This window comes from Rana temporaria, chromosome 10 (genome assembly GCF_905171775.1).
Source record: "Rana temporaria chromosome 10, aRanTem1.1, whole genome shotgun sequence".
NCBI lineage: Eukaryota > Metazoa > Chordata > Amphibia > Anura > Ranidae > Rana > Rana temporaria.
Window position 1 is genome coordinate 57,461,806 of NC_053498.1, and position 288,358 is coordinate 57,750,163.

At 45.8% G+C, this 288,358-nt stretch overlaps 2 protein-coding genes and 1 pseudogene across 7 annotated transcripts in view; 1 reads left to right on the forward strand and 2 right to left on the reverse strand.

Annotated features, from left to right (window-relative positions):
• Positions 1–41,780: 41,780 nt before the first annotated feature.
• LOC120916589 (dickkopf-related protein 3-like) lies at positions 41,781–177,866 on the reverse strand. Its single transcript, XM_040327642.1, has 5 exons — positions 177,581–177,866; positions 135,959–136,057; positions 111,372–111,519; positions 108,014–108,170; positions 41,781–42,167 (listed from the first exon to the last, which is right to left on the reverse strand). Exons 1-5 carry the CDS (start codon positions 177,713–177,715, stop codon positions 41,807–41,809), a joined length of 900 nt encoding a protein of 299 aa, XP_040183576.1. The 5' UTR covers positions 177,716–177,866; the 3' UTR covers positions 41,781–41,806.
• Positions 68,049–74,506, reverse strand: LOC120916134 (annotated as a pseudogene).
• Positions 177,867–262,959: 85,093 nt separating the features above from the next.
• Positions 262,960–288,358, forward strand: part of LOC120916590 (transcriptional enhancer factor TEF-1-like) — a 122,868-nt gene continuing 97,469 nt past the window's right edge. For 4 of the 6 annotated variants that reach the window (XM_040327643.1, XM_040327648.1, XM_040327647.1 and 1 more), the window contains exon 1: positions 262,960–263,292. The gene's annotated coding sequence lies outside the window, so the exon portion shown is untranslated. Of the gene's footprint in view, positions 263,293–263,333; positions 263,871–288,358 lie in introns of those variants that run through there. The other 2 variants (XM_040327649.1, XM_040327645.1) reach the window with 2 other exon arrangements.

Consider the following 288,358-nt stretch of genomic DNA (forward strand, 5'->3'; position numbering starts at 1 on the left):
GTATGGGGGGATGAGACCTGTATGTATGTATGTATGTATGTATGTAGGGGAGGGGTGAGAACTTTATATATGGATGGTGTACTGGGGGGGGGGGGGGGTATGGTTAGACATGTATGTATGGATGATGGTGTATAGGGGGGGAGGTGAGAACTGTATGTATGGATGGTGTATGGAGGGAAGAGGGTGAGAACTGTATGTATGGATGGTGTATGGAGGGGAGGGGTGAGAACTGGATGTACAGGTGAAACTCAAAAAATGTGAATATCGTGCAAAAGTTCATTTATTTTACTAATGCAACTTAAACGGTGAAGCGAATGTAGCGCCTGGTTACTTAAAGGGTACCGGTTCTAGTCAAATTTAGAGGAGGATCAGAGTGTTAACTGACTCCAATTATTATGTTCTAAAACTGGTCTCTGTCTCAGCTTGGCTGTGCTGTCGGCTGTCTATTGTTACTGGGGTGTAGTTCCTACTCCAGGACAGTGGGTGGCAGCAGTGGAGTCAAGGTTTGGGTGCTCCTCCCCAGCAGCCAATCAGGAGGGTTGAACCTTGCTGTGCATGCTGGGGGGGGGGGGGGATTTATGGGGCAGACGTCATTAATCTGGGTTCTTCTTCGGAGTGCGGCACCCACCTTTAGGGTGACTGCGCAATCATGCCCCCCCCCCCGGCGAAATGGCCTCCCAGTCCGGGGTGCGCCTGCCACGTGGTATTCCTGGTTCCGGGACCATGTGGGTCCAGAACATTTGAGTAGTGGAAGGGAGCCCAGTGGTCGACCTGGTTCCCAATTCTGAAGATCCCAAGCGGGATAGCTGTTCGGTGGGAAGTCCATCTGAGGAGTGCCATTGAGAGGCTGGCGGTCCAATAGGGTCTCGACAAACCACCGGGGATCAAGGTAGCCGGACACTGAGAGACTGGTCACCTCTCAGTCGGTAACCTGAAAATTATCTGAAGGAGTTCCAGACGCAATTCTATCAAGGAGGATCATCTCCGTAATCATAATCACAGAGAGGGCCTGTGGCAGAGGCTTTTCCCTGAGTCCATTTCAGGAGGGTCTGTGGCAGAGGCTTTTCCCTGAGTCCATTTCAGGAGGGTCTGTGGCAGAGACTTTTCCTACAAGTCCTGGCTGCCAGGTCAGTGAGAGTAGGCCTGTCCAGCTACGCTAAACCCACTCTGGCTAGAGTGGTGAAGAATACAAAGTGTTGTTGGAAGCAGGACTGTTTCCTTATTGTTGCGCCTGAGTCTGCCATTTCTTCTTCTACTTCACCTTTACTCTTCATCACAAGTTTTAATGTTTTTACCCGGCTGGATAATAAAGAGCACAGAAAAAAACACCTGTCGTGGATATTCCGTTACTGCTATATGCACCATACCCTTAGGCCGCAGCGGAAGAGCCATGAGGTAACATGCCACCCAAAACAAACCAGCAGCTCCTCCGGGGGTAGTGCTACACTAATATATGAGATTGCTTTGCATGTAATGAGTCCAAGTTGTGATTTGTCATAATTGTGATGATTATGGCTTACAGCTCATGAAAACCCCAAATCCACAATCTCAGAAAATCCCATGCAATCAATAAAACAAAGATTGTATATAGAACAATATCAGACCCAGCAGATGACATGGCTCCCCAAATCAACACAGACTGTGGAAACTTCACATTGGACTTCAAGCATCTTGCAGTGTGTGCCTCTCCATTCTTCCTTCATACTCCGAGTCTTGCTTTCCAAATGAGATGCAAAATTTGCTCTCATCAGAAAAGAGGACTTTGGACCACTGAGGCAACAGACCAGGTCTGTTTTTCTTTAGACCAGGTAAGATGCTTCTGACGTTGTTTGTTGTTCAGGAGTGGCTTGACAAGAGCAATACGACATTGAAGCCCATCTCCAGGATCCGTCTGTGTGTGGTGGCTCTTGATGCACTGACTCCAGCCTCAGTCCACTCCTTGTGAAAGTCCCCAACACTTTTGAATGGCCTTTTCCTGACAACCCTCTCCAGGCTGTGTTCATACCTGCTGCTTGTGCACATTTTTCTTCCACACTTTTCCCTTCCACATAACCTTCTATTAATGTGCTTTGATATAGCACTTTAGGAACATCCAACTTCTTTTGCAATTGTCTTTTGAAGCTTTCCCTCCTCATGGAGGGTGTCAATTATGGTTTTCTGCACAACTGTCAGGTCAGCAGTCTTTCCCATGATTGTGATTCTTACTGATCGCAGCACCACCTTATCCTTGTGGAGGATCAAATAGGGAGCCTTGCATGACCAGGCCGCCAGCTCAGAAACCTGTCTGATGGATGTAATAGCCACCAAAATGGTCACCTTCTGAGAGAGAGTCAGTATGGGGATCTCTCTAATGTTCTCAAACGGCGGTTTCTGAAGTACAGAGAGCACCAGATTCATATCCCACGGAGGTAGTGTCGAACCCCCTACACAAACGTACTCACCAGAGAGTGAGCCGCCAAGGGTCGTTGAAAGAAAACAGCCAAGGTTGAAATCTGCCCCTTAATTGCACTTAAGGCAAGTTTTTGGTCCACCCCACGCTGTAGAAACAGCAGGATCCTGGAAACCGAATATGTACGCGGACAACACTTCATCTTCTCACACATAGAGATGTAGACCTTCCACGTGCAAAGGTAAATCTTCCGAGAGGACGACTTCCGTGCCCTCAGCATGGTAGATGTCACCGAATCTGACAGGTCACGGTCCCTTAGTACCTGGCTTTCAACAGTCATGCCGTTAAAGCCAGCAACTGTAAAGCAGGATGGAGTATGGGACCTCAGGCCAGAAGGTCCTCACGCATCGGCAGACGCCAAGGAATAATCTGCTACCAGATGTAACGGGGCCGCCGAGGCCAATCCAGAGCAATGAGGATCATTGGAATCCCTTCGGCCTCCACTCTGCGAAGCAGATGGGGAAGAAGCTTTAGAGGGGGGAAGGCATAAATAAGCCGGTACCGACCCCACGGGGCCACCAACTTGTCTGTTGCGTCCGCCCATGGGTCTTTTGACCTGGCCGCAAATCTCACTACCTTCCAATTGAGTCGCGAGGCCATGTAGTTCCACGTCTGGTGTGCCCCATCTCTGGCACAGGAGTTGAAACACCTCCGGGTGTAGCGACTATTCTACTTGATCTGACGACTTAGGTAGTCCGATTGCCAGTTTTCTATGCCCGGAATGTATGCGGCCGATAGAGCCGGCACACTCTGTTCCGCCCACCTCAGAATGTGAGCGACCTCCAACGCTGTAGCCAAACTTCTTGCCCGTCCCTGATGGTTGACATACGCCACCGCCGTGGCGTTGTCCGACTGAATCCTGACTGGACGTCCTTGTAGCCTCCGAGACCACGTAGAGAGGCACAGCCTGATCGCCTGAAGCTCCAGAACATTGATTGGCAAAGGGATTCTTCCTGAGTTCAGCGACGCTGACGCCGGCTGAACCCCCCCAGACTCCCCCCCCAATCGGTAAGGCTGGCGTCCGTGGTGATCACCGTCCAGTGAAAAGGAAGGAACGACTTCCCGGACCGAAGAGTCTGGATGTCAGCCACCAAACCAGGGAGGCCCTGACCCGGTGGCTCACCCGGATTTGACAATCCAGGGACGATGGGCATTTGTCCCAACTGGACAGAAATTCCTTCTGCAACACTCGAGTGTGGAATTGAGCATGAGGGACCACCTCGAAGGAGGCTACCATGAGACCCAGGACTCACATGCAAAACCAGATCGACGACCATCTCTGTGATGCCAAAAGCTGCATTGCAGCCCACAGAGTCTGCAATTTTTCCACAGGGAGAAAAACTCTCGCCTCCGAGGATACCAGGACCAATCCCAGGTATTCGAGGCGTTGAGTCTGTACCAACACCGACTTCTGAGTGTTCAGGACCCAGCCAAGTCTCGGAGGGTCTGACAGGCTATAGACACTCCCTCCTCTAATTCTGAGCTTGACGTGGCTCTCAGAAGAAAATCGTCCAGATAGTCCACGATAGCGATTCCACGCTGTCTCGGCAAGGCCGAAATCGGGGCAAGCACCTTGGTGAACACCCTCAGTGCCAAAGCCAGGCCAAAAGGGAGAGCCACAAATGGATAGTGGTCGTCACCGACTGTAAAGAGCAGAAATCTCTGATGCCTGGAGCATATGGGGACATGTAGATACGCGTCCTTGATGTCCAAGGACACCAGAAAATCCCCCGGATGGAGAGCAGCGACTACCAAGCGAACTGATTCCATCCTGAACCTTTGTACTTGTAGAAAGCAATTGAGGGCCTTGAGATCCAGGATTGGACGGACCCCGTCCTTCTTCGAGACTACAAACAGATTTGAGTAAAAACCCTGAAACCCTGACCGCGCACCAGCAGGTCCAGAACTGCCCCAAACAGGGCTTCCCGACGAGTCGGAGGAAGCTGGAGGGAAAAAATCTGTTTGGCGGGCAAGAGAGGAATTCTATCTTGTACCCTGAGGAAACTACCTCGCAAACTCACCGGTTGGAAAGTAGGGACATCCACCAAGGCGCAAATTCGTGAAGACGGCCCGCCACCCGAAAGTTGGGCGGGGCAGACCTTAAAGCGGATGCAGATTTGTCCGCAGGCTTGTTGGGCTTGCGAAACCAGGGGCGCTTCTGTCCTTCAGCAGGCGTCTTATCGGAGCGTTTACCTGCGGCACCGGGTGGACGAAAAAAAACGCTTATGCTGGGTGAAGGAGGGCTCTTGCCTACGGTGTGGCTCCTTACCCTTCCTAGATTGTGGGAGCAGAGTGCTCCTAACTCCCGTAGCATCTTTGATAATGTCATCCAGAGAGGCTCCAAAAAGCCTCTCACTCTTAAAAAGGTAAATCCAGCAGGGCTTTCTTAGAAGATTGGTCCGCGGACCAACACTTTAGCCAGATCAGGCGGCGCAACAGCACCGCATAGACCGAGGCCCTGGACAGCAAGGGAATAGTATCCAAGGCCGGCTCGCAAACAAACTTAAGGCCCTGAACCAACTGGTTGGCCAGTTCCACGCAATCCAGGGGAAGCCTGGTGTTCTCTTAACCCTTGGTGCAACATTTTTGCCCATTCTGTAAGCGCCTGCGACACCAGTGCCCCGGCAGGACGCACTGCTGACCCCACCACGGTGAACAGGGATCAAGCCACTGCCTCAGCTCTCCTGTCCACGGGGTCCTTGAAAGCAGGAGCCCCTTCCACCGGAATCGTGGTCACCTTGTTTAGTCTGGACACAGGGGGTCCACTATCAGGGGAGAAGTCCATTTTTTTAGGAAATTCTCCTCAAAGGGGTAACGGACCACTAAACATTTTGGGGCCTGTCCCACTCCTTGTACAAAAGCTTATCCAGGTAAGGTACACAAGGAAACACCTTAGCGACGCGGGTCGGCTTACGGAACCAACAGCTCCGTCGCCTCCACCATATCCCCCATCTTAAAAGTATCCCGCACTGCAGTGATAAGTGCTCCTACAAGTGCCCTCTCATGCTCTGACCTGGAGTCATCCTCACTGTCTGAACGGTCGAGGTCCACATCCTCTGACACATCAGAACCAGGAGTGGGAACCGCAGCTGGGTCTGATTTCGTGTCAGAGTTGTCCCCGGAAGATATTGGGGGGAGTGGGAGTTTTTTACCCCCCTGACGCCCATGCACCGCTTCTAGCCTGGCAAAAAAGCAAAGGCCTCCAGGATCGCCGACATAGCGTCCACAGAACCAGCAGGTGCAGGGGCACCAGTTGCCAACTCAGGTATGACTGGGGAAGAGGCATCCGCTTCCAACGCCATGCTGACAGTCAGAAAAGGTTCCATCCGCTGGTAATATCCATCATTTGGCATGCAGTACTGAGGTCCACCAGCAGGTGTCTCCTGGCAGTTTTGAACTGTCAGGGGAACTTCTCCCTGCTGGTGGTATGTCATCCTTGGGCCGCAGTACTGGCGTCCACCAGCGGATGGATCCTGGCAGTGTGGAACAGACAGCACCTTTTGCGCTCAGGTGTGACTTGAGGCCAATTACAGGCATTCCTATAAATACCCGGCAAGTGCAAACATACCTTGCCCTGGTATCGTCCTCGTGCCCTGATCTGTACCTGCTGCCTGATTATCTGAACCTGTTTCTGAAATCTGCTACCTGAGTTCCTGATCCTGTCTCCCTGTCCTGACCATCCATCCTCTCCCTGTCCTGTGTTCCTTACCCCCATCTGCTGATCTCCCTGTGTATGACCTTGGCCTGGCTAACGTTTATGTTTCTGGAATACCACACTGCTGCTGTCCGCCTCTCCGGCCAGAGGTGTTCCCCGTACAGCTGCCTGCGTTACACTGCGTCTCTGCAGCGTGTCCAAGCTGTTCGCGCCATAAGTACTGACAATAGAGGCCAAAATCACTCACAAAATGGCCACTAAGCAGCCGCCCTGTAAGAAAAGGCGCACGGCTTCAAGAAAATGGCCTCCCAAGCAAAACATAGAGGCCAAAAACAGCAACGGGCTACGCCAAAATGGCCGCCGGCCACATTTAAAGTAAAAAGAAAAAACACAGGCACACACACAAATGGCAGCGAACACCCGGGGCCCCCACACGGCAGCCGGACAGCACCCCCAAGGCGAGCAGACCCCGCAGCGCAGCCCCCCGCAAGTGGATGAAGCCCCCCAGACAGACCCCTGGCAGGAGGGAAGGGAGGGAGAGAAGAAAGGAAAGGTGGAGACCCCCTAGTCGACCTCCCCGGGAATGCCCAGCTGTGCCATCCTGCCGTAGCAGGGGCTGCTACTTACCCGTCCTGTGAGGATTCGCTGGGAGCATCCCTAACAGACCCATCTCCTGACAGACCCATCTCCTGCATGGTTACGGTGGCTGTCGGCCCTGGCACACTGTGACACAGACATATAGCCCGGTCATATGTGTGCCCCGGAGCATGTAGCTCACCAGCCACCCCTGGAGCAACGGGGCATGTTGTGGCCGACCCAGCGCATAGCTAGAGGCCTGCACACGCTCGATGGCCGAACTGGGGGGACTACAAGGATCTGACGTCCAGCCTGTCACCCAGTCGGCAGTTAATAGTAGACCTCAGGAACAAAAAAGGTAGAAAAAAGCAGAAAAATCTCAGACAATGGGCTCACAGGGAGCCAGGTCCTTCTCCTATGCTAGGCATAAAAAAACTGAGCTGCTGCATGCAGGGAGAGGGGTTGTACCTAGAGGGACCTCCCCCATGGCGGTACTGTACAGTTTTGATGTGTGTTTAACACTTTAACATCTTTTTCTGCCTAGTCCTCTCCTACCAGAAGGCAAATACACTACTGTCAAGATTGCTGCTGTGTCTGTCCATGAACGAAAAATAAATAATGTTTTACAAGTTAGTTCTAGAAGAAACCGCTGAGCCACATACACTGGGTCACACTGCAAAGTCTTACTGTACACAGGGCTCTATCTTGCTCCCTTGTTCTTCTGCTCATTATTCTAAGGCATCAGTATCAAAGTATGTACCTGTGCACACTGGAGGGGAGAAGAGTAGAGGCTGCCTGCAGCGTTCAGCCTGTTACTGCCTCAAGCCCATTGGTGGGCGGAACTTGAGCAGGAGGAGAGCGATGTCAGATGACTCAGTCTCTCCTGCTCCTGCCTGCCGAAGCCCATAGTTTGCAGACCGCACTTAGCAACACTAGGTGATGGGTCGCCGGTGTTCTGACGGAACATTAGTACCTACTGGATTAAGTTACCACCCCCTCACCTACCCCACAGCCTGCCCCCCTCCTCTGCTGTTATGGAGAAATGCAGGACAGGGAGGATTCTGTGTGGGAGAGCTGCGCTGTCACCTGGAGACACAGGAATGGAGCTCCAGTGTTAGTGACAGCAGTGAGTGGCAAGCACGAGGGCGGTACCAGAGATGGTGGAACGTTGTTCCGCCACATTCCGTCAGAAAAAAAGTCTTAAGATGTTACAACCAAAAATGTAAATGTACTTTATTGGAATTTTATGTGATGGACCAAAAAGTGGCACATAAATTGTCAGGGCGGCTCGAGGTGGGTGCTTGGGTGTGCTGAAGCTCCCCCAAAAAATCTTCAAGCACCCTCATAGCACCCCCAAAATGTACACAGAGTTACAGGATTTAAAAAAAAATATTTGGTACCTGCTGTGAATCCTGTCTGCAAGAGGCTAGGGACTATTTTGTAAAGTGGAGGGATACAGTCGAATAAGCCTCTAATGAGCAGTTAGACCCGGCATGGGGTTGGGTGGTGAGCCTGCATCAGTAGCGGATTGATCCAGTGCTAGTGGTGACACGTTCTATCTCCTGCATTTGCCAGCAAAATATGAAATTGGATGGAAGCAGCCAAGAGAGCCCAGCCCTGTGCAGTGCCACAGGAACCTGGAGGAAGCAGGTATTCTAAGGACCCACTCACACCTGAGCATAGCGTTTTCAGGCAGAAAGTCGCACAATTTTACCGTGATTTTTGCTGCGTTTTTTACCACGTTTTTGCCGTGATTTTGTACAGGTCAAAAGGTCACCAATGTAAAAAGCAGAAGAACGCCCAAATCTGCCTAAAAAAAAAAAAACTCCCAGAACTTGTTTGAGCTTCAGGTGTGATTCACTGTCCTGCTGTGGGCACTGTATATGGGGTCACCCGTCCGGCTGTGGGCACTGTACAGTGGGGATCGAAAGTTTGGGCACCCCAGGTAAAAAATTGTATTAATGTGCATAACGAAGCCAAGGAAAGATGGAAAAATCTCCAAAAGGCATCAAATTACAGATTAGACATTCTTATAATATGTCAAAAAAAGTTAGATTTTATTTCCATCATTTACACTTTCAAAATTACAGAAAGCAAAAAAATGGTGTCTGCAAAAGTTTGGGCACCCTGCAGAGTTAAAGGGTCACTAAAGGAAAAACATTTTTTTGCTGAAATGACTGTTTACAGGGTATAGAAACATAATAGTTAACTGATTCCTTTTAAAAATGATTAAAAATAGATAAAAACCAATCATATAATGTAGCTACAGTTTAGTTTTGTTTTTGCGGTTTCCTGGTTCTCTGATGTACAGAGCCAGAGAGCCGATAGAGGGCAGTGATGGTTTGTAAAATGAAACTGGATTGGTGCTGAGGGGTTTTAGACACACAGTAATCACACCTCCTTGATTAGTGACCACAGAGAGAAATCTCCCAGTACTGTGGTGATCAGGAAACAGACAACCAGGAAGTGTCCAGAACAGAGAGGAATTACAGCAACATCAGAGCAAAAACGAACAATGAAGACATGAAACCAGGACTGCAGTAAGGTAAAGGAAGCTATTTAGCTAAAAAAGAAAATTCCTTTAGTGACCCTTTAATATCTTGTACTGCCCCCTTTGGCAAGTATCACAGCTTGTAAACGCTTTTTATAGCCAGCCAAGAGTCTTTCAATTCTTGTTTGAGGTATCTTTGCCCATTCTACCTTACAAAAGTCTTCCAGTTCTTTGAGATTTCTGGGCTGTCTGTCACGCACTGCTCTTGTAAGGTCTATCCATAGATTTTCAATTATGTTGAGGTCAGGAGATTGTGAAGGCCATGGCAAAACCTTCGGTTTACGCCTCTTGATGTAATCCCCCATGGATTTTGAGGTGTGTTTAGGATCATTATCCATTTGTAGAAGCCATCCTCTCTTTAACTTCAGCTTTTTCACATATGGCATCAAGTTACCATCCATGCTCATTCCGGCCAAAAAGTTCTATTTTAACCTCATCGGTTCACAGAACTTCTTTCCAAAATGCATCAGGCTTGTCTATATGTTCATTTGCAAAGTTCAAACGCTGATTTTTGTGGTGAGGATGTAGAAGAGGTTTTCTTCTGATGACTTTTCCATGAAATCCACATTTGTACAAGTATCTCTTTATAGTGGAATAGTGTACCACAACTCCAGTGTCTGCCAGATCTTTATGCAGGGATTGTGCAGTCAAACGTGGGTTTTGAATTGCTTTTCTCACAATCCTGCGAGCTGTTCTGTCTGATATTTTTCTTGGTCTTCCAGACCTTGCTTTAACCACTTAAGCCCTGAACCAATACGCTGTCTAAAGACCCAAGGTGTTTTTACAATTTGTCACTGCGATGCTTTAACTGGTAATTGCGCGGTCATGCAATGTTGTACCGAAACGAAATTTGCGTCCTTTTCTTCCCACAAATAGAGCTTTCTTTTGATGGTATTTGATTGCCTATGCGATTTTTATTTTTTGCAATATAAACGGAAAAAGACCGAAAAATTTGAAAAAAAATTATTTTTCTTATAACAAAAAGTAAAAAATATCGAATAAACTAAATTTTAGTCAAACATTTCGGCCAAAATGTATTCAGCCACATGTCTTTTGTAAAAAAAAAAATCGCAATAAGCGTATATTTATTGGTTTTCGCAAAAATTATAGCGTCTACAAACTAGGGTACATTTTCTGGAATTTACACAACTTTTATTTTATGACTGCCTATCGCATTTCTTGAGGTGCTAAAATGGCAGGGCAGTACAAAACCCCCCCAAATGACCCCATTTTGGAAAGTAGACACCCCAGGGAAACTGCTGAGAGGCATGTTGAGTCCATTGAATATTTTTTTTATTTGTCCCAAGTGATTGAATAATGACAAAAAAAAAAAAAAAAATTTACAAAAAGTTGTCACTAAATGATATATTGCTCACACATGCCATGGTTATATGTGGAATTGCACCCCAAAATACATTCTGCTGCTTCTTCTGAGTACGGGGATACCACATGTGTGGGACTTTTTGGGAGCCTAGCCATGTACGGGACCCCGAAAACCAAGCACCGCCTTCAGCATTTCTAAGGGCGCAAATTTTTGATTTCACTCCTCACTACCTATCACAGTTTCGAAGGCCATAAAATGCCAAAATAGCACAAAACCCCCCCCCCCAAATGACCCCATTTTGGAAAGTAGACACCCCAAGCTATTTGCTGAGAGGCATGTCGAATCCATGGAATATTTTATATTTTGACACAAGTTGCGGGAATATGACAAACTGATTTTTTTTTGCACAAAGTTGTCACTAAATGATATATTTCTCACACATGCCATGGTTATATGTGGAATTGCACCCCAAAATACATTCTGCTGCTTCTCCTGAGTACAGGGATACCACATGTGTGGGACTTTTTGGGAGCCTAGCCGCGTACGGGACCCCGAAAACCAATCACCACCTTCAAGATTTCTAAGGGCATAAATTTTTGATTTCACTCCTCACTACCTATCATAGTTTTGAAGGCCATACAATGCCAAGATGGCACACAACCCCCCCAAATGACCCCATTTTGGAAAGAAGACACCCCAAGCTATTTGCTGAGAGGCATGTTGAGTCCATGGAATATTTTTTTTTTTTGCCCCAAGTGATTGAATATTGACCAAAAAAATTAATAAAAAATAAATTACAAAACATTGTCACTAAATGATATATTTCTCACACATGCCATGGTTATATGTGGTATTGCACCCCAAAATACATTCTGCTGCTTCTCCTGAGTACGGGGATACCACATGTGTGGGACTTTTTGGGAGCTTAGCCGCGTACGGGACCCCGAAAACCAAGCACCACCTTCAAGATTTCTAAGGACATAAATTTTTGATTTCACTCACACAAATCTTGAAGGCGGTGATTGGTTTTTGGGGTCCCGTACTTGGCTAGGCTCCCAAAAAGTCCCACACATGTGGTATCTCCGTACTCAGGAGAAGCAGCAGAATGTATTTTGGGGTGCAATTCCACATATAACCATGGCATGTGTGAGAAATGTATCATTTAGTGACAACGTTTTGTAATTTTTTTTGGTCAATATTCAATCACTTGGGGCAAAAAAATTAAATATTCCATGGACTTAACATGCCTCTCAGCAAATAGCTTGGGGTGTCTTCTTTCCAAAATGGGGTCATTTGGGGGGGTTGTGTGCCATCTTGGCATTTTATGGCCTTCAAAACTATGATAGGTAGTGAGGAGTGAAATCAAAAATGTATGCCCTTAGAAATCTTGAAGGTGGTGATTGGTTTTCGGGGCCCCGTACGCGGCTAGGCTCCCTAAAAGTCCCACACATGTGGTATCCCCGTAATCAGGAGAAGCAGCAGAATGTATTTTGGGGTGCAATTCTACATATAACCATGGCATGTGTGAGCAATATATCATTTAGTGACAACTTTGTGCAAAAAAAAAAATCAGTTTATCATATTCCCGCAACTTGTGTCAAAATATAAAATATTCCATGGACTCGACATCCCTCTCAGAAAATAGCTTGGGGTGTCTACTTTCCAAAATGGGGTAATTTGGGGGGTTTTTGTGCTATTTTGGCATTTTATGGCCTTCGAAACTGTGATAGGTAGTGAGGAGTGAAATCAAAAATTTACACCCTTAGAAAGCCTGAAGGCGGTGATTGGTTTTTGGGGTCCCGTACGCGGCTAGGCTCCCAAAAAGTCTCACACATGAGGTAGCCCCATACTCAGGAGAAGCAGCAGAATGTATTTTGGGGTGTAATTCCACATATGGGGGGGGGGGGGGGAGTATGCTTTGCGCGTGGGTGTAAGTGTTACTGGCACTAACTAGCTACCTAGCGGCACCAGCGACACTAATACAGCAATCAGAAAAATGATCGCTTAGTGATGCTGGCAATAGGGGGGTGAAAGGGTTAACTCTAGGGGCAATCAGGGGTTAAAACCTTTATTAGAAAATGTATGGGGGTACCTAACACTATAAAAACCTAGCGGGCGAACCTCAAAAAATAACTAGCTACCTAGCGGCACTAATACAGCGATCAGAAAAACGATCGCTTAGTGACGCTGGTAATAGGGGGTAAAAGGGTTAACTCTAGGGGCAATCAGGGGTTAAAACCTTTATTAGAAAATGTATGGGGGTACCTAACGCTATAAAAACCTGGCGGGCGAACCTCAAAAAATAACTAGCTACCTAGCGGCACCAGCGACACTAATACAGCGATCAGAAAAACGATCGCTTAGTGACGCTGGCAATAGGGGGTGAAAAGGTTAACTCTAGGGGCAATCAGGGGTTAAAACCTTTATTAGAAAATGTATGGGGGTACCTAACGCTATAAAAACCTGGCGGGCGAACCTCAAAAAATAACTAGCTACCTAGCGGCACCAGCGACACTAATACAGCGATCAGAAAAACGATCGCTTAGTGACGCTGGCAATAGGGGGGTGAAAGGGTTAACTCTAGGGGCAATCAGGGGTTAAAACCTTTATTAGAAAATGTATGGGGGTACCTAACGCTATAAAAACCTGGCGGGCGAACCTCAAAAAATAACTAGCTACCTAGCGGCACGAGCGACACTAATACAGCGATCAGAAAAACGATCGCTTAGTGACGCTGGCAAAAGGGGGTGAAAGGGTTAACTAGGGGGTGATCAAGGGGTTAAAAGTGTTAGGTCCAGTGTAGCCCCCTACCCCCCCCCCCCCAATAAAGGTTTTAACCCCTTGATCACCCCCTAGTTAACCCTTTCACCCCCCTTTTGCCAGCGTCACTAAGCGATCGTTTTTCTGATCGCTGTATTAGTGTCGCTCGTGCCACTAGGTAGCTAGTTTTTTTTTTTTTGAGGTTCGCCGCCATGTTTTTATAGCGTTAGGTACCCCCATAAATTTTCTAACGCTATAAAAACATGGCGGCGAACCTCAAAAAAAAAACTAGCTACCTAGTGGCACGAGCGACACTAATACAGCGATCAGAAAAACGATCGCTCAGTGACGCTGGCAAAAGGGGGGTGAAAGGGTTAACTAGGGGGTGATCAAGGGGTTAAAACCTTTATTGGGGGGGGTAGGGGGCTATCCTGGACCTAACACTAACTGCCTGTCACACTGACGCTAAATGCAGTGATCAGTAAATGATCACTGCTATTTAGTGACAGTGTGACAGGGGGGGGCTGGGGGGTGACCGGGGGGGGGGGGATTGTATGCCTATGTGTCTGTGTAGTGCTTGTGTACTCACTGTGTGATGTCTCCGCTCCTTCGCCGGATGAATATACCGGCGGGAGGAGCGGTGACATCACTTCCTCCTCTGCCTGTGTTTACAATGCAGGCAGAGGAGGGCGGGGGAGGAAGCGCATTGGCTGGGGAGCGATCCGGAGGGGGCGGACAAAAATGAACCGCCGCCCCCTCATCCCGGATCGCTCCTGAAGATTACCGACCCGCAGTATGTACCGGGGGGGGGTCCCGATCGGACCCCCGACCCCCGTCAAGCAGGGCACGTACAGGTACGTTGATGTGCCTGTCTGTGCCATTCTGCTGACGTATATGTACATGAGCGGGTCGGGAACTGGTTAACTTTCACTGTTCCTGATGACTGCCATTTCTTAATTACATTCCGAACAGAGGAGATTGACATCTGAAAACGCTTTGCTATCTTCTTATAGCCTTCTCCAGCTTTGTGAGCGTCAACTATTTTCAGTTTCAGTTTTCTAGACAACTGCTTAGAAGAACCCATGGTGCTGATTGTTGGGGCAAGGTCAGATGAGTCTGGGCATTTAAAACCTTTGAGATTGACATCACCTGGTCTCCCCAGACGATGATTGAGAACAATCCATGATACTGGCAGGTCTCAGCTTTGCAAAGGGGCAGTGCATGCTATAAATTATGCAGGGTGCCCAAACTTTTGCAGACGCAATTTTTTTGTTTTCTGTAATTTTGAAAGTGTAAATGATGGAAATAAAATCTAACTTTTTTTTTACATATTATAAGAATGTCTAATCTGTAATTTGATGCCTTTTGGAGATTTTTCAATCTTTCCTTGGCTTTGTTATGCACATTAATACAAATTTTTACCTGGGGTGCCCAAACTTTCGATCCCCACTGTATATGGGGTCACCGTTGTGCTGTGGGCACTGTGTATGGGGTCACCGTTGTGCTGTGGGCACTGTGTATGGGGTCACATGTCCTGCTGTGGGCACTGTGTATGGGTTCACCGTTGTGCTGTAGTCACTGTGTAATGGGTCACTGTTGTGCTGTGGACACTGTGTAATGGGTCACTGTTGTGCTGTGGACACTGTGTATGGGGTCACTGTTGTGCTGTGGACACTGTGTATGGGGTCACCGTTGTGCTGTGGGCACCATGTATGGGGTCACCGTTGTGCTGTGGGCACCGTGTATGGGGTCACCGTTGTGCTGTGGGCACTGTGTATGGGGTCACTGTTGTGCTGTGGGCACCGTGTATGGGGTCACCGTTGTGCTGTGGGCACCGTGTATGGGGTCACTGTTGTGCTGTGGGCACTGTGTATGGGGTCACCCATCCTGCTGTGGGCACTGTGTAATGGGTCACCGTTGTGCTGTGGGCACTGTGTATGGGGTCACCCATCCTGCTGTGGGCACTGTGTAATGGGTCACCGTTGGGCTGTGGGCACTGTGTATGGGGTCACCATTGATCTGTGGGCACTGTGTATGGGGTCACCTGTCCTGCTGTGGGCACTGTGTATGGGGTCACCCGTCCTGCTGTGGGTGCTGTGTAATGGGTCGCTCACCGTTGTACTGTGGGCACTTTGTAATGGGGTCACCGTTGTGCTGTGGGCACTGTGAAATGGGTCACCATTGTGCTGTGGGCACTGTGAAATGGGTCACCATTGTGCTGTGGGCACTGTGAAATGGGTCACCATTGTGCTGTGGGCACTGTGTAATGGGTCACCATTGTGCTGTGGGCACTGTGTAACGGGTCACCGTTGTGCTGTGGGCACTGTGTAATGGGTCATCGTTGTGCTGTGGGCACTGTGTAATGGGTCACCGTTGTGCTGTGGGCACTGTGTAATGGGTCACCGTTGTGCTGTGGGCACTGTGTAATGGGTCACCGTTGTGCTGTGGGCACCGTGTATGGGGCCACTCTGCTGCTCTGGAAACTCTCTCTAAGGGGGAACTCTCCTGCTCTCAGCACTCTAAGGGGACACTGTTCTGTTCTGGCACTTTAAAGAGGGAACTCTACTGCTGTGGGCACTGAATATGGGGTCATGATCCTGCTGTGGGCACTGTATATGGGGTCACTGTCCTGCTGTGGGCACTGTATATGGAGTCACTGTCCTGCTGTGGGCACTGTATATGGAGTCACTGTCCTGCTGTGGGCACTGTATATGGGGTCACTGTCCTGCTGTGGGCACTGTATATGGGGTCACTGTCCTGCTGTGGGCACTGTATATGGGGTCACTGTCCTGCTGTGGGCACTGTATATGGGGTCACTGTCCTGCTGTGGGCACTGTATATGGGGTCACTCTTCTGCTGTGGGCACTGTATATGCGGTGTTTCTCAACTCCCGTCCTGAAGGAACTTCAACAGGTCATGTTATCAGGATTTTCCTCAGATGAATTGCCTGTGGTAATTACTAAGGCAATGAAACTGATCCAATCACCTGTGCAAAATCATGGAAATCCTGAAAATACGACCTATTGGGGTGCCTTGGCCGGGGTGTGTGTGTCGCAGTGTTCCTGGCTCCGGGACCACGTTGGTCCTGAGCACATTCACCTAGATTGTGGATCCAGTGAGTCGACTGGGTCCCTATTTCGCCAAGTGGTCATGGGCTGTCCGTCCAATTGGAGGAAGCCGCCTGATGAGGAACCTGTCCAGGAGATACCGAGCACGAGGCTGGTGTTCCAGGAGAGGCCTGTCTATTCATCGGAGGACACTTCGGTTCTGAGAGGCTGGACGTGGGTCTCCTATCAGTTGCCGATTAACCAAAAGCTATGTAAAGGAGAACCGGGTGCTAAATCCAGTCAAGAAGGATTTTGGACCGCAAATGGTCCCCAAACTTCAGGAGGGTCTGTGGCAGAGACTTAATCTTATCCATCCAAATGACACTCTGGCTGCCAGGCTGGTGAGAGAGGCCTGTCCAGATGCACTATACCCACCCCGGCTGGAGTGGCGAAGTAGAGTTGTCGTGGGAAACAGGACTGTTTCCATATCCAGTTACACCTGAACCTACTGTTTTCTATTTTGCTATCCCTTCACCTTCCTACTGTTTGATCGTTTTTACCCGGCTGGGTAATGAAAGCACAGAAAAGACATTGACATTGACTTTACTGCAGCTCTCATCCAGTACCCTAGACGGCGGAGATACAGAGGTAACGTGCCACCCGAAACAAACCAGCAGCTCCTTCGGGGGTAGTGCTACATACATTTAGGGGCAGATCCACATACATCTGCACCGGGCGCAGCGTATGTAAGATACGCTACGCCGCTGTAACTTACTTGGCTTTGGTTTGAATCCTCAACGAATTCGTAAGTTACGGCGGGGTAGTGTATCTCTCGCGGCGTAAGGGCGCGGAATTCAAATGGATCTAATGGGGGCGTGTTTTATGTAAATGCGTCGTGACCCGACGTAAACAAAGTTTTTTTGGAACTGCGCATGCGCCGTCCCTGTGGGTATCCCAGTGCGCATGCTCGAAATTAAACCGGAACCCGCCAATGCTTACGACGGTAACGTCATTATGCGCAAATTCCTATTCGCGAACGACTTACGCAAACTACGTAAAAAATTCAAAATTGTACACGGGAAGGACGGCCATACTTAACATTGAGTACGCCTCAGTATAGCAGCTTTAACTATACGCCGGAAAAAGCCGAACGCAAACGACGAAAAAAAAAAGCGACGGGCCGACGTTCCTTTCGTGGATCGCCGTAAATAGCTCATTTGCATACTCAACGCGGATTATGACGGGAACGCCACCTAGCGGCCGCCAAAAAATTGCATCTTAGATCCGACGGCGTACAAAGACGTACGCCTGTCGGATCTAGCCGAGATACCGTCGTATCTTGTTTTGAGGATTCAAAACAAAGATACGACACGGGAATTTTGAAATTACGCCGGCGTAATTTCTTTGTGGATCTGCCCCATATAATTGAGAAGTGCAACAAAATATGTATATACCTGTGCTCTCAGTCTGTCCTATATCTTTATCCTAAAGAAACCCACATCACAAGTGTGGGAAACATGTCGTTGTGTGCGCCTACACTTGCCCTCTGCCGATAGCCAACCTGGGCTTTTCATCACCCTTGAGGCTGGGTTCACACTACTACACTACTTTCATCCTACTTTGCTCTGTGTTCAATGTTTCCCTATGAGAGCGTCTTGTAGCATCCTACACAAGTCGGTCCGACTTTGAAAATGCTCCCTGTACTACTTTTGGTCCTACATTGATCCTACTTCAGGCCCATTGAATATCATTGAAGTCGGACCAAAGTAGTATCCTGTTCATGAAAGTAGGATGGATGTAGGACCAATGTAGGATAAATGTAGGACCGATGTAGCAGAGCAAAGTAGGATGAAAGTAGTGTAGTAGTGTGAACCCAGCCTTAGGCTGGGTTCACACTACTACACTACTTTGATCCTACTTTGCTCTGCTACATTGGTCCTACACTGATCCTACATTGGTCCTACATTGGTCCTACATTGATCCTACATTGATCCTACATTGGTCCTACATCCATCCTACTTTCATGAACAGGATACTACTTTGATCCGACTTTGTGATAGTCTGACTTGTTCTTTGACCAATCAAAACAATCCCAGAGTGAGATAAATTCCTTTTACTGCTGCTGTAATCACAAGTCGGATGTCAAAAGTCGGATGGTTAGGACAAGGCTCCTACTTTGATCCTACTTTAATGATATTCAATGGGCTGATGTAGGATCAAAGTAGGACCAAAGTAGTACAGGGAGTAGTTTCAAAGTCGGACCGACTTGTGTCGGACCAGTTAAGACAGCTCTCATAGGGAAACATTGATTTTCACACGTCATGCTACATGAGCTCCCAATGTAGGACCGTTGTAGGACAAGTGTGAACCCAGCCTAAGGCTGGGTTCACACTACTACACTACTTTCATCCTACTTTGCTCTGTGTTCAATGTTTCCCTATGAGAGCGTCTTGTAGTGTCCTACACAAGTCGGTCCGACTTTGAAAATGCTCCCTGTACTACTTTTGGTCCTTCATTGATCCTACTTCAGGCCCATTGAATATCATTGAAGTCGGACCAAAGTAGTATCCTGTTCATGAAAGTAGGATGGATGTAGGACCAATGTAGGATAAATGTAGGACCAATGTAGCAGAGCAAAGTAGGATGAAAGTAGTGTAGTAGTGTGAACCCAGCCTAAGTCCTCATCCTGTCTGCAAAACTGGAAATTCACAAGCAACCGAAGACTGGAAGTAGAAGGCAAGGCAACCCCATACTGGTTTTGAGTGGATAACACCCGTGTGACCAGGACAAAGAATACAGAGATTTGCATCCTGCATATACCCGTGGACTCCTGCAAAGGACTCTGGATTCACCACCTTGTCGCTGCAATTGAGGATCAATTCAATATCGTCTAAACAGTGAGTCTTTTTCAAGCTGGTATATCCAGCAAGCGACCACAGCCTGAACACTTATTGAGGCTCTGTGATTTGACTCAGCTGATATATCTTTCTATCCAGCTGTCTTTAATGTTTCATGGAAACATGGTGCCGAATGATTAACAGGCTCACTGTGGATCTATTGCTCCTCCTTGACTCAAAACGCATTTCTACATCACTGCGTGCTGCACTCCACTATTCTACCATCTTTATGACTGATAGTACTATACCACAAAACCAAACCTGCCTTGTTCACTAACTGTCAGGGATACCCTCCAGCCAAAATTGCATTTACCATATATACTCGAGTATAAGCCATGTTTTTCAGCCTTTTTTTTTTTAGGAAAATGGTACTGAGGGGGGTCTATGTTAAGGGGGGTTTATACTGAGGGAGGGTGGTCTGTACTTAGTGGGGGGGTCTGTAGTCTGCACTTACTGGGGAAGTCTGTACTGAGGGAGGGGTATCTATACTGAGGGGGGTCTGTACTAAGGGAGGGGGTTCTATACTTAATGAAGGGGGGGTCTGTCACCCCACCATGTTTTACCACACTGGAGGGGTGACACTAACCCTAGCAAAGCCACTGCCACCCACCTCCTCTATCTTCTCCGGCCCGCTCCAGCATTCTCTAAAACAGGAGTCCCGGGCTACACTGCCACTGGGAGGAGCCACATCAGCAGCCAGCGGCGGGAGGGGCTTTCACCTTCTCTGGGCTCTGGTGTTTCAGACTTGTGGCAGGCTATGGGTGGCAAATGGCACTGCATCTGGTGGCAAGTTACACACTGCATATGGTGGCACGCTGCATCTGGCGGCAAGTGACAAGCTCAGGGTTCCCAATGATTCTGCATTATGGTGAGTTGAACTATTTCATTATATATTACAATGTAATAATAGAAATTAATATGATTTGATCATCCTAACCATAGGTGTGCGCAGCCTATTGCATTAGGGTGTGCATCACAAAGCTCAGACACATATGCATGTGTATATGTATATTGACGGTGTCAGTAGGGTAGAGGTTGGTGTTGGTAGAGCAGTGAACGGTATCATTATTTTTACATTTTTATTATTTTGTTTTTTATTATTTTTACAGAATTTTTATTCATTTTTTATTTTTTTAGGAGCATCATTAGAGGACTTCAGTGAAATACCAGGGGTCCAAACAGGGGGATTCTGTGGCAGACGGGGTGATTAGGGTGGGCTCTGGCACACCCTGTGCGCACACCTATGATCCTGACACCATATCAAGCATGGTGTTGGGATGATATGAGTGCTAAAACCAGCCATTCACCTGACAAATCAGTTTGGCAAAATTGTCCCTGAATGGCAGTTTGGAAATGTGGTCACCCTATGGCTGCTGCATTCTCACCCAAGGCTTATACTCGAGTATATACAGTATTTGTCTGTGATGATTAATGACTTTTCCAATACTTTAGATAACTAATGCAGCAGCTTTAACCACTTCAATACCAGCCCATTGTCATATGACATCCACAAAGGACCTCTACCATTCCGGGTGGACGTCATATGACGTCCTTGGCTTTGTGGAGGGATATCTAAATGATGCCTGCAACTAGAGGCATCATTCAGATATCCTTCTCTTCTGCCGGCGATTCTGTGCAACATAAGAATGATCATAGTGGCGGTTCCGCCGCTTGATCGTTCTTATAGGTGGCGGGATGAGACATCCCCCCCTCCCGCCACCATCCGGTGCTTCTCCGGGCTCTCCCGTGCCATCGGGGGCCTGGAGAACGAATTGTCCGGCGCTCGCAGGAAGCATAGAGATGACTGGTGACCAGATGGTCACCAGTCGTCTCTATGACCGTCGGAGGACCCGGGCGCGATGTGATGACGTCACGCCCGGGTCCCCGTAAGTAAACAAAGCCGCGATTGCGGCTGCTAAGCAACAGTAATCATGAGATCGGTGAATTTTTTTTCACCGATTTCATGCTTTCAGGCCTGGAGGAGAGATGCAGGGTCTTATTGGCCCCGCATCTCTCCATAAAGAGTACCTGTCACACACATTCCTATTACAAGGGATGTTTACATTCCTTGTAATAGGAATAAAAGTGATAATAAAAAAAATAAAAATAAATAAAAAGTGTAAAAAAAAAAATATGTAAAAAAAAAAAAAATTTTAACGCCCCTGTCCCCAGTAGCTCTCACGCAGAAGCGAACGCACACGCAAGTCCCGCCGACATATGTAAACGCCGTTTAACCACTTCGTTACCGAGCCTGTTTTTCAGATTCAGTGTTTACGAGACTAAAACAGTTTTTTTTTGCTAGAATATTACTTAAAACCCCCAAACATTATATATATATTTTTTTTTCTAACACCCTAGAGAATAAAATGGCAGTCATTGCAATACTTTTTGTCACACCGTATTTGCGCAGCGGTCTTACAAGCGCACTTTTTTTGGAAAAAATTCACTTTTTTAAATTAAAAAATAACACAACAATAAATTTGGCCCAATTTTTTTATATATTGTGAAAGATAATGTTACGCCGAGTAAAATGATACCCAACATGTCACGCTTAAAAATTGCGCCCGCTCGTGGCATGGCGTCAAACTTTTACCCTTAAAAATCTTGATAGGCGACGTTTAAAAAATTCTACAGGCTGCATTTTTTGAGTTACAGAGTAGGCCTAAGGCTAAAATTATTGCTCTCGCTCTAACGATCGCGGCGATACCTCACTTGTGTGGTTTGAATACCGTTTTCATATGTCGGCGCTACTCGCGTATACGTTGGCTTCTACGCGCGAGCTCGTCGGGACGGGGCGCTTTAAAAAAAATTTGTTTTGCTTTTCGCATTTATTTTTAATTGTAAAATAATTTTTAACACTGAAATAAAAAAAAATTAAAAAATTATCACTTTTATTCCTATTACAAGGAATGTAAACATCCCTTGTAATAGAAAAAAGCATGATAGGTCCTCTTAAATATGAGATCTGGGGTCAAAAAGACCTCAGATCTCATATTTGGGCTTAAATGCAAAAAAAAAAAAAAAAAAAATTGGAAATGTCATTTTTTCAAATGACAAAAAAAAAAAAATGTCTCTTTAAGAGGCTGGGCGGGACTGACGTTTTGACGTCACTTCCGCCCAGCAGAGCTATGGGGGACGGGCGAAGGAGATTTTTCCTTCAGTCTCGTCCCCGCTCAGCTGCCGGATGGTCGCGATCCCCTCCGCCGCTACCGACGGCTCCGGTAAGCGGCGGAGGGCGCGGGACAGCGGCGGGAGGGGGGGGGCCCCTCTCCCGCCACCGATAACGGCGATCTCGCGGCGAATTCGCCGCGGAGACCGCCGTTATCGTGTACAGGACCGTCGGCACTAAAGATGGATACCTCAGTTGTTATCCATCTTTAAAAACAGGACGTCATTTGACTATGGGCCAGTAACCAAGTGGTTAAACCACATATGTGAAGTATCGCCGCGTGCGTTAGAGCGTGTGCAACAATTCTAGCACTAGATCTCCTCTGTAAATCTAAACTGGTAACCTGTAAAAAAAATTCAAAGCGTTGCCTATGGAGATTTTTAAGTACCGAAGTTTGGTGCCATTCCATGAGTGTGCGCAATTTTAAAATGTGACATGTTAGGTATCTATTTACTCGGTGTAACATCATCTTTCATATTTTACAAAAAAATTTGGCTAACTTTACTGTTTTGTTATTTTTTTAATTCATGAAACAATTTTTTTCCAAAAAAAAGGCGTTTGAAAAATTATTGCGCAAATACCGTGCAAGATAAAACGTTTCAATGACCGTCGTTTTATTCCCTAGGGTGTCTGCTAAAAAAAAATATATAAGGTTTGGGGGTTCTGCGTAATTTTCTAGCAAAAAAATGATGATTTGTACATGTAGGAGAGAAGTGCCAAGATAGGCATGGTATGGATGTGTGTATAAAAGCCCTGTATGGAAGTGGTTAAAGGCATATAGGGAGTCTGGAGATCCATGGTTAAGCACAATACGGATACCGGTCTGTGCTACCAAGGTTTCCCAGAACTCACCTCGCCTAACGTACACAAGCATTATATGTTAAGTCACACTAAATAACTTGAGGTGATTGAACCGTGTGGATGACTTGAATATGGCTGAGCTCATGAGCATGTGTTTTTAAGTGACAACGTTGTCAGTTTTTACCATGTGCAATTTCCTATTGTTTATGCTTTCCTTTCAATGAAAAACATTTTTTTCTAATTGTTCTAATAAAGTTATATCAGGTTAAACCGCAGATTGTTCCTTTTCCTTCATTAAAGGCAAGGACACCTTGAGTCCTATTCCCACTCCCCTTTTATTTTGACCTTTATCGGTTTCATTCTTCCCACCTACTGTACACCTGTGGACTACAAACCACCTCCCTTTCTGTTATAGAGAAGAGAGAGAAGTGTTCTGTAGTCCTAACATACTTTCTGTACATTTTTTTCTAATTGTTCTAATAAATACGCTACTTCTCTGTAGACACAGTACAGCAAGCGTTATCACCAGAGGACAGGGCCTGACAGGATTACCTGGTGAAAATAAAAGAAAAAAGCCTAAAAAAGAAAACAAATGCATCCACTATGGACTGGTCTATGGACCAATAATATGCAATACCCTGTATAACATTTTTTGTTTTGGGTTTTGGACACGCTTTAAACCTCAAGACATTAAAATAATTACCTCAGATCGGAAATCCAGCAACCTCTTCCTGTAGGCCTCAGGCCTGTCTGCTACACAGTGTGTTTTTTTCTTTTTTCAAACAACTTTATTTTTCATAAAATGACAACAAGCAGAGGAAGCAATGCTTTGTATTACCAGTTAGTTACTAACATTTTAAAACAAATGTTTAGTGCACTTTGCGCTGAAGTCATCTAACCAAACAGCTGATTGTCATTTAGTAAGCTACTCTTCTTAACCCCTTCACTGCCATAGTTGTATTCGCTTGCTTTTTTTTTTTTTTGCACACATTATAAAATTCACATTTTAGTCCTGAAGATTAGTTAAAACACAAGACCCTGGAAATTAAAATGCTGGCAATTGCAATTATTTATGTGACACAATATTAAGAAAACAATTTATGAAACCTGTAAAAAGCAAACTAAAGTTGCGGGGAATCATCATCCCACACATGCACACGGTACTAGTCAGTCATTCAAGTACATCTGGAGTGTGCCAGGAATGCATGCTAAGCTGTGCATGCGCTGCTCAATGTGCATTCAATAGTAAAATGTGAGCAGGCAGGGCATAAGAGACAAAGCACATACCTCCCAACTTGTGAAGTTCAGAATGAGGGACACTTGGGGTTAAAGTCGTTGAGCGGGGGGGTACTGTCACGGGGGAAAACACATTTGTCATTTAAAGTTGTTGAGCTCCTTCCTTCTTCCGTTCCGCGACTTCTTCTACGCAAGTTGGTAAGTGGATAGGATGAGGGGATCGCAGGATGGGATGGAGGGTGGACGGAGACATTGCAGGGGGATCGCAGGATGGCTGGGATGGGGAGTTCGCAGGATGGGATGAGGGGGATCGCAGGATGGCTGGGATGGGGAGATCGCAGGATGGCTGGGATGGGGAGATCGCAGGATGGGATGGGGGATTGCAGGATGGGATGGGGGATTGCAGGATGGGATGGGGGGTGGACGGGGACATTGCAGGGGGATCGCAGGATGGCTGGGATGGGGAGTTCGCAGGATGGGATGAGGGGAATCGCAGGATGGCTGGGATGGGGAGATCGCAGGATGGCTGGGATGGGGAGATCGCAGGATGGGGGGGGGTGGATGGGGACATTGCAGGGGGATCACAGGATAGATGGGATGGGGAGATCGCAGGATGGGATGGGGAGATCGCAGGATGGGGGGGGTAGACGGGGACATTGCAGGGGGATCACAGGATAGATGGAATGGGGAGATAGCAGGATGGGATCGGGGGTGGTTGGGGAAATTGCAGGATTCAGGATGAATGGGGGTGGACAGAGAGTTCAGGAGAGAAACAGAAAGCATAAACAGTGCAATTCAGATTGAGACACTTCCCCCTTTCTCAGCAAACACTCTCCTTATGTTCCCCTTTACATCAGGCACTGTGGGGGAGTGTTAGGAGAGGTGATCCAGGGATATTAAATAAACAGACAGGGGGATAGTGCAGGCTGGATTACAGTGTCAAGTGGAGGGAGCTGGGCAGTGGATGGGAGAAGAATCTGGGGAATGGAGGAGCCCAGGAGTCTATCAGGAACTTCTGGCAGGGAAAGGGTGCAACTGTGCAGGCATTTAGTGAAAAGAGAACAGAGGTATGCTGTGTCGGCACAGGAAGGACTGATAACAGGGAAGGGGAGATGTGTATTGGGAACTGAGATGTCTTCAGGGGAAGAGCAGTAATCAGAGCTGGGGAATTAAATCGCAGATTACAGGGAGAGGAGTAGCGGAGCTGTCAGTGGTGGGGAAAAGCAGATGATCCGGACTGAGAGGAGAGTTTGCAGGCAGGGAAAGTGTGTAGGTGCAGCTGTACAGGGGGAGCAGAAAGATCACCTACCTGTCAGATGTCAGAGAAGCAATCAATGTACCTTTCTGGTGGATGGCTACTTTGGTCCCTCACAGTCACCGCCGGCTGCAGTCCCGTCTCAACACTTACTGTGGGACTTAGTAAGGCATCCCTTCCATATCACTCCGCCAGAGACAGAAAGGCTGGGGGCCGGAACTATAAACTAACTGTCGGCAAATGCGGCTTAGCTGCCTCTGCCCCTACAAAAGAGTCCAGCTCTGCTACTGCCTCCTGGGGCCCCACTGATGGAAGGATGGGGCCATAACAAATGGTAATTATTGATTGGCCAATATATTAGCTACTCACAAGCTTTGAAAACTGCCTTCACTCTACAAGAGTGAGTGGCAGTGAAGGCAATGCGGGAAACAGCTCAGCTGAGCGGGACTGCGGGACATAAGTCCACATGCGGGGCTGTCCCGCAGAATCCGGGACTGTTGGGAGGTATGCAAAGCATATAGTTGTAAATACCATTGTAAAACAGTGCATTTGGCAAGTATCAAAGAGAATGGGATCTGCACACCATTTGCCATGTGTAGAAAAATGGCTTCAGCTTGTCTCCCTAACTTAAAGGAGAAGTTTTGGCCGCTTTCACACTGCAGCTGCGGTTGCATTAGCGGTTTTAGCGGTGCTTTTCTGACACTAGCGGGAACTTTTATCCCCCGCTAGCGGCCCGTGTTGCACTTTTCAGGCGCTTCGGTAGCACTGCCTATTCAGTCCAATGGGCAGGGTCAGTTTGGGAGCGCTGTATATAAAGCTCACCCAAACCACCCCAAAGATGCTGCTTGCATGAGTTTTGTTTTCTGTCCCACAAACGCACTCAGGCTTTCACACTGGGGAAATGAGAGACAGTTTTCAGGCACTTTACAGGAGCTTTTTTTTGCGCTAAAATGCCTAAAAACTGCCTAGTATCTCCAGTAGCAACAGAATCCACAGTGATTATCCTGATGTTTTCCCACCCTCTCTGCGATTCCCTCCTCCACAGGATCTCCAGCGGCAGAGTCACCTCTGGTACTCCATCCCAGGTATAATTTTTTTCTTCAAGACCCCTGTCTTTTGTGAGACTTCCTAAACCCAGGACTAAACCCAGCAACAGGACTAAACCTGACATGTAGGTTTCTTCTGCTTCCAGGCATTTGCACCAAGCACATCAAAGGCCTCATTTGCTCAACATGCACCCTCTCCAGGCCCCAGACTGGGGGAAGAGCCAGGTGACAAGGTTCACCCCAAATATTTATGCTCTCCCGAGCATGCACCAGTGACAACTACTGGCAGCAAAGATAAGTGACAGAGTTTGGGGGGAAAATCAAATGAAATGTAGCAGTCGTAGACCTCTATGACTAAGCACAGGAGTCGGTGAAACACATTAGAGGTGCATGGTCTGGACAGTGGTGACTGCTTATGTGGGGTGCAGGAGCCCCCTAATCCATGTGCCCGGCCCCTAATCTACATCAATGTCCGGGGACAGCGAGGAAGGACCGCTCTCGCCAGCTAGGCACTTCAAGATCACGCCTGCAGCACCACATGGCGAGCATGCAGAGGGAGAGGAGGACATCTCAGATGCAGACCCCACAGCTCAGGGCAGGTCTCTCCCAACAAGCTCATGTGTGAGTACCCCAGCCCTGCTTTCACCAGCCTCTACGGAATCCCTGTTGGAGAGGACCCTAGAAGAGCTTTTACAATCCCTCATGGGGACATGTTAGCTAGCCCTGACTCTGTAGGGGGGTTTGCACTGAACTGCCTACCTAGCCCCACTGACTTAACTGCTTTGCTGTTCACCTTTTCTAAAATGCTTTCCAGGGGTCTAGCCCAAACAGCTATACAAGTCACTTCTGCTATCCAGGCAGACCTGCAAAATCTGGGGGCATAGATAGAACAATTCAAAACACTGCCAGAATACTGTTCTTTCTAATATCAATGATCTGAAGAACAGGTCCAGGCGCTACAATTTCAGGATAAGGGGACTCCCCGAATTGGTCAAAGATGTCCATTCAGCAGTATGCTCCTTCATCAAAGAACTACTACCGGACATTCTTAGTCATTGTCTGGAATTGGACAATGACTAAGCTCCCTACAGCCACCTCGGCCGTACAGCCTCCCGAGGGAGTTGTGGTTAAGTCTCACTTTTATAGGGTGAAGAAAGAGATCATTCATTTATCCAGAAACATTGACCAACTAACCATCCAGGACCACTAAATGCAGATCTTTGCGAACATCTTGCCCCATACCATCCAGAAGCGATGAGCCCTAAAGCCCATTCTCCTGGCGTTCTTGCAGAAGTCCTTTAAATATTGATGGTCCTTCAGTTTCCACTTAAGCTTCATTTTTGAGCAGAAAACCCATGGGTTCTCCTCATTTCCCGATGGCGAATGACTGCTGCTACAGCTTGGCTTGATTTCTCAAGACCCTCCTGCGACCTATTCTCACAGAAGTGCCAGGTCATTGAAGAGGTCCTCTCCACCAAGCCCACTTACCCCCGTTTGGCAGAAGCAACAATCAAAGAGGTCGAAAGACTCCCATCATCCTTGACCTGGGCAGCTCTGACCTAGTAGGGTCGTGGAACAAGTTTCAGACCTTTTTCAAAAGGGCTCTTCCCTCTTTCTGTCGATCCATCTTTAGCATGGAAATGACTGTGCATCTTGTTAAGCTTTATTACAATAGTTAATACATTTTTGTCCCTGTGGTTTTCTAGGGTTCCAAAAGTGGAACTTCCGCTTAATCCACTCCTCTCCCCCTTACATGCCACATTTGGCATGTAATTTTTTTGGGGAGGGAGTGGGGGCTTCTGGAGGAGTGGGACAACCTGTCCCACTTCCGCCAGCGGCCGCTAAGGCGATACGTCATATTGCCTTTTGGCGGCCCCTCCCTGTAGGCGATCGCCTGGGACAAGTGACAGGTCGAAGGGGATCGCCTGTCCAATCAGCGCGTCGCTGGATCGTGGAGCAGGTGAGTGCATGTTTATTAAAAGCCAGCAGCTACACTTTTTGTAGCTGCTGACTTTTAATAAACATTAAAAATGCCTGGAACACCCCTTTAAAGGTTAAACTGTAATTTGCTTGCTATTCCTAATGGGGCACTGGTGTCTGTGGGATTGGCCACACTGGGTTGATACACTTAGGACCCACCACACCAGTCCTTCCTTCCTTCCAACTCTGGGCTTCTAGTTGAAGTCTGTTGCCCCCTGTCATAGGTGGTTACGCAGCTGAATGGGACTCCGGAGAGGGATCTACTGTTCTATGGCAACGTTGCACCCAAACAAGATTGATGTCCTTTTTTTCCCACAAATAGAGCTTTCTTTTGGTGGTATTTGATCACCTTCGGTTTTTATTTTTTGCACTATAAACAAAAAAAAGCGACAATTTTGAAAAAAATTTTTTTTACATTTTGCTATAATAAATATCAACAAGAATGTTTTTAAAAAAACAATTTCTTCATCAGTTTAGGCCAATATGTATTCTTCTACATATTTTTGGTAAAACAATTTGCAATAAGCATATATTGATTGGTTTGCGCAAAAGTTATAGGCCCAGATTCTCAAAGAAGTTACGCCGGCGTATCTCGAGATGCGCGGCGTAAGTGTAAATATGCACCGTCGTATCTATCCGCCATACCCACAGAACCAGATACACCTGAAAATAGGCTTCTTCCGACCGGCGTAACTTTTCTACGCCGGCGTAGCGTAGGCGCATATTTACGCCGGGAGCATCTTGCACTCCCATTGATTTCCTATTTAAATATGCAAATGAGAGAGATGCGCCGATTCCCGAACGTATGACCGCCCGACGCAGGCTACGCGCGGTGTGCGTAAGCTGTACGTCCGGCCTAAACTTGCCCCTCATAAAGCAGGGGCAACTTTGTACCAGACGTGTGCAGGTCAGCTGGAGAGCAGCTTCAGCAGCACCGTTACAGACGAGCTGAGCAACCACACTTGCAGGACAAGACTTATGTATGCCAACATGCCAGGGGCATCCATGGTCATAGTACTACTAGTGTGCGCCCAGGCGCGTAGAAGGAGGAGGAGGGCACGGGAGAGGATATACCGAACGCGCATAAACATCCTTGGCATGGGGGATTTGGAGGTGTATCGTATCTTCAGATTCAACACTGATGCCATCCAGGAAATAGCCACAGCCCTGCATCATGACATCACCAGCCAGACACACAGGGCCGATCCTAGGGTCACATGCGCCTGGGTGTAGAAATATTTCTGGCTACAAGGGTGTGGTCACCTTACTAACTCCTCCCCCTTTACACATGTTTCTATGGCAATGATTCAAACACAGAGTTACTCCCCTAAGGGGGTTGAGTGAGAGAGGTCAGGCTGAGAGAAAGGTGGGGCTGTGAGAGAGAGAGAGGTGGGGCTGTGTGTGAGAGAGAGAGAGGTGGGGCTGTGTGTGAGAGAGAGAGAGAGAGAGAGGTGGGGCTGTGAGAGAGAGAGATGGGTGGGGCTGAGAGAGAGAGAGATGAGGCAGAGAGAGAGATGAGGCTGAGAGAGATGAGGCTGAGAGAGATGAGGCTTAGAGAGAGAGATGAGGCTGAGAGAGAGAGAAAGATGAGGCTGAGAGAGAGAGAGAGAAAGATGAGGCTGAGAGAGAGAGAGAGAGAGATATGAGGCTGAGAGAGAGAGAGACATACAAAGCTGAGAGAGAGAGAGATATGAGGCTGAGAGAGAGAGATATGAGGCTGAGAGAGAGATATGAGACTGAGGAAGAGAGAGATATGAGCCTGAGAGAGAGAGAGAGAGAGAGAGAGAGAGAGAGAGAGAGAGAGAGATGAGGCTGAGAGAGAGATAGAGATATGAGGCTGAGAGAGAGAAAGAGAGAGAGATGAGGCTGAGAGAGAGATGAGGCTGAGAGAGAGATATGAGGCTGAGAGAGAGAGATGAGGCTGAGAGAGATATATGAGGCTAAGAGAGAGAGAGATAGAGGTATGAGGCTGAGAGAGACAGATGTGAGGCTGAGAGAGAGAGAAATATGAGGCTGTGAGAGAGAGATATGAGGCTGAGAGAGAGAGAGAGAGAGAGAGAGAGATGAGGCTGAGAGGTGAAGCTGAGACATAGGGGGCTGAGAGAGGTGAGGCTGAGAGAGAGAGGTGAGGCTGAGAGAGAGGGTAGTGGACAGAGAGGGGGGCAGAGAGAGAGAGAGGTGTGGATGAGAGAGAGAGGTGGGGCTGAGGTGGGGCTGAGAGAGAGGGGCTCAGAGGAAGGGTAGTGGACAGAGAGAGGGGCTGAGAGAGGGGCTCAGAGAGAGAGAGAGGACGACTCGGGGAGAGAGAGAGGACGACTCGGGGAGAGAGAGAGAGGACGGCTCAGAGAGAGAGAGAGAGGACGGTTCAGAGAGAGAGAGAGAGAGAGGACGGATCAGAGAGAGAGAGAGGACGGTTCAGAGAGAGAGGATGGCTCAGAGAGAGGACGGCTCAGAGAGAGAGAGGACGGATCAGAGAGAGAGGACGGCTCAGAGAGAGAGAGGACGGCTCAGAGAGAGAGAGAGAGGACGGCTCAGAGAGAGAGAGAATGGCTCAGAGAGAGAGAGAGAGGACGGCTCAGAGAGAGAGAGAGAGAGAGGACGGCTCAGAGAGAGAGAGAGAGAGGACGGCTCAAAGAGAGAGAGGATGGCTCAGAGAGAGAGAGAGAGGACGGCTCAGAGAGAGAGAGAGCACGGCTCAGAGAGAGAGAGGACGGCTCAGAGAGAGAGAGAGGACGGCTCAGGGAGAGAGAGAGAGGACGGCTCAGGGAGAGAGAGAGAGGACGGCTCAGGGAGAGAGAGGACGGCTTAGGGAGATAGAGAAGACGTCTCAGAGAGAGAGAGAGAGGACGTCTCAGAGAGAGAGAGAGAGAGGACGTCTCAGAGAGAGAGAGAGGGGACGGCTCAGGGAGAGAGAGAGAGGACGGCTCAGGGAGAGAGAGAGAGGACGGCTCAGGGAGAGAGAGAGAGGACGGCTCAGGGAGAGAGGACGGCTCAGGGAGAGAGGACGGCTCAGGGAGAGAGAGAGAGGACGGCTCAGAGAGAGAGTGAGAGAGAGGACGGCTCAGAGAGAGAGAGAGAGGACGGAGGAACTGTCCAGCGACATCACATCAGTGTCACTGGTCTGACTCTGGCTGCTTTGAAATCTCCCGCCCACACCCCTTTCCAGGCACAGGTTGGCTGCACAAGGGGGACATGGGGCGGACCTAACATACCTCCTCTTCCCTCCTTGTATGGATACAGGGTGCCGGGCGGGCGATGTACACACTGCTGTGCTGCGGGCTTGCGGGCGGCTCAGTGGGCGGCATGCGCTCGTCTAGGAGGACACATAGGCGCCCCCTCTGGCGCCTGGGTGCAGTGCACCCCGTCTCGGATCGGCCCTGCAGACACACCGCTCACATGCAGTGCAGCCACTGGTCAAGGTACTGGCAACACTGCATTTCCTCGCCAGTGGATCTTTTCAGCGTACAAGTGGAGTGGTGGCTGGGATTTCATAAACCAGTATGAGCAGATGTGTGCACCAGGTTATCCCCGCAATCCTCAGACACATGTTCCACCACATCATCAGACCCACCCAGGAGCACCTGCGGAATAAGGCAATGGCAGATTTTGTCAGAATTGCAGGATTCCCACGCACCGTGGGGGCCATTGATTGCACACATGTGGCACTACAGCCCCCCCGTGACACAGAGTACATATACCGCAATCGGAAGCACTGGCATTCCATCAACGTACAGGTGATAGCCGATGCCCAATGCCTCATATGGCACGTCCGTGCCAAACACCCAGGGTCCAGCCACGACAGCTACATATACCGTCAAAGCACCATCCCAACAGAATTTGAACAGAACGTGTACGGGAACAGCTGGCTGGTTGGTGAGTGACATGGGAGTCAGGCATGACTGTCCGCCCCCATGATGCAGACATCACGAGGGGCACATGCATGACTAACATCCTCCTGTCTTTTTCCTTCCAGGTGACTCTGCATATGCACTTAGGCCCCATCTCATGACTCCATTCCGGAATCCCCAAACCCCAGGAGAAGAAAACTACAATGCTGCACACATACGTACACGTGGAGTGGTGGATCGCACCTTTGGCATCCTGAAGTCCCGTTTCCGATGCCTGGATAAGTCCGGGGGGACCCTGTTGTATTCCGCAAACTTTGTGTGCCAGATCATCGGTTCATGTTGCATTCTGTACAACTTTGCCGAGAGAAAGGGCCTGGAGATTGACATACGTGATGACCTGACCCCCGAACCAGACAGTCCCCCCCTGCCCGAGGATACCCCGTCTGCTGAGGGAACAGCAGTCAGGAGATGCCTCGTGGAATGTATCTTTACACGTTAAACACACACATTCATCATGGCACAAGAAAAATGCACGCATGCACACCACTGTGGTCCCTAGCACACACACCCCACATCCTCATCACATTGGATTAGCCCAAGTACACCGCACGGGACTTGGGAGCAGCAACGCCACGCCAAGGCTCCAATTATGTTGCTGACCATTCATACCACATTCACACGGCCGAGGGTGACACCCCTTTGCCGGCAGGAGTGACACCCCCCCCCCCATATTCACACACCAGTCACACTAATCTGCACGCCTCACCGTGTGCATTATTACCAAAAAAAATAAAACTCTTGACCAGAGCAAGAAAATAAAATAAAACACTCTTCACCAGAGCAAGAAAATAAAATAAAACACTCTTCACCAGAGCAAGAAAATAAAACACTTTTCACCAGAGCAAGAAAATAAAAAATAAACAAAATGAGTTGCCCTGGCTGTTGCCACGCCCACGGCCACTGCTCCGCAACTGCCTGGTTGACGGTGGGGGGGGGACATCAGGTGGAGGAGCATCCACCATGGCTGGAGGCCTGCCCTCTAATGCCACGGCAATACGCCTCAGAAGGCAGTTTGTCTCTGTCTGCACTTGCACAATGGCAGCTGTGTGGCCCTGGACGGCCTCACTCAGGGTCCGCACCTCTGCCACGAGGGTAGCCTTGGTGGTCTGCAGCTCCCCCAAACAGGTGATGACATCTGCTGTATTGCCGGCCACATCATGCAGACCATCATTAATGTGTCCCCTGGAGTCCAGGCTGTCAGCCACTCTCCTCATGTCCTGGGCCATCTCACCCATATGGCGGGTCTGTGAGTCCTGGGCAGTGGTCAGGGTCACTGGCAGGTAGGGTTGTCCCGATACCACTTTTTTAGGACCGAGTACATGTACCGATACTTTTTTTCAAGTAGTCGCCGATACCGAATACCGATACTTTTTTTTAATGTCATGTGACCGTTTTCAAACCACAATACAGACCAAAGATATTTTCTTTAGATTTATGAAGAACTGGTACATCATGGTGTGGGGCTGTTTTTTAGCATACGGTACTGGAAAACTACATATCATTGAAGGAGTGATCACTGTCAGTGCAGCTCATCGGTGCCAGTTCCCAAAAGTGCAGCTAGCCAGTGCCACCTATCAGTGCAGATCAGTGCCCATTAGTGCATCAGTGCAGGGAGGCAGCTTATTAGTGCATCTCATCAGTGCCACCCAATCAATGCCAGTGCCACCTATCAGTGCCATCCATTTATGAGTGCCATTCAATCAATGCCAGTGCCACCTAGCAGTGCCATCCAATGGTGCCATCCAATTTGTGTTCGATGTCACAAAAAAAAAAAAAAAGTATTCTATTTTGGTATCGGGAGTATTTGCGCGAGTACGAGTACTAGCGCAAATACTCAGTATCGGTCCCGATACCGATACTGGTATCGGTATCTGGACAACCCTACTGGCAGGTATTCCGGAACTCCCCTGGTCTTCCTGGTTGCCTTCCTGGGGCCACGAGAGGCTTCAGGCCTGGCATAGGGAGAGGGATTTGAGGGAGTGGGTGAGTTGGGGATGGAGCCAGAGGGATTTGAGGGAGTGGGTGGGTTGGGGATGGAGCCAGAGGGATTTGAGGGAGTGGGTGGGTTGGGGATGGAGCCAGAGGGAATTGGGGGGGGGGGTGGGTTGGGGATGGAGCCAGAGGGATTTGAGGGAGTGGGTGGGTTGGGGATGGAGCCAGAGGGATTTGAGGGAGTGGGTATGTTGGGGATGGAGCCAGAGGGATTTGAGGGAGTGGGTATGTTGGGGATGGAGCCAGAGGGATTTGAGGGAGTGGGTGGGTTGGGGATGGAGGCAGAGGCATTTGAGGGAGTGGGTGGGTTGGGGATGGAGCCAGAGGGATTTGAGGGAGTGGGTGGGTTGGGGATGGAGCCAGAGGGATTTGAGGGAGTGGGTGTGTTGGGGATGGAGCCAGAGGGATTTGAGGGAGTGGGTGGGTTGGGGATGGAGCCAGAGGGATTTGAGGGAGTGGGTGGGTTGGGGATGGAGCCAGAGGGATTTGAGGGAGTGGGTGTGTTGGGGATGGAGCCAGAGGGACTCGAGGATTGGAGGCTTGACGGCCGGGAAGGACCAGCTGAGATGGACTCCTCCAGATATAGGGACACCTCCTCACCCAAATGCTCAGCATCCTCCTGAATGACCTCATCACTGGAGGTCTGGCCACCACTCCCCTCCACCAATGCCTCTTGGCTTCCCAGGGGGTCAGGGGCAGAATCATCAGGGGATGATGGTGTGGGACGGGCAGGAGCACCAAATGGCCCAGCTCCCTCCTGGACATCTGTGGATGACACAAAACATTCACATGTTGGTAGACCCACACACTTGTCACATATTCCTTCCCCCCCCTCACATGCTACACACCAGATAGTAGAAAAAACACACTTACCTGTCCTCAAGGGCGGCTCAACTGAGTCGTAGCCCGGCATTCCCTCCACTTGCACCCTGGTAAGGCAGCGGGCAACAACCTCCTCTTCAGGAGTCAGACGGACCCTAGAGGCAGGTCCACCACCAGTGCCCCTGGAATGCCTCGCCATAAGAGCCATCTTATCCTTCACCCTCCTGCGAAGATCGTTGATCTTCTTTGCAATGTGTTTGGGCCTCCTCGCCTCATTGCCCACGGCATTAATCTGGTCGGTGATCCTCTGAAGGTACTCGTCCCTTCTGCCCCTGCTGGTGTTCTTGCTACGGGCCCCATGGAGGCGATCATAGTACCTCTCCATGGCAGCAAGGATAATGCCTTTCTCCTCTGGAGAGAAGTTTTTTTTTCTGGTCCCAGAACGCTGGGCAGACATGTCAATAATCTCACAAAAGTATACTCACCAAAAACCAAACAGGTGTACTTTTGCACTCGACGGGCGCATGTCTGGGCGTTGGGCCATTCATTTGCATGGGGTCACGGTTCATTTAAATGGATCACGCCCACTTCCTTCCTACTTTGAATTACGCCGTCTTACGCCGACAAATTTACGCTGCGCCGGAGCAAAAATGCACGCTTCTGATTAGAGAATACGGAGCTTGCCTCTCTAAGTTACGTCGGTGTAACGCATCTGAGATGCGCTACGCCGGCATAAAGATGCACCGATCTACGGGAATCTGGGCCATAGTGTCTACAAACTATGGCATTTTTTTTTTACTAGTAATGGTGTTGATCTGTGATTTTTAGCGGGACTGCGACATTGCGGAGGACTGATCGGACACTTTTGAGATATTTTTGGGACTATTGACATTTATACAGCGATCAGAGCTATACAAATGTACTGATTACTGTGTAAATGTCACTGGCAGGGAAGGGGTTAACACTAGGGGGCGATGAAGGGGTTAAATGTGTTCCCTCGTGAGTGTTTCTAACTGTGGGGGGATGGGACTGACTTGAGGAGGAGACATATCGCTGTTCGTAATTACTACGAAAGGCAGATCTGTCTCTCCTGTCAGGATGAGAATTTGTGTGTTTACACACACAAATCCCTGTTCTGGCCCTCGTGCCCACGATCGTGCCCGTCGGCCATGCACATCGGGTCCACCACCGTGCAGTGGGTGCACGTGCCTGCTATGCCTCTTAAAGCAGCCAATGTACGCTGGGCTGTCTTAATGAGAGGGCACAGCTGGGCACTGCCCAGGGGCCCTAGCTGCATGGGGGGCCCCTGCACTTTCCCCAAAGCAGCTGGTCCTTGAGCCCACACTGCCCTGTAATTGGGGGCCCCATGATGGCACTCAGAGTGATAGATACACAGGGGAGGCAGTCTGCCTCCTACCTACCTGCACTGCCATCATTGTAGGGGCCCCAGAGCATTACTTTGCCCAGGGGCCCATTATGCTATTAAGACGGCCCTGAACGTACGGGTATGTCGTTTCGCAGGAACGAACCACTTTGCCGATGTACATGTGCGGTCGGCAAGTGGTTAAGAACCATTTAAACGGTTTTATTTTCCACAGCAACTCAGAGGAGAGTGGCAGGGAACCCAGAATACCCTTGCAGATCCAGACTCCTTCCATAGACCTCAATACATGCAACAAAAAAGGGGCCTTTATGCTGAAACCAGCAACCTGTACCTTTTACAGAAGTAGCAGTAGTATCTCCAGTAGCAACAGAATCCACAGTGATCCTCCTGATGTTTTCCCACCCTCTCCGCAAGTTCTTCCTTCACGGGATCTCCAGCTGCAGAGTCATCTCTGTTACTCCATCCCAGGCATAATTTGTTCTTCCACACCCCTGTCTTTTGCGAGATTTACTGAGTCCAGTGCCTCAAGCAGCAAGACTAAACTTGCCATGTAGGTTTTTTCTGCTTCCAGGCATTTGCACCAAGCACATTCAAATACCTAGTTTTCTCAACATGCACCCTGTCCAGAGGAGTCAGGTGACAAGGTCCATCCCAAATATGTATGCCCTCCCCAGCATGCACCAGTGGCAATAAGCTTCCTACTGGTTGACTAGAGGAAACATAAATATTCATATCTCAGTTTTACTGTACCTCCTCACTCTATTGCCAGAGGTACCAATGACAACTACTGGCAGCAGAGATAAGAGATAAATGACTGAAATACAGAGTTTGTGGGAAAACCAAATGAACTGTAGAGGTTGTAGACTTTTATGACTAAGCCCAGGAGTGGGTGAAACACATTAGGGGGGCATGGTCTGGGAGGAGGCAAAGCTGAAACTTGTTTGGAAGTTTTAGAATTGGGCAGCTTTGGTGTGCGCTCCTATCTTCTGCTTGTTGTCTATTACTTTATTTTGCTGTTTTCTATTATCTTTTCTGTAAATGTTTCTTGAGCTCTTTTTAATATTGTAGTGTAAACACGATTGGATGATAAAATTAGCAGAACTTCCCCTCATTTCAGATCTAACCCTCAGATTTACAGCGACTGCACTTCCAAGTGCACTTTCAGTGCGATTTCAAGTGCACTTTGCACTTGTAGTTTGTAGTTTGCACTTGTAGAGCACATTGGGAGTAAATAACTCCCAATGTGTTTCTATTAAAACACTTACCCTGGAATTCATAAAGACTGGTGCAGACAGATTTGAGAAAGTGGCTTACGTGCATTTTAACCACCTCAATACTGGCCACTATCACCCCCTTTCCTGCCCAGGCCAATTTTCAACTTTCAGTGCTGTTGCGTTTTGAATGATAATTACTCAGTCATGCAACACTGTACTCATATGAAATTTTTATAATTTATTTTCACACAAATAGAGCTTTCTTTTGGTGGTATTAAATCCCCACTGGGTTGTTTTTATTTTTTGTACTATAAATGAAAATTACTGCAAATGTTGAAAAAAAATTGTTTCTCAATTTCTGTAATACAATTTTGCAAATAAGTAGTTTTTCTTCATAAATTTTGATCAAAATTTATATCGCTACATTTCTTTGGTAAAAATAACCAAAATCAGTGTATATTATTAAGTCTGTGTGAAAGGTATAGAGTCTAAAAGCTATGGTGCCAATCATTGAAAATTGATTATACCTGTAACAGATGTTGATCGTCCACCGGCAGACGCCTACAGATGTTGAAATTGCAGTGGAACACTATTGCAGATGTTTTTGTGCACTCGTACACTGGTACAGGTTTTCATGGAACACCGATACAGATGTTCATGGGACACATGGACAGGCACAGTGGTGCTTGGGGTATTACTGTGTGGGCATAGCTACAGTCTGTGTGATCTCTGTGTAACTGAACATTAAAATCACCAGTTACACAGAGAGCTGGTGTTGGGAGATTAGTGCTGGGGCAGGGGGGTATTTGGGTAGGGAGGAAGAATTTGTGCTAGGAAGGGTAATTTAGAGGGGGTTGGGCTACAAGGAGGTATTTGTGGGAATTTGTCCTAGAAGAGGGATTGAATAAAGATTTGTGCTGGGAGGGGAGATGGGGTGGGGGGGGGGGGTTGGCCAGAAGGAGGACGGGGATAGAAAGTTTGAAAAAAATGAGGATGTGTGCTAGGTGCGTGATTGGGAGTTGGTGGAATATGTGTATGATTGTTTGGGGAGGATTTTGGCTTGAAGATGGAATTTATGTTTTTTATGTATGACGGAATGTTTGTGTCCACTAATAATGATTTCCATGCATTTTTTGGGAAAATATTGTTTTGATATTTTCGCGTGGGAGGGGGGCCAGTCGGGTAGGTTGTACTGGTCCCCATGAACAGCAGCCCTGGACACAGCCACCATATGATCAGGTGGACCAATCACAGTGCCCACATCCTGATCTGTGATGTGCTGCATCCTAAGAGATGTACAGGTACATCCACTCAGCACAGGAAGCTCCCATCTGGCTGTTGTGTACATTGAGCAAGTGAGAGACAGTTAAAAGTTGCGCAGCATGCACACAATTCATTTACCGGTCTAGAACTGGTACTTAAATTTGGTAAACACTGTGTCATATTTAGAACACACATGAGAGACTTTCACAAAATCTGTCTGTGCCAGAATCTCTCGGTACACCAAAAGAGAGTTGGTTTAAATTAGCTCCACTTTCTTAAAAAAGGATCACTAAAGGAATTTTTTTTTTTTAGCTAAATAGCTTCCTTTACCTTACTGCAGTACTGGTTTCATGTCCTCATTGCTCATTTTTGCTTTGATGTTGCTATAAAACTGCTGTGATCTCCACACTTCCTGGTTGCCTGTTTCCTTATAACCATCATACTGGGAGCTTTTCACGGTGGTCTAAGCTGTCATTACTGTGTGTCTAAAACTTAACAGAACCAATCAGATTCATTTTAAAAACAAAACACTGCCCTGGATTTGTTTGTTTTTGTTTTGTGTGTCTCTTTAGCTCACATAAACATGAAACCAGTTTAAAAGTGAAACTAAACTGCAGGCACATTATATGATTGATTTTTTATCTATTTGTAATCATTTTTTAAAAGGAATCAGTTAACTTTTATGTCTCTATACCCTGTAAACAGTCATTTCAGCAAAAAATAATTTTTCCTTTAGTGACCCTTTAAGATGTGAACTGTTGGTACTTCATTTTGAATTTGGTGCAGGCATTGCGCTACAATGTTAAAGTGGCACATTTTGGAACTACTTGAATGTGGGGCACGTGTCGTTGTCAAAACCAAAAGTGTTGCTGATACTTCATGAATTTGGTACAATATGTTACAAGAGGGTTAAGGCCAGAAAAATGGCGCAGCAGCTTTACCGAATTTCCTCCATAGTGGCAGCTACCATGTGTGCCTAAAGGTTAAATGCCCATATTGCCTGCCACAGTAATGGTCACTCTCAGTCTGCTGATACTTAGATTGTTGTCCAAAGTGCTGTAAAATCTCTGTGCATATTGAGACTGAGAGTGTGTAATCATCACATATGAATTCAGAATGCCCTGCCCTCACAGTATGAAATTACACCTGCTGGACAGTGGCGTTGCTGGGTGGGGGGGGTGCGAGTCGCACCCGGGTAACACCCGCCAGAGGGGTGACACCCGTGGATAGCGGCACCGCTAAAACTGCATGCCGCCTGCTGCCCAACACTCGCTCATGTCAGTGGGGACTCAAGCCACCAGCGCCTCCTCCTCTCTGTTTACATCCAGTGAGGAGGAGGAGCCAGAGGGACACACACCGCTGTGTGTACACGTCCACGGCCGTGCTGATCTGTACTGTACTTACACTCCATTTTAAGTAGATGGACATGTGGGGGGGGGTGCCTATGCTGATGGGGGGTCTGCACCAAGTGGGATGTCTATACTGCAAGGGACTGTACTAAGGGGGGTGTGTATAATGCGGTTGTCTGTACTAAGGGGTGTGTATAATGCGGGGGTCTGTACTAAGGGGTGTGTATAATGCGGGGGTCTGTACTAAGGAGGTGTCTATACTGCTGGGGTCTGTCATAAGGGGGTGTGTATAATGTGGGGGGTCTGTATTAAGGGGGTGTCTATACTGCTGGGGTCTGTACTAAGGGGGGTGTATTCTGTGGTGGTCTATACAAGGGGGTGTATACTGTGGGGGTCTGTACTAAGGGGGGATTCTATACTGATGGGGGGTCTGCACTAAGGGGGTGTCTGTACTGTGGGGTTTGCACTAAGGGGGGTGTCTATACTAATAGGGGGGTCTGTACTAAGGGGTGTCTATACTGATAGGGGTCTGCACTAAGGGGGATTCTATACTGATGGGGGGTCTGCACTAAAGGGGAGTGTCTTCACTAAGAGGGAGGTGTCTGTACTGATGAGGGGGGTCTGTACTGAGGGAGGGGGTCAGTACTGAGGGGGGTCTATACTAATGGAGGGGGTCTGTACTGAGGGAGGGGGTCAGTACTGAGGGGGGTCTATACTAACGGAGGGGGTCTGTACTGAGGGAGGGGGTCTCTAGTTAGTGGAGGGGGGTCTGTACTGAGGGGTAACTATACTTGGTGGAGGGGGGATGACACAATTTTTTTCCGCACCAGGTGACACCAACCCTAGTGACGCCACCGCTGCTGGGGGACAATTAACATTAGCCTAGAGTAATGCTTTAACACTGGGGTTAGTGAAGAGGTATACTTAGTTCCCCTGGGTGGATTTTGTCTCAGTTTTATTCTTTTGAAGGTTAGGATATTATTTCTATTACCATGTAGCTAATGCTGGAAGTAGAGGGAGGCAGAAGACATTGTTGCAAACATACCCCTTATACATAGTTCAAAACAATGATCAAAATTCAGTGAAATAATTATCATAGCTGTAACTATTAAAGCAAAATATGTTACTTTAATAAAAACTTGCACCAAAATATTGGCCCATTTCATTAGCAAGACGTTTGAGTTCTTGGAAATCAACCGGACTTGGGTCATCTAGCTTCTCACCATGGTCATAAAGTTGTAGATTTCCTTCCTCTAAATTATCATTCATGCCCACATTGAGTTGTTCAGTTTTTTCTTCCACCTCCCCAGCTGCCCTGGGAAAGCCAACAAATGCTAACTGGTCATCTTGACCAGGCCATGGAACAAAATCTGAATCATAGTAAGTTAACTCTGCTTCTCGGCGGACCACTGGTTGGAATAGAGAATCATCCCTGTAGTTTGTAAAATCCATTATGTCTTCGGGCTTCTCACAAGTAGAAATAAGGTTTCTAAAGACAAAAAAGACAACACTAACATAAGAATTAGAATACTATGAACAGAGACCATTTAAAAAAGTGTGTCTGTTGGGGTGATGGCCGCTTGATGTAACTAAGTCACAAGCAGTAAAAAAAAAAGAAAATTTTTATGATATTGTCATACAGGACCAGGGCTCAAGTCCTGCGGGAACGCGTGGGAACGGAGTTCCTGCACTTTTTTTACAGCAGGAACGCAGTTCCCTTTGAGGGACTAGAGCAGCCGAGCCGCCCGAGCCAATCTGCCCAGCTCGAGTCACTGTCAGGGGCAGGCGAACCTTAGTAATCCTTTATGTTACTGGCCGCTTCCTGTATATGGATTCATCAGGTAGTGTGCGGGTATTTCGTCACTTCCTCGATGCCGCAATGTCTCCTGGGAACAATGACAAAAGCTCCCAGGAGACATTGCGGTATCGAGGAAGTGACGGAATACCCGCACACTACCTGATGAATCCATATACAGGAAGCGGGCAGTAACATTAAGGATTACTAAGGTACAGTGGATCGAAAAAAGTTCAGTAATTATGCATATGAGCGTATCATTTTTTTTTTTTTGGTGGGAGAGTGGATCTTGGGTGGGAGTTCCCACACTTTTTTCCCCAGGACTTGACCCCTGTACAGGACAATAATCTAGAAATCATGCTGGTTCAGTAGCCTTGCAATAATAGGGGTTACTTAAACAGAAACACAGGGCCAGATCCACATAGAAATGGACAGGCGCAGCGTATCAGAGATACACTACGCCGCCGTATCTTACTTGGCTTTAAGTCGAATCCAGGAAGAATTTGCGCCGTAAGTTACGGCGGCGTAGTGTATTTCTGGCGGCGTAATTTTCAAATCGGCGGGTAGGGGGCGTGATTCATTTAAATGAAGCGCGTCCCCGCGCCGATTGAACTGTGCATGCTCCGTTTCGAAATTTCCCGCCGTGCTTTGCGCGAAATGATGTCGCAACGACGTCATTTTTTTAACTTGGACGTGACTTACGTCCATCCCTATTCACGGACGACTTGCGCAAAAAAAAAAAATTCAAATTTCGACGTGGGAACGACGGCCATACTTTAACATGGCAAGTCTATCTATACGCCGCAAAATAGCAGCTTTAACTATACGCCGGAAAAAGCCGACTAGAGACAACATAAAAGAAAATGCGACGGCCGCGCGTACGTTCGAGGATCTTAGGAAAAAGCTCATTTGCATACCCGATGCGGAAAACGACACAAACTCCACCCAGCGGATGCCGAAGTATTGCATCTGCGATCCGAAGGCGTACGATGCTGTCGGATCGAACCCAGATGCCATCGTATCTTGGTTTGAGGATTCAAACTAAAGATACGACGTGGGAAATTTGAAAGTACGCCGGCGTATCAGTAGATACGCCGGCGTACTCTCTCTCTGGATCTGGCCCACAATATCCATTACACAGCGGTGTAATAGCAAAATTTGGCAAGTGACTATGCATCATTGTACTGACTATGCATGTTCAGCTACAGGACATCATCATAACTTATCAGTTACAAACCTCATTTGTAAATTCTTGCTGCTGAGCCTTTGTATTCTGACGATGGGGAGCCTTCCCCACAGTCAGAATACAGTGATCAGTTATAGCCAGCAGCACTGATTGAACAGGAAAAAGCTAACAGGCTGGTCGTACAATTTATAGATCGACTTGTGTTTAACCAGCCTCCCCATACATTAGGGTGACCAGACATCCCCAGTTTCAGGGGACAGTCCCCTGATTGAGGACACTGTCCCCGGACCAAGTCTGTCCCTGGTTTTGTCCCCAGATTGGATTTAATAGGGGGCAGGGGCAATTTCAAAGACGGTCAGTGCAGAATTAAAATTTAAAAAAATTGAATTACACCCCCCCCCCCCCGCTCCGCCGTGCCTACTAGCATAGGGGGGTTGTATTTTTCCCATTATCTGTGCCCCTTTCGAATGATCATGTGCTGGTCGGAGCGGAGGGAATATTTCTTCCGTTTCGGGCGCATGCCCATTCAGCTTTGCTCGCATGTTCTTCTGCCTTGGCTCAAATCCAAGCCAGCCACCTGCCTATCTCCTTGCCTTCCCTGGCGGAGTGATCTTCCTCCGCTCCCCACCCAGTAGTAGCCGGGGCCCGAAGAGTAAGGCCGCGTACACACGATCAGTCCATCCGACGAGAACGGTCCGAAGGACCGTTTTCTGCTGACTGATGGTCTGATGTGCCTACACACCATCAGTTTAAAAACCGATCGTGTCAGAACGCGGACACGTAAACCACGTACGACAGCACTATAAAGGGGAAGTTCAAATCCAATGGCGCCACCCTTGGGGTTGCTTTTCTGTCTGTTACAGCGTGATGAATGTGCTATCTCCAAAACAAACGCTAGTTTTACAAGAACAATTGCATGGAATTTGAACCGATGGTCGTGCGTACTAACGATCGGTTCAATTTTAAAGCAAGTTCTCTTTTTTTGGACCGAAAGACAACTGAACTTCAGTCCGTTTTCATCGTTTTTTTCCGATCGTGTGTACAAGGCCTTAGACTTGAGAGGCTGTGAGGCGGGCGGCGACGGGCAGAGAGTCGCTGATTGTTGCCATTACTAGAAAATAAAAAATATGTCCCCGGATTTCATTTTTAAAATCTGGTCACCTTACAATACATGGATCGAAATTCAGCAGTTTCCTGCCGAACCGGCTAAATTTTTACTCCATGTATGGCCAGCTTAACACACACACACACATACTTTTGAAATAAGTGATCAGAAGTGGGTGGGCTATCAGCAAGTTGTGCACCATGACTGTATCAAGGCCTTGAAATCAGGAACCCAAGCACATCCTTGCCTTTTGGGTCCTGTAACAATGCTATGCATGTGATCTCTGCCATCTTCCCAGCCACAACAATAAATAGTGCAATCATTAAAGCATCTGCATGTTATTCAAGTTAATTGTCAAGGTTTCCAGAGTTACACCTTTGTGTTAATGAGTAACTGCACATTTAGTGCAGTTCCACTTATACTTGTAACCACTCGCCTTCTCTCCCAGTCTTGTACTCATCTATCCCCAATCCAATGAAATCATGGCTATGTGGCTTCCTCAATGCTGCACATTCTCTTTTCAGATTGCTCTTTGTTGCGCCCACCCACAAGGCCACAATTTCCATTCAAATTCTATGTAGAGTTTATTCTCCAGGGAAAAGATTTCCCAGCACACTTGCCAGCTAGCATAAAAAAAGGCCCTGTGACAATTTACGTTAAAAACAGGTTTTAGTTGCACATTTTTGCAAATATATGCGGAAGCCCTAATGCTACAATTTGAGAATCTCAGAGTTGAAGCATACTGTATATAGCAGTGGATAAATTAAAGCAGGTATGCCAGGAGAGAGCTAATTCCTCCTTTAGCCTCATGCACACAGGGCATTTTTACAGCTGCTTTTAGCACTTGTTTTAGAGTTTTTTTTACCACTCAAAAACGCCACTGCCCAAAACTGCTGAAAACAGCCTATAGGTGCATGGACACATAGGATAACATGATGGAGAGTTTAATGACTGTAGGAAAAAATGTCTACTGACAAAAACAGCTGCTGTAAAAACGTCCAGTGTGCATGAGGCCTTAAAGTTAGATACTTCAAACTCCTTCTGTTTAAACCCATGTGTTTTCACGCTGTAAAAAAACACAGGGCCAGTGCGTTCTGAGCACCAATATTAGAGCTGTTAAAACGTTTGACGCTGGTAAAGGCTGCTAAACGCGTCTTAATGCTGGATACTTCTTTTTAATGTCAAAATAAATTGTTCCCTATGAGAGCCCATTGATTGATCCGACTTGCGGTGCGGCTTGTGGGCTGAGGATCTTGCCAAAATGGAAAAAAAACTGGCGTGGGGTTCCCCCCCAAAATCCATACCAGACCCTTATCGAAGCATGCGGCCCGGCAGGCCAGGAAAGGGGGGGGGTGAGCAAGCACCGCCCCCTCCTGGACCATACCAGACCACATGACCTCAACATGAAGGGTGGGTGATTTGGGGCAGGAGGGACCCTATGCCCCCACGCCAAAGCACCTTGTCCCCATGTTGATGGGGACAAAGGCCTCTTCCCGACAACCCTGTCCGGTGGCAGAATAGAGGCAGAGAAACAGCCTCTTTTTCCTGGCGTTGGTAGTGGCTTTGCAGCTCGTAGTGGCAATTGATGGCATACATTGTGTTTCCACACCAAACTCGGCGAGCAAGCTATATGAGAATGGCAACCACTTGCATTTATAACTAGATTTTGAAGTAAGGCGCACATGGAAAGGGCTTCTACTGTGTCCATGTGCTTTTATGGAGGAATGGGCTCCCTCCAGGGATACAGTGCCTTGAAAAAGTATTCACACCCCTTGAAATTTTCCACATTTTGTCATGTTACAACCAAAAACGTAAATGTATTTATGGGATTTTATGTGATAGAACAAAATAAAGGGGCATATAATTGTAAATTGGAGGGAAAATGATAAATAGTTTTCAACATTTTTTACAGATACATAGCTGAAAAGTGTGGGGGGCATTTGTATTCAACCCCCCTGAGTCAATACTTTGTAGAACCACCTTTTGCTGCAATTACAGTCTTTTTGGGGATGTCTCTACCAGCTTTTCACATCTAGAGAGTGACATTTTTGCCCATTCTTTCAAAATAGCTCAAGCTCTGTCAGATTGGATGGAGAGCATCTGTGTACAGCAATTTTCAAGTCTTGCCACATATTCTTAATTGGATTTAGGTCTGGACTTTGACTGGGCCATTCTAACACATGATAATGCTTCGAGCTAAACCATTCCATTGTAGTTCTGGCTATATGTTTAGGGTTGTTGTCCTGCTGGAAGGTGAACCTCCGCCCCAATCTCAAGTCTTTTGCATATTTTTGTCTAAGATTACCCTCTATTTGGCATTCATCTTTCCATTAAATCTGACCAGCTTCCCTATCCCTACTAAAGAAAAACATCCCCACATCATTATGCTGTCACCACCATACTTCACAGTGTGGATGGTGTGTTCAGGGTGATGTGCAGTGTTAGTTTTCCACCACACATATCATTTTGCTTTTAAATCAGAAAGTAAAATGTTGTTCTCATCTAACCAGAGAACCTTCTTCCACATGTTTGCTGTGTACCCCACATGCTTCTCGCAAACTACAAAACTGGACTTCTTATGGTTATCTTTCAACAATAGCTTTCTTCTTGCCACTCTTCCATAAAGGCCATATTTGTGGAGTGCACGATTATTAGTTGTCATGTGGACAGATTCTCCCACCTGATCTGTGGATCTCTGCAGCTCCTTCCATTTCCTATTGATGGATTGAACAGTGCCCATGAGATGTTCAAAGCTTGGGAATTTTTTTTTATGACCTAACCCTGCTTTAAACTTCTCCACAAGTTTATCCCTGACCTGTCTGGTGTGTTCCTTGGCCTTCATGATTCTGTTTGTTCACTAATGTTCTCTAACAAATCTCTGAGGGTTTTACAGCTGTATTTATACTGAGATTAAATTACACACATGTGGGCTCTATTTACAAGTTAGGTCAGGGCCGGCCTTTGCGTTGTGCGGGTTGTGCGATCGCACAAGGCGCCTTGGACAGTACGGGCGCCGTGCGACTGTCACATCTCGCCAGGGCACTTGAGGGAAGGGACTGTGAAAAAAAAATGTGACAGACCACTCCCAACGCACGGGACCGCTGAGTTGAATGGGCGGGCCATCAGCTCTCCATAGAACATCGTATCCAGAGTGACTGCCTCCAAGCAGCAGCGTGAGTGTTCTCCCTGTCCCTGCTGCTCTGTGAGCTGGTTCCGCCCCCTCCACCTCTTGCATCTCTCACTGCAAGTCAGTGCGATCTCATCTCTCCTCACATCCCTCATCTCTCGTCCCACCCCCGCCCCCCTCACCTGTCCTCAGTCATGGAGGGGTCCGGCTGGAGATACATGCTTTTAAACTGGAGCGATTAGGAGCCAGAGAAGTTTCTGCAAGCAAGTTCACCAAGAGGTCAGATGCAGGGGGGGGGGGGGGGTATGTGGACTGTGGAGGGAGCCGGAGCATTCTAAAGTCCAGCCTGGACACTGACATGGCTGGGGGGGCTTCTATACATTGAGGGGGCTGAGATTTCCCTGGACTCCCCCCTGTACTGGGAACATCCCATATGTGAGGAAGTGACAGGAACCCAGCATGGGAAAGGGGGAGTCCTGGACATGCTGGGACTTGTGACTGTGTGGCAATCCCTAATTCAGTGCCACAAGAGGTTCAGATGAATGTGCTAAAAACATAAGGTACACCCATAACAGAGATCACATTATTAAAAATGTGCAAACAACGCGGAATAAACTGATAAAAATAAAAAAATCCATATATACAGATCAAATTCATTAATAAAGTTCAAGTGAATGTGCACATAACAAATAAATACAATAAGACAACCTTAACCTACTGGATATTGCAACCAAAAGCACCAGTGCTGTAAAAAATCAAAGGTATTGATGTCTGAGGTGAGCTGTTAGTACATAAGGAGTGATCACACCGTCATATATTCATTTCTATCACCGCTAGGATCTGTTTGATGTATTTATTTGCTTGGACACATTGATGTGGGATGTGAAACACAAAAAAGGACACTTTATTGAGGAACTTTATTATCCTATGAAATATATTTGGTTTATCTATTTATTCACCATATTTGCACATATTTAGATGTTTTACAGCACTGGTGCATTTGGTTGCAGTACCCAGCAGGGGCATCTTATTTGGATATTGCTACTACATGAACTTTATCTGCATGTGGAATTATCTTGCTTTGTTTGCACAATTTTCTATATTTGCAGCACTGGTGCTTTTGGGTGCAATATCCAGTAGGGTACTATTGATTTTTATGTCTTATATATTTATTTGTTATTTGCCGCGTTGATCATCTATATAGAAAAAGGTATGTCCCGCTAGCATTTTTAAAAAACAAACGCCGATTCTCATTCTACTAAATAGCCTAAATGCAATGATAATTATTTTTATTTTTTTTAGGTGAACCTCCACTTTAAGCAGCGCACATAGCAAAACATGGCCTATCATGAAAGGGGGGGTAAATCTTCCAGAGGTCCAATTTTTTGCCCAGAGTTTATTTATACTTCAGGCAGTCTGTAATTGGCCTGTACTGGTACCATGTACCCCCGGCTATGTCTGCACCTCTGTCATATGGAAAACTCCTACAGAGGATCACTTCACGTTTGTGACACCCCAGGTTTATTGCCTGAAGTATAAATAAACTCTGGGAAAAAAAATTCCCGGTTTAACCACGTGACCTCTGGAAGATTTACCCCCCCCCCCCCTCCATGACAGGCCATTTTTTGCGATGTGCACTGCATAACTTAAGCTGACAACTGTGCGGTCATGCAAGGCTGTACACAAATAAAATTTGTATTTTTTTTTCTCTGTGGTATTTGATCACCTCTGCGTTATTTTATTTTTTTCCATGTTTTTTTGTTTTAACAAAAGACCAAATTTGAAAAAACATTTTTTTTTTTTTACTTTCTGCTATATAACATATCCAATTTTTTTAAAAAGTTTTTTCATAAATTTAGGCCAGGGGTCTCCAAGCTTTCTAAACAAGGGCCAGACTGTGGCCATTTGGAGTACAAAATGTCCTGATGTCAGTGGGGAAAAAACAATGCTCCATCTTTGGTGTCAATGGGAGAAATTGTGCCCCATAATTGGTGTCAATGGGAGTAATGGTTTCCCCATAATCGGTTTTGTCAGTAAAAATTGTGTCCCATCATTGGTGTCATTGAGAGAAATTGTGTCCCATCATTGGAGTAATTGGGAGAAATTGTGCCCCATTATTGGTGTCATTGGATGAATTGTGCCCCATCATTGGTGGCAGTAGGAGGAATTGTACCCAAGGGCCGGAATAAAAGCAAGTAAAGGGCCACATCTGGCTCCCTGGCCGCAGTTTGGAGACCTCTGATTTAGGTCAATGTTGTTGGTACAAAATATCCTAATAAGTGTCTACAAACTATGGGATATATTTATGGAATTTTATTTTTTGTAGTAATGGCGGAGATCAGCGACTTATAGCAGGGCTGCGATATTGTGACTGACAATCTGATACTTTGTGGGAACCAGTGACACTAATACAGTGATCACTGTACTAATGACACTGGCTGGCAAGGGGTTAATCATCTAGGGCAGGGGTCTCCAAAATTATTAAACAAAGGGCCAGTTTACTGTCCTTCAGACTTTAGGGGGCCGGACTGTGGCCACTGGAAATAGCAAAAATGTTCCGGTATCGGGAGTAAACAATGCCACGTTTTTTGTGTCAGTAAGAGGAGGAATTGTGCCCCTTTGTTGGTGTCATTAGGAGGAATTGTGCCCCATTGTTGGTGTCATTAGGAGGAATTGTGCCCCATTGTTGGTGTCATTAGGAGGAATTGTGCCCCATTGGCGTCATTAGGAGGAATTGTGCCCCATTGTTGGTGTCATTAGGAGGAATTGTGCCCCATTGGCGTCATTAGGAGGAATTGTGCCCCATTGTTGGTGTCATTAGGAGGAATTGTGGCCCATTGTTGGTGTCATTAGGAGGAATTGTGGCCCATTGTTGGTGTCATTAGGGGGAATTGTGCCCCATTTTTTATGTCAGAAGATGAAATATTGCCCCAAGGGCCAGATAAAAGCAAGAAAATGGCCACATCTGGCCCCTGGGCCGCAGTTTGGAGACCCCCTGATCTAGGGCAATTAAAGGCTTAACTGTTATTCGAGCGTTATTGAGGCGTTATTCAAGCGAAGCCTCATCATCTGCAATCCCAATGTGCTGGTAAAGCACCCCTAAGACCCTAACGTTTTAGGACGTTTTTGCAGTGCCTCAGTGTGAAAGGGTAAGGTGTTTTTACAGCGCTTTCAATTCATTTCAATGGAGAGGGACGTTTTTAGAGCGTCTTTTTTTCAGGGCCCAAAAGCTGCTCCTAAGATGCTGCTTGCAGGACTCAGTGTGAAAGGTCCATTGAGACGCACTTAAATTGTCTGTCTGTTTATTAAAACAAATTATTTGTTACAAATATTTTTTTTCTCTTTGTGTATGTTTAGGTGACCAGGGGGCGAGGGGGTGAAGATGGGGGGGGGCGCCACAAGATTAGCTCGCACAGGGCGCCTGAACACCTAAGGCCGGCCCTGAGTTAGGTGACCTCTGAAGGCAATTGTTTCCACTAGATTTGAGAAGAAAAAGAAAGTAGAGTTGTCGCTGGTCCTACGGAGCATTTTCTTTACCTAGCAGTGTTTACATAGGCACAATAGCACTTTAATTTGCACAGCACTGTGATATATATTTTATGTATTTTTTTATTTATTTTTATAGCTGCATTTATGATATATACTGCACACTGCACCTTACACTAGGAGCCTCTTTTATGGAGCATTTGGCTCCGTAGAACAAGTGCCAACTCTACTTTCTTTTTCTTCTGAACACTTTCTTGCTCCTCTTAGGTGGAAGCAATTAGTAGAGGCAGCTGTCCACTGATCGCCTTCAACCATACCTAGTCCAATACCGAATACTTTTGCTGTCACTGGTGTTTTTAAATATACTTGCACAGATTTATTTTAACACAATTGTTTCCACTAGATTTTAGTTATAGGGGTCAGAGTAAAAGGAGCTGAATACAAATGCACGCCACACTTTTCAGATATTTATTTGTAAAAAAAATGGAAAACCAGTCATCATTTTCCTTCCACTTCACAATTATGTGCCACTTTCTGTTGTTCTATCACATAAAATCCCAATAAAATACATTTACCTTTTTGGTTGTAACATGACAAAACATGGAAAATGTCAAGGGGTATGAATATTTTTTCAAGGCATTGTACATTCCTTTAATGTATCTATTGCATTAGTATATAATCCAACTTGGAGACTCAAAATTAAGAGATGGTACTGCAGTTTACAGAGGAACCTTGGTGAGGCAGTGCAGCTTTCACTTATATTTGCAAACGTGTACAACTATTTAGCGGAGGCGCTGAGTCGGTTCACACTAGGGCGACATGACTTCCAGTGCGACTTTCAGAAGCGACTCCGACACGACTTGAACATGAACCACAGGGCGATCTGGGGCGATTTACAACACAACTTGAAGTCGTCTCCAGGACAGGAGACTTTCCAGTGGCCAATAAAACAACAATCAGCTCTGGGAGAGGGAGGGGAGGGAGGGGGGCAGGAGAGGTTTGCCTGAGAAATGTATGTTATCTTCCTGGAAAGTCGCTTCAGTTAAGACAGTGATCCGACTTCTGAGGCGATTTCCATTGAAATCAATGGGTACAAATTGCCTACAAGTCGGAATGAAGTAGTACAGGAACCTTTTCTGAAGTCGGATCGCCTTGAGTCGTGTGTATTAACATCGCTCCCATTCACTTCCATTGTTTTTCTCTACAGCGCGACTTGGGACGACTTGAGGCGACATGAAGTCGGATCGCAAGTCGCCCCAGTGTGAACCGGCTCTAACTTGTTTTGTAGCACAAATCAACATCAATAACTGCAATTTGAAATCAACATTAAGTTACCATCCCATCTGATCATATTTTTAGATCTACAAATTTAAATATATTTCAATATTTGCCTAGCCACTCTTTATCACAAGAATACAGCAATATTATCTTGCATGCGGTCAGTGTCCACCCAAAGCCTCTAATAGTATACCTTATACGCAGTATATTTGAGATGAAACACCACACAATTGACAGACTTCAAAGCACAGGCTGCCTTACTTAAACAGTGCCTCCTCATACGTGGCTATAGCAATTTCCTGCTTAGGAAGGCATACAACAAAGCCCTAGCACAGAACAGGACTGCATTGGTGTTCAAATTTAACACAACGAATCCCACAACCAATAATTTTTCTGGGGTCAAATTCATCACCAAGTTTTCAGCCCAGCATCAGGACTTTATCTACTATCCAAATACTGTTATTTGCTATTAGATGATCCAATTGTTTCCAAATACATTAGGTATTTTCGGAGCTAGTACTCCATAGAAATGCCTCCTTTCGCAATCGCTATGTCACAGTCACTATGTACCTAATAGAGGACAGAAAATCTACACAGGGGGATGTACAGATGCGGACAATGTAATTGTTGTCCTTGGGTGAGAGAGGGCACCCAATTCGATCTCTCCAATGTGGAAACATTCACTGCTGGATTTCATGTGAACTGCAGCACTCAAGGAGAGGTCTACTTGATGATCTGTTGTTGCTGATCGTTTTATATTGGTAAAGCCATTCCACAACTTAGGCAATGACCATATATATTACTCTTACAATGACAAGATGATCACCCAGTAAGTGATTTATACCATTGCCACCTGGATTTATACCATTGTTTTGACACATGATTTGCATCATTTATAATATTGGAAGTTATTCCCAAAGATCCCAGGAGTGGCCACTGCGACAAGAGGATCCTGCAGAAGGAAACATTATGAATCAAAAGACTTAATGCTACATGATCATCTTGTCTAAACAATGTATTATCCTATAAATCTTTTCTGTGATGTAATATATATATATATTTTTTAATTACCTTCTATCACTGATCTTGCTTGACATGTTAGCCATCATGTAAATCCCTTTGTGAGCTCATACATCCTTTGCAATATATAGTTCTTGTTATTAATGGTTTATGCATTGTACCGTTGCTGTTTAACTATTATGCCGCGTACACACGATCGGACATTAAAACAACAAAACCGTGGATTTTTTTCCGACTGACGTTGGCTCAAACTTGTCTTGCATACACACAGTCGCACAAATGTTGTCGGGAATTCCAATCGCCAAGAACGCGGTCACGTACAATGGCACTATAAAAGGAAAGTTCAATACCAAGTGTGCCACCCTTTGGGCTCCTTCTGCTAATCTCGTGTTAGTAGAAGTTTGGTGAGAGACAATTCACGCTTTTCAGCCTTGTGCTTTTCAGTCCGTTACTGCTCTTCAGTTTGTGCTTGTGGGTTCGTATCTGTTTTTCAGTGTGTGTAGTCAGTTTGTATCTGGTTTTCAGTGCGTTCTTGTCTGCTCGTTTCTGATTTTCAGCTCACTCTTCTCAGGCCTTTCTGTTTTTCAGTGCATTCTGTTAGTTTGTTCTTACCACCCGACTGTTTTCTAGCCATGTTGCGGGTACGCGCTGTGCAGGGGCTTGGTGTTGGGGTTCTTACTTTGACCCAAGCCCAATCCATGAACAGGGTGGGGAGGAATTCATGGACAAAGAATTGGTTCCTCCAGCGTGACCAATTCTCTCATATGCCTTTGTTGCAGGAGATCCAGGAGAATAATACTGATGATTTCAGGAATTATCTCCGAATTACGGACCCCATTTTTCACCATTTGTTGGCTTTGCTGTGACCCTATATTACAAAGCAGGACACCTGCATGCGGCAAACCATCATTCCAGAACAAAGGCTAGTAGCCACGTTGCTGTACTTTGGCAATGGGGAGAAGTTTGCAGGACATCAAGTTCTCGACGGGCATCTCTCCCCAGGCTCTGGGGATCATTATTCCAGAGACCTGTTCTGCCATAATTCATGTTCTGCAGAAGGACTATATTAAGGTAAGTTTTCTCCTTTAATATCAAATTCTATGTATTTAATGTTTGCTAATGTATTGTATTTTTTTCATCATTCCCTAATTACCATGATTGTAATATGTTGTGAATGTCCCCTTTGTCCTCATGCATATTTGCCTTCAATAACCTCTCCTGCATGCTATCATGGGCCAATACACACCTAGCCTAGTCACTTAACAATGTATTTTGTCAGCTCCATTGTAGTTCTTTACCCTAAACACCCCCTAAAATGTGTACAAATGTTATTGTTGACCTTATATTCCGGCAGAGTGCCAGAGGCTTTTTTTTTTGGGTCCCAAACTCAGTTGGAACCCCCACCCTAAAATTTTTACAATGGGCCATCAGAGGAGGTGAGGAATCTGATAAGTGGACTTTATATTTTTGTCTTTAAATACGCCTTAAAATAAATGTTATACTGATGTTGGCCAAGAATGTTTGTGTCCAATCTGCTTGCAATGTTATGTGCAAAAGTACTATTTTTTTTTCTTGTTTGACTCCACAGTTTCCTTCAACTCCACAGGAATGACAGACTGTGACTTCCCAATTTGCCCAGCGGTGGGACTTTCCCAACTGCGGAGGGGCAATTGATGGAAAACACGTCCATACCGTCCCACCCCCCAAGTTGGGGTCATACTATTATAATTAAAGGGGTTTAGTAGTATAGTGATGTTGACGGTGGTGTCGGCGACATACAAGTTTTTGTATGTGGACGTGGGGAAGAATGGCCAGATGTCGGATGGTAGAGTCATCTCCCAGACCGAGTTCTACAGATGGCTCCAGAATGGTGGCTTGGGATTGCCACCTGCTAAAGATAATGTGTCAGGACTCGTCGCTGATGAAGCGCTTGGGCTGGGTGAACACCTGATGCAGCCATTCCCCATGAGGACCCTCACCCGGGACCAGAGAGTTTTTAACTACCGGCTGGCCAGAGCCAGATGAGTGGTGGAGAATGCTATTGGGATAATGGCTAGCGGGTTCCACCTATTCCTCACTGCAATCAACATGGCGGAATATAAACTGAATCATATTGTCCTTGCATGCTTCATACTCCATAATTTCTTAAAGAAAAATTAAACAAACTATGTGGCCTCAGTTGTGCCTGAGGACGGATCTCCCGAACAAACAACCCTGACGGCACTTGAAGCTGGCCGTCCTGGCTTGCCTCCCCCAAAACGCCTGTGAAGTCAGTCAAAAATATATGGAATACTTTGCGGGTACAAAGTAGAAATATAATTTTTTTTTCTACCGACTCACCGATGCCTTCGATGAGTTGGAGAACGGATCCGGCGGCCCTGGATGCCTACCGTAGAGATTTCTGGTGGACCAGATGGTCGCCGGAGTCTCTATGATCGCTCGGAGGCCGGGCGTGATGTTATGACGTAACGCCCGGCCTCTGCATTAAAAAAACGGCGGCGCCTCGGCTGGGAAGCCAGGATCATTTTTTAATTTTTTTTATTGTAGGCTTCCCAGCCTAGAGGTGAGATGTGGGGTCTTATTGACCACATATCTCACTGTAAAGAGGACCTGTCATATGATGTTTACATTCCTTGTAATAGGAATAAAATTGGTCAATTTTGTTATTTTATTTTTTTGAAGTGTCAAAGTGAAAAGTTTAACCCCCCTGGCAGTATTCCCGAGTATGGCTCGGGGTGGAATTTCAGAACCAAAAGCAATAACCCCAAGCCAGACTCGGGATCACCTCGCAGTGTCCACAGGCAGGGAATTACTTACCTTGTCCCAGGATCCTGCGATGCCTCTCCGCTGTGTGATCGAGCGGTGTCCTCATAATGACAGCGACAATTCTGCAACTGAGCAAATTTCAGTGTTTTTGATTTGATTACATTATTGAATAATTTTTATTATAATTATATTATTATTTGTTATAATTATTTATAGTTATTTATTATATTATAATTTATGATTTTGTTTTTCAAACTTTATCATACCCAAGATGTCTACTAGACTCTTGTTTGGACAGATTTCAGTGAGTTATTCCTAAGAATTACAGGCCTACAATACAAAATGCTAAATTTCCATGCAAAATAATGGTACCGATTTCAGCACCTAAAATCTGACATAATCATACCGCCAGGGAGGTTAAAGTAAAATTAACAATTATTATAATTTTTTTGCCCCTGTCCCCGGTAGCTTGCACGCAGAAGCGAATACATATGTAAGTCCCGCCCACATATCAAAACGGTGTTCAGAACCATGCATGTGAGGTTTCGCCGCTGTAACTCAAAACATGCAACAAGTAAACATTTTTAAAGCATTGCCCATGAGGATTTTTAAGTACCGAAGTTCGGCGCCATTCCACGAGCATGTGCAATTTTGAAGGGTGACATGTTAGGTATCCATTTACTCAGCGTAACATCATCTTTCACATTATGCAAAAAAAATGGGCTCTTTTCCACAAAAAACGTGTTAGAAAAATTGCTGCTCAAATACCATGCAAGATAAAACGTTGCAATGACCGCAATTGTATTCTCTAAAGTCTCTGCTAAAAAAAACATACATAATGTTTGGGATTTTTTTGTAATTTTATGGCAAACAAATTATGATTTTTACATGTAGGAGCGAAGTGCCAGAATTGGCCCGGATGGGAAGTGGATAAACAGGCATATTTCAAACCATAACATACGCAACTCCAGAACTTACAAAGTTCAACTTTGAAAAAGTGAAGGCAATATCGGACATTAGTATGTCAAAACTGTGTTGATCTTGCCTTCATCAAATGGGGTTATGTCACTCCTGTAAATTTTGGAGATGCACACAAATTGGGAGTCAAAACGGGGATTTCCCTCCTGATCCCATACCTGTCAACATGTGCTATCTCCCATCATGAGGCATCAATGCACGTGTTTTGGGGGTGCAACCCCTTCCTCTCACCTACTTGAGTTGCGAGGAAGGGGTTGCACCCACAAAACGCGTACATTGATATCCTGTGATGGCAGATAGCATATGTTGTCACACTGTGTGCATCTTCAAAATTTGGCTTTTAAAATACTTTAAAACTTGATTTAAAAGAAAAAAATCCACAACAAAACAGTTACATTTTTGTGTGTTTTAGATTCTGCCTAAAACATAAATGATGTTCTTCATTTTTTTTGAACATCATTGATGTTTTCCTTTATCAGCTCTAAATAACGTTTGCACACCATTATCTCCCCGATGAGTATGTGTGCACTTGCACTGGTGAAATTAGTTTCTTCTTCCACAACATCCACATCACCTAAAATAAAAAAAACACACCATGTATTATTAATATGCAGGCATACATCTATTACCTGAAGCTGTCGTCTCAGACACTGACCTGTTGTAGTCACTATTTCACCCACTTCATAAACCTCTCCTTCCTCCACATCCTCAGGTTACCCTTCTTTATGAGGTTTGGAGTTTCTGGTGTCCTCAGATGTCCCGAGTCTTTTCTCCCCTATGTGAATTAAACAAAAGGTATACTTAGCACACAGATATTTGAGGCCCGAAATAGGAACATGAAACATTGCTTGGAAGTGTGGTACAATTGTCTGTTTTGGCAGAGTTCCAAGATGATTTTTTTCCCTTACCAAAGCTGGAATACTTACCTTTTTTGGACAAGTTTCACACATGGAGACACACCAAGTATTCACTGAAGAACCTGTGTGGGACACCCTAAAAAGGTTGTTCTGGTGTCCCACAGTAGTGCTCCTGAGTCCAGATGTGGAAACTGCTGCTGAATGTCCTCTCCTTACACTGAATCAAGTTTGCATTTCATTCTAGTTACAAACACATCTAGACAACAATGTACTAAATTTCTTTTAATACAAATAGGCATGACCAAATGTAGTTAACCTGTATCTGCCAAAAACATTGTACTAGTGGGTGAACAAACAATCTTTACTACGACCGATTACTGTGCCCACAAACCTTAAAGTTGACATTTTAAACTGTACAACAGTAAATAAAAGCACATGGAGAAACATGCAAGTAATAATAATAATAGGAACACAGGACAAATACTTACTTTTTAGAAGCAGTTTCCTGATCCTTCTGTACTGATCGTGCTCCCTCAATTTCAGGTCTGACCAGCGTTTCCTCAATTGCTCCTTGGATCGCCGTACCCCAAAATTCCTGTGCAGACTTCTTACAACTTTAGTCATGATCTTGGCCTTTCTCACATTTGGGTTTGGGTACGGTTTATACTTCCCATCATAGTCGGCCCTCTTCAAGATGTCCACCATCTCCACCATCTCTACAAAGTACATATTTGAGACCTTATATCTCCTCCTGGATCAGGACCTTTCTGGCTCCGGGCTTACCTCCTCATTAAAATACAAAAAAGGTACAGCGCTAGAAATATTGAGTGATAATAACCAAATAAGTGAAAAATGGTGACAAATTCAAAAAAATATGAATAAGATGATATAAAATAAACGTTTTAAACCAATATTATATCAATGTAAAAGTCCCAAGTAGTGAAGTGGTTAATAATTTGAAAAAAGAAGGGAGGTGCACTGAAAAAAATCTATTTCCACCAAAAAGGGACACCCAGGTAGTGAGATGTAGTCTCCTTACCGAATCCACTGACCGCTATATCAGCGGTCAGTAAGGCACAGGGATGATTATAGTCTTCCCAATCAGACTTTCTCCGGCAGGTGAATGGAAAGGGAAGATCCTCAGCAACAGTCCCCAACACATGGAATAATATGGCTCATATATGTTGGAAAAATGAACAAAAACACTCCATAGTGAAGTACTGCAAAGATCGCAGGTTTAATAAAGGTTGGGTTGCACTTACAATTAAGATGAATTAAAACAGCATGGGATAGACAGAAAGTGGCGTTTTGATCCGATCCAGTCCTGTCAGCTGGTCTCCGTGTGTGTGTATCTCCTCGTGAGCGTGATGACGTTCCACGCAAAATCCGGCCGTTCATACGCACGTTTCGTCGTAAATGACATCGTCGGGGATAGGCCAATGATGCGTGCGTCATCACACAGGCCTTAAATAGTGGCCTGTGTGATTTTTTTCCCTAGGGAAAGAATCTTTCTTACCTCCTCGTTACTGCTATAATCACGCACCTGTTGTGTTTCCGCCATGTGCTCTCCGTCTGCGCCGAAAGAGAAGGGGCAGGGAATATACTAGAAAGATGGTCAGGGGTGGGTGGAGTTTCACACATGCACAGTGTATATAAAGCGTAGCACGCGTACGTTGTACATACGATCTGTGAGTGGAGGAAGGAGTAGTGTAAGCGCCAAACGTGATAACGAGGGTACAATTTTAACTTGGGGCATCAGTGGCCTATACTGCTTATAGATTGAGGCCTATATTGGGACAATATTAGGAGAGTTTAGCCTGACATTAGGGTTTGTCTTGTGTCTTGCAGAGAAAATGGATCGCTTCAACGATCATGACTTTCTCCCCCTATTCATTGATAAGTACAGGCAGATGCCCTGTCTGTGGCAGATTAAACACCCCTTTTATACTAATAAAATAAAGAGGAAGGCAGCACTGGCTCAATTGCTGATATTGGTGAAGCCGCAGGTCTCCACAGCAACCATCCCCTATTTGAAGGCAAAAATTGGTGGCATGAGGAGCACTTATAATAGGGAGTGCAAGAAGGTCCAGGATTCCCAGAGATCAGGAGCTGCAGCAGATGACATTTATGTACCCAGGCTGTGGTACTATGACAGACTGCGGTTTCTGTCAGACCAGAGTGAAATCAGGCCATCACTTTCCACTCTTCCTTCAACGCTTTCTTCCGACGTCCCACCTGGGCCTTCCACCCAGGAAGAGGTGGGGGAGCTCAGCTTGAGCCAGGTATAGCATCGTTCAACATATTTCTTGTCCTAAAATTAATGATGTTAACTAGATGTTATTATTGATCACTAATTTTTGATTTAACAAATAGTTTTACATATCAATAGACAGTAGTGGCCAAAAATGATTGAAACAAGAATGAAAAATGCTGGGGTCAGAATGATAGTCTTTTCTATTTATTCACATTCAATTTGCAACAGTCACAAGCTGAAAATTGTGTGTGATTGATTAACCAAAACTAAAACTATGTCCCTTTTTCATACACAGGAAAGCTTCAGCCAGGAGGAGGCTGTAGAATGTGGCAGCTAGGAGAAGACTGTGAAAAGTGGCAGCCAGGAGGTGGCCGGGGTAAGTGGCAGCCAGGAGGTGGCCGGGGTAAGTGGCAGCCAGGAGGTGGCCGGGCCCAATAGCCTGACCGAATCCCAGGTCCCTCCCCCTTCCAACCAAATGATCGTCTGTAATACCCCTTGAAGAAGGATCACAGATACCGAAACGGCTGTCGGGTTGGACCAATTTTTGTCTCATGTCTGTTTTATTGCTTTACAAATAGGATCTGTATACCACTTGCATGTGGTATTTTATCCTTGCTAGGACACTGTATGATGTCCTGACTTGAATTGTTTAAATAAATTTGCTATATATTTTTCTACTCATTCACGTGTTTGTGTCACTTATAAAGTCCCACCCTTGAGGGGGTATTTCATGTTTTTTCCTTCCAACCAAAAGGCCCAGGAAGGGGAGGAACATGTTGGAGGCAGCACTTGGGTTAATTCGGCAGTCTAATGCGGCCCTCAGAAAACACCCCCCCATCTTCAAAAGGCCTATGCCTGCATGGCAGCCTGCAAAATGCAGGAAATGGAAGAGGGCCAATGCCTCTTCCTTGAGAAAGTGATCTATCTGGCCCTAAATAAGGAGTTGATTGGCAAACTCACAAACAAAAGCCATGTTTGTGAGTTCGACCATCCTCCTCCCCCTCCTCCTCCTCCCCCTCCTGCTACAACTCCAACACCAGAGCCACAGCCTGGAAGCAAGTGTGGAAGGAAAACAAGAAAATGATGGCCTGGGTTCATTTTGGTCTGACAAAAGACGCAGGCTCTGGTATGACCACAGCCTGGGAACATATATGTCATCTGCTGCTGTTCCCGATCTCTCGGAGTCCTGGACCAGATTGTGCTTCCTATTATATGGACTCCTCAGGCTACCAATTTTGCCTGTCAAATAGTTGATGTGTGCCCTGGGGTACAAAGGCTTTGCCGATTTCACCAGTTTCCAGCGTTGCCTTCCTCTTTATTTTATTATGATCCTAATAAATGTCTATTTTTTTTCACAAATACTTGCCTATATGTTTTACTTCAAAGAAGACAGTTTGTTTGTGAGTAGGCAGGTACATTTCAAAAATACAATGTCAAATTAACATAGGACACCAACACCAACCAACCTCCTTGAGGTTAAAAAATACGAGATAATAATGGTGTTGTGGTAACTTGACAAACAAAACGAAAAAATAATAATATGGAGATCACTAGAAAAAAAATAAACAGGAGATCTTGATAGAAAAAAAAATATATATCACTATAAAAACAAATTCTAAACATTTTTATGGAGATCTGGCTTAAAAAAATTAAAAGATTATTCAGGAGATCAGGAGAAATAATAAAGAGTGTGAATATCAACAGCAAAACAACTTCATTATTCTAGCATTATGAAGAAGAGAATGCGCTGCATTAAAAGATTAAAAAATTTGCATCGTGACGCGTGACAAATGTCTCCATTACCAACGCTAGTTTTACTTGTACTTGATACAGAGCATGCATAGAATTTTGTGCGTCGGAATTGTCTACACACGCTCGGAATTTAGGAGAACAGATTTTTGTTGTCGGAAATTCCGACAGCAAATGTCCGATGGAGCCTACACATGGTCGAAATTTCTGACAACAAGCTCCCATCGAAGATTTGTTGTCGGAAATTCCGAGCGTGTGTACGCAGCATTATAATGCTGAGTACTCTATACATTTTATCACAAGCACAATTTACATTTGCAATTTCAAGATGGTGGTTGTTGAGATGGACATGAATGTGGGCCCCCATGGGCAGATGTGCAGCTTTAAGCACCACCCACATCTGCTGTCATCCATTGACCATTTCATGGTCTTGACTGACTGATGCAGTGCAGTGCTGTGAGGTTTAGCTGGAGGGCGCCCTTACCACCAGATGCCTCCTATGTCCCTGATTCGGATTCTCTTTCCCTATTGTGCGGGCTCACACTACGGTCTGAGTTCTGATGAAATAGCCAACCCATCAAAATCTCCAACCATGTCACCTCCAGTGACTCTCCAGCAGCTGTAATTGGATATTTCAATGAGTTGGCTGTTTTCACAGAACACCAGCTAATGAGGAAAAAAGATGTTGCCACCTTGGAGGTGGCCATGTGGTTGGTTATTAGTGGGCGGACTATCAATGTTTACTCATTATTAGAGTTGAGCGGACACCTGGATGTTCGGGTTCAACGGGTTCGGCCCAACTTCGGAAAAAAGTCAGGGTTCGGGACCCGAACTTGACCCCGAACCCCATTGAAGTCAATAGGGACCCGAACTTTTCAGTACTAAAATGTCTCTAAAAAATGAATGGAAAGGGCTAGAGGTCTGCAAATGGCAGCAAAATGTTGGTAAGAGCATGGCAAGTAATCTGCAAACAAATGTGGATAGGAAAATCACTTAAAATAACATAAAATACATAAAAATTAAAAAACACTGCAAAATATATTTTTTTGCCCTAAATTTGTGTTTTTTGAATAAAACAATAGAAGAACAGTATCTAAAGTGTTCATCTCACACCTACAGATATGGAGGAAACACTGCAAACACTGCAGGAAACACTGCAAAATATATTTGTTTGTCCTAAATGGGTGTTTTTTGAATAGAACAATAGAAGAACACTAGCTAAAGTGTTTATCTCACACCTACAGATATGGAGGAAACACTGCAAACACTGGAGGAAACACTGCAACATTTTTTTCCCTAAACTGATGTTTTTTGAATAGCACAATAGAAGAAAAGTATATCAAGGGTGTATCTCACACATACAGATATGGTGGAAACACTGCAAAAAATTTTTTTTGCCCTAAATGGATGTTTTTTGAATAGCACAATAGAAGAAAAGTATGTAAAGGGTGTATCTCACAGTAACATATGCAGTGCTGGTGTAATTTGATTTCTGAAGCAGGACTGACTCCTATATATTTCTCTCCCTACAAGCACAATCAGGAACCTTTACCTAAAGTATCTAATGCAGAGTATCTCACAGGAACATATGCAGTGCTGGTGTAATTTGATTTCTGAAGCAGGACAGTCTGACTCCTATCTAATTCTGTCCCTCAGAGCAGCAGCAGCAGTAGCCTTTCCCTACCCTATCTAAAGCAGAGTGACAAGCTGTGCTATGTGCCTCTAGCTTATATAGAGGCTGGGTCACATGTTGGGGTGATTTTCGTTATGGGAAGAAGGGAACGTTGACGGGGATATCATTGCAATACCGTCACAATTGGTTGGCAGCAGCGGGATTTTCCCTTCTACTCTCCTTTACACCCGGATTCCAAGCAGACACTGGAAGAACTACTGGAAGTTCGTGGAAGGATTGCTAGCAACAAAACCAAGCAGGTCATCATAGCAGAATCAATGGAGCTAGACCAGGAGGACGGGATTGCAGCAACGCCAGCAGTACAAGAGATGGAGACACCAGTGATTCAGGAGGAGGAATCGCCAGCCAACAAGCTAATGAGAGAGAAGCTAGCATGGTTCGGTCCGAACCCAACGGCAGATGTGGTGCTGAGAGTGATGGAGCTACAGGAGGCTAAAGAAATAAGGGACGCAGAACTACAGTTAAAACTGGCAGCAGTCCGACAAGCAGCCGCACATTCTCCAAACAGTGAGTACAGCACAGCAGACACAAGGAAGATTCTGTTTAGCGCTTTTAAAGCTTTTGATGAAAAGGACTGTGAAATTGATAACTACCTGGCAGATTTTGAGAGACAATGTAACCTGCACCGAATAGCTAGAGGAGAGTGGGTTGCAATATTGTCAGGCAAACTGTCAGGCAAAGCTTCTGATGCTTTCCGGACCGTGCCAGATCAGGATATCCATAGCTACGCCCGGGTTAAAGAAGTGCTCCTGGCTCGTTATGCAGTAACCCCAGAGTCCCACCGACAGAAGTTCAGGGACTCACGCAAAACCACGGAAGACTCTTACGCGGAATGGGCATGCCAGTTATCCCTGTCGGCCTCTAACTGGGTTAACAGCAGCCAGGCCACCACCGCAGAGGACATTTTGCAACTAATGCTCCTGGAGCAATTTTACAATCACATCCAGACGGATGTCAAAGATTGGGTGAGAGATCGCAGGCCCATGACTCTACCAGAGGCCGCGAAGTTGGCGGATGAATATGCGGATACTCGCAAGACAAACCAGGTCACACCACGGGTACAACCTCCACGACCAACGGCGCCCTCACACCCACCAGCCGCTAGATACCAACCTCCTAACAGACCGGTGACATCTAGCCCTCGCTATCCACGGCAGGAGGACAACGAACAACGCTGCTTCCGGTGCAAACAGCTGGGTCACTTCAAGCAGAATTGCCCCATGAATGACAACACCAGGTCAAATTGGTCTCAACCTGGGTACCGCCCACCAGCAGCAGCCCATTGTGTAGACTCGGCTTGGGATCCCCAGGAGCTGGGCCTGGAAGAACCATTGGACACCCTTTACGAAGTCCTCACGGTACAATCTGTTATTACGGACAACAGGGAACACCATTGTCAGCTGGTCATGGGCGACAGCCATGAGCCGGAGGGGCCCTGGAGGGAGCTGGGCAGAAAGAGGCACCGCCGGCCACCCTCCAAGAAAAAGAGGTCCTGGAAGCCGTATAACAAGCTGACCTGGGAGGAGAAGAAGGGACTGGAGGAGAGGGAGTCGCAGCGGGCGTCCCAGATGCAGGCCGAGATGTTCGCCAAGGGCCCACCGGTGGCCCCTTACACCACCACCCAGTTCCTGATGATGAAGGACCACGTGGAGGACATGAGCAAGCAGGAGCTGATCCGTGAGTACATAGAGCTGGAAGAGTGCATAAGCCGCATGGAGGAGGAGAACAACCACCTGAGGTCACAGCGGGGTGACCCCCCCAGGCTCCATGAACTGGAGATGGAGCTGGAGAAGCTCAAAGAGGAGAACCGGCGGCTGCGGAGGGAGCAGAGGGTGGCTGACCCTATGGGGCAAAAACCCCCCCCCCCCCCGGACTCTGAGCACCAGTGCTACAGCATTTCAACAAATATAACTTTTTCTTTTTATGAATCTCCTGTGATTGTCACTTCAGAGCCATAACCTGCCCCTCCCATAGCGGGACACCTAGACGGCGGCGCACAGACCCATTCGCCGTCTTCACACTGACTTCTGGTGACTCTGCAGATTGCACAAAGACTTGGGGACTGACCGGCGTGTGATCTGACGACCCGGTGGCATACCTGAGTCTGAAACAGTTGCCAAGGCAGGTCAGTCACGCCAAATGGAGTTAACCTTGGACTAAAAGCTCGGAACCCGTCAACCCTACTGGACCAGGAAAGGTCCAACCGAGTTGCCGGAGCAGGGAGAAAAAGGGGGGCCATTGTGAAGGACTTTTTGCCTATATGCTTCAGTCTAATTCTCTCACGGCTAATTTAATGCTGTGTGTTAGAGGTAACAGGTGTTTTCATGTGTGATTCATCTCTCTGTAAAGACTGTTCATATGTTAAATAAGGCTAGCTTTTGAAAGGCCTTTAATTGTGTGATAACGCTGTCTACAACCTAGTGACGCTCAGAGGTGTTAATAGGTGTCAAAATGGATGCAGACGAAACGTCTGCCTAGGAAACTCAGTGTGTGAAGGTAGTTTATTGTTATGCTGTTTAAGGAATGTGCAGTGATTAGACATGATAATTGTCGGTCGGTGCCGACCTGTCTAGAATGTTTTAGTAATTAGCCTTAGTGTTTGATTAGGGGGGGGAGATTTCATTGTTGCTTGAATGTCTTGGACTGTATAAAAAGCTGAGAAGAAAACCATTAAAATGTGTTGTTCCAGCAGTAAGCTTGTCTCATGTATGGCTTTTTGGGGCGACTCCAGGAATATTCCTCCTCGTGGAATATTGGGGTGATTTTCGTTATGGGAAGAAGGGAACGTTGACGGGGATATCATTGTAATACCGTCACAGTAGGCATGGCTGTGATGGCTTCTAGGTCACACGAGTAAAACAAATGGTGATTGGCTGCCCTGCAGTGCGCCATTACATTGCTGAACACCGAACCCGAACTTACAGCAAATTGTTCGGGTTCGGGTCCCAAAAACCCAAAAGTCCGGTACGAACCCGAACTTTACAGTTCGGGTTCGCTCAACCCTACTCATTATATTGTGTACAGTAGTGTATACACTGCCGGTATTCTGTGAAAACAGGTAACTTGTCAATCTCCAATTACTGCTGCTGGAGAGTCACCAGAAGTGACGTGGTTGGAGATTTTGGAGAGTTGGCTGTTTTGACAGAACACCGGGCTGAGTGACGTCACACGCCGGTCTCTGGCATTATTTGGCACCCTGGTTGGGGTGTGTATAAATGGAGCAGCCTGAGGTGAACCACACAGGAGATGCTTTAAGGCCTCGTACACACGACAGAGTTTCTCGGCAGAATTCAGCGAGAAACTCGGTCAGAGCCGGATTCTGCCGAGAAACTCTGTCATGTGTACACTTTCGGCCCGATGGAGCCGCCGAGGAACTCGTCGAGAAAATAGAGAACATGTTCTCTATTTTCTCGTTGTTCTATGGGAGAACTCGGCCCGCCGAGCTCCTCGGCGGCTTCAGGGCTGAACTCGCCGAGGAACTCGACGTGTTTGGCACGTCAAGTTCCTCGGCCGTGTGTACGAGGCCTTAGGAATAGGACTTAGGACACCATTACGGACTGGATTAGCCTTGTCATCCATTTAGAATGGTGAGTAATCATCCCCTGGGAGCAAGAACTTGGCACTGATTGCCCTTACAGTGCAGAACCTCTGACTTTATTAATGATATTTACAGACCACTACCATGGACAAGATTTAGAGTCTTTTTAACCTTTCTCAATTGGCTGGGCTCAGAACCCCTTTACCTTGAATTCTGATACCATGCTGTGAGACCCAGTACTACACTCTCATATACCTTATCATGGTCCTACACTACAAGTGGCTATAATTTAGTTTCAGGTGAGTGTATGGAGGCCATTAGGGCCAAAGCTACACCTTTGAAAAGATACACTTTAATCATTGGTGGCTTGCTGACTATACCTGGCGGTAGCAATTGAATCCAGTTGTGTCACTTGTAATGTCACTCTGTGTTGGTGTAACTAACCAACCAAAAGGGTGCTATTTAATACTGCAATGAATATATATATTATTTTTAATTTCCATATTCTTTTTATTGGTTGTGGCTTGGTTATGTCAATTCAACACCTGAAAAGCGACTGTACAAAAGGATTTTTTATCCTGAACAGAAACAATCTTTGCACTAAGGCACTAGTGTGGACATGAAGAGTGTAGAAAAGACTACTATGGTAAAAATGGCCAGTCAACAAGCAGCAACTGTCACAGTCACCATGGCACAAGCGGAAAGACTTATAAAAAGGGAGGTCTTCAGAGTGGTAATTGTTTTCAGCCACCAGTTAATTTAGCAACTCACTGGGTGCAAATAGAGGGTTTTCAGGTTCCATCTGGTGCCAACCATCAATGATAAATTTGCTAGTGTCAAGACCAACATAATCCAAGAGTTCAAAAGGGCCCATTGGATATCCAGCTCCTAATTTCATTGCAATGTCTATGTCTTCTTTAGAGGCGGACCGATTCCATCAAGTAGGGTACCAGAAGGCGGTTAACAATAAAGCCAGGAGTGTCCTTACATGACACGGGCATCTTTCCAAGTGCTTTGCTAAAATCGATGAGAGAGTCAAAAGTTGTCTGGCTTGTCATAGGGGCCTTAATGACCTCCACCAGCTTCATCATTGGGACAGGATTGAAGAAATGAAAGCCTCCAAACCGGTCCTGTCTGGTTGTGCAATTGGCGATGTCAGTTATTGGCAAGGATGAAGTGTTGCTGGCAAATATGGTATGTTCTGGGGCAAATTTATCCAGTCTCTTGAAGAGTTCATGTTTGACTTCCAAGTTTTCTACAATTGCTTCTACCACAAGATCAGTTGTCACGTACCTGGTGATGGGAGCCCAATGTGCAGGGAGCGGCCTCTCGTAAGCCTCTGACTCAGGAGCCCCTGGTAGAGCAGACAGGGAGTCAGGAGTGCAGAGGGGCACAAGTGCCTAGTAGTTGGCTTGAGTATTCGCTGGAAGCAGCAGCAGGAAGAAGCACCGAGGTCCTGGCAGGATGCTGGTAGCAAGCTGGAGTGGAGGTGCAGCACTATGGAACAGGAATCAAGCAGGTGAGGCAAGCCGGGTCAGCACAGATGGACAGTTCAGAGCCAGAGCAAAGTCCAAAGTGGTTGTCGAGGTTCAAGCCGGGTCGGTATAACAGGCGGGCAAAGACAGAGCCAAAGGTTGAGCAGGTGCGGTAGTCAGACGTAGCCGGGGTCAGAGGCAGGTTGCAAACAAGAGAGGTCAGAGGAAGCCGGGTCAGGTAATCAGGAAACAACAGGTTTACAGGTGCAGGTTCTTCAGGGAAACGCTGTAGACTGGACAGCAAGTTGGTGAGGGATCAGGCAGTTTATATATGGAGTTTTGGCGCCAAACACTGTCATCGTGCGCGTGCACCCGCACCGCGAGCGCCACCGACGCGCGCATGCGCGGGCAATCGCGCACCACCGTGCACGCGCCGGGAGCCAATTCTCCTGATACCGGAGGGTCGTCCATGACATTGCCCCCCCTCTACGGGCAGCCTCCGGATGCCCAACTGGGCCAACCTATTTGGATGCGCCCTTTTAAAGGCCAGGATCAGTCTCTTGGCATGGATGTTAGTCTCTGGTTCCCAGGAATTCTCGTCCGGGCCATAGCCCTTCCACTTCACCAGATATTGAACCTGGTTGCGTCTCTTCCTGCAGTCCAGGATGGACTCCACCTCGAATTCCTCTTCGCCATCGACAAGTACTGGTTTAGGAGGACCGGCATTCCGGTTGGTGAAGGGGTCCGGGACTGTAGGCTTGAGTAATGCCACATGAAAGACTGGGTGGATCCGGAAGAAGGCAGGTAATTTTAATTCATAGGCCACTTCATTAATCCTCCTAAGAATCTGGTAGGGACCCACAAACTTGGGACCTAATTTCCTAGATGGGCAGGCCAGTTTTAGGTTCAGGGTAGACAGCCAGACTTGGTCCCCTGGCGATAGGTCAAGTTCTCCTCTCCTCCTCCTGTCAAACACCTCCTTATTGTTTTCCTGGGTTTTTGCCATTGTCTCCTGGAGCAACTTATTGTTGGTGGTGAAGAAGTCCAAGGTTTCTTGGGCAGCCGGTACTGTACATTCCGGAATGTTGTTGGATAGAAATAGTGGATGAAAACCGTAATTGGCAAAAAATGGAGACTGCTTGGTAGCGGAATGGACAGAGTTATTGTAGGCAAATTCTGCAAGAGGCAACAGGGAGGCCCAATCATCCTGAGAAAAACTTGAGAAGCAACGCAAATACTGCTCGAGCGTCTGGTTGGTACACTCAGTCTGGCCGTTGGTCTGCGGGTGGTATGCAGACGAGAAAGAGAGGTCAATTTTCAGGGCTCCACATAGTGATTTCCAAAACCTTGACGTGAATTGTACCCCCCCGATCAGATACAATATTAGCGGGTATGCCATGGAGTCTCACTATCTCTTTGACAAATACTTTTGCTGTTTCATAGGCAGAAGGTGTTCCGATCATAGGCAAAAAGTGGGCCATTTTAGAGAGTCTATCCACCACCACGAAGATGGTGGTGTAACCTTCCGATGGAGGGAGCTCAACAATAAAGTCCATGGATATCATCCTCCATGGTTTTTCTGGGACAGGTAGTGGCTTTAACAATCCCCAAGCTCTAGCTCTGCTGCCCTTGTTTTGGATGCAGGTAGTGCAGGATTCTACGTAGCTTCTGCAGTCCCGGGATAACTGTGGCCACCAGAAGGTACGCTGGAGAAGTTCAGATGTCTTGTGGACTCCGAAGTGGCCAGCTAATTCATGGTCGTGACAAGACTTGAGGACTGCTACCCGTAGTTGTTGGGGCACAAAGATCCTATCCTTGTTCCATAACAGGTTGTCCCTTAACTGTGAGGTTGGATCTGATGATGTAGGGATCTCTGAGGAGGCCTGCTTAATTTGGGACAGGAGGTCCCCTTGTAACACAAGGAAGTTGCCGGAGACTAGGATGGTATCTGGGGAAGAAGGGGCTTCCGGCCCATTAAACATCCGGGAAAGTGCATCAGGTTTGGTATTTTTTGATGGAAAGAAAACCTGGTAAAAAAGAGTGCTCACCTGGCCTGGCGTGGCTTCAGTCTTTTAGCACCCTTCAGGTACTCTAAGTTTTTATGATCGGTGAAGATCAGGATAGGGTGTGCTGCACCCTCCAGAATGTAGCGTCATTCCTCGAGGGCGGCTTTAATCGCCAAAAGTTCCCTGTTCCCGACATCATAATTCCTCTCAGCTTCCGATAACTTGCGAGAGAAGAACGCAACTGGATGCAGCAGGGCCTTGGGTCCCTGTCTCTGGGAGAGCACCGCTCCGACCGCCACCTCCGATGCGTCGACTTCCAGGATATAGGGTAAGGCTGGATCAAGGTGCTTCAAGATGGAGGCCGAGGTGAACAGACCCTTAAGGGTAGCAAAAGCAACCTGGGCTTCGGGAGACCACTGGAACCGAGTGCCTTGCCTGGTTAAATTTGTAATGGGGGTGATGATGGAGGAGAAGTCCTTAATGAATTTTCGATAAAAGTTTGCGAATCCCACGAAGCGCTGGATCGCTTTCTTGTCGGTGGGAGCGGGCCAGTCCATAATGGCGGTGACCTTCTGTGGGTCCATTTTAATACCTTCTGCCGAGATGATTAGTCCCAGGAATTGGATACTTTCTCGCTCAAATTCACACTTTTCGGATTTGGCATACAGGCTATGTTGACGAAGCCGGGCAAGTACTTTTCGGACGTGTTCTCGATGGACTGACAGGGAAGAGGAGAAGATCAGGAAGTCATCCAGATAGATTATGACAAACAGGTCGAGGTAGTCTCTGAATATGTCATTTACAAAATGTTGGAAGGTTGCAGGGGCATTACAAAGACCGAAGGGCATAACAAGGTATTCAAAATGCCCGAATCGGGGCAGAACGCGGTCTTCCATTCGTCGCCATCTCTAATGCGTACCAGATTATAAGCCCCGCGGAGATCAAGTTTGGTAAAGATGGTAGCAGCTCCAAGTCTCTGAAATAATTCGGGGACCAGCGGAAGAGGGTACCTATTCTTGATCGTAATTTTATTTAAGTCCCGGTAATCTACGCAGGGGCGTAGAGAATGGTCCTTCTTCTCCACAAAGAATATTCCAGCTCCAGCGGGAGATGTTGAAGGACGTATGAAGCCTCTTTCTAAGTTTTCGTCTACCTTAAGGCGCCCAGTTCTAATTCAGTCAAAGGGAAGATTCTTCCGAATGGGATTTCTGCTCCAGGAAGAAGTTCAATTGGGCAGTCGTAAGACCTATGTGGTGGTAGGGTCTCAGCGCCCTTTTTAATGAAAACGTCCAAAAAACTGTGGTAGGCCTCTGGGACTAATAGACGGTTCTCGGCTTCGTTTTCCAGACATAACAGGGGGGACGAGATGACAGATTCCTGAAGGCAATGCTGGCGGCAATAAGAAGAAGGGAAATGGATCTTCCCAGAATCCCAATCAATCTGCGGGTTGTGAGCCCTCAGCCAGGGCATGCCCAGAATGATGGGAAACATTGGGGACTCGATGATATCTAGGCATAGTAACTCCCAATGGTTGTTGGAGATGAGAGCATAGAAGGGTACTGTTTCTTGTGTAACAGGGCCGGATCTGAAGACTGATCCATCGGCTAAATGAACGGCAAGTTTCTGGCATCTGGGTCGCAGCGGAATGCCATGTTGGGTGGCAAAAGATGCGTCCATGAAGCCACTACAGGCACCAGAATCAATAATTGCGGGGGCCTGGACGTTCCTTCCTGGGAGCTGTAAAGAGATGGAGATAGCCAGATGAGTGTCAATGTTACGTAATGTGGAGAGAAAAGCAGATGAGAGGGTTGAGCACTTACGGATCTTGGCCGGGCAAGTCCTCACATAGTGGCCTGATTCTCCGCAATACAGACAGAGGTTGTTGATCCGGCGCCGCTGGCGCTCTTTTTCCGGGGTCAGAGATGGGCGGAGCAGGCCTAGCTGCATTGGTTCCGAGGTATCGGTAGAGGCTGGTACAGGGTTGGGAGGAACTGGATAAGGAGAACTGGGTACGCGTGGCATCATCCATACTGGGCGTGTAGACGCGCTGGGCGTGCGCTCAGCTCGGCTTTCCGTCAGTCGCCTGTCAATCTGGACGGACAGAAGAATGAGTGCTTCAAGCGTAGCAGGGATGCCAACTCGGGCTAGTTCATCCTTTAAAGGTTCCGAAAGGCCCATACGTAACTGGTGACGCAGGTCAGCATCATTCCAATTAGTATCGGAGCTCCACTGTCTGAACTCCACCACATAGTCTTCTACCGCCCTGCGCCCCTGTTGTAGCGCACACAATGCCGCTTCTGCGGTAGCCGCCAGCTGGGTATCTTCATAGATGAGGTCCATTGCTTGGAAAAAGGTACTCAGCAAGTTGAGGCAATCTTCCTTACGTTCCAAGAGGCGATGGGCCCAAGTCTGAGGTTCACCTGATAACAATGCGATGACGAACCCCACTTTTGTGGATTCAAGTGAAAAGGTCCTGGGTTGTAGAGCGAAAAAAAGTTCACAAGCGTTGCAAAAAGCTCTGTACTTGGTTCGGTCCCCAGAAAATCTTTCTGGAGTAGAGACTCTGGGCTCAGGCGGTATCATCACGAATGAGGGGGCCGCGGAGGTTCCAGATGCGGCTGGGGCTGCTGCGGACAAGGTCTGAATACGTCCTTCCAGACGGGTATACCCTTCTTGCAGGTTTCTTACAGCGGCCGTGAGGCCATCCAGGTGACGGCATAAGTCCTCCATGGGAGACGCTCCCTGCGTGGGCTCGGACATGGCTGTCCAGTACTGTCACGTACCTGGTGATGGGAGCCCAATGTGCAGGGAGCGGCCTCTCGTAAGCCTCTGACTCAGGAGCCCCTGGTAGAGCAGACAGGGAGTCAGGAGTGCAGAGGGGCACACGTGCCTAGTAGTTGGCTTGAGTAGTCGCTGGAAGCGGCAGCAGGAAGAAGCACCGAGGTCCTGGCAGGATGTTGGTAGCAAGCTGGAGTGGAGGTGCAGCACTATGGAACAGGAATCAAGCAGGTGAGGCAAGCCGGGTCAGCACAGACAGACAGTTCAGAGCCAGAGCAAAGTCCAAAGGGGTTGTCGAGGTTCAAGCTGGGTCGGTATAACAGGCGGGCAAAGACAGGGCCAAGGGTTGAGCAGGTGCGGTAGTCAGACGTAACCGGGGTCAGAGGCAGGTTGCAAACAAGAGAGGTCAGAGGAAGCCGGGTCAGGTAATCAGGAAACAACAGGTTTACAGGTGCAGGTTCTTCAGGGAAACGCTGTAGACTGGACAGCAAGTTGGTGAGGGATCAGGCAGTTTATATATGGAGTTTTGGCGCCAAACACTGTCATCGTGCGTGCGCACCCGCACGCGCGCCGCAAGCGCCACCGACGCGCGCGCCGGGAGCGGAGTCTCCTGATACTGGAGGGTCGTCCATGACATCAGTGCTGTGTACTATTGCTGCGGCGTCTGTGCTTGTGCTTAGGTTTGAAAAAAATATAGGGAAGGGGAATAACAATAAGGCACTCACACTGGCCCACATCCGAAATATTGGTTCAAAAAAAGAAAAGTTGTACTACACTGGGTAGCGACATGGCGGACTTTAGAGGGCAATAACAGGGACATTTATCGTTATAAAAATAAAGTTTAATTACAAAGTAGTACGTATACAAATAAATTTCTTATTAAAAAATGTTATCAAAAAAGAGAACATAGATACATATTTGAGCAATAAAACGTCTCGCCGACGCGTTTCGCCTTGCGGCTTCTTCTGGACGAGTTGTATGGTTTTATAACATGGAAGTATTGCTACTTGTATGTGTCAATTGAGTCGGCGGTCATCCGCATCCATCACACATCATTGGGGTAGTACCAAAAATAAGTGCGTAAGCCGGGTAACAAGGAAAAAGAAACGATCTCCTGATGGTATGGGAAGCCACAGTAATATTAGGTTCTCAAGGGTAGTATAAAAAGGCAACAACCGGGACCAGCAAGGCAGAAAACAGGTGGAAAAGACCTTGAGGGAAAATAGATTCCGTCGCTAGGTGACCCCACTGTACTGTCCACAATAGAGGGCAGATCAGAAGGCTTTAGAGACCTTGAAGCCTACGAAGTAGTGTGTGTCCCGGGGAGGTAGCAGCCTGTGCTCCACTGTGGAGCACAGGCTGCTACCTCCCCGGGACACACACTACTTCGTAGGCTTCAAGGTCTCGACGGAATCTATTTTCCCTCAAGGTCTTTTCCACCTGTTTTCTGCCTTGCTGGTCCCGGTTGTTGCCTTTTTATACTACCCTTGAGAACCTAATATTACTGTGGCTTCCCATACCATCAGGAGATCGTTTCTTTTTCCTTGTTACCCGGCTTACGCACTTATTTTTGGTACTACCCCAATGATGTGTGATGGATGCGGATGACCGCCGACTCAATTGACACATACAAGTAGCAATACTTCCATGTTATAAAACCATACAACTCGTCCAGAAGAAGCCGCAAGGCGAAACGCGTCGGCGAGACGTTTTATTGCTCAAATATGTATCTATGTTCTCTTTTTTGATAACATTTTTTAATAAGAAATTTATTTGTATACGTACTACTTTGTAATTAAACTTTATTTTTATAACGATAAATGTCCCTGTTATTGCCCTCTAAAGTCCGCCATGTCGCTACCCAGTGTAGTACAACTTTTCTTTTTTTGTGCTTAGGTTTGATAATGTTTTTTTAAGGAACTGAGATGATTCCTCAGGCTTGTCTGCAAACATCTTCTTGGCAACCCTCTTCAAGCTCTCCTCTATATTTTTGGGGGACTTTTTCAAGATTTCATCAGTCTGGTCTACTAATACTACCGTGTATCCTGTTGCTGCAGCCACCTGTGCTATCCAGGAGCCCATCAGGCCGCCCCCGATCACAGTGACATGCTTGATGGCCAGCTTCTTGGCGGCAGTGCTGCTGGACATACAGGCGACGAGCTGCTGGCTAGCGGAGATCATGTCTGCTAAGAAGTGTGTGGGGTGAAGGACCTACTGCAATGAATATTATACTGTGGATAATACTCAATTAAAAAAATTGGTGTTTTTCTTTTTTGAACAATTTTGTTAAAATAAAGATGTACATGTGTTTTTAACCCTAATATCTATGCCTAAAAAGTCCATATTTTCCTTGCAAACTTTCTTCCATGTAATAGTAGGATATGGTATAGTGCAGGGGTAGTGAATTAAAATTCACGGGGGTCCGGACGGAAAAAAATTCTTCCAGCGGAGGTCCGAATGTCATATTGGTGCTATGATGCCACATGATATACTCCACTTCACAGCGCCCCCCCACCACACACCTTTAAGACCCACACACCATCGAAATCGACATAAAAATCTCAAAATACATTTCTTTAATTTTTATGCAGCACAGATCAGTTGCGGTGCATAGAAACAGAATGCATTTTGTACCACACTGCTCAGCACGCAGGGGCGCTGTTTCAATGTGAACAGGACACATAGAAAACAGACCTGTGTTTTGCCAGTGCAAAAATCATAGAACCCCTTTTACATCAGTGTCCTCAGCCCCCCCCCCCCTTACATCACATCCCCCTGCCCTATCACAAACCCCCCATTACAGACTGACCCCCCCAAATCACAGATCCCCCTTTTCCAGACTGACCCCCCAAATCACAGACCCCCATCACATACCAATCCCCCCCAATCACAGATGGACACCCCCAGCACAGACTGATTCCCCACAATCACAGATGGACCCCCCAATCACAGACTGAACCCCCACAATCACAGATCGCCCTATTACAGGCTGACCCCCCCCCCCAAATCAGTTCCCCTAAATCACAGACCCCCTATTACAGACTGACCCCCAATCACAGATGGACCCCCCCCAATCACAGATGGACCCCCCACAATCACAGACCACCCCATCACAGACTGAACCCCCCCACAATCACACACCCCCCCCCCAAATCAGACTGATCCCCCCAATTACAAACTGAACCCCCCACAATCACAGAACACCCCATCACAGACTGAACCCCCCCACAATCACCCCCCCCCCCAAATCAGACTGATCCCCCCCAATTACAAACTGAACCCCCCACAATCACAGAACACCCCATCACAGACTGAACCCCCCACAAACACAGATCCCCCATCACAGACTGACCCCCCAAATCAGACCCCCTATAACAGACTGTCCCACCAATCACAGACTGACCCCCCAATCACAGACCCCACTATCATAGACTGATCCCCCCACAATCACAGACTGAACCCCCCCCCCCACAATCACAGACCTCCCCAATTACAGACCACCCCATCACAGACTGAACCCCCCCCCCACAATCACAGATCCCCCCCTATCACAGACTGACCCACCAATCACAGACTGACCCCCCAAATCAGACTTAACCCCCCCCCCAATTACAAACTGAACCCCCCCACCCACAATCACAGAACACCCCATCTTAGACTGAACCCCCCACAATCACAGATCTCCCTATCACAGACTGACCCCCCCCAAATCAGACCCCCTATCACAGACTGACCCACCAATCAGACGGACCCCCCAAATTCACAGACCCCCCCATCACAGACTGAACAACCCCCTCCCTACAATAACAGACCCCCCCCCCCATCGCAGACTGACTTCCCCCCATCACAATCCTCTCAATAGCAAACCCCTGTCCTGTCCTGTCGTGCACAGCACAACACTCCCCCTCCCCACAGAAAACCTACCTTCTTCACACAGGACATGGAGCGTGGCCGCTCTGGACAATGGGCGGGACCTTTCCCATTAAAAGCGAGTGATTTGTTGCTGGGACCAACCTGCTGCCTAGCAACCAATCACCCACTTTTTAACTTAAAAAGTCCCGCCCATTGTCCAGCGCGGTCGTGATTCATGTTTGTGTGAATAAGGCAGACAGGCAGTGTGGGGAGGGGGGAGTGCAGAGACGGCACAGACCTGCTGCGCCTGCCATGCTGTGTATATAGCGGCATCCGCAGGCGGGCGAGCCGGCCACAGAGACACACAGGCGAGGCTGCGGTCCGGGTAGAATGGCCACTGGGGCCGGAACCGGACCGCGGTCCGCCATTTAGTGACGCCCGGTATAGTGTATTTTGTTGGTGTCCACAGTGCCACCTTGTGGTGACACTTTTCACAAGTGATTAGTCTATCCCTTCTTAGGTTTATTAGGAATGCTGCTGCCAGACTTATCTACTTTATTAACCATACAGGCCCGGATTCACAAAGCACTTGCGCCGATGTATCTCGAGATACGCCGCGTAAGTGCAAATATGCGCCGTCGTATCTGTGTGCCGTGCCCACAAAACTAAGATACGCCTAAAAACAGGCTTCATTCAACCAACGTAACTTGCCTACGCCGGCGTAGAGTGGGCGCATATTTACGCTGGATGCATGTGGCGCTCCCATTGATTTTCTATGCAAATGAGGAAGATACGCTGATTCACGATCGTACTTGCGCCCTACGCAGGCTACGACTGGTGTGCGTAAGTTGTACGTACGGCATAAAGTTATGCCCCATAAAGGAGGTGTAACTCAGCAGCATCCATCCAAAGGGCTGCACCAGGAAACACAAGCCCGCGTATTTTACGTAGTTTACGTTGGACGTAAATCTGACTAGGCGTAGGTTACGTTCACGCCGTAGGCCAGGGATATGCAATTAGCGGACCTTCAGCTGTTGCAGAACTATCCCATGAGGCATAGCAAGACTCTGACAGCCATAAGCATGACACCCAGAGGCAGAGGCATGATGGGATTCGTAGTTTTGCAACAGCTGGAGGTCCGCTAATTGCTTATTCCTGCCGTAGGCAGTGATCCGCCGTATCTTAGGTAGTTGTTCAGACGTGATTGTGAGCATTCGCACTGGGATGCGTCCACGGGACGGCGCATGCACCGTTCGTTATACGTATCTGTCTGGCGCTCGGTCCATCATTTGCATGGGGTCACGCCTCATTTGCATGGCTCACGCCCACTTCCACCTACGCCGGCTTACGCCTAGGAAACCCAGAGCAGTTTTGGGAGGAAGTGCTTTGTGAATTCCATGCTTGTCTCTCTGCACTGCGTCATCGTAGCGTAAAGGAGATACGCTACGGCGGCATAAATGTGTGCCGCTGTTTTTGAATCCGGGCCACAGTGTCCACTTCACCTCTCAGCCATCCCTGATCTCCCTTCTGTTCAAAATGCAAACCACTAACAACAATGACATAATACAAAACCACTCCCAACTCTGCTTCCAGCTACATCACATAGTCGGTAAGGCTGAAACCTAGTTTTAAAATATCACCCAAATCATCTTCTTCACATCTCCCAGGACCCCCTACTATGTTATCTTGTTATATTCTTGTTAATAGAGTTATACAGAGCATCTACCATCCTCTGAAACTGCCTATCTCAATCTCTCCAGCTATCTCTTATGCCGCGTACACACCATCGCTTTCTGCGATGGAAAAAAACGTCATTTTCAAAAACGTCAATTTAATTGACCGTGTGTGGGCAAAAACGTCGTTTTATGTCTTCTAAAAAACGACAGAAAAAAATTGAAGCATGCTTCAATTTTATGTGTCGTTTTTGGCCGACGTCGTTTTCTGTGTTCTAAACATTGACCGTGTGTACGTAAAAACGTCGATTTAAGCCCGCGCATGCTCAGAAGCAAGTTAGGAGACGGCAGCGCTCATTCATGTAAAACGACTGTTCAGAATGGAATCAGCACATTCGTTAAGGTGTTTTTCAGCTTATAGACAAGAAAATAAAGCGCTTCTTTAACCCCTGCTTTTAACTGCTATCCAGAAATGGACGTTTGTTGCGGCTGATCTTGTTGCATAGTTATGACAAGCTTTTAATTAGTTTCTTTCTTGTTTGATAATGTTTATGTTTGTGTTCTGTTATTTAGTTGTATCTTCCATCTTAAACATTTTAAATATATATATTGGTCCACCTTATTTTTTTTTTTTTAATTTTTGTCACCAATTTGATTAGTAATCTCTATTTTGTTTTTATTTAGGAGTGTGTGAAGTGTCTGCAACAACCTAATTTTTTAGTTAACTCACCCACAAGCATGTTTTTTGACCTTGTTAATGTTTGCATTATTTATTTTGTAATGGGTCTGCCCATTCAATACTGATCTCTCAAATCTACAATAAAGAAACATGTTGAAATTTGGCTGAAAAATTAACATTTATTTTAGTCTTCCTAAAAATTTCAAACAAAAAAGGTGGCAACCCAAAAACACAACATAATAAAAACAAAGATGCCAAGGTAGGCAGCACTTTAGAGCATGCTTGATTTTTTCTGAAAACAAGGGTCCCCGAAGCCACAAATACAGCCTGTGAGTCCACATAAAAATTCCATCAGGGGCACCGTATTATTTCTTGGCCTTTTTCTTCCCAGCAGCCTTCCCTGCAGTCTTCCCTGCAGCCTTCCCGGTAGCCCGAGTCCTTGGGGGCTGGGTTCCTGGAGGAGATGAGGTGGCAGGAGCCAGAGCAGCCTCATGAGGTGGAGGAGCAGGAGCAGGTGCAGGAGCAGGAGCAGGAGCAGGAGCAGGAGCAGGAGGAGCAGCAAGGACAGGAGGAGCAATCCGCACAATGTGGGTGTCGTCATCGAGCTGCCCCAGGGATGCCATGGTTATGGCTTGGAAGATGAGGAGTTCGCAGCGCACACGCTGGCTCTGCTCCAGATTGTACATCTTGGCTGCAATGAGCGCTGCGAACCCCTCAACTTCACTGGGTGGCTCTCGGATGGCTGCAGTAGCTTGGCGAAGCAGGCCCTGGGTCTCCTCCTCCATTTGTCGCATACTCCTGAGCCGTTTATTGGGATTGCGGAATGGAGGGATCCGGGAGATGGTATCCCGCCGGCGTGCCTCCTGGGTCCCACTGGGGCCTGCCACCTCCTGGCTCCCAGTGGGCTCTGCCACCTCCTGCCTTGCAGTTGGCCCTGGCTCCTCCTGGCTCCCTGTGGGCCCTGTCTCTTCCTGGCTCCCTGTGGGCCCTGGCTCTTCCTGGCTCCCTGTGGGCCCTGGCTCTTCCTGGCTTGGGTCTGCCTGTGTATCAAAAAAAGGAACATATGTTATTTGTGTTTGTCATTAATCACACACATTTTTACAATCATGAGTGATGCAAATTGAATGTCAATATATATTACACACAGGGTCGCCATCCTTAATTATGTGGCCCCTTAAACACCTTCAGACATGGTCCCCCTGGAATTATGTGGGTTGTTGCATGCCTAATTTAGTAAATAAGTGGCCTTTTCCCCAAAAATTAATTTATTCAATTTAGTGTCAACTAGATAGTACTCAAAAAGGGTGTCTTCCATCTGGGACCCCTTGCAGGTGTATTGCGTTACTCCCCCCTACTGGCCTATCTGAAAATGCCACCCACTCCTTCATAAACATTATTAATTTGCCCATTTTGACCCCATCATGTTTTCCCACTACTGACTATTGATCCTATCCCTAAACTTACGAGATTCACATAGAATTTAGAACAATAGTAACATACATTTACCATTATTACTATACTTGTCATATACTAACTAAATTCATACAAAAAACACATACCATTCTCCATGGCTCACAATTGGGGTCCTCCAGGAACTCTTCCTCTTCCTCCGAGCTTGCCTGCTCTTGTCTGCAGGGAACACTGGAGGATTGGCTGCTGGGAAGCTGGGAGCTACCTCTTGGGGGAAGGGTAGACATGGATGTCCTGGTCTCAATGTGGTCGTCCAGGAACTGCAGCTGACTATAGTACCACAGGGTTGGTTTGTATATGGAGTCAGCTGCAGCCCCAGACCTCATTGAGGCCAGGACTTGGACCCGTTGGGCCCTGTAGGTGCCCCTGATGGAATTGATTTTGCTTTTCACAGTGGCTGTTGTGGCGTTGGGGACCCTTGTTTTCACAAAAACAAGCATGCTCTGTCTAGCTTTCTCCCTGGCATCTTTGTTTTTATTTATTGTGCTTTTGGTTTGCCACAGAACTGGATGTTCCTTCCATTTTTGGATGAATTCTGTCAGGAACTCCGCATCCTTGAAGGCATCCATTCTTTCTGCACATGAAACAGAAGCCAAAACATAATGTAATTAAAGGCACTAGCTTACTTCTCCTAACTAGCCCACAAACTCATTCCCTATTCACTATAATAAAGTCGGAATAAAAAACTTACGTCTCGTCGTTAGGAAAGATCGTGATTTACGCCTTCTTCCACAGACTATGCACGCCGTTTACAAACACGTCCCATCCCTTTTACACTACGCACGCGTGACGCTCCGCACGACACCCCGCCCCTGACGTTCGGTATCGTCCTTTCCACGCCCCTTCTCTGTCGTTTGGTGAGTGAGAAAAGATGGACAACATGGAGGTGTATTCTAGCTCAAGCCAGGAGGCAGGCCAGGCCCAACCACGCCGCAGATTCCGGTGCAGAGCCTCCAATATGAGTTTTCAGGAAATGGTGGAGATGGTCACCATATTGAGGAGGGAGGACTATGATGCCAAGCATGGCCCCTACATGCATCCCAATAAAGTAAAAGCCCAAATTATGGAGAAGGTCATCCGTAGGCTCCAGCGGAAGTTTGGGAAAACCAGGAGCAGAGAGCACCTGCGCAAAAGGTGGTCGGATTTAAAAAAAAGGGAACCCCACCAACTTTACAGAATTAATAGGGTGATTCGAAGAAGAAGTAAGTTTTTTCCATGTGTATTTAATTATTTTGGTGTGTTCTTTGTGCCATTTTTTTTTTTTTTGCCAGGTTGACCATAAAATGAATATTATGAATGTGGACGCATGATGCAGTCGTCGTAGTCGTCGTTCATTCGGTGACTTTCAATAATCCAAGACCATATTAATGAGAAATGGCATCATGCCTAGTTTGCATGTGCAAAGGGGAGTTGAAGCACTGTATCTGAACAAAAATCGTAAATTTATGAATTGTGGGCGAATGAACGATGACTCCTATGACCAATTAGTCGACACAAATATGAAAGTTGTGACATTTTTGGGGCTTAAAAAAAAGGTGTATTCAATTCTGGAATAGATGGAAATGTGTTTCAGCTTATTTTAGAAGAAACGTAAATACCTTGAGATTCACAAAAAGGAGCGTTTGCTACTCCTTTTTTTATTGAACATGTGTACTCAGTAGCACAATTGTTTGTCACAATCACAACCTATGTTGGGTCACACACAGGGGTGAGCAGATCCAGGGGAGACTTGTTTAGCTTACATATCTAAAATTAAAAATTGGGTTAACAGATTTGACATTACTTTGTGAATGGATTAAATACTGGTCTATTTTCTTGATAATTGTTTAAAAATCAACAATAGTGACCTTTTGTTTATCATTTATTAATTTTTGGGTGTCATTTCATGCCGCTCGTAATGGTTGAACCTCATGTTTTCCCTTTCTTCAATCTTGTAGGGCACAATGAAGCAGAAAGGCAGGAGGCACAAGCCAATCAAGCCACACCCCCGAGGGATGTAGAGGAAGAGGAACCTGCCTCAACATCCGGTAAAGTAACATCTACCACATTTTCTGTGAATATAGATATAGGCATACAATCTTTTAACACATGTTTTGGTTCCACATTTCAGGAGGAAATCGGGCTGGTCAGGGACTGGACACGTATAGTGCCCAGCTCCTCATCGGCGAGGTTCTCACCTGCAGGGCCCAAGTCGAGGACATACGTCTGACCTGCCGTGAAATACGCCACAAAGCAAAGACGCTGGAACGGCAGCTTAAAAATGTTATTAATGTTTTGGGGAGGGTTTAATTGTTTGTGTATTTTCTTTTTTCCTTGAATTTGAAAAAAAAAAAAAAAAAAAAACTAAATTATATTTTGTACTAATCAAAAAAGACCAAAAAAAATTATATTTTGTACTAATCAAAAAAGACCAAAAAAAAAATAAAAAATTATATTTTGTACTAATCAAAAAAGACCAAAAAAAAAAAAAAAAAATTATATTTTGTACTAATCAAAAAAGACCAAAAAAAAAATTATATTTTGTACTAATCAAAAAAGACCAAAAAAAACAAAAAAAAATGATTTGTTGTACTAATCAAAAATAAAAAAGTAACAAATAAATAACATTTTGGACTCCAAACAATTTGTGTGTAGTTATTGGTATCAATGCAGACTCATTCAATTACTCAGGCATATTTGTAGAGTTATTAAGATTTAACACTCATGGGAATTTATGACATCCCAAACACATGGCTGGATGAGAACCTAGGAAAAAGAAACATTACCCCCCAAAACTTACAAATAACTAAAATCAAACAAATAAACACTGTTTCATCAAACAAAAAGTAAATTTAATTATTTAGTCAAGATCAGGCATTGCAATGGCCCCCCTCCCCATAAAATAGTCCACATAGGATTGACGCACTGCACGTGCGGTTTGGGGGGCCAAGCCTCTATGGCTAGCCTGATGTCCCGGCTCCGGAGCCACAAGATCAGCCTCATCAGGCAATACCGTCAGGTAAGTTTGAGAATTTCGTTTCAAAAAATTGTGCAAAATGCAACAAGATAGGATGATGTAATTCCACTTGTATTCCGCCAGGTTTATTGCTGTTAAAAACAATCTGAATCGGCTGGCCATGATTCCAAAGGCATTCTCTACCACACGTCTTGCTCTGGCCAGCCGATAATTAAAAACCCTCCTCTCATGGGTGAGGGTGCGTACGGGAAATGGCCTCATGAGGTGGGGACCCAAACCAAAAGCCTCATCTGCTACAAACACGAAGGGCAGACCCTCTTCGTTCTCCTCCGCAGGTGGCAATCCTAGGTCCTCCAACCGAAGCCGTTGGGCGAACTCCGTCTCCGCAAACACACCGCCGTCCGACATCCGGCCATTTTTCCCAACATCCACGTACAAGAACTCGTAATTTGCAGAGACCACCACCATCAAAACAACGCTGTGGAACCCCTTGTAATTGAAGAAATGGGATCCACTATGGGGTGGGGGCACAATGCGGATGTGCTTGCCATCAATGGCTCCTCCGCAGTTCGGAAAGTTCCAACGCTGGGAGAAGTCCGCTGCCACAGTCTGCCATTCCTGTGGCGTGGTGGGGAACTGGATAGAAAGAAAATAAAAAATACATTAAAACAAAGATTTTGAACAGAATATAGCTAAAATTACAAGGGATCCCACCAACAATTCCACAAAAAAGGTTAGTATTTAAAAATAACATGTGAACACTTAAGCATATTAATCACCCCCCTCTGATGTTGAAAAAATATATTTAGGGGGAGTGGGGCTCAAGATGAGTTTCTCACATGAGAAACAACCCCCCAAAAAAAATCTAACTAAGAAAAATAATTATTAGTATGTAGTTCAAAAATCTAGGGGGGGGGGGGGGGGGTTTGGACAATGGAGGCCACAAATAAACGGGGATATAGGGACACACAAAATGCAGCACTACAATGGAGGCCACAAATAAACGGGGATATAGGGACACACAAAATGCAGCACTACAATGGAGGCCACAAATAAACGGGGATATAGGGACACACAAAATGCAGCACTACAATGGAGGCCACAAATAAACGGGGATATAGGGACTATGCTAGGTGGGTTTGGCCACAACATAGAATGATGGACAGGTTGGCTAAATTAAATAAACATGTAGGGCTTTACTAATTGTGTAGAACAGCATACATAGAGACAAAGTGAGCATTCTGAGCATATTAGAAAAGTTTTTTTTTTTTTTTTTTTTTTGGGACATAGTTTGACCATTGAAAGAACACCACTTACCTTAACATAGTCCTCCTGAAGAACCTGAATGATGGCCGAACAGGTCTCAGGGATTATGAGGCCCAGAGCCTGGGGGGAGATGCCCGTCGAGAACTTCAAGTCCTGCAGACTTCTCCCTGTTGCAAGGTAGCGCAACGTAGCAACTAGCCTCTGCTCAGCAGTGATGGCTTCCCGCATAACGGTGTCCTGCCTGGTGATATATGGCGACACCAAAGCCAAAAGCTGCTGAAATACGGGGTCAGACATCCTAAGAAAATTCCTGAAATCATCAGGGTTATTTTCTCGGATCTCCCGCAGCAGAGGCATATGAGAGAACTGGTCCCTGCGTAGCAACCAGTTCTTGGTCCACAACCTCCTCCTCACCCTGTTCATGGACCGTCGCTGGGATGCAGCACACATCCTAACAACAAGCACAGCACGATCTCGGCGACGAGTTCGTACCCGCAACATGGCTAGAAAACGGTCGTCAAATCAGATCAGACTAAAAATTACGCCCTGAAGTAAAGAATGGCCTTTGAAGAACGACCTGCTAAACAGCACCGTGCACACAAAACGTAATGCCTAAACAAATACGTCCTTAGTACAAGCACTGTATCACAGATCCGACAACAAATAGACAAACTGTACGACAGAAAACGAAATTTAAAGCACAGTCACTGAAAATCACGAATCGTATCTCACCAAACTTTTACTAACACGCAGCAACACGATATCAGCAAAAGAAGCCGTCTTCCGCATGGAAACGACCCTTTATAGTGACGTCGTGCGTGATTGACGGAACTGCGCTGTGCTAGAGCGTTGTGAAAAAGCGATGGTGTGTATGCTACGTCGTTGTTCAAATTGAAGTTTGAAAAATGACGTTTTTTTAAAGCACATAAAGCGTCGCATTTTTCCATCGCAGAAAGCGATGGTGTGTACGTGGCATTACTCTTTATGCCTTTGGCATTTCCTGAAAACTCATGTCTACAGGGAAGCCTAATCTGCCTCTACCCAAACATGGAACGTTTACTTTATCTGTCTACTCACCCACTTAAAGCTATTACCTTTTGTATTATTTGCCCTCTCACCCACCCACCCTTTTTAAAGTGCATGTTCTAATGAGCAGGGTCCTCTTAACCCTGTTTCTTGAATTGTTTTGTAAATGGTACCATACAAACTGTTGGTGCTATGTAAATCCTGTATAGGAACACAAATGTCTAAATCCAATCTAACAGCAGGTGTTGCTGCCACTGACATAAATATTGCAGTTAGACATATAGGTCCATGGGGCCAGATCCTCAAAAGAGATACGCAGGCGGATCTGCTGTTCCGCCTGCGTATCCCTGTTTCTATCTTTGGAACTGATCCACAGAATCAGTTTCCAAGAGATAGACAGAAGATCCGACATGTGTAAGGGACTTACACTGCCGGATCTTAGGATGCAGTACCGCATCCGCCGCTGGGGGCATTTTGCGTCGAAATGCCGCTTCGGTTATGCAAATTAGCACTTACGGAGATCCACAAAGCTTTTACGCTTCGTTTTTTCTCCGTAAGTATTAAGTTGCATGTGTAAAATTAGGGCTGCTTTTACAAAGTTTAAACTGTTTACACCTTGTAAAAGTAGACCCTTCTTACCCGCGACGCTGTTATTTATTTATTTTTTATTTATTTTTTCCCGCCTTTTTTGACCCGGCGCGATTCACGAAGCTCGGCGTAACGTAATTTTGCGCTATGCACGTCGGGAAAATGACGTCACGAGCATGCGCAGTACGTCCGGCGCGGGAGCGCGCCTAATTTAAATGGGACTCGCCCCATTTGAATTGGGAACGCCTTACGCCGGCCGGATTTAAGTTACACAGCCGAAAATTTCTAGGTAAGTGCTTTGTGGATCGGGCACTTAGGTAGAAATTTTCAGCCAGTGTAACTTAAATGGGAATTTTTAAGTTACGGCGGCTGGCTGTGGATCTGGCCCTTAGTACACATCTTGAGAGCAAGGGGCACATCATTGCGCATGCACATCAAGGTGCAGGTTTGATTTGCTTAATGGTCATAATCCAAGTGTTGTATAGGCAGTTAGGCACAAACAAACATGAGTGAGTTTCTATATGTTTTATGTGTTTATTAAATATTTGAACAGGTACATTATTACATTTTTATTCTTTCTGGAGGGTGAAAGAGAATGCTAAAGTTTTTTTCCATAGAGACAGAGAATGCTTTTAGATCTTTGACTTTCTAATATTAAAGTAGAACTATAAGCAATACTTTTTATTTTGAATAGAGGGTCAGATTTATTTTCGCCATATGTGTTCCATCGCAAAGATTGACCCTTACTTCTTGTCCTATAGCCAAACAGGAAATGAAAGGAAATCCTTGCAGATCAAGGTAATTCATTGGGGGCCCCCTGGCCACCAGAACTAGTGTCCCCATTGGAAGAGTTCCCCTTTATTACATTTTTGGGGACCACCCAAAATATGGGATTTATCTTTTACTTTAACTTTCAATGATAATGGTAAACAGGACAAATAGAGAGAGTGAATCTTCTTAATGAGGGCACAGACAGCAATAAAAACTGACAAACATTCTAATCCAGCTTTACTCTTTACTCAAAAAAACTAAAAAAACGTTTTGCCTTTAGCTATACTTTAAAGCCCTGTACACCCGATCGGTTTGTCTGATGAAAACAGACCGATGGACTGTTTTCATCGGACAAACCAATCGTGTGTGGGCCCCATCGGTTTGTTTTCCATCAGTGAAAAAAAATAGAACATGTTTTCAATTTTTCCTATGGATAAAAAAACGATAGAAAAAAATGATCGTCTGTGTGGAAGTCCATCGGTCAAAAATCCATGCATGTTCAGAATCAAGTCGACGCATGCTTGGAAACATTGAACTTCATTTTTCTCAGCACGTCGTAGTGTTTTACGTCACCGCGTTTGTTCACGGTCAGATTTTTGACCGATGGTGTGTAGGCAAGACTGATGAAAGTCCGCTTCATCGGATATCCGACGAAAAAATCCATCGGATTAGATTCCATCAGATATCCGATCGTGTGTAAAGGGCTTTACTCCTTAAAAGGTCAACAGTTCTGGATACTTATTTGTTAGCAAGAGGGTTGAAGTGGTAATGATATTTTACAGAATTAGAGGAGAATACAAACAACCGAAATAAAAGGTTTGACCGTTTATTCGCCCGCCGAACGACTACAATGCACTGCACCGCCGCACAGTGCATTGAATGCCCTTATTGGCTGAAGCAGTCAAAGCTTTGTCCAATCAGGGCACAGAGCACTGTCAGAGTCATGATTGGACTATGTCATGATGACTGTATCCAATCATGGCTCATTGCTCCTAATCCCGTCCCACACTATAAAAGTATTCTTTCTATAGTGGTCATTTGTAGTGTGATAGCAGTCTGGAGAGATATAGAACAGGGCTCTGATCAGTGCTATTAGACAGTGTTCTATAGTGTGCTATTCTGATTCTATTTTCAGTTGAATATCAGTTAAAGTGGAGGTTCACCCTTAAAAAAAATTCTGACATCACATGGAGTCGCGCCATCCTACCGACAGAATGCCGGTGGTTGTTTTTTTTTCTCAGCACATACCACGTTATCACGATTTTTACCCCCCCGGGACTGGGCATTCCCAAGCACTGCCTGTGATTGACGGGCTTCTGAACGGCGCATACTGCGCGTCACAGGTTGCCGACAGAATCCGAACGTCGGTGCGCAGGCGCCGTATAGAGCCGCACAGACGTTCTGTTTTTTTCGGCAACCTGTGACGCGCAGTATGCGCCGCTCGGAAGCCTGTCAATCACAGGCAGTGCTTGGGAACGCCCAATCCCGCGGGATTGCCGGGGGGTGAAAATCGTGATAACGAGGTATGTGCTGGAAAAAAAAAACACAGGCATTCTGTCGGTAGGATGGCTCGACTCCATGTGATGTCAGAATTTTTTTTTAAGGGTGAACCTCCACTTTAAGTGTGCATCTAGGTATAGTTCAACGAGTACCTGTGTGAGTATGGCACAACAGGCTCAAGCCAGCTCTGCTTTTTTTCCCCATGCCAAAGGTCTGCTCATAAAGGATGCATGCATTGTTCTGTCACCATTTGAGGAGGCCACAAGGATGGTGAGTCGTGACAATGCATGCATCAGTGACACAATCCCTGTTGTGTTCCTGCTGGAGCAGACTATGCATGGCATTATAGACAGGGCACTCGAGGCAGAATTCCTTTCCTCTCAAGGCTCACTTTATGCAAACACCATTGTTCCTATGCCACAGAACACACACGAGGAGAGGGAAGAGGAGGATTCTGGCAGTTTCTGAGGCATTGAAGCAGATGAAGTAATACATGGCTGGAAGGAGGCAATTCCAGATACTCTACTCCTCAGTGACCCCGATGAGTCTGCTTCTTATGCCTCCACACATTTGCGGTGCATGGGCTCCCTCATGCTTCAAAGCCTGCAAAAGGACCCAAGAATACGTGCCCTAAAGGAGAAGGATCACTATTGGTTGGCAACCCTCCTTGACCACCGTTATAAGGGAAAAGTCTCAGAACTCATCCCGTCCCCACAAAGAGTGCAGAAGATGAAATCTCTTGAAGACACCTTAAAAATTTGTTTATCTAACACTTTTCCCTACACTGGTTGGTTACAGTGTAATGGAAAAACGTGGTTTTGAGGCTTCTGTTGGTCAAGAGAAGACTGGTGGAGAAAGCAGCCACCTAAGTGATGCATTTCCCAATTTTGTTAGTTTTAGCCACCCAGGGCTGTCATCTTCCACATCCCATCGGCAGCTTCTGCATCACATGGTGGACGATTATCTAGATGCAAAAACAGAGATGGAGAGCTTTCCAGTTGACGCCCCTGATGCCGGTGTCGCCGATTAAGTGTTTTTGGGATATGGAATCTGTGCAGGACTTCTAGGCTGCCTAGTGTTATGGGTGTTGATTTTATCTGGAAGAATGTTTTTTGGCGTAGGTTTCATGGGCACAATTAACACCCAAAGACCAATTTTTCCGCACCTGTTTGACAGGTGCATATCATTACAATTTTTGACAGCCACTCCAATTCTTGCTTTCGTCAAGAGTACTTCTACATGGTTACAGTGTAAAGGCGCCAACAACACCCAAAGAACAATTTTTCTGTACCCGTCACTGAAGTAGAAATCCAAAGTCTGTGGTGGAGACACCTGAATTTATCCAAAAAATCTCTAATCTTGTTCCCTTTTTCCTTTTTATAAAAAAACTTAGTTAGACTTACCAGTGACGGTATTTCTGAGGCCCCGTACACACGTCCGAGGAACTCGACGGGCAAAACACATCGTTTTGCTCGTCGAGTTCCTTATGAAGCCGCCGAGGATCGGCGAGCCAAGTTTCCCCATTGACTAACGAGGAAATAGAGAACATGTTCTCTATTTGGCTCGACGAGTTCCTCGTCGGCTTCCTCGGCCAAAAGTGTACACACGACCGGGTTTCTCGGCAGAATACGGCTCCGATCGAGTTTCTGGCTGTATTCTGCCGAGAAACTCGGTCGTGTGTACGGGCCTAAGAGCCTTTCAGGACAACCCTGGAGAGAGCGCAGCTCCGCCTTTTTTTCAGGAAACACATGTGATCCTTTAAAATCCCTCCTCTTCCACCATGGCTTCAGTTATTGTGTGGTCTCCGACAAACTGGAAAACAAAGCACAGAAGAACCACAACAAACCATGATAGACATTTAAAGCATACTTCTAATCAAATACCTAGGGAGGGAAAATAGCGGTTGTCCTGAAAGGCTCTCAGAAATACCGTCACCGGTAAGTCTAACAAAGTTTTTCTCAAATCGCCTTTCAGGACAACCCTGGAGAGGATAACCGAGTAACTTACCCTAGGGTGGGACTACTGCCTGCAGTACCTTCCTGCCGAAGGCTTGCTCTGCAGCGGACAGTAAGTCTAGCCTGTAGTGCCAAAGAAAGGTTGAATAGCTGGACCATGTGGCAGCCTTACAGATCTGATCAGGCGTGGCACCGGCCCTTTTGGCCCAGGAAACTGCCGTTGATCTTGTTGAATGAGCAACAATACCTGAAGGAGGCACTTTTCCTTTAGCTTGATAGGATTCTACAATAGCTTGTCTAAGCCATCTACCTAGCGTACTCTTGGAGGCATCTTCTCACATCCAGAGTATGAAAAGTTTCCTCTCCTGCATTTGTAGGAACTGAGGAAAAGGTAGGAAGAATTATTTCTTGAGATCGATGGAAAGTCGAAGACACTTTTGGTAAAAAGGCAGGATCCGTACGGAGTATTACCCGGTCTGGAAAAATTCTCAGAAAAGGCTCTGTGATTGCCAGTGCTTGAAGCTCGCTAACTCTTCTTGCCGTTGTGATGGCCACTAAAAAATTGTTTTGAGCACCAAATTTTTCAAAGAAATGTCTTGTAAGGGTTCAAACGGAGCTCCCATGAGACCCTGTAAAACAATGGATAAGTCCCAACTGGGAAATACTTTTAGGCCTAGTACACACGAGAGGATTTATCCGCGGATACGGTCCAGCGGACCGTTTCCGCGGATAAATCCTCTTGAGGATTTCCGAGGATTTTGATCCGATGGAGTGTACTCACCATCGGATCGAAATCCGCGCCGAAATCCCATGACGCTGTCATATAAGGAATTCCACGCATGCGTCGAATCATTACGACGCATGCGGGGGATTCATTGGGACAGATTGATCCGGTGAGTCTGTACAGACCAGCGGATCAATCCGTTGGGATGGATTCAAGCGGATAGATTTTAAAGCATGTCTTCAAATTTTTATCCGCTTGAAATCCATCCCAGGGGATAAAAATCCGCGGAAACAGATCCGCTGGATTGTACACACCAGGGGATCTATCCGCTGGAGCCGGTCCGCGGATCAATTCCAGCGGATGGATCCTCTCGTGTGTACGGGGCCTAAGGGCTACAGGTCTACTTCGAGCAAGTGCCCTAAAAAACCTAGAAATTAAATCTTCTCTGGATAGAGGTTTTTCAAAATAAACTGAAAGAGCCGCCACCTGTGTCTTCAGGGTTCTGGCTGCCAATCCCTTCTCCATTCCTTCATGAAGAAATTCTAAAACTGAAATGACACTTTTAACTTTTGGAAGAACACCAGGAATTGTATTTCTTCCAAACTTTGAGGTAAATGGCCCTAGTTACCTCTTTTCTGCTAGAGAGTAGGGTTTTTACCACTTTCTCAGAAAGTCCTTTGGCTTTTAGGAAATCTTCCTCAGAAACCAGGCTGTTAGATGTAACCGATCTGCTTCCGGATGGTTCACAGGACCCTGTGAAAGAAGGCCTTTCCTGCAAGGTAGTTTCCACGGTGGTTTTGTGGCTAAGTTTAGAAGAATCGCAAACCAAGGTCTTTTTGGCCAGTAAGGAGTAACCAGGATCAAGTTGGTTCTTTCTTCCCTGAATTTTCTCAGAACTAATGGGATTAGCGGAAAGTGGGGAAAAGCGTAGCACAGCTGGTAATGCCAAGGATGAGCCAGGTCCTCCCTGTGAAGAGAGAAGAACTCCTGAACTTTTGCATTTTCCTGGCTGGCAAACAGGTCTACTTGTGGTTGCCCCCATTCCTGGGAGATTGTTGCGAAGACTTCCTGGTTGAGACTCCACTCTGCCTCCACTATGCTTTTTCTGCTTAGAAGGTCAGCTAACAAATTCTGAGACCCTTTCAGATGGATTGCTGACAGAGAAGTCACATTTAGTTCTGCCCAGGACAGCAGCTGATGGCTAGCTCCATGAGGCCTTTGCTCCTGGTTCCCCCTTGTTTGAGGACAAAAACCACTGCTGTCGTGCTGTCCGACAGGATTTGTACGTGACGGCCCTTTACTGCTTATTGGAAAGCAAGGAGACCCAGGAGGATGGCTTTTAACTCCCTCCAGTTCGATGACTTCCTGGCTTCTGATTTGGACCAAGTGCCCTGCACGGTCTGACCGTCTAGGTGGGCTCCCCAGCCTCAGGAACTTGCATCTGTTGTTAGACAGACAGCTTGTCTATCGGAAAGACCCAGGGAAGGCCTTTTGTCAGGTTGTTTGAGTCTCTCCACCACCAGAGTGCTCGTTTTACATTTGATGTTAATCTGAAGCGTTTTTTGAGACTCTTGGTGCGACCAGGCCTGTAGTATGCTCATCTGAAGGGGCCGGGAATGCAACCTCGCCCATTGGACTGCTGGGATCGGGGCCGTGAGCAGACCTAAAACTGCCATAGCTGACCAGACTGAAATCCAGAGATTTGTCTGAACCTGAGCCACGGTAGAGAATACCTTCTCCATTTTTTCCTGGGGAAGAAACACTTTCTGAAGTACCGAGTTTATGGTGTAACCCAGAAACCTCGTCTCCTGTGTTGGGTCTAGATTTGATTTTTCCAGATTTAACAACCAGCCTAGACTACTTAAATGAGTTTGCGACACCCGAAGGTTTGTTGCAACCTGATCCCTGGAATCCGCAAAGAACAGCAGGTCGTCCAAATAAGGAATGACCAAGATCCCCCTCAGTTTCAGAGGTTCCAAGGCCTCCGCCATGATCTTTGTGAAGATCCTGGGGGAGGAGGAAAGACCGAAGGGAAGGGCATTGAACTGGAGATGCCAAATAGTGTTCCCTAGGTTTATGGCAAAGCGAAGAAATCGCTGGGGGGCCGGTGCTATCGGTACATGAAAGTAAGCATCCCTCAGATCCAGAGATGCCATGAAGCAATCTGGGGTTAACAGCTTCGTTATGGAATAGATGGTGTCCATACGGAAGTGTTTGTACCCAATTGATTTGTATAAGATTTTCAGATTCAGGATCAGACGATATTTGCCTGAAGGTTTCTTTACCAAAAATATGTGGGAATAAAACCCCCGACTCTCCTGATGTTTTGGGACTTGGACTATTACTTCCTGTTGTATCAGATCCTGTAATAGGCTCATCATAGCGGAAGACTTTTCTTGATCCCGTGGGGGGGCTGTGACATAGAATCTGCTCAGGGGATATTCTGAAAATTCCAGACTGTAACCCTTTGCAATGAGCCTTTCCACAAAAGGACTTATGGACATCTGAGTCCACTGTGGAAGGAAGGCAGACAATCTTCCTCCCACTGGGGTCAGATCGTCACTTACTTTTAGGGGTTTGGTCTGGGGGAGATTTAAAAATAATTTCTCCCCTGCCTCTACCTTTTTGGGGAACCCAACGCTTTTTATTTTCTCCCTTATTTTTGTAGGACTGCTGAAAAGAACGAAAAATTATTTTTTGGAGTCTGATTCTTTTTAATAGGGAAGGCCTTCTTTTTATCAGCTTTTCTGTCTAACACTTTCTCCAGGTCTTGACCGAACAGGAAATCACCTGAAAATGGTAGGCCACATAACTTGATGTTAGAGGTTGTGTCCCCTGACCAAGTTTCTAGCCATATACTTGACAGCTTTTAAGATCAAGGGAAAGGATTCCAGAAGGTCCTTTCTGGGTGTGCCTGCCTCTACATGACTCATCAGCTTCTCTACCCAGCATTCTACGTTTCGGGCAACCACTGTAGCAGCCATAGCAGGTTTGAAACTGGCTGACGTGGAATCCTATGTATTTTTTAAAAGGGAATCGGCTCTTTTGTCCATTGCGTCCTTCAAGACCCCCATGTCCTCAAAAGCAAGGTCTGTGCGACGTGACACCTGTGAGAAAGCCGCATCCACCCGTGGCTTCTTATTCCACACTTCTGTGTCTTTATTCTCAAAAGGAAATCTTCTCTTAAGATTTTTGGAAAAGAAGGGACCCCTCCCATGGTCTTTCCACTCTTTTTTGATTGTGTCCGACAGGACTCTATGAACTGGAAAGACTCGCTGTTTAGAGTCGTCTAGGCCTTGGTACATTTTATCATGAATGGACAAGTGTACCTTCTCCTCCTGGATATCCAGAGTAGTGTAGATTGCTTTTAGTAAATCATCTACTTCATTTAAAGATAATTTATATCTGGAGCTTCTTCTATCTTCCTCCTCCTCATCCGAATCTCTGATAGAGGGAAGAGTGCTAGCCCCTTCGTCCCCAGAGTCCCCTTCTGTTTGTCTAGATAGGGAGACTCTTGGGCTTGGTGGTGGTTGCTGAGGTTCCACTTGAACTACAGGACCCTGGGCCAGAAAAGTTTTAACTGAACTTAGAAAGCTTGTGAGTTCTTGTACTGAGGAAAATAAATCCTTGTATTGCTGTGATGTTTCCTCTTCAACCAAATTCTTAATGCAAGACCTGCACATTGCTTTTTGCCATGAATCTCTTAACGGATTCTTGCAGGAAGGACACTTTCTTGGTGGTTCTAAGTGCCTAGTTTTGCCTACAGATTTTTCCTGCAACGTTTTAAAACTAAAACATCCTGAGTGACTATATCACCACCACCAGAAAGTGTCCCCAAAGTTTAAGCGACCACCCCCTTACAGTTACCAGGACCGAGAATATAAGCCTCTGTCCGGTAACCACAGGCTCCCTCAGGGAGGAGAAAATACAATACACAACAAAGCCCATAATGTATAGAATAAAGGCACCGCTGTACCCCTCTTACCTGGGCCTGACCGGTGTTTGCGGCGCCTGTATCCGCCGACGCTGTATGTCTCTCTTCCATGTTGCAGAGATCGCAGCGGAGCTCAGAGGGAAAGCTGGCTTTTTTAAATTTTCCCGGTACCCACGTCATCCACGAGGGCCGGAAACGGAAGCACCAGTCAAAAGACCCACCCCCTGGTCGCTGCATTCCAGGCGCTGGGAACCACAGGCGCCACACCTCCACAGGAAGCAGCGTCACCGTGCATGACGTCACCCGCCAGCCGGGACCCGGAAGCTGATATGCGGAAGACACTGACCTGCAACGATTACCGCCCGACCACCGGAGTCATACCGCAGCTTCCAGGCACCATGACGCTGCCTCCTGAGGATCCAACGCTCCACTGAGCAGGAACGACCGGGGACTCTGGAACACCCCCTACACAGATGAGGGGGGCTGGGATGGTCACTGCACTCCAAACAGCTTCCTGGTTCCTCATGTTGCTTCCACCATGGCGGAGGAAACACAATAACTGAAGCCATGGTGTTAGAGGAGGGATTTTAAAGGATCACATGTGTTTCCTGAAAAAGAGGCGGAGCTGCGCTCTCTCCAGGGTTGTCCTGAAAAGCGATTTGAGAAACATATTTTTCATTGATATGTGTCCCCCCAGGGCAGTACCCGGACCCCTATAACCATTGTATGCCCAATTACTTGCATATAAGCCTTCAAAATGGGCACTTTTGATTTTTCACATTTGGATCCCTTATGCCGCGTACACACCATCACTTTATGTGATGAAAAAAAATTACGTTTTTAAAAACGTCACTTTAATTGACTGTGTGTGGGGGAAAACGTCGTTTTATGTCTTGTAAAAAACGACCAAAAAAAATTGAAGCATGCTTCAATTTTATGTGTCGTTTTTCAAAAGTGCACTTTTTACTTCACAGAAATTGACCGTGTGTAGCAAAAAACGTTGTTTTCTAAGACGTTTTTTTCATCCACGCATGCCCAGAAGCTACTTATGAAGCTAGCTTCAATGGTAAAACGTGGTGGAACGTAACCTCACTTTGCAAGATCATTGTGAGAAAACGATGGTGTGTAGGCAACTTCGTCTTTGAAAATTGAAGTTTCAAAAACGTCATTTTTTACTTCACAGAAAGTGTCGTTTTTTTTTCATCACATAAAGTGATGGTGTGTATGCGGCATTAGACTTTAATGGGGTTTGTTTTTTCGGTACCGAACTTTCCTGATGTTTGAAAGTTCTGGTGTGAACCAAACAGGGGGTCGTTCAGCCCATCCCTAATGCACAGTGATGTTTTTATGGGTGAATTATTTGTAACAGTGGAGGTTAGGTTTTTTATAGCATAGTTACATAGTAGGTGAGGCTGAAAAAAGACACAAGTCCATCAAGTCCAACCTATGTGTGTGATTATATGTCAGTATTACATTGTATATCCCTGTATGTTGCAGTCGTTCAGGTGCTTATCTAATAGTTTTTTTAAACTATCAATGCCCCCCCGCACATCCTTGCCGCTCTTACAGTAAAGAACCCTCTACGCAGTTTAAGGTTAAACCTGTGTCTTATTAAACTCCATTTGGGGTGTTCACGGCAAATTCGAAAAGCCGCGGAACACCCTGTTAAAGTCTATGGGAGAAATCTAAAGTACTAATTTTAAAGGCTAATATGCAAGTTATTGTCCTAAAAAGTGTTTGGGGACCCGGGTCCTGCCCCAGGGGACATGTATCAATGGCAATAGTTGTAAAAAACACACACACACACTGTAGAAAAAAGTCCTTTATTAATAAAAAAAATAATAATAAATCCAGCGGTGGTAATCCACTCGGTCCGGCTCCCTGCTCCAACGTTGTCTGTATCCGGCAACAGGTGATCTCCTCTCCTGTCCAGCGATGAGAAGATCTTCAAAGTGCAGCATCGCCGGCCTCCTCTCTCCGCCGGACACAGCCCGGCGAATGACACTACTGAAGCTGTGACATTTATTTTATAGGTGAGGCGGGGCCACCCGTCACGTGACCCCTCCCCCTCTGACGCAAGGGAGAAGCCAGGCTTCCCCAGTGACGTAGCAGAGGGTGCGTCTGAGGGGGGCGGGGTCACGCGACAGGTGGCCCCGCCTCACCAATAAAATAAATGTCACAGCTTCAGCAGCGTCATTCGCCGGGCTGTGTCCGGCGGAGAGAGGAGGCGGGCGATGCTGCGCTCTGGATCCCGGACGATCTTCTCATCGCTGGTCCGGAGAGGAGATCACCCGGAGCCTGGTGTGGATTTTTCGGGGAACTCCACGCCATTTTTAAAAAATTGGGGTGGAGTTTCCCTTAAAATCCACACCAGACCTGAAGGGTCTGGAATGGATATTTCGGGGGAACCCCACGTCTTTTTTTTTAAATTGACGGCGGGGTTCCCCTTAATATCCATACTAGACCTGAAGGGCCTGGTAATTGAATTTGGGGGGACCCCCATGCTTTTTTTTATGAATGAATCTTCTCTGAATTACCGGGAGCCGACAATTCATTATAGCCGCAAGTCCGGTTTTAAATGATTTTTTTTCTTTCAGAAATGACACTTTGTGCAGGGACAGTTCTAAGTACTGGAAACATGTGCTATTTCACCCCCCCCAGGTATGAAATTTAAAGGAATATTTCACTTTTATTGTTTCACTTTTGGCATTATTAAATTCACTGCTCCTGAAAAAACAGCAGTTTTTAAAACTTTTTTTTGCATTGATACATGTCCCCTGGGGCAGGACCCAGGTCCCCAAACACTTTTTAGGACAATAACTTGCATATTAGCCTTTAAAATTAGCACTTTAGATTTCAAATGTTTGAGTCCCATAGACTTTAACGGGGTTCTAAAGTTCACACGAACATATCCCCTGTCAAGCATCTCTACTCCAGAGAGAATAAGTGCCCGCAACCTTTCTTCGTAACTAATATCCTCCAGACCCTTTATTAGCACTTAGATCACCTTATCAAGCAGAACTTTAGTCCCAAAGCACTATTGACTATAATTAACCCTGGTATTCAGTTTCTGATTTTTTTTCTATGTAGCTTTTATAATATTTTTTTTATTTATCCTGCTACTTTACCGATATGCATGCAATGACTCTGCTGGGGTGATGGTATTTACAAGCATTCCTATGAGAACTGGACTACTGCTCATGTAACTCCTTATATGCTGAAACTAATACAGATAAAAACATCACCTTTAACGGCTTGCCGACCGTCTCACGCCAATATACGTCGGCAGAATGGCACGCCTATGCAAACTGACGTACCTATACGTCAGTCCACAAAAAGCAGGATAGCATCGCATACTAGCACATTATGTGAAACTTACCTGAAAATTAAGCATTCCAGCGATTCAATCTCGTCGGTGGAGGCCGCTTCCATCTTCACCAGTCTTCCTCCCGAGTTCTCTTTTATGGGACAGGATTCTAAAGGAACGGCCCGTGTGGCCGCTTCTTCAGAATGCATGCGCCGATGACGTCCTAAACAGTGCACATTTAGCAGATATTTACAGTACCTATAGGTAAGCCTTATTATAGATATAAGTACAAGCTATAGGTTTACAACCATTTTATTAAATTACCCTCAATGTGTCAAGCAACCATTTTGCTGGCAGTTGTAGCCCTTTCTATTTGTAAACTGTAAAAAAGGTAGTTCACTGTTATTTGTATTATTGAAATGATGAGATAAAATACAGACATTGCACTGGCAATGGGTTTTGAAACATTTGTGTATAGTTCCACATTTGTCTAGGTTTCTTTTGAATACCAGAATTTTTGTATGTTTTTCAACTTTTTTTAATTTAGTAAGTTTTGAAAAATCTAATTGGAAAGGCTTTAGAGGTTAGGGATATAAAGATATTACCTATCAGGAGAACTTTTTAACTTTAAAGCCTCGTATACACACGACCAAAAATCTTGTCAGGAAAAACCCGCTGTTTTCCCTGACTAGATTCCTGGCAAGAAACTCTTGCCGCCCAGGTGTACAGACTTTCGTTTCAAAGGAACCGCGGTTCTCTTGAAAGGAAAGAATGCGGTGACGTCATCGCATACGACGAGCATGCGCTCGTCACATTTGATGCCGTCGCCGCCATCTTGCTTCACCCTACCTATGCCGTGGAAGCTACCGCGCATGCGTCAAAGTCATTTTGAGTATGCGCGGGTTTCCACAGCGACAGGTAAGTATACACACTCTCGGTTTCTCGTCGGGAAACAGGACGACAACAATCTCTTTTTTTTCTCGTCGAGATTCTGGCCAGATTCCTGACGAGAAACCTGAATGCCTCGTACACATGAACGGGAATCTCGGCAAGAAGCAGTTTTCTTGCTGGTTTTTGAAGAGAAAACTGGTCGTGTGTACGAGGCTTAAGTTTACATTTAGGTTGATTTACAAAGGGAATAGAACATGTTCACTTTACAATAGAAAAGTGAAATAATTCAGCGCTGGAAAAAAATTCATAGACGAAAAAATATTGCAAGCCGGCACTGCAGGATCAATTCAAATAAAATGTCCCAAGGTGAAATCAAATAAATATAAAGTGCAGCGCAAATGACAAAAATTAATAAATAACCATAAATATATAAGAAAGAGTCCATAAAGTGCACAAGTGAAAAAGTTCCAAAACGTGCTCCAAAAACAATGGTGACTGTAGTGCGATATTTTTCTTAAGATCAGTGACCCACAGGAAAAGATCCTCCACCAGAGACTAAGGATGGCCTCTCACCTCAGCAATTCGACCTGTGGCTAGGTCAAAAAGCATGTAAAAATCCTCCTGGATAAGGATGGGATCAGCAATCAATAAACCAGCTCTAAATATCCCCAGATAAAACCAGCAATCAGCATGTCCGCTCAGCAATCTCCCAAATCCATGGACCGGTAAAGCAAATAACAAAAGAGAAGGACTAGTGCCAGGGCCAGATTAAGAACATCATGGGCCTGGTGCTGAGGATTTTGGTGGGGCCTTTTAGGCTGCATTCACACCTCTGCGACAAGTAACGCCGCGTACGCGGCGTATTTTGCCGCGAATAGTGTAACTTTTTTTTTACAAATCCTTCCTATTGCTTTGTATGGCCGAACGCCAATGCCGCCTGAAAAAAAGGGTCCGGGACTTTTTTTCATGCCGCAGGTGTACGGCGTCTATGAGATGTGAACCATCTCATAGACAGCAATGGGAATTCTCCCCTCCAGCGGCACGAGCGGCCGGCATCGGGCGTTTTGTCGCGAAGGTGTGAATGGGGTGTAATAAATAATAAATAAATGCGTGGGAATGACATGAACACAGCCCAGCCAAGGCAAGTGACCAAAGGCACAGAACCCAGAAGGAAGACCGGGTGAAGATGGAAGTGTCCAGGCCCTGCCTGATTCATCGCAGCGCAGCACTGGAGGGCTCAGTCTGGAAATTGAAATGTACACTAATGTGCTAATATGCTGTGCATACTTGTACGTTGTGGCATAACCTACCCCAGGGCCTCTAAAAAGTAGTAATGTCAGGAAAGTTTACTACCGCTTTATTATCACAGGATCCCAGGAGCCTCTCATGGGGCCCCCTACTGACCCGGTGGACGGTGGCCCTTGGGCAGTGCCTAAGTGCACAGTTGCCAACATTTAAAAAATATTTTCAGGGCCACTTTTTTATATAAGTGCTATATTTAGAGTAGCTGAGATCCCCGATGTTCCTCTATACATCATAGTAGTAATCACAAAATTAAATGAGTACTAATAATGGGGCAGAACAAATATGAGAACTGATATTTCCTTTAGTTGAACTAACAAAAGTGTGTCTATTCTAGAGCTGGTAACATTGAGGATATTCAGTATAATTTTAAAGAAATGTTTTTGTGGGTAAGCGACATAGGGGAGGAGTATGGACGGTATATAAGTGGGAAGTATGTGCAGGTGAGGGAGAGGAATGTGGAGGGTCTAACAGTGGGCACTATGTACAGGAGAGGAGTACAAAGGGTACGGAAAAAAGCACTATGTACAGGAGAGGACTGTGAAGGGTATGACAATGGGCAGTATGTACAGGAAGAGTGAGGGGGTATGACAGAGGGTAGTACGTACCAGAGAGAAGTGTGGAGGGTATGATGGGGCAGTATGTACAGGAGAGGAGTGTGGAGGGTATGACAGTGGGCAGTATGTACAGGAGAGGAATGTAGACGGTATCATAGTGGGCTCTATGTATAGGAGAGGAGTGTGGAGGGTATGACAGTGAACACTATGTATAGGAGAGGAGTGTGGAGGGTATGACAGTGGGCACTATGTATAGGAGAGGAGTGTGGAGGGTATGACAGTGAGCAGTATGTACAGGAGAGGAGTGTGGAGGGTGCGACAGTGGGCACTAAGTACAGGAGAGAAGTGTATGACAGCAGGCACTATGTACAGGAGAGGAGTGTGAAGGGTATGACAGTGGGCGCTATGTATAGGAGAGGAGTGTGGAGGGTATGACAGTGGGCACTATGTACAGGAGAGGAGTGTGTAGGGTGTGACAGTGGGTACTATGTATAGGAGAGAAGTGTGGAGAGTATGACAGTGGGCACTATGTACAGGAGAGGAGTGTGGAGAGTATGACAGTGAGCACTATGTACAGGAGTGGAAGTGGTGGTTAAGCGGGTCATACATGGATTGAAATTACGCCAATTATGCAGAGACCAGCCATAGTCAATCTATGTATGGGCTAGCTGGTTTTACACAAGTCAATCTATTAATCAACTTGAGTACAACCAGCCTGTTAGGTTTTTCCCAAAACAATCAGTGCTGCCAGCTAAAGTTAGCAACACTGATCATTGTACGCACTGGCAGAACACAATAACACTGCAGGAGTGATTCCCCCATCCACAGGTCAGCAGGTGAGAGGGTGTGTGGGGACAGGCTGGGGAGAGATACTAGTCAGTGGCTGGGTAGGCACTGGTAGTATCAGAGCCAGATACACACAGGTTACATACGCCACGATCGTTAGAGCGAGAATAATAATTCTAGTACTAGACCTCCTCTGTAACTCTAAACATGTAACCTAAAAAAATGTAAAGCATCGCTTAGGATACCAAAAAAAATTGTGCTAACTTAACTAACTAACTGTTTTTTTAATGAATGAAACATTTTTTTCCAAAAAAACATGTTTGAAAAATTGCTGCGCAAATACCGTGCTAGAGCTGCACAATTAATTGTTAAAAAAATCGTGATCTCGATTCAACCCCCCTGACGATCTTCAATGCAGAGTTTGCTGATTCTTTCATATAACAAGTGGAGAGACTTTCAGCTGTCAAAAGAAAATATCTGGGCAGTCTGCCAAGTTTTTAACAGGAAACATTGTAACTGACACTTCCTTCTTAGATCAAAGAGATACACTTCTGTGTGTAAAGAACAAATCTGAGCAGTCTGCGAAGTTTGTAAACAAAATGAAACATTGTAACTAACTAACATTGTAACTAAATTTAACCACTTAAAGTCCAACACTTGTTTCTTAAGTTAGAAAGCAATATTATTTGCTAGAAAATTACTTGGAACTGCCAAACATTATATATATTTTAGCAGAGACTCTAGGGAATAAAATGGCAATTGCTGCAATATTTTATGTCACACTGCATTTTCCCACTTCAATGAATAATAAAAACCATAAAAACAAAACAGTGAAGTTAGCCCATTTTTTTTTTTGTTTTGTTTTAATGTGAAAGATGATGTTACGCCGCAACAGTCGTGAGAGAATCGTGATCTATCTTCTAAGCAAAAAAATTGCAATTCTCATTTTAGCCAGAATCGTGCAGCTCTATACCGTGCAACATAAAAAGTGCAAAGACCACCATAGAGTCATTTTCTAGCAAAAAAACAAATGATAATTTTTACATGTAGTAGTGTCAGAATTGGCCTGGGGGGCAAGGGGTTAATTACCATGAGTAATATACAAATAATTATTATAAGCACTGTGATCCTATCAGTTTGCTGCAGTGTGTCAGCTTGTATTTATATTGGCCGCTCTGAATGTAGCTTCTGACAGGCTGTGCAAGCAGGCCCGTATCTCCGGAACCATAAATGATAGCCGTCCCATATTTTAACCAGTTGTGGGGTAGCTCTTCCCATGCCAAATGTGGGGTTTCTGTGACCTCTGATCATCGAGCTACAACCCCCCAAATTCGATCTTAAAAAAAAATGGGCAAATGGGCCTATCTTGAGAAAGGGGCCTGGAGCTGCAGCTCCATCAGCCCCATTGTTAATCCGGCCCTGACTAGTGCTCTCTGTATGCAAAAATGTTTAATCTAAAAAACAGATAGATAAAAGCACTCACATTTGCGGACACTCAGGGCCGAGTGTATAGCAGACAGCGTGTCCCGGAGCTCAAGGCATCCGGATGAACAGCTGGCGTACAGGTCAGAACGTGAGGCAGGCGAACGCGGGTGACGTCGACGTGACTCCTCCCCCTCGTACGCGTTATGTCCCAGTAGGCGGGACTTCATCAGCGTTGGGCGGGGATCAACGTAGACGTCCCGCACAAACGTAAATACTATGCCGTTGCCATAGCTACAGCACAGAACGAATACCTGCAACCTGCGCCATCTAGTGTTTCTAAATAAGAAGACAGCCGGCAAACCAAGTGATAATCTCACTCAACAGGAAATCGCCAGGTATCGGCCAATTACAATAAATATAATTAAAATTAAAATACAAATGACGTCAACCGTATTCGCCTCCTCTTTACAAAGACCCATTAAATAAATTGCACCAATGTGTTTAACATATACAGTAGCATAAATATCATTGCCATGCAATAAGATATTATAACCCATACATTAAATTGCACTATATGTTTACCGCATACTGCAACATATATTCCATTGCAATACAATATAATAATAAACACAGGACATAAAATATAAAAATTTATATAAAAATCAATATAAAATATACAAAAATTATATAAAATACATTAAAATTTACATTAAAAATTCCCCAATACTAAACTATACTATTAACGGTTAGAAATATAACAGTTGAGATCGAACTCAACATTAAGTCCAGCCAGAACGGAAACCTTCGTCTCATAGATCCAAAACGATTCTCGACGGCTTAATTGCCGAATATAGTGCCCTCCTCTCCAATGTCTGGAGACTTTTTCGATGCCCCAAAATTTTAGGCCCTTAGGGTCCCTATGATGACAATCTCTAAAGTGTTTGGACACACTGTGGGTCTTAATACCACGCCTGACGTTACTGATATGCTCGCCCACCCTCACATGTAACTCTCGTGAGGTGCGTCCAATATACTGTAACCCGCATTCGCATTCTAGCATGTAAACCACGCCCACAGTGGAGCAAGTGATTAACTGCTTAATTGGATATTCAATCCGGGTTACATTAGAGACAAAAGATTTACGTTTTTTGATGTTACGTTTCGCGTGCTTACAGGTCGCCCATCTGCCACAGGCATAGAATCCTGACAGAAAATTGAAAAGTTTAGGTCGGGGGATGACTGGTGGATCAGTAACTCCAGGGGCCAGCCGATCCCTAAGAGAAGGAGCCTTCCTATAAATAAAATGAGGACGCTCAGGGAGGACCGGACCAAGGACCACATCTCCCTTAAGGATAGGCCAATGTTTGGCAACAATTTTTTCAAATTTTTTGTGTTGAATATTGTAATCCAACAACATTTTGAAATTCGCTCTTTCTATAGCCCCATTAGGAGGGTTATCTTGTATAATCAAACTCCTATCAGTAATCCTGACTTTTTCAATCTCTTGTTTAATTGAGGGCATGGAGTAACCTTTAGCTACAAACCTAGTAGCCAGTTCCTGAGACTGTACCAAATAATCTGACTCTAATGTACAGTTTCTCCGGAGCCTAACAAATTGGCCACGTGGTATATTACATAGCCACAATCGATGGTGGCAGCTATTCAAAGGAATATAACAATTGCGGTCCACTGTTTTAAAGTGATTCCTAGTGACCAATCTAGAATCAGACTTAGATATTTCCAAGTCAAGGAAGGTTACCTGATCTTTGGAAACAGTCCAGGTCAAAACTATACCTTTGTCATTGGAATTTAGCCTAGTCATGAACAACTCCAACGAGGGCATATCACCCTCCCAAATCAGCACCAGATCGTCTATATATCTGCGGTAGCAGAGAAGTTGGGGAGGCATGTCATGGAAAAATCGCATCTTGCTCCCAGTGGGCCATAAACAAATTGGCCACGATGGGAGCGAAACGAGCCCCCATGGCTACCCCACAACGTTGGAGGAAGAATTCCTTATCAAACCAAAAATAATTCTTCAGCAAGCAAAATTGCAAAATATCCAAAAGAAAACGCACATGTTCAGAATCCAGATCTGTGGACTCCAATGCCCATGCGACCGATGCCAAGGCTGCATCATGCCCAATAATGGTGTACAATGACCCCACATCGGCGGTCACTAATATGGTATTAGATGTACAAGGGATGGAGCTCAAGATTTGAATAATCTGCTTAGTGTCTCGTAAATACGCAGGCACTTTGCAAACCAAAGGCTGCAAAAACACATCTAAGTATTGCCCTAACCATGATGTAACGGAATCAATTCCATTTACAATCGGGCGGCCCGGAGGCCGCTCGGCGTTTTTATGCAGTTTGGGCAAAAAATATATTATCGGAGTCCCACAGTAAAATGGGTCAAGATAAGCAGCCTCCTTTTTATTAAGGATACCCGATTCTTTACCTCCTTCTATCAAGCGATGGAGGTCATTTTTATAATTCACCATAGGGTCACAACGTAGCAAGAGGTAGGTATTTCGATCCCCCAGCAGCCTTCTCATCTCCTCATAATAATAGGCTTTGCTGAGGACCACCAGACCCCCCCCCCCTTATCCGCAGGGCGAATTACAATCTCATGAGGCAATACCCCGCTGAATACATTGTGAATCCCTTACTTTTTTAAATTGTAGATTATCTAAATCTTTACAAACCATATTCCGGAAGACATCCAGATGTTTGGTATCAGTGTATTGGGGGTTAAAAACCGACTTATTTCTTAAATTAGAATGATTGGAAGTAACAATTGGGACAATTCTCTCAACAGGGTTGGATAAGAAATATTTTTTTATATTTAAATTTCTTACATACTTCTGTACATTCACATAAGTCTCAAACTTATTTAAATTACGTATGGGAGCAAATTTAAGGCCTTTGTCCAGCACTCGTATCTCATCCCCAGTGAGAGTAATCCCACTTAGATTGAAGATCCCAGTGCCAATCACGGCCTTGGCCTTTTGGATTCGTCTCCCCCCTCTGACTCCTCTTGATTTTTTCTTTTGGACCTGGGTTGCCCAAGAGGGGCCAGAGCCGGGGGGGGGGGGGGGAGGTTACGGAAAAGGGGGGGACTCCCTCCATTCTCCGGTCCAAGATACGCCGTCGTAAGTCCTTTCTGAATCCGGCCTCCGACAGCAATAAGACCTTTGGATAGTGAATTTGATGGTGCAGAAACTCCTTGTAGGTGCTATTGGGTACCTATGACAGGTAATATGAAAAAAAAAACTCCTCTAGTATTATCCAGGGCATCTGGGGGCGATGTGTGGGCTGTTTCCATACACTGAGGGACCTCCTCCTTCAACATTTGACTTGACAGAGATTCTAACCTTTCCCCACTATATTAAAAAAAAAATTCTTTGCTGTCTTTGTCCACATTAAAGATATTTATAAATAATTACCTGCCATTCTGGACAGTGCAGGAAGTCACAGGCAGCATTTAAAAACCTAAGAGGTTCTAATTCTTCCACACCTTATCCAAAACTGAGCTGTTGATATAATTGTGGACAATGAATATTCCAGATATTTCCTTACCCTCTACTGGAGCACACTAGTCCCTCTGAACAAGGACAATAATTCAGAGTAGTGCCATAATCTTCACCATAGGTGACCACATTTAGCAAGCTTCTCGTCTGACTGTGGCACTGTTCTCCTTCAGATGGGAGTGGAATACACACTGGAAATGGATATGCTGTTAACAGAAAAATAAATGAATTGCTGGATTTAGTGCAAAGTTGAACTCAAGGAAAAAAAGATCTTTGTAGGCTCCTCCAACACTGCAAGGGTTAAAGTAGTACCAACCCTAGCAACAATGTGGGCCATTGTGTTTAATTGGAAAAGTCCATATGTACCTTTTGTACAGGTTAAAGACAAAATCAATGCTATTATGTTGTCAGAAATAATTTTCCACACTCTTTTTGATTCCATGATTACCTTTCATGCAAAATGGGATATCTGGTATTCTAGTTTTAATACAATAGCAGACTGATGTTTTTTCTTATCTTTTTGTACTTATTTCTCACTATGGCATTGTTGGTTTGATCACAACTGATATGTCTTATGTACCCTTTATTTATTTTTTAAGGTCATTAACATTTTATTGTGTGTTTGTTTATTGGATGAACACAATATAGAACAAAAAATGTTTTCTCAATTTGAACTATGTTTATTATAACATCGTAAACTTATCAGCTCGTATGCCTACTAAAATTATACTATTTTTACAAACATACTGTAGATGTTTATATTTTGTAATAGTATCTGACATACAGTACGTTATTTCTCAATAAACATTTTGTAAACAAAAAAGTAGTGCCAACCCTCTTGTTTTCACATCAACAGATCAGCATCCATTAGAGTTTACCAGTATGTTAAATGGTTCCTGTAGAAACACTTAGAAAAAAATCTCACTTTTACCCTAAGGCCCCTTTCACACTGAGGAGTTTTTCAGGCGGTATATCGCTAAAAATAGCGCCTAAATACCGCCTGAAAAACTCCTGCCCCAGCCTTCTCAATGTGAAAGCCCGAGGGCTTTCACACTGAGGCGATGCGCTGACAGGAGAGAAAAAAACTGCGGTAATACCGTCTACAGAGGTGCATTGCGGGCGTTATTAACCCTTTTTCGGCGCTAGTGGGGGTTAATACCGCACCGATATCGGCCGAATCCTGCAGCAATTCCGACGGTATATCACCGCTATTTTTAGCGGCGCTATACCGCCAACGCACCTCCACTACTCCGTGTGAAAGGGGCCTTAGGGCTCTTTCACACAGGCGATCTTCTTAACGGACTGCGCTTTGCTCCCCGGGGGATCGACCTGCTGATCCCCACTGAGCAGGTGGATGATAAGTCCATTTCCGTCTATGGGGAGATCAGATGAAAACTTTCTGCCAGACGGATGGAAAATAGGGGCGGGTGTCAGCGGACATGTCACCGCTGACATCTACCACTCCATAGAGGTGAATGGAGTGTCCGATCAGGTCCACCTGAAAAACTGACATGATCAGTGTGAAAGGGGCCTTATTCAAATGCATCCCCTGATTCCTATGCACTGCTTCTATAAACTTCCTGTTGGGAAGCGTGCATTAATAAGGTCATTATTCATTCAATTACATTCACCAGGAATATATGTTTCATCAGAACTAGAGCACATTTGTCCACTGTCATTGATGAATTGCTGATGAGGACTCTGGGCCAACACACACATTGCCCTTTAGGCTGGGTTCACACTACTACACTACTTTCATCCTACTTTGCTCTGTGTTCAATGTTTCCCTATGAGAGCGTCTTGTAGCGTCCTACACAAGTCGGTCCGACTTTGAAAATGCTCCCTGTACTACTTTTGGTCCTACATTGATCCTACTTCAGGCCCATTGAATATAATTGAAGTCGGACCAAAGTAGTATCCTGTTCATGAAAGTAGGATGGATGTAGGACCAATGTAGGATAAATGTTGGACCAATGTAGCAGAGCAAAGTAGGATTAAAGTAGTGTAGTAGTGTGAACCCAGCCATAGTCAGATCCTGGAAACATGCACCACAGTGTGGCTCCATGGGACTTTGTAAAGGAAAGGAGCCACCCTAAAATTCGGATGTTGGGGCCAGCACTTCTATATTATGACTGGATGGAGAGGCGGATGCACACTAGACAGACAGATGAATAGACAGACAGACTAATGAAAATACATTTCTGATAGCTTGTTATAGGTTAATGGGTCTTGCAAATTGATCTTTGTGGAATTAGTAGATTAAGATCAGTTCCTGTATTCTTATTTCACTCTGTAGGCCAGGGGTCCTCAAACTACGGCATGTGGCCCGCAGAGGACCTTTATCCGGCCCACTGCACGCAGGGCCAGTAGACTGCTGTGTCAGGAGCTCACTGAAAAGTTCAGGCGCGCTGTGATAAAAGTCCCGCCCTCCTCTTAGACCAGGTCGTGTGATAGACGCAGTGTTCTGTCTATCACATGAGCTAGTCTAGGAGGAGGGCGGGACCACTTTCACAGCGCGCCCAAACCTTGTGATAATGGTGAAGGGGGGCTGCAATGGTGAGGGGGGCTTGTAATGATGGTGGGGGAGCTTTGCAATGATGGTGAGGGGAGTTTGTAATGATGGTGGGAGGCTGGAATGGTGAGGGGGGCTTGTAATGATGGTGGGGGCTGCAATAGTGAGGGGGGCTTGTAATGATGGTGGGTGCTGCAATGGTGAGGGGGCTTGTAATTATTGTGGGGGCTTGTAATGATGGTGGGGGGCTGCAATGGTGAGGGGGCTTGTAATGATGGTGGGGGGGCTGCAATGTTTAGGGGGGCTTATTATAATGGTGAGGGGGGCTGCAATGTGAGGGGGGCTTGTAATGATGGTGAGGGGAGCTTGTAATGATGGTGGGAGGCTGGAATGTTGAGGGGGGCTTGTAATGATGTTGGGGGGCTGCAATGGTGAGGGGGGCTTGTAATGATGGTGGGGGGCTGCAATGGTGAAGGGGGCTTGTAATTATTGTGGGGGGCTGCAATGGTGGGGGGGGGGGCTTGTAATGATGGTGGGGGGCTGCAATGGTGAGGGGGGGCTTGTAATGATGGTGAGGGGGGCTTGCAATGATGGTGAGGGGGGCTGTAATGATGGTGAGCACAGTAAGGCGGCATTGAAAGTGAGACTGCAGTGAGAGCACGGTAAGGCTGCAATGATGGTAAGGTGGCAATGATGGGCATGGGTTGGGGGACTTTCCGTTTTTTTTTTTGGCCGGGGGCGGCAGTGAAGGACCCGGCCCTCTAACGGTCTGAGGGACAGTGAACTGGCCCCCTGTTTAAAAAGTTTGAGGACCCCTGCTGTAGGCAGACGTAAATATCTCTATTAAATATTATTTTATTTTTATTATAAATGTCTATTATTTTAACTCACATACTTGGTGTTTTGGAGCAACAGAACCCAGAGGGGCATTTTTCTTCTGAAGCATCACATCTTGTTCTGCCAGTGCCAGAGACCAGGCCTTTTGTACATCTGCCCCCGGAGCACGCCTGCCCTGAGCAACACTCTTCATCTTGCCGACAGTCCTGATATAAATGACAAAAGTGACCATCAGTGTATACTTTCTAGGTGACATTTTATCATATCCAGGCAGATCAATCTTGATGCCAATACACACAACTGGGTTTATTTACGAAAGGAAAATCCACTTTAAACTACAAGTGCACTTTCAAGTGCAGTCGCTGTAGATCTGAGGGGGACATGTAATGAAAAGAAAGCATTTTTGCTTGCACATGATTGGATGATAAAATCAGCAGAGCTCCTCCTAATTTCAGAGCTTCCCCTCAGGTCTACAGCAATCTACAGCGACTGCACTTACAAATGCATTTTCAAGTGCACTTGTAGTGCAAAGTAGACTTGCCTTTAGTAAATGACCCCCAAACCTTTCTAATGTTTGATTCCAGAATGCTTTGATAGTCTTCTAATGTCAAAGTGTCACACACAGATTCAAGGCACCTTGGGCCAGAGGCAGAATTGCATCCCATTAACATTATGAAGCCTTTTTTTAATGTATTTAAAGTGGAGGTTCACCCTATAAAGAATTTCTAACACTACATCCAGCACCGTGCTGCATATAAAATGACACTGACCTTTATTTATTTTTTGCCGTAGATATCGTTTAGCCGTGGAATTCACTGCGGCTTCCGGGTGGGGAATCCCACGGGAGTGGGCGTTCCTATTGTCATGCCAATTGATTTAAATGCTAAACGACGGCGCACACAGCGCGTCACGACTTCCCGAAAGAAGCTCGGGTCGTCTCGGCTCTCTTCGGCGCCGGTGCACAGGCGCCGAATAGAGCCGAGCCGACCCGAGCTTCCTTTGAGAAGTCGTGATGCGCTGTGTGCGCTGTCGTTTAGCATGTCAATCAATTGGCATGACAATAGGAACGCCCACTCCCGCGGGATTCCCTACCCGGAAGCCGCGGTGAATTCCACGACTAAACGATATCTACGGCAAAAAATAAATAAAGGTCAGTGTCATTTTATATGCAGCACGGTGCTGGATGTAGTGTTAGAATTTTTTTATAGGGTGAACCTCCACGTTAAGTAAGAATGGTGTTCTTTTCCTCTGTGAACATATACAGTAGCTGTTGTAACTTACCAAAGCACACTCATTTTATTTCATAGGCCCAAAGAACATTTAGAGTGACTGTGGCAGATTGGCTGCAGCCTTAAGGACCTTAAACATCTTGATAATTTTAGCAACCATGGTCAAAGGCAGGGCCGTCTTTCTGAGTGGGCACCCCTGGGCACAGCCCAGGGGCCCCATGTTAACCTAGTGCCCTATCCAGGGGCCAGGGCTGGCACGCCGCTACCTGCAGGAGTGTGTGAACCGGAGGTGGAGAGGGAATGTACTGTATGCTGCTGGGGATCGCATAGGGGCGTGGGGAGGGAACTATCACATGTAGTACACTGACAGATCCCTCCCCCGGTGTAGCAGTAAAATCGGCATCCCATGAAAATTGGCATCCCTTGTAGCAACTGAGCATGTGCCGATTTCAGTCCATTGAAATCGAGCGCAGAGCATACAAGCCTGTGTCCCCCGCGGTCATCCTGATGCAGTGTTCCTCGGCAGTAGCTCTCGGCGCGTGAAGGGTTAAGATAACTACGACGTGTTCTTCGGCAGTAGCTCTCGGCGCGTGCAGAGTTAATCTGACTCAGCTGTGTTGTCGTGCAGCAGCTCTGCGCTCGATTTCAATGGACTGAAATCGGCACATGCTCAGTTGCTACAAGGGATGCCAATTTTCATGGGATGCCGATTTTACGGCCTTAAGGATGATCTCTTTCGGATTTCTTTTTTATTCAGCCACTGGACTAAGAGAAATTGGGTTTAAAACTGCTCTGCTCGATTTCTTACACTGTGGACAGTGCTACAGGAGAAACCAGATACCATCTTGATCTTTGTCAGCTTTATTACTTCTATCTTTACACTTTTTTACATAGAAGTAAAAAAGTTCTATTAGCTGACAAAGATCAAGATAGTATCTGTTTTTTCCTGTAGCACTGTCCTTATTGTAAGTTTTCAAACCAATTTCTACCAGTCATCTGCCTGCTGTCACCCAGCCCTCTGTCGCCCAGTACCCCAAGTGACATGCTGAATCTAGTGGCTGGGTATGGGTGGCAAGTGACACGCTGAATCTGGTGGCAGGGGATGGGTGGCAAGTGACACGCTGAAACTGGTGGCAGGGAACGGGTGGCAAGTGACACGCTGAATCTGGTGGTAGGGAACAGGTGGCAAGTGACATGCTGAATCTGGTAGCTGGGGACAGGTGGTAAGTGACATACTGAATCTGGTGGCTGGGGACGGGTGGCAAGTGACACGCTGAATCTGGGGGTAGGGGACGGGTGGCAAGTAACACACTAAATCTAGTGGCTGGGGACAGGTGGCAAGTGACACACTGAAACTAGTGGCTGGGGATGGGTGGCAAGTGACACACTGAATCTGGTAGCAGGGGACGGTTGGAAAGTGACACACTGAATCTGGTGGCCGGAGACAGTAGCAAACGACACGTTGTAAAGTAGAAATATTGTACTTTCATTCTTGAGAGTAGGTGTGTAAATTGGGGCAAGTTTGTAGGGGCCCCATAGCATTACTTTGCCCAGGGGCCCATGATGCTGTTAAGATGGCCTTGGTCAAAAGGGACAGCTCTTTGGAGAGGATTTTGTAGCCTTTACCAGTCTCGTTTACACTTGTGGCTGGGGGCCATAAAAACAGGAGGTTGAACCACATTTTTATTGCCAACCCCTCAACTGCTCCTCTTTAAGCTGTAAAGTCAGAGGATGGGGGTATACCCATGCCACAGCTGTGAAGGTTTACATTGTAGAATTTCAAAAATGATCATCGCTGTTGCGTTCGGTGGGCTGTAGTGCCTGCCAAATGTGACCTATTTAACTGAATATGGCTGCCCTTTGACCACATGCAATGCATGTGATTGCGGTACAGTGGTGCAGGCTTTTAGGGGTTTATATAGGCAGTGAGGAGGCAACATATTAACTCCTTAGTGCCTGTGAAAGGCCCACTGAAAAATAGTCTACTCTGAGATCACTCGTTATAGGGCAACAAACGAGCCCTTACTGGTCTACAGTTTACCTTCTCCCTTTTTCTTTTTCATGTTTCTGTTTTGCTGCACTGCACAAATCACCAGAGCATGGGCGTCCGCTCCATAGGGCAAGGGGGGTCATTTGCCCCCCCTGGAATCACCAGGGAGAGCCAGAAGCAGGGCCGAACTGGCCCTGGGGCTGCTTTAAGCGGCGACTGCAGCGCTCACCTCCTTCTGCCCTCCGGCGCTCGTATCATATGTCATGGAGCTGGGTATGTGTGCAAGGTCCCGCCCCCCTAGTTCGGCTCGTCTGATAGTCTTCTAGTGTTCCGCCTATCACACGAGCCGAACTAGTGGGGCGGGACCTTGCACACAGACCCAGCTCCGTGACATACTATACGAGTGCCAGAGGACAGAGGGAGGGGAGTGATGTTTTATATCGTTTACCAGGCCTGTGCTTTGTTTGTTCCAACATCTGTTGCCACAGGTAACACTAGACTATTTTCTGATGTGTTTTTAGCAAGTCTGGAAACACAGAGAAAACACAACACAGAGTTGTAGCCTACGGCATAGTTTCTAGTTGTCTCTTATTTAGAGTGCCTATCCCTCTTCTGAAATCAAATCCATGTGTCCCTCATTCCAAAAGGTTCCTCTTTTAGACCTGAAATAAATATACTGTCAATATAGTGTAGTGTTTCAGTCACGGGAAAGGGGTGCTGTGTAATGTAAAGGGGGCCAGTGATGCAGGGTGCTGTGTAATGTAAAGGGGGCCAGTGATGCAGGGTGCTGTGTAATGTAAAGGGGGCCAGAGCTGTGGGGTGCTGTGTAATGTAAAGGGGTCCAGAGCTGTAAGGTGCTGTGTAATGTAAAGTGGTCCAGAGGTGCAGTTGTGGAGAGGGGGTACACAGTAGTGACAAAGAGATATTGAAAGATGCAGGGGGCACAGTGGGGTCTTTTTACCTTTTAACATGGGGGGGGGCGCTTTTAACCCCCACTAGCGGTCGAATAAAGGGTAAAATGCGACTGTGTATCGCCGCTGCCGAAGAGCGCCCCCCCCCCCCCCCCTGAAAAAATTTCAGCAGACGCCCACGCACCCGAGTGAGTACTTTTTTCCTCATATAGGGCTATGTTCACACTGATCCAACACAGAATTTGCATCTGACTTTGCCCTGCGACTTTAGGTCCGACTTTCATGTGACTTCTGTGACACTGATGGCCACACCCCAAACCTGTATAAGAACTGTCAGACACCAGAGCTGACAGAATAGGGGCTTCCAGATTCCGATAAGCACCTGGTGGTGTAGGTTTTTGAGGGGTTTAAATAAGCAGTGAGGAGGCAACATATTGCCTCCTTACTGCCTGTCAAACGCCCTCTGAAAAGTGATCCACCTCCAGATCACTGGTCAGAGGGCAACAAATGAGCCCTTACTGGTCCTTTTCTTTCTCATGTTGCTGTTTACTGCACAGATCACTGAGTGATTACTTTTTTTTTATTTAACGCTATGTTCACACTGATCCAACATGGAATTTGCACGATTTCTGATCCAACTGTAGCGCCCCCTTACTTTCAGTATGGGCACTACGCTAAAGTTAGTGGGGAATGGAAGAGTTATTTTGCTCCCATTCGCAAATTTGTTCAATTTGGGCTGCTGTCATTCCTGAACTGTCCTGTAGGTCAGTCTGCGCTCCAGGGGTGTCGGTTCCACCCCTGGGCGACAGGTGGCGGTAGAGGGGTTCTGGCAGAGCCGCTTTTCCCCAGCAGCCAATTAGAGGAGTTTTTCCTCGCGGAGCATGCTGGGGAGGAGTATATCTGTGGCAGACACCATTTTTGTTGGTTCTTCGCGGGTTCCAGGTTCGGCACCCACCTTTAGGGTGTGCGCATCAAACGGACCCCGGTGATGGCCTACTAGGCCGGGGTCGCATTCTACGCGGAGTTCCTTGTTCATGAGAGGGACCCCAGTGGCTTACTGGGTCCCCAGTTCTATTAAAATAATCCCAGGCTGGGTGCCGCTCGATCGGGGGGTCGGCTTGAGGAGAACCCGGAAGCAGGTTGTCCAACAGGGCTTGAACGAACCTTCGGAGATCTGGTGACCGGAATGTTGACAGGTACACTATTGCTGTCATCCGGTGACCTATGCTTAAATTTACTGGGAGGATTCGCTCAATTCGTCCATTTAGCTCATTCAAGTAATTGGCCTGTGGCAGAGGCCCAGAGCCAGGTCTGTGGCAGAGGCCTGTTCCTCCCAGCAATCTAAAGTGACACTTCGGCTGCCAGGCTTGTGGCAGGAGTCTGTTCGGGGGCACTTCACCCACTCTGGCTAGAGTGGCGACAAACTGCAATTGATACTACTGAGAGCAGGATTGCTTGGTTCATATCCAAGCCTGATACTGCAAAGTTCTCTCTCTTGCTTCATCAACCTTTTCTCCCTATTTGATGTTGATGTTGGCCGTGTTGGGCCTGGAAATAAAGCATTTGAAAACCTTTATTCATCGACTGGACATTCGCTCACTACTCTACTCATCAAATACACCGCTAGACAACACTGAGGTAACTTAATAAGCCGATCCCAACAACAATCAGCGGCTCCTTTGGGGGTAGCGCGACACAACTTTGCCCTGCGACTTCGAGTCTGACTTCCATGTGATTTCAATGAACGGGATCCGATTTTGATATGACTTTGAGATGATTGCAACTTGCCATTTGACCAATCAAAACAATTCCTTTGGCTCTGGAATGGATAAAAAACCCACGCCACATTGATCAATTAAAAACACACGTGGGGTCCCCCCTCCCCAAATCAATACCAGGCACTTTGGGTCTAGAATGGATTTTGAGAGGAAACCCCCCATGCTAAAAAAAAAATCCATCATGGGGGTCCCCTCTATAATTCATACCAGACCCTTTTTCAAGCATGCAGCCCTGCAGGTCAAGAAAGAGGGAGGGACGAGCGAGCGCCCCACGAACCATACCAGGCCACATGCCCTCAACATGAGGAGGTGGGTGCTTTGGGGTAGGGGGGTCTCTGCCCCCCTCCAGCCCAAAGCACCTTGTCCCCATGTCGATGGGGACATGGGCCTCTTCCCCACAACACTGTCTGGTGGTTGTGGGGGGGTTTACAGGCAGGGGACTTATCGAAATCTGGAAGCCCCCATTAAGAAAGGGGCCCCCAGATCCCAGCCCCCTTATGTAAATGAGTACAGCATACATTGTACCCCTACCCCTTTACCAAAAAAAAGCAGTGTAGTGTTACAAAAAAAATGTATGTTTTTTGACAAACCCCCCCCCCCCCCCCCCCCCCCAGGCTCACACGTATTGTGACTGTCCACGCCACTTTTTCAAAGGATCAGATGGGCAGTCACGATACGCATGAGGACAGAGAGCAGTGGTGACATCTATTCCGGGTTCGGCTGAACCCGGAAGTCTTCCTGCTGAATTACCTCTTCTTAAAATGTGAGTGTTTTACCATTGATAAAAGTTTGTTTTTGTGTTAAATACTACACTATGGAGTACCCTCTTTTTCCTGTATGTGTCTGTCTGAGCATCTAACCATGACTGTTGTATAATCTATGTCATCTCAGATTTGTACCCCTTACCCGCATTGCTATACCTTAACCAGTAACTTAGACCAGCCCGTGGGTGTGGAGTAAACATGGCCGTAGCAGCCTCCTTTATTTAAAATTAACGTTTAACATAACTCAAAACCAGATTTCCAAAAACCCAGGGTGTGATCAATAATGGAGGAAAACTTTATTAGAACTTTTTTGTACCATTCCTGCACTGCGGCCTTCTTCTTCCGATAACAGGCCTCAAGCCGACTTCCTGACTCAAAGACAACTTGACCGCAGTGCCCCATTTCCATTAGTTGCAGCTAAGCCTCCGCTTGCTGTAATCCCAAACCTCAGGACCCATACCAACGACAAGTCCTGCCCATGTTCTCCTGGTATTTCCTCCTCCTGCAACACGACCAACACCCGCCACAGTGCACCACTGTAAACACCTTTACAGTTGGGCGACCCTCCACACCCTAAGGGCCCTCTGAATCCCGTCCTGCAGCCCTAGCACCCACATGTCTATTCCTACGTCTGTCAAATGCACCCCGTCCCTGCGTAAATACCGCCACGTCCCCTCCTCTAGCTCCTTGTGCCTGACGACCAACCCCCCATTCCTCTCCATGAACCTCCCAATGTCCCTGTTCACCTTTCTCCTGGCCCTGTTGATGCCCCCCCATGATCTGGCAAGGCGCCACGACGTGCGAGACACCATGTCAGACCATACAACTACCATCTCCGGAAAAGCCATACGCAACCTGAGAACATCAAACTTTATGTCCTTAGTCAGGTCTAACATGGACTTCAGGCCGAGGTCGTTCCCGCCCACGTGCAAAACCAAGACGTCGGGCGCTCTGTCCAACCGCGCATATTTATGCACCTCGGGCACGAGCCTGCTCCAAAGCATCCCACGAACACCTATCCATCGAATCCTAGCCTCCTCCCTAGGAAACCCCAGCTGTCTACCTCCAGGTCTGGCCTCGGCCCTCTTCGCCCCCCAATACACGTATGAGTGCCCCATGATCCATATCAATGCCGGCTCCGAACCTGTAAAACAAAAAGAAAATTCTCCAGCATAACCCAGCCGCCCCACTACTAGGCTTCGCAACCACACAGTTATCACTCACCCCCCACAAAGTTCCCCTTTCTCCTGCTACTAGACTAACAAATGAGGGCGTACATAGATCCTAAACCTATTAGACTCCCATCTCCCTATTTTTTTCACTGACTCGTCATCCAAACCATTCCTGGCTGCCTCCGTAGCTGCTCCGATCCTAAACGAGTGGGCTGAATATTCCTTGTCCGCCAGACCCAAGACCCTCAAACCCGAGCGAAATACCGCCGTGAATTGAAACTTGGATAAAGGGGACCCATCTGCGTGTATCAAGAAGGACAGCCCAACCTCCGGGCGATTTTCCAAAAAATTACTTATCGCCCCCCACCGGACAAACCGGCGACCCCGGCACCCCAAAGACCATGACCCTCTTCCCTTTCCCCAATTGATCCGTCTTGGATCTCCTCAGCCATAGCGTCACCCTATCCTTCTCACAACTTACCTCGGTCCTCCAGATCCCTCCCTGTATCTTCTTGGAAGGACTGACCAATTCCCCTATCCGAAAAGCCCCAAAGAAGGCTAACGCAAATGCCGCACAAAATAATGCGACTTCATAGGCCGAGGCGCAGACCTCCGGCAAACACTCGAATAAACCCTTCAGCACCCCAAACGACACTGGCCGTCTGGCATCCCTGTTGGGTTTTCCCCGCCTATACCCTTTCAGAGCCTGTCTCACCCAAAATTCTTTAGTGAAATCCGGTAGCCCCTGCCATTTCAACAGAAATGCCAATGCCGCCACTTTCTTATTCAGGCCAGACACTGAGACCCCCCCCTCCATTAACCTAGCCACAAAGTACAACACTAGTAACCGTCCATCCGGACCCTTGACTTCAACCCTAGTGTCGCGGACAACCTCCTCCCATTCCTGCCAGACCTTGCTGTAGGCGGCCCACGTTGTCTCACTCACCGACCTGCGAATCCACCCCTGCGCTACTCCAAGGCAATTTTCCACAGACCGTCGGGACAGGTGAGTCTTTTTTTCTCCGCCTCCGGCACCAACTCCCGAAACCTGTCCCACTGAAAACGAGACAACGCGTCAGCGATGACGTTTTCAACCCCGGGGATGTGCACCGCATAAAGAAATATATTCAATTGCATGCAACGTAAAGTTAGCCTCTGTAGCATCCTCACCACTGGTAGCGATGACGCAGACATTTTGTTAAGCACCTGAACAACTCCCATGTTGTCTATGTGGAAACGAACCTTTTGATCCCGAAAGGACTCACCCCACAGTTCCACCGCCAGCACCACTGGAAACAATTCCAGGAGCACCAGATTTTTTGTGAAACCCGCCTGTACCCAACTCGGCGGCCAAGCGCCCGCACACCATTGTCCTTGAAAAAAGGCCCCATATCCCGTGGAACCCGCTGCGTCTGTAAATAACTCCATGTCATAATTGCTAACCGGCCCCGCCATCCACATGGCCCTACTGTTAAAGGACTCCAGAAAGCTGAGCCACACCCGTAAATCCTGCCTGTGTGTTTTACCCAGCCGGATAAAATGGTGCGGTGAACGCACCCCTGCCGTGCTGGCCGACAGCCGTCGACAAAAGGCTCTACCCATGGGTATAATGCGACAGGCAAAATTGAGTTTTCCCAGCAAGGATTGGAGAGCTCGTAATGTTACTTTTTGAGACGCCAACATACCTCCAACGTCTTCCTTCAGCGCTTCCACTTTGCCCTCCGGCAACCGGCACTCCATGGCAACCGAGTCTATCGTGATCCCCAAAAAGGTGATCTCCGTCCTCGGCCCCTCTGTCTTGTCCGGGGCCAACGGGACCCCAAAGCAGTCTGCCATGTGCTCCAGTGTCCCCAACAGTACCGCACACGTCCTGGATCCGGTCGGTCCCACGCACAGGAAGTCATCTAGGTAGTGGATGATGGAACTCACCCCCGATACTTCCCTGACCACCCATTCCAGAAATGAACTGAACTGCTCGAACAGAGCGCAGGATATAGAACAGCCCATGGGCAGGCAACGATCAATGAAGAACTCATCATTCCAAGTGCACCCCAACAGGCGGAAGCTGTCGGGGTGCACTGGTAACAGCCGAAAGGCGGCCTCCACGTCGGCCTTGGCCAACAGTGCCCCCTGACCGTAATGCCGCACCCAAGCCACCGCCGCATCAAAGGAAGTGTACTTAACCGCACAGGTGTCGGGGTCTATGGCGTCATTCACCGACCCCCCTTTCGGAAAAGAGAGGTGGTGGATCAACCGAAATTTGTTAGGCTCCTTTTTTGGAACTACCCCCAACGGCGACACCACCAACTCAGGCAAAGGAGCCTCCGTGAACGGGCCCGCCATGCGCCCCAGCGCCACTTCCTTCCGTAGTTTCTCCGAAACCACGTCAGGATGACGTGACGCCGACCTCAAGTTCCGAGGAACCGGCGGAATATCCCGCAAAGAGCATGGAATCCTAAATCCCTCCCCAAAACCCTCCTCCAGCAAGCGGGCGGCCTGTCTGTCCGGATATCTACTTAGAAACGGGCGCATCTTTTCCACCCTCACCGGCGTCGTCCCTTTTGCTGCCAAACTCACCTGATCGCCCTTTTCCTTGTTTAAAACATCTCGCCTGGGTGTGAGATCCCCCGCATCCAGAACATTCATGTTTGAATCTGCATGAAGACCCAAACTTGCAGTTGCCGGCGTTGTATTGCCAACAGACCCCTTTCGTTTTACTGGCCGACTGTCCAGAGGAAGACGACCCGCCGGCCCCGTCTCGAAAAAACTGATTCGGCGCCCGTGCAGCCGTCATAAGGCGGACCCACAAGTTTATGTCCTTGTGGTCCCACCTTAAATCCGGGCGCATAGCCATCCTCTGCCTAAATTGTTCATCGTAGCGCAGCCAAGCTGTGCCCCCATAAACCCTGTAGGCCTCCCCAATAGAGTCCTGGTACCCAAAAAGCGCCGCCCCGCACTCCGGCTTCTTAGTGCTAATCACACTAGCTAGAATGCCGAAGGCCTGCAGCCAATTTGAGAAAGTACGCGGAATGAGCCGATACCTACGTTTTTCCTCGTCCCCTTTCTTGTAGTCGTCCGGTTTCACCCTGTCCAGGTTAAACTTCTCCAGGGGCAATAGGGAAAAGATCTCCACATACTCACCCTTACCTATTTTCTCGCATACCTCAGCCTTCAAGTGTGTCCCCAACGGCCCTTCGAAACATATGTACATTTCGCACTTGGCCGCGTCGTCTAGCCTGACTATGTCCTGCCTCTCCACCGGCGCCTTGTCAGTCTCTTCCACTTTTTTCTTTTCCCCTTCCACCGCAGGCGTAGCGGGGGCGGGGGGTGACACCACGGGCGACGCGGGCTGAACCCCCCCAGTATCCGCCATCCCTGTAGCCGCACCCGCTAACCCAACACCAGTCTGCGGGGCCCCCCACGCCCCCGCGGGGTTAACTTTGCCCCCCCTGCTCAAAACGGGACACCAGCTCCTTGATCCCCTCTAAGAACCCCTTAAAACCAGCCTCCTCCCCCCTAGGACAACCCGTCCTGGTCACTGCCTGGCTACCACTGCCCCCCCATCTCTGTCCCCAGCAGTAGCATTATTAATTAAAGAAGACTTACCGGGTTGCCTGGGGGGTATTGCCCCAGCCGAACGTCCAGACTCCACCGCCGCTGCAATCGCCGCGTTGAAACCCTCATCTTCAGATCCGGAAAGTTCCCCTTCCGACCTGTCTGCTCCCGGATCGACCTCCACAGATGAAAACCCTCCAGGGGAAGGATCCCTGGAGGTGCAAGGTCCTGCCGCATCCTGACCCCTCCTCCTCACGGCGGACCCGCCGACCGATTTCGCCGCCGATTTTCCCGCTCGGGGGGGGCTTACTCCAGCCCTGCAGGCCTCACTCCTTGTTGCTGACCGTCTAGACGTCCCTTCCATCTGGCTGGGAGACCCGGCCGCCGAGGTACTAGGCCCGCGGTCCGCGGCCCTGGATTCGTCCTGCCGAGGCCCCTCCCCGCGACAGGCCGCGTGGTGCGAGGGGCCCGCGCGCTCCGGTTCCAGACGGCGAACGGGCGAATCGGCCGACCCAGAGCTCCTGGAGCGGCCGCCCGTAGAGCTGCGCTGTTGCTGGGGATTCTGTCCGGTAACCCCCCCAGCGGGAGCGTTGCGGCGCTTGGCGGGGGGGCCCGACGGGGCCCGAGTAGCGGGATTCCCTGGGCGCGTGGCTCTTGGGGAGAGGTCAGGGGAGAAGCGCTCAGGCGGCTTGGACCGCCTAGCTCGCGCTGACTCTCTCTCCGCAGGCGGATCCATGATGGGCCCCAGGTTCTCCTGAACACAGTCTCGCCCCCTGGAAGAGGCTTCGGCCCTGAGCTCCTCCAGCAGCTCCTGGATGCGGGACATGATGGAAAATTCACTAGGGGCAGTGTTACAGCTGTGGGCGGGCTCTTCTCTTTTATATCGCCCTGCCCTACCCCTCCCCTGTTATCACAGCCAATCCCCTGCCATCTCTCTTTCCTTCCCAGTTTAACCCCCGTCATGCCCGCCCTCCGCCTATGGCATTCTCTTTTCTTTGGCTCCGGGCTTTTCTGGAGGTGTGACCATAAAGAGGAAAGTGAGCAGGGATCGTTTTTTATGAGGAATACAACAGAAAGGCTTATTATTTAGCCTCTTAGTCACTTAAAGTGGTTGTAAACCCACATTTTTGCCTACAGGTAAGCCTATAATAAGGTTTACCTGTAGGTATAAAGAATATCTTCTAAACCTGTACGGTTTAGGAGATATTCCCCTCGCAATGCGCCGCTGATTACAGCGGCGCATGCGCAGGGGGGATCCTCGGCTGAAGGGCCGGCCCCGCTGACCCATGACGTCATCGCCGCTCCAGCCAATCACAGCACTGGAGCAGCGATACCCGGAAGACACGCTCGGCGTGGACCAGGTAAGTTCCCTACCTCGTTTCGAGGTAAGTATTTCATAATGAGCTAATATGCGGTGCATACTAGCTCATTATGGCTTTTGCCTTGCAGGTGTAAAAAAAAAAAAAATGTATATGCGGGTTTACAACCGCCTTAAGGACCCCCTACCGACGATATACGTCAGCAGAATGGTACGGCTGGGCACAATCACATACCTGTACGTCCTCTTTAAGTGCCCAGTCGTGAGGTTGCGACCCGATCCGAAACTCCGTGACCGCGCCCGCAGGACCCGATCGTCGCCGGTGTCCCGCGATCGGTCACCGGAGCTGAAGAATGGGGAGAGGTGTGTGTAAACACACCGTCCCCGTTCTTCATTGTAGCAGTGTCAGTGATCATCTGTTCCCTGATATAGGGAAAGACGATCACTGACGTCACACGTCCAGCACCGCCCCCCTACAGTTAGAAACACATATGAGGTCACACTTAACCCATACAGTGCCCCCTAGTGGTTAACTCCTAAACTACAATTGTCATTTTCACAGTAATCAGTGCATTTTTATAGCACTTTTTGCTGTGAAAATGCCAATGGTCCCAAAAATGTGTCAAAATTGTCCGATGTGTCCGCAATAATGTTGCAGTCATGAAAAAAAAAAAATCGCTGATTGCCGCCATTAGTAGTAAAAAAAAAATATTAATAAAAATGCAATAAAACTATCCCCTATTTTGTAAACGCTATAAATTTTGCGCAAACGAATGGATAAATGCTTATTGCGATTTTTTTACCAAAAATAGGTAGAAGAATACGTATCGGCCTAAACGGAGGAAAACAAATGTTTTTTTATATTTTTTGGGGGGATATTTATTATAGCAAAAAGTAAAAAATATTGAATTTTTTTCAAAATTGTCGCTCTATTTTTGTTTATACCGCAAAAAATAAAAACCGCAGAGGTGATCAAATACCATCAAAGGAAATCTCTATTTGTAGGAAAAAAAGGACGCCAATTTTGTTTGGGAGCCACGTCGCACGACTGCGCAATTGTCAGTTAAAGCGACGCAGTGCCGAATCACAAAAAGGGGCAAGGTCCTCAACCACTTAAGGACCGCCTAACGCCGATATATGTCGGCAGAATGGCACGGCTGGGCACAAGGACGTACCTGTACGTCCTCTTCAAGTGCCCAGCTGTGGGTCGTGCACGCCCGCGACCCGGTCCGAAGCTCCGTGACCGCGGGCGGGGGACCCGTGGACCCGATCGCCGCTAGAGTCCCGCGATCGGTCACAGGAGCTGAAGAACGGGGAGAGGTGTGTGTGTGTAAACACACCTTCCCCGTTCTTCACAGTGGGACTGTCATTGATCGTCTGTTCCCTGATATAGGGAAAGGCGATCAATGATGTCACACGTCCAGCCATGCCCCCCTACAGTTAGAAACACATATGAGGTCACACTTAACCCCTTCAGCGCCCCTAGTGGTTAACTCCCAAACTGCAATTGTAATTTTCACAGTAAACAATGCATTTTTATAGCACTTTTTGCTGTGAAAATGACAATGGTCCCAAAAATGTGTCAAAATTGTCCGATGTGTCCGCCATAATGTTGCAGTCACGAAAAAAAAAAATCGCTGATCGCCGCCATTAGTAGTAAAAAAATAATTATTAATAAAAATGCAATAAAACTATCCCCTATTTTGTAAACGCTATAAATTTTGAGCAAACCAATCGATAAACGCTTATTACAATTTTTTTTAACAAAAATAGGTAGAAGAATACGTATCGGCCTAAACTGAGGGAAAAAAAAAACGTTTTTTTTATATATATATTTTTGGGGGATATTTATTAAAGCAAAAAGTAAAAAATATTGCATTTTCAATTGTCAGTTAAAGCGACGCACTGCCAAATCGCAAAAAGGGGCCTGGTCCTTTACCTGCATATTGGTCTGGGTCTTAAGTGGTTAACCTGCATAATGGTCTGGGTGTTAAGTGGTTAAGGTGAGAGGCTGGGGAAAACGTTTGGCACGTAGCACTGGATGAAAGCACCTGCACTTTATTGGATATCACTGCAATTAAGAGACAATTGTTTTGCATCTGCACTTTTTGGATTTATTTTGCACATTGCTGTGGAGTGTGGCTTAGAGATTTTCCAGCACAAGGACTTGCATTATTTTGCATGTTTTTTTGGAATAGTTTTTTCTGCACTAAAGACTGTTTATTGCACAATTTTATATCGTTTTTTCTAGTGTCTGTATTTTGCATACACAGAATATATATATATATATATTTTTACACAGGTTATTTCTGCACTGGATTGTTGCACTTTTTAAATTAATTTTTCACACTGTTATTTTATATTATTTCACCTTTATGAAGAGTCATTTATGGATGTGTTTTGCAATTATCACTCCTGAATTATTTGATGTTTTATGCACGCTATTTTATGTAGTTTAAAATATTTTTTATAGTAAGCGCCCCCTCACCCCCTTTTTATTGTTATACCTTTCAGTGTGAGAACACTTTTTAGGTGGCTGCTCCTTTTTTAGTAATATTTTATCCCTTATTGGTTTGCGCAATAGTTTCCCCATTTTTCACACTTGTAAGACAAACGCTCCAACTTTGGATGCTCATGTCACATGACATGTGAAGATCTGTTTCCCTATGAGAGCCGTCTTATCTGGTCCGACACAAGTCGGTCCGACTTTGAAAATGCTCAATGTACTTCTTTGGTCTGACTTTGGTCTTACTTCGGCCCATTGAATATTATTGAAGTTGGATCAAAGTAGGATCCTTGTCCTAACCATCCGACTTGTGACATCCAAATTTATGTCACTCTTATCTTGTTCATTTAAGTTGGATGGAAGTAGGAACGATGTAGAACAGATGTAGCAGGGCATAGTAAGATGACAATCGTACAACAGTTGTGTCATACCAGTGTGAACCCAGCCTAAGGCCCCTTTCACACTGGTATGACACGACAGTCGCACGTCTATGGGGGAACTCCACGCACAATGTAAAAAAAAAAACAGCATGTTTTCCCCTTTCAAGAGGATACCAGGCCCTTCAGTCTAGTATGGATTTTAAGGGGAACCGCCATGCCGAAAAAATGGTCTGGGGTCCCCCCAAAATCCACACCAGACCCTTATCCGAGCACATAGCCCACAGGTCAGGAAAGTGGGTGAGAACGAGCGAGCGTCTCCCTGAACCGCAACATGGGGCACCCACTTATATTGGCATGGGGAGGGGTTCACCGGAGTCCCGCCCCTTATGACATCACCGCCCATCATGCCCCAAGTGGTGAGATCATAAGTGGCGGGCCTCCGGATGACGTCACCCAGTGACCTTCACCCCATGCCAATAGAAGTAGTGGCACACCGCGCACCCAACATTAGAGCGGGAGAGAGCTTTGACTCAAGATCAGAGGAACAGAGGAAGAAGACCCGGCAAAAGAGCGAGAAGACAGCGGAAAAGACCTGGCAGAGGCAGAAGACAACCGGAGAGGGTTGGAAGACATCAGCGGAGAGCGGAGAAGACCCAGAGGGGGAGAAGAAGTGGGAAGATACGCCGAAGCTGCTTAATAAATTACTTTAAAAACCTGCGTACTGTACTGAATTTTACTTTTGTAATTTTTTGTTTTAGGTGAATGGGTAGGTGTACAATGTACCCGATACTTATTCACATAGGGTGGGGGGCTGGGATCTGGGGGCCCCCTTGTTCCGATAAGCTCCCTGCCCACAGAACCCGACAACCAATGACCAGGGTTGTCGGGAAGAGGCTCTTGTCCTCATCAACATGGAGACAAGGTGCTTTGAGGTGGTGGCGCAGGGCCCCCCTGCCCCAAAGCACCCACCCCGCCCATGTTGAGGGCATGCGTCCTGGTACAGTTCAGGAGGGTGGTGCTCGCTCGTCCCAACCCCCTTACCCAACCTGCTCTGTGTTCAGATAAGGGTTCGGTATGGACAGTTTTTTCGGCGTGGGGGTTCCCCTTAAAATGAATACCAAACCAAAGGGCCTGGTATGCTCTTGGAGGGGGAACCCATGCTGTTTTTTTTTTATTTGACGTGGAGTTCTCTTTCAAGATCATCAGAGCACAAGTCGCATGCCAAAGTTGGCTCAGTTAAGACGGCGATCCGACTTTGATCCGACTTCCATGATATTCAATGGGCTGAATTAGGATCAAAATCAGACCAAAGTAGTGCAGGGACTACTTTGAAGTCATACTAATATGAATGGTTGTCATTGGAAATCATGGGGAACGACTTGTCTTGCAACTTTGCAGTCCCAAATCGTAGGATAAGTCGTACAAGTGTGAAATGGGCCTAAGTAACTTATTCTAAAATTGTAGACACCTGTGGTGCTAATTAAAGTGAATAATCTGCTTGGAGGATCTCTAAAATCCAATAAGGTCTTAGCCCTCATACATACACGGGCACTATTAGGTAGATTTACGTAGATTGGCCTAACTTTAGGGCGGCCTAGCCTAGCCTTTTTAGGCTACACCGCCGCAAATTAGTTAGGCTAGTAGCGACTACATTTCCCAGTGCGCATTGCGGCTAAGTAGGCCGTACGGGCCTATTGATTTCGACGCAGACGTAAACGACGTAACTCCCGATTCGCGGACGACTTACGCAAACGATGTAAAAAATCGAACCTCGCGGCGGGAACGGCGGCCATACTTTAACATTGTTATTCCACCTCATAGGTGGAATAACTTTGTCTTTGTGTGACTGGCAGAAATCTGCCCACACCATGTTATTTCCACAAAATTATAAAGATTTAATTTCAAATATATATTTGTATGACAATTTAAAACAGTTTATTGACATTTTTTATTTAATTGTACTCTGTATTACAAAGGCTGTCTTTTTTTTTAACATGTGACCAGCAGCAGAGGACTAAAAGACAGGCTGTAAAACATCTGGGTCATATGACAGAAGTATATCAATTAGAAACAGGATATTTAGATGTTTCTTTTATTTAAAAAATTACAGTGCCAGCATCCACATACAGAAAGAGAAGGGACAATGTAAATTAAACAGTGTGGGCCAGATTCATGTACCTGCGCTGCGGCGTAACGTAACTCATTTACGTTACACCACCGCAACTTTTCAGCGCAAGTGCTTCATTCACAAAGCACTTGCCTGTAAACTTGCAGCGGCGTAGCGTAAATCCGTCCGGCGCAAGCCCGCCTAATTCAAATGGGGCGTGTGTCATTTAAATTAGGCGCTTTCCCGCGCCGAACCGACTGCGCATGCTCCGTTAGGAAATTTCCCTCCGTGCTTTGCGTGAAATTACGGTGCCCCAACGTGTTTTTTGAACGGCAAAGTGCGTTACGTCCTTTCGTATTCCCGGACGACTTACGCAAAAAAAAAAATTTTTAATTTGACGCGGGAACGACGGCCATACTTTAACATGGATGGTCTAATTTTACACCACCTAAATAGCACTCGTAACTTTACAAAGGAAAAAGCCGACTAGCGACGACGTAAGCGAATGCGACGAACGCGCGTACCTTCGTGGATCGCCGTAAACAGCTAATTAGCATACCCGACGCGGAAAACGACGAGGACTCCCCCAAGCGGGCGCCGAAGAATTACACCTACGATCCGAAGGCATACGAAGCCATACGCCTGACGGATCGAAGCCTAAAGCCGTCGTAACTTGTTTTGAGGATTCAAAATAATGCTACGACGCGGCAAATTTGAAAATACGCCGGAGTATCAGTAGATACGCCGCCGTATTTCGACTGTGAATCTGGCCCTGTGTGTTTAATATCACTTCAAGGAACAGAGCATGGATTACCCTTTTCCAAAGCAAATCCAAATTTAATTAGGCCACTTCAAAAAGCAATAAGCATATTTTTACTTACAATACCTAATTAGCAGTTATATTTCTAACCATGCTAATTAGTTACTTTGGGCTACCTCACATACTGTATTGGTAAATCAGTTCAGATGAGTGTACTTTGTTTGTAACTTTCCAAGGACTAAACTTGAAATGGCTGTGATTTATTACCAATATATTGTAAAATATGTGGTTTGCTTATTGCTAACAGAATATATTTAAAAGTATATGATTCCTACTGTATGTATAAGTTATTCCTATATTACCTACACAAAAAGTCCAAAGACCTGAAATGTGGTGTGAGTCTTGATGAACTGCTTTGCTTCTTAAAATGGAACTTTAGTCAGAAAAGTAAGTACTGCTTGATCACTTCAGGCTGGCCTCTTTTGCATGTACAGCTATGTAAAACATTAACCACTTCCGGACCGCCCACCGCACATATTCTGTGGCAGGACGGCCTGTAGGGTGACCACATTTACAAACTAGAATTTAGGGACCCCCCTTCCCAAAAATCAGCTTGTGTTGTAACGAATCACAGCACAGTGATTGGACATAAGAGGCAGGATTTATGATTTCTCCAATCACAAGCAGGGGGTGGGATTGTACTCCTCCAAGCATTCCGGGCCAGGACAAGTACTATCAGTGAGTAAAGCGGTGATGTGGCAACCTTTTTTGGGGGCATCAGACTGGCCCGGGGTGTGGCTGTGTCAGTTTTATTCCGGGACACTGTATTGTCCTGGAATGAAGGTGCCTGGGACAGACCTGCAAAATGCGGGACTGTCTCGGGCAATCCAGGACACGTGGTCACCCTAGCGGTCCGGCTGTTAGAAAATACATACCTGTACGTTGTTTTGTGCATGAGATACTGTGGGCGCGCCAGGAGAGCACGTGCGGGGGTCCAGCGGATTCAATGTCCGCTGACGATCACTCCACAGAGAGGCGGAACAGGGATCTGCCTATGTAAACAAGGCAGATCCCCGTTCTGACAGGGGACAACACTGAGGTAGTCTGTTCCTAGTAATCAGGAACAGCGATCTCTGTGTTGTCCCAGTGAGCACATCCCCCACACAGTTAGAACACACACTGAGGGAACACAGTTAACCCTTTGATTGCCTCTAGTGTCAACCACTTCCATTCCAGTGTCATTTATAAATTGATCAGTGAATTTTTTTTGCATTGATCACTGTATTGGTGTCACTGGTCCCCAAAAAGTGTCACTTAGGGTCAGATTTGTCCGCCGCAATGTCACAGTCCTGCTAAAAATCTCTGATTGCCGTCATTACCAGTAAAAAAATTAAAAGTCCCTAGCGCAAACCAATCAATATACGCTTATTGGGATTTTTTCCCCCAAAATATGTAGAAGAATACATATTGGCCTAAACTTTAGTCTCAAATCCCAGGGTGGACTTGGTCTCCCAAAATTACTTTGGTACTATCAAGCAGCTAGGCTGGCGCAATTATCCACTGTCTATTTGAGACTAGAGAAACAGGATTGGATGCACATAGAGAGGCAGGCAGTGCCATCATTCACGCTAGACTTCCTCTTTTGGTGTTCCCCAAAGAATAGACCCCCAGTGATGTCCCCCACTCACTAGCTCTATGGGATACCCTGTGTAATCTTCCCTCTTTGGTCTCAGAAATCCATCCCCCTAGCACACATCTTTCACAATCCCCAGTTCATCCCAGGCATATACCGAATAGGACACTTCTTTTCCTGTACCGGACCTCTATAACTTAAACACTGCGTAATCAAACTAGAACTCCCTAACTCTGAAAAATGTAGGTTCCACCAACTTTCATATTATTTACACTTTTGGGGAAAAAACTTGATCCCCCGATGTTCACGGATTATGAACGGTGGTGTGGCCAGGTCATGGAGCAAAGGGGGGGGCCTATCCATAATCTACTCATCACTAGCGAGGCGTACTACAAAACTCCCATATATGAAGGCATGGGAGAAAGATCTCCAAGAGGACTGGGATTTGGAGGATTGGCACAAGTCCTTCGGAGCCTACAAAGGAATTTTCAGCTCTGCCCTAATGAAAGCCAACCCTAAGCTACTCACAAGATGGTACCCAGTCCCTACTAAACTGGCTACCATCTATCCCTCATTCTCCCTGTTATGCTTCAGGGGATGTCCTACACTTGGCACAATGATACATGTATGGTGGGAATGCAAGAAAATCAGAGGGTACTAGAACAAAATATTTCACCTTATCCGCAGAGTCACTGGCTATCCCGTAGAGTCACTGGCTATCCCGTAGAGTCCCTCAGTAGTCTTATTTAAATTCCCCCATCCGGAAAACTCCCAAATATACCCAAAAATGTATCCTTTTTATGCTGCTGGGAAGCAAATTATCCACAGCTAAAGCTTGGAAACAACCCAAGGTCTCCATATTATCAACTAAAAGACAGATCTCATGGATAATGATCCAAGAAAAGATAGTAAGTACTATTCTAGACGATTCTAAAAAATTTGAAGCGATCTGAGAACTATGGGCCCAACATGGTAACTTGCTGGTATCTCTCTTCCACGTGGATCCAGCTGTACTTAAGTGGAAGATGGGACATCTTGGAGGCTGACAGGTATCTTCCTACTCTTCTCTACTCTACCTCTTCCTTTTCTCCTTTTCTTCTTTCTTTACTTCACTATAAGATTACATAGACACATGACATTGTCTTTAAGTTCAGAGTTCCTTATCTTTAGCGGGAACCAGGAACTCAACGTTTACCCGCAATTTTTATTTTTTTTAAAAGGACACTTACCTGTCCTAGGTGCCCGCGATGTCAGCCCCCCAGGCCGAGCCCTGGATCCTGGCAGCTCCCGGCACCACCACCCTTACTGAGGGAAACAGGAAGTGGAGCCTTGCGGCTTCACTGCCCGTTTCCTACTGTGCATGCACGAGTCTTGCGTCGCTTTTGTGAGTGGGCGGCTGCTTTCTGGGATACACACAGTTCCCAGAAGGCAGCGCGCCCCATTCCCCAGAAGACACCGTGACGAGGAAGAAGACCTGCCGCGGACTAGGAAGAGGCAGATTAAGAAAATCCGCATAGCAACCGGCATTTTTGGTAAGCAAATAAATGTTTTTTTAAATTTTTTTTCAACCTGACTAACTATGTAACTATGTAATGGTAAACAAGACAAATACAGAGCTTGACTCTCCCTAATGAGTGGAACAGATAGCAATAAAAGCTGACAGGTGTTCTAATTCCTCTACACTCTATCCAAAGATAAAAAAAAAGTGTTGCCTTTAGTTACACTTTAATGGAAAGGTGTTATTAAAGCAAATTTCATTATTATTATGACCATTTTTATTATGGTTACAATATCATTATATTCATTTTTATATTTAATTTCTAAAGTTTCTAGCTGTAATCTTTCTTTGTGTAGAATCCCCATACATTTACTTCCTTGAATTCTGCAACACGTATTCACTATGCCCTGCATTCACACTGCTGAAAATTACTGCTGTGTCACAAAATTCACAGAGTCTGTCTTCTTAAAGAGGAACTGCAGTCTGCTCACATAATTTGTAATAAAAACATCATTGCCATTCTGAAGCTTCCCTCCAACCACTTTGCATATTATTTTATATGTACTGTTATTCTGTACTTGCCAAATATGCTACAGAAATCTCCCCCCACTGAGGCTGCAATCTTTTTAACTATGGGCAGCTGAAGCTGCAGCCTGTTCACTTTCTGGATTTACACAGACACACTCTGCAGCTTTCATTAGCCCTCTTATGATTCATCCCCTCCCTTTCTGGCAAACTCTCACGAGAGAGAGAGAGAGAGAGAGAGAGAGAGAGAGAGAGAGTGCTGTGCATGATGTCATAAGCCTAGACTTTTTACCAGACAAGAAATAGGAAGTGGGCTGTATAAGGTATTTACTGGCAGAAAAAAAATGTTTTACAATCCAAAGTTAAAACAACAAGGGCAGAAGATTTAATATATGGAAATATGAAAAAATGACTGAAGTTCTGCTTTAACTACAGACGTACTGAGATCAGGAATTTCAGAAGGTAGAGTCAGTACTTGATTACAAAGTTATCGTCAAATAAGCAGGCCCATTGTGAGAACGTAAAAATTGCTCTGGTCCATAAAGAGTATAAAGGTATGACAGCTGATATGATTAAAGAATATCTAAACGAAAAAGCAAATGATTTAAAATGGTAGCAAAGCCTAACACGAAATATTGTTAAAAATGTTCCCTCCCACTTCTTCAACCTATCCTGCATAGGCTGTATAAAAAAAGCTCTGGTTTCCTGGTGTCAAAGAGTAGGTTCTGCAGGGGAGAGGAGAGAGAGCCAACAAAGGCTGGGCCATGGGAGCCTACGGGTGATGTCACAGCATCAGGAAATCACAGCTATTGTACAAAGGGGAGCCAAAGAGTCATGTGACTGGACCAGACTGGATTACAAATAGCTAAACTTTGAAATTACCTAGGCCCCATATAGATATCCTGCTCCTCATTGGCGGCTCGTGCTCAAAATCTTTTGGGGGTGCAAACGTCATATGCAGCCAACTGTGCCCATTATATGCAGCCACTGTGCCCATCAAATGCAGCCAACTGTGCGCATCATATGCAGCCAACTTTGCCCAGCAAATGCAGCCAACTGTGCCCAGCAAATGCAGTCAACTGTGCCCAGAAAATGCAGCCTCTGTGCCCAGCAAATGCAGCCAACTGTGCCCAGCAAATGCAGCCAACTGTGTCCAGCAAATGCAGCCAACTGTGCCCATCATATGCAGCCTCTGTGCCCCGCCCCCCTCTGCCCACCCGCTGTCTTGACCGGTACTTACCCTATTGTGGTGGTGGGTCAGGCAGCTGGTGATGGTGGTGAGCTGTTGGACGGCTAGTGCAGGTCAGGCAGCGGCTCCTGTGTCCTCCAAAGCGTCTCTTCTTGCATTCTGCTAGGTGGCCAATGGAATCGCCTGTGTCTTCAGCCAATCAGCGGACGGGTATTAGACCCGAGCCTCCTGATTGGTGGAGAGGCGGTTCAGTGTTAGAAAAGCAAATATTCATTTTCTTTTCTAACACACCTGGATGAACTGCAAGCTTAATGCTCTGTGCGCCAAGTCCACCTGCTTTGAAGCCCATTAGAGCCCATGGCTCTAATCAGGTGCTTCAAAAAAACACCCCCGCCGCTGTAATTCAGGCGCCTGGCGTCCGAAAAGGGGAAGGATGCCTGAATAGCGGGTGGCTACAGGGGCCATGGATAGATCATGCTAAGGATGAATCTATCCATTCTACATAGAGGGGGGTGGCGTGACTAAGGGAGTAGCGCCCGTGCGCCCTTAATGGACAGGCCACCCCTGCTGCTCCTTCAACAACAGAGTTAAGTGGGGTACACGCTATAAGAAAATCGGGCGAACAGTTTCTCCCGTTGTTCCATAGAAAATCGGAACCGATGAACACAAATTTGTACGAAGATTCTTGTTTCTGATCATGCGCAGTCTTTCTTTTCTGATTTTTCTTGTACGAAAATCGTATGAAAATGGTATACATTAAATGAAAACTGTTCATTCTGAACATTTTTGGAGTTTGTCCCTTCGGGAATTTTCGTACGAAAAGTCGGTATCAGCTTTAGAAAATTGTGTACACACACTATACGAAAATCTTACGGAAATTCATATAGTGTATACAAGCCATTACCCTACCTCAGTTGTTCCTACAATTCCATGAGGGGAACTTGAGAACCAGTACAGTGTTACTGCAGTTTTCTGCTGCCTTCATTATATTATTTCAGAGGCATCCCTAAACAAAGAATACATGGATGCTCCATCCTGCCTCTTCATAATCCTGCCTGTCACAGTTGGGGTACAAGGGGTACTGCTTTAACTGAAAAATTAAGGACTGACTTTGCTATCTGGTAAGGGTGACTGGCTCCCAAGTCTGACTTACTGGAATCACATAACTTTTGACAGATAACTCATACTGTATGTATTTCAAGCTACGGTACTTGCCTATAGTTCTGTTTAAACTCTTTGTGGGGTTCCAGATGAGTTTCCTTTATTACGTCTGTAAACACAATGAACACATACACAATGCATATATATTTATTTTTAATAGACTCCTCACCCTTTCATTTTCTTTACATTGCCGGCATTCAGCAGACAGGGATGTAGAGTGACAATACTGGTTCTCTGGGCAGTCACTGGACTTATTGCATAATTCCACCTGTAAATGTCCAAAAAAAGGGCAAAAATCAAATGTATGTCATAACATAAAAAACATTATGTACTCTATGAGATATTATAGGGAAAAAGTGAGCATGAAACTGTGTGAAAGGTAAAACCACAACTTAACCGTACCACAACATGCTAAAGTTCTTCTCTGTGAATCTGGTTAGATTGCTCTTAACCACGGCTCTCTTCTATGAATTTGATCAGGCTGAACCTGCAATACTAACATTATTGTATGCATCTTGAAAGGGTTCTGTGGCCCAATCATCCTCTTCTGTGGTCCCTATGGTGGCGCTCCTGGCTCCTCCTCCTCATCGAGTGCCTGCCCCCACAGATAGCAGATAGCCGCATTCCATGGGGGCACTCACGCGAGCGTGTTCCGGAGTCCTGCTGCTGCGTCAATTGACACAGACAGCAAGACTCGGCCCTGCCCCCCGACTTCCGTGTCACTGGATGTGATTGACAGCAGTGGAAGCCATAGGCGTGCACACAGGGTGTGCCAGGTGTGCCTGGGCACACCCTAATCACCTAGTGCGCATTAGCATTATCACTCTTTGTGGCAGCTGGGAGATCAGTGTGCCAGGGCCATATATATGTAGACACACACACACACACACACGTGTGTTTGAGCTTTGGGGTGCACACCCTAATGCAATAGGCTGCACACACCTATGGTGTGAGCCAATGGCTCCTGCTGCCATCAATCTATCCAATGAACACCTGAGACAGCAGCTGGAGCTGCTGGGCTCGTTTCCGTTGCTGGAAAGATCAGGTTCAAGTAAATAAAAGGGGGGTTCTGAGGGGCAGCTGCGCCACAAAAGGCATTCTATGCATTAAGGTGAAAAACCTTGAGACTTTACAACTCCTTTAAGTCCTTCTAGATCACTTCAGCCTGGCCCCTTTTGCAGGTATAGCTATGTAACAAATTAAAACTATTCATTCCATGATCGCCGTGGGACGTGTCTGTGAGGTCACCTGCGTACGCGGTGGCATTACCGCGCAAGTGCATAACTACATGCTACCACGCATGCGCAAGAAGTACTGACGTCACACATTTGTGGCGAGGACGACAGCGATTGCCGGGGCTTCCACGCCTTCCGGAACGCCGAGGTGGCCACTTAGATGCCGCCATCAAGTGGCTTCAATGGCCATGAGGGGGTGGGGAGGGGATGGATTGCACACCTGTCACTCTCCAATCAACATTGATTGGAGGGTATTTAATAAATGCCTCCTGTTAGTGGATCTTTAGGTGATCCCTGGAGAAGGCACAACGTGTATACCACATACGGACGATGGAAGGGTAAGTGTTGCATTTAGCGCACTGATAGGATAAATATCTTAATATTTGACCCTTTACTAAATACCAATACTAATCAATTAATAATTATTTAACATAGATTGACCACCTACTGTATATTCCACCTAAATTGAGCATATAAGTGTGTACATCTGTGCTAGATTTGACAGTCCACACTAGATCTTCAAGACGCAAGGTAAAATCTCATATTTATATATCAATATCCTTTATTTATCTCTTTTAATCACAGCACTAGTACAGCTGTTTGTCACTGTGTTGTTTTTGGGTTAGCCCCCTTCAAAGGCTGTCATATTTACTTACACGATACTCATCATGCCATGTTTATTTCTGACTTGTTATGTTATACAAGCCCTCGAAGATACATAGCTCATCACTTAGGAGAAATGTTTAATATTTTATCATATTATTATGATTCATTATTTCACAAATTTTCACTCACATTCGTTTGTTCATTATAATCCACACATTTCACCAATTTTATTTCATGATTTATCATTTTTATTATTCATCATTTATATTTTTATTCATTAATTTATTATCATTTGTCACACGCCTTAATTCACATATAAATATAATATAAAACTATTTAGAAGAATTCGACTTATTAGACTCCGTGGGTTTTTTCACCAGAAGAACTTTTTATAAGTATCCTTATAAAAATGATCTCCATCCATACATTCTGATTGCTTAAATTATAAATTGCAGGTACTTCCACTCTCATTCACCCCCAACCCAGGGGCCTATAATATGTGACCACTTGCAAGCCCTGCGAACCAGGGTCTTGCCCTGGTTTGTTTTACGGAGGAAGCACATGGAGGTCCTGGATCGCTCAAACGCATTTGTTTTTTAAGGTGATACTAAAGGTTCAATTTATTTTTTTAAATAACAAACATGTCATACTTACCTCCGCTGTGCAGCTTGTTTTGTACAGAGTGGCCCCGAATGCCGTTTTCTAGGGTCCCTCGGGGGCTGTCTCGGCTCCTCCCTGTATCAGATAACTCCCTCTGGGAAGCGCTCTCCCAGGGGGGTTACCTTGCGGGCGCACTCCCGAGTCCAGCATTTGCATCTATAGACACGAATGCCGGACTGGCCCAGCCCCCCGCTGCCCGCGTCATTGGATTTGATTGAAAGCAGGGGGAGCCAATGGCTGTGCTGCTATCAATCTATCCAATGAAGAGCCAAGAAGCCCAGGCCAAGATCCAGTATGTTCTCAACGTGGGACTTTCGAGGGCTCAGGTAAGTATAACAGGGAGCTGGGGGCCGCTAATTATTAGATGGTTTTTCACCTTAATGCATAGGGTGCATTAGGATGAAAAAACAGGAAGGTTTACAATCCCTTTAAGTCTCTGGTTATGCGAGGTTCTCTACTTGAAGGGTAAATTTACTAATTTGAATATAAAGCCATGTTTAATTCTCACATGATAATATAATATGAAGTCGTTTTTACTATTGTAGGAAATAACAGTGTGAAAATATGTTAAAAAATTCTTTGATGTATTTTTAGAATAAAAAAGAACCCGAAGACCGCAACTGTAGGGGTCTAAATGCATTGGGATATTCTTTTTTTTTTAACAGAAACGTTTTTTATTTTATAAAATAAAACAAAGAAAAACAGGCAGGTAAAAATGAGACATAAAGCAGTGATGGCAGTTGCAGCGAATACACAAGATCTTAAACATAATACACAATTGTGTGATCGTCCATGCAGGTATACCCTCTCAGAGGAACAATAAGCAAGCAATTCACAGCTTCAGATTAAGTCAGTAGCTCGATTGGGCAATAACACTTGAGAGCACCTTAATCCCCCGCTAAGTGAACAATGGGGATTGGGAACCGACCAAGCAACAGGTGAAGGGTAAAGGAGGCAGGGAGGGGTTCCCATTCTAGAGAAAAAAGAGAAGACCCTTACTGCAGTACCCGAGGGCGCAATGCAGAAGGAGGGGGGCGGGGGGGGCATACATCACCCAACACAGGGGGAAGCATGACCAGAGCTATACCCTAAAAGACCCCTACACGGCTCCCGATTCAACCTATTATAGCATTGACAAAAGAGGCAACCAGGTATTCCCATTGATCCACCCTTCTAAGCCAATGCCAACTGCTCCTCACGCACCCAGTCCGCCCAGACCTTATCAAACTTTCTAGGACAGTTACGACCCAGATAAGTGAGTTTATATATATAAGGAGGGGCCGCATTATTAAGGCTTTCCATTGTTGCACTGAGGGGGGAGAGGGCTCCTTCCATCGTAACAAGATCGCCTTTCTGGCGTAGAAGGCTGCATAAAAAAACAAATAACTTCCTAGAATGAGAGCCGTCTAGTGTATCAACTATACCAAGAAGCAATGGCAAGGGTCACAGGGCAGGCTGAGCTTGCCGACAGAGTTAATAACTGTTACTACCCCCTTCCAAAAAGATTGTATCACAGGACAGGACTAGACAACATGAAAGAAGGATCCCTCCTCCGAACCAAACCTGGGACAAATGGGGCTTCGTTGCGGATATATTCTAGCTAGGGGGGAGAAATATGCCCTATATAAAAATTTGACCTGGGTAAACCTATCCCTGGCAGAAACCACCAGAGAGAGGTACTGCTGAATGCTCTCCTCCCAATTGTCATCAGCCAGTGTCGGGATATCCGCCTGCCAGACCGAGAACAGTTGTGAGACCTTAGGCCTCGTACACACCACCGGATCTATCCGCTGGGATTCATCCGCGGATCATTTCCAGCGGACAAATCCGGTCGTCTGTACGGCCTAGCGGATATTTATCCGCGGAAATTTCTCGGCCGGATCGATTTCAATCGGATATAAATTTCTTAGCATGCTAAGAAATGTATCTGCTTGAATCGGGTCCAGCGGATTGATCCGGTGGTCTGTACAGACTCACCGGATAAATCCGTCCGCTCCCCTCCCTCGCATGCGTCGTAATGATTCGACGCATGCGTGGAAGTACTTACATTCCAGCGTCGCGCACGTCGCCGCGTCATCATCGCGGCGACGGCGCGACACGTCACCGCGGATGAATTCCGAGCGGATTTTGATCCGATGGTGAGTACAAGCCATCGGATCCAAATCCGGAGGAGGAATCTCCGCTGGAAACGGTCCGGCGGACCGTTTCCAGCGGAGATCCCCTCGTGTGTACGGGGCCTTAGAGGTGTCCAAACCTGCCAAAAGGGAGTACAGGGCGGACAGGGGCTTAGTCTCGTCCGCCGTGACAAGCAAGCGTTCAACCCCCGTAGTCTCCAACACCAGCGGTCCAGGAAACTGGGACCTAAAAACGTGGCGCAGCTAAAGGTATCTAAAAAACACATGGTTCGGCAGTCCCTTCTGTTGCTTTAACTCATCAAAGGTGAGCAGTCCACCCAGAGAAGTTATATAAACAAGCGTCTTAACCTCAAAATGGGCCCACAGCACAGGATCAGGGATAAAGTGCAAGTGCGCTTGTCGCGGGTTCCCTCATAACGGAGTTTGAGGAGACCAGCTATTGGGTTTCTGAACCCTGGTCCGGACAGTCTCCCAAACCTTCCAGGTAGTCCTCATTGAGGGTGGGATTTTGGGGTTAGATCTAGGTCCTCGGTGCATGAGATTACGCAGCTCAGAGTAGGATCCGAGCAGCGTGGCCTCCAGAGTGGACGCCGGGTTAGCTGGCTCCTCCGACAGCCACCACCTGAGTGTAACAAGGACCGCAGCCCAGTAATATTTCTGAAAACAGGGCAAGGCTAATCCGCCCAGAGTAATTGGCAGTTGCAGTGTGGATTTGGCAATTCTAGGGGTGCCACCATTCTAGACATAAGAGGTAAGTGGACTATCCAGTTTCCTAAAAAACGCATTCGGGATAGGCACGGGGGTCTGTCTAAAAATATACAAAAACTTTGGCAGAACGGTCATTTTAACAAGGTTAACCCGACCGACTGGGGTGAGGGGCAGCGTCTTCCAAGCAGCGCATCTCTGAGTCAGGAGGGACAGCACCGGAGTCAAGTTAAGAGGGATGAACTGTGTCAGGTCCCTATGAATCATTATTCCCAAGTACCGAAACTGTGAAACCCATTGCAGGGGGGGTATCTGCGCGTATCGACGCCTCTGAGGGGTGCAGCGTGAAAATAACAGACTTCCCCCAGTTGATACAGACGCCAGAGTATCTGCCAAATGTGTTAATAAGCGCCAAGGCAACCCCGAGATAGTCAGATGTGTTGGGTAAATATAACAGGGTGACGTCCGCAAAAAGAGAAATTTGTTCTTGGACCGGGCCTTTAGGGATACCTCAGACCGCCGGGGAGGAACGGAGGAGAATCGCCATCGGCTCAATGGCCAACATGAAAAAGGGCAGGCGACAAAGGGCAGCCTTGCTTGGTACCTCTGTGGAGAAAAAAGGGTGGGGATAAAATCAACCCTGTGCGGACTCTAGCAGTAGGTGACCTATACAGGGCCTGCACAATACAAAAACATACTTGGGGGGGCACACCCTAAAAATGCTATACATCTAAGATGGTGCTGCTATAAGACCAAAGACAGTACAAAAAAGATTATAGCGCACACATGCAAAAATGACATTTATCCTGCAAGGCTAGTTAAAAACACCTGAACATATTCAAAATATGGGGGTTTGGTCACACTATATGGTAATATAGTGCTAAGCCCACTTACTGCGACAAAATACCCCGAATTAGTGGGTCCTAACCTGTTAATAGAATGAAAGAACCTAGGGCCAGATTCACGTAGCCCGTGCGCAACTTAACTTTTCCGATTTAAGTTACACCGCCGCAAATTTTCTGCCTAAGTGCCCGATCCACAAAGCACTTACCTGGAAATTTGCAGCGGTGTAACTTAAATCCGTCCGGCGCAAGGAGGGCCCAATCGAATGGGGCGAGTCCCATTTAAATTAGGCGCGCTCCCGCGCCGGACTTACTGCGCATGCTCCGTCGGGTAAATTACCCAACGTGCATTGCGCTAACTGACGTCGCACCAACGTCATTTGCTTAGACGTTAATGTAAATGGCGTCCAGCGCCATTCACGGACGTCTTACGCAAACAACGTTGATGTTTAAATTTCAACGCGGGAACGACGGCCATACTTACCATGGCTTAAGACAACTAGGGCTCAGCCCTAGTTTTACGCGGCGTAACTCGACGGAAACGACGTAGATTTAAATCGACGGGCCGTTCGGGACGTTCGGGGATCACCGTAAGTCTTCATTTGCATATTCTACGCCGGCCGCAATGGCCTCGCCACCTAGCGGCCGGCCTAGAATTGCATCCTTAAGATCCGACAGTGTAATTCAATTACACCTGTCGGATCTTAGGGCTAGCTATGCGTAACTGATTCTATGAATCAGTCGCATAGTTAGAAACAGAGATACGACGGCGTATCAGTAGATACGCCGTCGTATCTCGTTTGTGAATCTGGCCCCTAATGTCTCAACCTTGGGAGATAAACTCCTCTATATGGGAGAACTGAAGGGATTCTTCCTATACACTGGTGGCCACTAATGTGAGGTAATGAAGAGGGGGAGGGGTGCTCCAGCCCAAGAGACCTGGTCAGAGTCTATACAAAATACAAAAATATACTTGGGGGGCACACCCTAAAAATGCTATATATCTAAGATGGTGCTGCTATAATACCAAAGACAGTACAAAACAGATTATAGCGCACACATGCAAAAATGACATTTATCCTGCAAGGCTAGGTAAAAACACTGGAACATATTCAAAAATATGGGGGTTTGGTCACACTATATGGTCATATAGTGCTAAGCCCACTTACTGCAACAAAGTACCCAGAATTAGTGGGTCCTAACCTGTTAATAGAATGAAAGATAATAAGACCAAAGACGGTACAAAACAGATTATAGCGCACACATGCAAAAATGACATTTATCCTGCAAGGCTAGTTAAAAACACCTGAACAGCAGGATAAATGTAATTTTTGCATCACCATCTTAGATGTATAGCATTTTTAGGGTGTGCCCCCAGGTCTCTTGGGCTGGAGCTCCCCTCCCCCTTTTCATTACCTCACATTAGTGGCCACCAGTGTATAGGAAGAATCCCTTCAGTTCTCCCATATAGAGGAGTTTATCTCCCAAGGTTGAGACATTAAGTTCTTTCATTCTTTTAACAAGTTAGGACCGAATAATTCAGGGTACTTTGTCGCAGTAAGTGGGCTTAGCACTATATGACCATATAGTGTGACCAAACCCCCATATTTTTGAATATGTTCAGGTGTTTTTAACTAGCCTTGCAGGATAAATGTAATTTTTGCATGTGTGCGCTATAATCTGTTTTGTACTATACAGGGCCTGCACCCATGATATAAACCTGGGTCCAAAGCCGAACCGCCGCAGGACCTCCAACAAATAATTCCATTCTACCGAATCGAATGCTTTCTCAGCATCTAGGGAGGTCCCTGCGTCGAATTCCGCCAGTGAATCCTATTTATATTCGTGCCCTTAGCGGGCAAAAAGCCAGTCTGGTCTTCATGAACCACAGTGAGAATGACGGTATTGAGTCTTCTAGCTAAAACTTTGGTGAGGACTTTAGCATCCGCATTAAGGAGAGAAATGGGCCTATAGGAGGCGCAGAGTTCGGGGTCCTTACCCGGCTTGGGGATAACAACAACGACCGCCTCAGCCATGGAAGGAGGGAAGGTATCATCTCTCAGGGTTGTGACAATCATAGCATGTAGCTTAGGTGTCAGCTGTTCCCCGTATTGCTTATAAAATTCCGGGGGAAGACAATCCACTCCCAGGGTTTTCCTCGCCTGCAAGTCCCCCAAAGCATGCTGCACCTCCTCAAGAGTTATTCCACTATCCAGGTAGGCGCAGGCCTCGTCGCTAAGGGTTGGAAAGGTAAGCTGCCCAAGGAAGGAATCCAATTCATCCGCTGTGTAGTCCACCCTGGATGAGTATAGAGCTCCATAATAGAAGGGAAAAAGCGTGAGTTGATGGCCACTGTATCCACCTCTATCAATCCATCAGCATTCTGAATGCGAGCAATGGTAGCGATAGGTTGCTGCTCCCTGGCCAACCAGGCCAAGAGACATCCCGTTTTGCATTGGGATACTCTTATGCATCCTATGGCGTCAATACAATCTATAGCTATATTATTTCATGCTGTAGATTGTCACCATCAATTTTGGTTACCTCGCTGTATGTGTTTTAACCTTTTGTACAATTGAATGAACTTTTTTCAAATAAAATAACTTGTTTCTTTATAAATATATATTTATTCAATTTTTTTTGTTGCTAAAAAACCCTGTGGGGAACCTTTCCATTTTTTTTACTAAACCATCCTCATCCTCCTCATCTTCCATCACCCAAGCAGAGAGTAGTGCACAATCCAGAATGGTTTATTCTTTCTCCTGGTCACTGACATGACTTTGGTGCTGGATAGATCAGAGGAGGAAAGTGATGGTGAGGCACAACTCTAACGAGGCAGCCATCATGCCTGGCACATGTCCTCGATTTTGTGGTGCAGCATTTCTTAAGCAGGTACCCAGGGTTGGAAGATCTGCTAAAGCAGGCCAGAAGAGTCTGTAGCCATTTCAGGCTGCCATACACAGCCAATGCTCGGTTGGCTGAAAATTAGCGGGAATTCCACCTGGCCATAAACCGCCTGATTTGTGACATGCCCACCAGGTGGAACACGATTTTGGTAATGCTGTAGAAGCTGCACATGCAGCAGAGAGCCGTCAACAAGTACCTGTGTGACTATGGCACAACGACAGGCTCAGGCCGCCTCAGCTTTTTTTTCCCCATGCCAATGGCTGCTGATAAAGGATGCATGCACTGTACTGTCACCATGTGAGGAGGCGACAAGAATGGTGAGCCGTAACAATGCTTGCATCAGTGACACAATCCCTGTTGTGTCCCTGCTGAAGCAAACTGCGTGGCATTATGGACAGGAGGGGGAAGAGGAGGACTTCCTTTCCTTTCAAGGCTCACTTTATGCAGACACCATTCTTGCAACACCACACAACACACAAGAGGAGAGGGAGGAGGAGGAGAAGGATTCTGGCAGTTTTGAAGGCATTGAAGCAGAGTAAGACATACTGTACTTCAACACTTAACAGATCGTTTTACATCCCCATAACCATTGGGAGTAGTACATGGCTGGGAGGAGGCAGTTTTAGATACTGTAATCCTCATTAACCCGTGGAGTCTGCTTCTCATGCCTCCACAAATTTGTGGTGCATGGGCTCCCTCATTCTTCAAAGACTGTGAAAAGACCTGAGAATACGTGGTATCAAGGAGAAGGATCACTATAGGTTGGCAACCCTCCTTGACCACTGTTACAAGTGTAAAGTCTCGGAACTCATCCCATCCCCACCAGTGTTGCCAACCGTCAGTATTTTTACTGGCAGCCAGTAAAAAACAGGCAATTTTCTCCTGCCAGTAAATGGCAGTAAAAGTAAAAGGTTGCCAGTAAAAAATATAGCTGTGATTCTTGGTTTGGTCCAGAGCCGGCTGAGACCATATGAGTGCCTGCTACAGTGTGATCAGGCGGCGCTGGCTGAGGCAGTGCCAGAGCATATTGTGTGATGTCATGGTGCAATGGAGCCAGGCAGTGTGGCCCGAGCCTCGTGTGCGGGTCTGGGGTATGGGAGCAGGGCAAGCTGGGACCGGGACCGGCAGTGCTGTTTAGACTGGAGTGGACTGGAGGGACCACTAGGCTTGGAGAGAGACTGTCACTGTGACTCAGGAGGGGACAAGTTGTGTCAGCGAGGTCTCATTTTCACCTGTGCTGGTGTGCACTGCTGTTAGTGTCACTGTGAAAGTCAATATTATGTGTGTGCCACCCAATCTAATGTTTTGCCCTCCTGAGGCCAGTCCCTGAGCTACTTATTTACTATATCCAAAATAAAATAAGAAATATGATTTTTGCCTTATTATCAACCTTAAATCATATTGCTAATTACATATTGTATTTGTTTGTAGCCTAAATACTCTAATTTGCAGTTAAAACTGTAATTTTTTAAACTTTTGGAAATGCCAGTAAAAACTTGGCTGTACCAGTAAATTTTGGGTGTTGTGTCAGAAAATGTCAATCTGATAGGTTGGCAACACTGATCCCCACAGAGGTATCAGAAGATTAAATCTATTTATGTAACACCTTTCCAGGTTACAGTCTGGTGGAAAATATAGCTTTGAGGCTTTTGTTGATCAAGAGAGGAGTAGTGGAGAAGTGTTGCATTTCAAAACTTTTTTAGTCCTCGGCGCCCAGGACTGTTAGCTTCCACATCCCATCAGCAGCGTCTGCATCATATTGTGGGAAATTATCTAAGGGCAAAAACCGAACGTGGAAAACTTTCTAGTTGACGATCCACTGGGTTACTGGGTCATGAGAATTGAGCTGCTGGGCTGCCCCGCATCCATGCTTTCTGAATAGGTATTTAGTGCTTCCGGAGGTTTTGTGACAGATAAGAGAGTGTGACTATCCACAGACTCTGTGGACCCTCTGACAGTCATCAAAATAAATCAGTCCTGGATTAGCAGCAGCTATCAAGCCCTTGGTGTTGATGTCGCTGATTAAGTGCTTTCTGGATCTGGAATCTCTGAAAGACTGTCTAGGCTGCCTAGCTTTGTGGGTGTTGATTTCATCTGAAAGAAATTTATTGGTGTAGGTTTTATGGGCACAATTAACACCCAACTGTTTGACAGGTGCACGTCATTTAAAGTATTAACAGCAAGGCAAATTCTTGCTTTCAACAAGAGTACCTCTATAGGGTTACGGTGTGAAGGCACCACCGACACCCAAAGACAAATCATTATTGCTGCAGCAGGTTCTATACACAGTACATATGTGCCACTTTACAGGCAGACTAAGCCCCCCCCCCTCCCCGGCACTGTATTAAAAAAAAATGTTATTGTTATTTCAATTTTTTATGGTTTTACTTTAAGCATCAGTAAATCACAGCTCGTTTAAAAATTATGTTTTTTACAAACTTTGTTTTCATTAATGCTTTTCCCCTAGGGCAGTACCCCAGCCCCCATAGCCTTTGTATGCCCAATTACTTGCATATATGCCTTCAAAATGGGCACTTTTGATTTTTCCAGTTCGGGTCCCCTAGACTTTAATGGGATTAGTTATTCAGTTCCAAACTTTTGCGATGTTGGAAAGTTCTGCCTACTCAGAGTCGCAGATTACCTCTGTGGGCTCTGTTATCAAAATCCTCAAGACAGAGCACAGCAGTTTCCAGTTCTTTTTTTTTTTTGAGATTTGAAATCTGTTAGTGATTCTCCAGGACTGTAGCAGCTGCATCCATTTTATCTTTGAGGTCATTAGTGCACGAGCCAAGCTCTTGTATCTCCTTGGTGATGTGTGAGGCCAGTTTAGTTGTCACGGCTAAAAGCTCAGTTTGCAGCATTGACTTGAAGCAAGCCTGTAGATCAGCATTGCATAATGTCGGCTGTTGGTGCAAGGCCAAACCAAGGTTGTTACTTGTTGCGGGGGACCATTCTGGGTCCATGGGGGGGACTGGAGGAGAAGCAATGCTGGACTCGAGGCCAGGGCTTCAAAGATAACGTTAGATGGGAGACCTCGGATGGGTCCCAGTCAGCGAATTTGGTTCTGAACGCTCAAGTGGACATTGTCCTCCTCCCCATGAGGTGCCCGGGAGCAATAGGATGCCGGAGAAACGTGGTAGAAAACAGAAGGTGCTCACAGTAGTAGGGTATCTTAACCAATGTGTCCGGGTGGCGAGTGAGATCACTGTGCGGTCATCTTGGTTTACTGCTCGCAAGCTGGAAGCTGCATCTGTTTAATCTTCAACTGTCATGGTGCTGCACATGTGATCATTTATGACACCAGCCATTTAATGGTTAGACAGTTTGGTTGAGGACACGTATGACAGTGTGACAGTTAGCAATCCCGGCATTCCAGAAATGATTTTTAAAACTGTAAATCGATGGGTTTAGTTCCACTTTATTAATTAACTGCTGTTCAGGGGCTCTGGGTTTCCTCAAAATGGCAGCCTCCTGCATGAAGAAACAGGGTAAATGTACAGCACGCACAAATTTTTGTATTTAAATAATAATGTGGAATGTATGCTCCTTGATAAATAACATTCTTTTTTATCAAGTTTTTATGGGTAAAGTTCCGCTTTAAAGACATTTGTACTTTTCTGTGATAGGTAAAGGGAGACATTTGCTATGGGCACTGCAAATTCCTACTTGCATGAGTTGATAGCTTAGCGCCTTCCTGCAAAACAGGCACAAAACCGGAGGTGCTAAGCTATCAAACCACACTATGAAGGTAGCAAATTTCTCCTGGTATAACCAGCTCGGAGACAACCCCCTCCCGCAGTGCAACCATCACCGTATTCCAGCAGACACCGTTCCACTGGAATACAACCGAGGGGCACATACCAAATATAAGCCCCCACCATTTACCATACCATCTAATTTTAGCCACCGTCAAAGACCAAAGACACCGCCACAGCCCACTAAGGGGAACCCCTTATCCTTAAGGGCACTTCTACACCCGTAGGGCACGCTGGATCCATGGGCGTCCGCTGAACTTTTTTCAGGGGGGGGCATCATTTTAAAGTCATCAGTGCTCGGTCCCTTTTTGACAATGTCACAAAGAAGAGGGGCTTAGTCATTATCGCATAAAGCGCAGGCATGCAAAGGTTTGAGAAACCTGATGCAAAAGCTTAATAGAAGGATCAAGCTGCCATTGTCTGATTATATAATCACGCACGAGAATAAAAAGTTAATTAATTAATCTGTGACCAGTAAAATCATTCATCAGTGACAGTGGCCAGTAAAATCATTCATCAGTGACAGTGGCCAGTAAAATCATTTATCAGTGACCCGTGACCAGTAAATTAATTCATCAGTGACCAGTAAAATCATTCATCAATGACCAGTAAAATCATTCATCAGTGACCCGTGGCCAGTAAATTAATTCATCAGTGACCAGTAAAATCATTCATCAATGACCAGTAAAATCATTCATCAGTGACCAGTAAAATCATTCATCAGTGACCCGTGGCCAGTAAATTAATTCATCAGTGACCAGTAAAATCATTTGACAGTGACCAGTAAAATCATTCATCAGTGACCAGTAAAATCATTCATCAGTGACCAGTAAAATCATTCATCAGTGACCAGTAAAATCATTCATCAGTGACCAGTAAAATCATTCATCAGTGACCAGTAAATTCATTCATCAGTGACCAGTAAATTAATTCATCAGTGACCAGTAAAATTTTTTGACAGTGACCAGTAAAATCATTCATCAGTGACCAGTAAAATCATTCATCAGTGACCAGTAAAATCATTCATCAGTGACCAGTAAAATCATTCATCAGTGACCAGTAAATTCATTCATCAGTGACCAGTAAATTAATTCATCAGTGACCAGTAAAATTTTTTGACAGTGACCAGTAAAATCATTCATCAGTGACCAGTAAAATCATTCATCAGTGACCCGTGACCAGTAAATTAATTCATCAGTGACCAGTAAAATCATTCATCAGTGACCATTATTAGTGCAGGACATTAATACATGAGTTACTATGACCAGTGCAAGACATTTATATCCTCCCCCCCCCCCCCCCCCGGCCGCATATTACAAAAATCAGTCATTACAGTTAATAATCTTCAGACTGCATCATTCCGTATGGCATCAGTTGGAAGATTTTTTTAATATACAGCATGGCGGCAGGGGGGGGGGGGGGGGAATGTCCTGCACTGGTCATAGTAACTCGTATTAATGTCCTGCACTGACATTAATACATGAGTTACTATGACCACTGACCAGTGCACCCTCCTGGCATTTTAAGGGTATATATACAAAGAAAAATGTAAAGGTTTTTGTTGCCAATCCCCTTAAAGCGCTAGTTGTTTGGCTGTCTCTGGTGGCTTTCCATCCAAGAAACTAGTATTTTCAGAAGGGAAGTCAGTAAAACCAGGCTGGCTTTGCAGTGCAGTAATGCAACACACATTTTGGCGCACTTTGTACGTAATAAAGTGGAGGTTCCCCTAAAAATAAACTTTTAACATTGCATTTATGAGATTAATGACAATTAGAATCTGCATTTTTTTAAAAAAAAATATGTCCGTACATACCGTTTCCTATATGTGTTCTCACCGCCGCTTCCGGGTATGATGGTCGGGGCTGGGCGTTCCTAATTGATTGACAGGCATCAGACCGACGCATACAGCGCATCACAAGATACCGAAAGAAGCCGAACGTCGGTGTGGCTCTATACGGCGCCTGCACACCGACGTTCGGCTGCTTTCGGCATCTTGTGACGCGCTGTATGCGTCGGTCTGATGCCTGTCAATCAATTAGGAGCGCCCAGTCCCGACCATCATACCCGGAAGTGGCGGTGAGAACACATATAGGAAACGGTATGTACGTATTTTTTTTTAAAAAAACAGCCAATTCTAATAGTAATTAATCTCATAAATGCAATGTTAAACGATTATTTTTAGGGGAACCTCCACTTTAATGTTTGCACTGACATTTTTTGTAATGGCTCCCCAATGCACTAAAGGAACACACTGACCTGCTGCATGGTAATACACTTGGTTGCTAATTAACTATACACTTTGATTTGTACTATATTCGAGTAGAGCCACTGAGCCATTTTACAAGTGTGTGCACAGTGTTGCACATGTGTTAAACTTGCCTAAACAGCGGCGCTCCTCTTGGTACAGCAGAGTCCTCCCATCAGTCTCACGATGATCCCCGACCCCTCCCAGCGTGAGTGACGTCACGCCGCCAGAACGAGCACTGGGCTAGACTGTAAAGTTAGGGGGAGTGAGTGGCTCAGCAATCATCTTCATCTATTGGCTGGCCGGAAAACAAGGGGCGGGAGCGGAGCGGAACACAGACTGGCTGACTTGATATGCTGGCCGCGGCGCTGACTGACATACATAAGAGAGAGAGACACACATAGTGACAATCGGCGGCGCAGGTGCGAGAGGCAGCCGCAGCTAAATTTGTGACACTGACGCTAACATACATAAGAGAGAGAGACACAGTGCGGGAGGCGGCCGCGGCTAAATGACAGTGTGACAGACACTGATTCCAGGGGGGGGCAAACGCCCTAGCTTGCCCTATGGAGCAGACGCCCATGGCTGGATCCCATCCTGCAGACCCAGCGCCCACAAAACAATTTCCACAGGCGATAAATGCACCCCATCCCCCCTCAGGTACATCCCAACATTGACCTCCAACTCCAAGTGCCGTATAACCAACCCCCTTTACTAGCCACGAAACGGCCAATCACCTTGTTCAGCCGTACCCTGGCCTTGTTGAGCTTATGTACCGACCTCGCCATCCGCCAGCTGGTCCGCGCAACAATGTCGGACATACTATCAATGTCCCCGGGAAAGCTTTCTGCAAAGTCAGAAAATCCGCCTTTACAGCCGCAATCAGATATCCAATGGATCTGACCCCCGAATCATTCCCTCCCACATGCAAGACCAGCACATCGGGCGGTCTGTCCAACCGCACGTACCGATAGACCTCAGGCACCACCTTGCTCCAAACCATCCCTGGGATTCCCAACCACCTAATGCAAGCCTCCCTTCTCGGAATCCCCAGTTGCCTGCCGTCCAACCTATAGTCTGCTTTTTTGGCCCCCCAGAACACATACGAATGTGTTAGAATCCAGACGAGGCGCGTTTGACCTCCATCTGAAAAAAACACAGAAACAAAGTAGAACCAACATCCAATGACCCCACCAAACTCAATGAAAACACCCACTTCCCCACACCGAAAGGGTATTGTCAGCACCCCCCTCCCCTCAAACTACCTCCGTCAGCAGATGGGGGCGCACATAAGAACGAAACCTCCTTGATTCCCATCTCCCAATCCGTTTAATCGACGCTTCATCCAACCCACATCTGACAGCTTCTGTAGCCGCCCCAATGCGGAAGGAGTGGGAAGCGAACTGCGCACCCTCGAGTCCGGCCGACCCAAGGCACTTGCGAAAAACCTCCACGAATTGAAACCTGGATAAAAAAGACCCATCTTTATGCTTCAAGAAAGGCCCCCCCCCAAACGGTCGTACTTCCAAAAACTCTTTGGTCGCCCTAACCAGGCAAACTACCGCCCCCGGTAGAGCGAACAACTGAATTTCCACACCCTTACCCTTCTGATCGGAAAAAGAAAATAAAGGTCTGGTGTGACCCCGCTAACACCTCCATCCCTATTAGTACACAAAAAGACAAAAGGGGGTAGCCCTGGGACTTTGAATGAGGTGAGAGGTTCAGCCAATGTTCACAACCAACAATGAGACAAAATCAATTTATTATTTTCAAAGTGTTCTGTAACGAAGTGGCAACAACAATGAGTGTAAGTTACCTGGCATAATAGCCAATGTACACAGCACAAGTGAAAGTAAATATATAAATATTTATTACAATTGTTGTACATCAATGAGCAAAGTGAAAGTAAAACCAGAAACCGACGCCCAGAAGGAGGAAGGAGGGCGGGTTTAAATACCTCCCGACTCCTCCTACAAATACAGGCTTCCCTGCGGTCAGCCTTACAACTTGTACTCAGAGTCTCAGATAATCGTGCTAGAGAAAGGTCTGAGGGGAAACAGGGAAATTGACCTGAGGTGTTCCGGGGTCACGTGGTTGGTATGCCTAAAAGGGGCCAAAAATAAACAGTAGGATGAGCTAGCAAAGAGATTGAAATGAAAGTAACCGTATGTAACCACAAGCCCCCAATGCAAGAATGCCTGTGACAGACATGTGGAACTGGGATATGTCCGGAAAAGAAAGCTGACTACCGCCAATCTAACTTCTCAACAACGAAAATACAGACCCCTTGATGAAAAGCAGCAGAACTGCACCTGTACTAAAGCACGGCCCAGAGTGAATATTGAAGTGCTACCCTAGCTAGGCAGCAAGGAATGGCTGCGTCTCATGCCCTGTGTTAGCAGGGAAGGGAGTGCTAGGGAAAGGAGGGTGGCCTATCTCTGAGTACATCCGCCAAAGTCCAGCGCCCAGACTGTGCTGGGCACCGACCTGAAAAACCTGTTGAGTTGAAAAGTGGCAAAAGAATCAAACCGCAAGTAGGTACAGAATGTTTGTGAGAAAAGAACCCAGGATACTGAGATCGAAACGCCTGGAAGATATCCCAGGCCGAGTCAAGAGCTAGCAGGCTGAATTGAAAAGAACTTAAGATCAAGATTCATCTAACGAAGAGAAGGCAGTATCGGGAGGTTCAAGAGGGCTTGCCACCATGTATGGAACCCAGTAACCGGAGCAGGACGGACGGCAGCAAAATCTTCGATTTTCCTGCCCGTGACATGAAATTCTGCAAACAAGAACAACATCGTTAAAAACAAAACATGACCAACGAGCCCCAACTTACCTTAGGAAAAGGAAAACCCCACCTTCCCTAACCCCTGCCTACGCGGGTGTCCGTGATTGACACACTCAGTGACGTAGAGCAGGAACGAATACGTAGCACAAGACTGAAAACGTGTCAGTCTCAAGAACCTAGCAAGGCTGAGCAACCTGAGGCAAACTAGGCCAATTGAAAACGTAACACTCAAGCCTATGAACCTGAAGGCGTGTCAGGCAAGTGATGTAAGTGGTAAGATAACATGACGTACGAAAACGTAGTGATAGCCGTGAGAAGCGGATGAGGGGACTCGCCACTGCACAAGACAATTAGAAACGAAACATCTCAATCCGACAGTACCCTTGAACGTGACAGGTACCCAGCAGTGGAGAGTGGCCATGAACAAACGTGAGGAAATGAATGTGGCATGTGCCCAGACTATGAAAATGTAGTTAAGTGTAGGACTAGTGCAGCTGAACTGACAATACCATGAAATGCGAAGGCTGAGCAACCTGAGGCGTAGCAGGCAAATTAAAAACGTACACTCAGGCCTGATGAACCTGAAGACGTGTCAGGTCGTTGTGTGAGAAACGAAATGTTTAAGATGCATGAAACGTATGAGAAACGGATGAGGAGACTTGCCATCGTACAAGCCAATTAAAAACGATTATCTCAATCCGTAAACACCCATAGACGTGAAGGGTGACCCCCCCCCCCCCCCCCCCCAGCAGTGGAACGCCATAAAAAGAACATGCTAATGCTACCAACTGAAAACTAACACAACTGGAACCTGCATGAGAAACGTAAGGTTGCATGAGAAACAAACACATTTGAGAACATGAATAGTATGAGATACGAAAACATGAATAGTATGAGATACGAAAACATGAGAAGATAAATTGTATGAGAACATAAATTGCATGGAAACGTGAACACCCGAGAACATGATTGCATGAGGAACGACAATACACTTGAGAACATACAATACCATGAAAATCGGAATCGTGTGAGAAGCGCAACTCGTATGAAAAGCGTAACTTGTGTGAAAAGCGTAACGTAAGAAAAGCGTAACGTATGAAAACATGACCAATGTAATTGTAGCACAACTGAAACCTGCCAGAGAAACGTAAATGTTAGAGAACATGAATAGCATGAGAAACGTAACGTAAAACGAAACATGAAAATGTAAAAATTGCATGAGAACATGACTCGCACGAGAAGCGTAAACCCACGAGGACCTAACTCGCATGAAAAATGTCATCGCGTGAGGACACGAAACCGCATGAGGACACGAAACCGCATGAGGACACGAAACCGCATATAAACGTAATGCATGAGAAACGTGGTCGCATGAGAACGCAATCGCATGAGAACGCAATCGCATGAGGACATGAGCATGACAAACGTAATGCATGAGACATGATGCTTGAGAAACGTGGTCACATGAGAACGTAAACACATGAGAACGTAATCGCATGAGAAACTACCCTGGGAAACATAACCGCATGCGAACTACCATGTGAACTGTAATGGCATGAGAACGTAATTGCGTGAGAACTACCATGTGAAACGTAATCGCCTGAGAAACGTAAACACATGAGGACATGACTCATGAGAAACGTGATCGCATGAGAACTACCATTGCGAAATGTAGTCGCATGAGAACTACCATGCAAACCGTAATCGCATGAGAAACGTAAACACACAAGGACATGACTCGTAAGAGAAACGTGATTGCATGCAAAACGTGATCGGATGAGAACTACCATGTGAAACGTAATCGCATGAGAAATGTAATCGCATGAAAAATGTAAACACATGAGGACATGCCTCATGAGAAACATGATCGCATGAAAACTACCAAGGACAAGACTTGTGAAAAAACCAAGATCGCATGAGAAACGTGATCGCATGTGAACGTAACTGCACAAGAACCATGTGAAAAGTAATCGCATGAGAACGTAATCGCATGAGAAACGTAACCACATGAGGACATGACTCATGAGACACGTGATCGCATGAGAACTACCATGCAAAATGCAGTCGCATGAGAACTACCATGTGAAACGTGATCGCATGAGAAACGTGAACACACAAGGACCCGACTCGCATGAGAAACGTGACCACATGGGAAACGTAACGCATGGGAAACGTAACGCATGGGAAACGTAACGCATGGGAAACGTAACGCATGCGAAGATTGCATGGAAAACGTGATCGCATGCGAGATTGCATGGAAAACGTGAGAAGATCGCATGGGAAACATGATCGCATGGGAAACGTAATCGCATGGGAAAATCGCATGAGAACGTAATCGCATGAAAAGAACGCATGGGAAAAGTAAACGCCTGAGAAACGTAGACGCATGGGAAATGTCACCGCATGAAAAAAAACACCATGAGAAACGTCATTGTATGAGAAAAACACCATGAAAAACGTCATCGCATGAGAAACGTCATCACATGAGAAACGTCATCGCATGAGAAACGTCATCGCATGAGAAACACCATGAGAACGTCATCGCATGAGAAACGTCATTGCATGAGAAAAACACCATGAGAAACGCCACCGCATGAGAAACACCACCGCATGAGAAACGCCACCGCATGAGAAACGCCACCGCATGTCAGTTTGAAATAGGAAATCAGGGAGAATAGTAGGATAAGAACAAGATACTTTGGTACATGGTAGAGCAGACACATATTGGGAATATAAAATGTTGTGGTAACATGTTTTGAGATTTGGACACATGGTTAAAATGTCTAGCAACTTCCACTTGTATTTGAGCATGGACTAGCGACGGGCGGCTCCCTTCAAGCTGGAGGGAGTAATGCAGTGAGCGGGCGGAGGTCCCCCCCCCCCTCCCCCCGGCGTGAACACCGGAGGAAGCGGCGGGCGGCTCCCTGCATGCTGGAGGGAATGAAAACAGCTAGCGGAGGTCACCCCCCCCCCGACGTACCACAGGAGGAACGGCAGGCACTAGGCAGAGCACCTCTGGCAATAAACACCCTCAGGGAGCAACACAGCGTGCGGCGGTCCCCTCCCCCGGCGTGCACCGAGAGAAGCGGCAGGCGGCTCCATGCTAAAGGGAGCAATGCAGCGGGCAGAAGTTCCCCCTCTCCCCGGCGTAACACCGGGAGAAGCGGGCGGACGTGCAGCTCCCCAGCATCCAAAAGGAGCGCCATACAATGCGGGCAGATGAATCCCCTCTCCCGGGCGGGCAGGTCCCCAGCCAGAGGAACCCCGGTCAACTGAGCAGCCGGATGAACCCCAGAGCGGGCGGCCCCCCATGCCCGATGAAGCCCCGGAAACATAAGCGGGCGGATGGACACCCCTCCCCCGTGCGGCGGCTCCTTCCTGCCACGTGGATAGCTGCATGAAGGAGGGAGGAAAACCTGAAGCTGCTGCGGACACCCTCCCCTGGACGTGACATGTGTGGCTGCAACACCAGAAACCGACGCCCAGAAGGAGGAAGGAGGGCGGGTTTAAATACCTCCCGACTCCTCCTACAAATACAGGCTTCCCTGCGGTCAGCCTTACAACTTGTTGTACATCAATGAGCAACAGTAAAACTTGAAAGTTGCAGGGCCAGTGGATGCACATATACAATAAACAAAATAAAAAATGTACATACATGTAAACAGAAGTATGTAGACATAATACAGACATAAATAATAACCAGCATGTACAGGCATAAAACAAGCATCGATAAAGCCCTACTAGTTTCGCGAGACCCTGCTCGCTTCTTCAGGGGCGGATGCATGAATGTTGTATCTGCAATGTAAGTGATAAAATCAATAAATGTATGTTGTTAAATGGGGGGCAGGCGGAATGATTGGCAAGAGAGGTCTATAGAGGGACCTCATACTTACCCATGGGCTGAAATGAATTGCCAAACGCTGGATATCAGGATAGTGGCCGTGTACCCCAGGAGAGGAAAGATACAATAAAGCACACGCACGTACCCGTGGAGTGGTGGAACGCACATTTGGCCTCCTGAAGTCCCGTTTCCGATGCCTGGATAAGTCTGGGGGTACCCTGTTGTATGCCCCAAACTTTGTGTGCCAGATCATCGGTGCATGTTGCATTCTGCACAACTACGCTGTGAGAAAGGGCCTGGAGATTGACATACATGATGACCTGACCCCTGAGCCACACAATCCCCCCATAACTGAGGATAATCCGTCTGCTGTGGGAGCCGCAATCAGAAGACGCCTCACAGAAGAGATATTTACACGTTAAAAACACACATTAAACATAGCACAAGTAGAATGCACGCATGCACACCACTGTGGTCCCTAGCACAGACACATTTCATCCTCATCTAATTGGATTAGACCCAAGGACACCGGACGGGACTTTGGAGAAGCAACGCCACGCCAAGGCTCCAATTATGTCACTGTACATTCATACACCTTTCACACGGCAGAGGGTGACACCCCTTTGCCAGCAGGAGTGACACCCCCCCCCCCATTCACACACCAGTCACACTGAAGCAGCACTCCTCACTGTGTGCTGGCAGAACTCAAATCCAGCTCATGACCTGAGCAAAAAATAAATAATAATCCAGCTCATGACCTGAGCAAAAAATAATAATCCAGCTCATGACCTGAGCAAAAAATAAATAATAATCCAGCTCATGACCTGAGCAAAAAAAATAAAATACAGCTCATGACCTGAGCTAAAAAAAAAAGAAAATAAGGCTTTCATTTAGCCTTTCTTTAGCTTTGCCTGGTGGCAGCAGATTGGCTTCTCAGATGGCTGGGCGGAGCCTGGGGTGGTGGGGGGGGTTGATCAGCAGGAGGCTCATCAGCAGGTGGACCACTCCTGCTAGGTGACGCCTGCCTTGGCGGAGCCTGGGGTGGTGGGGGGGTGGGAGATCGGGAGGTGGCACACTCCTGCCAGGTGACGCCTGCCTGGCCTCCAAGGCAGCGGCAATCCTGGTGAGGACCACGTTAGTTTGGGCCTGCATCCTGAGCTGGCGGGTGAGGTTGGCCCTCTCACTCCGCTGCCTCCGTCTCCCCTCCTCCTGCACCGCGGCGGTGTTGGCCTTAACAGCCTCACAAAGGCAATCCACCTTGGTGCCCAGGTCGACCATACAGGTGGCCACTGCAGAGCTGTTGCAGCTCAAATCCTGCACAGCCTCCCTCAGATGGCCAGCATCCTGTGCCATTTTTTTCATCTCCCCAGCTAGATTCCCCATATGCTGGGTCTGGAGGGTTTGGTCCAGGGCGATCTGCTCCTGCACGTCGCCCACAACACCCCTGGTCTTCTTGGTCGCCTTCCTGGGGCCAGAAGAGGCAACAGAGCGGGTGTAGGGGGAGCCCCTGGTGGTGGTGGCCCTGCTGGTGGGTGAGGGAGAGTGGCTTCTTATAATGGGGGTGGAGGTGGTGTAGGGCCCAACCATCACAATACACTCCTCTATAATATGCCCGATCTGGCCTAGGTCCACAGAGTCGTCCAAGACCACCTCAATCGACCTGGTGTGGACTGTACCCTCCTCCACAACATCTTGGGGGGCTTCATGTGGCTCCTCGGAAGAAGTGGTGGGACGGCCAACAAGCCCCGATGGGCCCGCCTCATCCTGCACATCTGTGGATGACATAAAGCAGTCACATGTTGGAGGACCCACACACTTGTCACATGTTCCCTTCCCCCACCCACACATGCTACACACCAGATAGGAAATATAAAACACACTTACCTGTCCTCAAGACATCTTCCCGGGAATCAAAGCCCTCAATCCCCTCAACCTGCTCCCTGTGCAGACACCGGGCTATCCTCTCCTCCTCCGGGGTCAGCACGACAGCGCAGGGTGGTCCACCCCCAGTGCCAGTCCGGTGCTTTCTGATATGCAAGGATGCACATATATCAGAAGGCATCATGGTTGCAAAATGAGCTTGATGTGTAAGGTTATAATATGGGGTATAATCTATATATAAAAATGTAAGTAAATAAATTAAGCTTACTAAAGTATGTTAACATAAAAGAGTATCTGAGATATGGTATATACATGAATGCAAACCAACATGGTTACAAAGTTGGTATGGGCAGGGAGACTACGGGACAATGTAAAAAATATATAAATATTACATGTGTAAGAGAACAATGTAACAGACCCAATAGGGGTAAGGAAAGTATATAAGTTGTACCTCAGTTTGATCTGATCCGTTTTGGACCGACGTAACCGCAACACCAGCCGATTGTCAAAAAGGCACACGTCTTCCACCCCCAACCCCCCTGAAACCCTTTTAGATGGGCTCACCAATTCCCCTCTTCGAAATGCGCCAAAAAACACTAACGAAAAAGCCGCCTGAAACAAACGCAACTCATAACCTGAAGAACACACACCCCCCAACTGCCGCCTGATTACCTGCAAAATTGCAAAGATAACCGGCCTCTTTTTGAGGATGCGCCTTCCGGTACCCCTTCAGCGCCTGACGCACCCAAAAATCCTTTGTAAAATCAGGAAGGCCTTGAAGCTTGAACCAAAAGGCCAAACCCACCAGCTTCCGTTCTATCCCGGATACAGAACCGTCGTCCTCCATATGCCTGGAGACTCAGTCCAGCGCCATTCACGGACGTCTTACGCAAACGACGTATTTTTTTTAAACTTCGACGCGGGAACGACGGCCATAGTTAACATTGGTTGCCCCTGCTAATAGCAGGGGCAACCTTACGCGTCGCGTACGCTACGGAAACAACGTAAATTCTCAGCGTCGGATGCGCGTAGGTTCGGGAATCTCGCGTACTTACCTCATTTGCATAGACGACGGGGAAAACGACGATGCGACACCTAGCGGCGGGAAAAAAAATTACTTTTAAGATCTGACAGCGTAACAGCCTTACGCATGTCAGATCTAATGGTTATCTATGCGCAACTGATTCTAAGAATCAGTCGCATAGATACCCGGGGCCAGATGAGGAGTTACGACGGCGCTAATGGTGTTGCGCTGTCATAACGCCTTTGAGAATCTGGCCCAAAGTATACTACCAGTAGCCGCAATTCCGACCCCCCCAGCTCAGCATCCGCTAGCCGTATAAACTCAGTCCACTCCCTCCAGATCCTGGTATAGGCCGCCCACGTCTGCCCACTTACCGATTTCCTGATCCAGCCTGCCGCGGCTCCAAGGCAACCTCCCAAAGCCAGCCCGGGCAGGGAAGCCCCACATTCTCTGCCTCTGGAGCCAGTTCCCTGAATCTTTCCCACTGAAACCGAGACAGGGAATCAGCCAAAGTGTTATCAACACCCGGGATATGCACCGCATACAGGAAAACGTTCAACTGTAGGCAACACAAGACGAGGTGGCGCAGTAAACGAATCACCGGCTGAGACGACGCGGTGACCCGATTAATGCCTTGTACCACCCCCATGTTGTCACAATTCAACCTGATCTTTAAGTTCCTACACTCCGACCCCCATAGCTCCATCGCCAGGACCACTGGGAACAGCTCCAACAATACCAGGTTACCGAGCAACCCCGCCTCCCTCCACGAATCCGACCAGTCCTCCGCACTCCATTGTCCCTGAAAGAAGGCCTCATATCCCGTCGACCCCGCCGCATCCGTCACCAGCTCCAAATCAAAGTTGCTCACCAGTCCCCCCCATCCAAACTGACCGCCCATTATAACTCTCCAGGAACTTATGCCAAACCCGCAGGTCCTCTCTGTGTTCCCTGGTGAGCCTAATGAAATGGGTAGTGTGACGGTATCGGTATGATATCCCCGTCAACGTTCCCTTCTTCCCATAACGAAAATCACCCCAATAGTCCACGAGGAGGGATATCCCTGGAATCGCCCAGAAAGCCACACATGCCAAGCTTACTGCTGGAACAAGACACTTTATTGACACAAAAACTCAGCTTATATGTGGTTACAGCCTGTTAGGAACGCCCCCCTCACACAGTGGGGTTTCCCATACAGATTATAGGAGACAAGTCGGAGCCGACCCTGCAGACACGTTTCTTTAGATAAAGACATCAGTGGAGTTAAATACTAGTTGTAACAGCCTGACCACAATGAAGCAATCAGAATAATTAACATGAGCCACTTATCTAATCATTGTAAACAGTAAGGCCGGTCTCCTTCCCACACACAATAAATCAATTACCATTTGAACTAGGGAGCTGGCTGAGGAAGGGTCATTAACATGTCAATAGCTTGTAACACATGAATCCATTTACCTCTAACTCACAATTTAACCAAGCAGGGAGATTTACACTGACATATCCTTCACAATGGCCCCCCTTTTTCTCCCTGCTCCGGCAAACCCGGTTGGACCTTCCCTGGTCCAGTAGGGTTGACGGGTTCAGAGCTTTTAGTCCGAGGTTAACTCCGTTTGGCGTGACTGACCTCCATTGGTAACTGCTTCCGACTCAGGTATGCCACCGGGTCGTCAGATCACACGCCGGTCAGTCCCCAAGTCTTTGTGCGATCTGCAAAGTCACCAGAAGTCAGTGTGAAGACAGCGAATGGGTCTGTGCGCCGCCGTCTAGGTGTCCCGCTATGGGAGGGGGCAGGTTATGGCTCTGAAGTGACAATCACAGGAGATTCATAAAAAGAAAAAGTTATATTTGTTGAAATGCTGTAGCACTGGTGCTCAGAGTCCGGAGGGGGGGGAAGGGGACTCAGAGCCCCATAAGGTCAGCCACCCCCTGCTCCCTCCGCAGCCGCCGGTTCTCCTCTTGGAGCTTCTCCAGCTCCATCTCCAGTTCATGGAGCCTGGGGGGGTCAGCCTGCTGTGACCTCAGGTGGTTGTTCTCCTCCTCCATGCGGCTTATGCACTCCTCCAGCTCTATGTACTCACGGATCAGCTCCTGCTTGCTCATGTCCTGCAGGCTCTCCACGTGGTCCTTCATCATCAGGAACTGGGTGGTGGTGTAAGGGGCCACCGGTGGGCCCTTGGCGAACATCTCGGCCCACATCTGGGACGCCCGCTGCGACTCCCTCTCCTCCAGTCGCTTCTTCTCCTCCCAGGTCCGCTGGTTATATGACTTCCAGGACCTCTTCTTCTTGGAGGGTAGCTGGCGGTGCCTCTTTCTGCCCAGCTCCCTCCAAGGCCCCTCCGGCTCATGGCTGTCGCCCATGACCATCTGACAATGGTGTTCCCTGTTGTCCGTAATAACAGATTGTACCATGAGGGCTTCGTAAGGGGTGCCCAATGGTTCTTCCTGACCCAGCTCCTGGGGATCCCAAGCCGAGTCTACACAATGGGCTGCTGCTGGTGGGCGGTACCCAGGTTGAGACCAATTTGACCTGGTGTTGTCATTCATGGGGCAATTCTGCTTGAAGTGACCCAACTGTTTGCACCGGAAGCAGCGTTGTTCGTTGTCCTCCTGGCGTGGGTAGCGAGGGCTAGATGTCATCAGTCTGTTAGGCGGTTGGTATCTAGCGGCTGGTGGGTGTGAGGGCGCCGTTGGTTGTGGAGGTTGTACCCGTGGTGTGACCTGGTTTGTCTTGCGAGTATCCGCATATTCATCCGCCAACTTCGCGGCCTCTGGTAGAGTCATGGGCCTGCGATCTCTCACCCAATCTTTGACATCCGTCTGGATGTGATTGTAAAATTGCTCCAGGAGCATTAGTTGCAAAATGTCCTCTGCGGTGGTGGCCTGGCTGCTGTTAACCCAGTTAGAGGCCGACAGGGACAGCTGGCATGCCCATTCTGCGTAAGAGTCTTTCGTGGTTTTGCGTGAGTCCCTGAACTTCTGTCGGTGGGACTCTGGGGTTACTGCATAACGAGCCAGGAGCGCTTCTTTAACCCTGGCGTAGCTATGGATATCCTGATCTGGCACGGTCCGGAAAGCATCAGAAGCTTTGCCTGACAGTTTGCCTGACAATATTGAAACCCACTCTCCTCTAGCTATTCGGTGCAGGTTACATTGTCGCTCAAAATCCGCCAGGTAGTTATCAATCTCACAGTCCTTTTCATCAAAAGCTTTAAAAGCGCTAAACGGAATCTTCCTTGCGTCTGCTGTGCTGTACTCACTGTTCGTAGAAGGTGCGGCTGCTTGTTGGACTGCTGCCAGTTTTAACTGTAGCTCTGCGTCCCTTATTTGTTTATCCTTCTGTAGTTCTGCGTCCCTTATTTGTTTATCCTTTTGTAGCTCTGTGTCTCTTATTTCTTTAGCCTTCTGTAGCTCTGCGTTTACTAACATGTCCATCACTTTCAGCACCACATCCGGCGTTGGGTTCGGGCCGAACCACGCTAGCTTCTCTCTCATTAGCTTGTTGGTTGGTGACTCCTCCTGAATCACTGGTGTCTCCATCTCTTGTACTGCTGGCGTTGCTGCAATCCCGTTCTCCTGGTCTAGCTCCATTAATTCTGCTATGATGGCCCGCTTGGTTTTGTTGCTAGCAATCCTTCCACGAACTTCCAGTAGTTCTTTCAGTGTATTTCTTTTAAGCAGGGTGTAAAGGAGAGTAGAAGGGAAGATCCCGCTGCTGCCAACCAATTTGTGACGGTATCGGTATGATATCCCCGTCAACGTTCCCTTCTTCCCATAACGAAAATCACCCCAATAGTCCACGAGGAGGGATATCCCTGGAATCGCCCAGAAAGCCACACATGCCAAGCTTACTGCTGGAACAAGACACTTTATTGACACAAAAACTCAGCTTATATGTGGTTACAGCCTGTTAGGAACGCCCCCCTCACACAGTGGGGTTTCCCATACAGATTATAGGAGACAAGTCGGAGCCGACCCTGCAGACACGTTTCTTTAGATAAAGACATCAGTGGAGTTAAATACTAGTTGTAACAGCCTGACCACAATGAAGCAACCAGAATAATTAACATGAGCCACTTATCTAATCATTGTAAACAGTAAGGCCGGTCTCCTTCCCACACACAATAAATCAATTACCATTTGAACTAGGGAGCTGGCTGAGGAAGGGTCATTAACATGTCAATAGCTTGTAACACATGAATCCATTTACCTCTAACCCACAATTTAACCAAGCAGGGAGATTTACACTGACATATCCTTCACAGGTAGGAATCCGCACTCCTGCGGTAGCAGCCGACAACCGTCGGCAGAAAACCCTGCCCATCAGAATAATCCGACACGCAAAGTTAAGCTTACCCAAAAGGGATTGGAGACCCCGCAGCTGCACCTTCCGGGGTCCTATTAGTTCCCTAATCTCACTCCGCAACGCCTCCACCTTGTCTAACGGAAGTCTGCACCCCATGACTTCGGAAACCATCACTATGCCCAACGGAGGGCCCAGCTCCGTCGTTGGGCCCTCCGTTTTGTCTCCGGCCAGCGGAACACCAAACCTGCCCGCAATGTGCTGCAACGTAGCCAAAAGAATCGCACACACATTGGAGGCCTAAGGCCCAACAAACAAAAATCGTTGAGGTAATGGATCACAGAATCCACACCCAAGACGTCCCGAACGACCCATTCCAGGAACGAGCTGAATTTTTCAAACATGGCACAGGAAATGGAGCAACCCATGGGCAAACACCGATCCACGTAGAACGCCCCGTCCCAGGAACACCCCAACAGCCAAAAACTGTCCGGGTGCACCGGGAGTAAAGCTGACTCAATGTCCGACTTGGCCATGAGTGTGCCTTGACCGTAACGCCATACCCAATGCACCGCCGCATCAAACGAAGTATACGACACCGTGCACGCCTCAGGGTCAATAGCATCGTTAACTGACCCTCCCTTTGGGAACGAGAGGTGGTAGATAAGGCGAAACTTGTTCGGTTCCTTCTTAGGCACCACCCCTAGCGGCGACACCACCAACACCACCAACTCCCGCAACGGCTTCTCATGGAATGGCCCACCGATGCGGCCCAATGCCACCTCCTTCGCAAATTTTTACGAAACCACCCCCGGATTCCCTAGTGCCGACCGCATGTTCCACGCCACAGGCGGCACAACTTCCAGTGAGCATGGTATCCTAAAACCCACATAGAACCCAGCCACCAACAGGGCTGCTGCCTCCCTGTCAGGATACCTATTTAGAAAAAAACGCATGCTTTCCTCCCTCACTCACCGGTGTCGACCCTCTTGTTAGCAATATCCCCGGCACGCTTCCCTTTTTTGAAGCATCGGGACACGGGGTGAGTCCCCCCGCATCCAGAACACTCGTGCTTGAAACGGCATGTTCCTCTGAACTTGCAGGACCCCTCATTAAATTGCCAGCACACCCCCCATTTTTTCCCGGTCAACGGTCCAGAGGCATTGGTCAACCCGAAAAAAATGGTTCGGGGACCGAGCCGAAGACATAAGCCGCATCCAAAGGCTGATGTCCTTGTGATCCCATCTAAGAGACGGACGCACAGCCCTCCGCTGGCGGAATTGTTCGTCGTACCTAAGCCACGCGCTCCCCCCCCTACACTCTATGCTCCTCCCCAATCACATCCAAGTAACAAAACAATGCTGAGCAATGTTCTGGAGTTTTCTCCCCTATCACACTGGCTAAAATAGCGCACGCCTGCAGTCAATTCGTGAAAGTCCTGGGTATCAACCGGTACCGTCGCTTTTCCTCGTCATCTTTCTTAGAATTGTCCGGCTTAACCCTATCAAGATCAAACTTCTCCAACGGCAGTAGGGAAAAAATCTCCACATACTCACCCTTTCCGATTTTGTCCCTCACCTCCTGTTTCAGGTGCGCATCTAACGGCCCCTCAAAGCACACGTAAACCTCGCACTTCGTTGCATCCGCTATGCGAACTATGTCTGACCTGACCGTAGTACCAGACCCCCCCGCTTTCTCAGCAGTGTCCCTACTTACCGCCACTGGAGCCGGAGGAACCGCAGGAGTCCCGACCACTGAATCCACCGCGGGCCCGGAGGAACTAGCCCCTACCGCTTGCCCCCCATCCACGGCGCCACCTGAACTGGCCCCTGCCTTGGAACCTCAAAATGTTGCAGCAAATCACGCAACCCTCCCAAGAGATCCACCAAAACCCAGGTGAACTGCCCGCCCCCCCGGACACAGGAGCAGCGGCCCCGGCAGCCCCACTAGGACTGCCCACACTCTTAACCGCCCCCCAGCACCAGACCCCAACAACCTACAGTACATAACACTTCGGATAAATCGGCATTAGAAAATGAAGTAGACTTACCGGGCTGACTGGGCACGTCCCTCACAGCAGCTGCTCTTCCGATCCCAGGCGACACGACTCTCCGCGATCATCGTCCTCCAAACCGGACAGCTCACCGTCCGACATCCTCTCTGGGTCAGGCAGCACGGGCGAAGGAAGCCCCCCAGGCACGGCCTGCCCGGAGGCCGAAGGCCCCATCTGCGTGGTCATCTGGCATCCCGGTGCACCCCCAACCGACTCTTCACCGCGACCGCTGCTTCTGGAGGGGGCCTTGCTGTGCCGCACCATGAGGCTGCCATCATCTCCGACCGCCATCCAGACCGCCATCCCAGCTCTGCCAGCTTTGTCAGGTAGAGGCCCCGTGGCTGTGTCTCTGCTCCTCCCCCGTTGAATCCCCCCCAGTTCGCAGGCCTAGCTGCAGGGGTGATCGCTCTCACAGGTGTCCCCAGTTGCAGGGGCGAGGAACGGGCGCCATCACTGCACGTAGCCCCGCCCCTCGAGCGCCGCCATTGGCGAAGATTCCGCCCCGGCCTCCCGCTCGGCTGAAGCAATTACCTTAGAAGCTGCAGCGCCAGCGACACGTCATTCTGTAAAGCTGCAGTCCTAACTATGAATTTAGGCTGGGTTCACACTACTACACTACTTTCATCCTACTTTGCTCTGCTACATTGGTCCTACATTTATCCTACATTGGTCCTACATCCATCCTACTTTCATGAACAGGATACTACTTTGGTCCGACTTCAATGATATTCAATGGACCTGAAGTAGGATCAATGTAGGACCAAAAGTAGTACAGGGAGCATTTTCAAAGTCGGACCGACTTGTGTAGGACGCTACAAGACGCTCTCATAGGGAAACATTGAACACAGAGCAAAGTAGGATGAAAGTAGTGTAGTAGTGTGAACCCAGCCTTAAGGTCTCCTGAAAGGGAGCCCAGGTGTGCTAATCAATAGGTAGAGGACAGGTGATATCCTAAAGCCCGCCCCTAACTATAGTTGGTGTGGCAAAAGAGAGCACTGGAAAACAAAAGAAAAATAGGAGTGGAGCTAAAATCGCATCTCATATAAAGTCCCAACCTCCCCCATTTTTGATTGAATTGTGTATATGGAGGTTTTCTAATAGTTAGTTTTTTTTCTGTCTGTTGAACTACATGGACTTGTGTCTCTTTTCAACCTAAGTAACTATATATTATCGTCATGTCAACTTTTGCTCATAAATAATAGTAGCAGTCACATGATCACAATCATTCCTTCCCTGTGACAAATGTTCTACAGACTTGACGAAACGTAATTTACATAATGATGCAGCATATGCTCTTCAGAAGTATTTTTACAGGTTATGAGTCATTTCTGACCTGGTAACAATAAGATTGGCATTTACCTGCTTAATAAGAATTCTAATTGCTGGTTAGTTTCATGGATACCCAGGACTGTTTATGACTGATCTTGACACTAAATAAAAGGTATTATTGAAATAATTCTAGGTGTCCTAACAAAAATCTAAAGATTTTTTTTATCTACCATGGAAACTTATATGGTAATGTTAGCGTGCTGCAATAATTTATAGCAGCACGCTAACTGTCATAGACAATTGTCATAGACAATTTTTTTTTCATTCAGGCTGAGGACTGAATGAAAATAAATATATTACAGGTTCCTCCATCCACACAAACAAGGTGAATGGAGTATCCTCTCACCGAGACATTGTATTCTGACAGCGGGACTCACTGCTGTCAGAGTACACTGATCAGTGGCTGCAGCCACTGATCAACACAAGTTTTCCAACATAATCAAAATTTTGCTGGTCCCTGCTGAACCAATACCATGGTCATTCCTTTACTTTAAAAAGTTGTGCAAATATTATAAAGCACAGGGTGATAAATATAATATTAGTTGTAAAAAAAATTAAAGATAGCCAGTAGGAGAGCCTAGTCATGTGACCTGTGAAAGTCACACAACGTCTTATAAAACCTCTAGTCTGTGGTATTAACTGAAAATAACTCAATGGGCACCACAAGCTCCTTATTGCAGCCTGCATTTTATGAATCGACTGCAAAATGAGGTCATGATGTGTGCAGCCATATTGTGATAGGCAGAGAGAACTCTGTAGGATGCTGCAGGTGCCACACCTGCATTTTACATATAGCATACAACATTTTCAGCTGTCCCTAAAGGCTGTGTCCTGGAATCACAGCATGAAGCTAGGTGAGTCTGTCTATCTCACTACCACCCAACAGCCTAAACCCAGCTTTATTGTGCCCACAGTACTTTCATATGTAAATTCAGTGATAGCTTATTCCTATTCAAATCTCATGGTGGCTTGTTCAGATGCAAATCCAGGGTTTTATTCATATACACCAAATCCTTCCCCCACTGCAAAGCTATTTAACACATTGCTCTGTCTGTGCTTATGTAGGTGGCGGCGGGGGGCATTGCCTCCTTAGGGAGTGAATCTGGGTCCTGGTCTGGCATTAGAGCAGATGCTGAGAAGAGGAAGCAGTGAAAGATATAAACAAGACCAAGGATAAATCCAAGGAAAGATCCAAGCTTTACTCACCGGCCAGCCCAGTGACAACTAAATCAACCTATCTAACAGCATGTGTTAAAACAGGGGTTTAGTCTGCACACATTTGAAAATACATGCGTAAGCCACAGAGTCTCATCATGGCACCCTGGTATCTGTGGTCCTATCTCTAGCTTCTGAGAGACTCCACAATGTAAGCACATTAATTCTGATGGATGGGTGGAGGTCAAAGAAGCGGTGAAAGAGCCGGGGAAAGGGAGAAAGCTGAGATGCTGCCTGCCCACACCACACAATCTACACTGTACACCCACGCAGTCCTCACTATGCACCCCCACACACAAGCAGGCACTGGGGGTCCACGTTTGGGAGAAGAAAAGAGAAATCATCTGTTTTATGATGGAAATGTATGTGTGTGTGTGTATGTGTGTGTGTATGTGTGTGTGTGTGTGTGTGGGGGGGGGGGGGGGGTATTACACCACTTTCTCACACAGACCATATTTTCTCCCACTAGTTAGCAGTAAGGGGCAAAATATTACTGACCACAGGGCTGTATCTTACACAGTTCTAACCTCTGCATTGGATAGACTATGTTATACGTTATATTCCTGGCTCATGCACTGCATTCGCTATGTTGTACATTATAGTCCTGTCTCCTGCACCATATACTCTCCTGACCAATGCAGTGCATACACTTTGTTGTATGTTATAGTCCTGACCCCTGCTTGTTTACGGTATATTGTACCTTATATCTCCTGACCCCTGTTCCACATTCACTATGTTGTACACTTGATGGTCTTAACTAGAATTTTGATCACCTACAAAAAGCCACAACCCATCAGCAACTACAACAGGTTTTCCAAGACAGCAGAAAAGTCAGTGTCAAAAATGGTTATCTAAATATTTTATACAAATGTATCTGGTGTATATAACTGTATTCTCTGCAAGAGCTGTTTGGTTGCTGCACTTTGTATACAGACTGTACAGAGTGAGCATTGTAGCTAGCTAAGCAAATACATAAATAATTTTATTAATAAACAATATCTTCTTGGCTGTGTTTATATTTTATTTTGCTAAAGCTCCCTGTATACAGTATTTTAAAATTAAATTGTACAATAGGTTAACAATATTGCTCTTTTACAACCAAATACCTCCCAACCGTCCCGGATTCCGTGGGACCTTCCCGCGATTTGAAGTAAGTCCCAGGGTCCCACGGATCTGGGCTAAAGTACGGGAGCCCAGAGCTGGAACAAGTTCAAGCCTTGGGCTCCACTCAGTAGTTGTATCCTCAATGGGTGCAATGTGTGCTCTCACACCCAGCACCACATGAGGATTCCTGATAGAAATCTCTGCTTCTGCCCCCAATGCAGTCACCGGTTGTTAGCTCTCAACTGCCCTGATCCTGCCTCTCAGCGTCTTGTGGAAGGTAAGCGGAACCAGCAGTGGTGTTGCTATGGGGGACGGGGGTGCGGGTCGCACCGGGAGACACCATTCCCCAGGCAGGGCTTTTTTTTTTTCAGCCGGTGCTAGCCTTGTGTCTTTCTCTCCTTGCTGTCACTTCTAGTACAGAAGCCTGGCTTTTGTATTTAGGAGTGACCGTGCAGTTTTCCGGGCAGTACGGCTGCACTGAATTCTCGATGCCTGGGTGTAGCAGAGTTCCTGTCATGCGAGGGGAAGGCCAATGACATTCCTGGTGCCAGGGGCAGGCGGGCGTCCATCCAGCATAGTTTCCAACATTTGAAAAAATTTCCAGGGACACCTTTTTTTGCTATGGATTCAGCAAGAAGAATGCCCTTTAATTAAGGGGAGCTCATGTCCAAAATGGGGGTGGGAGTGACACAGCCCCAAATCCACAATGGCTCAAAAGTGATATGGTCCAGAAATATTTAGACAGAATAAAGGTGGATAAAGCACCTGGACCTGATGGCATCCATCCACGGATCCTAGGTGAGTTGAGCTCTGTCATTTCAAAGCCAATGTATCTAATATTTAGGGACTCATTAAAGACAGAAATAGTACCACTGGATTGGCGCAGGGCCAATGTGGTGCCCATATTTAAAAAGGGAACAAAGTCTTTACCAAGTAACTATAGACCTGTTAGTTTAACTTCTATAGTTGGGAAGATACTGGAACGTTTAATAAAAGACCACATGGATGAGTTCTTGCTGGGAAAAAACTATTTAAGCAGCAGACAACATGGATTCATGAAAGACAGAAGTTGTCAGACAAACCTGATTTCCTTTTATGAAGAGGTAAGTAAAACCCTGGACAGAGGCGTGGCTGTGGACGTGATATATTTGGATTTTGCAAAAGCGTTCGATACAGTTCCGCACACACGGCTCATGTGTAAGGTAAGGTCTACAGGATTGGATATATCAATTTGTAAATGGATAGAAAACTGGCTAAAAGACAGAATTCAGAGAGTCGTGGTTAATGATTCTTACTCTGAATGGTCCAAGGTTATCAGTGGTGTACCCCAAGGATCAGTGCTGGGACCCTTACTTTTCAATATATTTATAAATGATATTGGGTCTGAGATCAAAAGTAACATTTCTGTCTTTGCAGATGACACCAAGCTATGCAGTGGAATAACGTCCTTCCAATTTACAAGCCGACCTCAATGCTCTGTCTAATTGGGCGACTAAGTGGCAGATGAGGTTTAATGTAGATAAATGTAAAGTTATGCACTTGGGGGCTAAGAATATGCATGCATCATACATACTAGGGGGAGTACAACTGGGGGGATCTGTAGTGGAGAAGGATCTGGGGGTTTTGGTAGATCATAAGCTCAATAATGGCATGCAATGCCAAGCTGCGGTTTCCAAAGCGAGCAAAGACCTTTCTTGTATTAAGAGAGGTATGGACTCCAGAGACAGAGATATAATTTTGCCCCTGTACAAATCATCAGTAAGACCTCATCTGGTATAAGCAGTTCAGTTTTGGGCACCAGTTCTCAAAAAGGATATCGGAGAACTGGAGAAAGTGCAGAGAAGGGCAACCAAACTGATAAGAGGAATGGAGGAGCTCAGTTATGGGGAAATATTAGAAGAACTAAATGTATTCACTCTTGAGAAGAGGAGAATAAGGGGGGATATGATCAACATGTACAAATATATAAGAGGTCCATACAGTGAACTTGGTGTTGAGTTATTCACTTTACGGTCAATACTGAGGACAAGGGGGCACTCTTTACGTCTAGAGGAAAAGAGATTTCACCTCCAAATACGGAAAGGTTTTTTCACAGTAAGAGCTGTGAAAATGTGGAACAGACTCCCTCCAGAGGTGGTTCTGGCCAGGTCAGTAGATTGCTTTAAGAAAGACCTGGATTCTTTCCTAAATGTACAGAATATAACTGAGTACTAAGATTTGTAGGTAAAGTTGATCCAGGGTAAATCCGATTGCCTCTCGGGGGATCAGGAAGGAATTTTTTCCCCTGCTGTAGCAAATTGGATCATGCTCTGCTGGGGTTTTTTGCCTTCCTCTGGATCAACTGTGGGTATGGAGTTGGGTGTATAGGATTGTACTGTGTTTTTTTTATTTTTTTTATTTTTTGTGGTTGAACTGGATGGACTTGTGTCTTTTTTCAACCTGACTAACTATGTAAGGTGAGGCATTCATTTAAAATGAGCATGGTTGCATACCTCCCAATTTTTGAACTTCAGAATGCGGCTCGCGTAACAGCAAAATGTGGGTGTTGCCAAAATCTGAATGGATGGAGGGTCTTAGTTAAACAAAACTCAGAGGAGGGGGGAATTAATGAGAGAACTGGGGCGGCATTAGTAATAGAGGAGGGTGTAATTGGTGGGAGAGCTGGGGGGGCATTAGTAATAGAGGAGGGTGGAATTGGTGGGAGAGCTGGGGGGGGTATTAGTAACAGTGGAGGGGGGAAATTGGTAGGAGAGCTGGGGGGGCATTAGTAAGAGATGGGGGTGGAATTGGTGGGAGAGCTAGGGGGAATTAGTAACAAAGGGGGGATTGGTGAGAGAGCTGGGGGGGGGGGCATTAGTAAGAGAGGAGGGGGGCATTTGTAAGAGAGCCAGGGGAAATTGCTGAGAGAGCTGGTTTTTGTTTAACTACACCCATTAAGACCCTCCATCCATTAAGATTTTGGCAACACCCACATTTTGCTGTTATGCGTGCCACAGCTCACTTACTCCCTCATTTGTCCCTCATTCTGAAGTTCAAAAGTTAGGTATGTGTAATTAAAAATTTTGATCTAATATTTCACAGCAGGGCCCGTTCCTACAAGAGTATACAAGATACAAGATACAAGAGTATCTGTGAGGGGTTACAGTGCTGTGACACCACCACCAAAGGCCCAATTTTTCTGCTCCTATTTAACAGGGGCATGTAATTACAATTGTTGATCTAATATTTCACAGCAGGGCCAGTTCCTGCGCCCATCAAGAGTATCTGTGAGGGGTTACAGTGTTGTGGCACCACCAACACCAAAGGCCCAATTGTTTTGCCCCTGTTTAACAGGAGCATGCAATTACAATTTTTGATATAGTTTTTCACAGCAGGGTCCATTCCTGTGCTCACCAAGAGTAACTGTGAGGACTTACAGTGTTCTGGTACCACCAACACCTAAGGCCCAATTTTCTGCAGAGTATATAGGGCAGGCCGTATAATATATATACTGTTGTTCAAAATATAGAGTGCATGGGGGCCCCCCCACATCAAAAAGGGCCCGGTAATGGACTGGGGGGGACCCATGCCGTTTTTTCTCAATGATTTTCATCTATATTGACGGGACACAACAATATATTACAGCCGCAAGCTTTAAATTACTTATTTTCCTTTAGAAATTTCATTTTGCTGTGGTATTGTTCTAAACACAGGAAAACTGTGCCACTTTACAGGCATACTATAGACACTGGTTTGATATTTAAAGGAATATTTAATTGTTATTGTTTCACTTTAAGCATTATTAAAATCACTGCTCCCGAAAAAACATCCCTGGGGCAGGACCCGGGTCCCTAAAGCCTTTTATGGCAATAACTTGCATATAAATCTTTAAAATAAGCACTTTTGATTTTTCACATTCATGTCCCATAGACTTTAACGGTGTTCGCACAAACTTTTTGCCTGTTCGCATGTTCTGCTGCAAACCGAACTGGGGGATGTTCGGCTCATCCCTACTCCCTGACATCTACATGCCCAGCATCTATATTCCAGCTTGTCCAAATAAAGAAAGCTTGCAGGGAAAATCAATATAAATGTATTTTTTTTCTTTATAAATGTCAGTTTTACTGCAGCAGGTTCTATACACGATGCAGGTGCTCCACTTTGCATACAGATTAAGGGGACCACCAGGCACTATATTTAAAAGAAATTTAAATTTTTATTGTTTCACTTTAAGCATCATTAAAATCACTGCTTCTTTTAAAACAATCTTTTTTTGCATTGGTACATGTCCCCCAGGGCAGTACCCGGGCCCCTCACACCCTTTTTTTGGCAAATAAATTCCATATTAGTCTTCAAAATAGGGACTTTTTATTTTTTCAAGTTCGGGTCCCATAGACTTTAATAGGGTTCACGGTTCAGGTCCGAACATTTGTGATGTTTGAGATTTCTGGCCTGAACCTAACCAGGGGGTGTTCGGCCCATCTCTACTGCTCAGGCACTCACTCTAAATCACAAGCAACTATATGAAGACAGCCTCTACAAATGTTTAGTTACGATGTGGAAAGCACGTGTGTGTACACCAGGACTGTGAACAAGGATGGCATCAGCGATCAAGCTCTATGTTTTTTCTGCTTTGCACAACTGGCTTTCTTGAATCACATGTAATAGGGAATTAGGCAAGTAGTTTTCCCTTACTGAAGAAGCCTGTCTTTTGCTGTCAAATCTATCAAGAAGACCGTCTTCGTACTTTCATTGTCCACTAGGTTCTGTATCCCATAATATCCATCTACCAGTGCAGAATTGCATCATATCGCTAAAAATGCAATACTGTCTGGACATCACTTTGAGTTTATTTTTTTATTTTAGTCCATTAAGGTTTTATCAGTTAATATTTAAACATGCAAATTCTTCCTGGAAATCTTGTTCAGGTACACAAGAACCTGTATAAACTCTTCCATAAATATACTATATTACCAAAAGTATTGGGACACCTGCCTTTACACACACATGAACTTTAATGGCATCCCAGTCTTAGTCCATAGGGTTCAATATTGAGTTGGCCCACCCTTTGCAACTATAACAACTTCAGATCTCCTGGGAAGGCTGTCCACACTGTTTAGAAATGTGTCTATAGAAATGTTTGATCATTCTTCCAGAAGTACATTTGTGAGTTCAGCCACTGATGTGGACGAGAAGGTCTGGCTCGCAGTCTCCACTCAAAGGTGTTCTGTCGGGTTTAAGGTCAGGACTCTGTGCAGGCCAGTCAACTTCTTCCACCCCAAACTTGCTCATCCATGTCTTTTTGTGGAATTTGGGGTGGTGGGGGGGTTCAAAGAGTTGTGATTTAGGCGGATTTGTGTAGGGAGGAAAGAGGGGGGGAGATTTGTGCTGGAAGGGGGGATTTTAAAGTGAGGGGGAGATGAAGTATACTAAGAGGGGAAATTTTAGGGGTGGAGGGTTTGTGCTAGAAGGGGTAATTTTTTTGGGGGGGGGGCAAAAATTTGTGTTGAGAGGGATTTCAGCAGGGGGGCAGAGATTTGTGTGGATATATTTTTGCTGACACATAATGCTCATACATCTTGGGGGGGGGAGGGGTTGTGCAATCTGGCATGTTCGCCCTGGGCTCTAGATGACCTTGTCATAGCACTGCTGGTGACATAATCGCCTGTGCAACATGGCTTTTTACAGTGTTATGTTTAGACTGTATTAGTAGCAGAACATGCTGTTTATGGAGCTATAGTTTGTTTTCAAGAGCCGGGGTAGCTTTCAAGCAAAAGTAAATTCTACCAATTTTTAGGCTTATGTCATAAAGTGCTAACGTATACTACATACTAGCACATTATGACAAACGTACCTTTTAAATGGAGCCCTTCAGTAGTGTGCTATCACCGCTGGCAGCACTTCTAATTATGCCCGGTATTTCTTTCTGGTTTGGCTCTGGCCGTTTGAATGACTGGGCTGCGATGACGTCACTCCTGCGCATGCATACAGGAATCGACATTGCAGCACATCGCTCTCTGGATTGACCACACACACACAGTATGCCATGAATGCAGAGAAACTGTGCATGCGCTGGTGACCTCACCAGCTGCAGCTGGAGTAAATACCTTCTAAACAATGGCCCGGATTCAAAGAGAATTGCGCTTTTTTTGCGGAGGCGCAGGGCAACGATTTTGCCCTGCGCCCCCGCAAATTTGCTCCGCTGCCCTCGATTCATGGAGCAGTAGCTACGTAAAATTGCGAGGGCGCGCCGGCAAAATTGCCCGGCGCTAGAGCACGCAATTTAAATGATCCCGCAGGGGGCGGGAATCATTTAAATTAGGCGCGTTCCCGCGCCGATCGTAAAGCGCATGCGCCGTCGGGAAACTTTCCCGACGTGCATTGCGGCAAATGACGTCGCAAGGACGTCATTTGCTTCAAAGTGAACGTGAATGGCGTCCAGCACCATTCACGAATCACTTACGCAAACGACGTGAAATTCAAATTTCACGACGCGGGAACGGCGGGTATACTTTAGCATTGGCTGCCCCTACTATTAGAAGGGGCAGCCTTACGCTAAAGACGCCGTGTGGAAACTCCGTAACTTGCGTACGCAGGGCCCGCGCAACATTGTGAATCGGTGTTAGTATGCAATTTGCATACTATACACTGAGCACAATGGGAGCGCCCCCCTAGCGGTCATCGCAAGAATGCAGCCTAAAATCTGCGTGGCATAAGAACCTTATGCCACGCAGATTTTAGGCTGCAGTCGGCGTTACGATGTTCCTGAATCAGGAGCATTCGTAACGCCGGAGCAAGTAAGCAATTGCGCTGTGTAACCTATGGTTACGCAGGCAAAATTGCTTCTTGAATCTGGGCCAATGTTTAGAAGATTATCATAGTACTTATAAGTAAGCTCCATTATAACCTTACCTATAGGTACATGTGTATATCAAGACTTTACTACCACTTTCAGAAAAGATTACTACTCACCTATCATTTTTCTAAATAGATATTCATTTCAAACTAGCAATGGTTATGAAGTGATCCTTATAAGGAATTTCCCTTTACACAAAATGCCTCGAAAGAGCTTGCATGTAGTTTTACAAACAGTCAAGCTATCCTAATAAAGGAAATTAAATTCACCTATTCAGATCAACCTATTATGTCAGTTAATACATTATGGTGTTTGAAATGCTACTTACTTGGCTAGAGATGTTGAATCCTTCCATAACATTCCTGCCCCCATCTAATCTGCTGTGGTCCTCAGGAGACAGGGAGGCAGGGGCGGATGCTGTGCACACAATGATGACAAAGAAAGCCAGCAGCAGAACAGTCATTGCTGGGCTGGATGGCAGGCAATGGATTGTCAATTATCTTGCATATGAAAGATAGAACAGGGTGCTGATGAGAAAAGCTAGCAGCGATTCTCTGTACAAGTATAATGTTGTACAGCCATTCAAAGAAATTGCATTCTAATGGAAGATAATGAAGAAAACCTTCTAGGCTAGAGCATCCCCTAGTGGGTACTAACTATTATTGCATGCATATAGCCATGCTAAAGGTGCGAGAAAACATTTTATGAACTGTTAAATTGATTATAAACCCAAAAGCAAAAATCACATTTATTTTGTTTTCCCTATTGTTAGATGTGGTGGCTGCACTAGTTTCCCTTTTTTAGGCTTTTATTTCCTTTTTCACCTAGTAAGCTGTCCATAGCGGAGTCTTTTTTTGCGTTCAACCACCAGGTTAAATGAAAAAAAAAATACTCTTTTCCTCTCCGCACTATGGCCCAGATTCACAGAGAGCGTGCGCACATTACGCCGCCGTAGCACAAACAATGTACGCTACACCAACGCAGCGCAGAGAGGCAAGCATGGAATTCACCAAGCCAGTGCTCCCAACGCTGCGCTGGGTTTCGAAGGCGTAGGTGGAAGTGGGCGTGAGCCATGCAAATGAGGTGTGACCCCATGCAAATGATGGGCCGAGCGCCAGACAGATACGTATCACGAACTGCGCATGCGCCGAGACGTGGACGCATCCCCCTGCGCATGCTCACAACCACGTCGGAACAACTGCCTAAACTGCGCTGGATCACTGCGTACGGCGTGAACGTAACCTACGCCCAGCCAGACACGTCCAACGTAAAATACGCCGGCTTGTGTTCCCTGGTGCAGACCTTTGCATGTCTGCTGCTGGGTTACACCTCCTTTATGGGGAATAACTTTACGCCGGACGTACAACTTACGCGCACTGCGTCGGGCGCACGTATTTTCATGAATCGCCGTATTTCACTCATTTGCATATTTGAATGGCTAATCAATGGGAGCGCCACCATGCGTCCAGCCTAAATGTGCGCCCACCCCTAGGCAAGTTACGTTGGCGGGATGAAGCCTGTTTTTAGGCGCATCTTAGTTTGTGGGTCCAGCGCACAGATACGACGGTGCACATTTGCACTTACGTTGGCGTATCTTGTTATACGTCGGTGTAAGTGCTTTGTGAATCTGGGCCTAGATGTGGGTAGGGGAATCCTCCCTACTGAGCCTTTGTATTCTGATAGTGCTTAGACTTTAAAAATGGAAAGAAATATTTAGACAGCCGCACTCCCCCCCAAAAAAAACTTTTGGTTGCCTTTATTGATAAAAAAAGCACTACAAGCCACAGCAAGAACACATATCCGATGCGTTTCGCACTAATGCTTAGTGCTTAGTCATAGCTAAGACTTCCTCGCCATCAGAATACACTGATTATCGCTGCAGACTTTTGCCTGACTGAACAGAGAAAACCTGACAGGGTGGCTGTACAGAGGTCAATCTTCTGTACAACCAAAGTGCCCATACATGCGTCAAAATTTGGCTGGTCCCTGCTGAACCTGACAAATTTCAATCCATGTGTGGCCGGCTTTAGAATGTTGAGACAAATCCATTTAACACTGACAGGAATGCTTACAATCGGGGCTACCATCAGGGAGGGGACAGCCCATGCACATGTAGGGGGCCCAGGCTGTCATTAATGCAGAGCAGCTGCCCCCAGAGTGGACCTGCCAGGATGCAGAGGAGGTTGGAGTGTTGGGTAGATTACAAGTGTGTGCAGGGAGCAGTCGGGGCATGCTGTAAGGCAGGCTTTGGTCAGGTATGGCTGTGTGCTGGAGAAAGAAGAAAAAGAGGTCAGGGTGGAGGAGCCCCCTCGCTCCTGTGTTGCAGCTGCCGCCAGAGATTCTGGTGGACATAGGAACCAGGCTCAGCTACCCCTCCTGGCACCAGATCCTCTCCACTGACACCATCTTCGGCTTCCTGTTGTGTTCTGCTTCCTGTTTCCTGCAGCTGATTACCTGTTGTGACCCGGATTGACCTTGACTATTCTGCTCTTCTCCTGCACCGACCTCTGGCTTGCATACGGACTCCGCCTTGTCTCCAGTGTTTGACCCTCTGCCTGTGACCCGGACCTGTCTCCTGTCTCCAGTGCTTGACCTCCTGCCTGTGACCCGGACCTGCCTCTTGTCTCCAGTCCTTGACCCTCGGCCTGTACCTAGATCTGCCTTTGGCCTCCTGTGTTTGATCCTCGGTCTGTTCTGAACTTTCTGTGGAACTCTGGTCTTGCTGGTCCTGTGACCCCCAGTCATCGCACAGCTGCCCTTCTCTACAGAGGACCTCTACGCAAGTCTATCTTCCGTGGTAGCCTGTGCCTCTTCGTGCCATCCTCTCCATGTCTCACCTCCAGGGGGCGGAGTGCGCCTAGTCGCAACGGTGAACCGCTCTCGGCATCTCGGCCTTGGTAAGTACCCTCGTGACACCACAGGTACAAGGTGCTGGAACCCCACATCCCATCATTAACCGCCGCCACGAAGCAGCGCCGCTGTTAATGTTATTAGGGTTAGGGATTAAATTCAGTTTGAAAATTAAGGTTAGGGTCAAATTTAAAGTGATACCTAAAAGCAGAAGGTTGTTCACTTTAATGCATTGTATTCTGCAAGCGAATACACTTACTTATACTCACCTGTGCCGATTATGATCCAGTGACGTGCACTAGAGCAGAAGCTCTTTCTGCTTTCTCCCTACTTTGCCTCCTTGACTCAGAGCCGTGGGCACCATTGGCTCCTGCTGCTGTCACTCACAGCAGCAGGGAGCACTCGGTGGGGGGGGGGGAGCCAGGAGTACCTGACGAGGGATCTGAGAAGGGGAGCTTTGGGGCTGCTCTGTGCAAAACCATTGCACAGAGCAGGTAAGTAAAACATGTTTCTCATTTTAAAGTGAAAAATATATATATATATAATAATTACGTTTTTAGAATCACTTTAAGGCAAAAAAAATACATACAGTATATGATGCAGTCTGCCACAAGGATTGTCAAAGCAGTCCCCCCTATGTAATTTTACCTGGTGATCCTGCTGTTATTTTTTTGCATCCTGTAACAGACCAAGCTGTGCAACAAAAATGGAAGTTATTGGTTGGAGCAGCTTGAGTATTTTGATTCTGTACTCTGCCTTTCAACCCCAAGAAGCAGTCTCAGCCCCTCTGGCACACCTGATAAGGGCTAAAACTAGAGGGGGCATGGGGGCATCTGTCCAAGGTGCCACATTGAGAGGGGCGCCGCCACTGGCAGAAGTAGTGACAGCTGCATCACTACTGTCAGCTCTGCCCTGGAAGTGAGGAGGTGAGAGCCGTCAGGAAGTACAGGCTGTGCATAGCTCTCAGTAGTTCTGCTTGTTTGATGTTTGTTCCTGGATGTTTTTAGCTGAGGCTGCATCCAAGGAACAGTGTGCCTCCCCTACTGAAATGTAGAGGTTGTTACAGCAGCATAGGTGTGCCCAGCCTATGGCATTAGGGCGTGCATCCCAAAACTCGAACACATATGTGTATATATATATATATATATATATATATATATTGATATATATACAGACAGTATTACACAAAAGTGAATACACCCCCTCACATTTTTGTAAATATTTTATTATATTTTTTTATGTGACGACACTGGTGAAATGACACTTTGCTACAATGTAAAGTAGTGAAAAGATGTCCCCTCAAAATAACTCAACACACAGCCATTAATGTCTAAACCACTGGCAACAAAAGTGAGTACACCCCTAAGTGAAAATGTCCAAATTGGGCCCAATTAGCCATTTTCCCATTCATGTGACTCATTGGTGTCTCAGGTGTGAATGGGGAGCAGGTATGTTAAATTTGGTGATATCGCTCTCACGCTCTCATACTGGTCACTGGAAGTTCAAAAAGGCACCTCATGGCAAAGAACTCTCTGAGGATCTGAAAAAAATAATTGCTGCTGTACTCACTTTTGTTGCCAGCAGTTTAAACATTAATGGCTGTGTGTTGAGTTATTTTGAGGGGGCAGCAAATTTACATTGTTATACAATCTGTAAGCTCACTACTTTATGTAGCACCGTCAAGGCACTCCGTGTACTGCAGTCCTAACTATGAATTTTAAAGTCTATTGATTAGCACTCCTGTGCTCCTATTTAGGAGACTTTAAAATTCATAGTTAGGACTGCAGTACACGGAGTGCCTTGACGGGGCCTGCAGCTCACACAGGTATTTGCAAATATATGCAACTAAACCTCTGTTTTTATTGCATACAGCTAGACAGATTAATTTGGTTTAATGTTTTTTTGGTTGGTAACTTTGAGCCTGGCTATTATGGAAACATTTGTTATATTCCATATATATATTTAATTGCATACTGCTAAAAACGCATATCATTTAAAGTCCCAAAACCTCCCCCCCCTTCTATCCATTTATAGGGATGGAGGCCTATGGTAGTTCTATCATATGCCTCATGTAAAGTCCCAACCCTATCCTTCATTTTTTTAACACTATCCAGGGATGGAGATGCGTTTCAGGAGTGGAATAAAGTGCCTCCACAGATCTACCACCGACAGTTAATTATGCATTGTCATTTTTTGACTAGCTGACCCAGGTTTATGTGGTCCGCCTTTAGTTTGGTGGTATTTTGGTTTGGTAGGCATGTTTGGTTCCACTCTTGCATTTCTTTTGTTTTTCCAGTGGTCTTTTTTGCTAGACCAACTATATGTAGGGGCATGGTTAGGTGATCACCTGCCCCCTATCTATTGATTAGCACTCCTGTGCTCCTATTTAAGAGACTTTAAAATTCATAGTTAAGACTGCAGTACACGGAGTGCCTTGACGGTGCCTGCAGCTCACACAGGTATTTGCAAATACATGCAACTAAACCTCTGTTTTTAATGCATACAGCTAGACAGATTAATTTGGTTTAGTGCTTTTTTGGTTGGTAACTTTGAGCCTGGCTATTATGGAAACATTTTTTATATTCCATATATATATTTAATTGCATACTGCTAAAAACGCATCTCATTTAAAGTCCCAAAACCTCCCCCCCCTTCTATGCATGTTACCTCTATTTCTCCGCCATCTAGGGTGCTGGATGAGAGCTGAAACAGAGTCAATGTCCAGACGTTGCGTTCCTTTTTCTTTGCTTTATTTACCGAACGTGTTAAAAGAATGAGCAATAGATTGAAGAGGTGAAATAGGGTATAGGTAGTGGGTTCAGGTGTAATGCTGCATTCACACCTGAACGCAGCGTATTTTACCGCAAATTGCAGCGACAAATTGCGGCGTTTTGTCCCGCGATTTGTCGCGACAAAACGCGGTAAAATACGCCGCGATACATACACCGGAGGGGTGATCAACATTGTCGGCTATGCCGAACGCCGAAAGCCGCCTGAAAAAAAGGTCCGGGACTTGTTTTGAGCTTCAGGCGTTTCGGCGTTCGGCGTGGAGATGTGAACCATCTCCATAGCCGACAATGTTAGATCACCCCTCCAGCGTATTGCAGGCTGCAATAGCGTCGCACTACAGGCGACAAATTGCCTAGGTGTGAATGGGTTCTTAAACTTGATCAGAAGCACTCCTGCTTCCAGACAAAAACTCTCGTCGCCACTCTAGCCAGAGTGGGTAGTGTGCCCCCGGATAGGCCTCTCTCACTAGTCCTAGCAGCCAGGGCATCACACGAAACTTTGGTACAGTCTCTGCCACTGACCTTCCCAAAGGTGGAGATATGATTGGTCCAGAATCCTCTCACTTTAGGATTAAGCACCCGGATCTCTTCTTAAAGTAATTACTTGTGAATTCAGGAAACTGACAGGCGACCACTGCTCAGCCTTTCAGTCTCAGTGTGTCCTTCAATGAAGTTCAGGCCTCCCCTGAGTGTACCAGCCTCGTGCTCGGTGCTCTCCAGAACAGGTACTTCATTCGGTGGCTTCCTCCCTCTAGGATGGACAGCGCAGGACCACTTTGTTAATGCAGACCCAGTCTGACTACTGGGCCTACCCGGCAAATAACAGCTCCAAACCAACGTGGTCCCAGAGCCAGGAACTCTAAACACGCACCCCCGGCCAGGAGGGCCACACACAGGGGTGGTGGGACGACAGCCCAGGGCGGACGACGACGACCCAGAACCCATGACGTCTGTCCCTTAAATGCTCTCCCCCAGCATGCACAGCGAGGTGAGCAACCTCCACTGATTGGCCGCTGAGAAAAAAATACCCAACACACCTTGATCTGACTGCTGCCACTCTCGGCCTGGGGTGGAACCGACACCCCAGAAAACAATAGTGGTCACAGAGGCCCAAATTTGAAAACAAATTGGTCAGAGGTAACTAATCCTCTGACTGACCTCCAGCAGAGAAAAACAGCTGCCCACTACATTTACATTGTAGCAAAGTGTCATTTCTTCAGTGTTGTCACATGAAAAGACATAATAAAATATTTACAAAAATGTGAGGGGTGTACTAATTTTTGTGAGATACTGTAAATCAACTAGTGTACAAACTGAACTGTACATCGTAAAGAGCACCCGCTCCATTTGACTTTCATTGCCTTACTTAATGGTATTATAAATGTATTCCCAATTAAACCTGAGTTGTAGAACCATTAAGAGCATTAATATGTTGAAATTCAAGTATGGTTCGATTAGACAGCTTTAAAAACAGTTAAACAGCTCGTTGTGAGCAGTCCATCATTATTTGATCCTTATCTACCTACTGTTGTTACTACAAATGCTTGTAGGTCCTTTAACAGAGGCACCTGTAAACTGTCATTTTCTATAATGTTAATTGATTATTAGAGTAAATGTCTAGTTGTTTTTAACATCTGCTACTAAAGTTATATTTCTCTCCATAGTCTTTAACGGTGAAGGTAACCCAAAAGAACTGGTGTCTCAAGATAGACTACAATTTGTTTTTAGTGAATCCTTCCCAAAAGAGAGACATTTTGTGCATAGGAATTCCTCAGTGTATTACCCCCAAGATAATGGACCGAAAGGAAAATCTTGGAAAGGTTTTATTACAGAATATGATCCAGAAAATATTGAATGGATCTATAAATTAAACACACTCACTCCTGCGGGAATAAATGTAGATATAGATTTAAATTGCTATTTATCAAATTATTAGGAACCTGTATTTGCGTAATATTATATTGTAAAACGTGTATCCATCCATATTTGAATTCCTTCTCTTTTTTCGCCACTAGATGGCTCAACTGGTCACCTGTTTTCCTCTTTTTAAAATATTCTCCTACCATTTGATTTTTGTCCACAAGATGGCAGTATCCAAAGATAATATATCATTTTTAATTTAAAATGTATTTAAACTTTAATCCATTTACTAAATTTTTAATTGTTCTTAGTGTTTTCCACACTTGTAGTATGATATATGAGTGTTTTTTTTATTAGTATGTAAGGATTGAACCAGATTGGATATCCTTATTTGGTGGACTTGTATAAATATGGAAGCGACGTATCCGATCACATGACCCCTGATAACGTCAGAGCGTGCTGACGAAACACGTAGGCTAGCTTGAGCGTGATACATCACTTTTGCCATTTGCGCAGGATTGGGATGGTTTTTAATAAACTCCCATACAAACACATTCAGTGCTGATGGGGGAATTCCTCCCACAGCGCTACTGCGTTCTGCCGGTTGGGAGCCTTCAATGGCAGCAGAACACTACGATTATTGCCACCTGCAGTGATTGCATGCAAAAAATTTTTTAATAAAATTAACAAATATACTGAAATATGGTAAAAATTAAGGACATTTTCAGCCTGAATCTCTAGTAAAAAGTTAAAGGTGTTGCAAAGGCAGAAGGTTTATTATCTTAATGCATTCTATGCATTAAAAATCTTCTGCATTAATGCATTCTATGCATTAAGATACAAAAAAACTTCTGTGTGTAGCAGCCCCCTAAAACTTACCTGAGCCCCCATCTATCCAGCAATGTCCATGAGTCCCTCAGCATTGGCTCCCGCTGCTGTCATTCAAAATTAGTTAGCCAATCAGGAGAGATAGGGGTGGGCCAAACCACAGCTCCGAATCTGAATGGACACACGGAGCTGCAGCTCGGCTCTGGTGCCCCCATAGTAAGCCACTTGCTATGGAGGCACTCGACAGGAGGAAGGGGCCAAGAGTAGGAAAGAGGGACCCGAAAAGAGGAGGATCCAGGCCACTTTGTGCAAATCCACTGCACAGAGCAGATAAGTATAACAAGTTTGTTATTTAAAAAAAAGAAAACAAGACTTTATAAGAAACCTGGCTTTTTGGGAAGCCGTGACAATCCAAAGTTTCCAAATAAACAGCACACAAAAAAACATTGAGGGACTTGTGTCTTTTTTCAACCTCACCTACTATGTAACTATGTAAGCTCATCTGGTGTATGAGGAATTTCCTCCAATCCATCCCACAAACATCGCTCTACAGGGGGAGGGGGAGGTCTTTGCAGAAAAAATCCTTGACGCTTATAAAAGTGTCTAAAGCTTTTACAAGCTTTTAGGGGCTTTTACAGGTATCAAGCTCTTGGACATTAATTAATTTCATTGACCGGAATAAATCATTTATCTATTATTATTAAGCACTAGCGTTTAGACGCATTTAGCAGCTTTTAGCAACTTTTAGTAGCGTCAAGATTTGATTTGCCTTAACTCTGCTGCTCCTAGACGCACTGGCAGTGTTTTTTTTTCCTACCTCTAAAAGGTCCTTCCACTAAACACTGCTAAACATGGACACATAGGCTAACATTGAGGGGGGTTGTCAGGAAGGGTACGGCAGCAACCAAGATGGTGGCCACAGAAGGTTTCCTGTGCTTCACATCCCTGTGAGAACAACTACACAGGCACGGGTGCTTTGCTTGCGCCCATGCCTATACACGTAAATGAAAACCAGGGTGCTAATGATTGTGCGTGCGCACCCTGTGTCAGTTCTTGGCGCCAAATTAACTATTTAAAATGGGCCAGTACCCAAGATCAATGCTGTCTGGTCTACAGCGTTACCTGTGATTCCTGCTACCTGTTTTCTCTGTGCCTGTTCGAGTTGCTTGACTTGGCTTGTTCTTGACTACTCCTGCTATCCGCCTTCATCCGACCCCAGCTTGTCTATGACTTTGCATCTGCTTGTTCCTCTGGTTACCTCGCTGTCTGCCTGCTACTGACCTGGCCTGCACCCTGACCTTGCTCCAGCCTCTGCATCTGTTCCTGATCTGCCTGCCTGTGTATGACCTGGCCTGCCTGCACCTGCCTGTGTTCCAATCCTCACGGAACCTCTACTCGGCTAGCTGCTATACCAATCTCCTGGTCTGTACATCCAAGTACTGGCCTGTTCCAGTCCACAGTTTGCTTGCAGTCCTTGGCCTTCCAACCTTGCTGGTGATCCTTCACTGTTCCATTGGAAGTTCCGGTCCAGTTTTACTGCTAGGTATCCTACCAGACACTTGTGCCACTCTGCACTCCCACGCCACCTGTCTGCTCTATCGGGGCCTCGAGTCAGAGGTTTAAGAGAGGCCTTCCTCTACATATCAGGCTCTTCTACCTGGGAAGTCACAGGGCTTTAGAGGCAGAAAAAAAAAGGCCAGACACCCCTAGAAGCAGCTGTAAAAACATCCAGTCTGCCTGAGACCTACCCTTTTCCCCCTCATCAGGGTAGCCAGATGCTAACTAAGCATACAGTAGGCCGCCTACCTACAAGCCTACTGTCTTTTCTGGGTTCTTTGAGGTGGCCTCCTGATAACATGCAGCGCAGTTTTGATTGCCCAGTGCATGCGCAGTGTGGTGGATATTGACCCGAAGCCCCCTGGGATACTGACATCATGCATCCAAGTTGCCTTCAAGTCATTCTCTGTCATGCTACATGATGGGGGGGGGGGGCATTATTGTCACCTAGGTTAGTAACCTCAAAGTGTGAGGCCAGGATGCGCTCCAAAAGTACCTAACCACCTCTTCAAAAAAATAATATTCAGTTGTGTAAGGACTAGATCCATCACTAGATGTCTCCAACTATCCTTAGTTTTGTAACTGGAATTATGTTTAAAGCGGGTGTAAACCACGAATGTTAAAAATAAAAAATTAAAATTGCATAATGTGCCATTATGCATTGCATACTAGCACATTATGAAATACTCACCTTCGATTTGAAGCCCTCCAGTGCTTATAAAATCACTGTTGAGCCTGAGGGCTGACATGTCTCCCTTATATGTCTTCCGGGTTCACAGGCTCCAGCGATGTGATTGGCCAGAACAGTGATGACGTCCAGGTATGTCGGACCCTTAGAGTGAATGCGCCAGTAATGTCACTGGCTGCATGTAGGGTGAATATTTCCTAAACGGTGCAGGTTTAGGAGATATTTATTTTACCTACAGATAAGCTCTCTCCTAAATGTAACAGTAAAATCATATGTCTCAATGATCATCTGTACACATATGTCTGTGATCACACAAACCAATTATTATACACCTAACGGGATTTTTTTTACCAAAGACATGTAGCAGAATAAATTGTGGCTTACATTTGTGACAAAATTCGATTTTATTGGATTTCTTTTAAAATAGAAATGCAAGCACTGCAAGCACTGGAAATGCAATCCAGATGCCAGCACTGGATTCACCAAGCACTTGATCCCACTCACTGTTAAAGATTCGCTGGGTTTCCTCGGCGTAAGCCAGCGTAGGTGGAAGTGGGCGTGAGCCATGCTAATGAGGCGTGACCCCATGCAAATGATGGACCAAGCGTCATAGAAGTACTTAAAATGAACGGCGCATGCGCCGTCCCGTGGCCGCATCCCAGTGCGCATGCTCAGAATCATGTCGAAACAACTGCCTAAGATACGTCGAATCACTGCCTACGACGTGAACGTAACCTACGCCTAGTCATATTCATGTACAACGTAAACGACAAAAGATACGACGGCTTGTGTTCCCTGGCCCATACCTTTGCATGATTTGCGCCTCCTATATGGGGAATAACTTTACGTCGGACGTACGTCTTACGCAAACTGCGACGGGATTACGATCCTAGTGAGGAGACCATCACACTGAGCGGCAACCTGATTCCGAGCCTGTGTCAATCGGCGGATTTGTGTGTGTACACACCATCGGTGTAGTCCTTTGTCCACCATCCTTGTTATACAATATTGCACTAGGAGGCTTGTCCTCTCTTTTTTTATTTCTCTTTCCTACATATTGGAGTTTTCTGGCTGGATCTTTGGGAAGGTCGGTTCTGTCTATGAGAAGCAGTGAGAAGGAGACGCCAGCTGATTACCTGCAGGGCTGCATATGGGTCTACTCCGCTTAACCCATTATGAACTCACTGTGATATTCTATTAGATAGAGTGTATTTTTCATAAGTGTTGTTGTTTCCTAGTAACATTATTCACTATTTTGATTAATACTATTGACACTTACTGTATTCACTTAGCACTAGTTGATATTAGCGCTATCTCTTATTCATTTCATATAATTTTTGGTTTTGTTCACCTATTTGATACGCAGCTCCTATCATTTGATATTTTTTGCTGGGTTTTTTCTGAATTTGGTTTTTATATGGTAGCGCAGTAGTACCACTCTTTTTGTATCTCCTGATACGCCGTCGTATCTCTGAGTTCCGTCGGTCGGATCTATGCGCCTGATTCATAGAATCAGGTTCCGCATAGATCCCCCTAAGATCCAACAGGTGTAAGTGACTTACATCGTCGGATCTTAGGCTGCAATTCAAGGCCGGCCGCTAGGTGGCGTTTCGCTTTATTTACGCGACGAATATGCAAATTAGGGTTTCCGTCGATTCAGAAACGAACGACCGCCCGGCGCATTTTTTTTACGTCGCTTGCGTTCGGCTTTTTCCGGCATATAGTTACCCCTGCTATGTGAGGGGTATCCTATGTTAAGTATGGCCGTCGTTCCCGCACCGAGTTTTGAATTTTTACGTCGTTTGCGTAAGTCGATTCAGAAAAGAGCTGGACGTAAGTAACGCTCACGTCGAAACCAATGACGTCCTTGCGACATCATTTGGAGCAATGCACGCTGGGAAAATTCGCAGACGGCGCATGCGCTGTTCGATCGGCGCGGGGACGCGCCTGATTTAAATTGTACACGCCCCCTAGCCGCGGAATTTGAATTCCGCCGGGGGATTTACGATACGCCGCCGCAAGTTTAGATGCACATGCTTTCTGAATTAAGCACTTGTCTCAAAAACTTGCGGCAGCGGATCGTAAATCAGATAGTTTACGTGGATCTAAAGATCCGCTGACCTATCTGAATCTGGCCCTGTGTACTGAGAGTGCACTCCTATCAGACTGACAGAGCTGTCTCTGACAGCTCTTGTTCACGCCTGCTGACTCAGATCCAGCGGGATGAGCTCCCGATCATGTGACTGCTCTGTGGGCAAATACAGTGGTCACATGATCGGAAAGCTGCTCTGCTTCCCGACATTACAGCCCCTTTAAAGAGCTAATGGTGGCCGCCGGGAAGGGATTAACTTGATAGATGATTCAAAGTAAACCACAACAAAATAAATGTGTTTAAAGTTTTTAGAAGGGGAAGGAGAATAATGCACAAATTATATTGAAACACATATACAACAAACATGCACAGTGCATGAGCTTCCTGTGGGGTTTATTCAGGGTAGTAAAGTTTTTTGTGCTCATATGATGTTTAAGATCAGGCTGAGCCAGTCAGACAGGAAGCACCAGTGAGCATTAGCTACGGGGTTTGGGAAGGTCACAGCACAAGGCAAAATGATAACATCTCTGGGCGGGAGCATATATATAATTATAATTTCTGCATCATCATTGCTGACATATAACAATTAAAGTTGCTCATAGATTGTTGTAAAAATACGCAAAACAGAGATTCCAAAGCAGGTTCATAGTTATAGGTTGAAACGTGTTATAAAGGAATTTTTTTTACCTAAAATAAAAAAAAGTTAATTTTAACTGCTCTGTGTAATGGTATTGCACAGAGCAGTCTCTTACCTCCTTTTCTGGCATCCTCCGCTGGCGCTTTCCACGCTTACTCTTCTGCAAGTGCCACAATAGCAAGCCAGCTGCTATGGGGGCAGTGGTGAAAGAGCTTCTGAGCTGACCTGTGTGTGTCCACACCTCGGCTCCCGATCCCTCCTTAAAGTATTTGATTGACAGCAGCAGGAGCCAATGGCTTCTGTGTCCTGTGTGGAGAGTAATGCCCCGTACACACGATCGGAAATTTCGACAGCAAAAGTCCGATGTGAGCTTTTGAACGGAAATTCCGACCATGTGTATGCTCCATCGGACTTTTGCTGTCGGAATTTCTGCCAACAAAAGATTGAGAGCTGGTTCTCAAATTTTCAGATGGAAAAAATTCCTATTGGAAAATCCGAACGTCTGTAGCAATTCCGACACGCAAAATTCTGACGCATGCTCAGAAACAGTTTGACGTATGCTCGTCGTAGTGTTGTACGTCACCGAGTTCTTGATGGTCGAAAGTTCAGAGAACTTTTGTGTGACCGTGTGTATGCAAGCCAAGCTTGAGCGGAATTCCGTCGGAAAAAACATCCAAGGTTTTTCTGACGGAAAATCTGATCGTGTGTACGCAGCATAAGAGAGGAGAGCGTTGCTACAGATGGGCACAGGTAAATAATTAGGGAAGTGTGGTGGGGGGCATGATAGAATTACTGGGGATTTTTTTTCCTTATTGCAGGGAATGCATAAGGGTACAAAATGTCTTTAGAATCACTCTTTAAAAATAATTAAAATTGAACCCACATTCATTCCTTTTTCTTAATTTTTTTTGCCGTGTAAACAAATTTCTTTTTTTTCCACACTTTGACTTTTTTATTATTGAAGCAGATCCAGGACAGGGTTGTTTGTATTTGAGATGTTGATCTCCATAAATAATATCATTAATGAGAAAGTTGGATAAACAATCTTCATTTCATTTAGCGAGTGTGCTCCAGTATGCTCCCCCTCTTCCTCTTCTCCGAAATGGTAATAAAACTCAGAAGCAGATATTCCTTGCTATATCCCACCAGGCTGGGCAGAGTTTTACCATTCCAAGAACTGGCATCTCCACCATTTTGAAGAGGAGGAAATGGAGTTGAAACATATAATGCTCAAAAAAATTAAAGGAACACTTTTGAATCAGAACTCCTGGGATATTGATCTGGTCAGTTAAGTAGCAGAGGGGGAGGGGTGTACACAGAGGGGGTTGTTAATCAGTTTCAGCTGCTTTGCTGTTTATTGAACTTAACAACAGGTGCACTAGATGGGCAACAGTAAGACAACCTCCAAAACAGGAATGTTTTTTCAGGTGGAGGTGTCTGACATTTTTTTTCCCTACTCATCTTTTCTGAATGTTTTTCACTAGTTTTGACTTTGGCTAGGGTCAGTGTCACTACTGGTAGCACAAAGCGATACTTGGACCCTATAAAGGTCAGTCAGGCAGTCCAACTCCTTCAGGATTGCACATCAATACGTGTCATTGCCAGAAGGTTTGTCGTGTCTCCCAGCACAGTCTCAAGAGCATAGAGAAGCTTCCAGGAGACAGGCAGTTACTCTCGGAGAGCTGGACAAAGTCGTAAAAGGTCCTTAACCCATCAGCAGGACTGGTATCTGCTCCTTTGTGCAAGGAGGAACAGGATGAGCACTGCCAGAGCACTACAAAATGACCTCCAGCAGGCCACTGGTGTGAATGTCTCTGACCAAACAATCAGAAACAGACTTTATAGGGGGGTGGCCTGAGGGCCCGACGTCCTCTAGTGTGCTCTGTGCTCACTGTCGGACACTGTGGAGTCGTTTGGTGGTGGGTCAGTGATGGTCTGGGGAGGCATATCCATGGAGGGACGGACAGAACTCTACTGGCTACACAATGGCGCCCTGACTGCCATTAGGTATCGGGATGAAATCCTTGGACCCATTGTCAGACCCTACGCTGGTGCAGTGGGTACTGGGTTCCTCCTGGTGCACGACAATGGCCGGCCTCATGTGGCGAGAGCATGCAGCCAGTTCCTGGAGGATGAAGAAATTGATACCATTGAATGGCTCCCACGCTCACCTGACCTAAATCCAAAAGAACCCCTCTGGGACATTATGTTTCGTCCCATCTGGTGCCACCAGGTTGCACCTAAGTCTGTTCAGGAGCTCAGTGATGCTCTGGCCCAGATCTGGGAGCAAATACCCCAGGACACCATCCATCGTCTCATTGGGAGCATGCCCTGATGTTGTCAGGCATGGATACAAGCACTTGGGGCCATACAAACTACTGAGGACCATTTTGAGTTGTTGCAATGAAATGTCAGCAAAATGGACTAGCTTGCTGCATAATTTTTTCACTTTGGTTTTCGGAGTGTCTTTGAATTAAGCCCTCTGTAGATGGATAATTTTAATTTCACATTACCCAGTCCATATCAGTATAGATATCCAGCATGAGATTTTTGCCTGTTGAGATCTGATATGTTTTCAAAATGTTCCTTTAATTTTTTTGAGCAATGTATATATATATATATATATATATATATATATACTGTATATATAGATATATATATATTTTCTTTTTGTGGTAATGTGCATTAAACAGTATGTATAACCACATATTAACGCATTGTTTAATGCACATCTTCAATGCACAGGGCTGGATTACGCATTAAAGTGGTACTCCATGCTGAGTTCCCTCCCTAACAAATTTATCTTGTGTGTCGTGAAAACGTCTTAGAATTTACTAATTCTGATAACAGAGAAATGAAGCACAAGAGAGAAATGACACTTTGAGCTTTGGAGAGAGATAAGTAAACACTACAGTTATATGTGCTTTGCTCAGATTTCATGACGGAGGTTTACAACCACTTTAAGCAAAACAAGCACATGCTAAGTTAGAGAAGCTTTAAGAGGTAAACATATAAACAGCCAGTTTCTCAAAACTCAGTACTGCCCATAGAAATCAATGACAAATGTCAAGTATGGTTGCCGTCTATGTACAAGGCACTGTAAAGTGTACCATTTTTAGATGTAAGTGACCTGCTTTGTTTTTGGCTACCAGGGTGATAATTTGTCAGTTCATATGGAGAAGGTCATCCACAATGAATACAATTTCTGGTTATGACATAATAGTTTGTTTACCGCCATTCTTCACAACTATGAAATTCAATACAACATTTTTTTTTCTTCCTAAAGTGTATGTAAGGGCAAACCATTTTTTCCTGTAGGAAGGGAAGAAAACGTTTTCTTTGACCATCTGTGTTACATTTGGGAGATTTCTCTTTACTCCCTGCACTAAAGACATAACAAAAAATGCAAGGAGGTGAATTCCCACCTTAAGTTTGTCATACACTGGTAGATTTTAATACATTCATATCGAAAATCTCATCACTACATTCTATAATGCAAAGACTTGACAAATTTCACTCAACGGTACTTCAAAAATTTGTTTGCATTAACATTCAATTTTGAAATGTATGGAATTTCTCTATTTACTTTTAGCATTTTAATAGTTCAAGAAAAGAAAATGAATTCTGCTCCTTCAATTATGTTTGTCAACATAGTCAAAAATTATTGTTGATATGATTACATTAACTATGAGAACATTTTCAGATCCAAGAATGTTGGACTGGAGGGTGCCAAAAGGGCCACCAAGTTCCTCAGATTATTTCCAACTTATATTTCCAGCCATGCATACCTGCCACAGTCATTATAATTTTTATTTTTTATATATCCTTTATTTTAGTTTTTCTTTCACAAAGATATTAACACCATTCATAAAATAATTCTATACAACAGTTCTGTTATTTTAAGCATAACATCTTTTCCTTAACATTAGTTACTCTTTCACCAACAATAACAGTTTTTCAGTTCTACTTCAACTATCTCATCATTTTAATCACACTTTTATATAGGTCTACTATAGTCCCATATCTTTGTTCTATTTCATTATCCTGTTCCCCACCCTGGTTATCCCCCAATACAAGAAGAAAAAGTATCATAGAAATTAAAACGTAGAACATAAATATAGAAAGATAAGAAAAAGAGGAAGGCCATTATTCATGTTATGGATAACAATCAATTTTCATTGCTGTAGTCTCCAAAATTTAAGTAAGGTAGTGGGTGATCCAGCCTATTGGCACCCAACTAAACATGAAATATGATTTATATGATCTAGCCTTTTAGATAGAAATTACATTTGCACCTAAAAAAAAATATTGATGAGTGAGACAAAGTAAGATGTGATACCTACTTTTATTGATATAGCCCATTCCTGGACTAAATTTATTCTATTACGATTCTGATTTTCAGCCACTACTTCCTCTTCCTTCTATTCTATTGATTTTTTATTTATTTACTATGGTCCCAAATTTATGTATCATACATTTGCAAACCACAGCTGTAATTCATCACAATATTGAGTTTCTGATCTTTAACAGAATATCCCATTTAGAATAAGGAGTAGGGAGAAGATGACAAACAATAAGAAAGGTACGAATGAGCTATGTAATATTGCATGGATGTGTAAACAATAATAAATATTCCTAAGTATAAAAATGCTTATACATGGGAACACCATGCCTTTATTATTCCTTAATGAACCTGTGTGGATGAAAATGATGAGTCAAATAAATGCTCTTTATATAAGATGGGTAATTATTTTCTTTACTACATATAATCATAAAAGAGAATCCTGCCTTCTGTTCTACACGTGCTCTGATTACTTAAAATATGGTAGTCATTGCCCTGCCCTGATTTAACCCTTAAGAATGGGTCCCCATTGAAACTCAAGATTCCCCTGCAATTATTCAAAGAATTACCGGTATTCACACCCATTCTGCGGGGTATAAATCTTTTGAATCATCACAGTTCCCGACCCCTTATTATTTTCAGTATCTACCAAAAGCAAATGCTTGTGCATTAATACCCTGGGCCACATGTTGTAGCTTTAAAAACAGCTAACCACCTACTAAGACTAATGTTTACAATATGTTACATTGGTATTTAAAAATTATGTCAGCATTTGTGTCACAACATGAGCAAAAAGCTATTAAAAGGATAACAACAGCGTTTGAATAGAGCTGAAACTACATTGGCATATCTATATTTAAATATCTGTTTATCTTCTCCTTAAAAGACTCCACCCATGTATTTGTGTCATAGTCATCTGGTTTCAGAGCCAGAACTGGTCCATCCAGTCCAATAATTGGAGATGGAGAGCTGTCCTATTAATGATATAGGGAGACCTTGCCAAGAATGACTTCATAGTCCCTGTTTAGATATATTATTAGACCAATTTTTTACTTGTTCCATAATATAGCACACATCTGCCAATTAATGTCTGAGGAATCTGTACTGAGTGGGTCCACCTAAATCTGAAAATCCAGTTTCAAGCTGAACTGTTTTACCACTAAATTATAGGATCAGAGATACGCAAAATTCTCTTTCACTTGGAGTGTCTGGAGGCATAACTCTACCTCAGATAAACTTAAGACCAGAATCATGCCCAACATGATTTCCTGAACTCATGTCGGGTTCCGGCCTACATTTTTGTTCACCTTAGACTATTGATCTTTGCGGTGGAGTTGAGCACGCCGTCTCCTTTTTCCCTACCCTTTACCTCTTCCCCTCCCCTCTCTCTTTCCTTGACCTATTTCTATATCTCTTTCCTCTTTGTCTACTTGCCCTTCTTCTGGGCTACCTAACCTAGCCATACCATTGATTCATTGGTACCCCGTTAGATTTATATGTCAGTTGTGACTTCTGGGTATTGTACGAACCCCTTACTGTCTTGTTGCTACCTGCACTCCTGCCTTAGTTTTCTTCTTTTTTTACTTCCCCGGGTCCTGGTTGCAGCAGGTTCCCATTGGGGCATCCAGGTCGAGGGTAGCCTCTACCTGCCGCAGGTGAGCATTGTATACTTTTATTTGTACCACTAAAGTGCCTATGAGATAACCATTTGTACACACTTGTTTGTATGGTATGGAAATGTACATGTTTTACATTTTGCAGATCAGGCTGCCCTTTGTCGGGCGCTTGATCCAATTTCTTTTGTTTTCTGTTATACTTGTCTGAAAAATTATAATAAATACTTATTGAACCTAAATGGAGGATCAGATCGGAAATTTTAGCCCAAAATGCTACCTTGTTTGGCTAGTGGGGTCCATTCTTGTTGATATGCTATGGTGTTACTGCTCTTAATGCTGTAGAGATTCTTTCTTATTTTCCCCTTTTTGTGCATTCATTCTATCTATATTGTAATTGTTACTGTTTTTCTCTAGATTAATCTTCTCTATTGTTTATAATTATATGAGAAAGATTTAACAGCAGTCCTGATGAAGCAGAGGTCCAACGAAACGCGTTGACTGACATACTTCGTTGAGTACCAAGCTTTCTTCAGATGTACAATTTGTCAACCTTCTACCCCAGAGTGTGTTTTATAAGAGATTATGATGTATAACTTAAAGTGGAGTTCCACCCATAAATATAACATTACATCAGTAGTTTTAAAAAAATGTCATTAGTCCTTTAAGAATTTTTTTTTTTTAGATGCCTTCAAAGTCTTGTTGCTAGGCAGAATAGTTAATCTTCCCTCTTCCTGCACCTAGGTGCTTAAGCCTCCTAACCTACACCGCACAGACTCCTGGGAATGTTGGGTGTAACTTTCCAGGAGTCTGTGCACTCCCCAGTCTCGAAGAATCGTGTGACTTGGACAGTACAGGTGCTGAAACCTGATCTGAAACCTATTACACTGCTTGTGCAGCACTGAGCATGTGCGAGATCTGCAAAGCTGAAATGCAGGAAGTCATGCAGTCTGGCTTCATGATGCCCACACTTACGATGGCCCCAGTCAATTTCTATTTTATAAAGTGTCTAAATGCTGTAACAACCTAACAAAACGGACCTTAGTTTACAGACTTACTTTACTAGAATACATTAAGCTTGTGTATTACAGGGGTATTTATATTTAAAAAGTGAAATTGTGGCCGGAACTCCGCTTTAACTTTTGGATTTGTAATAAAATTGATTAATTTTATTTTAATTTGCGTTTGTGGCTTTTAAATATTTGTATAATATTGACTGGGCATACTTGAAGTCCCCTGTGTTGGATAGTATCTTCCTCAATTTGTGCTTAATTATAGGGATGATGCCCCTCTGTGTCATATTTACTTGATATGAGTAATTGCATTGAGATCCTTTCTTTTGATAAGTTTAGTGTCAGAGATTCCATCAAGAGGCACATGGCCACATTTCACAGCTAATGATCTGTGCCCAGTAGTTGGACCAGAGATACTGGACATTAGACTTCCCTGATGGGACACCTAAAGGCTGAAAAAAAATGGGATGCTAAGGCCTCATTTCCACTGGCGTTTTTACAGCCACGTTTCTGAGCGTTTTTTACAGCTTAAAAACGCCTGTCCATGTTATTCTATGGCTTCATTCCCACATAGGCATTTTTGAGCTGCAAGTGGCATTGACGTTTTTGAGCTGTAAAAAAAACGCGGGACCAGGGCGTTCTGAAGCTCCAGAGTAGAGCTGTAAAAACGCCAGACGTTAAAAAACGCGCAAAAACGCTCAAAAACGCGCAAAAACGCGACCGCGGCATTTTTAAAGCTGCAGCTCACAAAAAAAAAAATTTTTTTTTTTTTTTTTTTTTTTTACAAAATAAACATGGACAGGCGTTTTTAAGCTGTAAAAAAGCCTAACAACAGTGGCTGTAAAAACGCCAGTGGAAATGAAGCCTTATAGTGCCACCAATGAGTTATCTTATGTAGGTGGACTTATACATCAAGAGTGGTCTTGGGTGAATGGTTGGACATAAGTTAGGCCTGAACATTGGCTGATGGCCCGTTTGGCGAACACCCAAATTGTTGGGGCGTTCGACCGTTTGTTTGGCCCGCCGAATGCCCCACAATGCACTGCACGCTGCACAGTGCATTGGAAGCCCTGATTGGCTGAAGCAATTAAGGCTTTGCCCAATTAGGGCACAGAACACTGTCAGAGCCAAGATTGTAGAAAGTAATGATGACTGTGCCCAATCATGACACATTGCTCATAGACCCACACCACACCATAAAAGGTTCCTTTCCTTCTCAGAGCAGCCATTACCAGTGTGATATTAGAGTGGAGATAGATAGAACAAAGCTCTGTTCATTGCTACTAGAGAGTTAGTGTGCTATAGTGTGCTAGTGTGAATATAGTGATAGTGCATCATGTAGTGCGACCTTCCTTTTTTACTTTAGTGTCAGTTTAGTGTGTCAGGGCAGGGTTACTGCAGCATATTGAGGTGTGTCAGTGTAGTGTCAGGGCACTTTTACTGCAGTATATTGAATTGCATTAGTGCACTTTTATTGCAGTATACTGAAGTGTGTTAGTGCACTTTTACTGCAGTATATTAAAGTGTGTAAGGGCACGTTTACTGCAGTAGACTTAAGTGTGTTAGTGTACTTTTACTGCAATATATTGTACTGTGCTATTACACTTTAACTGTAATATATTTAGGTGCGTTAGTGCACGTTTACTGCAGTAAATTGAAGTGCATTAGTACACTTTTACTGAAATATATTGAAGTGCGTTAGTGCACTTTTACTGCAGTGTATTGAAGTGTGTTAGTGCACGTTTACTGCAGTAAGTTGAAGTGTGTTAGTGCACTTTTACTGCAATATATTAAAGTGCATTAGTACACTTTTACTGAAATATATTGAAGTGCGTTAGTGCACTTTTACTACAGTGTATTGAAGTGCATCAGGGCATATTTACTGCAGTATATTGAAATGTGTTAGTGCATTTGTACTGTAGTATATTGAAGTGCATCAGTGCAGTTTTACTACAGTACATTGTAGTGTGTTAGTGGAGCGTGTCTGTGTAGTGAGTACTCAAGTTAAAGTGCACCCAACTCCACTTTCCATTGATTAAAATCCATCCAAGTACACATTTCCCCGTCTCTATTAAATTTTGGTGATAAGCCCCCCTCCACCATTTCTGGGAGGCCATCAAGGAGAGGCAGACATTCCCATGGCAATGTGAGGGGGCCAGCAGCATCTGTGTCCATAGGCGAAGGTGGACGTGGTCCGTCCTCAGGCAGGGCACCATTTCCTTTGTTTAGTAATGCTGCCCCTGTTATACAGCCACAGCATGCAGAGGAAGGTGTGGACTGGCTTACTAAACCATTCTCATCCTCACTGTTGCAATTTGCAAACTTTGCCTCAAGCAGATCAAGCATGGTAAACACCAGCTATTTGGGTACCACATGCTTGACAAGGCATGTGTAACATCTAACCACTCAGCCTGTTGGCAAGAGCACCTGACAACCACACAAAAGGGAAGGCAATTCTGCTCCTCCTCACTCACCTTTCAGGTCTACCCCACTAATTGTCATGACCTCTCAGCAGCCCCCAATGACAGGGATGATGGAATAGCAAAAAAAAGGAAGGTTTCCCCCACTGGGGCTTTCAAGGCAGCAGAAATTAACAAAATGGCAGTAAGAATGGTAGAAAACATATAATTTATTGATAGAACCCGCAAGGGTTGGACAATTTAACGGTTAAAATATAAACTCTGGTACATGATTAAAATCTCAATACAAAAAAGTGCAAACACTATGTATCATAGAACATTGCTGGGTATTACAATGTAGGTGAATACAAATTCATGACATGTTTCGACCCGTCCGGGTCTTCTTCAGAAGATGTGTTTAACTGTGAGGAAAATGCATTTATTATAGAGTTAAAAAAAAAAAAAATTGCTGGCATAAGCAGGAAATTACAGGGCATATTTACAACACAGGCTGTATTGCATAAGACCACATGACCAAAGATCCTCTAAAACATCTTCACAAGATCCTAAAAATCATGGCCGACAGCCGATCAGTTGTCCACCAAAAGAGGGGGGCCGCATCGAACCGTACAAGGCTTACAAGGAGTCACGGGGAGCAATATCTCACGCTGAAAGCATTAGAAAATGGGGGAAGGGGGACACCACCCACACTTGCAGTAATTAAACAGGGAACATCAGATAGGGATTGTAGTATTGCACAAACATATAATTCTAGAGTTTAAATGCCAAAAGGTTTTGGCAAACATCAAATCCACTGGACCTGCTGATTGGCTCCTGCTGTGTCCGATCACAGCGCGAGTAGGTCGCCAGCAGTGCGCGCGCACACCCCAGACCCGGAAGCGTCAGATCATGTACTAGGTACGTGATCTGGCACAGAGCAGCTGCTCGGTGGTTAAAGGACATGTCAAAAACTGTGTCCGTCTGCTTATTTACGCTTTAATTTTTTTTTGTGGAGATGAGTAGGGGGTCGCTCATTCACAGGGGGAAAGGGTAGCATCTGGATGCCCCCTTATTGTTAATGGGAGATTCCAGATTCCGATAGGCCCCCCCACCCAACAGACCCTCTCAACCAATGGGTCAGGGCTGTGGGGAACAGGCCCTTGTCCTAATCAACATAGGTTCCACCCTCTGTGTTAAGAATGTGTGGCCTGGTTTGGTTCGGGGAGATAGGGGTGAATGCTTTTTTGGGGGGGGTTTGAGTGGGGCTCCTCTCTGTAAATCCAAACCCAAAGGATCTAATATAGAAATTTGGGTGGACCTCACGCTATTATTTTGTTCATCTTTTCGTGGGGTCTCCATTAAAGTTGATACCAGACCTGAAGGGCCTGATATGAATTAGGGGAGGAACCCCATTCAGTTTGTGTGTGGCGGCCCCCCATTAACATTTATATTAGACCCTCTTCTAGAATAAGGGTTTGATATAGATGAAGTGAATTCATGCCTGCTTTATTTACAGACAGAAGGAAGCGGCTGGGAGCTGTCATTTTGCCAGCAATTTAACCTTTTTGCTGCCAGAGCCATTTTTGCGTTTTTGGCACACATTTAAAAAATCATTTTAGCCCTAAAAATTACGCAAAACCCCAAAACATTATATATTTTCTGAAAGCAGAAACCCTAGAGATCAAAACAATTTTTTATGTCACACTATATTACTGCAAAGTTCTAGGAAATGGAAAGATTCTGGATAAAACATTTTTGGTAAAATATAAAAGATTGCACTGAGTAAATAGATACCCAACATGTCAAACCTTAAATGTGTGTGCACCTGGGAAATGGCAACAAACTCTAGTACCCTACAGGAGTCTGCCTGTCAGTTTCACACACAATCATGGTGGCTGTGTGCGAAAACCCCCCGCTGTCAGACCGGGCAGCAAAAGGGGTAAAAACACTTTTTCTTTGTAAATAACAGTTTTGCTGTAATAGATTTCATATATTCTACAGATGTGCCGTATCACATGCCGGGTCAGGGAATCCTCCACGCATGTCATTTAAAAGAATTTTGTAATTTAGAGTTTCACTTACTTTCAGCATTACTATTATAGGTGCTTCCTGACAAACAGGGTTTTTTTTTTTTGCTTTACTTTATGTCCTCCAGGGCAGTTCCCAGTCTCTGCCATTTGTTTGAAAATCCCTGGCCTATTCGCCTAAAAAATGGCCATTACATTTTTTTTTTTTTTTTACATTTGGCTCCCATCGACTTAAAGTGGCTTCTGATTCGGCATCCAAACTTTAGAAATGTTCTCTAACCCTGCCTCTAACAGAACCAAGGTATGCTTAGCTTATTACTAGTGAAGATATTTACAGAACAAGACAACAGGAGAGGGGTGATTAGAAGAACTTATGATCATCTTGTCCTTGTTGAGGTGAGAGTCTAGTTGGTGAAAAGCCAGACCAGGACAATGTTTTGGTGGTTGAGGTAACAAATTGCAAGGGTGACCCTCTCAATGTACCTGTATTGTATCAATTACCATTGAAAAAAACTTACAATAACTTTATCATACCAGCCAATGATGTGTCAGAAAACCATGTTAATGAAACTGGCAATTTGGTCACAGTTGACTTACAACATGGTAAGGCCCATACGTGAATATACATATCTTTTATGTATTTTTTTTATGCGTTTGCTGTATGCCTTGTTTGGGATTGGGGATTCCTCCACACCTCCAAGTCTGAAATTGCATGTACAGTGCAGTTAAATTCTATCAAAAGGTACACGGTTTGGAAACTTCAGTAAGAGTAGTGCGATAGGCTGGTCGTCACATCCTCTATGTTTCTCTCCTCGGTGGGTACCAAGCAAGGGTCACATAAGAGGCCTACCCTTGGGTGGGTTTTCTGGGCTACACTAGGCACCTGTAACAGAATTACTTTACTACACATGGGGTACCTTTACTTCTGTGCCATTTTCATCAATGCCCTGGGACAAGGCTGGCCTTACATAGTTACATAGTTACATAGTTACATAGTTAGTCAGGTTGAAAAAAGACACAAGTCCATCCAGTTCAACCTCAAAAAAAATAAACAAACAAAATAAAAAACACAATACAATCCCATACACCCAACTCCATACCCACAGTTGATCCAGAGGAAGGCAAAAAACCCCAGCAGAGCATGATCCAATTTGCTACAGCAGGGGAAAAAATTCCTTCCTGATCCCCCGAGAGGCAATCGGATTTACCCTGGATCAACTTTACCTACAAATCTTAGTACTCAGTTATTTTATGTACATTTAGGAAAGAATCCAGGCCCTTCTTAAAGCAATCTACTGAGCTGGCCAGAACCACCTCTGGAGGGAGTCTGTTCCACATTTTCACAGCTCTTACTGTGAAAAAAACTTTCCGTATTTGGAGGTGAAATCTCTTTTCCTCTAGACGTAAAGAGTGCCCCCTTGTCCTCAGTGTTGACCGTAAAGTGAATAACTCAACACCAAGTACACTGTATGGACCTCTTATATATTTGTACATGTTGATCATATCCCCCCTAATTCTCCTCTTCTCAAGAGTGAATAGATTTAGTTCTTCTAATCTTTCCTCATAGCTGAGCTCCTCCATGCCTCTTATCAGTTTGGTTGCTCTTCTCTGCACTTTCTCCAGTTCTCCGATATCCTTTTTGAGAACTGGTGCCCAAAACTGAACTGCATATTCCAGATGAGGTCTTACTAATGATTTGTACAGGGGCAAAATTATATCTCTGTCTCTGGAGTCCATACCTCTCTTAATACAAGAAAGGACTTTGCTCGCTTTGGAAACCGCAGCTTGGCATTGCATGCCATTATTGAGCTTATGATCAACTAAAACCCCCAGATCCTTCTCCACTACAGATCCCCCCAGTTGTACTCCCCCTAGTATGTATGATGCATGCATATTCTTAGCCCCCAAGTGCATAACTTTACATTTATCAACATTAAACCTCATCTGCCACTCAGTCGCCCAATTAGACAGAGCATTGAGGTCAGCTTGTAAATTGGAGACATCCTGCAAGGACGTTATTCCACTGCATAGCTTGGTGTCATCTGCAAAGACAGAAATGTTACTTTTGATCCCAGACCCAATATCATTTATAAATATATTGAAAAGTAAGGGTCCCAGCACTGAACCTTGGGGTACACCACTGATAACATTGGACCATTCAGAGTAAGAATCATTAACCACGACTCTCTGAATTCTGGCTTTCAGCCAATTTTCTATCCATTTACAAACTGATAGTTCCGGCAAAACCTCTAACACGAAACCTGCTCTCTGCCACATTCTAATGCCCCGTACACACCATCACTTTATGTGATGAAAAAACCCGACGTTTTTTAAAAACGTCACTTTAATTGACCGTGTGTGGGGGAAAACGTCATTTTATGTCTTGTAAAAAACGACCAAAAAAAATTGAAGCATGCTTCAATTTTATGTGTCGTTTTTCAAAACGTCATTTTTTACTTCACAGAAATTGACCGTGTGTAGCAAAAAACGTCGTTTAAAACGACGTTTTTTCACCCGCACATGCCCAGAAGCTACTTATGAAGCAAGCTTCAATGGAAAAAGTGGTGAGAACGTAACCTCGCTTTGCTAGAACATTGTGAGAAAAACGATGGTGTGTAGGCAACTTCGTCTTTGAAAATTGAAGTTTCAAAAACGTCATTTTTTTACTTCACAGAAAATGTCGTTTTTTTTTTTCCATCACATAAAGTGATGGTGTGTACGGGCATTAGTCTAATCTACCTATCCCTATAAAGCAAAAATCACTATACTTATCTATTCTGCAGCCGATCCATTCTGATTCCAGCATCAGCTTTCAGCATCAATTTCAGTGTGGAGGCGGGTGCAGGAGAGGCAGCAGACAATGGAAGCCCCATAGTAAGTCTATGAGTGACCTCACTTCCCAGCCATTACAACCTTCTAACCCTCTGCATCCTAACAACCAATGACCTAATTGGTTGATAAGAATGTTGGGCGCCTGCACCTCAGTCCTCTCCTCTGCCCCTCTCTGTCAGCACATAAGCTGAATGAGGGAGGGAAACTGATGGAGAAGAGAAACATTGGATCACTAGTCAGTACCACTGTGCAAAAGTGTATTTGCTTTGGAAAAACAATCACCTGTGTGTGTGAATATTGCTACATTATGTAAAACTATTAAAACTATTTTAGAATGGGGTTCCCCAAGATTGTGCATATTTTTAAAAGGGTGCCTTGATAAAAAAAAAAAAAAAGGTTGAGAAACAGTGCTCTAGGTAGAGGCAAAGGTAGAGTGCATGTCTGAACATGGGATCCATTAGGGGCACTTCCCAGTGTTAAAATCTACGGGGACGAGCCCCAAGTACCTTCTACATTATAGCAGTAGCAGGTAACATTCTCCCACTCCTCTCGGGTGTGGCCTTCCGATTTTCTCTCCTACGGGGTTCTCTTACAGGACCTAAGCCTCTCCACTTAGGGGCTCTCCTTTTTCCACTCCACTCTCAACAGGCTCTGGATCACTGTGCCTCTTTTATAACACACCCAGATAGCAAGTGTAGCACCCTGCTACTTTTATAGCTGGTGCTGCTTTAAATTTGGAGGGTAGTCATAGATTTAGTTACCTCTGACAATGTTATTTTGGCCAAATTTGGGCCTCTGTTCCAGCCATGGCTGTACTGCGAGTTACCACTATTGCTGCCTGGGGTGCCTGTACCACTCCAGGCTAAGGGTGGCAGCAGTCAAGTCAGGGTGTATAGGATGTTTTTCCTCAGCAACGAATCAGTGTGGGTTGATCGCTCTGCTGTGCATGCTGGGGAAGAGTACTTAAGGGACAGACGTCATTGGTTCGCGGTTGTTGATCGCGGGTCTGTCGTCCCACCACCCCCTGTGTGTGGCCCTCATGGCCAGGGGTGCGTGTTCAAGTGTTCCTGGCTCTGGGACCACGTTGGTCTGGGGCGGTAATCTACCTTGTGGGCCCAGTAGTTAGACTGGGTCTACAGTTGCAGAGTGGTCCTGTGCTGTCCGTCCTGAGGGAGGAAGCCACCCGATGAAGAACCTGTCTGGGGGAGTACGAGGCTGGTATCTCAGGAGAGGCCTTAGACTTCATCGAAGGACGCACCATTACTGAGAGGCTGGATGATGGTCGCCTGTCAGTTCTGTCATGGTCTTACCTCTCTCCTGTCTCCTTCGTTTGACATGTGCTGGCGGCCATCTTGGTTTCTAGGTCTCTTGTAGCCTCCCACCCTGCGGCTCCTCCTTCCCACTGGGAGGAGCTGGATGCCTGGCTCATATATATAGGAGTTCTGTGGCTTCAGTTCCTTGCTTGGTCCCCCTGTGTTCACATGCTTCTAGACTGCTGCTGCTTCTGGTTCCGATCCTGGCTTCGTCTGACTTCCCTGCTGGTTCCTGATCCTGGCTTCGTCTGACTACCCTGCTGGTTTCTGATCTCTGGCTTCGCAAGACTCTGCTTCGGTTTTCACCATCCGTTTGGACTTTTGATTCACAGCTTGATTTTCAATAAAGCATTCTTATTTTCACTTATCCCTTGTTGTACGTCTGGTTCATGGTTCCGTGACATTAGGACCAAGCCATGAATTTTGACGGTACAGAGCCATCCTCGCTACCCACGCTGGTTGCCAGACTTGATCAGCTGGAGTCCCTGTTGGGTCAGTTCGCCGTGGCGTTGCAAACCCTGCTTGAACGCACGGCTCATGTCGCTCCCGTTGCCGATGGGTCGGTTGTCGCTCCTGGGTCCGCTCCTACTGCCGCTCCGGTTGTTGCGCCAGAGTCTACCCCGACACCTGTTGTTGCGCCTGCGGTGTTTCGGGGTATGACCGGTTCTGCCCCCCTTCCACAGCGATTTGGGGGAGAGCCAACTCAGTGCCGAGGTTTCCTTAACCAAGTGGGCATTTATTTCGAGTTGCTGCCACATGCCTTTCCCACTGAGAGATCAAAGGTGGGCTTCTTGATCTCGCTGCTCTCGGACAAGGCCTTGGCCTGGGCCAGCCCTTTATGGGAGAACAACAGTCCGGTGGTTGCCGAGTTTTCCGGTTTTGTTGCTTCTCTTCGGAAGGTATTCGATGTGCCGGCTCGCGCCGCCTCTGCTGCGAAGCTCCTTATGTCCGTCAGACAGGGTTCACGATCCGTAGCCGAATACGCCATTGAGTTTCGTACCCTGGCAGCAGAGGTAGGTTGGAATAATGAGGCTCTGGTCGCTGCTTTCTCTCATGGTCTCTCGGATGCCTTGAAGGATGAGGTTGCAGCTAAGGACCTACCAGTGGAGCTCGAGGCTCTTATTTCTTTCCTGATTTTGATTGACACCAGACTCAGGGAGAGACCTTCCTTTAAGGAGCGCCTGCGGAGGCCTCCTAACAGTTTGGCGCCTACGTTTGCTGTCCCACCCGTGCCTCCCTCTCCTCCCACGCCTCCTGGCGTTGACTTGTCTGGGGGTGAACCCATGCAGCTGGGGTTTGCTCGCCTGTCCGAGGGGGAGAGGGTACTCCGGAGACGCGAGGGCCGATGCATGTACTGTGGTCTCGGTGGGCATTTTCGGTTGGCATGTCCGAACCGTCCGGGAAACGCTCGCACCTGAGATCCTGTCGGGGGCAGATCTTGGGTGGAGTCTCCTCGTCCCCGGTTTCCCGTGTTGATAAACCACTGATCACTGTTGTCCTCTCCTGGGTCGGGGGCTCGGTGACGACCCAGGCGTTGGTGGACTCTGGTGCTGGTGGTTTTTTCATTGATAGTGAGTTCGCTGCCGCCAATTCCATTCCTCTGCAGGCTCGAGGTTCCCCGCTGGCTCTAGAGGCGATAGACGGCAGACCCCTCCAGCCGTCACACGTGACTCATGAGACCCTTCCAGTGGGGATAGCCATTGGTGTCGCTCACAGAGAGTCGGTCTGCTTCCAAGTTATTTCGTCTCCACACTACTCGGTGGTCTTGGGGTACCCCTGGCTCCAGAAGCATAATCCGACTTTCGACTGGAGATCGGCCGAGATCCTCTCATGGTCACCACAGTGTGGGGCTAAGTGCAACCATGGGTCTGTCAAGTTGCTGTGTACTTCCTCGGACTCTCTGTTGCCTCCTGAGTACGAGGAGTACCGGGATGTATTCGATAGGGTACGCGCAGTTGCCCTACCTCCGCACCGCCCATATGATTGTGCCATAGAGTTACAACCTGGTGCCGTTCCTCCTCGCGGCAGGGTCTATCCACTGTCGGTTGCGGAGAATGAGGCCATGGAGGAGTACGTGATGGAGGCGCTGTCCCGTGGTCACATTCGCAAATCCTCGTCCCCGGCAGGGGCTGGATTTTTCTTTGTGAAAAAGAAGGGCGGTGAGTTGAGGCCTTGCATCGATTACAGGGGTCTCAATCGCATCACGATCAAGAACGCTTACCCGATACCCTTGATTTCCGAGCTGTTCGATCGCCTGAAAAGGGGCCACGGTCTTTACCAAACTCGACCCGAGGGCGGCATATAACCTGGTAAGGATCAAGGCGGGCGATGAGTGGAAGACCGCGTTTAACACCAGGACCGGTCATTATGAATCCTTGGTTATGCCCTTTGGGTTGTGCAATGCGCCCGCAGTCTTTCAGGAATTCATCAACGATGTTTTCCGTGACCTGTTGCAGCAGTGTGTGGTGGTCTATTTGGATGACATCTTGGTATATTCTGAATCCTTGGAGGCCCACATTCTGGATGTCAAACGAGTGTTGCAACGGTTACGAGAGAACAAGCTGTTCGGTAAGCTTGAGAAATGCGAATTTCACCGATCCCAGGTAACCTTCCTAGGTTACATCATTTCCGCTGAGGGGTTCTCCATGGATCCTGAGAAGGTTTCGGCTGTCTTACAGTGGCCCCAGCCCAGTGGTCTTCGTTCCCTGCAGCGCTTTTTGGGCTTCGCCAATTATTATCGGAAGTTCATCAGGGACTTTTCCATGCTGGCCAAGCCTCTCACGGATCTGACCAGGAAGGGCAGTAATTCCCAGGTCTGGCCGCTCGAGGCCATCCGAGCTTTTGAGGCCCTAAAGTCCGCCTTTGTGTCGGCTCCGATTCTGTCGCATCCCAACCCTGGGTTGCCCTTTGTCCTCGAGGTGGACGCGTCTGAGACGGGAGTAGGCGCTCTTCTGTCTCAGCGTAGAACACCAGAGGGTCCTCTGCTTCCTTGTGGGTTTTACTCCCGGAAACTGTCTCCCGCGGAATGCAACTATCAGATTGGTGACAGGGAGTTATTGGCCATCGTGCAGGCCCTTAAAGAATGGAGGCACTTGCTCGAGGGCTCGGTGGTTCCGGTTCTCATCCTGACGGACCACAAGAATCTGACCTACCTTTCTGAGGCCAAGAGATTGACACCACGTCAGGCCAGATGGGCTCTGTTCTTGTCACGTTTTAATTACGTGGTCTCCTACCTACCCGGTTCCAAGAACATCAGAGCGGATGCCTTATCACGGCAGTACTCCGAGCTGTCCAGGGAGGAATCGATTCCGACTTCGGTCATACCTCCGAATCAGATCCTGGCCGCCATTCGCACCAGCCTGACCTCTCCCCTGGGTGAGCAGATTTTGGCGGCTCAATCTGGTGCTCCCTCTGGGAGACCCAACGGCAGATGTTTTGTGCCTGAGGAGTTGCGCACTCGGTTATTGCGAACCTACCATAACTCCAAGACCGCGGGGCATCCTGGAAAGAATCAGCTGTCCTGGGCTGTTTCACGTCTGTTCTGGTGGCCTTCCCTACGTTCTGACATCGCCGCATATGTAGCGGCATGCTCCGTCTGTGCCCAGAGTAAGTCCCCTCGGCACCTTCCGTTGGGCCTTCTGCAACCCATAGCCACCGGGGAGCGCCCATGGTCACACCTGGGGATGGATTTCATCGTGGACCTCCCTGCTTCCCGAGGCCATACGGTCATTCTCATGATTGTGGATCGGTTTTCCAAAATGTGCCACTGTGTTCCTCTCAAGAAGTTACCCTCTGCACAAGAGTTGGCCACGATTTTTGCCAGGGAGGTCTTCCGGTTGCACGGTTTGCCCAAGGAGATTGTGTCGGATCGGGGGAGTCAGTTTGTGTCCAGGTTCTGGCGCGCCTTTTGCTCCCAGTTGGGGATTCATCTCTCCTTCTCCTCGGCCTACCACCCTCAGTCCAATGGGGCCGCAGAACGATCCAATCAGGCCTTGGAGCAATTCCTTCATTGCTACGTCTCCGATCACCAAGACAACTGGGTTGACCTCCTGCCTTGGGCTGAGTATGCCAGGAACGCGGCGGTGAACTCTTCCTCTGGGACGTCTCCCTTCATGGCCAATTATGGGTTCCAACCTGCCGTGTTACCGGAGGCATTCTCTCCCCAGGATATTCCGGCTGTGGAGGATCACCTTTCCGTCCTACGTGCTTCTTGGGTACAGATCCAGAAGTCCCTTGAGGTCTCTGCGCAACGCCAGAAACTCCAGGCTGATCGCAGACGAGCGCCTGCTCCTTCCTACCAGGTCGGAGACCGTGTATGGTTGTCCACCCGCAACCTCAACCTTCGAGTGCCCACTCCCAAGCTGGCTCCTCGCTTTGTTGGTCCCTTCCGAGTGCTTCGCAGGGTAAACCCGGTAGCCTATGCCCTTGCGCTTCCACCTGGCATGCGGATCTCCAACGTGTTTCATGTCTCCCTGTTGAAGCCACTGGTGTGCAATCGCTTCACTTCCTCGGTTCCTCGGCCTCGTCCGGTCCAAGTGGGCAATCAGGAGGAGTATGAGGTGAGCAATATCCTGGACTCACGCCTGGTCCGCGGTCGGGTGCAGTTTTTGGTCCACTGGCGTGGTTATGGTCCAGAGGAGCATTCCTGGGTTCCCTCCGCAGATGTCCATGCTCCTGCCTTGCTCCGAGCCTTCCACGCACGCTTCCCTCAGAAACCGTTTTTTGCACCGCGGAGGAGGGGCCCTTGAGGGGGAGGTACTGTCATGGTCTTACCTCTCTCCTGTCTCCTTCGTTTGACATGTGCTGGCGGCCATCTTGGTTTCTAGGTCTCTTGTAGCCTCCCACCCTGCAGCTCCTCCTTCCCACTGGGAGGAGCTGGATGCCTGGCTCATATATATAGGAGTTCTGTGGCTTCAGTTCCTTGCTTGGTCCCCCTGTGTTCACATGCTTCTAGACTGCTGCTGCTTCTGGTTCCGATCCTGGCTTCGTCTGACTTCCCTGCTGGTTCCTGATCCTGGCTTCGTCTGACTACCCTGCTGGTTCCTGATCTCTGGCTTCGCAAGACTCTGCTTCGGTTTTCACCATCCGTTTGGACTTTTGATTCACAGCTTGATTTTCAATAAAGCATTCTTATTTTCACTTATCCCTTGTTGTACGTCTGGTTCATGGTTCCGTGACAAGTTCTGAATTTACCCAAGTTTATTCAAGAGAGATTCGGGTGCTTAATCCTGTGTTAAAGCGGATGTGCCATGGGAAAACAATATTAAAAGCCAGCAGCTACAAATACTGCAGCTGCTGACTTTTAATATTAGGACACTTACCTGTCCTGGAGTCCAGCGCCGATCGCAGCAGAGGACGAGCGATCGCTCGTCTCTCTGCTGCTCCCCCCGCCATCCACGCTGAGGGAACCAGGAAGTGAAGCGCTGCGGCTTCACTGCCCGGTTCCCTACGGCGCATGCGCGAGTTGCGCCGCGCCCGCCGATTGGCTCCCGCTGTGTGCTGGGAGCCGAGTGTTCCCAGCACACAACGGGGGGGGCGACGGGATGTGACGGAATTCCCTGTCTTTTGCCCGTGAATGCCGGGCCGGAAGTGGGTGCAAATACCTGTCTTTAGACAGGTATCTGCACCCCCCTCCCCCCTGAAAGGTGTCAAATGTGACACCGGAGGGGGGAGGGTTCCGATCAGCGGGACTCCACTTTAGGGTGGAGAACCGCTTTAAGAAGGATTCTGGACCGAGAATATCTTCATCTTTGGAAAGATCTGTGGCAGAGACTTTGTTAAAGTTCCGTGTGACACTCTGGCTGCTAGGCTAGTAAGAGAGGCCTATCCAGGTGCACTAAACCTACTCTGGCTAGAGTGGCGACGAGAGTTTATCGATGGAAGCAGGATTGTTTCCAAACCAAGTTATACGCCTGAACCTACTGCTTACTATCCCTTCTACTTCTTCAACTACTACCACTTTTATCATTTTACCCTGTTGGGTAATAAAGCACAAAAAAAGACATCTAAAGTGTGGACATTGCAATTCTTCTTAGCTCTCATCGTGTACCCTAGACAGCGGAGGAATAGAGGTAACATGCCACCCAAAACTAACCAGCAGCTCCTTCGGGGGTAGTGCTACACAAGGATAACGCCCAGGTCTAGCGCCCAGAAGCGATTCAGTTCGCATGCGCCGCGCTTTATAAGTTTTTCATTCATTCATTCATTCATTCATTCATTCATTCATTCATTCATTCATAACTTGTCACAAATTTGTGATAGTGTTGCATTGTAAGTCTGTTAACTTGCTGCATATTTTCATTGGCAAGTTGTACACTTGAAGTGCAAGTTCTAGTTGACACTTTCCCAAATTTTGGCAAATTTGTATGGAAAGTCTCTAGCAAGAGCAAAAGTAGCAGTGGTGAGTCTATAGCAAGAGCTCTGCAAGTCTACAGCATGAAAATGCAGCCACAATGACACATATGGATAGATGACTATTGCACAACAAAGTTGAACCAGAACTTGAAGCAACCTTACAGAATTTTTGCAAAGAACGTTGATCTGGAGTCATGCAATGTGGACTTGCTGCAATTGTGCAATAAACTTGTCAAGTCTGGCAAGTCTTAAAATACCTTAGCAAGTCATTTTGAAACTTGCTGCACAATTGCTTGCTATCTGGGCAGGAGGTTATCTTTGGGTTGGACCTAAAGTTAACCCACCAAAACTAAAGAACCAGGAAAGGCATTTACCCCCCCCCCCCCCCCCACTTCAGGTGCAGTATCCAACTGGTATAATTTCAAACCGCTTACAAGGAAGGTTTCGAAAAATTACCATAGGAGAAGGTATTAGTGAAAAGCATACCACTGAAAACAATGGGGGGGGAAAAAGAAGAGGACTTATAACTAACTGGTTATATTATTTATAGGCTCAGTTACCCTGGTTAATGTACCTACTAGCTCTGGAACCGATTTATATTCTCTTTTTTTTTTTTTTACAAAATTATTTTATTATATTTATTGTATTGTCTTGGGAAAAAAGTAACATAAAAGCAACATACAGACTGACAACATATATGGTCTCAATAAATACCCCTTATACTAGGCGATTTATATTCTCAATGTAATTAGCTGAATTTTTTTTAATTTAATATGTATTGCATAATTTATTTATTTATTTTTTAAATGCAGACTAATATTTTACACACACATTTATATAGAAATCTTGGAAAATAATTCAGTTGCTTCTGTATAAATGAACATGATTTCTTCACCATGCTTCTGGATTTTACCTTACCAAGAAGAGTCCATGATGATAATCTGACAGATAACTTGAATCAAAGAAGGTCAGAAGAAGCTGACATGTGAATGGAACCAGAACTCCTTAGAATACCAACATGTGGCTTTTATTAGTATCTTCAAAATCTGTATACGTGGACTGCTAATGCAAAGTTGTTTATAGTGTAGACCTTTTTTTTTTTTATAATTGTCTTCACTACAGCAGACAGCTGCAACCACAGTTCCATGCCTTTTTTTTTTGGTTCTAGTAAAAAGGAAAGAAATAAAAAGTAGTTTTAATACATTTAATATAATTGAAACATACAGGGGCAGATCCACAGAGAGAGTACGCCGGCGTATCTACCGATACACCGGCATACTTTAAAAATCGCCGCAAATAGGCTCTCTAACATCATCCCCTTCCTGATACATCCAGCGCAATCTGGTTTCGTAAAAGGTAGAACAGCTACCCTAAATATATGCAAAGTTATGCTGGCCCTGGAACACGCTAAACAACAACCAAACTGTGATTTTGCCATCATAACATTAGATGCGGAGAAAGCCTTCGACAATGACAGCTTCGAGTGGCTCTCCTTGTCCATGACAAAAATGGGCTTTTCAGGTCTCTTCTGTCACCTCATTAACGCCATGTACGCAACCCCCACTGCGAAATTGGTGGCCGCGGGCCTACTCTCGGATGAATTTCGCCCCTTATCCCCGCTCCTCTTCAATATTGCCTTGGAACCCCTATCCAGACACCTTACTCAGGTAGCACCCCTACACGGTATACGAATTGGTGAACATGATTTGCGCTCCTCTCTTTGCGGACGACGTCCTTATATTCTCAGCGGACCCCTCCTCTGACATGCCCACAATCAAACAGGTTTTTGATATACTCCGGTCCTGCTCAGGTCTCCGTATAAATTACGGCAAAAGTGAAATCCTCCCCTTAGGAACTCACCATGCCCCCCCACCCTGGATCCATCACTCCATTTTCTCTGTCGCCAAATCCCACATTACTTATCTTGGCATTAAAATTGGGAAAGTGCCCTCAACTTTGTATTTTCTAAACTATCCCCCTCTGATTAATAAAATCTCACAGGAACTGGCGAACTGGTTGGATCTCCCTCTCTCGCTTCTGGGAAGATGTCACCTTATAAAAATGGTCAGCTTTGCTAGACCATTTTACCCAATGCAAACTACATCTCTGCTCCTCCGCCACAAAGATGTCAAACTCGTTGAATCAGCAATTTCCAAATGTATATGGCGGGGCAGGAGACCACAAATAGCTTTAAAGAAATTGTTTCTTCCCAGACGCGAGGGGGGTGTTAGTCTACCGAATGTTAGAACTTATAATTTAGCATGTTTATTGAGAACTAGCTTAGATTGGATTTTGCAGTAATCACGATATTCGAACTATCCTTTGGAATCTGCTATGGCACATCCTTTCTCCCTAGTCGCCCTTCTACACTGCAAATGGAAGTCGGTTCCAGCCTCGTATCAACACAACTTACTGCTGAGAGACACGGTTATCGCCTGGAGAGAAATCAGGAAAAGCCTCAAGCTATCCCCTTTCATGTCGAGACACCTACCAATTCAGGGGAACCCATGTTTCCCCCTGGGTCTGGACCACAGGCCTTTCAAAATTTGGCAAAAAAAGGGTCTCACGCAGTTCGCATCTCTATGTGATACCTCCTCAGGTCGCCCAATATCCTTTGCGACCGTTGCTACATCTTTCTCCGTGCCCCAATCTCATGTTTTCCACTTTTGGCAATGCACCAACTATTTGAAGGCTACCTGCAATGAAGCATGCAAGCGTTTTTCGCCCAACTTCACCGACCAGCTCCTTCTAGGGATCCTACAGAATCTCGGCCATTTATAAACCTTTACTACAAAAAAAAAATTTTTTGGAATTACCCTGCTGAAACTGCCTAAAGACCCTCTGCTCCTCATCTTTGGATACTGGGACCCCCTACTGCTGCAATGGTCTCGTCAGACTAGTTCAACCTCCCCTGGTCTTCCACACCCTTCTCGAGCCCTAAAGGACTGGTCTCTAATCTGCCTTCTTGTTGCTCGAAGGGCTATTTTGAAAAATTGGACCTCTTCTCACTGTCCTTCGGTTACCCAAGTACAACGTGAGCTCCTTCTCCTCCTCTACAAAGACCGAGCCACCTCGGATTTTAAATGCAAAGCTTCCAAAGCTCGCTTTCTCTCCACTTGGGATCCCTTTATGCGCTCATCATTATTCCCTGAGGACTACGCCAACTTTGAGCACTACTCCTTCTTCTTTAAATCTCCTCCGCCATCTTACTCCGGAGAAGCAGCCTCCCATGATGATTAAACCACCGCCATCAACTGACCAACAGCTGTATGTTACCTGAACAGTCATCTTATCAACCTGGATACCGCTATGATTATACTAGTTGCCCACCCCCCCTCCCCTCCCCTTGTTCTAACTCTGTATCTTATCTAGTTACCTTGTCCGTTGTAATCCTAGGACCTTACTACATTTTGAGATCCTTCCAGTTTGCCTGCTTGCCGACGGCAATATCTGTTTGATGCTTGTTACCTCAGGACTCGTATGTTTAGTTTGCCCTTTTAAGACTTGTATTACCTGGTACTTGGATTACAGGATCCTACCCAATCTACTTTTATTGTTATTTTATCTGTACCATGTTGTTATGTCCACAACTACCTCTTTTTCCTTTGTTTTCTTTTTGGCTTCATTTTTTTTCTTTTAAAATCAATAAAAATTATTAAAAAAAAAAAAAAAAGACTCTCAGGGTTCTGATTTTAAAAGGCTGGTTATAAGCTCTGGCCTGCTTGTTGCATATGTTTACAAGAACAGTGGGCTTGACTGCTGCAATCCCATTCTGCCTCTAATCAATGTGTTTGATTACACCTTTATGATGTATAGCCTTTTGCCTTTATGCCCAGGAGTCCCCAGAGGAGGCTATGCCCAGGACTCAGTCCCCAGAGGAGGCTATACCCAGGAGTCCCCAGAGACATCTACCATACAAAGTTCAAACAGGGAAAACCCTGTGGAATTTCTTATTGAAAATATTCAGTATAGTGTCAGTATTTTCATTACCAGTACTTTTCATCCTTATTAACTTTTAACATTAACATTTAACTTGTAACACTTTTTTTAAAGAATACCTTTTAGGGTTCTATTGATCTGTTCTACCAACCCATCAGTTTAGGGTATAGTACACCGAGGAGCATAGGTGAGTAATTTTCAACAACTGACATAATTTTTTATGTTAACCATGACATGAAAGGGGTCCTTGATTTGTCAAAATTTCCTTAGGAATACCTGTATTGGAAGACATGTGGAAGAACCCTTTCCATGTATCCTTAGAGGGCATGTTTCTGATAAGTATTGATGTTGGATACTGGATGGCATAGCCAAGGACTGCCAATATGTGCAGATGTCCTCTGGAGAATTTTGGCATTAGGTCTAACCAGATCCCTAGTAACCATTTTAACTATTTTCCCTCCCCCTTACATGACCAGGCCATTTTTTGCGATACTGCACTGTGTTCCTTTAACTGACCGGTCATGCAATGCTGCCCAAATAAAATGTATAATATTTTTTCCCCACAAATAGAGCTTTCTTTTGGTGGTATTTGACCACTGCCTTTTTTTTTTTTTTTTGCACTACAAAACAAAAAAGGCCAACAATTTAAAAAAAATGTATAACAATGTTTTACTTTCTGCTATAAAACACATCCAATACTAAAAATATGTTAAAAATCGAAATTTCTTGGTAAAAAAAATAATAATAATTAAATCCCAATATGCGTATACTGATTAGTTTATGCAAACATTATAGTGTCTACAAACTATGGGATGCAAGTATAGAATTACAAAAAAAAATTATACTAGTAATGGCGTTGATCAGTGACCTATAGAGGGACTGTGATATTGCCATGAACAATCAGACAGTAACTGACACTTTTGACAATTTGTGGGAACGAGTGACAAAAATATGCACTGTCACTGTACGGACACTGACTGAGAAGGGGTTAAACATCTAGGGCGATCATAGGGTTAAATGTGTGCCTAGCCAGTGTGTACTATATGAGCTGCTTTTACTAGGGGAAGACATGGATTCTAGCCCCTGCTTTGCAAGGATATAGGATCCATGCATTTCCCCATGTCAGAACCGGATCTACCTTGTTTACATAGGCAGATCTCCGTTCTGTGTGGTTTACACAGAATCAGCGAATGCTGGCGGACATCGAGCCTCCGGGACCCACAGTTCGGCAGAAGCAGCCCGTTGGCAGCACGCTCACAACCCCTGCACCTGGAAATGCAGGATCACGCATGTATAAACTGCTAAAGGGCGGTCGATAAGTGGTTAAAAGTGGTTAAAAGGGGCAGCGATTTTTTATAAGGGTACTTGGCTGACTTCATAAATGTGAATGGGGTGTATTCATTTGACACTCAGGGAAAAATGTACAATATTCCTCAATGGCTTTGTAAATACCAAGAAAAAAAAACATTCTGTTGCTTTAACTGACAATTGTGCGGTCTTGTGACACTGTACCCAAACAAAATTATGTCCTTTTTTTCCCCCACAAATAGAGCTTTCTTTTGGTGGTATTTGATCACCTCTGCGGTTTACATTTTTTGCACTATAAAACAAAAAAAGAGCAACAATTTTGTAAAAAAACAATAATATTTTATACTTTTTGCTTTATAAATATGAAAAATAATTAATAAAATAAAATGTCTTCATCAGTTTAGGCCAATATATATTGTTCTACATATTTAAAGGAGCGCACCAACCGGAGAAATGACAGCTGTTCCGATACCAACTTTGAAAACGCCAATTACCCAGGCTGCCACTACCCAGGGCCACTGGGGAAATGCAGAAGTGAACCACCAAGGTACTTCCCGGAGTTCTTGCGGCGATCGCATGCTTTCCTGTCTGCCATCTGTCTCCCCAGGGAGGGGGCTGGCGATAGTTTGTAGCCCCTAAAATATTTAGCACCAGCCGCCACTGGCATTGGTATATACTGCATTAAAATGTACAGTAACACACTGAAATTTACTGTGTTAAATGTGCAGTAGCGTGCCCCCTGCAGGCACGATCGGGAGCTCGCTTGTGTGTAAACACGCAAATCCCCATGCTGTCTGAGGAGAGAAGGACAGATCGTGTATTTCTACAAGCGGTGTGTGTGTTAGGGTGACCAAATTTTCAAACTGCCATTCAGCGACACCCCCCTTCCTAAAAATCAGCCAAGGCGGCGGGTACACACTTTACCCAGAAGTGCTGATCAGGCCCCCCACCAAAAAAGGCTGCCACATCGCCACTTTAGTCACTGACAGTGTTGGTCAGCCGAGGCCCGTTCAGGGCCGGTGCTACCACTAGGCAAACTAGGCAGCTGTCTACGGCGCACTGCTGGCTAGGGGCGCCCAGACACTGGTTTCCCTCCGTGTCTAACTAACTAACTCAGTCCCAGGCAGCTGCTCCGTCCGACCGGTGGTGTAATTAGAGGCGCATCGCAGAACTGAAACCATCGCTAGAGGAAGCCGATGCTTCCTGTATAGCGCTGCCTCCTGTCACATGGGTAGGGTAAAGGAGGTGGAGTCAGGGGTGGGGCCAATGGGGGTGGTTTCGCCTAGGGTGTCAAAAATCCTTGCCGTTTTACCTTGTTCCAACGCTGGCTCTACAAGAGGCGGGATTTGTGATTTCTCCAATCACAAGCAGGGGAGCAGGGATTGTGCCTCTTCCCGGCCAGGACAAGTACTGTCAGTGAGTAAAGTGGCAGCCTTTTTTGGGGGCATCAGATCAGCTCTGGGGGTTGGCCGTGTCAGTTTTATTCCCGGGACACTGTATTGTCCTGGTTATGAAGGTGCCCGGGACAGACCTGCAAAATGCGGGACTCTCCTGGGCAATCTGGGACACTTGGTCACCCTATTGTGTGTGTGTGTGTGTGTGTGTGTGTGTGTGTGTGTGTAATATATATATATATATATATATATATATATATATATATATATATATATATATATATATATATATATATATATATATATATACATACATACATACATACATACACACACATACACACACACACATACACACACACACACACACACACACACACGTAGCACTACCCACGAAGGAGCTGCTGGTTTGTTTTGGGTGGCATGTTACCTCAAGGCTCCTCCGCCAGCCGAGGGGTGTATGGTGCATATAGCAGTACCGGAATATCCACGACAGGTGTCTTTTGCTGTGCTCTTTATTACCCAGCCGGGTAAAAACATTAAAACTTGTGATGAAGAGTAGAGGTGAAGTAGAAGAAATAGCAGACTCAGGCGCAACAATAGGGAAACAGTCCTGCTTCCAACAATACTACTACTTCTTGTATTCTTCACCACTCCAGCCTGGACAGGCCCACTCTCACTGACCTGGCAGCCAGAGTACCGCTCGAACTTGTAGGAAAAGTCTCTGCCACAGACCCTCCTAAAATGGACTCGGGGAAAAGCCTCTGCCACAGGCCCTCTCTGTGATTGCGATTACGGAGATGATCCTCCTTGATAGAGTTGCGTGTGGAACTTCTTCAGATAGTTTCAGGTACCGACTTAGAGGTGACCAGTCTCTCAGTGTCTGTCTACCTTGATCCCCGGTGGTTTGTCGAGACCCTATTGGATCGCCAGTCTCTCAATGGCTCTCCTGAGATGGACTCCCCACCGAACAGCTATCCCGCTTGGGATCTTCAGTATTGGGAACCCAGTCGACCACTGGGTCCCTGCCACAGCTCAAACGTTCCGGACCAACATGGTCCCGTAACCAGGAATACCACGTGGCACGCGCACCCCAGCCAGGAAGGCCATTACGCCTGGGCGCCGTGATGCGCAATCACCCTAAATGTGGGTGCCGCACTCCGAAGAAGAACCCAGACGAATGGCGTCTGCCCCATAAATACCCTCCCCCAGCATGCACAGCGAGGCTCAACCTTCTCGATTGGATGCTGGGGAAGAGCACCCAAACCTCACCTCCACTGCTTCCACCCACTGTCCTGGGGTGGGAACTACACCCCAGTAACAACAGACAGCCCACAGCACAGCCAAGCTGAGACAGAGACCAGTTTAGAACATAATAATTGGATCAGAGTCAGTTAACACTCTGATCCCTCTCTAAATTTAACTTGTACCGGTACCTTTTAAGTAACTAGGCGCTACACACACACACACACATTGTAGGCACTTCGACAGCATTGGCCTTTGATTTCAATGGCAAGGGTTGGTTTAGGAGCGGTGTATTCACCGCTCCTAAACTGCCCCAAAGATGCTGCTTGCAGGACTTCATTTTAAAATCCCGCAAGCGCACTGCCCCAGTGTGAAAGCACTCGGGCTTTCACACTGGAGTGACAGGAGAGGCGCTTTACAGGTGCTATTGTTAGTGCCAAAACGCCTGTAAAGCGCCTCAGTGTGAAAGTGGCCTTTATATGCCGAAAAAAAAAATCAAACACCCTTAAAAATAGTGTGTTTGACACCAAGTATGCACAAGGCCTAAAAGTGCCTTGACAATAATCAACTCAAAAAAACTGACTGAACCATGTGGACTATTCTCATCCCATCAGGTGCAATCGCTGTTTGGATAATCAAACAGCCATGAGATCAGCCACTGTTTTTTATAATAGCTGGAAGTGCAGATTTCTCCATCCACACGATTTAAGAACCTATTGCTTTTCTCCAAGCATATGCTCCAGATTCATGCAATCCATTACTACTACATACAATTGCATGTGTTCTCATGGCGCTCATAGCCAACTAGACTAAATATCTTGACAATTCTCTCTGTGTAACGAAGGTAAAACATTTCACAGTTGTGATAGAACATACAAAAACTATTACCGTATTTATCGGCGTATACCGCGCACTATTTTGCCCTGAAAATCAGGGCAAAATCGTGGGTGCGCGGTATACGCCGATACCCGCTTTCCCGCCATGAGTTTGAATACTGCGCCGGCATATACCGAGCGCAGTACACTCGTGTATCTTCGGGCAGTCTCGGCGCCTCTCGCGCTGACGTCCTGAGCGTACAGGACGTCAGCGCGAGAGTTGCCGAGCCTGCCCGACGATACACGAGTGTACTGCGCTCGGTATATGTCGGCGCAGTATTCAAACTCGGCGCGGGAAACGAGCGGGGAGGACACCGGACCCGACGAAGAGGACACCCGAAGCCGTAGACGGACACCGGACCCGACAAGGCCGCCGATGGACGCCGCGCAAGACACCAAAACTGTAAGTACAAAACATCTTTTTTCCACAGGAATTCGGGCAACTTTAGGGGTGCGCGCTATACGCGGGAGCGCGCTATACCCCGATAAATACGGTACTTAGCATAGTAAATAATTTGACAATCACTGCACTGTCATGCAGAAAAATTAAAGCCCAATATTGACGTTTCCACCCCTTCATCATGGAGGATCCCTTGAAGGGACGGAAAACGTTGAAATCTGTATCTCTTTGGATGAATTTATTTGTTTGTAGCTTCACTATTCTGGAAATGCGCGTGCCGAAATCTATTTTTTTATAACTACAAATCAGTTTAGCAGAACTGAATTTATTCGCTTTTGAGAAGAGGCAATTAATGAGGGGTATAATCACCAATAAGTTGTCCATATAATCAACTTGGTGTAGAGTTATTCACTTTCAGGTCATTACAGAGGACAAGCAGGCACTCTTTACGTCTCGAGATTTAACCTTCATATGCAGAAAGGCTTCTTCACAGTAAGAGCTGTGAAAATGTGGAACAGACTCCCTGAAGAACTAGTTCTGCCAACTCAGTAGATCAATTCCTAAATGCACAAAATATACCTGCTTAAATTAACATTTCTAGGTGTCACCACCAGAGATGGTTGATCCTGGGAATATCCGATTGTCTCTTGGGGGATTAGGAAGAAATTTATTTTCTCCAACTAGAGCAAATTGGACCACACTTTTATTATTTTTATTTTTGCCTTTCTCTGAATCAACCGTGGGTATAGAATTGTGTACATGGAGGTTTTCTATGCATTTTCTTTTTCTATTGGTTAAAATAGATTGACTTTTGTCTTTTTTCAACAGACTGTATCTATGTAATTTATGCATCATCCTGGTGTGGCTGTGCATTTTATATATATATATATATATATATAGATATATATATATATATATTTTTTTTTTTTTTATTGTGAGGGGGTTAGCCTGGCAGCGGATGTGTGTGACCCCCTGGATGGACCCCCTGGATGGACCCCCATGACGGACAAAAATGACGGCCCGACCAGCGTGACCAGCGCACGACCCGAGATTGAGCCGGAGGCCGACACTAATAATGCGGTCTCTGTGTGGCGTGACGCTGTCGGAGAGGGCCCTGCACAGACCTCCCTCGGCTGGGGTTGAGGCCTGCCTGCCCGCCGCTTACCGGACTGGCCTAGAGACCCATCCAAGGTCTGCCATTATTTGCCCGCGGAGGAGTACAACTCCTCCGAACTGGACTCTTTATCGGACGATGGGACTATCGACCATCTCTTCAAGCCGGAGTTCCAGGGCTACGGAGGATTTCGGGCCCCCTGCACAAGAAGGAAGAAATGCTCCGCCCGTAGCGCACCGCGTGGGACCAGCGAATCGCACGCAAACAACCTGCAGCTGACCTGGGGAGACGGCGAGTCCGTTCCTGTTTGTAATGTCACCGCTCCCATGCCCACTGCTGTGCCTGCACTTAAATGGGCACCTGATGCCATAGCCAAACCTGGATTTGGTGATCCACGTATGCTGCCCAGACTGGTCCGTTTGCAGCGTGTTTTCATGCAGCGAGTGGCTGCTGAATACGGGGAAGAATACCCTTATGTACCTCCATCCCTCCTGACTGAGCTTGAAAATTTGAGGGAGGGTTGGTACCGAGATGCCATTTGGGAACACCTGAATGTTCCTGTCAAGCATCGGGAGACGCCATATGCCTTCCTGTGCATAGGAAACCGGATGGACGGTTGTCTAAAAGGATGGAGCCCAGGCAGGTACATTTTTTCATGACCGAGTGGTTCTCAAATGTCCTGGGAGGGTGGACCAAGTGTTCTATGTTGCTATTATTGAACTTGTTGCTGTTAAAGAAGATATGGACAAGGACCTTTTCCCCTATTCAAGTTTTTGTTTGCTTATTCCCCTCCCGGATCCACATCTTGGTGCATGTGCAGAACTTTGGGTTGGGTTTGTCTCAGTTATTTAGAGTAGGATTTTGTCCGCTTCTCCACAGCACCAAAAGAAACTTCAGTAAAATAAATGCTCAGCACTTATGATAGCTCCCTGGGAGGAAGGGAAATTTCACACTCGGGCCCAAGGGTGCAGTTTCCACGCTAACCTTGGAGATTGTAAATAGAAAATAATATATATGTATATTAGAGAGTATATTTTGTGTGTCGGTTATTTTTTTTTTTTTTGCAGGTTGCTGATCCAACCTACTATCAACGCTGTCGGAGACTGGGGCAGATTAGATAGATAGGGTCTTGTAATGTCATAATTTTTATTGTAGTGTTGTGTAATTCCATAGTTCTTCCTATAGTATTTCAGGAAGCTAATATTTGTACCTCAAAGTTATACACTTGTTTATTATCTAATTTCCTTCCTACTGTCTCTATTGCTGTCACACAGATCAGGCCGGCATTCAGGCTTGAATGCCTTAGGACAATGGGGACAGTGTCATTTCAAGTGTGGAGTGTGTAGCGCCTGTGTACTTTTAAGTACAGGTGCTATGTCAAATTTAGTCAGGGGATGAGAGAGTTACCTTGCTCTCATCTGTGTTGTTTTGCTAAATTGGGTCCTGTCGGTTCTGGGCTGTCTTGTGGTGTCAGCCTGTGCTCCGGGTATGTATTTTCATCTCTGGATGGCAGGTGGCCCCAGAGGGGTCCAGGCGGAGCCGCTTTTCCCCAATTGGAGGAGTGTTTCCCTCGCGGGGCATGCTGGGGGAGGGTATTTCTGTGACAGACGCCATTTTTCGGGGGTTCTTCGCCTGTTCCTGGTTCCAGGTGTGGCACCCACCTTTAGGGTGTGTGCACATCACAGGCCCCGGCCTGGCCTACCAGGTCGGGGCGAACGTGCTACGCGGAGTTCCTGACTTTGTGCCCTCATGGCCCGGAGCAACTGATGCTGCGAAGGAACCCCAGTGACTTACTGGGTTCCCTCATCCTATGAGAAGATCCCAAGCGAGTTGTGCTGTTCGATGTGGAGTCGGTCTGAGGTGAACCCGGAGGCAGGTGATCCAATAGGGCTTAGACAATCCATCGGGGATCTGGGTGACCGAACACCGACAGGTTGTATGCTGCAAACTGTCAGTCGGTGACCCCTAGCTATCAAGTCTACCTGAGGGAGATTCAGGCGAAATTGTGTTACTGGGAGGATTCGCTCTACCATCCAAGTTCCTGAGTACTGGGCCTGTGGCAGAGGTCCCACTACTAATCTAAATTTTAATAGAGCCAAGTTGGTGGCAGAGACTTGTTCCTTCCCAGAAGTTCTAGTGATGCTCCGGCTGCCAGGCCTGTCAGAGGGACCTGTCCGGGTAGCACTACACCCACTCCGGCTGGAGTGGCGACAAAGTAAGAGTTGCTTCTAGAAGCAGGACGGCTTCCATTTATCTATAGGCCTGAATCTGCAAAGTTATCTCCTTTCACCAACCTGTCCTTTCTACCTCAAGTTGATTGTTGTTCGTGTTGGGCCAGAAATAAAAGCATTGAAAACGTCACCCTGTTGTCTGGACATTCCATCACTACTCTCATCATCCTCATCCCTAGACACATGACAGAGGTAACATAATTACGCCGATCCCAAATCTAACCAGCGGCTCCTCCGGGTGTAGCGATACACGAGCGTTAACACAAAACCAAACCAGATCTTTTTTTATAGAAACATCTCTTACTTCTAACTTCAGAGCAACAATATATTTAACCACTTCAGCCCCGGAAGGATTTACCCCCTCCCTGACCAGAGCATTTTTTGTGATTCGGCACTGCGTCGCTTTAGCTGACAATTGCGCGATTGTGCGATGTTGTACCCAAACAAAATTGACGTCCTTTTTTCCTATAAAGAGAGCTTTCTTTTGGTGGTATTTCATCACCTCTGCGGTTTTTATTTTTTGCGCTATAAACAAAAGAAAAGCGACAATTTTGAAATAAAAAACACAATATCTATACTTTTTGCTATAATAAATATCCCACATTAAAAAATAAATAAAAATAAAAATCATCAGTTTAGGCTGATATATATTCTTCTACATATTTTTGGTAAAACAAAACAATATATATATATATATAATCGCAATAAGCGTAGATTGGTCTGCGCAAAAGTTATAGCATCTACAAAATAGGGAATAGATTTTTGGCATTATTATATTTTTTTTACTAGTAATGGTGGTGATCTGCTATTTTTATAGGGGCTGCGATATTGCGGCGGACACTTGACACATTTTTGGGACCATTGACAATTATACAGCGATAAGTGCTATAAAAATTCACTGATTACTGTATAAATGTCACTGGCAGGGAAGGGGTTAACACTAGGGGGGGTCAAGGGGTTAACTGTGTTCCCTAGTGTGTGTTCTAACTGTGGGGGGTGGGACCGACTAGGAGAGATGACAGATCGGTGTTCATAATCAGTTTACACACACAGATAGCGGTTCTCGCTGTCACGAGTGATCACGGGTGCCCAGCGGTCATCGTGCCCGCCGTGGACTTGCATCGGCTCCTTGTACACGCTGGGGGCGCACAAATGCCTCTAGTGGCCAAAAGGTGAAGCAACATAAGGTAACGTCGGTTCGCCCAGCCGTACCATTTTGCCGCAGTAAAACTGCGGCGGCTGGTCGGCAAGTGGTTGAAGGTGTAATAACCCAAAACAAAATATATATTAGAGGGGCTCTTTACAATATTCTTTCAACTACCTTGTCACGAATGTGACAACTACAAATCGCTTTTGTCCTAATATGCCCTTTAACATCAACCTGGATTAATCTACCCTTAAATGTGTTATTATCTTAAGCATGTATAAAAATAATTGAGAATAAACACAGCAGAATTAGTAGATATCAATATATCAGCTTTATAGCAATTGTCCATGAGAAATAAAGGGGAGGAGGGGGCCTGACAGTCCATAAAACCAAGAGGGAGGGGCATGACAGCCTATAGACCAATGGAAAATTAGTCCTCATCGAAAATATAAAAGAACACAAAAAAGCCTCTTTTGAATGTGCATAAAATTTCTAGTATACAAAAAAAAAACTCCTTACTCGTTTTAAATACCTCCAAGGTAATCTGTACTCATCCATGCAATCAGAAGATTCTTAACCGCAAAAACTTCCCTTTTGTAAGGACAGAACTTGACATCCACAGACAGACTGTAATTGATGCATTTGGGCTAGGCTTGTGTCTTCGGGCAGGCACCTCAGATCCAGTGGCAGCTGGTGCTCCAATTTTTTTTGGGGGTGCAAACAAACTGAAAAATACTGGGGAAAAAAAAAACATCAATTGCAGCCTCACTGTGCCCATCAAAACGCAGCCACTGTGCCCATCAATTCCAGCCATTGTGCCCATCAAATTCAGCCACTTGTGCCCCATCCAATTGTGCCATCATATGCAGCCACTTGTGCCCTATCAAATGCAACCACATGTGCCCCATCAAATGCAGCCACTGTGACCCCCGCCCACTGTCTGTCCAGCACTTACCCCATTTTGGTGGTGGGTCACGGCGGCGAGCTCTGTGGGACGAGCACATGCTTCTCTGGGTCTCTTCCTCCATTCCGCTAGGTGTCCAATAGGATCGCCTCTGCCTTCAGCCAATCAGGTGACGGGTATTAGACCCACGCTTCCTGATTGGCTGAGAGACAGTTCAGTGTTAGAAAAGCAAATATTTATTTGCTTTTCTAAACACACCTGGGTGGGCTCCGAGTACAATGCTCTGTGATCCGAGTTCATCTTTTTTTAAGCCTATTAAACACCCCCGCCGCTGTAATTCAGGCGCCTGGCGTCTGAAAAGGGGCCAGACGCCTGAATAGGGGTTGGCAGCGGCGGCCATGGATAGATTCAGGCAATGCCTGAATCTATCCATTAGTCATACAGGGGGGTGGCGTGACAGAGGAGGTCGCACCATCACTGCTCAGATCTCTCTCGCGTTGTTCACTGGCACTCTCAGACCTTGGGTTTGCGTCATGGCTCCCTCTCAAGGCATCATATTCCCAAGAACATCTTTCCAGCAGGAGTCCACCTTTAACCTTCAACTTCAAAAAGTGAAGGAAAGATCATACTGAAATGATGGCTTGGACTCATCCCAGGACCTCTTGTGGCATTAGAGCAACAAAGATGAACAGCAAAGATTTTCATGTAAAAGATGTAGTCATTTCTTCAAGCAGCGAGCGTTCTGATAGAGGCATGAACTGGGGAGGGGGGGGGGGTGTCCTTTCCTCACGTGAAAGGGGCTGGGGGGGTGCTCTTCATCCAACATGAATAACCACAGAATCCCCTTAACTATTAAATAAAGCCTTTCTTACCCATTGGGGGTGTTAAAAATTATATTCTTTCAATAATTCAAACAAAGTATGCAGAAATAAAAGGTTTCTTAGCAACAGTTTTCATTACTGCATATATAGATTCAATATATTTAACTGAACATTTTTCTCAAACCCCAATATTGCAGCAGGATTCAATAAAAAAAACCTTTAGTTCCTTATTCCTTCTGGACCCAAGTGAAGGCCGAGGGTCTAAAAACAGAACATTTTACTCAAAAGTTTGTTTCCTAACCTTGTAAATGTATCTGGTTATCATAAACAAAATAAAACATATCGCCACATTCTACAGCTGGAAAAAAAAAAAGTAAAAAAAAAAAAATAGTAGTTTTAAGACTGTCACTCCAACTTTTCCACCAAAAACCTTAGCATTTTCTTCATGGATTCAATATATATATATTATATATATATATATATATATATATATATATATATATATATATATATATATATATATATATATATATATATATATATATATATATATAAATATTTTGGTCCTGATTTCTCAAACTTTTATAATTTTCACCCTTTCCTTTTCTTCTACTCTTAAGCCCTGTACACACGATCGGTTCGTCTGATGATTTTTTATCCATCGGTAAAAAAAAAAAAAAATAGAACCCGTTTTAAATTTTTCTTATGGTTAAAAAAACGATAGAAAAAAAAAACGATTGTCTGTGGGGAAATCCATCGGTCAAAAATCCACGCATGCTCAGAATCGCCTGCTCGGAAGCATTGAGCTTCATTTTTCTCAGCACGTTGTAGTATTTTACGTCACCGCGTGACACGATCGGATTTTTAACCGATGGTGTGTAGGCAAGACTGATGAAAGTCAGCTTTCTTCGGATATCCGATGAAAAAATCCATCGGATTAGATTCCATCAGATATCCGATCGTGTGTACAGGGGTTTAGGCAGGAATAGAAAACACCTCTTAAAGGGTTTGTAAAGGAATTTTTTTTTTTATCTTAATAGCTTCCTTTACCTTAATGCAGTGCTGGTTTCATGTCCTCATTGTTCGTTTTTGCTCTCAAGTTGCTGTAATTCTTCTCTGATCTCCACACTTCCTGGTTGTCCGTTTCCTGATAACCACAGTACTGGGAGCTTTGGGCTAGATTCACAAAAGAGATACGACGGCGTATCTCGGTTTCTATCTATGCGACTGATTCATAGAATCAGTTACGCATAGATATCCCTAAGATCCGACAGGTGTAATTGTTTTACACTGTCGGATCTTAAGATGCAGTACTGCGGCCGCCGCTGGGGGGAGTTTGCGTCGTAAACCAGCGTTGGGTATGCAAATTAGGAGTTACGGCGATCCACAACGGATTTTCGCGTTCGCTACGTCGCCACTAGTCTAGTTTCCCATCGCAAAGTTAGTTGTCGTTTTTGGTGCCCTAACTTTAGTCAGCAAACGTATTGCTGTCTAAAGTATGGCCGTCGTTCCCGCATCAAAATTTAAAAATGAACGCCGTTAGCGTAAGCCGTCCAGGAATACGGAATTACGCTACGCGCGTTGCCGTTTGAAAAAATGACGTCACTGCGCCCAAAGCACGAGGGGAATTGCGAAACGGAGCATGCACAGTAGGTCCGGAGCGGGAGCGCGCCTAATTTAAATGGCACACGCCCATTTGAATTGGCCCGCCTTGCGCCGGACGTCTTTACGATACACCGCCGCAAGTTTCCAGGTAAGTGCTTTGTGGATCGGGCACTAAATCTGAAAACTTGCAGCGGTGTAACGTAAACGGGTTACGTTACGCTGCGCCGCAGCTACGTGAATCTGGCCCTTTCTCTCTGTGGTCACTAATCAATGAGGTGTGATTACTGTATGTCTAAAACCCCTCAGCACCAATCAGTTTCGTTTTCCAAACCATCACTGCCCTGTATTGGCTCTGTGCATCACAGAAGCAGGAAACAACATGCAAAACGAAACTAGAAACTACAGGTACATTATATGATTGATTTTTATCTATTTGTAATCATTTTAAAAAGGAATCAGTTAACTATTATTTCTCTATACCCTGTACACAGTCATTTCAGCAAAAAAAATAAAAAAATGTTTTCCTTTACAACTCAACTTAACCTTGCCTTGCGATTAAATGGTTAATCTTGAGAATTCATTAAACATAACCCAAACACTGTCTTGATTCTTGTATCTCTTGACACAATAAAACACTTATGTCGTGTACACACGACCATTTTTCGGCATGTAGAAAGTTTTTCCAACTTCATCATTAAAACGACGTTGCCCACACACCGTTTTTAAAAAATGCTCTAGCAAAGTGCGGTGACGTACAACACGTACGACGGCACTATAAAGGGGAAGTTCCATGCGGATGACGCGACCCTTGGGGCTGCTTTAGCCGATTCCGTGTTAGTAAAAGACGATTCGTGCTTTTCTGTCTGTTACAGCGTGATGAATGTGCTTACTCCATTATGAACAGTAGTTTTAGCAGAACGAGCGCTCCCGTCTCATAACTTGCTTCTGAGCATGAGCGGGTTTTAAAAGTCGTTTTAGCCCACACACGATCATTTTTTACAACCCCGAAAAATGACATTGTTTAAAACGTTGTTAAAAAATGCAGCATGTTCGGAAAAAAACAAAAACATCTGGACATAGCCAGCCGCCGTTTGATGCCCCTGCACTTTCTGAAGCTCCATTGTTCCACTGAAGGAAAAAGCACCCCAGACCATTATGGCACCCCCTCCACTGTGGCGCGTAGAAAACATCTCAGGTGGGATCTGCTTGTCATGCCAGTAACGTTGGAAACCATCAGGACCATCAAGGTAAAAAAAATTCTCAGAGAATAAAACTTTCTTCCACCTTTGAATGTCCCATGTTTGGTGCTCTCTTGCAAAGTCCAAACAAGCAGTTCTGTGGCGTTCAAGGAGACAAGGTTTTTGAAGACGTTTTTTGTTTTTGAAGCCCTTCAGTCTCAGATGCCGTCTGATGGTTATGGGGCTGCAGTCAGCGCCAGTAAGGCCCCATGCACACAAGACGCTGGTAAATGCTGGTAAACACGTGTTCAGAGGCAGTTGGACAGCTTTTTCAACAGCCCCTGAACACATTCAATGTTATCCTATGCAGGGCCGTTGCAAGGATTTTTGCCAGCTCAGGCGAAGGTACATTTTGCCGCCCCCCCCCCCCCCCCGATGCTCACGCACGCACAGGGCACAACACATCAGGGCACAGTGAACATCAGGGCATAGCACATCAGGGTACAGCGCACCAGGCCACATCAGGGTAAAGGGCACACAACATTGAGGCACAGAAGACTGGGGCACAGGACATCAGGGCTCAGGACACATGGCACATCAGGGCACATTGGCACACATTGGGGCATATTGGAACACATTGGGGCGCAGCGTTTACCTGGCAGCTAGTATGCAGGAAGCATCTGTGATAAGTTCTCTCTCATGTCATGCTGCCCTGGCGGCCTCTCCTTTCTTCTCGTCCATCCCAGATGATGTCGCAAGCAAATGGGGATGGACGAGAAGAGAGGAGGGGGCGCCGGGGCAGCGTGACATGAGAGAGAACTTATCACACACACTGCCAGTGTGGCTGCAGCGCTCCCCTCTCTCCCTCCTCCCCTACACTTCACACACAGCAGGCATCTCCCGCTGTGTGTATCGGAGCTTAGTGTGAAAACTGGCCGCGCTGTGAGAAAAGTCCCACCCTCTTCCTAGATCAGCTTGTGTGATAGACGCATTGTTCTGCCTATCACACGAGCTGATCTAGGAGGAGGGTGGGACTTTTCTTACAGCGCGGCCAAAGTTAACACACTAGGCTCCAATACACACAGTGGGAGATGCCTGCTGTGTGTAATCCTGGGACTCAGAGACGAGAGAGACACTGACACAGTGACACTGTAAATTTTCCACCCTGTTCCCTGGCGCCGTAAGGCAAGTGCCCATGTTGCCTTGCGCTAGCCTTGATCCTATGTGTCCATGCACACAGTCACGTTTTTGCAGGTGTCGTGGGAAGTGGACACTCCACAACTTGTGGCAGGTGACGTGGCAAGTTGACGTGGCAGGTGATGTGACCAGGTCACGTGGCAAGTGGATATTCCACAACTTGTGGCCAGGTGACATGGCCAGTGGACAATCCACAACTTGTGGCCAGGTGACGTGGCCAGGTGATGTGGTAAGTGATGAGGCTAGGTGACGTGGCCAGTGGACAATCCACAACTTGTGGCAGGTGACGTGGCCAGGTGACAATCCAAAACTTGTGGCAGGTGGCGTGGCCAGGTGACGTGGCAAGTGGACAATTCACAACCACAACTTGTGACAGGTGACGTGGTCAGGTAACGTGGCAAGTGGACAATTCGCAGCTTGTGGCAGGTGATGTGGCAAGTGACACGCTAAATACAAGTACACTGCTGCTCTCTCAGCTGCTACTCACTCTGGTCTCACAAAATGGCTGAAATGGTTAAATAATACTGTTTTTTGAGCTTAGGGAGGGTCTTATGTTGTTTCTTAACTAAACGCTTATAAACGCAAACGCGGCAAACCGCCGCAAAATTTGTGGTAAAACTGGCGTTTTTAAACGCCGGTTTTAGCCTTTAAAAACATGTGTTAAGCAGAGTTTGCACCGGCGTCCCGTGTGCATGGGGCCTAAGGGCCTTAATTTGGGTCCAGGATCGTCCAGTGTCTTGATGGGAGACCCTGCTTATGCAGTTCAGCAACCCAACCACATTCAAAAAAGGGAGAGTTTTTTTGTCTTTGCCATCACAACGTGTGACTACCTGACAGAAAATGACAATGAATCCACATCTTTGCACAGATTTGGCCTTTTAAAGGCATGTGGTCCTAAATGTTTCAGTTTATTCATTGTTTTCATTAAATTGAATGTCTCACTCTCATTTCTTCTTGTTGCATGTTGAAGCTCTACTTGGAACCTTGTTAAGATCCAACAATGTAAAATACGATTTTTTGCCATTTTTCAAAGTGGTCTTAAAGGGGTGGTTCCCCCTAAAACAAATTTCTAACAATACATTCGTAAGACTGCTTACACTGCGGGTAGGCTGGCTTTTGTTTTGTTTTTTTAGTACATACCTCGATATCGCCGTTTCGTCCCTTGGCGGTGGGCGTTCCTAGTTGATTGACGTTCCTCCGACGGGCACATACGTGACGTCACGACTTTCCGAAAGAAGCCGAACGTCGCTGCGCAGGCGCCGTAGAGCCGACTCTATACGGCGCCTGCACAATGACGTTCGGCTTCTGTCGGAAAGTCGTGACGCGCAGTATGCCCCCGTCGGAGGAACGTCAATCAACTAGGAACGCCCACCGCCAAAGGGACGAAACGGCGATATCGAGGTATGTACTAAAAAAACAAAACAAAAGCCAGCCTACCCGCAGTGTAAGCAGTCTTACGAATGTATTGTTAGAAATTTGTTTTAGGGGGAACCACCCCTTTAAACTTTTGATCAGGACTGTATAAATCATGTCAAAAATGCTCTCTGAATGCATTACAAAAAAATCTGCAAATGCATCTAAACTGCGTACCGAACATAGAGATTGCAGTATAAAGGATATTTTTTTTTTTTTATTTATTTTACTTTAATTTTTACACCGTTTTAAAAAAAATAAAAAGTTTGGGTCACTTTTATTCCTATTACAAGGAATGTAAACATCCGTTGTAATAGAAAAGGGCAGGACACTTCCTCTTAAATATGAGATCTGGGGTCAAAGAGACCTTAACTCTCATATTTAGACTTAAATGCAATTTAGCTGCTTCCATAACAGAGATTTCCTGCTTCAAAGTGCCAATGTATATAGTCGTGCAGTAGTTCGGAGGTGGTTAATTTCTTTATCGTACATCACGGGACACAGAGCAGCCATAATAATAACTATGAGTTATACGCCACCTATGGGTGAATGAACACTGGCAGATAGTCGAACAGGAAGTCCTACCCTATATAACCCCTCCTACACAGGAAGTACCTCAGTTTTTTTGCCAGTGTCTGTAAGGTAGTGGTCACTGATGTGATACATGTGCTCTTGGAGCATACTTGGAGGTCTGGATGGTTCGATTAAGAATCATGGACTTATATCGGATCCATTCGAAAAAGCCATCAGCCAAAATGGATGGTACCCGAGCAGGCAATTACAGGCAATCCTTGAGGTTTTCCTGTAATGCAGTCATACGGCGCTGCACCCTGCATAATGGAACCCTATGCAGTGTTTGTTCTGACCAAGGTGCTTTTCTGCAGGGTGCTATACAGGTCCAGGGAAGTGGACCCCACATTAAGGGGGACCCAGTCCCTGAAGGTCTTTTATGACAAAGTCTGCCGCGATGGGTGAAGGTTGAACTCCTGTTATGCTCAGAGACCTGCAGGAGGAATGGCAAGTGTGTATTTTTTTGCAGTTTCTTTTTAAAGGGAGAGAGAGATCAAACTGCCTGGTCTTCTATCAGTAGCCCCTATGGGCAGTGTGCCGTTTAAAACATGCTCTGTGTACTTATTAAGAGTATAGACTTCCGTTTCTCCTCCAGCCACTAGAGGGTGCAGGGGCCTATTTCTATATAGGTAGGCAGTGGAGGGGCGGCCATGTTTGCCATGTGGACTGCAAGTTCAACAGGGTATCTTGAGACATAACAGAAGTCCATGCAAATACTTACTAGGGGAGAACTGTGTGGCCAGACAAGTTATGATTATATACTGCATACTTACTGCTTAGTCTGGGGGGCCTGTACAACCAAGTCAATACACCCCTGTATGGGTAGCAGTGCAATTTAAAGTGTTGCGTCTCCAGAATAAAGTGCATTTGGCACAAAACTAGTATGGGGCCTGATGCAATTGTACAGGTGCATTCTTGCAAAAGCTCACGCTTGCTAAAAGCTCATGTTTGCTAAAAGCTCAGGTTTGCTGAAAGTCAAAGGACACATGTTTGCATAGATACATGTTGCATGTTTACTTACATAGTCACTTGACGCATAAACACGTGATGCATAGGCACAGTGCCGGCCTAAGACATTGTGCTGCCTGGTACCAAGAATTAAATTCTCCCCCCCCCCCCAAAAAAGAAAACACGCCCACCAAAAGGATATCATTTTATATCATGATAACTTAAGAGGACCTGTCATGTCTCAATAAAAAGGACCGGTTATGGCTGTATTCATGTATAGGAGTATAAAGAGGACTGGTCATGGCACTATATGTATATATATGTATGTATGGAGAGGACATGTCATGGCTCTATACATGTGTAAAAGGACATGCCATGGCTCTATACATGTAAGTAGGAATATAAAGAGGACCTGTCATGGCTCGATTCATGTATAGGAGTATAACAGTCATGGCACTATATGTGTATATATAAGTATAAAGAGGACCTTTCCTGGCTCTATACATATGTATGTAGGAATATAAAGAGGACCGGTCATGGCTCCATACATGTATATAGGAAACCCAGGCAACCCAGGCACATGTGCAGCGGATCGGGCTGGCAGGCGGCAATTTGCCGCCCCCTGAAAATGCCGCCTGGGACCGAGGTACCATCAGGTCCCATGGTAGGGCCGGCCCTGCTTACTTGCATAAACACGTTGAATATATGCTTACTAGCATAAAAACACATGTTTACATAAAACGAACTGCATACATGTGGGTTTTTTGCATTAAAAATTTTAAAAAATGTGTGCTTATTACATTATACTGTTTAAATATGTATTTTTTTGCATTATACTGCATACATAAATGCATGAACAGTAAGAATACTTGTATACCTGCATGTTTGCATACCTGGGTACATACCTACGGGGTTTTTAGCGGTAGACCAATGTTGTCTAGGTCTGCATCCTTGTGGAACTGCGTATTAGTTTTTGTCGAATACAGTCACTTTATTATGTACCTGTTAGACTAGCTAAATGACTCCAGAAGGGTGAGGCAGGTACACCGCCCTCAAGTTCAGTGGTCTGGCTGTGTTCACGTCTCCTCTCAATGGCATCAGGGTTGTCTGAGCCACTGTGGCGCCTGATCTCAGATCAAGCCTGGTTAGTACTTGGGATGGGAGACTGCCCAGGTTTCCCTCCTAAGTGACGGACGCATCTGAGGTTGCTGTGTTTGAGTGTATCTCAGACCATAAGATTTTAGAGCAGTCTGAGGTGGTTCGCTCCTTTCTTAGTTGGTCAGTCTTTGCCTTGCGTTGGCTCTTGGAGCAGAAGTTATGGGCTCATTATTGTAAAACAATTTAATGGTAGCAGTTTAAAAACTGAGTAGGGACAAGAGGTCAATCTTAAGATCTCAATCCGCTGGGCATGCTTCTGTTTCAGATAGGCTCAGTCTGTTCATAATCTTCAGTAAACCACATCTTCGCGTGCCGGGTTGTTTCCAGCCTCAAAGATTTCTGTAATTGCAATAGAACCTTGTCTGTTTTCTTTTTTGTGACCATCCTGCGGGCTGGCCACAGCTTCTGAGGTTCACAAAGCTCCTAGCTCCGGTGCTGGACATGCTAAAGGCAGTTTCAATCTCAGTATACCTCAATAACCTTTGCTCAGGAAGCAGTTGGTCCAGATTTTCCTTTGATACATTTTGCAGGAGGAAGCTGAATCTAGGTCAAAGAACATTCCTTATGTACAGTCCTACTCCAGGTCTTGGTAGAGGATCATTCTCTCTCTGTCTGGGATTTGAAGATTCAGGCATTGGATTTGCTGTAGTGCTCTGTTCCAAGGGGGTGTTGCACAGCTAAAGATTGGTGGTTGATGGTTTGGAATCTAGAAAGGTTGAACTCTTCCCATCAGGAATTGGAAGATAACCACTGATGCCAGTTTCTCGAATTGGTTTGAGGGTGGCTACAGTTCAGTGGACTTGGTCTCCACAGGAGAGTATACTGCCTATAAATAGCTGGGGACTTTTGGCCAGTAAGCCTTGCTCTGGATTAGGGGACAAACCATTTGTAGATTCAATCCTGAAATGACTCTGCAGGGGCATATATATCAACCACCAGGAGTCAAGCGGCTCAGGAAGGTGAACCTCATTCTGTCTGGGACAGTACAAGTGCCTTGTCTCTAGTCTCTATCGCCAGGGCATATTCCAGGTATAGAATATTGGCAGGGGGAACTCTGTATGTGGAGATACTAGATTCCAAGTTCTACAACAAGTTCGAACAGGTTGTATCCGGGACGAGAGTTCCACTGGCAATAGGGATAGGTGCGCTGGTAACACCTTTAGGGTCCAGTTCTCCCATATTTGACAATTTTCCCTCAGTGTCGTCTTCTGCCACATCCCTTTGCAAAGAATTTGGGAGGTGATAACACTGAGAATAGTGTTAGCCGAATTAGGACTTGGTATACTAATATAGTGGGTCTTACGGGGGTCGCTCCTTGGACACTCCAAGTCCATTGGGTCCTAATCGTCTTGAGTTCTGCACTGTTGAGCCCCTGGAAGGCAGTTTCAGGGAACTTCAATTACAGGACTTATTTTATGCCTGGGGTAAAGCCAGGAAATGGCACCCACAGAAATGTGAGTGGAAGAGTTTATTTTTCTTTCCTTAATCAGTAGGGGAGAGGAAATTGGCCTTAAGTACTGTTAAGGGTCAGAGTTTGTCCATATCCTTTTTTTCCCCCAGAGGCAGTTGTTTCTCACTCCTGGATGCATACTTCATACGGTGTGTAACCTAGACAGTCCCATCTATCAGGCCACTTTTGTGTCCTTGGGATTTGAATTTGCTCTTCACGGTCCTTGCAGAGGCCACTTTTTGAACGAATTGCGAGACTGTTAGTCCTTTTCATCTCGGAAGCTGGCTTCTTTGGTCGCCATCACTTCACTAAATGGAATATCAGATCTTTCATCCAAGTAGCCGTTCTTGATCTTGCATCATAAGGGGATGTTACGCCCTCATCCATCTTTATTACCCACTTGACCACCAGGCCTATTCTGGCACTTCTCTCCTTCATGTGAAAATCACAATTTTTTTGCTAGAAAATTAATCAGAACCCCCAAACATTATATATTTTTTTTTAGCAGACATCCTAGGGAATAAAATGGCAGTCATTGCAATACTTTTTGTCACACCGTATTTGCGCAGCGGTCTTACAAGCGCACTTTTTTTGGATAAAAATCACTTTTTTGAATTAAAAAATAAGACAACAATACATTTTGCCCAATTTTTTTATATATTGTGAAAGATAATGTTATGCCGAGTAAAATGATACCCAACATGTCACGCTTAAAAATTGCGCCCGCTCGTGGCATGGCGTCAAACTTTTACCCTTAAAAATCTCGATAGGCGACGTTTAAAAAATTCTACAGGTTGCATTTTTTGAGTTGCAGAGTAGGTCTAGGGCTAGAATTATTGCTCTCACTCTAACGATCGCGGCAATACCTCACTTGTGTGGTTTGAATACCGTTTTCATATGCGGGCGCTACTCGCGTATGCGTTTGCTTCTGCGCGCGAGCTCGTCAGGATGGGGCGCTTTAAAAAATTTTTTGGGTTTTCTTATTTAGTTTTATAATTTTTTACACTGAAATACAAATAAAAATAAAAATTGATCACTTTTATTCCTATTACAAGGAATGTAAACATCCCTTGTAATAGAAAAAAGCATGACAGGTCCTCTTAAATATGAGATCTGGGGTCAAAAAGACCTCAGATCTCATATTTAGACTTAAATGCAAAAAAAAAAAAAAAAAAAAGTCATTTTTTCAAATGACAAAAAAAAAAAGTGAGGACGGGTGAAGGAGATTTCTCCTTCAGTCCTGTCCCCGCTCAGCTGCCGGACACATCCGATCCCCTCCGCCGCTACCGACGGCTCCGGTAAGCGGCGGAGAGCGCGGGAGAGCGGCGGGAGGGGGGGCCCCTCTCCCGCCACCGATAACGGCGATCTCGCGGCGAATCCGCCGCGGAGACCGCCGTTATCGTGTACACCACCACCCCCTGAAAAGATGAATATCTCGGTTGTGGCAGCAGCTGCTGCCGTTATCGAGATATTCAACTTTAAAAACAGGACGGACGTCTTTTTGACATGGGGCGGTGGTCAAGTGGTTACCTAAAGTGGTGTCTAGTTTTCACTTGAATCAAGACAATGGGGGTTATTTACCATAGGCAAATCTTGAAATTGCACTGAAATTGCAGTCGCTGTAAATCTGTGGGGGTAGAGCTGAAATGAGGGGAAGCTCTGCTGATTTTATTATCCAATCATGTGCAAGCTAAAATGCAGTTTTTTTATTTTCATTGCATGTCTCCCTTGGATCTACAGCGACTGCACTTCCAAGTGCACTTGCAAAGTGGATTTGCCTTTCGTAAATAACCCCCCCCCCCCCCCCCAAGTCTTTGCTTCTTTTCTGATCCTCAGTTGGCAGGAATAAGATCACTGCATACTCTGGCGGTAGTTCAGGTGATCAGAATTACTTGAATTGTTGGTATAGGTCAGGAATCCTAGTTTGTGCTGTCAGTAGAGCCCAGGATGGGTAGGAGGCATCCAAGTTAACATTTTTTTTTATTGGATCCGCCAGTTAATTGTTTGAGACTAAGGCTTGAAAGGGCAAGGTCCCCCACCCCTTTTGGTAAAAGCGCTCGGTACCAGGTGTGTGGGAACATCTTGGGCCATCTGCCACCAGGTGTCAGTGGCTCAGGATTTTAAGGCCACTACATGGTCTTTTGTTCATACATTCACAGAGCCCCTTCAGGATGCTATCTTCAGACACCAAGCTGACAATTTCAGGGTCTGTATTTTTGAGAATAGAACTGGGTCCTGGGATAGTAGATCCTTCCTCTCATGTGGGGAGGCTCCCCTGGCAGGTCTAACAGGGTGAAAAACCAAGGCCTCTTTGGCCAATACGGGACCACTAGGATCATTGTAGTGCGCTCTTGAACAAACTTCCTTAGGACCAGAGGAATGAGTTTGAACAGGGAGGGGGAGAGAGGGTTGAGGTGAAACAGCCACTTCTAGCATTTGACTTGTTGGCGAACAAGTCCACTTCTGGAAGGCCCCATTTCTCTACCATTAGCTGAAAGACTTCCCCCGTTTAGTGACCATTCGGACTTGTGTTCTTGGTGTTGGCTCAGAAAGTCCCCCAGGTAAATTGTTCACTCCCTTTAGACGGTCTGTGGATATAGACTTCAGGTTTCTCTCGGCCAAAGCAAAGATGGCACTCGCTAGTCTGATTAAGGATGGACACCCTGTTCACCCTTGTTTGTTTAAATAAGAGACTGCTACCACACTGTCTGTAGTGCTTCCCAGATCACTTACAACTCCCTCCTGTTGGCTGATCTTTGGGACTGTGCCTTCTTCAAGTGCACCTCTTGACCCCTAGTGGGCCCCCCCAGCCCCAGGCACTGGCGATTCAGACAGACACCGGGAGAGACCATAATAGACCCTTCACAAGGTTCTCTTCGTTCCTCCACCACCACAGAGACTTTTTGGTCTTTGAAGATTGGCGGATGGTTGTGTCCAGAGATTCCTACTTTCCATCCCAGCTGTTCAGGATATTTGCCTGGAGAGACACCTGAAATGGGCCCTTACCCATGGTACTTCAGGGATTGTTGCTGCCAGAAAACCCAGACCCAACATAGCTGAACGGATGCCAGATTGTTCTGAAAAAAGGCTGCTGTCACCTTTTCTACTTTCTCCTCTGGGAGATAGCTCTTCTGTCACTGAGTTTACCAGGAACCCCAAGTACTGTAAGACCCGTATCGGGGTTAGGTTCGACTTCTCCCCGTTTATCAACCACCCCAGATTTTCCAAAAAGGAAAAGGCCACCTGCAGATCTCCTTGCAATTGGAGCGTACAAAAAATAAAAAGGTAGTCTAAGTATGGGATATTCCTTTTAGTCTTCGGGGGCCAAGCGTCTCTGCCAGGATTTTCGTAAAAATCCTGTGAGGTGAGGACAGGCCGAATGGCAGGGCCTTAAATTGAAAAGGTCAGACCTGCTTTCCTCATTTGATTGCCACCCTCAAAAAATTTGGAGATTCTTTGTGGATCGGGACATGCAAATAGGCGTCCTTCAGATCGAGGGAGGCCATGAAACAACTGAAGTGGTTCTGGGGGAAGAATTTACCTCACCGAAAAGATTGTCTCCATCTGAAATTTCTTGTAGGCCACCCATTTGTTCAGTGACTTCAAGTTCAATATTAGGCTGAAATTTTCCCGATGGTTTCCTTACTACGAGAGATTAGAAACCGTGGTTTATTTCTCGCTGTGGCACTGGAATAAGAACCCGCTGGTCTACCAAGTCGCCAATTTGTGACAACAGGGCTGTTGTCTTCTGAGGATCCCTGAGAGGCGTGGTTACAAATGTCCTTGCGGGCGGAGAGCCCTTGAACTGGATTCGATAGCCTTCCCTGATTATCCTCAGTACAGTATAAAAGTATTTGGGGTAGTGTTTTCTTACTGTGGGGGGAACTGCCCCAATCTCTCTCCCACGGGAACCAAGTCACTGGTATTTGGTGTGTTTTTTAGGAGAGGAAAACAGGACACCTTTCTGCTTCCCCTTTCCACACTGTTTCTTAGAAGTTGACCCTTTAGGGGTCTGTCCCTGTGACGGCCCTGGTCTTTTTTTACTTTTGATAGGGAAAGCCTTTTTCTTGTCAGCAGTACGGTCTAAAACTTTTTCTAGATCTTGCCCAAACAAAAGGTCTCCTTCAAATGGGATGCCACACAGCCTAACCTTTAAGGCCAGGTCCCCCGACCAGGATTTCAACCATAAAGCCCTGCGAGAGGAATTTATTAGGGCATCGGTCTTTGCCGATAGCTTGACAGACTCAGCAGATGTGTCTGCCATATAACCTGCTGCCTTGTGCAGCATGGGAAGGGAATCAAGAATCTCCCCAACTGGAGGTCCCACTTTCCAAATGGCCTTGTAACTGGTCCAGCCAGACCTCCAAATTACGAGCAACTATTGTTGTAGCCATTGCTGGTTTTAAAGTTGTCATGGCTACTTCCCATGACCTTTTCAGCCAAACACTCCATCCTCTTGTCCATGGGTTCCGTAAGGACACCCATGTCCTCAAAGGCGAGTTCCGTTAATTTGGCGGACTGGGAAAAGGCTGCGTCCACTTCGGGCACTTTGTTCCAAATACAGACAGAATCCTTACTGAAGGGCTTCTCTTCACGCTTCTAGGAGAAAAAAAAAAGAAAATGTCTCCGGTTCCACTCACTCTTTTTTGATAGAGTCCGCCAGTGCGTACTGTTTTGGACTTGTTTCAGGGTCTGATACATCTGGTCATATCGGGACAAGGAGGCTTGCTCTTCTTTGACATCTAGCATCTCGTATATCACCCCCAATAAGGCATCTATCTCCTCGAGCGAGAGCCTGTATCTGGGTGAGCTTGTCCCTTGGCTAGCAATATCTTTGGATGATGCCGTCTCACTTAAAGCGGAGTTCCGGCCACAATTTCACTTTTTAAATATAAATACCCCTGTAATACACAAGCTTAATGTATTCTAGTAAAGTTAATCTGTAAACTAAGGTCCGTTTTGTTAGGTTGTTACAGCATTTGGACACTTTATAAAATATAAATTGACTGGGGCCATCTTAAGTGTGGGCATCATAAGGCCAGACTGTATGACTTCCTGGATTTTAGCCTTGCAGATCTCACACATGCTCAGTGCTGCACAAGCAGTGTAATAGGTTTCAGATCAGGTTTCAGCACCTGTACTGTCCAAGTCACATGATTCTTCGAGACTGGGAAGTGCACAGACTCCTGGAAAGTTACACCCACTACATTCCCAGGAGTCTGTGCGGTGTAGGTTAGGAAGCTTAAGCACCTAGGTGCAGGAAGAGGGAAGATTAACTATTCTGCCTAGCAACAACACTTTGAAGGCATCTAAAAAAAAAAATGTTTTCTTAAAGGACTAATGACATTTTTTTAAAACTACTGATGTAATGTTATATTTATGGGTGGAACTCCACTTTAACTCATCCAAGGAATCTGATTCCTCTCCCCCTGATTCGTCACCCACCTCTAGGTCTGAAGCGGGCAGGGCCGGATTAACAATGGGGCTGATGGAGCTGCAGCTCCAGGCCCCTTTCTCAAGATAGGCCCATTTGCCCAAAAAAAAAAAAAAAAAAAAAAAAAAAATTTTTTTTTTTTTTTAAGAATTTTTTTTTTTAAGATCGAATTTGGGGGGTTGTAGCTCGATGACCAGAGGTCACAGAAAACCCACATTTGGGGGTAGGCATGGGAAGAGCTACCCCACAACTGGTTAAAATATGGGACGGCTATCATTTATGGTTCAGGAGATACGGGCCTGCTTGCACAGCCTGTCAGAAGCTACATTCAGAGCGGCCAATATAAATACAAGCTGACACACTACAGCAGACTGATAGGATAACAGTGCTTATAATAATTATTTGTATATTACTCATGGTAATTAACCCTTTGCCACCCAGGCCAATTCTGACACTTCTCTACTACATGTAAAAATCATCATTTGTTTTTTGCTAGAAAATTACTCTATGGCGGTCTTTGCACTTTTTATGTTGCAGGGTACAGAGCTGCACGATTCTGGCTAAAATGAGAATTGCAATTTTTTTGCTTAGAAGATAGATCACGATTCTCTCACGATTGTTGCGGCGTAACATCATCTTTCACATTAAAACAAAAAAAAAAAATGGGCTAACTTCACTATTTTGTTTTTATGGTTTTTATTATTCATTGAAGTGTGAAAATACAGTGTGACATAACATATTGCAGCAATAGCCATTGTATTCCCTAGAGTCTCTGCTAAAATATATATAATGTTTGGCGGTTCCAAGTAATTTTCTAGCAAATAATATTGCTTTCTAACTTAAGAAACAAGTGTTAGACTTTAAGTGGTTAAATTTAGTTACAATGTTAGTTAGTTACAATGTTTCATTTTGTTTACAAACTTCGCAGACTGCCCAGATTTGTTCTTTATACACAGAAGTGTATCCCTTTGATCTAAGAAGGAAGTGTCAGTTACAATGTTTCCTGTTAAAAACTTGGCAGACTGCCCAGATATTTTCTTTTGACAGCTGAAAGTCTCTCCACTTGTTATATGAAAGAATCAGCAAACTCTGCATTGAAGATCGTCAGGGGGGTTGAATCGAGATCACGATTTTTTTAACGATTAATTGTGCAGCTCTAGCACGGTATTTGCGCAGCAATTTTTCAAACATGTTTTTTTGGAAAAAAATGTTTCATTCATTAAAAAAACAGTTAGTTAGTTAAGTAAGCACAATTTTTTTTGGTATCCTAAGCGATGCTTTACATTTTTTTAGGTTACATGTTTAGAGTTACAGAGGAGGTCTAGTACTAGAATTATTGTTCTCGCTCTAACGATCGTGGCGTATGTAACCTGTGTGTATCTGGCTCTGATACTACCAGTGCCTACCCAGCCACTGACTAGTATCTCTCCCCAGCCTGTCCCCACACACCCTCTCACCTGCTGACCTGTGGATGGGGGAATCACTCCTGCAGTGTTATTGTGTTCTGCCAGTGCGTACAATGATCAGTGTTGCTAACTTTAGCTGGCAGCACTGATTGTTTTAAGAAAAAAAAAAACAAGCTGGTTGTACTCAAGTTGATTAATAGATTGACTTGTGTAAAACCAGCTAGCCCATACATAGATTGACTATGGCTGGTCTCTGCATAATTGGCGTAATTTCAATCCATGTATGACCCGCTTAACCACTACTCAGTCCCTAAATATCCTTCCACTCCTGTACATAGTGCTCACTGTCTTACTCTCCACACTCCTCTCCTGTACATAGTGCTCACTGTCTTACTCTCCACACTCCTCTCCTGTACATAGTGCCCACTGTCATACCCTACACACTCCTCTCCTGTACATAGTGCTCACTGTCTTACTCTCCACACTCCTCTCCTGTACATAGTGCCCACTGTCATACCCTACACACTCCTCTCCTGTACATAGTGCCCACTGTCATACCCTCCACACTCCTCTCCTATACAGAGCACCCACTGTCATACCCTTCACACTCCTCTCCTGTACATAGTGCCTGCTGTCATACACTTCTCTCCTGTACTTAGTGCCCACTGTCGCACCCTCCACACTCCTCTCCTGTACATACTGCTCACTGTCATACCCTCCACACTCCTCTCCTATACATAGTGCCCACTGTCATACCCTCCACACTCCTCTCCTATACATATTGTTCACTGTCATACCCTCCACACTCCTCTCCTATACATGGAGCCCACTATCATACCATCTACATTCCTCTCCTGTACATACTGCCCACTGTCATACCCTCCACACTCCTCTCCTGTACATACTGCCCCATCATACCCTCCACACTTCTCTCTGGTACGTACTACCCTCTGTCATACCCCCTCACTCTTCCTGTACATACTGCCCATTGTCATACCCTTCACACTCCTCTCCTGTACATAGTGCTTTTTTTCCGTACCCTTTGTACTCCTCTCTTGTACATAGTGCCCACTGTTAGACCCTCCACATTCCTCTCCCTCACCTGCACATACTTCCCACTTATATACCGTCCATACTCCTCCCCTATGTCGCTTACCCACAAAAACAGTTCTTTAAAATTATACTGAATACCCTCAATGTTACCAGCTCTAGAATGGACACACTTTTGTTAGTTCAACTAAAGGAAATCTCAGTTCTCATATTTGTTCTGCCCCATTATTAGTACTCATTTAATTTTGTGATTACTACTATGATGTATAGAGGAACATCGGGGATCTCAGATACTCTAAATATAGCACTTATATAAAAAAGTGGCCCTGAAAATATTTTTTAAATGTTGGCAACTGTGCACTTAGGCACTGCCCAAGGGCCACCGTCCACCGGGTCAGTAGGGGGCCCCATGAGAGGCTCCTGGGATCCTGTGATAATAAAGCGGTAGTAAACTTTCCTGACATTACTACTTTTTAGAGGCCCTGGGGTAGGTTATGCCACAACATACAAGTATGCACAGCATATTAGCACATTAGTGTACACTTACATTTTCAGACTGAGCCCTCCAGTGCTGCGCTGTGATGAATCAGGCGGGGCCTGGACACTTCCATCTTCACCCGGTCTTCCTTCTGGGTTCTGTGCCTTTGGTCACTTGCCTTGGCTGGGCTGCGTTCATGTCATTCCCACGCATTTATTTATTATTTATTACACCCCATTCACACCTCCGCGACAAAACGCCCGACGCCGGCCGCTCGTGCCGCTGGAGGGGAGAATTCCCATTGCTGTCTATGAGATGGTTCACATCTCATAGACGCCGTACACCTGCGGCATGAAAAAAAGTCCCGGACCCTTTTTTTCAGGCGGCATTGGCGTTCGGCCATACAAAGCAATAGGAAGGATTTGTAAAAAAAAAGTTACACTATTCGCGGCAAAATACGCCGCGTACGCGGCGTTACTTGTCGCGGAGGTGTGAATGCAGCCTAAAAGGCCCCACCAAAATCCTCAGCACCAGGCCCATGATGTTCTTAATCTGGCCCTGGAAGCGGGGGGGGGGGGGGGGGGGACTGTGGCTGGTTGTTTTGGGGTTTCAAGGTTTGACAGCATCAACTTAATGGCCTTCATTTCTTTCTGAACACCAGAAATCAATTCTTTGCATGCCCCCGTTGCCTCAATGTAAATCAATTTATCAATACAGGGGTTTACAAAGGGGCTTGTTCCAATCTTTTTTTTTTTTTTCATACATGGACACCTCTTTTTCCCCCCTGACCTCTTCGGTTCTTTGGGCTGAACCTGAGACAAGAAAAGCAGAGAAAAGAAGGGAGGCAAAGAAAAAAAAAAGACAAGCTGCTGTCACAAAAAACCTTAACCAGCCAATCAGTGGGTGTAAACCTTCAACACATATGTGCACTCCCACCAGCCGCTGACGGGATTCACATGACACTTTAGCCCCAATCCTGTCTCAAATAAAGGGGGGGGGGCAAAAAAAATGGGTGCTACATTGAGCCATCACCACCCCAGCCCTGTAGGTCAAAGGCACCCCAGTGTCCACCTACCTGAGCTGTGCCGGCACCACTGCCATCTGGTTCTGCTAGTTCCATGCTGTTCTCTTGCTAGAGCATTGCTGTAGTTTAGGACCATCCTGTGGCTGGTGTTTTTTAAATATACCGCCATGGATCCGGCGTCCATGCTTGCTGCGTGACCCGGAAGTGGTGTGCCGGAAAGTCCCCGTCCTCCTCCTGTGTTCCACAGGCCGGAACTCGAGGACTACGCCCGCCCCCCACTGGACTCACGCCGGGATACCATAGTATTTGGCCAGCAGAACGCTGTGAGCCCTGTGCGGAGAACGCCAGCCCTCCCCGGGCTATTCTGGAGGAAGACACCGGTACCAGCTTCTCTGAAGCCTGGCCGGGGGGACTCAGATACCTGCCACCTTTCTAGGTACTTTCAGACCTCCTCCCCCCTCTCCCTTAGGCAGCCCAGACTCGGCTCAGGGGAAGAAGCCCTCCAATCCAGCCTCCTCCTCCGGTGGAGGAAACTCAAAGACTGGGGAAGAGGGACGGAAGCTGCCCTTTAAAGGATTTGATAATGTGTTTCCTGCCTCCAGAGGTGGAGTCTATCTCTCTGTAGTGCTGTCAAGGACAGACAACTAGAGAAAAAAGATTTAATCTCCAAATATGGAAAGGTTTCTTCACAGTAAGAGCTGTGACAATGAGGTGGTTCTGGCAAGCTCAGTAGATTGCTTTAAAAAAGGCCTGGATTATTTCCTAAACATACACAATATAACTGGGTACTGACATTTATAGGTAAAATTGATTCAGGGAAAATCAGATTGACTATCGGGGGATCAGGAAGGAACTTTTTCCCCCGCTATAGCAAATTGGATCATGCTTTGCTGGGGTTTTTCACCTTCCTCTGGATCATCTGTGGGTATAGGATTGTGTATTTGGGATTGTATTTTTATTTATTTTTTAGTTGAACTTGATAGACTCTTTTTTCAACCTGACTAACTATGTAACTATTTAAGCAAGTGGTACTAAAAGGGGAGAACCTGAATATCCTCCCAGCAACATGCGGCTGGGCAGCAGACACCAGGGAACCTGCAAAGTCCAGGCAGGCAATGGCCAGGGGACCAACAAAGTCTGGCTGGGCAACGGCCAAGGAATAAGCAAAGTCTGGCTTGACAGCTGGCAGCAGATCATCATATGCCCACTTGGTAGGACACAGTGGATGACCAAAGGCAGGGTTGACAGCAAACAGTGGGCCACCAGAAGCAGGCTTGGCAGCAGACAGATCATCAGAGGCAGGCTTGGCAGTGGACCACCAGAGGCAGCCATTGAGGCAGACTGAACCTCGTCAGCAGTCATTAAAGGGGTTGTAAAGGTTTGTTTTTTATTTTCTAACTAGGTTCCTTTAAGCTAGTGCATGGTTGGTTCACTTACTTTTTCCTTCAATTTCCCTTCTAAATGTTTTTTTCTTTGTCTGAATTTCTCACTTCCTGTTCCTCCTCAGTAAGCTGTTCTGACTGACTTTCCACCACTCGGATGATGGTGGAAAGCTTACTGAGGAGAAACAGGAAGTGAGAAATTCAGACAAAGAAAAAAAACATTTAGAAGGGAAATCAAAAGGAAAAAGGTACCGTATTTATCGCCCTTTTACGCGCTCCGGCGTATAGCGCGCACCCCTAATCTAGCCCTGAAATTCCTGGATTTTTTTTTTTTTATACTTACAGTTTTGGTGTCTTGCCCGGCGTCCATCGGTGGCCTTGTCCGGTCTGGCGTCCCTCGTGGTGTCCGTGGTGTAATCCCTGCTGTGTTTTTCAGCCGATCCCCGCTTCCCGCGCTGTGTTTGAACCATTACGCCGACATATACCGAGCGCAGTACACACGGGTATACTCGGGCAGGCTCGGCTCCTCTTGCGTAAAGGACATACAGGACATGACCGCGAGCGGAGCCGAGCCTGCCCGAGTATACCCGAGTGTACTGTGCTCGGTATATGTCGGCGCAGTGGTTCAAACACAGCGTGAGAAGCGAGTATCGGCGTATATCGCGCACCGACGATTTTGCCCTGATTTTAAGGGCAAAAAAGTGCGCGGTATACGCCAATAAATACGGTAAGTGAAACAACAATGCACTAGCTTAAAGGAACCTTTTTAGAAAATAAAAAATGAACCTTTACAGCCCCTTTTAAAGGCATACAGAACATTGTCAGCAGCTATTGAGGCTGATTGAACCCTATCTACAGGCATTGACCCCATCGGCAGGCAGCTTGGAGGCAGACTGGACCCCATCGGCAGGCAGCTTGGAGGCAGACTGGACCCCATCGGCAGGCAGCTTGGAGGCAGACTGGACCCCATCGGCAGGCAGCTTGGAGGCAGACTGGACCCCATCGGCAGGCAGCTTGGAGGCAGACTGGACCCCATCGGCAGGCAGCTTGGAATCAGGAACTGGATGAATAATGGTTGTGACAGTGGATAGGGGCACAAGTTACAAAACAATTACACACATAACCAAACAGGACTTTACTGGTACCACAACAAGAAATGTCTCTAAATAAAAGTAATCCATTTTAATTGCATGCATTCAATAATATTCATATATTACATTAACCCTTCATAGTAATTACTGCCATAATGCTTTTACACAAATTCCACTCATAGCATCTTGATTGAAACCTTCTACACGTTTCACAGGGCAAAGCCTGCTTCTTCAGGAAGATAGATTGATTATAATTGTACAATAAAGATATAAAAATAGGAAAATAAACGTAGACATAAAAAAAAAATAGACAAAAACTACTTGCAAACAATAAACCATATACAACGCATATCCGAATGATCCATAATGCTATGAAGAACTCCCCGACACAATGGTAACCTGTATATGAAGGATGATGCAGGGAACAATTTACATGGATGGAAGGATCAACAGCCTTCAATGGATTAAATGCAGGAGGAAGAATTAATTAAAATTAATGAAAAGGAGAGTACTAGTATACAGGAGGTAAGAAACATTCAGTAACAGCGATGGTTGCTAAGGGTAACAAGGGAAAAGGTTCTTAAAAGGGGAGTTCCAGGCATTTTTAATGTTTATTAAAATTCAGCAGCTACAAAAAGTGTAGCTGCTGGCTTTTAATAAACATGCACTCACCTGCTCCACGGTCCAGCGAACGTGTCACATGTCCCAGGCGATCGCCTACAGGGCCCACCAAAAGGCGATATGACGTATCGCCTTAGCGGCCCCTGGGCTGAAGGAGGAAGTGGGACAAGATGTCCCACTCCTCTTGAAGCCCCCCCCCCCCAAAAAAAATGACATGCCAAATGTGGCATGTAAGGGGGCAAAGAGTGGATTAAGCGGAAGTTCCACTTTTGGGTGGAACTTCGCTTTAATGTTTAGAGGCAGATCTGAACTGATGCATGTCAACTAAAACTGGGGATAGTATTTCTGGGCAGCCTTGGAGCAGAGACTGAACAAAGTTTAATTTACAGCTGCCTGGTCTGACTAGCACTGTGAAACACTTTTTGAAAAATAAATAGTGCATTTTATATACAACTCTATAGATCAGACCAAAATGAGGGACAAATGAGGAGGTAAGAGGGACAGAAGTACATTGTTCCAAATCAGGGACAGTCTCTCGAAATCAGGGACAGTTGGGAGCTATGCTATTCCTGAGTATGGGGATACCACAGATTTTTTTTGCAGCCTAGTCGCATAGAGGGGCCCAAAATCCAAGGAGCACCTTCAGGCTTTCAAGGGTCATAAATTACGTATCTAATTTCCTGACTACCCATTTTTATGTTTTAGTGCCCTGGATTGCAAGGATAGTGGAAACACCCACAAAGTGACTTAATATTGGAAAGCGTACAGCCAAAGATACTTTAAGGAAGCATGGCAAGTCTTTTGACCATTTCATCTTTCTTCCACAAGCTTTTGTAAAATAAAAATGTAAATTAATAAGATATTTCTAACACACAGCATAGGAATACTTAGAATTACACCACAAAACACATTCTGCCACTTCTCCCAAGTATGGGGATACCACATGTGTTAGACTTTATAGTGGGGCCCAAAATGACACTAACCGGTGGTAGTGATCATGAACACTATTGATGGCTTACACTGGTCTGATAGCACCAAGACGGTGATCAGAACTGTTGCAAGCAGCTCTGGTCTGGTGACATTGAGACTGGTGTGGCAGCGATCAGGAATACTGTTGCTGGCTTACATTGGTCTAGTGTGTTGGTTATCAGGCACACTGTTTTTGGCTGCTAGAGATGGCCTGCCGGTTCGCCCGGCGGTCGTTTCGCGGCGAACTTTGGTCGTTCACGGTCCAAACCGGCGGACATCTGCCGATGTTCGCGGCGGTCCGCAATGTTACGTAGGTAAGAACTTTGACCTATGACACATCCATCGGGTGGTGCAGGACAGCCAATTGAGACATTTTAGCACATGGAATAGACCTGATCCGGAGGCCATCTTACATTCTGCTTTTTGTCAGTGTAGGGAGAGGGTGCTGTTTGGAGCAGGGACAGGCTGTATTCATTCAAATAGCTATCTAAAAAGGTCCACAAAAGTCCTTTCAAGCACTGGTATAGGTGTGCTACTTGCTCTGCAGTACAAGATAGTGTGCAATACATTTATACTTTTTGTCAGTGTAGGGCGAGGTTGGCGTTTCCAGCAGGGACAGAGTTTAGCGACACAAATCGCTTCCTAACAGGTCTACAAAAGTCCTTTCAAGCACTGGTAAAGGTGTGCTACTTGCTCTGCAGTATATAGGTGTAATATACACTTATAATATACTTTTGAATATAGAAAGCATATTATAGTGGATTTGTATTGTGCAGCATTGTGACTGGTGGTGTATTTGGTTACTGCTGGATTTTTGCCTCTTTCGCTGTTACCTCTGCTACACACATAAAAAAAAATCCTGAAAAAATAAGTTTCATAACTGGTGAAATAAACCAGTGGCCCCCCAAAACGACGGATTGAAGCGGGGTGTTGTATACCTTCTTCCACATATACTGCGCTTCTCTAGAGACTTTTGTTGTCACAGGGTAATTTAAAAAATGACAGGCAGGCCCTTCCGCAAGGGTGGTAGGGGTAGGGCAGGAGCACCAGGCCGGAGCCAAAGTAGGAAGTGGCACAAGATGCGTTCGATTACGTCAAAGGACGGACCAGACTTGGTTGAGTGGCTCGCCACCACCACCATATACCCTCCGCTTGAGTCACAGGAATTATTTTCCGATCCATCAGAAGACATTTCGGATGCGCAGCCATTCTTGGCATTGGATCAGGAAGAGGAGGTAGCAACAGCCGGCATCAGCAGTCTGACGACAGTACTCAGATCAGCCCAAGGAGGTTGGTGCGCGCTGTTGCTGCCTACTCCGAGATCTCTATTGTTAGTGATGGGGAAGGTGACGTCGATGATGACGTGTCTACAGACATCACATGGATGCCCACAAGAGAGGAAGAGGAGGGGAGTTTAGAGGGAGAGATGGACCAGCAGATAGGGAGGAGAAGCAGGCCGAACTTACAATTCACAGGAGGGACAAACCAGACTCCTAATGTATCAGGAGCGAGCCATCAACCATGTACAGTCACATCTGGCACTCCCAGGATGCCGACCCATGGCTCCGCAGTGTGGGCTTTTTTTAACGTGTCCGCTGCAGACAATAGTGTTGCCATCTGCAGCCTTTGCAGTCAACGCATAAGTCGCGGTAAGCCCAACACTCACCTAGGGACGACCACCTTAAGAAGGCACCTGGCCTCCCATCACCGAGCCCTGTGGGAGCAACGCCATCAGAACCCACAATCCAGGCTCTCACTGTCCAGCCTCTTCTCCTTCCCCTCTATGCTCACAAATGTCCTCCACTCCACCTTCCACCATGCCTTCCTCACGTTTTTCTGCAAAAAGGCAGGCTTCCGTGGCCCAAATGTTCGATCGTAAAAAAAAAAAACGATGACGCCGGATAACCCTCTTGCCCAACGGTTGACCGCTGGCTTGTCGGAACTGATAGCCCGCCAACTACTGCCATATAAACTGGTGACTCGGAGGCCTTTCGGAAATTTCTGCCCATTGGAACACCACAATGGAAGGTCCCAGGAAGCAAAACATTTTTCACAGAAGGGCATCCCAGAGCTATATGGCCATGTTCAGCGGCAAGTGAATGTATCTCTGGCACACAGTGTTGGTGCCAAGATACATCTGACCACAGACACGTGGTCTAGAAAAAACAGGCAGGGAAGGTATATAACTTTCACTGCCCACTGGGTGAACCTTTTGACGGCTGTCAAGCATGTAACCCGTGACACCCATGTAGATTTAGTTTTACCGCCGCGGATTACATGCAGGTCTGGCTCTTCTTCTCCTCCTACTCTATCCTCCCTCTCCTCCTCGGCTGACTCCTCATTTTCCGATGCTACCGTCTCTTCTGCTGCGCTGCCCAAGATCCCCAGAACCTATTCGACATGCCAGGTGAGACGTTGCCATGCTGTGCTGCGTCTGTTGTGCCTGGAAGACAAGAGCCACACTGGTCCTGCACTCCTTTCAGCTTTGCGTTCACAGGCAGATCAGTGGCTAACACCGCTCAATCTGACAGTTGGTAAGGTGGTGTGCGACAATGGTGCCAATCTGCTGAGCCCGCTGAAACAGGCCAAAATTACACAGGTGCCATGCATGGCACACGTCTTGAACTTGGTCGTGCAGCGATTCGTTGCCAAATACCCTGGGCTCCAGGGCGTCTTGCGGCAGGCCAGGAAAATCTCGGCCCATTTCAGAAGATCTTACATGGCCATGGCTCGCCTTGCTGACATTCAGCGGCGACACAACCTGCCCGTCAGACGTCTTATTTGTGACTGCCCGACGCGATGGAACTCAACCTTGTATATGCTTGATAGGCTGCTCCAGCAGAAACGTGCAGTTAATGACTACCTGTACGAACTCTGCGGCAGGACAGGTTCTGGGGAGCTTGGTTATTTTTCACCGCGCCAGTGGCTGCTCATGCACGACTCATGCAGAATTCTGCGGCCATTTGATGAGATCACCAAACTGGTCAGTCGCAGCCAGGGCGCCATCAGTGACATCGTACTTTACGCCTTCTTTCATGCCATCAAATTCACAATCACCAAAAATGCCAGCCCAAAAAAAACGACAAAACCGGTGACAACTCCCTGGACTAGATCTCAGAAGAAGCTCCACTCGGAACTCTTCAAAACAACACTATGGAACAAAATAAAAACAACCCAACAAAAACCAACAGCCACAGAAACACTTGACGCCATCAACAAGGCGCTACTACAGTCAGCTGACTTAGTAGCACCAAAAAGCAAAACTTGCATCCGGAAAAACAACTCCAGCTGGTTTAATGATCAGCTGACGTTGCTAAAGCAAGAGCGTAGAAGAGCAGAAGCTACGTGGAAAAGGTGCTCTTCAGATAAAAACCACACCATTTACAAGATAATAACAAAGAAATATCACAAAGAAATCTTCACAGCCAAAAAAAATCATTTCTCCAACATCATCGCAAATGCCCTTAACCGCCCCCGAGAACTCTTCAAGCTGGTCACTCAGACTATGAATCCTGCTTGTTTAGAGGCCCCCAATTCTGATTCACAAGAATTTTGCAACGAATTATCGGATTATTTCATTAATAAAATTGAAAGAATCTGTGAAAGTATTCAGCAAAATGGAACCGTCACCAACTCCCCCCCAAATCACAAACCTAATACCCACATAAATCCGCCGCAATCACCAAAATTCACTCTAAAACCCATTTCCATCAATGCCACTAAAAACATCATCGGGACTCTGCGTAATAGCACAGCAACCAATGATATCATCCCCACTAAACTGCTGTAAGAAAGTGACGATATACTGGCACCAGCTATCACGCAGCTCATTAACCAATCATTCAAGGAGGGCATGGTGCCCACCTTGCTAAAACAAGGTACAATAAAACCAATTCTAAAAAAAAACTACCCTCGACCCCAAAGACCCAAACAACCGGAGGCCCATAACAGCTCTAAATGTCTTCTCCAAGGTAATGGAGAAAGTAGTTGTACAACAGCTGCAACTGCATTTAGACACCCATAAATTACTCGATCCGTTTCAATCAGGCTTCCGTCCGGGTCACGGAACAGAAACGGCGCTGCTCAAAATATGGGATGACGCTCTAGAGGCCGCAGACGAAGGAGAATCTTGTCTCCTGATACTGCTGGACCTAAGTGCGGCTTTTGACACTGTAGACCACGGACTACTACTGGCTAGGCTAGCTGAAGTAGCCGGAGTCGCTGAAGGTGTTTTACCCTGGTTCTCCTCCTTCTTGGAAAACCGATCACAAATAGTGAAACTGGGGTCTTTCACTTCTGAAAAACGTACGGTGTCATGCGGAGTCCCTCAGGGATCTACCTTATCGCCCGTATTGTTAATATCTATCTTCGCCCTCTCTTTTAAATCATCAGTAACCAGAAGTTACTTTACCACTCCTATGCAGACGACACACAACTATATTTCCGCATCTGCAACAAAAAGGATCATTCTCTTGGACTAGAGAAATCCCTCACTCTAATAGATAACTGGATGACAAACAGTTATCTTAAACTCAACGGTTCAAAAACAGAACTTCTCCTGTTTCACGCTAACCGGAAAAATCACCCCGCGTCAACATGGACTCCCCCACCCATTCTGGGTAAAACTATCACCCCTAGCACCAAAGTCAAAAGTCTCGGAGTCATTTTCGATACCTACATGACAATGGATGCACAAATAGGGTCAGTAGTCAGCGGATCCCACCATCTGCTGCGCCTACTACGCAGACTCACGCCCTTTATCCCGAAAGAGGACATTGCAGTCGTGGTGGGAACAATCATCGATTCCAGACTCGACTACGCAAATGCCCTCTATCTAGGACTCCCCAAATACCAAATCACTCGTCTGCAAGTCGTTCAAAATACGGCCGCTCGACTAATGACTGGGAAAAAACCATGGGAATCAATCTCACCTTCACTGAGATCCCTTCATTGGTTGCCAGTAAGAGACAGAATCACTTTCAAGGCACTCTGCCTAATACATAAGTGTATTCAAGGCAACGCCCCCCAATATCTATGCGAAAAAATAAAAGCCCATAACCCCAATCGCATTCTGCCATCCACCAATCAAAACCTTCTCCAGGGGATCGAAGATTTGCAGTCCAGGGACCTCGCCTGTGGAACGCTCTACCAACCACCATCCGACTGGAGTCGGACCACTTGGCCTTCAGGAGAAAGATTAAAACCCATCTCTTCTGAGGTCAAGGGGTTCCTTACCCATGAAATGGATACAGCGCCCAGAGGCGATTCAGTTCGCATGTGTTGCGCTTTACAAGTCTCTCTCTCTCGAGAGCGTGCATTGCGTCGTGTCATTGATCAAGCCGTCGAGGAGCAGGAAGATGAGAAATTAATTCCCAGGGGGGGCTACTCCACCTGAGACAAGTCAACAACGGGAGTCTGAAGAGGAGTCAGAGGAGGATGGTGCCGGGGTGGAGGAGGAGGAGCAAGAAGAGCATGCTTTAAACCTTTCTGGGATCCCTGGTTTTGTCCGTGGATGGGGGGAGGAGAACGAGGATGACATTATCCTGGATGATGAGCAAGAGCCAGGCCAGTACAGCGCTTCCAGTTTAGTGCAAATGGGGGCCTTCATGCTCAAGTGTTTTAAGAGGGACCCCGTATAAAAAAGCATAACGGGCAAGGACCACCAGTACTGGGTGGCAACGTACTTGGACCCCCGGTACAAACAAATAATGTCGGAAATATTACCACCATCACAGAGGGCTATCAGAATGCAGCACTTCCAGGCCTTGCTTCGAGAAATGCTGCATTCTGCTTTTGCGTGCGTTGGCAGAGGAATTTCTTTTTGCAGAGAAACAGTTCCGGGTACCAATACAACAGCGCCTGCAAGAAGAGGGCTGTTTGAAGATGTGTTGGTCACTAATGATATGAGAACATTCTTTCAGCCGACCCATCGACAGCTGTCCTCCGGATCCAGCATCAGGGAACGCCTAGACCGACAGGTGTCCGACTACATCGGGTTAACGGCCGATGTGGACGCACTGAGAAGTGATGAACCCCTGGACTGCTGGGTGAGCAGGTTGACCTCTGGCCAGAGCTTGCACAATTTGCAATGGAACTGTTGGCTTGCCCCTCATCCAGTGTCCTGTCCGAAAGGACGTTCAGCGCAGCATGCCGATAAGCGCACTTGCCTAGCTCACAACAGTGTTGACTACCTCACATTTAAAAATGAATGAAGCATGGATCTCGGAGGAATTCAACACATGTGACCAGTAGACTATGTTTCATTCAAATTCAGGTGAACACCTGTGGGCTAATTTTTGGGCCTGTAATGGCCGACACTTACTTCTGTATCTGGTGAATGCCTAATGTACCACCAGCCACAGAATACAAGGTTGTTTGCTGTCAGGGGAACGCCTGTGGGCTATTTTTTGGGGCCTGTAATGGCCGACACTTACTTCTGTATCCGGTGAATAGCTTAACGTACCTCCAGCCACAGAATACAAAAGTTGTTTGCTGTCAGGTGAACGCCTGTCGGATAATTTTTGGGGCTTGTAATGGCCGGCACTTACTTGTATCCGTTTTTTTCCATGTTGTGGCACAGCTAGTAAGTATTTTGTGGCTGCAAATATGACCTGAAGGTTTTTAATATTCGCCTGCCATTAAAGTCAATGGGGCCCGCCGTGAACTTGCGGTTCACGGAAATTTACGGTTAGCGTTCGCGAACCGTCCCGTCGGATGTTCGTCTAATCACTGCTGGCAGTGGCACTATGTGGCAGTGATCAGGAACACTGTTGCTGGCTTTAATCGTTTGAATCACTGGCACTGGTGTGAAGAAAATCAGGAACTCTGATTTACACTAATCTGGTGACGCTGTAATAGGTCTGGCAGAGATCAGGAGCTCTTTCACTAGCTTACACTGGTCTGGTGGCACTGAGACTGATGTGTCAGCGATTAGGAAAACTGTTCATTATTGCACGTTCTGGCCAAACTGGCACTGGTATGGAGGCAATCAGGAACACTGTTGCTGGCTTACACTGGTCTGGCAAAACTGGCAATGGTATGGAGGCAATCAGGAACACTGTTGCTGGCTTACACTGGTCTGGCAAAACTGGCAATGGTATGGAGGCAATCAGGAACACTGTTGCTGGCTTACACTGGTCTGGTGAAACTAGGACTGATGTGGTGGTAACCAGGAACAATATATGTGGCCTACACTGGTCTGGTGACACTAAGACTGTGGTGGTGATCAAGAACATTGTTGCAGGTTTATGCTGGTCTGGTGACATTGGGACTGGTGTGGTCATGATCAGGAACACTGGTACTGCATACCTCCCACCATTTTGAGATGGGAATGACAGACACCTACTAACAATTTTATGTAGGCATAGAACACGCCCCCACACACCCCCTTTAAGAGGAAAAAAAGGTTAATTAAATCAACACACCCCTTTTTTTTTTACCACAACTATTCCTTTATATTGGCCTTTAAAATGTACAAATGCCGCAATTTAGAAATTGGATGAATGGTTTAGCACTGGGAAACACCTTTTGAAAGTTAAAAAGTGCATTTTATTTACAACTATATGGATCAGACCAAAATGAGGGACATTGTTTCAAATCAGGGACAGTTGGGAGCTATAGTACTGGCATACTCTGGTGACACTGGGACTGTTGTGGCAGTGACCGGGAACACTGTTGTTGGCTGAACTAGTTTGGGTCACTGGCACTGGTATGGCAATGATCAGGATCAATATTGCTGGCGATCAGTTAGGCTTCATGTACACCAGCCTACATTTACAGTGGGAAAACACAGCAAAATCACGGTAAAGACGCAGTGCGTTTGGCTTATTCCCGCAGCCGGCGGTCAAAACGTTCCTATCCTGAACGTGAAATTTTTGCGAGCTGCCAGTGTACATGAAGCCCAACGCTGTTGCTAGTTTACACTGCTTTGGCGACACTGGGGCTGATTTAGCAACACTGACACAGGTGTGGTGGTGATCAGGAAGAGTGTTGCTGGCTGTGCTGGTATGGTGAAAATATTGGTAAGGCTGGTGGTCAGGGATACAGGCTGGCTGCTGTACTGTGTGTGAAAAAAGATCACAGAGTATTGCGATCAGAGTATGCCGATCACACGGTCTTCTCTCATTAGCTGAAGGCACTGGGGTCATTGAAATACCTTCATTTTTCTTGCATATTTGTACTGAGTTTAAAAATGCATTCCACTACATCTGGTGCAAATGAACATTTCTGTGTGTTTGTGGTGCTATCGTGTGTGTTCTGCCATGTTTACATACCAAAAATGCTGCATGCTTTTTTTAAATGCCCATGAAATCACTGCATTGGTGTAAATGGATAAAAATAAAGTCGAAGTGTGTATGCCAACCATTAGGCGGACGGACCATACACGATACAATCTGATTGTACAATCAACTGCAGATCTACCATACCAAAAATAGTGCAAAAGTCGGACGACTCAAAATAAAACTGCACAATCAGATTGTATGATGTATGGCCAGCCTTACGGTGGCTATACATGCTTTGGTAAATTATCGTTTTTTTTTATCAATCACTCTATAGCTGACAGACCATTTTATCAATATGCCCCACATGGGAAGTGGATTTCACATGATAGCTATTCGTATATCGATTTCCACTATATAAACTAACAATATGATCGATTGAAATACAGTCGTGTCTGACTGCTGCCGATCTTTGTAAAAGGATCAATCATTTTCCGCCTGGCCAATCAACTCAGGTTAATCAAATCCAATTGAAATCGAGTCTAAATTGATTGGAAGGGGGTTGTGGCTCGATTGTTAGCAAATTTGAGCATTTTGATTAAATAAAAATGCTCAAATCGATTAGATAAAAAATAAATAAAAAAATCTCAGTCATGGTTAGGCTGACCATACACTATACGATCCAATTGTACAATTAAGACCCCTTTCACACTAATGCTGTTTTCAGGCATTTTAGCGCTAGAAATAACGCCTGTAAGGCACCTGAAAACCGCCTCCCATTTATTTCAGCGTGACTTTTCACACTGGGGCGGTGCGCTTGCGGGGCGTTAGGAAAAGTCCTGCAAGCAGCATCTTTGGAGTGGTTTGGGAGCGCTGAATACACCGCTCCCAAAACACCCTGCCCATTAAAATAAATGGCAGCGATTCGGAAGCGCTGCAACACGGGCAATTTTAACCCCTTCTTTAGCCGTTAGAGGCCGAAAAAAGTGCCACTAAAACGAGCTTAAGGGGCCCCTAATGTTAAAGGGGTCTTAGAGTTATCTACTATGAAATATAGGAAATATAAACAAGCTATTCAATTTCCATTCAATCTAGCAGGCTCCTGCAAAGTTGGACTTTTTCAACCCAACTATAAAGTTGATGGTAGATCTAAAAGATATTGAACAATCAGATTGTACAGTGCATGGTGAGACTTAGACCCCTTTCACACGGAGGAGTTTTTCAGGCGGTACAGCGCTAAAAATAGCGCTGCTATACCGCCTGAAAAACTCCTGCCCGGCAACCTCAAAGTGAAAGCCCGAGGGCTTTCACACTGAGGCGATGCGCTGGCAGGAGAGAAAAAAATCTCCTGCAAGCAGTATCTTTGGAGCGGTCAGAGAAGCGGTATGTATACCGCTCCTTCCCATTTAAAACAATGGGAAACCGTGGCAATACTGCCCGCAATGTGCCTCTGCATAGGTGCATTGCGGGCGGTATTAACCCTTTATCGGCCGCTAGCAGGGGTTAATACCGCACCGCTAGCGGCTGAATCCCGCGGCAAATCCGAAAGGTACATCGCCGCTATACCGCCACCGCGCCACCCACGTGAAAGAGGCCTTAGGGCCAGTGCTTTTTTTTTCTGCTTTAACCACTTCCCGACTGCCGCATGTAGATATACGTCGGCAGAATGGCACTTACAGGCACATTGGCGTACCTGTACGTCCCTGCCTAGACGTGGGTCTGATCGGGACCCCCCCGCTACATGCGGCGGTCGGATACCCGCGGGGAGCGATCCGGGACGACGGCGTGGCTATTCGTTTATAGCCGCTCCGTCGCGATCGCTCCCCGGAGCTGAAGAGCGGGGAGAGCCGTATGTAAACACGGCTTCCCCGTGCTTCACTGCGGCGGCGCATCGATCGAGTGATCCCTTTTATAGGGAGACTCGATCGATGACGTCAGACCTACAGCCACACCCCCCTACAGTTGTAAACACACACTAGGTGAACCCTAACTCCTACAGCGCCCCCTGTGGTTAACTCCCAAACTGCAACTGTCATTTTCACAATAAACAATGCAATTTAAATGCATTTTTTGCTGTGAAAATGACAATGGTCCCAAAAATGTGTCAAAATTGTCCGAAGTGTCCGCCATAATGTCGCAGTCACAAAAAAAAAAAAAAAAAAAACGCTGATCGCAGCCATTAGTAGTAAAAAAAAAAAAAAAATAATAAAACTATCCCCTATTTTGTAAACGTTATAAATTTTGCGCAAACCAATCGATAAACGCTTATTGCGATTTTTTTTACCAAAAATAGGTAGAAGAATATGTATCGGCCTAAACTGAAGAAAAAAATGTTTTTTATATATATGTTTTTGGGGGATATTTATTATAGCAAAAAGTTAAAAATATTGCATTTTTTTCCAAATTGTCGCTCTATTTTTGTTTTTAGCGCAAAAAATAAAAACCACATAGGTGATCAAATACCACCAAAGGAAAGCTCTATTTGTGGGGAAAAAAGGACGCCAATTTTGTTTGGGAGCCAGGTCGCACGACCGCGCAATTGTCTGTTAAAGCGACGCAGTGCTGAATTGTAAAAACCCCTTGGGTCATTTAGCAGCATATTGGTCCGATCCTTAAGTGGTTAAAAACACATGGAAATTAAGTTATATGGCTTCCAATGGGATAGTTCACATGAGAGAGTTCCAGTTTCAGAAAACAAAAGTAGAACATGCTGCATTTTTCCTGCACAGGACTACCGCAACGCGGTAAAACACATTGAAAATGTAGCATGAAAACGCATAAAAAAAAACACCGGACCAGTACAGTGGGGGGGGGGGGGGGGGGGGGCAACAGGAAAAAGGCATCTGAAATGCATATGAAAAAAAAAATGCACCGCAGTGAGAAACACGTGTTAAAACGGCACATGCAGAAATGTATCTGAGTGCGTTTTTGTGGTGTGAACATTTGAACTGCGCTCTGACTTCATAGACAGACCAAAAATCAAGGCAATCCTATGGGCATAGTTCACATCATTGCAGTTCAGGGCAGTTAAAAAAAAAAAAAAAGTAGAGCATGCTGCATTTTTCCTGCACAGGACTGTACTGGAATGCAGTAAAACGCATAAAAAAAAAAATGTACCGGAATGCATGAAAACGCATCAAAAACGCACTGGCCCCGTACAGTGGAAAAAAAGAAAAGCAGGAAAGAGGCATCTGAAATTAATCCAAAAATGCATAAAAAAAAATAAAAAAAATGCACCGGAGTGTGCCAAACACGTGTTAAAAAGGCGCATGCAGAAATGTGTCCGGAACGGATCTGGAGTGCGTTTTTGTGGTGTGAATATTTGAACTGCACTCCGACTTCATAGACAGCCCAGAAATCAATGCAATCCTATGGGCATAGTTCACATCATTGCAGTTCAGCGCAGTAAAAAAAAAAAAAAAGTAGGAGCATGCTGCATTTTTGCAGGGAACGTGCTATAAATGCGCTTTAAACGCACAACACCTGCACCGTGCCCCTTTAAGCCAAGCCCAAAAACAGAGAAAAACGCACTGAAAAACTCAGTGCTAAACGCAGCGCAAAACGCACGCAAGCGCACTACAAATGCATGTAAACATGCAGTGAAAAACACAGTCCTGTGCAGTTTCTCAGTGGGAGAGTGTGCCTGATTGGATAGAAACTGAATGGTCTCACTCTAAATAGAATTGTACAATCACATTGTATAGTGTATGGCCAGTATTAAGCTTACAGAGTCCTCCCCATTGATTTCCATGTCGTTTTTCCCAGCAGCCCAATGATCCGATCCTGGGATCACACTGATCTCCGGCTGGAGAAAACTTTTCTTCCTCCAGACAAACTTCATGTCTCCTCTCCCAGGGGGGGGGGGGGAGGGGCTGGACAATAAGCAGAGCCCCTCCCTCTACAAACCCCGCCCCTGAACTGCAACTGACTCATTGAGCTAATTTCATTCCTCTCTTCATTCCAGAGATTCCTCTGAAAAGCTGTCACCTTTCCAAAATACCAAGCCTGCTTCCCTAGCACCAGCACCCACAGAGCCCTCCTCATCCTCACCTGACCTTCATCACACAGGAGGGGGCAGAGACAATCCCTCCAAAGGAGAAACAAAAAAAAAAAAGAAAGAAAAAAAAAGATTCCCAAGTCTTCCCCCCATACAAGTGCTGATCAGGGGCTGCCTTCCCTCTTCTGGCTCCATCACCCCCCCCCCCCAACTTACCATCCAGGGGCCACCTAGTGCCTGCTGCTCAGAGCCCCCTCTACACTTCTCCTGCTGGCAAGGTAAGCAGAAAACTTCCAGATCCGTGTATTTGTCTCTCTCCCCCCCTCCTGTCTATCACACGAGCCGGGAGCTTGGAATCCTTGTCGTTTCTAGCATGTTTGGCATTTTTTGGGTTCCTTTCTCTCTTCCTGATTACTTTGAGCTTGGATCGAGCTGGAGAGGAGGATAGCCCAGAGCTTGGCTGACTCTGATCATGGCAAAGGGGGGCTTTTCCTTCATTTCGCTTCTTTTTGGTGATCCTTCCATAGAGGGTGATCATGGATCTCTCGTTGTATGGGCTGATCTGGCGTTTTCAGCTTGGGGTCGGACCACTAAGGAGACTGTGGATCTCTTTACAACTTATTGGACTGTTTTTACTGTTAAATAGCCCCCCCATTCCCCCTTTTTCCTCATTGTCTATAATGATCAGATTTTTTATTTTATTTTTATATATTTATATCACCATTCATTGTTCACCAGCCAGAGAAACTTTGAAAACTTCACTTTTTTATTTATTTTTTATTGATTTGCTCTTTGTTGCCTCCCCACCCACCTCCATCTCCCCCCAGCCTGTGTTCTGCTCGGTTCCTCTATCCATGTAAGTCCTGATCCTTTGTTTTTCCATCTTTCTGCTGATCTAAGCAGGAAACCCCCAGAGCTGGGCGAAGCGTGGAGCTTAGTTTTTTCCCCAGTTGGTTACAAGTTGAATTTTCTCTTCTTTTGTCTTGTACAATGTGTGTTGTAGCCCCCCTCCCTTAGCCAAGTTTTAGTTGTGAGATTTAGATTATAAACCCTTTAAATGCCACCGATCACCTCTTCTGAAACTTTTCAAAACTTGACTTTGAAACTTTTTGTTCTTTTGAAACAAATTTCAAGGTCTTTAGTAACTGTTATTTTATATTGAAAGTTTTATTTATACATTGACGGTGTTATTTTTATATATTGACAGTATTGTTTTTATATGTTGACAGTTCTATTTTTAGATTGGCATTTATGTAAGGTGCATTATTTATATTATTTTAGATTTAACATGCTACTTTTATATATAGGTGTTTTATATTTTATAGTATTTTAGATTTAACGTGCTACTTTTTATATATAAGTGTTGTTTTATACTTTATAGTTTTTTAGATTTAACGTGCTACTTTTACATATAAGTGTTGTTTTATATTTTATAGTATTTTAGATTTAAAGTGCTACTTTCGTATGTTTCTGTTTACATTCAAGTATTTAGGGACTATTTTTATATTGTAAGGGCTGTTTTTTTTTAATACTGAAAATATTTACTTTTTAAGAGTTATTTATTTATTTAAAGTGTTTATTTTTATATAGAAAGTATTTTTCCATTGACGGTATCGTTTTTTTCGATTTAAAGTGTTCTTTTTATATTTCATATATGAATACAACAAAGCTCTGCTCATGGCTGGTGACTCAGCTCCTTGATGTCTAAGCAGTGGCAAGCTCTTTGTCTTGGATCAGGGTGTTGGTAAAGGGGGGGGGGGCAGTTTACTGGGGTTACTGTATTTGCCATATTGCCCAACTGTTGCTGACCAGCTTGTAGGAAATGGGAGCCGACATGGAAAGCTGGAAGAAGGAGGGGGAAGGTTGTGGGGGGGGGGAGAAGGACAGATAAGGAGGGAACACAGCAGGCTTTCAAAGTTTGCTCTCTTTGTTCAGCTGCTTGGGCTGTAGGGCTCTGCCATGCTGGCTGTGCTCAGAGTTAGTTGTATTTGTTTTGTAGTATCTTCAGTATAAATAAAGCAGGAAGCTTTTTTTTTTTTTTTTCTTCCACTCTTTTCACTGGCAACTAAACAAATCTCTTGAAGGGGGTTGGGCGGGGGGGAAATCACAGCACAAAGGCCCGGGATTGTTATTGGCGCTACTGGATTTAACTAGTAAAACATAAGAGCTGATCTTGTGTGGCAGAGTTAGCTACAGAGAACACCTCACAATAATGTTTCTGGGACTTTCTAAGGATTTAGACCATACATTCTACAATCTGATTGTACAATCTCCTTTGGATCTACAGCCAACTATGTAGTGAAAGGGCTTGCCTGATATCCAGATTGAATGGTCCTCCTATTACATAGTTTTGGTAAATTGAATGAAGCATGTACTGGACTGTGTCAATTCTAGTCAGCCTAAGCCCCGGTTCACACTAGTGCGACTTGCAATACCTAGTCGCATGACAAGGGAAAACACATTCATTTCAATAGTGGCTATTCCAATCAACGTGACTCAAGTCGCAGAGACTTATTAAAAGTTTTCTGCAGTACTTTGATGAGACTTCAAATGTGACTTAGAGCCCCATAGACTCGAATGTCGCAACTGAGTCCCACTGGAAATCGCATGACAGTGGGGGTCGCAGCAGTGGCTAAAAGTCTCCACACATGGAGCCAATGGTTTGTTGACAAACGCTCCTATGATTCTTCATTTTAAGAGCTATTTTATATATTGGGTTTGCATGGACATTTGCTTGTAGAAAGATTTTAGAAGATCAATAGTTCATGTCCCCAAAAAGTGTTTGGAAGTTGTTGGTAGATATCTTCATATTTGTCTTTAATATCTATATTATCATAATATGATTTAGCTCTATGTATGTAACAAAGTCAATAATAATGCTTAGATTGGCCATACATTGGCTATTTCTGGCATATCTTGAGACAACTGACTGTCAGAAGACATTGTTATCATATAGCTTGGCACATTTTTGTGCAGAATGGTTCTATCCATTCTTTTCATGTATGGAGTAAAGAGTACAGGCTTGTTGTCAAACCTGTGCCACATTTACACATTGGCAGGTTCAGAGTGGATGTGTGTGATTGGGTTGGAGGACAAGTAGATGTCACCTTATGCACCAGCAGTGGCGGTGACTTGTCCTCAATGTTCCCCTAACGGGGAAGTTCCTTCACTGACTGCGCAGGCGCAAACTTCCCGACGGAAATCCCTGAACCTCGCCCGGCATCCAGGCTCATTCTTTAACATCCCCGTGGATTGGAGGATGTTAAAAAAAGAGCCAGGAGGCCGAACGAGCCGTCCGAGCGCAGCGAGGACGTGAGGCCGACTGGCCACTTACCTCGAAATCCACGTCGCCCTGGATGCCGGCCGCGGTTCGGGGATTTCCATCAGCAAGTTTGCGCCTGCGCAGTCCTTGAAGGAACTTTCCTGATAGCTGGAACCGTCTCAGCACATCAGTTTGCGCATGCGCTGGAACTTCCACGATAGCTGGAACCAGCACGGCAGATCAGCGGGACAAGGTCATCCAGTGCCCAGGGCAAAGTTGCCAAACTGTGCCCCCTTTCCCTTAGGGTCAGGGTGTCCCCCCCATCCCTGCAATAAACCATTGCGCCAGGGGAAGCCTCTCCTCCTGCCCACCCCTTGTACCGGCCCTGTGCACCAGTGCTAGTGGTACCTCTGCCCATGTAAGGCCAAACAAGACACATCCATACTGAATATTGATGCCATGGGTGGCACAGGTTTCCTTGCTAAGAGCGAGCTCACTGCATGCTTCCTGTACAGTGATACACCTTCCGGTCTCTAGAATTAATTGGGAGTTGGAGCAGCCAGCTCCCAGTTATGCGACCACAGTGACAGCCAATCACAGTGGTTGCATGATCCAGCAGACCTGTTCCTGAGAGCTTACAATCTAAAGGTATGGGCAAAAAGGGGTGAAAAAGGTAAATACAGTAAAACCTTGGATTGAGAGTAACTTGGTTTGAGAGCGTTTTGCAAGACAAGCAAAATGTTTTAATAAATTTTGCCTTGATATACAAGTACGAGTAGCGTCATGTCACAACTGAGTATAAAAAAGGAGAGGAGCCTCCAAGTGTAGCAATATGGTTACATTTAATGAAGGGAAAACATCATTTTATTATGAAGATGTTAATACAATATCATAGTGTATGTCAAGGTGAATGGGCTAAACAGTATCATGATTTACAAACCGTAAAAACCACATCAGTAGCAATGGAGCAATCCAGAATATGATATGAAGCAATGATCATACATAAGTACAAAGTACTTTGGAATACTTATGGTCTATTGATTTCTGTATATAAAATTCTTCTATAAAATAGGTGCGTGGCACAGGGCCGACGCGTTTCGTGTGTAAAAATAAGTGTCCTTGCATCTTTGTCATGATCACTGAATGTGCCATCTCCTCATTCCCTTTTTTTTATTAGATTTGGATGACTTTTGGTGTGGTTGCACAGTAAAACATAAATTTTGTCTCCCCCCCCCCCCCCTTTTTTTTTTTTTTTTACCTCTCCGGCTCGGGTTTAACGTTGCTGCGACATGGGATATGACTTGTGAAACCCCAAGTCGTGTGACATGTCAAATGCAATGTTTCCCTATGAGAGCCACCATTAGGTTGCATTCACACCTAAAGCGTTTTGTCGCCTGAAGCGCGACGCTCAAAAACGCTAGAGGGGAAAAATACATTATTCCCTATGCAGATGGTTCACATCTCCACTCCAAAACGCCTGACGCCGAACGCCTGAAGCTCAAACAAGTTCCGGACCCTTTTTTGTTGCGCGAATCGGGCGGTTTGGGCGTTTTTGAGCGTTTCTATTTCCTATAGAAAGTAATGGAAAAGCTTGATTCAAGCGACTAGCGCGACAACGAGCGTTTGCTACGGGCGTTTTGTCGCTTTAATCAATAAAACATTTCACCCAGGCAGAAGATAAAAAAAATCTACCAACATAGCAGCAAGTGATGAAAAGATGATCATTTTTCCTATTGGCTAAAATAAAAAACGTTGAAGTACAAAAACGTCGGACGAAGCTGTATGCAAACACACAAATAAGATTACATAAATAGGCCAAACATGGAATCTCGCTAGGCTAATTCACTTTTCTGCAGGTTTTTATTGCAGGTAGATGTATCATAAGTTCAGCACCTTAAGGATGGTAATATGGACAAATCCTACCTTTTTGAATTAGCATGGAGCATTCATGTGTCCAGATCAGAATAGGGTAATTAGACAAGCAGACAATAGGACTAGATAGAAGGGTTGGTTGATCTATGGCGTGACTAGGTGAATGGATTTGAAATGTTTACTGTCAACATGAATTGGTCATTGAAATGCACATACTACAGGGGATGGAGGGAAGAGCACCTGTGATAACATCTTTCTGTTTGTTTAGGACTGGAAGGAAGAATAAAGCCGGGTACACACTATTCGTTTTTTTTTTTCACTGACAGCTCCGGTTGGAGCCGCTGTACTAACCTTGCGAGGTTGGTTCAGTGATCTCCCCTGCTGAGCTTTTGTGTTCTGGCAGGGGAGCAGCCTCCTCCCACCAGAACACTCTGATCAGCGCTCTCTGCTATTGGCCGAGCATGCTGATCGGGAGTCATCGGCTGCTGGTTTTCCAGCATGCATGTCCAGCAAACACATGGGCCGAATGTTGGTCGTTTTTTCTTTTTTTTCTTTTCATTGTCTCCCAACATTCGGCCCATGTGTGTACAGGTCTTAATGGCTGGCCATACATTATACAATTTTTAATTTTCAGATTTACCAAAACCATGAGGTCAAACCTAAACAATTAGGCAGGCCCTTGCACTACATAGTTGAAGGTAAATCTAAGGCCTGGCAATACACGGTTCAAATCTGGGCCGGTCCAGCAGGAACCGGCTAAGATTGGAACTGTTGATGGACAGGCTGAATGCGCCAAATTGATTGATCAACTTGGGTACAACCAGCCTGCCGGATTCTCTTGCGATCATCGCAATCATAGCGGCTGCTATACCTGCTAGCGATAATCGCTGTCTTCTTCCTGCGGGGAAGCCATCTCCACCGGGAGCAGACAATTGCTTGGCAGGAGGGATTCACCAGTCAACACTGTCTGTGTCGATGGGGGAATTGTGCAAATTTGCATCGTGTATGGCCTACCTAAAGGAAACTGAACCAGAAAATTGTGTAATGTATAGCCAGCGGATTTCGCCATCCATACCAATAGACAAATCCCCCCTGCCAGACTTTTGTATTCTGTTCTGTCCGAATTGGACCACTGCGCCAAAACATGGGAGGCATTATAATCATACCCTATCTCTGATTTCAAAATATGAGGATTTTGCTTTCTTTGGCCTGTATTTGCACATTTAATGTCTGCGTGGCACTGTATGGTAATGTTTACGTTACAAAGTACTATGTATACTGGAGTTTTTATGGCAAGTTTGCATGTGTTTGTATAAGTGGATGACCTCTACAGTCAGCTTGATTGTCGTTACATGTCCTGTCTCCATGGTGACTTGTATTATGACTTTGACACATTGTAATTAATCTTATAATAGGAAAAGTAGGTTAGATAAATTTAGAACAAGGCTGCCCAATCAAAGAAGGCTTTTCAAAGGGGAAAAAAAAAAAACATTTTAATTCATGATCAAGTGGGTGTGTATTGTGAGCATAGTGTTATACACTTATACAACCAACCACAATGTAACAACTGGGCAGCAGCATGCCAGTGATTTGTTTAAATTGATACTTGTGTGTGTCTGCCTTCCTAATACTGAGGTCCTGGTTGATTTTTCCAGGGCTGTGTAACGCTCTATGGCGAGAGATGTTGTAATCCAAGAAAGATTGGCTCTAGATGTGGCTTTTGGTCAGTCTACATTTTACATGAAACTTCTTTTTAACGCAATCACACTTTTGCCCATAAAAGCCCCACTTTAACCCAATATAAACTTACTGGAACATTACTTTCTCCGGAGCCCCTCACCATCCCTACTACAAACCACAGTTAATTAGATACAGAAATTCGGACTGGCACTAAAATCAAGATCTACGATCTATTCTAAGATCTATTCATTTGGTTTAGAAAACATCGAATTTTTATGACACCAGGTTTGAAAGTATATATTATACAACACAAATAAAATCATATACGGTAGGCCATACAGCATACCTTCAGTGTTCTAATGGAGTCCATGTCTCGACAGGTTATGGTGGGTGGTCATAATGTTATGGCTGATTGGTGTACATAAAAGTGAAAAACAGGTCCCTCCTATTATTGTACTTAAAGGGGTGTTCCAGGCATTTTTTGTGTTTATTAAAAGTCAGCAGCTACATAAAGTGTAGCTGCTGGCTTTTAATAAACACACACTCACCTGCTCCACGTTCCAGCGGCGCGCCGGCCGGGGCTCCGCTCCTCTCCCCCCCTTTCCAGCCAGCGTCTTCATCCTAAGTGTGGGCACCCGACCGTGACAGCTTTCGGCTTCACGGCCGGACACCCACTGCGCATGCGCGAGCGGCGCTGCGCTCTCTCCTTGGACAGGCGATCGCATGGGACCTGTCATGTGTCCCAGGCGATCGCCTACAGGGAGGGGCTGCAGTAAGGCGATTAAGCTATTCGCCTTACCAGCCCCTCGGCGGAAGGAGGAAGTGGGACAGGAAGCCCCCACTCCCCCCCCCCCCCCCAAAAAAAAAATTACATGCCAAATGTGGCATGTAAGGGGGCGAGGAGTGGGTTAAGCGGAAGTTCCAATTTTGGGTGGAACTCCGCTTTAACCGTATAGGTTAAAATGGCATTCCGGGCATAGTTTATCATTTTTTTGCAATCCACAATACATAACATTCAATATTCTTTTACAATTATCAAAAAAAACACGATCGGTACATAAAACAGTGTAAAGTACCTGATATCTGCTCAGTGATCTTGTGGCTGTTTTTAGGTTAGCTGTGGGCATGAGAAGCCAAGTTCCTGGAATTTCCCTAGAGAGGTGCATGCTGGGATTTTTAGGCACACTACTGCCCAGAGACTCCTGAGAAATGAGTGTCATCATTTCCCAGGAGGCAATGAGGTCTTGGGACAGGAAGTTGAAGCACCGCAGACTAGGAACTAGGCAGATTATGAAATCTGCCTAGTAACAGCCATATACAATTGAGTAAAAAAAAATTGTTAAGAATTTTTTTTTTTTTTTTTACATTAAAGGCAAGCTGTTAGTAAAAAGTTTTTTTTAAGGGTGGAACTCCGCTTTAAAAACAGAGCCTGTGTGTATACAAGCATGTTAGAAGTGTATTTCAAGCATTTCACATGCGTATTCAAACTTCAGGCAAGACAAAAACTGTTTAGCCATGGAAAGCACTAGAGGGAGGAGACTAGTTCACACAAGCTTAAAATTCCTGAAAAATGCAAAAAAAAAATCCACTTCAAGCATTTTTAGGCATTTTAATTGAAGTTCTATGGGGCAAAAATGCCCAACTTTGTCTCAGAAGTAGCTTGTGGAGCTACAGGAGTCTGAGCAATCCTATGGGAACAGCCACCATTGTAATGCATGGGATTGAGGATGTTGAACACTTTGGAGGTTCAGGCTAGAAAACCATGTGTGAATGGGGCCTAAAACATTTACTTAGTTTACTTTATTTGAATTAAACATTAATAATGAATGTATTCAGGTTTATATCATTTGCTTGCTTTGTGTGACTCCAGAGGATGAAGTTTCTTTACCATCACCCTGGCTGTAGTTTGGTGATTCACACACTAGGACAGGACAGTAGTATGTACAGTGATTGTCATAAGTCATCTTGGATGTTGACTCCTCCAGAAACTCGGCTTATGAGTAACATGCTTGTGTATCACCAAGCCTGGGCTCTGTTTAGCTATCAGGTTATTTTAGAAACTCTGCCAGCCAGCCCAACAAACTTTACTAGGAGTGTATCAGAATCAGACGGAACAAACTCTCCTGTATACCCGCTCTACACCAGAGTCCAATCATAAATACAGACATCCCAGGGAATATTCTCATGACATCAGTTGTGGAGATTGTGGCCATGTGATGTGTTGGAACCTCCCAGGAAATAAAAAGAAATGAGCAGAGCTGAGGGCTGTTAGCATTTCTTTAGAGGATTTCACAGGAAAACCTGTAGTTGGATCTATCGGGAGGGGGTATTGCTGCTTCCGTCATATGACATGACTCAAAGGTCATGACCTGAAAGCAAAATATATAAAAAATAATGATTTTGCAGACAATAATTGAGAATTTGCATATATATATATATTGTATGTATAGTACTAGCAGTAGTATTTTTGATTTTCTTATAAGGGAAAACGTTTTAATACATTGTAATTTGATGCTTTTATCTCTTTCTTTCTTTCTTTCTTTCTTTCTTTCTTTCTTTCTTTCTTTCTTTCTTTCTTTCTCTCTTTCTCTCTTTCTCTCTATCTTTCTCTCTTTCTCTCTTTTTCTCTTTCTCTTTCTCTCTTTCTCTTTCTCTCTCTCTTTCTCTCTTTCTCTCTCTCTTTCTCTCTTTCTCTCTCTTTTTCTCTCTCTCTCTTTCTCTCTTTCTCTCTTTCTCTCTTTCTCTCTTTCTCTCTTTCTCTCTCTCTCTTTCTCATTCATTTATATATATATATATATATATATATATATATATATATATATATATATATATATATATATATATAATTATCTCTGGTTAAAAAAAAAAAAAAAATACTTCAGGTACAGGGTGGCTACTTTGGTTCTCCATGGTCCTACTGTGTGTAGGAACATAGCGACTCTTGCTTACTCACTCCCAAGCTGGAATATATTGGGATTTTTTAGTGTGCGAAGAGCTGCACAAATGACTGAAACTACAGCGCACAGCCAATTCCAAACAGACAGAAGTGAGGGGAAATGGAGAAGTTTGGGCAGTACATGGAGGATCGTACAGGGAGGCAGAAAAACGCAGTAATAAATTATTTAATGAAGAATAGATTACAGGGCCGTTAAGCAGTGGATGTGTGTGGATTTTTGGAGAATAAGGAAATAGTTTAGTGTCCCTTTTTCTTTTTTTTCTTTTTACCTCCAGCAGAGTACAGCCTTTTTCTGCTGGCCTTGTTTAAAAACAGCCCTTGACTCTGTTCATGTAGCCTTCCCTTACAGTTCACATCTTCTTGTTTTGTTTGCTCATCGTGAAGTTGTTAAACTGGTTCCCGATCTGAAACATTTCTACTTGTATTCATCTCTGTCTTCCTTGGGGCATATTAAAGTGACCCCAATAGGGTGGTGAAAGAAAACATAAAAGGCCATTTATGGAAAATTGTTTTTTTTTTAACAGTCCTTTACCTTTTTGATATATGAATTCTAGTATTAAAAATGATTACCTAAGTACCTTCTAATATGATATTAAAATGAAAGCGGTAGGTTCTAAATGTTTATTATTGATTTTGATTGTTGGCATTGTCTGTTGTGCCCCCATAGTGTTGTCCTTTCATACTGATGTAGGTATGTGCCTACAGTTCTCTCTAATTGTAATCTATGCAATGTGCAGTCCTTTCGGTGATGTCTATGTTGATCAGCTATGCCTTGGTATAATTGGATGAATGGTTGTATGGGGAATGGTTTGGAACATCCATGACCATTTTATATTGCTTTTACAGCAATCGAGGGTCACTTCTGACTATTCTATGGACACCTCCTGTCCACAGCAGATATCTCTGGCTGCTCTTTCTGTAAAGGCTCCCGCAGCCTGGGGGTTTAAGACCTCCCTGTAGTGTTTTATGACTATCTGAAGATTGACCATAATCTGCAGATCTGTACATGGTTTAGGCAAAAAAAAAAAACCATTGGTTCCATTTGCGTTTACCGTAAGGCAAGGGAGAGAACTGCATCAATGCACAGGGCTTGCAATATGTTTTATTTATTTAGTTATTCCTGGTTACTTCTAGAAACTTGTATTTAGGCTCAGCAATGAAATCACAGGAGAGAAGGTATATGCAACACATATAAGATATATCTGACCATCCATATTTTGGTTTATCTGAACGTGTTGATGAGGGAATCAAGTGATTTCCTTTCCTTCATCCCGCGGTTGAAGAAAAAGAGTTGGTTAATGCAGTAGTGTAGTGTAGTAGTTAGACCCGCCCTAAAATGTTCTAACGGGGATACTAGTTGTGAGGGCCTGCAGGGGGGGAGCAATGGATTCCCATAATTTACATCATTTCCTGTCACTTCCTGTTTGGCTATGGGGCAGGAAGTGAAGGGAAATCTCTGCAATGGGACAGGGATGGTAAAAGATAAACTGACAGGGGCTATAACCCTCCCTTACTCTATCCAAAATGAAAAAAAAAGTGTTGCCTATAGTTCTTCTTTCAGCACAAATTTCTGATAATTTTATGGAGAGGACTAAGCTATAACCATGTCAATGGTGCAGCAGAAAACATATAGCACAGTGAGGAAGGTTTGTGGTCCAGGATGATAGGACAGTCAAAATTAGAAGCAGCGTTACCCCCCCTCACTGTTGCGGAATGACGACGGCCGCCCGTATACCGGAAGCCGTGCGGCGGCTTTATGGGGGCACTAGACTAACTTGCCTCTCAGACCATGCTGCCCCATAAGACTGGTGCTACACTAACAGTGTAGCGCAAGCCGGCGGGGACTCTTTTTTCCGTGCTGACCCCTGCAAAGTGCTGCCCTAGGCCTGGGCATTGTTGGCCTAGGCCAGGATACAGTGTTGGGATAATGTACAGCTGGCCTAAAACACTCTTTATAGAAGGGTTGAAATTGTCTGTCTTGGACAGAATGCTGTTTTTGGGTTCCCTTCAGTTTTAAGTGTTAAATGGAAACCTAGGCCAGTCTAAGCTATGAACTTTCTCTTTAGCAGAGATCACATAATCCTATACCAAGGCACCCAATCGTGTGGCATCACTCAAAGTTTGGATAATCATGTACTACAGCATCTTTTCTCAAATGTTTTACCCCATAGGGGTCTCAGGGACCCCCTTGCTAAAATATATTCATTGGGGGTAATGTAATGCACATTACATTAGTGGTCAGTTGAAAGAATGACCATCTTACAATGGTGTCGCTTTTATAGACAACTAAATAGATCCCTGGTGTCATGCCACTGGCTCTGTCAAGTGACATGGAACTATGCACGCACCATCAGATGGAAGGTCAATCAGCCACAGGTCAAGGAACCCCTAGCTGCCTCTGGGGGAACCCTGGTTGAGAATTTCTGGCCTACAGGAAAGGTAATAATTTTAGCCCTTTTTACCACATTTTTTTATTTTATTTTAGTATTTCTATGACGGAACGTGTTCTTTTTTTTTTTTTTTTTTTACCATGTCAGCTTTTAACCGAGCACTAGAGACCAGCTCATAGTTTTATGCTTGCCTTTGTCTCCGGTCTCCGTTTACAGTTTTGCATCATCGGTGGTATTATACATTATAATTGTTTACCTTTTTTTTCGTTAACAAAGTATTTGTTTTTTAAAGGGGATTCGATAGTAACCTCACTTTACTGAGGTCTAACCGGGGTCGAGCCCCCAAAACAGCTCCCAGGGCTCTATTAGCACTGTGGTAGAGTTGATTCCGTATTTATTTTTATTGATATATTTTACGGATTATGGTGTTCCTTTCTATGAGGATACATGATTGTTTGGGTCTAGGGTCGCTATATTCTCCACTTGTTTATTCAACAACATTTTTCCGCATAACTCAATGTTTTTTTAAACTCGCGCCACTTTTTCCATTTTTCCCTAAAGTCTTTATTTATCTCAACAACCCTCTCCTTTAACTCTTCCATCCTATGAGTTTCTTCTACTGCGTCAATCCATTCCCATATCTGCAGGCTTTCAACTTCCTGCCACTTTTTTGGTATAAGCCTTTTCGCAGCATTAAAGCGGATGTGCCACGGGGAAAAAATATTAAAAGCCAGCAGCTACAAATACTGCAGCTGCTGACTTTTAATATTAGGACACTTACCTGTCCTGGAGTCCAGCGCTGATCGCAGCAGAGCACGAGCGATCGCTCGTCTCTCTGCTGCTCCCCCCCTCCATCCACGCTCAGGGAACCAGGAAGTGAAGCGCTGCGGCTTCACTGCCCGGTTCCCTACGGCGCATGCGCGAGTCGCGCTGCGCCCGCCGATTGGCTCACACGCTGTGTGCTGGGAGCCGAGTGTTCCCAGCACACAACGGGCGACAGACGGGATGTGACGGAATGCCCGTCTTTCGCCCGTAGCGTGTGGCCGGAAGTGGGTGCAAATACCTGTCTTTAGACAGGTGTCTGCACCCCCCTCCCCCCTGAAAGGTGTCAAATGTGACACCGGAGGGGGGGAGGGTTCCGATCAGCGGGACTCCACTTTAGGGTGGAGAACCGCTTTAAGCAGGTGAGGTCTGAGTGATTGCCTGTACCTTTTGATTCCCTCTTGAGTACCATGGAAGAGGACAACCCAGGGATCTCTTCCAATCTCATTCCCTGTGATCTCTTTTATTTGACTCAAAATAAGATCCCAATACTTTTGTATTTTCGGGCAGGTCCACCACAGATGGCCCATCGTTCCCCTTTCTGGGCAACCTCGCCAACATTCAGCAGGCTGGCCGGTTCTAAACCTGCTAATTTTGTCAGGAGTGGTGTACCAGCCAGAAATACATTTTATAGTTTGTCTCGGCGGTTCTCGATGATGGAACATGTTCTAATGTTTTTTTGATATAGGTCATTTTTAAAAATATAAACCAATGTTGACTCTAGCTTCTTTGTACAGGTCATGATTGTGAGCAGTGTGAGTTGTTTTTTTTCTGTGTAATTTAATAGTACTGACTTGTAGTGCCAGATAGAATCAAAACGAAAAACATCCCAGTAACAGTCAGCCCGCATGCATACTGTCACCCACACGACCTCTGTTCTATTCTATGCAGATGGTGCAAATACAACACCTCAGCAGTGAATAAGGGCCTATTCTTTAACAGAAGAAACCCCATTACATAAATACACTGTGATGTCCGGCACACTGAGAGGATTAGCTCAATTAACCCCGTCAGTGCCAGCAGGCATCCTCAACACAGCAGTATTTCAGTGGCCTCCCGGGGCAGTGGGAGGATTATCTGCCAATCAAAGGCTCTTTATAGTCCTACTTATTGATATGTTTGTAAGCTTGTTAAATTTGGTAACATTTACATTTGCATGTATTTTTTTTTTAATTTAACATCTGAAGTAACAAAGAGTCGGTATAGGGTAAAACTTATTTCCTCAATTGGTGAGATTTTAGACTTCAATATGATTGGATCTGATTGTAGGAAACTCCTAGTTTTTAGTGGTTATTTAATATACTACGTCATTTGTGAGTTGAGCTAACAGACCTGGTCAGGTAGTTGTGAAGTTTTGGCTGTTGTAGGATGAGCTGATGTGGGATTCTTAATAAATCAATGTAATGTCCTAATTTATTTGTAACACGCTGATATCGTACATTCAACGATTTAAAAAAATAGATAAATTGTGATTAGTATTGTGTGTTTGTTCAGGTCTGGGTTGGCTGCCATTTGTTCCCAATCCCCCATATTGAGTCATTCAGGAAAACTATAGCATATTGTAAAATATCTCAAGCTTGAAAGCGGAAACACACCTTTCCAGTGCAGTGCTTTGCGGAAATGCACACTTTACTGTGGTGCACGTGCGTGCATGTTACTTGCATTAATGCATTGTGGTGCTATTCCTTTTCGAATGCCACACCAACGCGCTAAGATAACACAATGTGCTGCATCAGAAAAAGTGCTGCAAGACCGTCCCTGTGCGTTGGCAACAACCCATTGGAAATGGACTGGCTGCCCTAATGTTTTGCGCGGTGGTAATGCAACGCACAGGAAAGGAGAAATGTAAAAGAGTCGTTGATAATGAGGCTACAGCCTCAGTTTTTTAAATTTTGTTCACATCAGGATTCGCACTGAAAACACAACCACTGGTGTGCGCTGAGAGGAACAGTGCAAGCGTGATGATTCCAGTGCATTACTTTTTTTCTTATTTTGTTTTTAGAACTTTTGAAATACAGTAATACAAGTGACATTTTATTCACTGCAGAGGCTCTGCAATGTGGGTGTTTGCGTCACAGCACTCTGCTCTTCATAAAGTGCAGGCATATTAAACAGCATTTTATAAAGTATGTAAATACATTCACATCAGTCCATGTGCTCAGTCTTAACATTCCTACAACACTCGTACACACTCTAGGTGCAATTGCAGAAAAAGCCTTTTACCCGCCAGTATGTTTTTGAATCTTGGGAGGCAGTCCACACAAACTGGGAGAGAACATACACACTCCATGCAGGTATTGTCCTAGGTGGGATAAGAGGACAGGATCTGTAATCCACCTTTCACTGTGCTCCCTCTGCCATGGTATTAGATGGAAACGCACAGAAATGAAATGGGCTTTAAAGAATTCTAGGTATACCTGTGTGATCCCTCAAGAACCTGGAAATCATTGTAGACACTGCTACTCCAGTGATCTCCACTTGCTTCCGTGTCCCGCGCCAAGTGGCTTCCCTGCTGTTTTGTGTACCCAGGGTGTCAGCCCCTCGGTGTGGGTGCCATTCAGAGAAGGCTGTGAATTTTCTCAGTGAATTCAAAGCATTCTCTGATTGGATGAGATGGAGAGTATGATGTCATAGTCCATTCACCACATTGTCCAATCAAAAAACTGCTTGCATTCATGAGAAAATGCATAGCATTCTCTGAATGATGAACAAGTTGAGCGGCCAACGTCCCACTCGGCACGGTTTCCAGCTTTTAGTGGGATCCCACAGGTATGGAATGTACATAGTTGCATTGGTCCAAGCTGAATCAATGTAACTACATAAAAATATTCATACCTGGAATCTTTTTTAAACATGATACTTCCAGTACACAGTAAATCATTCTTCCCTAAAGAATTAAGTATATTTTTTTCACCGCTTCTCCTTTCCAGCGTTATATTTTTAGTACAATAACTTCCAGCATGTAATGTATTAGTAGTCAGTAGTAGAAATGATTTACTTTTATTTCAGAATTTCATTATCAGAACTACGTCACAAACTCAACAGTCGGATAAAACATTTGAGCAGTTTATTTAGCCAGGCACTGGGTGAGGAAAGTTGGCGGCTGTAGGCGCTGAGCAGCCTGGAGTTTCAATTGGGCCGGTGCTGGCGCCAGTACAAGTTCATTATTAGCATAACACCTTTCCTGGCACAAAGGTTGGCAGCATTTTCCATCACCGTGTAACACCGGCTTCTTTAAAGAGACAGATCAATCTTTTGTGTGGTTAAAGGAAGCGTGCTAACTTTGTTTCAAAGTACCGGAAATTCCTATAGGTCGGAGAAGATTCAGAAGAATGTTAGAAGTTTGCTGTGTCGGCTATGGAGCAACTACGTGTTAAGGTCTACTTCTGTTTGCTTTTTATTTTTTAAATTCAAGAAAATACAAAAAATATTGGAACGTCTAAACTTAGACTCGCCATACATGTTAGGATTTCCCATGGGGCCGAACAAAAGAAATCATTAGATTCCCCCCATCCATGCTAAACAGGTTTGTTGAAGCAGGTGGTGCCGACAGGGCTAGGAATCGGCTGAATTGGCCTGAAGTTATTCGCCCCCCCCCATTTACACCTGAGCATTTTGTTGCTCAGGTCCCGAAACATGACGTCACTCAAGATGAAGACTCCTATTATTGTCAGTAGGTCCGTTCACACCTAAGTGTTGCGTCATGTAATGTGAAGCTCCAAACTGTACACAAGCTTCTTTGAGTTAAATGGTTTGGAAGTATACACACTAAGCCCACATTGTGTTTTTTTTTGCACGTTTCCTGAAACATGACAACACTTAGAGCCAGTTCACACTGGGGCAACTCGTCAGGCGACTCAGCCGACTGACAAGTCGCATCCCATTGTATTCAATAGAACCGTTCGAATAGGAGCGACGCAAGTCGCTCCGACTTAGAACAAAAAGGTTCTTGTACGACTTTGGGGGCGACTCGGGGCGACTTGCATTAACTTCTATACAGAAGTCATTTTGCAAGTCACCTCTGAAGTCGTCTTCAGGACACCTTGCCGAGTCGCCCCCAAAGTCGTGCCGCCTCTAAAGATGAAGAACTGAGCATTGAAAAAGTAAATTTTTATTTAATTTATTCTAGGTACTTTTTTGTATAGCGCCAAAAATTTAAGCAGCACTTTACATATGTATTGTACATTCACATTAGTCCCTGCCCTCAAGGAGCTTACAATCTTTTTTTAGGGCAGAATCCCTTCCATAGGAGCGCCTGAAAAAATGAAGCTCCAATTTAAAAGTGTGCCAAAAATGTGCAATTGTACTCTCGAACAAGTTGAGCTTAAATACACACAAAAAAGCTTCTAAATCGCCTGGCTACGCTCATGCTGAAGTGTGAATTGGGGCCTATGGTAGCCATGGATAGCAAGATCCCACCATTTAGTTACACTGGAGCAGTGATTTCTGATGTGTGAAGTGGCCATTATTTTATGTATAAAATCTCTGTAGAGTAATACTGATCCTTCTCTCATGGTAAACAAAGATGGCAACATTGAAGCCTTGTTTTAAAAAATAATAAACCTGTCATACTTCCCTGCTCTGTGCAATGGTTTTGCACAGAGCAGCTCAGATCATCCTGTTCCTGGGCCCCACGCTAGCACTCCTGGCTCCTCCCTCCTGCCGGGTGTCATCACAGCAAGCAGCTTGCTGTGGTATCACCCAAGCAGGCCCGTCCCTTACGGTTCACTCACTGGCTGCTGCCAAAAGTCAATCAGGTGTGCGAGTCCCCAAAGAGGCAAGGCTCTCATGGACATCGCTGGATCGAGAGGGTGCTCAGGTATTAGATGGACTGGGTGGGGTGCTGCACAGAGTAAATGCCTTACCATAGGATGCATGAAGGTAAAAACCCGTGCCTTTACAACTACTTGAATTTTCTTCCATAATTTATTGGTGGTTGTGTTTTTATAAGAAAAAAACCCTGTCAGAATTGAGGGGCCCTGAAAAACAACTGGATAGGGGTTGGGTTGTACAAATTTGCAGCAAGACGATGATGGGTAGGACAGAGACTGCCTGAGGGGAGCCACAGAGACTTCAGATAAAGAGAAAAAAATACTGCAACAACATTGCAGGATCAAAGCAGACTCTGCAAAGCTCCTACTCTATTCAGAGTCTACGTTTACTACATACAGGTTTTTTTTGTTTTTTTTTACATTTTAAAACTTTGTTTATAAAACAGCTTTTATTTTACCATGCAAATACAGAATGAAACTAGTTACCCATGGTGGTGTGCTAATGGGGGCATGTTTGTGTCTATGTTTTTGTTTTTTTGACTGAGGTAAACACACCACATGGACGTGTTTTTCACCTCGTGTGAGGTGGCAACGCATAGACTAGGCAACAAGCCTTGTTTTGTAATGTCACAGCTCACACTGACATGCTGTGTTGGTGCATGCTCTAAAACGCAAAAGAAAAAAAACAACAAAAAAACGCAGGTGGTGCAGCATTGTTTCCATGCTGCAGTAAGTAACTATGTGAGTACAAAACAAGACTACAATGCGACACGGGTAAAACATTTACTGTAGAGCACGCAGAAACTTACCACAGCTCAAGTGGGTGCTGTGATGTGAACCTATCTTTTGTTTGTCTGGCAATTTGTCACTTTGCATTGCAGTGAGAAGAACCTTCTTTTTTTTAACTTGCTGTAACATGTTGACCGGCCCCATGGGAACTAATTGTACCAAATTAAAATGCATGCTATATGGCTAAAAGTGCATTGTTTGCTTGTCTTCTGCTTTAAGGATCACATCAGATCATGGTGCAAGAAAGACGGAAATAAGGTGGATGGAGGAATGCCCCATCCTCACCAGGCCCTTGGTACTGAAAGCAGAACCACCACTGTCAGAAAACACTGATCGGCAGCTGCGGACAATTGGCTGGAGCTGTTATTCAACTAAAGTTGTTCAGCCTATCCCTTTACCAGAGGTCGCTCAAACAATCAACTTCTGTTGAGAATAGACAGCCACACATTGATCCAAATTCTGCTGGTTCCTGCTGAACTGGACAAATTTCAGTCTGTGTATGGACAGCTTTAGTACCGAACAGATGCATGATGACTAAAGCCTCGTACACACGACCGAAAACTGCCAGGAGAGCTTTTGGCCGGGAAAACCGGCTGTGTGTATGTTTCCTCAAAGTTTTCCTGACAGGAAAGCCGCTGGGAATCCCGGCGGGAAAATAGAGAACCTGCTCTCTATTTTCCCGCCGGGATTCCCGGCGGTTTTAAACCCGGCAGTTTTCCTATGGGGAAACACTGCAAGGGTGCATACACATGGCCGGGATTCCTGGCCAAAGCTCTCCCTGCAGTTCTCCCGACGGTAAAACCTCTCGTGTGTACACAGGGAAAGTTACCAAGCAGGTTCTCGGTTTTCCCGTTGGGGTTCCCGGCGGACTTTATACCTCCGGGAATCTCAGTCGTGTGTACAGGGCTTTAGGCCTCTTGCACATAGATGCCTAAAAATGCAGCCCATTGTTTTTAATGGGCTTGTACACACAGGTGTGTAAATATAGATTAGTAAAAAAAAACGAAAAAATCTGCATTAATGGACAGGAATTTGCACACCTATACTCGCATATACATGTGTATGACCCATTCCAAAAAAACTTAAATAATTTTACGTGCGTGTGCACATATGCATGAAATCTTTCCAAAATATGCATTTGCTATAATGCATATCCTTGTGTTTTTATGCAGGACATTTCTGCCAGGAATCTGATGTACATATGTACCCACCTCTTGTACACATAAACACAGTCAGGTCTAAGTTAAAAAAATAAAATAAAAAAATTAAACCAGAAAGGGGCACAGAATAAGTCCTTTCTGGCTAGTAAAAGTAGTACATTTCTTGTAGCATCCGCTCTCTAGGCAAAGCTTCCAATACAATAGAAGGTAGGCTATGCTGATTCTCTTAATACAGCCTTAGAAACTTCTAATTGAAATTTGGATGTAACGACACATTACTGCTATGTTCTTTAAGTGACCTTTAGTCTGGGAGTATATGACATAATGCTGGCTTTCAGTGGCAGAGGATCCTTCCTTGTTTAGGAAATTGGGAGCATTCCAAATATTTAGCATTCCACAGAAAAAAAGTAGGGAATTCAGATGTCTGATTGTTGGAATGAAGTATTATGTAAATTATGTCATACTTGTAACACTCCTTGGAACTTGCTCTTCCTTCAAGCTGAGTTAACCGTTTATGTCTTTAGCGTACAACAAAGACCTGAGTCAAGAGCACCTGTCTACATTTTTCGAGGAGGACTTGTGTGTGTGTGTGTGTGTGTGTGTGTGTGTGTGTGTGTGTGTGTGTGTGTATAAGGGAATCTAATTGAAAGTTAGGGATTGTAACCTGTACACTTTTTTTTTTTTGAGTAGACAATCCGTATCCCGGAGTGCTTATTAACTAGGGAGCTGTGCCATGTCCCTCAAGTCTATAGTGGGATTATTTTTATGTGTGTGTGTGTGTGTGTGTGTATGTGTGTGTGTGTGTGTGTATATGTATATATATATATATATATATATATATATATATATATATATATATATATATATATATATATATGTATATATATATGTATATATATATATATATATATATATATATATATATATATATATAATCTCTATATAGAGATATAAAATGCACAGCCACACCAGGATGATGCATAAATTACATAGTTACGTTCGGTTGAAAAAAGACAAAAGTCAATCTATTTTAACCAATAGAAGAAGAAAATGCATAGAAAACCTCCATGTACACAATTCTATGCCCACGGTTGATTCAGAGAAAGGCAAAAAAAAAAAATATAATAATAATAAAAGTGTGGTCCAATTTGCTTTAGTTGGAGAAAATAAATTTCTTCCGAATCCCCCAAGAGACGGATATTCCCAGGATCAACCATCTCTGGTGGTGACACCTAGAAATGTTAATTTAAGCAGGTATATTTTGTGCATTTAGGAATTGATCTACTGAGTTGGCAGAACTAGTTCTTCAGGGAGTCTGTTCCACATTTTCACAGCTCTTACTGTGAAGAAGCCTTTCTGCATATGAAGGTTAAATCTCGAGATGTAAAGAGTGCCTGCTTGTCCTCTGTAATGACCTGAAAGTGAATAACTCTACACCAAGTTGACCATATGGACAACTTATTGGTGATTATACCCCTCATTAATTGCCTCTTCTCAAAAGCGAATAAATTCAGGCCTTGTGCATACTTGGTGTCAAAGACACTATTTTTAAGGGTGTTTGATTTTTATTATTTTTTGCATATAAAGGCCACTTTCACACTGAGGTGCTTTACAGGCGTTTTGGCACTAACAATAGCACCTGTAAAGCGCCTCTCCTGTCACTCCAGTGTGAAAGCCTGAGTGCTTTCACACTGGGTCGGTGCGCTTGCGGGATGTTAAAATGAAGTCCTGCAAGCAGCATCTTTGGGGCAGTTTAGGAGCGGTGAATACACCCCTCCTAAGGCCAATGCTGTCGAAGTGCCTGCCATGCATGGGTTAAAAGCGACCAGCTAGCGGCCGAAATGTGCTACTAAAACGACAGTAAGGCTAGGTTCACATTGCTGCGAATTCAAAATCGCGATTTTACCGCGATTTCGCGGCTGCGGTTTTGCCGCGATTTTGCCCCGATTTCAGCCGCGATTTAAGAGACATCTGTGCAGGGTTCAATGTAAATCGTGGCCCGAAATCTCAAAAAGTAGTACAGGAACTACTTTTTGAAATCGGTGCAGAGACGCAGATGCGGCGTCGCACCGATTAGGACGGTGCCATTGCCGACAATTGCTGTCGATTTGAGATGCGATTTGACATGTGAAATCGCATCTCAAATCGTACCAAATCGTACCCAGTGTGAACCTGGGCTAAAGTGCTGTTAAAACTAGCAGCGCTTCACCGCTAGTGCGGCCGCTGCTTCAGTGTGAAGGTGGCCTTAACATCCCTTCGTGTTAGCCATGAGTCCATGTGCACACAAACATTTACAGACGTTTAGAGCCAGAAAAAAATGGTCTAAAATGCCCCTAAATGTTAGGCATATTTAGCTCTTGAGCATGGGGTATGAATGAATGTTCAAACACTTGACACGCCTAAAGTTCTTTACAAAACATGGCTTTAGGCAGGTTTTTTTTCACTGCTTTTCTCAGGAGAAAAGACTTTCTGAAGAGCTGGAGAAACCCACAGTGTGCATGAGGTCTTATTTCTATGCCTGAGGCCTTGATGCAAATACCCCATGACTAGTTTGAATTCACTATTAAACAGATGATTGAATGTTGGTTGTTATGGGTTAATAGTACTGCACCCTGCACATAGTAGGTCCAATGTAGTTGGCACCCCCCCCCCCCCCCCCTGAACTCCTCTGATTCAGCAAGTATATGATCTGTAGATAGCACAGTGTAATTTCAGGAAGTGTGATACCATTGCTTGGTTACTCATCCACCAGTTCATAGTTATAGTATAACTTGCAGAGATGGTAGAGTACTATAATGGTGAGGGCAATGTGGCTTGTTATTGCAGTATATTTAGTTCCATCTGTTTTTGAGACTGTTCTGTCTTCTGTTAAATGTCAAAGCCTGTAGTCAGAGCCTCTGAAATCACTGATTGTCTTATCATACTCCTTCTGTCCCAAGGGTATCTGTTCACAGGTCTGATAACATCTTCCTCACTCCCTCCCCCACCTATTCAGCCCTCAGGGGGTCAGGAAGGGCCAGGCAAGTCCAGATGTGCAGTTGGGCCCCTCCCTGGAAGGTAGAGGCTGTTTAAGTCTCTGCCATTTTTTGAGATAAGGATCACGTTTTTTGCCCTGACTTTTCTGTCTAGGTTTGTCAGATCCAGAACTACTATGCAATCCCAGGTTATATTTGTATTATGTAATTCAACAAGACAAAAATTAACCATAATGTCAACCCCCTTTTTTTTTTTTTTTTTTTTTGTGCATGTTTTTTTGTTTTCTTAAATCAATGCAACTAGTAATTGGAGCACATGCAGCAAACCCTAATGGGAAATCTAAAATACTTCTATTGTTGATGACCCTCCTATAGATTGGGAGTTTTAAACCCCTTAAAATGTTTCACTCTTTGTTATATTGCACCCATTTGCTAAAATCATTTAAGTTAATTTTTTTGTCCTCATTGATGTACACACAGCACCCCATATTGACAGAAAAACACAGAATTGTTGACATTTTTGCAGATTTATTAAAAAAGAAAAACTGAAATATCACATGGTCCTAAAGCGGGAGTTCACCCAAAAATCAACGTTCTGCAGTTAGATCCAGCATACTGCTGACATCTGCAGTATGCTGGTCTTTTTTATTTTATTTTGGTACTTATCGTTTTAGCAGTATTTGTTCTATGGCTCCGAGCGGGGATTACTTCCTGGTATAGGCGTTCCCGAAGACAAGCAAGTTGATTGACAGCCTTCGATATCGCGTCACGGCTTCCGAAAATCCACACGAGTGACACTCTGCAATTTACGGCGCCTGCGCAGTCAGCTCTACAAGGCAGGCGCAGGCCCCGTAAACAGCCAAGTGTCACCTCAGCTGTTTTCGGAAGCCGTGACGCGCTATCGAAGGCCGTCAATCAACTTGCTTGCCTTCGGGAACGCCCATTCCCCCGCAGGATTCCCCGCTCGGAGCCCTAGAAGAAATACTGCTAAAACGATAAGTACCAAAAAAGACCAGCATACTGCAGATGTCAGCAGTATGCTGGATCTAACTGCAGAAAGTTGATTTTTGGGTGAACTCCCGCTTAAGTATTCAGACCCTTTGCTGTGACACTCATATATTTAACTCAGGTGCTGTCCATTTCTTCTGATCGTCCTTGAGATGGTTCTTCATCTTCATTTGAGTCCAGCTGTGTTTTGATTTTACTGATTGGGTTTGATTAGGAAAGCCACACATCTGTCTATATAAGACCTTACAACTCACAGTGCATGTCAGAGCAAATGATAATCATGAGGTCAAAGGAACTGCCTGAAGAGCTCAGAGACAGAATTGTGGTAAGGCACAGATCTGGCCAAGGTTACAAAACGATTTCTGCTGCACTTAGTTCCTAAGAGCACAGTGGCCTCCATAATCCTTAAATGCAAGATGTTTGGGATGACCAGAACCCTTCCTAGAGCTGGCCGTCCGGCCAAACTGAGCTATTGTGGGAGAAGAGCCTTGGTGAGAGAGGTAAAGAAGAACCCAAAGATCACTGTGGCTGAGCTCCAGAGATGCAGTCGGGAGATGGGACAAAGTTGTAGAAAGTCAACCATCACTGCAGCCCTCCACCAGTCGGGGCTTTATGGCAGAGTGGCCCGACGGAAGCCTCTCCTCAGTGCAAGACACATGAAAGCCTGCATGTAGTTTGCTAAAAAAAAAACACCTGAATGACTCCAAGATGGTGAGAAATAAGATTCTCTGGTCTGATGAGACCAAGATAGAACTTTTTGGCCTAAATTCTAAGCAGTATGTGTGTAGAAAACCAGGCACTGCTCATCACCTGTCCAATACAGTCCCAACAGTGAAGCATGGTGGTGGCAGCATCATACAGTGGGGGTGTTTTTCAGCTGCAGGGACAGGACGACTGGTTGCAATCGATGGAAAGATGAATGCGGCCAAGTACAGGGATATCCTGGACGAAAAGAGTCTCTCCAGAGTGCTCAGGACCTCAGACTGGTCCAAAGGTTTACCTTCCAACAAGACAATGACCCTAAAATAACGAAGGAGTGGCTTCACAACAACTCCGTGACTGTTCTTGAATGGCCCAGCCAGAGCCCTGACTTAAACCCAATTGAGCATCTCTGAAGAGACCTAAAAATGGCTGTCCAACGTTTACCATCCAACCTGACAGAACTGGAGAGGATCTGCAAGGAGGAGTGGCAGAGGATCCCCAAACCCAGGTGTGAAAAACTTGTTGCATTTTTCCCAAAAAGACTCATGGCTGTATTAGATCAAAAGGGTGTTTCTACTAAATAAAGAGCAAAGGGTCTGAATACTTAGGACCCTGTGATTATTTAATTTTTTAATTTTTTAATAAATCGGCAAAAATTCTGTTTTTCTGTCAATATGGGGTGCTGTGTGTACATTTAATGAGGGAAAAAATGAACTTAAATGATTTTAGCAAATGGCTGCAATATAACAAAGAGTGAAAAATTTAAGGGGGTCTGAATACTTTCCGTACGTACTGTATTTCACTCCCTGGTAATTTCACACCTCAGTTATTGCAACTCTCTCCTCATTGGCCTTCCTTTACACAGGCTATCCCCCCTTCAGTCCATCATGAATGTTGTTTCCAGACTCCTTGGCAACTGTTCAGTGTCTGTTATCCTTCTCTGCCAATTTCTCAAA

Coding starts and splice junctions, on each gene's coding strand:
- LOC120916589 (XM_040327642.1), bottom strand. CDS start 177,715: ATGACTGTTCTGCTGCTGGCTTTCTTTGTCATCATTGTGTGCACAGCA. Junction 108,171..111,371: donor CTGTTGCTCCAAAACACCAA/GTATGTGAGTTA, acceptor TTCTGTTAACAG/CATATCCATTTCCAGTGTGT. Junction 42,168..108,013: donor CTAGTGTGCTCCAGTAGAGG/GTAAGGAAATAT, acceptor TTTTGTCTTTAG/AAACCTTATTTCTACTTGTG.